The sequence below is a fragment of the Chlamydotis macqueenii genome, chromosome 5 (assembly GCF_036417535.1).
Source record: "Chlamydotis macqueenii isolate bChlMac1 chromosome 5, bChlMac1.mat, whole genome shotgun sequence".
NCBI classification, from domain to species: Eukaryota; Metazoa; Chordata; class Aves; order Otidiformes; family Otididae; genus Chlamydotis; species Chlamydotis macqueenii.
The window spans coordinates 71,715,432-71,945,822 of NC_141560.1; the positions used below are offsets into that span (position 1 = coordinate 71,715,432).

At 54.5% G+C, this 230,391-nt stretch overlaps 10 protein-coding genes and 1 pseudogene across 14 annotated transcripts; 3 read left to right on the forward strand and 8 right to left on the reverse strand.

Moving 5' to 3' along the window:
- Positions 1–256: 256 nt before the first annotated feature.
- RMDN3 (regulator of microtubule dynamics 3) lies at positions 257–30,811 on the reverse strand. The gene is made up of 12 exons (XM_086749646.1): positions 30,646–30,811; positions 28,534–28,714; positions 27,709–27,855; positions 23,466–23,733; positions 22,397–22,499; positions 21,853–21,913; positions 9,671–9,746; positions 8,777–8,854; positions 6,521–6,619; positions 4,532–4,585; positions 2,420–2,500; positions 257–690 (listed from the first exon to the last, which is right to left on the reverse strand). The coding sequence occupies exons 1-12, from the start codon at positions 30,803–30,805 to the stop codon at positions 637–639; spliced, it is 1,362 nt and encodes a 453-aa protein (XP_086605772.1). The 5' UTR covers positions 30,806–30,811; the 3' UTR covers positions 257–636.
- Positions 30,812–36,262: 5,451 nt separating this feature from the next.
- On the forward strand, positions 36,263–43,571 carry GCHFR (GTP cyclohydrolase I feedback regulator). Its single transcript, XM_086749933.1, has 3 exons — positions 36,263–36,347; positions 38,705–38,799; positions 42,850–43,571. The coding sequence occupies exons 1-3, from the start codon at positions 36,312–36,314 to the stop codon at positions 42,971–42,973; spliced, it is 255 nt and encodes an 84-aa protein (XP_086606059.1). The 5' UTR covers positions 36,263–36,311; the 3' UTR covers positions 42,974–43,571.
- A 447-nt stretch (positions 43,572–44,018) lies between these two features.
- DNAJC17 (DnaJ heat shock protein family (Hsp40) member C17) lies at positions 44,019–61,206 on the reverse strand. 3 transcript variants are annotated; one of them, XR_015258662.1, is made up of 12 exons: positions 61,074–61,206; positions 59,082–59,151; positions 57,894–57,952; positions 56,330–56,417; positions 55,850–55,932; positions 55,267–55,363; positions 53,561–53,610; positions 52,959–53,036; positions 52,175–52,255; positions 51,275–51,403; positions 48,774–48,964; positions 44,019–44,227 (listed from the first exon to the last, which is right to left on the reverse strand). XR_015258662.1 is itself a non-coding variant. In XM_086748768.1 (11 exons), exons 1-11 carry the CDS (start codon positions 61,149–61,151, stop codon positions 44,105–44,107), a joined length of 936 nt encoding a protein of 311 aa, XP_086604894.1. In that variant the 5' UTR covers positions 61,152–61,205; the 3' UTR covers positions 44,019–44,104. The 3 variants fall into 3 exon arrangements, 2 of the variants coding, with proteins under 2 accessions (XP_086604894.1, XP_086604895.1); XM_086748768.1 differs by lacking the exon at positions 48,774–48,964 and having other exon boundaries at positions 61,074–61,205; XM_086748769.1 differs by lacking the exons at positions 48,774–48,964; positions 56,330–56,417 and having other exon boundaries at positions 57,894–58,043.
- On the forward strand, positions 45,763–47,782 carry C5H15orf62 (chromosome 5 C15orf62 homolog). Its single transcript, XM_086748770.1, has 2 exons — positions 45,763–45,981; positions 46,415–47,782. The coding sequence occupies exon 2, from the start codon at positions 46,538–46,540 to the stop codon at positions 47,066–47,068; it is 531 nt and encodes a 176-aa protein (XP_086604896.1). The 5' UTR covers positions 45,763–45,981; positions 46,415–46,537; the 3' UTR covers positions 47,069–47,782.
- Positions 61,207–80,624: 19,418 nt separating the features above from the next.
- On the reverse strand, positions 80,625–81,950 carry LOC104479236 (retinoblastoma-like protein 2; annotated as a pseudogene).
- Positions 81,951–83,017: 1,067 nt separating this feature from the next.
- On the reverse strand, positions 83,018–95,167 carry LOC147600693 (SITS-binding protein-like). Its single transcript, XM_086749538.1, has 10 exons — positions 94,709–95,167; positions 92,424–92,595; positions 91,711–91,918; positions 91,453–91,603; positions 90,983–91,180; positions 90,295–90,563; positions 88,695–88,831; positions 86,999–87,120; positions 86,431–86,610; positions 83,018–83,394 (listed from the first exon to the last, which is right to left on the reverse strand). The coding sequence occupies exons 1-10, from the start codon at positions 95,165–95,167 to the stop codon at positions 83,188–83,190; spliced, it is 2,103 nt and encodes a 700-aa protein (XP_086605664.1). The 3' UTR covers positions 83,018–83,187.
- A 6,008-nt stretch (positions 95,168–101,175) lies between these two features.
- Positions 101,176–111,696, reverse strand: LOC147600694 (ras-related and estrogen-regulated growth inhibitor-like). 2 transcript variants are annotated; one of them, XM_086749989.1, is made up of 4 exons: positions 110,717–111,696; positions 104,281–104,337; positions 103,385–103,458; positions 101,176–102,778 (listed from the first exon to the last, which is right to left on the reverse strand). In XM_086749989.1, the coding sequence occupies exons 1-4, from the start codon at positions 110,760–110,762 to the stop codon at positions 102,293–102,295; spliced, it is 663 nt and encodes a 220-aa protein (XP_086606115.1). In that variant the 5' UTR covers positions 110,763–111,696; the 3' UTR covers positions 101,176–102,292. The 2 variants fall into 2 exon arrangements, with proteins under 2 accessions (XP_086606115.1, XP_086606114.1); XM_086749988.1 differs by lacking the exon at positions 110,717–111,696 and adding an exon at positions 109,321–109,535.
- A 5,013-nt stretch (positions 111,697–116,709) lies between these two features.
- On the reverse strand, positions 116,710–132,553 carry MRPL21 (mitochondrial ribosomal protein L21). The gene is made up of 7 exons (XM_086748911.1): positions 132,504–132,553; positions 131,148–131,208; positions 127,343–127,428; positions 124,187–124,350; positions 122,616–122,668; positions 117,604–117,707; positions 116,710–116,943 (listed from the first exon to the last, which is right to left on the reverse strand). Exons 1-7 carry the CDS (start codon positions 132,538–132,540, stop codon positions 116,879–116,881), a joined length of 570 nt encoding a protein of 189 aa, XP_086605037.1. The 5' UTR covers positions 132,541–132,553; the 3' UTR covers positions 116,710–116,878.
- A 36-nt stretch (positions 132,554–132,589) lies between these two features.
- IGHMBP2 (immunoglobulin mu DNA binding protein 2) lies at positions 132,590–170,873 on the forward strand. The gene is made up of 15 exons (XM_086748772.1): positions 132,590–132,663; positions 133,397–133,566; positions 134,448–134,640; positions 135,755–135,852; positions 142,951–143,114; positions 143,507–143,707; positions 147,390–147,537; positions 149,710–149,884; positions 158,698–158,880; positions 162,246–162,364; positions 164,376–164,470; positions 164,670–164,793; positions 166,838–167,665; positions 168,086–168,270; positions 170,373–170,873. Exons 1-15 carry the CDS (start codon positions 132,590–132,592, stop codon positions 170,568–170,570), a joined length of 2,955 nt encoding a protein of 984 aa, XP_086604898.1. The 3' UTR covers positions 170,571–170,873.
- Positions 170,874–172,999: 2,126 nt separating this feature from the next.
- SYT12 (synaptotagmin 12) lies at positions 173,000–181,854 on the reverse strand. The gene is made up of 8 exons (XM_086749135.1): positions 181,783–181,854; positions 178,964–179,027; positions 177,514–177,707; positions 176,962–177,354; positions 174,638–174,853; positions 174,416–174,536; positions 174,090–174,223; positions 173,000–173,680 (listed from the first exon to the last, which is right to left on the reverse strand). Exons 2-8 carry the CDS (start codon positions 178,998–179,000, stop codon positions 173,507–173,509), a joined length of 1,269 nt encoding a protein of 422 aa, XP_086605261.1. The 5' UTR covers positions 179,001–179,027; positions 181,783–181,854; the 3' UTR covers positions 173,000–173,506.
- Positions 181,855–185,220: 3,366 nt separating this feature from the next.
- On the reverse strand, positions 185,221–222,242 carry PTDSS2 (phosphatidylserine synthase 2). Of its 2 annotated transcripts, none has more exons than XM_086749708.1 (12): positions 221,934–222,242; positions 212,720–212,821; positions 207,400–207,482; positions 201,827–201,894; positions 198,937–199,071; positions 197,889–197,939; positions 195,241–195,354; positions 193,698–193,816; positions 192,866–192,980; positions 190,822–190,967; positions 186,027–186,212; positions 185,221–185,608 (listed from the first exon to the last, which is right to left on the reverse strand). In XM_086749708.1, exons 1-12 carry the CDS (start codon positions 222,203–222,205, stop codon positions 185,464–185,466), a joined length of 1,536 nt encoding a protein of 511 aa, XP_086605834.1. In that variant the 5' UTR covers positions 222,206–222,242; the 3' UTR covers positions 185,221–185,463. The 2 variants fall into 2 exon arrangements, with proteins under 2 accessions (XP_086605834.1, XP_010114320.1); XM_010116018.2 differs by lacking the exon at positions 221,934–222,242 and adding an exon at positions 220,728–221,534.
- Positions 222,243–230,391: the final 8,149 nt, after the last annotated feature.

Consider the following 230,391-nt stretch of genomic DNA (forward strand, 5'->3'; position numbering starts at 1 on the left):
CCAGCAGCACGCTGGCCACCGAGCGCAGCAGCTCGGAGTTTCTCTCACCTAAACGTCTACGAAAGGCATGAAATCAGGTATTTCAACTGAGTCAATTAACAGATATTATTAATGAAAAGAGAAAACAGTTAATCTCAAAAGAACTGTGGCTGAAGACTTTCTCAGGAATCAGGTGAGAGAGCTCACCAGCGAGGAGGCCTGAAGTTCTGGTGTCAGACAGGCTGAGTTTGTGATATAAAATATATATATATCAATATATAAATATGTATATATTTGTGTATATATGTTTATATCACAAAGTATCTCTCTCACATATATCTATCATATATACAACCACAAATATTTTTGTATCACAAATTCTCCCTCTACACCCCCCCCACATATCTGTTTTTAGGAATTTTAAAATCAAACATATGCAGTGCTGTAAGGAGGAAAATACTACAAAGTTTTATCCAGTATCCGGTCAAATCCCACCAAGATCTTTTCCTGGATGTGCCGATGAGACTGCCGTGAGTTTTTTTTCTGTAAACTCTGTGGCTTATCCCCGAAGCGCAATCGGAGCTGTCGGGACCACGACCCCCGTTAACGGCAATCGCACTGCCTGGGCAGTACCAAGGGGACCGAGCCTGCGTGCGTTCATTCTTGCCAGGCTGACTGCATCTCTTCAAGTTCCCTCTCGCTTTCTGCGTCCTGGAAATGCAATAAGGGAACAGATAAATATGCAGCCTAATTGAAACAATTAAAAAAGAGATTTTCCCTTCTCTTCTCCAACCCCATACCAGGTTTTAAGTACACTCCAGCCTGAACAGTTTTCCTCCTAATGCTTTTTTCTTTTTCCTGTACTTCCCTCTCCACACTATGTCTTTGAAGCTTATTTAAGTTTTCTAAATACCAAAGCGTTTCTCCTGCATTTCCTTCTGCGAGACAAGAACTGAGAAGCAGAGCAGCAGAATTCAAACCTCTGCTCCCTCGCTGACTTTCATGATCTGGACAAATGCCTTTGTTTCCCCTTCTCAACAAGATGGAAGTTCTTTGATTGATGATGAGAACTCACATTTGCAAAGGCTTAACTCAAGCCACTTAAGCACTGGCTTCCTTACTCGACTCCCGCTTTTAATTCCAGAGCAGGAGAGAGAATTAACTGTTCATGGTGTTTCTGCCTGTAGCTCTCTCCTCGTCTTTCCTGAAAATCTCAGTGCTTTTCTGATTAAACTCTCATGCCTCCAACACATATTTATTGTTCTTTTGGAAAAAATCCTCCCCCCCAGCACGGGCAGCAGCCCGAGGCCCCCAGCACCCTGTGCGCTCCTGGACCGTGCCCATGGGCGCTAGCACAGGCGAGCTCCTTCCCAGCTGGGCTGCCGAGGCCTCTGGCACACCCATGACACGAACCTCAGCAGGACACTTGTGCTACAGCAACATAAGGACGACTTACAGCCTTAAAAACGGCATGGCAGGAAAATGCTGTGTGTTTCTAGACTTCTGCCTTACACCTAGGATGTTTATTCCGTCAGACTAGGCTGCAGCTGGATGGTCTGGAGGATCTCGCTTACATTACTCTGTTTGCATTTTTCACGATGGTGCAAATAACACCAGGTTACTATTAAAAGCTGCTGCGCTTTTATCCCGTTTCTGACTGGCAGTAATCTGAGCGCACCTTCCGTACGGTTTCTGCTCAACAGGAAAAATGCAAAGGAGAAGGGAAGCGCAGAACAGCTCCCAGCTGGGGAATGCTGCCAGATGGCAGTTTCTGAAACAGAGCAGCCTGCTCTCCAAAACCCTGTAAAAGTCATAAAAGAGCTGAAATATCCTAGATATTTAAAAAAAAAAAAAAAAAAAAAAAGCTGGGCAGCACACACAAGCTTCTGAATGGCTCAGCATGATCAGCTGCAGCCTTGGGGAGCTTCGGAGCTGAAGCAGCACCGGGAGAGTTAAAGGCTGGCTGCTCCTCCAAAGCCACACGGAAGAGTTAATTTAATACTGCGCTCCAGCCCCGGGAGCTGAAGTGGCCCCGTCTGAATTGAGCTGGCCAGCCACGATCCTGCCCAAAAGAATAAACTTCCCCAGAAATGGCGTACCGGGAAGTGTACCGCAGCTGCCCAGCAGTTCTGCAGATATCCCTGCTATGGGCTGCGGGGCTGCACTCGTGCAGGGCATTCAAATGCCTCCGTAGCCTCACCCTGCATTTGCACGCTGCTGTGCTGGACTTCCAAGCCAATCTGACATAATCTCAGCTTCTTAATAGTTTTCATTATTTTGCCGAATTGCTTTAGGCATTCTGGTAACAGGTCCCAAGAGAAGAAAAGAGTCCATGCTAAGAAATAAAATACTTTAAAACCTGGGCACACAGGCTGGATTATCTTTTTGAAAACAATGTTATCTCTGCTCATCATCAATGCGTGCTTACTGAGCCTGCTACCTCTTTCGTATTAGCTGGCAGCTCTGAAGCAAGATTCATCCACAGAGCAGCTGCAGAGTTGTTTCCCAGGTCCCTGTAACACTGAAGAAAAAATGACAATGTGAGAAGAGTTAAATGGGAAAAAATAGGCAGCAAGTGTAACTGAGCAATTACGAACCCTGGCAACGGATAAAGAGAGCTATTTCTACCTCTCAGCCATTTGCACTGGGTAGTTTCAGGCTTCTGACATTTCCTGCCGCATCCCTCATTCACAAAGCATTACAATCACCACTGGCTTATGGAATACTAGATTTCCTTTTTTTTTTGTGGGTTTTTTTTGACAAGGAGATTTTTTTTGTTGTTGGACATTTTAAGGTGCCCCTGTGATTGTCACCATTCTGGAAGCTCTATTTTTGTTTGCACCGAGTTGTTATACCTCATACAAAACAAGTATGGTAAGAGGTAGGGGTTGCTCAAACCAAACAGTCAGCAATGCAGTTAATCACTGTTTTAACGCAGCGCTCAGTGAGGAGAAGGACACCAGTTAAACGCCAGCAGGGCTATTACTCCAGACTGGAATGTCGCTGCACGAAATGTGCATGTCTATTCTGAGAGAGAACTATCTGTTCTGCTGTGAGCGCTGTCAAATTTCTGCATCTGGTGAATTCAGAATGGATGGAGTCACAGACACCCTTGAAGCCTTTAAAAACTCCACGTCCCTGCATATCAGTCAAAGATGTCAGAAGATGACTGCAAAACACAATTCTTTTTGTCTTTGAAGTCTGACCCATCAGAGTACTATCTCCTTCAAAATGACATACCGCTGCACTTCTAAAATGCTGTGATTAAGGCTGTGATCCAAAGTGACAGAGCCTGGGATCAGGAAAAAAAACCAACAAAATCAAACAGATACAAGTAGTCCTATTAACTTCTACGCTAATTGGTGTTTGCGGAGTATTTCTGAAGCTGAAGCACATCAGCCAGACGTGGTGAACCAGCCACCCAATAAAACGTTATCAGCCCGTGCAGATTACACACAATGAAACCCAAATTTTTACATCAACTCTGAAAATCTGTTCAGGTTAGGACTTGCAGGGATTTGCTGCTGCAACTTCACTGGAAACAAGTTCCAAATCTTTCATTCTTTACTCTACACAAGACATTTAGGGGTGATTTTGGATTTCCATGAATGCTGGCTGTATTTAGAAGGAGAGAGAGAAGCAAGTAAGAGCACAAGACCAGAAACAACAGGGTAGCTGATGTACCCATACGCGGCTGATTTTACCTGACAGGCTCATTACTAAATACGTGCAGGGAGCCACAATATATCACACACAAAATCCAGCTGGCACGAAGGCTGCTACACCTCCCGCTGTCCTCTGCCACCACCTTCGTTTTCCTTTAAGGAGATGCTTATTGAGAAAGACATTCTGCACCCAGGTTCCAGTAACAATGCACTCCAGAGCACGCAGATCCTACGGCTTGCACGCTATCCTGATACAATTCATATTCCTTGGGATGTTGGGAATTCAGGAATTTCACAGAGAATGACTACAGCTACTCCTTGCTACGCCCACTCTGGCTAATATTTCTGAAGCTATTTGGGCTTTAAATATTTCTAGACTCCAGCTGGAGGCTGTGGGAATGAAGCAGCAATTTTAGAGTTCAAAACCAACTATTCCCTCAATGCAAACAAAAAGATCTTTGGGGCTTCAGCTCCCAGCACTCATGGCGTATTTAATCATTGCTCAAGGCTCCCATCTGTACTGGTAAGACAGAGACATACTTTATCCTTTATTTTTGCCTATGATGCTTTTTCTGTATACACCACAGAAATCCGTGGTGGTGGGATTAAACCTCCAGCCTGTGGTTCACAAGTCACCAGTGCTGCTTTCTGTAGAATTTGATCTGTTAGAAAATGAGAAGGATGCTCCACCGGATGACTCAAAGGCAAAATCCTCCCTGAATTTTAATGCCTCTGCACTAGGTGATTTGGCCTTTTTTAGAAATCGTATAAAACCTTGCTTCTGCGTGTAGTAACTTACATGTGCTCAGCGCTTTATAGCCAAAGATAATTTTCTAATACAAATGTTTCTTATCCTAGAAGCATCTGACCAATCTGTGGCCAGTTACCTTGGCAATGTACACTCTTCCTGCTTTGGAAAACCCCGGGCTCAGCTCCTCAACCTACAAAGAGGAGAGGGGAGGGTACAGCGGGCAGAGAAAAGCAGACATTAGGATATGCAAAGGACACAGTTCATGCTTACTTCAGGTTACTGCATCTCTTAAAAAAAGAAAAGAAAAATAAAATAGATGATTAATCCCTCCTTTTGCAAACACATACACCAGTGTAAGACTCTTTCATAGGCTTGCCCAGCGGGTTAGCACAGTCCTCAGGCTCCCATACAGCGCCCGTGACGCAAGGAACACCACTCATCTCTCACCTCAGCCAAGTGCCATGGAAGAGCGGCGAGGCGGTGAAGCGGAGCGCTCAGAGCTAAGGGAAACTCGGAACCAGCCTGACAACCTCCTCTTGCACGTGTGCACGCACTGGTTTTAACCCCCTTGCCCACTCAGTCTTCACCCTCTTGGGCTTCTCCTGAATATGATGCCAAACCTCAGGAATCTTCCCTCAATTTTTTATCTTCTCATTCCCGGCTATTAATTCCTGGTTTCCTAGTTACTCACGCCCCTCTGCCTTCCTCCATTCATCTCAGTTCCAGTCACCGCTCTCCCAGCAACGCTGTTCCCGTACGTCCTATTACAAACCTCTGGCCTGACCCCTGTCCCATCTGCACTCCAACTCCTCGCTGTGCTCTGCCAAGCTGCCGGAGCCCAGACACAGGGGAAGCAGAGAGCGCAAGACAGACAGCGTTTGTCCTCCAAATTCTGTTCTCTGGCCTTAGACCTAGCTCAGCTTGCGTCTAACCCAGAGCTGCAGCCTGCAGGAAGATTTCCATTCCCCCGGAGCATGCCAGCTGTGGCTGAGAGCTGAAGTGGACTCTGCTGAGCGTACGGGAAGTGTACTTGTTCAGGGGATAATTAGCTTCCAGAGGGAGGGTTTTGTGTCCATTTAGAATTCCCTCCATATTTGACCACAGCTAAACCTCAGAAACAGGCAAGTTCCTGTTTCAGACACACACCGCTCTAACTTATCAATAAAAGTGACAAGCTATTTTTCTCTCTAATGAAAAGTAACAAAACACTTTGCCTCAAACTTCTCTGAAATGATTAAGCACTTTGGCTGAAAAGTATATTGCCTAAGGCAGATCCACATCACAAACTTCCCTCTCAAACAAGTACATTTTGGCAAAATTATAAAAAATTGAAATAAGCATGCTATTCCCTGCCACTTTGCAGAACTGCTGGCCCAATCCATGAGTTACAAAGTAGTATGGCAATTTGTTTCTGTAACGCTTCATCAGAGGTGCTCAGGAGTAGTTCTCGAAAGCACGGCCAAAGACAGGCTGTTTAACTCGTCTGCCTTGTGCAGGCCCTCGCAACAAGAGCTATGTGCTCAAAAACGCGACTCAGGCCATGTCTTAAATTCATTTTCAGCAACAGGAGACAAAAAAAAGCTGTTCAGAGCGTTGAAATTGACTCATTCAATGTAGGAAGTACTCCTAAGAATTTCTTTCTAGAAACACATAAGCAGTGTGCTCCTGAAACCTTGAAGTAGTTGTCTTGTTCAAAAGTTTGCCCTAATCATACAGCCTTTTAATAAAATATTCTGAAAGAAATTAAAATGACAGAACGTTGCGAGTGTCTATGCAAGCGTTCCCAGGGATGAGCTCAAACAGCTCGTACAGAGCCGGGAAGAGCACAGACCATACGCGTTCAGTATCAAGCAACGAATCACTCCACTGTGCAGCTTTAAAAAGGAAAACCAAAACCCTGGAAAACAATTCTGAGCACTCTGGATCTAGTTCTGAGGTCTTCAAAATCACGTCCTTCTGTCTGGCTATTCTAGATCTCCAAGGTTTTTTGCTTTCACCAGCTTCCATCCCACAGGTTCCAGTCAGCGGAGATGCATCACTGAGCACGTGGGGAGCAATGAGTTAAACAGAAGACGAGAATTGCACTTGCAATTGCTTTTGTCAGGTCAGCGACTCCCTGGCTTACCCGTAAGAAGTTTTGCAGGGCGTCCTGTACAGTGGCTGTAGGAGGGGCTTCAAACAAGGCAGAAGCAGTCTTCTTCTCAAGCCAGCCCAGGTGGGAAACCTGCAGAGACCGTAAGATGAAACGGTCAGACCCACTAGGGACACAGCACGCGGAAAAGCATACAGACAGCACCTGGGAGAAAGCCAGAGGCCATGGGAGTGTCGGCAGATTCCGGATGAGCATCCAAGTCCAGGCACAGAATTAAATCTGATTTGCTTTTCCTTGTCCCAGGTCAGCTTTGCAGTTCAACACATCAGCTGCACATGCAGAGTGCTCAAAGTAAGATTTATCTCTGCAGCTGAGTGTTACAGGCACACACCACTGGCTGCCCCAAAATCCCAAAGGGCCGTACCGCAGCTACCCCAGATCCCGCATCAGAGCAAACGCACGTACGGAGCCCTCCCAGCCCCCAGCGTGAATCGCGTACGAGAACGCGTTCTCACCATACAAAGATCCCTCGAGAGAGCCAGGCGAAAGCCTTCCCACCAGCAGATATTCACGTTTTGAGAAACAGGTAGCTATTGCAACTACTTCATTAAATCTTGCTCTCTTGTTCCCAGCTCCTCTCTCTCTAACACACAACACCCTGACATTTCAAAGGGGGAAAGAACGCACAGGACTAACTTCTGGGAACGCTTGCTTTGCTCAATACTGTGTAATTCTTACAAAGCAGAACAGCAGAACCACCACCATTGTCTGCATGCATCTGGTTTTGTTTCACAGCTTCAGCAGATCCGAGAGCAGTAAGGCTGAGCAGAAAGTCCACAACAGAATAAAGAGCTGGGAGCTTCCACCACTTCAGCTCACCGCTCCTCTGGAATTACTGGTGTCAATTATCTCAGCTACAACTTCACAATGTGACTTCGTTTCTGACAGCAGTGAAGCACTTGCCAATTGTGTAAACTGAAAAGCAGAGAGTTACTGCAAACTCTCTTTTCTTTTTATAGGCACGAAGTCTGATTTATGGCATCTGACTCTAAGCTTCCCCCTGTCAAGAAACAGAAAGCAGCCGGCACGCTTCCTCTAATACCTCCAGCGCTCTGTGCGGCGCGGGCAGAGGAAACACATGCAAAGGATTATACAGATGGACTGTGTGCGGGAGCTCGTGCCAGCCCCGAGATGTCCTTGATCACATCCATATGTGCTTCAAGGACTGAAGGTAGCTGGTTTTCACCGAGTAAAGCACGGGGAACAGCAAGCTAGTTTGCAGCTAGTGCTCTTCCTAATCCATTCTTTGCATTGCACCTCCCATGCCACCTGCAGTGACGAAAAAAAACTTCAGAGCACTTCAGAAATAACATTTTAGCAAATATTTTCCCTCTGGGAAAGAGACAAAATCCAGAGGAAGATTGAAGAGCAGAAGAGTGGCAATAAATAAATGAAATGGCAAAAGCCCCAGCAGCTTTTATTCTACTGCAGAGGCACACCAAGTACTTCTAAAGCCTTTTGTTGGTTCGGGGACAAAAGCGTTACAATAGCAAGAGCAAATGACATTGCCAGTACAAAACCACACTCTTCGTGCTTTTAAAAACTACCTGCTCCCAGCCTTTGACAGTTAGCACAGAGCGAGGCGCTGGAAACGGGCTCAGCCAGCACTTGTCCCCATTGCCAGCTCAGTGCTTCTGCAGTCCCTCTCTTGCTACGAGCTCACGTGAACTCCTGTTAAAAATCCGGACCACTCAAAATCTAGCGCTTCGAGTGGCAGCGGCAGTGTGCGGGTATACGCGTCAGGTTTGACAGGAGGCAGACAAGAGGGAGATGGGCTGCCTAAGACTTCTCCATTACAGTTAAGAGAACAACTTGGATGGAAAGCTGAGCGATTCCAATGAGACACTGCGTCCTGGCAGACAATAGTTTCAGCAGTGCTTTTACAAAAGCATTGAGTGCCACACATACAAGAACGTGAGCTTTCCCATCAGAAGAGGTTTTTGAATGCAAAGCATTTATGGTATTCGTCAGCGGGGTGCTCTTCTCGGCACTGTTTCAGGACTGAAAGGAAGCGTTTCTAGATTCCGTGAGACTGCAACTTCTAAATTACTTTTTCAAGCACCCAGGACATTTCCATACCTGTACTTCCTGATACAACACCTGAGTTCTGCGACTACAGAGCATCCTCCGTCCTCATGGCTGCTGGTTTGAATCCCCCTAGCTTCCATTCAAACAGCGAATTAAATGCCAAGGAGGAAGAAAGCAGCAATTAGTAATAAACTATTTTACCTGGTAACACCACCTGCCCAAAAGGTAGTAAGCCTTTGGATCCTCTGGTTTCAGTTCAATCGCTTTGTCGATGTGTTCCTGTGGAAAATCATCACCACCACACATTACATTTTCGTTATAAGCAAACACCATATCCACAAGAGCAGCTGAACAAGTGTGGGAAGAGCGAAGGAAGACATCCACAATTTGAGTGTCAGTGATCAGTGAAGTTACAGCCACAAAGAGACTACAAATTTTCTGAAAATGGTTTCAGCCAACACAGAAAAGCAGCACTTTATCAGCCTCAGAGACAAGAATTACCACACACAAAAAACGAAGCTGTCCTTCATTTTATTCCACCACCTTTTCAGAGCTTTGATCTAACCAGCTTACTGGTCACGTCAACAGCTGATGAGGTAATAATTACACGTAGCCTGTTCTGCAGTAACTGTTCTAGGAGCATCCTCTTACCCTGTTAACAGCCCTGCTGTCGATTACAGGCAAGTACAGGAGGCTGAGGCAGACTAAATCCTCCTTGAACAACAACTGCCTCGCATTTACGGGCGGGTGTAAGCATGCTCACAGGCAGTTATTCCAGAAGAGTTGGTGCTGTACCTCATTGCCACATGGTAATTTCATGTTTCAAGTCCTCAGTCTCATTATATACACACATTTTATTTGCAAGACTTTTCTCCTTTTTTTCTGAGATGATAGCATGCAAAAGCGCAGAGCCAGACCAGTCACTCTCGCCACGTGCCACTGGAATCACCTTCCTCAGCCCAAACCACCCACCCATAGCACCTCTGAGACCTGTTGCTTCCCTGGTAAGAGCTGGAGTCAGTTTTCCTTACTTACTTCTACAGAAATAAATATTGTTCAACACTTACACAAACCCAGCAGGTCCTCTCTACTCACCTTAAAAACATATCCTGTTTGAATGCGCTTCTGAATGCTCTCGTGTTCTGATAACTGCCCACAGAGAACCGCGTACCTATGCGGAGGAGACATTTGCAGGAAATTAAACCTTTTGAAATGCACATTCACGTGCTGTTCCTCTCTTCAGAAGGCTGATATAAGTACATTAAAGCTTCACAGCTGACTGGGGAAACAAGGAATACTGTACATCTAAGGGAAGAGACACAGTAACACTTGAGAGCAGAAGAAGGTTTTAGCCTGAAGGACGCCAGCAACTGAACAGGAGTGGCTCAATGCGGCAGGGAAGTTCATTGCCCCGACGGCTGGAAAGCCTTCCTTCTGCAGAAACACTTCTACACCTAAATTTCTTCACTCAGCAACAAAAATATGTCAAAACAGAACGATGAGGAGTAACGCTACTGCAGCGAGAGCCGGAACTATGAAAAGCTCTAATTAACTAAGGTGCTAGCGATCTTCCATACGCAACACCCAATCTAGCAAAGCAGTTGTCTACTTTGAGGGAAAATGTTGTGAAAACCTACCCACATCCTGCAGCCTGACACAGCCACCACACTCGGGAAACAAAATAACAGGTTTTCAGTGTTGCAAGCACAAAGCCATTTAGTTTTGCCTAGTAAGAGACCACAAATAGCACTGTACCTAGCAAAATCAATCATTTAATGAGCCGTGAAAGCTGAGGAAGGTTAATTACCCATGATTTACACCCGCCCATCTCACCTCCCTGCAGCACAACAGCTCAAACCCCTTCCCTCCCTGCATTGCCTCTCAAGAAACAACAAATGGTAGAGGCGTGTTGCGGCACTGCTGCTAAACAGAACAAACGAGCTGAAGTTTCAGCCGTGCTGATTCTGTCTTCGGCCTCCGCCATCCCGCTTAGGCGAAAGCTGTGGGGATGGAATAGGCTTCCCCCTCTTCTCTGAGTTTCACTCCAAAAGTATTGGGTGGAACGGATCAACAGATGAACACTGCCAGTCTTGTTCCTTCAGAAAATAAAGCTAAAAGGAAGAAAGATGCAAGTGAAGCTCCCCTGAGAGCTCTTCCTACATCCACATCCCAGCGCTGCTGGATCCTCTCTTATCTCGCCACACGCCCCCCAAGCATCCCTGCTGACAGCTAACCCCAACAGATGTTCCTGCAGGAATTCCTCACGGACACTTTCTTCAGTGTCAGGAAAAAACCCACAAAACATGTCACACCTCGCTGCTCTGGCCTGAACTCAGTTGTCAGTGTGTAAGCTACAACGCAAAGGAGTTGCATCTCCCAAATATTTACCATTTTGTCATTAAGTTCCATTCCTTTAACATGTTAATTTTCTTGTGGAAAAGCTCTAGTTCAGTTCTAAAATTCTTATTTTTCATTATAAAGGAAAAGTTTACCAGATCAATGTCTTAGTTGAGTAAAATCCTTTTCCCCCAGCTGAAAACGTTCCCAGCTGCACTGCAGTAACCTGACACTTGCAGAGGATGAAGTGTTTTTACGATCTTCCTCAGTTTGTTTCACAACAAACATCAGCTTGTGCTAAACATCCCTCACCACAACGTGGCCAGGGCTTAGAAACACAAGCCAGTGAAAGGCTTATTTTCCGAGATCAGAAGATGAAATATTGCATACGATAAATCACGCAGCCTGTAGTGCTGTCTAGCGCACAGCAGCTTGCCAGAGCGCAGCTCCTGTAGCTGTACCGCTTAGGCTCCCGACACGTGGGCAGGCACTAAATACAGTTAGGTCAGGTTTAAGGTTCTGCAAGAAAACAGGGAAGCACCGCACCCCTTAACACAGGAGCTAGAACCCTGCAAAACCTCCCTTTACACCCCTGTCCTTCCCCAGGGAAAGCCTGACGAGTCCCTTCAGAGGGGCAATAAACTTGACGGGACGCTGAGCGAGCCCAGCCTGACCCCTCCACCACCAACCATCTAAATGTCAAGTGGTGCGATGCTCAGCTGTCAAGAAATGTAAATATCGCATATTTTTTAACAGTTTGGCAAAATGCTACACAAAACAAGTAGTAAATTGTAGTCCTATCTTTGTGTCAGGAGACAAAAAAAAATAATTAAACCAAAAAAAAAAAGTAAGAGATGCCTGAACTGTTTTTTTCACAGTCCCAGGAAAAGACGACTGTAGCCAGCCCAGCTTTGCTGGTCTCAGCCCTTTGCACGAACCACCCTTTGCAACTCGTGCCTCAAGGGCCAGGGCCACCAGCCCAGTGCTGCAAAGTCTTGCATGTAAAAATCAGTTCTCAGATCTGAGGCCCTGGATGTCTTCAGACCCCGACTGTCTCTCGGAAGCGCCAACCCTATTTTCCGCTTCTCTCTCTTCTGCTTGTTTAGCTTGGCTTGCTGGAGCCATTTACGTGGTTCATTCTGTGAAATGCCTTGGGATGGATGTCACAAGAGGCACTACGGAGTTGCAGGAGGACTGGCAGTAAGAGGATGGATTAAAAACAAAGCGTTAGGGAAGGGGATTTTTATCTTCTGTACACATGTAACCTCTGAAGCGCTGTTCAGAGCGATGTCTCAGCAGTTACCGAAACCTTGTATTATGATATTGCTCCACTAATTATTAACCAGAACTGTTCATTAAGCTGACACTGCTCAAACAGCAAGTTCCCACAGGAATCTCCACTCAGTAAGGATTTCCCCGTTTGCCAGAAAATAAACTCTGTGGAAGCAGATCTACCAGACGAGAGACCGTCTGTTCCTCCAGCCTAAGCCCCCAGCTCAGCGCAGGCAGCTCCGAAGGGGCTCCACGTTCGATGCCGCCCTCCAGCTGACTCCCTCCAGAGCGGAACCGCCAGGCTCCGGACACGATTACGCAGCCCTGCGCCCCCAGCCCCACGGCAGCGGCCTCCCAACCCAAACACAGCTCATCGCTTTTAACCATTTCAAAGACCCGGCAGCCAAGCGTGCCGGCGCTCCTTTCTGCGTAAGGGAATCAGCAAGTTACAAAGAAATGGCGACGGAAAGGGGAAAGGAGTGGGGAGAAGCAGCTATGTGCCAGCCGAGTACTAACAAACATCGTTTACGTTGTGGAAAGCCACGTCACTGCTGTGTTCACCGCAGGTCACGTGCCTTCCCAGTCAAGGGTAAGAATTCATCAAGAGCCTTGCTGGCTTGACATGGGAGATAAGAGCCCGGTTTCAGGCCTAAAACAGCCCACACTTATGCAGGGACAGTACATCTAAAGGTTCCATCTACTTGAATAGGGTACTTGACACCGATGCCACGTGTGCTAGAAACTTAGATACAATAAGTCATGTTCTGGGTTAAAGCAACACTGATTTTCTCCTGCCACTGTCTCGATTTTCCATGGGGATTATAATTTTACATGTGTATTTTCACACTAAGGAATCTCAACAAAAACTGAAGTGACAAATGTTGGTTTCATCCCTCTTGTGACTCACAAAAATGAAGCCAGGCATCTGCAAGGAAAGCAAACCTGCAGAGCCGTTTCCTCACCCGGCATGACCAGCCGTGTCCTGAACTACCTGAGATAGCGCTCCGTTCCTGGGACCGGTTACACAGAGCATTTACCGGCTAGTAACTCATGGTGACATTTGTGGCTCTCCAGTCAAGAAAATATCCTTCCCCTCCTTCTCAGCTCTCGTGCTGGCCAGGCAAACAAGGCTGAGAGCAGGAGCAGCGCCAGGTCAGCGGGGTTCACAGGCTCCTCCGAGCACCCGGGGGCTTGGGCTCAGCCACGTGTGGGGTGAGAAATGAGATCCAGCAAAACTTACCCCTCAGGTCCACCACTCCTCCTCCTGGCAAACCAGAGGTTTTAAGAGACCGAGTGCATGATAAAAACATGTATTTTGGTTTGAGCCTGATGCTTAGCAATTTTATTTGATGCCGTCTAGTTCTGGCTTTGGTAGAAAGTGTTCCCGCTTCACCCTCTCCATGCCACTCGATGTAGAGATGATTTTATTTCTGTTACCTTTCTTCCAGCCTGACAAGCCTTAAATCTATTCACTAATTCCATTTACAAAAGCTGTTCTGTGCTTTTGATCTCCCTCGTCACACACCTCTGACAAAGCTGCAGTTTTACACCACCTCAAGGACAGATCTGCATAATTTTCAAAGAGATTATATTCATCACATTCCCATTTCACACAAGCATAACTCCCCTGTTTTCAAGTGAAAAGTTTTTCAGCACAGTCCACCCTAAGCTGTAGGTGCAAAGACTTTTAAAGACTAAGTAGTCCACAGATACTTACCCAACCATGTTTAATCACTTGAACACGATGCTAGGAACACTGAAGCACTCACCGTTTCAGCTGCAGATCATCAGCTCTGGTGAAACAACTACTCTGACAGCCTTCCCCGTGTTAATTCCCCTTACCAAGTTTAAAACTGCATAACGCTAAACAAATTCACTAATGTCGGGCTTAAAGAGACACACACAGACTCTTTCCTGAGCCACAGACTTGTGCCTGCGGGTTGTTGTTGATTTTTCACTAGTATAAATACTGCACCTGCACTTGTGAACGTTTTCCCGCAATACCCCGTAATTAAACTGTGCATCTCCTGATCTAGGAGCTGGTACACTGCTTTTCACTGCAGGTATACACACATATGTGTATGGTACAAAACTGGGCAAAACCAAAAAGCCTAATTTCTTAAAATTGCCCTAGACCGCCTCCAAACCTTTCACCTTTAAGTAGCTGCCCGCCACGACAGGCTTGCACAACTTGGTGGGAAAAGAAACAGAATGCATTTTTCTAACGAAAGTGATCCAGCAACTGGGAGCAAAACTATGCAGAAAGCTCTCTGCAGGCTTCCCGTGGCTGCTCTGGACGATAGCTTGGGAAGGACTACAGCGTTACACAACTGCGGAGCCCTCAGATGAGTTTGACTCATTAGCAGAACCCACAGGGGCCACGGGTTTAGCGGCACAAACACCATGCCGTTGCCAAGCCATAACGTTCCCAAATGCCCTGATATTTGTATGAAGGTCTTTGCTATTTTATATGAAAACAACTTTAATTTTTCAAATTCAGACAATACTGTATTTTTTTTGTTTGTTTTTATTTTTGTTACTTACTGCACAGTCGGGGCAGCAATGGCTCTTGTCTGCCAAGGAACACAGTTCTCAGCTTTGCTCAAGTGGAGCCAACAGAACACGCAGCTGATGCAATTCCCAGCGCCTCTCATCCCTCTGCAAAAGCAGCCAGAGCCTCAGCCCCTTCCAAGGGCCATCAGCTCCACAAAGACTATTTTACTTGACCAAGACACACTGAGATGAAAGCAGCAGCCCAACGTACACAAACAAGTAATTCCCACACCACCGTAAAGGCTTGAGGCAGAATATCACTTAAAACATTACCACTCTCAACTTGGAAGACAGAAGTGCAACCCTAGGACTCTCAGGGTGATTTCAGAGATCACTCAAACCCTTCTCAGATGCCTGGGGCTGTCTTAATTTCAGTGCCTAGCACCAGCCACTCTCAGCGACCCGTTCATGGCTAGCAGTCTCAGTGTCTTAGCAAGATGGGATGCGGGAGTTTCTAGCAACTTGAATTCCCAGTCTAGCCAATAAGAGAGAAAAGGACAAAATATCAAAGTACTCTAAATCTGCTTTTAGAGAAGTGAACGAGGACAAGACAGACAGACTGATGTATGTTAAGTTTCAGGATCGCTAGCATCCTTTGGGTGGGATCCCTGCAAGCAGAGGAAACACGGTGTAGCTGTAACTGGTACAAAGTTGATTTGCAGCTCATTGAAGGGTGAACGTAGGATGTTTGTTGCTAGCAGTCTGTCTAATCTGTTTTGAAAAGTACCCAACAGAAAAAAAACATTACTTGGTTTTGGAGTGAATAAGTTACCCCAAGTCCTCCTTTACCTCATTTTTCCGTGATTAACTGTTCTTTGAAAGTTACTGTGAACGAACGGACATTGAATGTGGCAAAAAAAAATCCCCTGACACCAAACAACACTGATGCTGTTAAATAACTCCATTAAGTTGGTAATACAGTAGAGATTAAACTGAAATAGGATGCAGACTAGGTATGCTAGAAAATTCATCAGTTAATGGGGGGGGGGAGCAGAGAATCAAATTTAAAGGTTACAGGAGATCTTAAGCAGCCCGAGGCAATAATAAGATCCTGTACTTACAAGCCTCAGCTAAAGTACTATATGCAATTTTTGAGTAATAAATTAAAAAGAAAAAGGAGGAGCTGGAGGGAGTCCCTAAGCCAGCAATGAGAACAGGAGGTTTGCAGAACACCACCATGGTAAAGGTCGTGGCAAGTGGGTCTGCTTTCTTTCAAACAGACTGGATGAGTACAACAACTACTGTAGTCTCTCACAAATAGTTCCTCATGTTCAAGTTTTTTTCTTCCTGTCTAGAGAGGATAGAAATAAAAACAAAGCTTAGGTTGCTATCGGGAAAAATCCATATAGTTTGTTTAGCCTCACCCCTAGAATATTTTAGGGATCAGGCAGTGTCGGTATACCTGGCATGCACCACCACAAGAAGATGCGAGAGATTACTTTCTGGAGGTGCCTACCATCTCTGTGTTCTCGATTCCTTAGACACCAGAAACCACGCACTTTTCTGGATCAGTGCTGTTCCATACTTAACTCACACTCCTGTGAACACATGCAGGTTCCAAGGAAACCTGGCAAATTACGTCAAGTTACGTGTTAGCTAGTGAGGAGTTTACTCAAGCACACGGCTAAAACCCAAGTTAATCTTCAATAGTGATTCAAGTCAAAATTCAAACGGCTGCCACAGAAAAGAAAGGCTGAAGTATCCCCTTCTCTGCCTGCACTGAAATCCATCTTTCCTGGATCCTAAAAAAGGTAAAATCCTCATTAGCTACCTCAGCTGGGATGCAAAGTGTGTCTCCAGTTTCATTCAGTTTCTGTGTTGGTTTTATCTGCTGAAGATCTCCAGCCTGCCGCAGAGGGTGGCAGGAATGGACCACACGTGCTCCCTTCGTAGAACAAAACGTATTCATTCCCCGTGAGGTCTGAAGATCCAAATGGTATTTATTATGTAGAATATACAATTTTTATGGAGTGGCCTCATGCTTATTTAAACCTCTGGTTTTACTTAGAAGACTCAGCTGCCCTCCCAAGAGCTGCCAGCAAAGAGCCTGGATGTACCTGGGCAAGATATCCAAACTATTGCAGGGGGGAAGAAAAAAAAGACCGCAGGAACTACTAGTGCATTCAAGGAAGGTGTCACCTGCATCAGCGCTGATAAGAAGAGCTGCAAAATGAAAGCTTTCACAGTGCACGAGTAGTTTTCCACATTTGTAGGACAGACTCTTTAGAAGACAGGGCGCATCTCAGAGGCTCATCCATCCCAAGAACGCATCCTCCTCCTGCTTCTTCACAACACACGTAACATCCCCAAGAGGGCCAACGCTTTTTACTTCTTCTGCAATGACAGCTTTCAGCAGTCAGCAGAGAGCATTTAATTTCCAATGCAAAATATCCTTAACCAAAAGCTGGTAATACAGCACCCGCAAATTTTTCCCAGATGGACCTCTGAAATCCCTCGCTGCTCTGCTTGTCCTTGCAGTATTTCTTTAAACAACAGGAGTGGAAGCCAAGGCAAACACACAGCTCTCCATCCCTTCCTGAGCCCTAAAGCTGCCGTTACGTGCCTGCAGCTGTGCTGCAAACAGCACACCGAAACGGACAGGGGATGCTAACAAGGCCGTGATTGTTAATCGCTCTTCGTTTGTGAGGCTGGCACATACTCATGTCTGGAAAACATACAGGTCTGTGCAATGATCAATACCTTCTCCACTCATCCCTAAACGCAGGTAAGAACAGACTTACGAGCGTGCTCTGTCCTCATATTAATCAGTCGAAATCAGCTAAGGGAGTCAGCAGTTCAGCGGGACATGATATCTATCTGTTCAGAGATCCTTTGCAATTAAAACAGAGTGACTTTGATGTGTGCATCACAAGTACAAATCAGGTAGTTACAGACAGGAGTACACAGGCATTAAGAACACTTGGTGTAACATCCACCAGCCCACAATACAGAGATCTGTTCTAAAGGCACTAAACACCCCCAACGCCCAGCCCAGCGCTCACGTTTCTGTATTCCTAAGTGGAATACAGCCTACAAGGAGAGCACAGCCAGAGGCCAGTCCCAGGGCACAAAGGCCGACTTGTCTGTGCAGCCCCCAAACCTCGGTCCTGCTCCAACCAGCTCTGCGCAGAGGGCTCTCTTGGGACCAGCTGGCTTCCAAGAGCAGGTGACTACAGCAACAGCGCTGTACCAAATCTGGTGTCAAGAAGCCCCGGGAGATCCATGAAAGGGCTCTCCTTCGTACTCGGGCAGATCCCAAGGCTAGTCCAGACAGTCCCAGACACTCACTGCTTTCTATGTCGCTCTTGAGAAACCACTCAGTCCCACGCTGCCAAAGCCTTCAAACCACCCAGCCACAAAACGCTCCGAAGCTGCAGCCAGTCACGCTCCGCGCAGCGCTGCCTTCGCCAGCACTCAGAAATCCCTCTGCTTCACAAACTTATTTTGTTTGTTGCAATAATGTTGAGGCACTGAGAGAGGGGAAAAATTTTTACTTGCAACAATGATTGCGTGCAAAGTATCTTCAGTCTTGCTTGACAAGCACCTCATCTTAAAGCCAATAAACCAGGGAATGATTTGTGGAACAGAAGCAGGTAATACAGCATCGAGAACAATGAATGAGCAGCAAAATCCAGCACAACTACGCAGTCCTTAAGCACTAAGTGGCAACTGATAAAGAAAGTTATGGTCAGCATGAAACAACGCACATAGGAAGAGATGCAGCCCTAACAATACCTACACAATCGCAGGCTTCACACAGCCTGTATCACACGGAGGAGACATTAAAATCCCTGGGAATATTTCTGTTAAAATGCCCCTGTAGCACGCCGGGGAAAAGAGAAAGACAGTGTTGATTCCTGTATACGGAAGTAAGAATGGAAAGGATCAGCCCATTAGCATTACACAAACCCTTGCTGCTCCCACAACCCGTGTTCTGCAACAAATTCTCATACTTTTGTCAGAAAAAGATACGGTAGAAAGAGAATAATATAGGAAAGACAACATGGTGATGAGAGGTAATAAAGTGACTCCTTATGAAAAGAGATAATAAAAGATCAGGATTCTTCAGCACGGGAAACAGACACTAGAGAGGGAACTACGACAGAACAAAACCTTACTTTACAAAGTGTGAATAACCATTCTCTGTTCACTCCTCTACAAACCAAGGCTAGGGCCTCAAATCAAAACCAGTAAAGCTTTAAAACCCCTACTGGCAATTTCAAACGGAGTAAGCAGGTTTCTTCTACGTGAAGCAGGTTAAATTCTGGGATCTGTCCCAGAGGATGGTCTGGAAAGGGAAGGAACCATGTAGCTAAAACAAACTCACAGAGGACAGCTCCTTCACGGGCTACAAACTCCCCGCTGCTCCTCTCCCTCCTGGAGGCAGGGATGGCAAACTGAAGGAAAGCGATCACTGTATTCTATCCATTTTACTTTTTAAAATATATTTTCCTAAACATTGCTACCCCAGACAGCACGGTGAACTAAATGTAACTCTGGGCACTTCCTATGTTTTTCATATATATATATATATATATATGTACCTTTTCATGTATTAAGCATCATTTCATCAGGAATAATTTTTTTCTCAGGGTAATATTAATTACCTAAAAGGACACTGCAATTAAAACAGCTTGCGACCATCCCATGACCCATACAGAGATGGAAAGGGAATAATTTCCTGTTCTGTTCAGGGCAGAAAATAATTCTATCTGTGCTGATAAAGGTACTTATTCCTTTCCAGTAAATCCCATGCCTCCCACATGCTGCTCTGCTATTTCCTCTCTCCAGCTCCCCTTCTGCAGCTGCTCTCTACAATTAAAAGCAAGATGTAGATGTGCAGAAGCCTTCCCTGTTTGGAAAAGAGACGGGTCTAGTCAGACAAGAACACTGTCAGCACAGTGCCTGCGGGAGGAGGTGGGCAGAGGCACTGAGAACGTCTCAGCTCTGAAGTTAAACTCTGAATTACAACTGCTATACCCTTGCTTTGTACAATATCAAAGTATCAGAGTGGCTTACAAACTTTAAGACTCAACCTGGCAACTAAAAACCCTTCAAGCCAGCAGACAAAGCCAAACACCATAATCTGCTAGGGACCAGTCACACTGCCTGTCCCAGTAGCCTTCCTTCATCTCAAAGCTTTGACTGAGAACAGCAATTCGTCACTAAGAGCTAGAGAACATAAGTCTTTTCAAGGCGATAAAAGCATTTATTTAGACATCTGTAGTCCAAACACATCCTCCAAATGAATTTACTCATCTCAGAAGAGTGCAGGTCTTGTTTGGCAAAGATATTCAAAATCCTATTTTCCCAATAACCTCAAAAAAAAAAAAACCAACCCAAAAAACTTCCTTTCTCTTTTGTTCTATTTCATATGTTGTCAGTCCTTCACAGTAACTGCTGATGAACACTGTTCATCACGGAATTCCCCAGCATACCAGAAAAGCATATTCCCTTATCTCTGCAGGTATCTGACCCACCCTACAAACTCTCTTTTGGCATATTTTTTAAAAAAAGAGAGCAATCCTTTCAATCCCATCCATAAGCTGCAACCAAAGCCTGTTCATTCAGGCTGCTGAAGAAAGCAAGGTACCTTCCCTTGCCCTCCTCCTTACCGAAATCCTAGCCAGCTGCAGTGCTTACACAAACACAGAACACCCTGCTTGGCTAAACTGCAGATCGTTCCGCTTCTTATCATGGGAAAAGGAAAAAAAAAAAATCTTTGTAGAAAAGAGAGCCACACGCTGCTGTCCCAATTAACGTCAAAGCCAGAGTGCTCTGCAGTGACCAGCAGCACCCAGGAGCGGAACACAGCGGTGCCAGGCCAAGATGCTCTCCAAAAGACTCTAAAAGGCTGTCTGATAAGAATGATGTTTCTACTTACTCCGCAATAAAGATGAATATGAGAAGACTGGCACAGCACTAAGCCCACGCTCAGACCTAGCTGGCTGAGGCAAATACATCATCTCTTGACATAACGCATCTCCGTGCAGCAGAGCATTAGCGAAACATCAGCAACGGAGCAAAACCCAGCAATTAACCCGGGAATGCTGGAGGAACACAAAGGAAAAACCTCACTCACATTTAGTATGTAACTGTTCAGACTGTGCCCCACAGCTGCGCTGCTGTCCCGGGGCTTGGTTTTGAAGGATCTTCAGGACTCTACAGGGGGCTGAACAGTGGCCAAAGGAAACAGAGGACTCGCGAAAGAAAACAGAGCCTCACCAGACGCGGCTTTCACGCTCAGGAACTAGCTTTCTGCAAGTTATCCGAGCGAAGCACAGCCTTTGGCAGCCCACCTGCACCCGGCTCAGGACCGAGCGCTCACACAGCCTTTCTCCCAGGGCCTGCATCACCAAAAGCGGTGCTGACGGAGCTCAGCTCCTTTCTGTGCCGCGATGCTTGTGGCACCCCGCCCGGGCACACGCACCGGCCCAAAAGCCAGCTGCTGCACCGGGTCCTGTCTTCCACCTCCTGGAAGGGAAACTGCACAACTCCCAGGAAAGCTCTGAAACAAACTTTCCTTCACTTCACCTTTTCAAAATATACACGCTTCAGCTACAAGGGGCCCAAAGAATATGCTGTCTGCTAGGTTCAGCCTGGGGAATAGCAAATGGAGCCCACTGTGCTTATTCATCTCAAACTCCCTTTGGCAATAGCTTGTTCCTCCAGGCCTCATCCAGAGGTTCTTCCTTCACTACCACCACCAAAGTTCATCAGCTTGTCAGGTGCAGACTCACAAAAGCCCTGACACAATCTGTTCTTAGTATCCAAAGATGTTCGTTATTCTATTTGGGAGCTTTTACTCGAGAACTCTTCTGGCTACCTCGTCTTTGAGAGAAATTCGTAACTAACTTGGGACAAGTAAAGCAAAGTTTATTACTGTAACACAACCAAACCTACTGTCTGTCAAGCCACTACTCATGCCAATTAACCAAAGCTGTTCAAAATGTATTTTTACGGAAAAATAACATCAATGTAGTATACTCCAAGTAAGAGCAAATAAGCTTTTTTGGTTGGTTGGGGGGTTTTGTTTTTAAATACAGCTCAGCTCACAGCAACCTCCAAGTCCTTTTCCTACACTTCTTAAAAGCAGGAAGTAAAGAATTACATACCATTGATGGCACTCAGCGCTTTGATCCCATTTCTGTAAGGCAATTTCTAGCTCTTCTTTCCCTGCAAATAAACAGAGACAAGAAATACAGTCCCTTTCTCTACTCCCTTCTTTAAGGCTGTTACAGTACAATAACAGAACGGCACAAAAAGCTATTTGTTAGTTTTATAATATCTTTGACTTGAAAAGATTCCATAAATAATTTCATACTCTTGTAGTGACATGGAACATCCAAGACCACTCAAAGAGATCACACGAATTTTAAGTAGAGTAGCAACATGGTTCCACCTCACTCAGAAGTACAGTCCAGTACAACAAAAACACCTTCCCCACTTCGCTAAGCAGAGGCAACGAGAGCTCCAATGGTTTCGTTCTGATTAACTTCACAGCCTCGGCTCTAGGACCTGTCCCACTTCCCCCTCTCTCCTCAGGGGACCTGCAGCCTCAAGAAGGTGAAGCAGCAAAGCGGAAGAGCGGGGTCTGTAACGCTGCAGCGCAATGCCAGCTTTCACCGCCCCACTTGCCCTGAACACACATCTCCTTACCATCAGACGCGTATGATCTCTTCTCATCTGCATCTTCTGTGACTTCGCACATATCACTATGTGCTCGGGCCAGGCGCCAAAGAAAGTCTTTCTGGTCTGCATACTGCAGTAAAAACATCAATGTTTTGTGTCAAGATCCATTCTGCCATGGACAACGAGGACAAGAAAGAAAAACCAACTGGGGGCATAGACCAGAAGTTGCACAGATATTTTTTGAGACCTTAAAATGCCCCAACTCTACAAGAACTGAAGCAGAACCACAAAAGGGCAAACTGGACGGTCAAGTGAAGCTCACAATGAAGCTCACAGTGCTACGCTGCTGGTACAGATCTAACTGTTGCTGCCTTCTAGCAAGGAACCCCTCCACTTCAAAGGCCATGCTGGGGTCAGTTCTTCAGCAGTCTCTGCTAACCTCAAAACACTGGGGGGGAAATCACCCCAAACCTCATCACTTAATCAAAATTCACAAAGTGAATTTTACTTTTTTCATGCTTCAGTCTGCATTCAAACAGTTTCACATCCTGGCTCGTTCTTAAATACGGGACAGTAGTATAGGCGTACTGCTAAATTTGAAGTGGGTACGTTCTGAAAACTTCAAAAACTTAAAAACACAACCTAACCCTTCTGTTTTGAACATGCAACTTATTTGTTTCATGACCCACCACACAGGTGAACTGGGCAGTCCTCGGAAAGACCATGTTTCCCAAATATAGGTCAAGCCATCACAGATGCAACGAGGTAACCGTTCTCAAAGCATTTACCGAGTTGATAGTGTACACACAGTACTGTTATTGTACACATGTACAGCGTGTTCGTGCCGGGAAAGCGATGACAGGATGAGACACAGAGTTCCAAGACAGAGAGCGACTGGGAACTGGCTGCTGCTGTAGCCCTAACAATTTTGGCCTTCAGCCCGCTCCCAAGCTGCTCCTGAGGAAGGGGGCCGCTGGAAGTTGGCCCAGTTGCTGTGTGGGACCTGGACCCTGCTAAGACTTGCAATTTCCTCTTTCCCAGCTATTTAGCTCAAAACACAAATCACTGCTGGAAAACATAAAAAGGCCACCTTTACCGCCAGTTTGTTATTCAGCAGCAGCTGGAATCCCTCTCTCTTCTCCTGCTCATCTCCGTCGTGCAAGCGGTCAGCCTGCTGCAGTAGCTGACCCAGTCCTTCCTCTAGCGAGGAATCCGAGATGAAATGCACTTCATCCTCGTTGACGAGATCCAGGGAATCCCGTCGCGCAGTTCTCACTGTTTCACAGCTCACTTCGTCTTCCCCTTCTTCGCTCTCTCTCTCCGACTCCCGGTCGTAATCAGACTCAGCGTTGGCTGTGGTGTACCTTCCAGGAAAAAAAAACAAACCAACACATAATGCAAAATCATTTTGAAGAGATACTGTGCAGCCTATGACAGTTTTAGACAGGCTGTACAGAAAAAAGCACTCTGCCTAATAGAGGAAGAAGAGTATCTTAGCTTATCCTGGAGAACACTGGACAATCCAAGTGTCGCAAATAATACGCCTGCCACTATTTCTCACATAATACACACAACCTCAAAAAGCTGGAGAAAGAAGGCTCAGATAATTAAACAACTAAGAACAGAGCCAGGACAGTTCAATTAAATGTACAGATGATAAGAGAGGATTTCCACAAAAGATCCGACACACTCAGCCATGTGGAAAATATCACCCGAGGTTTTCAGCCTGCTCCAGGAAATCTCAGACACAACAGCTGTTTTGGCACGATCTCATCCCTCCATCATCTCGTCCGCGCGCTAAACACCAGACAGCTTGTGCACACTGACACGTGAAAAGGTACAAAACAGCAGGAGAGCGAGCAGAACTACCTCACATGAGCAAGAAGTCCAGAAAGGAGATAGCACACAAGCCACAAAAAGACACCACGTGTACAAAATCCCAAACAATAATTAGCTGCTAATTAGTCAAATGAACCAGGAGAAAGCTCAGATCAAAGTTTCTGAAAATGGCTAAAATTAAGCTCCCCCCAATCACACACAGGCACGTAAGCTGTGAATTTAAAGTGGCATTCCAAATGGACCGATACCGTTGCAGTGGGTTGTCTACTCACAGAATTCATTTCTGTTTGTCCCCCTCACATTTATCTGTGAGCTTAACTGAAGAATAAGCGCGAGGCAGCCAGCAATCTAAGAATGTGATGTGCACTTTTATATTCCGATTTTGTTGGTCTATCTGAACAGAAAGCTCTCTTCCTGAAGCAAGCTACTTCAAATCCACAAATGCTTCATTCCAGGGGACGTTTGTAATTGCTACCCAACTAAACCGCACCCACGCTCACTTTACAAGTTCTACTAGAACGAAGGGGCACTGGGAACTACAGCTGCACTCCCTCTTGTCCTGGCCGAGTTTCCCCTCCGAGGGACAGCCCAGCGCTCTATGCATGAAGCTGCCTTTGTCTGGAGACAAAGATATGCGACCCAGTCTGTATCTGAAGAAAGCAGCTGCACTCATTTGGCCACACACAGATAACAAGACATTTGGCTATCGAAGCTTTCGTTTTCTGAGAAACATCAATAGTGCCCCAGCATTTCCCTCTGGTAGAGGGTAAAGAAAAACCCCCACCCACCACAGCCTCCAAACTCACCCCTAAATTTAAAAAGCGCACCACTTTGGATGGAAGCATTCCAACACAAGAAATAAAGTCGGAGCCAGCCTTGTCACCACAAAGCCAGGAAGGCAAGCCCTACAAGAAGACATGCTGGAGATTACATAGCCAGCGCTAAATGGGAGGTGGCACTGGCACGGCTCCGTTTCAAACCGAGTCTAAAGCTTCATTTCTTGATATTTTCTTAAGATTAATGATATTACTTCTCTAGATTACCTCATTTTTGGTACTTAAACACAAACTCCTCAAATTCTCTCATTTCCCGTCCTCACCTACTCTGCAGCACAGCTGTGGGCTACGCAGCTGTGACACTGCCTCACTACAATGCCTTACTGGCAGCTGCAACGATCTCAGCACTTCAGCCCAAAACCACTTTGCACGTCGAAGGCTCCTGAAACACAACGTGGTCTGTAAAACCAGGCAGCGCTGGACGGCTCCCGTGCACCTTCTTTTCTTTCACTTGTGCAAAAATGTGTTCTCCCCAAGACAGCGCACACAAGACACTGCCAGTTTAAAAAGGCAAGTAAAACCATCTATAACTTCATAAACTCTGAGCTTCCAGGGAGATTAAGGGATTTAGATGTTACCGGCCTGTTCTCTCGAGTTTACCATGATGGAAAGTTCTTAAATGCTTTAGTATGTTGAGGCCTCTGGCGAGCACACATCCTGAAGGAAAATGAAAACATACCATCTGGAAGAAAAAAAGCACACAGACAGAGGAGGCAAAGCAGCCCAAAAGACCAACGCAGCGCCAAAGCAATATAGAGAAATTAAGCAAGACCTCCGGGCTCCGGAGAGCTCGTGATCGTTTTCGTGAACTGTATATGAAATTGGAGAAGATGCTTATGTCCATGTGGTTTAGAAAATAAAGCCAAAATGGGAGTTGTTCTTTCTGAATTTCATTAAAAGAACACAACAGCCAGAAATGAATACACAGCTGAAATTTGCCTGGTGAGAACAGTCTCATTCTTCCTCCTCGTGGCTGCTAAAAAGCTTAAATGGACTTTTCCAAAATACACATTTGCTACCCTGATTTTCTGCTAGAAAATTTCTGTGTTTACATCTCTAAAGACAGCATTGCATTCTGAAGGCAGATGGTCCTGAGCAGACTAATATTTATCTATTTGTGTAGGACAAATACCAGAGAGAGAAATTAGGTACTATTTGAATTTTCATTTTTTTTTTAACTGAGTGGGTAGGCAGCTCTCATCTTTCTCCACACTGGTCATTAAACCTAACTACAGATTTTAAATAAAACGTAAGAACTCCCCCAGCCACCACTAGGTTCCCAGTAAAGCAACGAGGTTTTGCAGTAAAACATATCCCTGCTCCACAGTGCACCCGAGGTCCCCTAAGGAGGGCGTCTTCTCCGAACCTTAGAACTGTTGTCGGCCTCTATCATGACTTAAAGTTTTCTAACGCTCAGACGACTCCTAGGGCTGGTATCTGCTGAAAGCCACCATCCTTTTCAGCACACTTTACGCACACACTGGCGCCCTCGTGACTCAATGCATCTGTTATTACCTAGAAAGCAAGGTCTTGCCTTCAGAACCAACTATACAGTTTTAAAATTCGTTAGGCGGCCGTGTTACATATTACACCATCATGAACCACTTACTCCTTCATTTTCCTTCCATCTGAATACCCACTTCAGATGAACGCAGCAGTTCTCTAACCCGAACGAGGCCACCCCAGCTCTTTCCGGCTTCGCCAACTCCTACTAAAGACAAAACACTGAAGTGACGCGGTTTTCCGGCAGTCAAAGCCTGCTTTCCTGCAGACCCGTGTCCTTTGCTCTAGGAGGCTGCCACAGCGCTGGCTGCCGTCCCCTGATTACAAACCCGCGCTACCAAGTGTCAGCCTGCACCAGCTGACTGGCTGCCACCGAGAGCGCGTCACGTCCAACCCCTGCCCACCTTGCTCTCCGTGCTAGAGTTAACTTCTCTCTTTAAGCTGCATTTCATTTTGACTTCCCCGGGAAAACCTAAGTGGCCAGCGCTGCATGTTTTATTAGAACACAGTTCTTCCACACCTACAAGCTACAGACTTGTCCGATTAAGGCACAGGATTTCATCAGAAAGACGGCAGTCACGTACACGTACGCAGCAGACCTCCTGTTATCCACCCAGTATGGCAACCCTTGCAGCTACATCGGCACTTCTGCTGGTGTTCTTAAACTACTCGGGGTGCTCTTCACCTGGTTTTATCAGCAACACAGCTGATCAGTGTGACACACTGAGAAAAATCCACAAGAAATACCCTAGCCAAAGACATTGCACTTAATCAGAATGTATTTTTGACTTTCTCAAGTTTTACAGACATTCTATGATTGTATGGAAATTTTATTTATAAACTCTCTCACTGAAGTCCCAGGCTGGACTTCTACTTCCCTTCTTCCTGAAAGGTTCCCTCATCAAATTATTGCTTTTAAAAAAAACCCTTAAGAACTATGGTGGTTTTTTTTTTCCCCCTTTCTCTAAAAGTCGGAATCATTGCATTTCTCAATCTGGCTCTAGCAGCAGCAGACTTACTGAACTAAAAGCAAGCACAAACAGGATGACAGACACCTAGTGGGGGAAAAAAATCCCGTCCTTTATCTTACAGACTGCTCAGACACAAGTAATCGGGCATCAAAGGCCGTAAAATCTGCTTCTAGCCTGGTGCTCTGCTTACCCTCCTTCACTTTCTCCATCGTCCGTATTGGCTGCTCCTGAGCTGGCTGTGAAATAAATTGAACTGGAGCCTGTGGAATCGCTTCTTTCTCTAGGAAACGGGAACCGCCTCCGGCGAGTTACCTTCTGGGTTTCTTCCAGGTGGGACCTTTGAGGAAGGCAAAAAGAGGAACAAATAAACACTTGATAGGGACACGTCTGCTGTTTCACTGCCCTTCTCCTCTCCAGCAGACTCTGTCCCGTTTGCTGCATATCAGAAGAGCTCCCAACGCGACTTGGCCTTGCTCACACGAACACCCCGCTGCCGCACGGCGAGATCACATTCGCCACGTCGAGCCAGCCTGGCCACAGACCCGGTCCAGGAACAATCCACTCACACAATCCGCACACAAAGGGGAACCGTATCACACGCGCGCCTCTGAGCGCCTCAGCCAACAGAGACAAAGGGATGCTGGAACCCCTTGCAGAACAGAGACAGAGCATCTTCTATTCTACATCAAAAATCTCCTACAGCTGGCAGCAATCAGAGAGAAAACAGCAGTTACAAGAGACAAACATTTACAGGACAAACAGCCTTCCCAGCCCAGAACATGCAGCAAGTGTCACTACTTGATTCTCCGTAGGAAAAACAACAACTCTGGCTAAACACACGATTTGTTTTTACATTAATCTCACTGGAGAGATTCCATGCCAGCGGAAGCCAGAGAGACACTTTTTCCACTTTCGGAATTTAAATTTAACATACTCAATCATGGCTGTTCGACCACGCCATGGCGTAAATATGTGCAACAATTAAAGAAAAGGCAGAAAGGGGCGGGGTTGCTACCTGACTTCGCCAACGATTTCAGCAGCCAGGTGCTGCAGGCTGTTTCGTAGCTCCTCCACTTCTTTTCTCAGCTCTGCAATGTTTCTCAACACGAAGTCAAGGCGCTCCAGCACATCCAGCTGCTCGCCGTGCGTCAGGAGCGGCGCGTGCACAGCACCATCTCCCGCCTCTGCGGACACCTCTTGAAGAAAACGAGAGGAGAGAAGTTCAGTGGATGCAAACAGGAAAGGATTTTGCACGGGAAGTCTCAGCACAATTTTGTTTTCCGAAGATGGACGATACGAGGCTTGGTCTCAAGTATTGCTGCCTGACCTGGCCTGAGGTTTCGGGTTCTTCAGTTGATTTACTGCCCCCTTCTCTCACACCAGCACTGAGCCACACTTAACAGATTTGCAATAGCAATTAGGGGTAAATAAAGCTCTTTTGACTACACTTCTATAAAAATCCCCTCATAATTTTTTTTTTTTTAAAAGAGCAAAATCCCTACTGAGTATCGCAAAGACTACTGTATACGAACAAACTGGTTTTTTTAAAGTCCCTACTGGAAATCAATTTAATTCCTGTTCTCCACCCTTCTGCATTAACACAACACTAAAAAACTACACTCTGCTCTTCTCTTGAATTGCAGTCAACTCAGGAGGCCTCCAGCCAGGAAAGCAAACAGCTTACAAAACTACATGTGACAACAAACAAGGACAATGGAAGCTAGCTTTGGCCAAAGAACACCCACTTGAAAAGAAAAAAAAAAAAAAAAAAAAAAAAAAGACCCAGAAAAACCAAACCTTCCGTTCTTTACTAAAGTGAAAAACCCCCACGGAAACCCGAAGAGGAGACACTGGACTTTGCAGAGCAGTTTAGTCATTTAAAGGTGTCAGCGCCTTGTACCGAACGGCTAGGACCTTTACCAGCCTGCCTGACCCTCAGCTCTTCCTGCAGACACAGCGTGAGCACACAGCACGTACAAACAGGTTCATACCTGTGGATCTCAAACAGGTTTGCTTGAAAGCTCCTAAATACTATAAACAAATACACCACCAGGTAAGTCAATTATTTAAGAAGGAACACTCGTTTTATGTTACCGAGAATCACTCCCAAAAACGCAGCCAGATTTGCAGAAGGGCCTATCTTCCAGCGCAACCTGTGCTCACGCATCTAAACTCAGAGGTGCAAGTCTAAATTCTCGCAAATAAAGAGGTACCCTAATCTTTTCCCTACCCTTCTTTCGCTTCTCAGAAACCAGGTTGTTTGCTCTGCCGTTTTCCCAGGCAGGGCCGTAGAGCCCCTCGCTGTGCTGTCTGCAAGCCCCTGCGCTGCCCAGCAGCGTCTGCCGCTGCTCCCGTTATCACGGCAGCGGGGGCCGGAACCCCCTGCGCCCCGGCTCCGCTCAGGACCTGCCCTTCCAGGGTGCGGCCCCGTCAACGTGGGGATCCAATTCCTTCCCAGACAGGCGGTCAGCAGCTTGTCGAAACCACAGGGCTGCGTCTGCTCTCCTGCACTGCACCTGCTACGCACAGCAAAATATTAGGGGACAAGTACCCAAAAATGGGTTCTGCAGCACTACAAATTAAAACACTGCTCACAAACTGCTCCCGCCCCAACACAGCGGCCAAGAGGAGCCCTCAGCCACCCCAACAAAGACGCTCAAGTACAAGTTCTTCCCCATAAGTAATTTTATTTCCCAACGAACTACCACGAACTACCTCACGAACTACCTCCCGCACCCGCTGGGCCCTCAGCGCTGCCGCTCTCCCTCGCCTCCTGTCCCCAGCGCTGCACGCCCTCGGCCGAAGCCAAGGCTGGGCTTTCGGGACCGGCACCTTCCCCAGCTCGGCGCTCCCGGCCCACCGGGGCGCGGCGGCGAGCGGGGGAACGCGAGGCTCCGGAGCCGCTCTTCACAACGGGCCGGGAGCCTCGGACCGCAGAGCTGCCAGCGGGCGCCGCCGCCGGCCTTCTGCCGCCGGTTCCAGCGCAGCGGACAGCAGGGAGGCGCCCGGCCCGGCCCTGCCCCGCCCGCCCCGGGCAGACACCCGGCCCGGGGACCGACGGCCGGCAGGGCCGCAGCGCCCACCGCCCCCCAGCCCGGCCCCGCCGCGCCCCCCGACCCGACCGTACCCTGCCTCCGCCGCTCCGCGGCCGCCGCCTCCCGGCCGCCGCCGCCCCGCCGCCGCCGCCGCAGCACGCAGAGCAGGCCCAGGCCGGCGCCCGCCGCCGCGCCCAGCGCCAGCCCCAGCCCCAGCCCCAGCGCCAGCCGGCCGGGCCCGGGCCGCGCCATGGCCCCCACGAGCCGCGGCCCCGCTCCGCCACCGTCCGGCGGCCGCTGCGGGCGGCGCGCGGGGGTGACGCGCCGAGAGGGGCGCCCTATGGGCTGCAGCCGCGTCAGCGCCGCGCGACCGAGGGGGCGGGCCCGGCGGTGGGGCGGGGCGTGCGGCGCGTCACGAGGCCGCGGGGGCGGCACCTGCGCCGTGTGCACGTGACTGAACCGGTGCCGGTACCGGGACCTGGGACTGAACCTGCACCTGTACCGGTACCTACAGCTGTACCTGCACCGGTACCGGGACCTGGGACTGCACCTGCACCTGTACCGGTACCTACAGCTGAACCTGCACCGGTACCGGGACCTGGGACTGCACCTGCACCTGTACCGGTACCTACAGCTGTACCTGCACCGGTACCGGGACCTGGGACTGCACCTGCACCTGTACCGGTACCTACAGCTGAACCTGCACCGGTACCGGGACCTGGGACTGCACCTGCACCTGTACCGGTACCTACAGCTGTACCTGCACCGGTACCGGTACCTACAGCTGTACCTGCACCGGTACCGGTACCTACAGCTGCACCTGCACCGGTACCGGGACCTGGGACTGCACCTGCACCTGTACCGGTACCTACAGCTGTACCTGCACCGGTACCGGGACCTGGGACTGCACCTGCACCTGTACCGGTACCTACAGCTGTACCTGTACCTGTACCGGTACCTACAGCTGTACCTGCACCGGTACCGGGACCTGGGACTGCACCTGCACCTGTACCGGTACCTACAGCTGTACCTGCACCGGTACCGGGACCTGGGACTGCACCTGCACCTGTACCGGTACCTACAGCTGTACCTGTACCTGTACCGGTACCTACAGCTGTACCTGCACCGGTACCGGGACCTGGGACTGCACCTGCACCTGTACCGGTACCTACAGCTGTACCTGCACCGGTACCGGGACCTGGGACTGCACCTGCACCTGTACCGGTACCTACAGCTGTACCTGCACCGGTACCGGGACCTGGGACTGCACCTGCACCTGTACCGGTACCTACAGCTGTACCTGCACCGGTACCGGGACCTGGGACTGCACCTGCACCTGTACCGGTACCTACAGCTGTACCTGCACCTGTACCGGTACCTACAGCTGTACCTGCACCGGTACCGGGACCTGGGACTGCACCTGCACCTGTACCGGTACCTACAGCTGTACCTGCACCGGTACCGGGACCTGGGACTGCACCTGCACCTGTACCGGTACCTACAGCTGTACCTGCACCTGTACCGGTACCTACAGCTGTACCTGCACCGGTACCGGTACCGGCACCGGCACCTGGGACTGCACCTGTACCGGTACCTACAGCTGTACTTGTACCTGTACTGGTACCTGGGACTGAACCTGCACCGGTACCTACAGCTGCACCTGTACCTGTACTGGTACCTGGGACTGAACCTGCACCGGTACCTACAGCTGTACCGGTACCGGCACCTGTGACTGAACCCGTACTGGTACCAGTACCTGGGACTGCACCCGTACCGGTACCAGTACCTGGGACTGCACCTGTACCGGTACCTACAGCTGTACCGGTACCGGCACCTGGGACTGCACCCGTACCTGTACCGGTACCTGGGACTGCACCTGCACCTGTACCGGTACCTACAGCTGTACCTGTACCGGTACCGGCACCTGGGACTGAACCTGTACTGGTACCTATGACTGAACCTGTACCTGTACCGGTACCTGGGACTGAACCTGTACCAGTACCAGTACCTACAGCTGTACCTGCACCTGTACCGGTACCTGTACCCGTACCCGTGACTGAACCAATACTCGTACCCAGGACTGAACCTGTGCCTGCACCTGTACCCGTGACTGAACCTGTGCTGGCACTGGTACCTGGGACTGAACCTGTACCTGTACTGGTACCCGTACCCATGACTGAACCTGTACCTGTACCTGGGACTGTACCTATATCTGTGACTGTACCTGCACCTGTACCCACAGCTGTACCTGTGACTGTACATTAACCTGTACCTACACCTATGCCTACACCTGTACCTGCACCCTGTACCTGAACCCACACCTACACCTACACCTACACCTGCACCTGCACCTGCAGCCCCGTCGCACCGGCGCAGCGGCCGTCACCCCCGGCACAGCGCGGCTGCGGCACCGCGCTTCCACCCGGTGCTGATGCTGTGGGGTGCCGGGCTTCGGTTCGGGTGGGACTGGGCCCCACACCCCAGCTGCCGCTGGCTGTTCACCACTGTCCCCTCCGACTGACGAGCGACAGGCACAGGGACAGGGCTGCGGTGACAGACGCCTGGCGCGGGCCGCGCGCGGCTCCTGCGGATATTAGAGATGATATCTGCGCCACACCGCGCCCAGCCTCGCCGCTGCTCCCGGCCGCGCTCAGTGAGAGTAATAAACACCAGCTTTCCAAAAGCCATCATTTCCGGAGAGAAGGGACGCTCTGTCCCCCCCGACACCAGCAGCAAACAGCCGCGCGCCAGAGGGTGCGTGGGTCTGAAACCCCCGCTGATCCGCCGCTCCGTCGTCGGCTTTTTGCCCCGGCACACGCCAGCCCCGCAAACGGGCCCCCCCGTGGCATCGGCGTCCTCGCTGCCCTCGTTACACCGCTGTGGGGTCGCTGCGGGCGCGGCGCGGTCCTCACGCCCCTTCCCGTTCCCTCGCGGATTCGCGTTCCCGGGGCTGCGGGCGGCGGCGGAGGGGGGTAAATCACCAACCAGCGGTGAAACCCCCGTGGTGCCAGAGCATCAGCCCCACGCCCTGGGTGAAATAAACCCGCACGTGGGCGGGGTTGCGATGTTTCCTTCCTCCGAATGCTTCACTTTCCCTGAAGCGACCTCGCGACTCGGTTTTACGGCCTGGCCCCGTCCGCTGGCGCCGGTGTCCGGCAGAGGTGGCCCCACGCTGCTGCACGGACCAGAGCTGCTCCAGAGGCAACCGGGAGCTGCGGAGCTCTGTTACCCGCAGCTCCGGGGGGAAAGTCTGTCCTTCTCCCAGGACGTGGCACGAAAATCATAAAAACGAGCCCACGGCTTCATCCCCCGGCGCAGGATGAGAGCCGGCAGCTTGCGAAGACCCAGCGCTGCGGATTCGCAGCTTCCTGAGAAACTGGGGACGCTGTTAAGAGGAAAGGCAGCGGCTTTTATCCGCACCAAACTGTCCCACACCCGGTGAGCCCCGGGGATGTGAACGCACCCCGAGGACGCTGCCCTGCGCCGGGTGCTGCGACCGGACCGCGATGGAACTGGGAACGTCCCGACCGGGAACGTCCCAACAGGGAACGTCCCAGCCTCCCCCCGGCCGGCTGGGGCTTTGGCGGCTGCCAGGAGCACGGGACAGTCGTACCAAAACCGGTGTTCGGGACAGCCCGAAGCTGCCGAGTGGCGCAGGGGGAGAGGAAAGTTGTGATCGCAGCGAGCGAGCCGTTTTGGTTGGAAATGGGCCCTGCGTAGGGCGAAGGAGGCAGGAACGGCCAAATCAGCATCCCGAGCCTTTTGGCTTTGCCCTCTCCGTCCCACAGTGAGCGCGCGGGGCGGTTCCCTCCCCGGTGCCACCCCCCAGAGCAGGGCTGCGTTGGAAATCGCTTGTCCCAGGACTGCTGGCACTAGGAATGCCTTTTTCTGGAGCAGCTGGAGGAAAGCGGCCGGCACCGTGGAGACACGCGCGCTGTGTTCCGCAGCTCGCTCTCGCAGCGCTGCAGGGCTGAGCGCTCGGGCTGCCTCCCACGTTTCGCTGTCTCACCGGGAAATCCAATACCGAAAGGTTCTGTGCAGGCTCTGTTCTCATTTTCCTCTTTTATTTTTTCTCCCCGCCAAGAGCGAGCGGCGTACGAGCCAGACCGGCCAGCGAGAGCCGGGCAGGCTGCCAGGCGGCGAGGGCCCCGGCTGGTTTCCCTGTAATTTGTGGACGGCCCGACGGGTCTGGATTCCGTAGCTGTGTGCTTTTCTGCGGCCAGCGGGACGGTGACCGCGGGAGCAGGCTGGCGGCGAGCCCGCCCGGTCGAGGTCCAAGAGGGTGGTGGGCTGGGGACTCCTGTGGAAATCAAACACGAGCCAGGGGAAACGCGCCCGGGCAGCATTTCCTTTGCGTTAATTGGGCAGAACAGGTGGAAGCGTGTTAATTTGGCACACCAGGAGCCAAAGGCCGGTTCACACCGGAAAATCAGAGCTTTGAGCAAACATTCGGGCTGTTCGGGCAGCGGGGACCTTGGGAGCACCCTCCTTGGGGTGGAAACGATCTAAGCGAGCTGCCGTTTCACCCACGGAGCGAGGTATCCCGCAGACAGCTCCGGATGAACGTGTCGGGATGCCTGGGGCACGTTTTAGGAGGATGGCACCGTCAGCCTCTCTTGGTTATTTTCCGTCGTGCCAAACCCAACTCGCGTGTTCACGGCGACGTTCGTAACAGGGGCGAGCGAGGGCTGGCTGTGCCGGCGCGTTCCTTCAGCCGGGCGCGCAGCAGCGGCCGTTGTCTCCTGCGCTGGCTGTCGGAGTTAATTAGTAACGAGGCAGCGAGGGACACCGGCCGGGTCAGGCGGGGGGGACGGGGCAGGGTGCAGCCCAGGATTATTAGCAAAATTAGGAATGGGTTACGGCTTGTTAATAGTTTCTGGCGAGCTGCATGGAAAGGTTTCTGCTCAGGGTTTGGGGCTCGGGAACTGTTTTCTGCTAGTTACGGCAATATTTGCTTCGCATAGAGTTTTTAAACTGCCAGGGTGGGCGCGGAGAGGGAGTTACCCCAGCAGCGCCGCAGGGAAGCACCTCCGTCTGTCCCGGTCTCAGGAACGGAGCCTCTGAAGGGACTGATACCCCCATGTTTCCAGATAAAAGCCCAGCAGCCCCTAGAACACCGGGCCTTTTTCCCAATCTGCGGGTTATGCCGAACACCCTGCTCCACGGGACGTTTGGGAAGGGCCCCGGGGGGGAACTGGGGATGCTCTGCTGGGAACAGGGCTCCCCACCTGCCTGGCTCCTGGTCTGTTGTCTCCCAGTCCTCATCTCCCTGTCCGTCATTTCCCGGTCCATCATTTCCCAGTCCTTCATCTCCCAGTCCATCACCTCCTGGTCCACCACCTCCTCTTCCATCATCTCCCAGTTCGTCATTTCCCTGTCCATCATCTCCCAGTCCATTGTCTCCTGGTCCATCACCTCCCAGTCCTCCATCTCCCTGTCCATCACCTCCTGCCCCGTCTCTCCCGTCCCCCCCACCCGCTGCCCGCCCCCTCCTCCTTAAGGGGGGACAGAGCCAAGACCCCCGCGGCCGTCGATGCCCTGCGGGGCTCCCCTCCTCCCGGGGTTACCGGTGGGGGCCGCCCCGCCGCTCGGGTTTCCCCTCCCCGCAAAGCCCCTCGACCCCTCCGATTCCCCCCCCCTCGCCGACGGGGCGGGCGGGCCGCTGGGGCCGCCCCCGGGCACGGCCCCCCGGGGCGGGGCGGTGCGGTGGCGGTGCGGGGCGGTGGCGGTGCGGGGCGGTGCGGTGGCGGAGGGGACGATGCCGTACATCCTCATCAGCACCCAGATCCGCATGGTGAGTCCCGGGGCGGGGGGGACCGGCGGGGACCCTGTGGGGCGGGGGGGGCCGCCCCGCGGTTTTGGGGGGAACCCCCGCGCCCGCACCACTGCCCTCGCACCTCCCCGCACCCCAGCCCCGGGCGCTGCGGGTGCTGGGCAGGATGGGGGCATCGGGGACCCCCCGCACCCCCACTCCCGCCCCCCTCAAACCCACTGGAACAGCCAGTCACTGAACTGGGGAAACTGGTCCCAGGGGCGTCAAAGAAGGGGGTGGCTGGGCACGTGTCCCCGCGGTGGGCTTGCCCGCTCCTGCGCGGCGGTTTTGCAGTGGGAGATGCAGCCGGAGCCCGGGAAGGGCACGGCTGGCAGCGGGGCTGCTGCGCGGGGACCGAGACCTGGCCCAGGAGCGCAGCCCGCGCTCCTCCCGTAAAAACAAAAAGGAAACGTGGCTTCCCGGTGATTGCGGCGTCCGCACCCCACAGAGCATCCGCCGCTGGCCCGGCACGTCCTGCGCAGCCGGCGAGAGCCGATAGCACGCATCTGCCTCGAGTTCTGTCCCTTTCCCAACGCAAAGGGGAGTATCCGTCTGACAGCCGAAGTGGGACAGTGCGGTTTTGCGTTGGGAAGGGGGCGGTGGCGGAAAAAGCGACTCAACAAGCTGGCAGGAGTTTGGCAAAAGACGCGGCCGCTGCCGTCGTCGGCGTCCCGTTAGGCACGCGTCTCAAACCGGCTGAGCGGTGAACTGAGACCGAGGGCGCGCGGGGATGCTGCGGCACCGAGGCTTCTGTTGGCAGCGGCACTTGTCACGGTCGAGTTGATGAAGTGACTGGGGACCGAGCCGTGGAGCACGCCGCGTGGCTGGGGTGCGTGGCGCTTTTGGGAACAGGGCGGGAGCAGCTTAGCACTTCCCCTCTGGAGACTTTGGAAACTCCGCTCTTCAGCAGGGCAGAGCCAACATTTCCAGCCTGAACCCTGGCATCGCGCCGTGGCTGGAAGCAGCCCGTCCTGGCCTAGCAGCCCAGCGCGGCCAGCCCCACGGGAGACGTGCCGTGGGAGGGAGTCCCTCCCTCCCACGGCACGTCTCCCGTGGGGCTGGCCGCGCTGGGCTGCGCAAGCAGTGGCGGGCAGAGAAGCCTCTTCCTCTGCTTCAGTTTCTGTCTTTTCCGGCGCTCCGGGCAGCGGCGGGTGCTGCGCGTCCACACTAAAACGCTTGATCTGTGGCGCTGCCCGAGCGCTTCTGCGCGGGCTCTGGCAGGCTCAGGAGTTACACGCCGTCTGTCTGCGCTGGTTTGTGGATGGGTGCTGCCAGCGAGGGATTTAGGGGTGTAGGGATTGCACCCTCTCCGCCGCATTCAGCCCTTACCCGGCGGCTTTCCCCAAACCGGCTACCGCAGCCCTCCCAGCCAGGCAGCAATTCCCGCGCAGCAATTCCCGGCTTTCTCTGCCGTCACTGCCCGGCCGCTTCGCTCCTGCGCTCACCGCGGGTCAAGGTGCAGTTCCAGGTCTGGCTGCGCCTGCTCCTGGGACCCAGGGCTCCACAGCGCGACGGCGGAGCACGCCTCCTGCGAACCTCCGCCCGAGGCGCAGGGACCCTCGGCCTGCTCCCGGGCTCCGTGGGGTGACAGAAGAGGCGGGGCAAAAAGGGTCTGGGGATGACTCTCCAAATATTTCTGAGGTTGTTTAGGGCTGAGCGGCCCTTTGTGTGTTACAAGGCATCGATGACGGCGTGATGGTCTGCAGCAGATGGGGGACAGCCCTCGCAGGAACGGTTTTCACCTGCAAACTTGTCACAAGCGGCGTGGAGGAGATTTAAAAGGAAACAGCTGCTCCAGCTGTTAAAATGGACTGGAGCTGCTGTTCCCAGGACTGCCCGGAGGGTGCAGGGGTCGGTTTCAGAGCATGGAGGGGCTTGGCACCCCCTCCCGCGCTGAGCTGGGTTGCGGGTTGCACAGCGGAGGCGTGCACGGTGGCTCTCCCGCTCTCCGAGTTCTGGACGGCGTTCCCGTCCGCGTTCGGCGGCTCCGCCAGCCTGGGTGCTGCAGGGCGGCTGGGTGCTGCTGTCCCTGGGCCCCGGCTGGCCCGGGGACGCTCATTTCGCGGCGAAACACTCAGCTGTGCTGGTTCTGCAGGGTGAGGCTGGGAGCAGCCCTCGTTGCTGTCCCGCAGACGTCCCAGCGGTGGGTCCCGGCGGATCAGAGCACCGTGAGGTGGCCCTCCCGGAGTAAAGCCACCGAGGTGCTGTCCTGGGACGGGCAGGCGGCTCACGGTCATTCCCCTCCCAGTAAAGCTCTTCCTGGAGCTGTGCTGGGGAGCGGGGAGGGGGCGGCCGCGCTGCCGGCCGTTGCTCACCCGCGCCGCTGCCTTTCCCCGCAGGAGGTCGGCCCCACCATGGTGGGAGACGAGCACTCGGATCCCAGCCTGATGAGCTTCCTGGGGGCCACGAAGAGGCACATGCTGGGTAACCACTTGTAAGTCCTCCTCCGCGACGTTTCGGGCTGTTATTTTCCCAAGGAAACCCGGAGCATTTTCACTCCCCGTGTTCACCATGGCCCCCTCCAGCTGCCCCTTTAGCCCCGGGACCAGTGTGACGCTGAAAGGGGACGTGTGTGTCCTTGCCCCTGCCCGTTAACGCTCACCCAAGGAAACACGGCCTGATATTTCATGGCGTTCGTTCTTTTTCCTTGCTCTGACCCCATTTTAGCCCCTGACCCCGTCCCCCCGCCTCCTTGCCCCTCGCACGCTGGGGATGTGCCTGGCTGGTACCTGAGGCGTGCCCTGGCCGAAATGAATGGGCACAGTCAGCGTTTGAACCTTTCTGCCTAACTTTATCTGCCCTCATCCCACCCTGAATCCCAAAACACAAACCTCCTCTGTCTGTTGGCAATTCCCCCCGGCTGCTCAGAAGCAGATGGTGCCCGTCCCAGCCTTGCGCTGGCCGTGCCCTTTTTCGGTGCCGCTGAGCCCCAGGGCTGGGGCTGCGGCCCATCGCGTCCTCCGGCTCCAAGCCACGAGCCTGCGCGGTCCCGAGCTGTGGGGATTTGACGCTTCTCCACGTCCCCGTCTCTCTCTGCCCACGCCGCCTTTGACGCCAGCCTTCATCAAAGTGCAGCTTGGAGATGCTACCAGCCTGTTCTTTACATCTTGGCCCACTTTTTTCCTCCTTTTCTCCCCACTTGATATCTCACTTCTTGTTTTTCTCCAGGGAAAAAAAAAACACACACAAAGCAAGACAAAACCCCAAATGCAAATTAAACCAGGAGAGGAGCAGTTAGATCTCTGCTCAGCGTGCCCACCCGCGCCGTGGTGCAGAGGAGGAGGAGGAGGAGGAGGAGGACCAGGCGTTAAACAGAAGGGGCCTCTCAGTCCCAGCACGTTCTCAAACTTCATTGCGGAGCTGGGAAAACCCAGCCTACTCTGTACCAGCCTGGCAGACATCGAGGTCTGCGTCCTCAAAGCCGGGATGGGGTGGGAGATTTTAAAGAAAGGATATTTAAAAAAAAAAAAAACACTGAAGCCCCCCGTTAAAGAGAAACCCTTCCAATGCAGACCGGGGCCACCGCCAGCCCCCGCGTCTGCGGGGCGCCCGAGCTCGGGCTCTCCCGTTGTTCATCTCCCTGCCGAACAGCTCGGGGTGGGTTTGCTGGGCTGAGCCGTCCCGCTGCTGTTCCCAACCCCGTGGGTGGCCGGGAATGCGGCAGCAGAGTCAGCTCCACGCCGCCCGCCACGCTGAGCCCGGAGCAGGCAGGGAGTTACGCAGTGAGGGAAGGGGACCGAGCCGGGGGAGGAGGCAGCGTTGTAAGGAACCGAGCGCCACATTTTGCCTGTTTGGGAGAGGGGATCCGAGCTGTCTGCGGGATCTCCCTGAAGGATTCACCACCCTTCTCCCCTCCCCGTGGCCCGGAGCGTTTTGAGGTCCCTCTTGCCCCACCTGCTTCTCGGTACGGCTAGCGTCGTACCCAGGGTAACTCCGCTGCGTCCCGCGGCACGTCTTCCCTGCGTGCGCTTGAGCAACAGCGGGCGGAGGAAAGAACCTGGCTGGAACGCGGCTGCTGGCAGCCGAGAGGCACGGCAGCGTGCCAGCGGGGTGAGCCCCGGCCCCCTCCGTGCCAAAAATCCCAGCCAGGGATGAGAGCTCCTGTGTTCGCACCGCGGCCGTGCAGGGTTTGCCACCCCCCGGGCTGCAAGGCTTCGTTAGCGGTGAGCCCGGCTACGGGGTGCCACAGATCTTGCCCTTCCCGTAGCACCGTGGGCCCCAAAACCTCAAACACGACCTGGAAGAGGTGGCCTGAGCAGTAGGGACCTGCTGGGGCACTGTCCAGAGGAAGCACTTAATCGCCTGCAATAAGGGAGAGCTCCCATCCTGTCAGGCCGCTCTGCGCTAGCGACTGCAATGGCACACCACTCCCTTCAGCCCGCTGCCGGCACGCGCTGCCGCTCCCCGGCAGAGGCAGAGCCCCGGCGGGCTTCTGGGCTCCAGCGGCGGGGAGCCGGACTCTGCCCCGGCCTGCGCGCTGCTGGTAGCCAGCGCGGGGCCGAGCGTCGGAAGCCTGACCCTCGGCTGCTGCCGAACCGGGGATTCTGCTGGGTCCGGCCGGGTGGCCGCACACGCGTGGGTGGCTGCCGGGCACCGTCCCCGGCCTCTGCCCTAATTACAAAGGCTACCAGCATGGTTTGGGCTGAGCTGAAAGCTGATGCCTCTGTCAAATCTGGGGAGTTGAGGTCTGAGGCACCTGCAAATGCTCTAGATTAGCTGCTCCGCAGGGCAAACCCCAGCGTGGAGGAGGCTAAAGGGCGGCTGGGCAGGCATCTCCAGGGGTTTGCACCATCACGAAACTGCTGTGTGTGGGGAGAGTCCTGCCCCGCTCGCTCCCACCCCCATGCGTGCTCAGCTGGGCTCACCTACTTAACCACATGCCAGTGCAGAAGTCCTCTTCCATCTCGGTGACTTTCTGCATTTTGCCGGGAGGAAAGGCTTTGCAGACGTTCCCAACCACCCCATCTGGATTCGGACCGGTTGCACACAGAGACAGCGGCATATCCGATACGCACAGCGTGCCATCTTTTGTTTCACTCAGTACGGGATTGTGTTCAGAGCCCTGGGCAACTCCGCTTCCCTCCTGCCTTTAGCTCAGCCACTCCGGTTTTTTAGGTTCCTACAAATAGCAAACAATCCCTGCCTCAGCTCCTTCCTCTGCATAATGGGAATAATATTTACCAGCTCCAGCATGTGAATCTGAAGGGTATGTGGCAAGGCTCTTGGAGAAAGCATGAAGTTCAAAGACACTTATAATAATACACATTATCTTTACAGCACATCTGTAATTACAGCAAAGTATAGTCTGCCTTGAGAAACTGAAAAAAAGCTTTCACATCTTGGTGTTAGTTTATGCTTAAAAAGTACGCTCCGCTCCATTAGTGTTTTGCAATCTTAGCAAGGGCAACTTTGGAAACACTTTGGGGTCTTTTTTATTGTTGTTAGTATGAAAATCAGGGCAGTCTTTGTGAAGGTGCCTGAACGAGAGCACCAGGGATGCTGCAGCCCATCATTAGCAGCTTATCTGGCACAGTGAGTCATCCAGGAGCTCAGCTATTGCGGAGCTTACCCCATCTGCGCCAATAAATCCTGCATCCAAACCGGCTGCCTGAAAGGAACAGCAGGGCTGCAAACCCAGCACCCGCCCTCTCAGCTCTGCTGCTGCCCCACCTCATCAGCCCATTCCGGCTCTGGATCGCGCTGCTCTTCCGCTCTGCAGCCGCTGCCGGTTTTCCGGACGGCGGGAGCAGTCTCGCAGCCCCCAGGCCTGCTGCGGAGCAGCCTCGGGGATGAGGCGAGGGAAGGCCAGCTGCTGCTCCAAACGCACGCGGCACCACAAACCGTACGGGAGTAAAGGCCGGACGAAGATCCCAGGTGTCAGTTCCCAGACATCCACAGTGTGCCACTGCTGGGAACTGCCGGGGCGGAGAGGAGCCCGTGCTCCACCTCACTGGCAGCTCTCCTCAGGACTGGCGACTTCTGGCTCTTCAAAGGCTTCAGACTTGGCTGAAGGCAGCGGTTTTTTTCCCATCTCCAAATTTCAAGCACAGGCTCCCCAAAACACCCAACTTACAGATAGGCAAAGTATTGGGCTTTTGTTCCTTAGAAACACCTGAATCATTCTTCCCTGCTTTGCCGAGATTATCCCTCTTTTTCCACGGATCCCCTGCTGCGAATACTCCCGAACCGTCTCAGCTGCTGCTTCAGCCCAGTTAACCCAGCAGCACGTGGCTTTGGACAGCCGGGCCCCGAACCCCTTTCGGTTTAACACGAGCCCCCCGTGTTGGACAGGCTCTCTCCTCGGTTTGGTAGCTGTTTGGCCTTCCCCACCTGGTTAACCGAGGCACCGCATCACGCAGCCTGCCAGATGCGGTCACTGCAGTGTCTTCCGTGGGTTCAGCAGCAAGGCAGAGTCACGTCCCCAAGGAAATTCTTGTCTCTTACTTCTCCACCTCTTATTTCTTCTCCTCTTTCCTGCTTGCAGCTGGGAGTACTACGTGAATGACGCGCCACGGGTAGTCTTGAACAAGCTGGAGAGCTGCGGTTACCGGGTGGTGAGCATGACCGGCGTGGGCCAGACGCTGGTGTGGTGCCTCCACAAGGAATAGCGAGGAAGACTCCTGCGTTCCTCCTAGACAGGACCCTGCTGGGGACCACCCCACGCAGGCCCGACAGCAAATGTTTCCCCTTAATTCCTTTCTGTCCCAGACTCCAGGCACCCGGGCACGGGGGGAGGAGCGGTGCAGAGGCAAAACTTGACCCAGCGGAACTTGCCCTCCCTGCGGTTTCACAAGACCGGGGGGGAGGAAGGCATGCCCAGTCCAGAGGAAATCAGGCACAGAGAACAGATGGCTCCATCTCTGCACTCAGCTGAACGACAGCCTGGCAAATACCACCTTTCTCTATTTTCATCATCTCCTGTTTAGCATGCACTGGGGGAGGCTCAAACACCAGACTGTTGCCTGCTCCTCAGGGCCGCCCCAGAGAGGTACGTGCTGGGCCGTGAGAGGTCAGGGCATGCCTTCTCCCGGGCCGCGGGGGCAGGGAGGGGAGCCAGGCACCGAGGGCAACTCTCTCGTCCCTGAAACCTGAGCAGGAACGGCTGAGCTCCTCGTTGAGAATGCCCTCACGTGGCAGCGCAGCCGGTTTCTCTCCCCCATGGGTCTGTGGCTAGCAGCACCACCAGACTTCCAGCCCCCAGAAGTGCCGCTCAAGCATAATGCGCTGTTCCCAAAACAGCCTTGGAGCAGCGCAGAAAGGTCTGCAAACACCGCGGGTACGGGCTCTGTGATCTCACAGCAGCAGTTACACTGCTGGATGGTTTGGGACTGTGTAATCAATCCTGCTGGAGGGTAACACCAATAAAACACTTCTCTGAAGAGACCAATGTCTTTCTGTGGGTTGTTGTAAACAGTAGTTGCCAAAGCCTTCTGGATCCACAGCTCCTCAACAAGCTTTCAGGAATTAAAAGAAGCTCCAAGGTTTGGTGTTCTGATGGCACCTCTCACACCCTGTCCCCTGGGACTGGCAGCTGCTCCGAGTTCACACACGTACTCTGACAGGTTCATACACTTACTTTAAAGCTTACGCAGCCATTTTTTCCCCCACTCTAGAAAGAGAGGACTGCTGTCACTGAGAGTTTGTATTCCTACAACAGTTTTAAAAAAGGAGGTTTATTAAATTAAGGAACAGCTTTGGAAATGAAGAGTGACGGGGTGGGGAGAATCCATACTCTCATGCTAGGTGTGGGACTCTTCCTCATCTTCCCGCCTGAGCTGTTCGATGAGCTGCTGCCTCTCTGCTGCCTGGCGCATCCGCATCATCACCAGGCTCTCGTAATCCCATTCCGACACCACCGACGCCTAGGAGCGGAACACAAATGCAACCTGTCACGGGCAGTATGTGCCCCAGCCCCCCTCGCCATAAACAACACCCCCAACACGCACGTTCGAGTCAGGGAGGTGGCTCATAGCGCTGTGAGCCCAGGGAAATCAGGTAAGGTGCGAAAGCTGCCTGGCCTACAGAAAATAGCCAGCTCTGTAACGGTGTTATGGGGAGAAAGTGGCTCACGACGCCGGACGGGGAAGCATGGCTTGCCTTGCTGCGGCTGGTTATTTCACACGACAAGCTCGCTCTGCAAGTACAACACTGGTGCACAAAGTCCAGCGTACACTCCATCCGTCATCACGGCTAATGCCACAAAAATCCAATCGCACCTTTCCGTGGTTTAGTCATGGAAGCAGCTGCAGAAAGAAAAGCAGCAGGTACGTTCCCAAACCTGACACAGGAGTGTCTCACTTCTCAAAAGCTCTTGGAGCCCTCCTGCTATGTGTGGCAGCAACTGTCACGTCAACTCGGTGGAGACTGCAGACTCTACCTAATAAACGTAGGCAGCAGATGACAGCTGCTATCGCAGAGCAAAGCGGTGGTTTTGGCACCCTGCTTTCAGAAGCCACTTAACATTAGTAGGTGGCCGTACTATTTCAGACGTATTCAAAGCACTGCAATGCTTGGAAACATCTCTCATTTGCCTGACAGTTCAGGTAGAAATAAAAGCATCTTTACAGAAGGTGAATTAAAAAAAAAAAAAACCCTCATGTTCATTTTTCTAGGAACTAGCTTTCGTGGTGATTTAAGGACATTTGAAATAGAAAAGAGAAGGGATGAAAAGGCAAAGGAAGATTCTGCATGAAAACGGAGCAGGTGCAAATTTCTTATCATGTGCCAGCAAAGCGGCTCCTCCAGCTGCAGAGCGCCTAGCTGCGAGGACAAAACAGGCCCACAACAGATGAGAAACCGAGACTGGAAATTAAGAGACTAACACACGTAATTGGTTCCCTAGACGCTGCACGAAAGAACCAACCCTTCGGTACTGCACAGCACGGACTTCCAGAGCGCCCGAGAAAGCACCAGACTGTACCAGCCTTCAGTGGCAGAGCTAGGCTTCTTCAGAGATGCCGTCCACTAACCACAGCTACGTACTGTCACCTGCTCGGCTGAACGAAACAGCCTACGTGAGACTCACGGCGGTGAATCACCCACACAAACCTGAATCGCTACCTCACGCTCTAGATTGAAATTCAACACCGACAAGAGGTTATTTCCGGCCTCATCTGGGAGCCCGGCTGATACAAGCAGCCATCAGAAGCGGCAGAAGGGAGAGCACCAAGAGAACAAAGCGTGGTTCGAGGCAGGCTGCGAGTCGATGTTCCCGCTGACGGCTCCCCAGCGAGCTGGGTGCCTCCGAGGGAGCCTGCGCTCTCCTCAGGCAGTGTGGGCTGCTGCTTTGCCACTCTCCACACCTACTTCCTGCAATCCTGGCAATTACCAATAGTGTAAAACCCAGTTTCTGACGTGGCTGAGTCAGCAAGGGCTTGGCTCAAAACAAATACGTACGCACAAGGAACCGCAGCCTGGGAAGCACTGACAGGAGGCACATGAAGAGAAGGAGGCATCGTGGATTTTCAGCGTTCCGGGTCCAACCTGGCTGAATCGCCCCTGGACTTGCTTCTTCCAGCGTCCCAGCGTACCGGTGAACGTGGTGCTCACAGTTCTCCAAGTGCTTCAGCAGTTTCTCCTGGCCGCCTGTGGGACTCGGGTGCTGCTCCGACACAGTGTAAGTCTATTTTGCATTCAATTTTCCTAACGTTTGTCTTTTACATCAGCGTTCTGTTGCTTTTTCGATTTCCATTGGACTGTGTTTCTTTGGTTTCCTTCAGTGTGACTGAGTCACCGTCTCCCTTCCTACCCACCCACAGAGATTTTTATACGGTGCCCCTCACCAGGAAGGTGGCTGGTTACCATGGTACCAAAGTGCCCTTCTGTTCTAGATGCTAGATTAAATCTGTTCTCATGGTGACTGTGTGCCTTGCTGTTCTTCATCAGCTTGTTCCTGCAGCACAGATTTAATAAGCTCAGACTTCGCCATTGCTTCTCCACGGAAGAAGGGGACTCCTTAATATCTAAGGCAGGCCAAGTGCTCCTTAGCGCAGGGAGGTGGTGTGAAGTTTGCATTTCCTGCAATACCAGCCTCTCTCTTTTCCTTCCAGCCACGGAACAGGGAAGGAAGAGGTTGTTCCTGTTGCGTGGCTTGCTGCTGATCCTGCGACTTAAGTCCAACACCTGACGGTGAAGAGTCAGCAGTTTCCGCCTTCTCGTTGCCTTTCATCAGCATGGATACTTGGCGGAGAGGGTCCATCAAGTCCACAACGTTCTTCAGACGCTTCTCGCTCAGGAGACACAAAAAGCTGGGCAACCAAGTCATCATCCTGAACCAGAACAGCCACACTCTGGACAGTGATGGACAGTGCCAGAAGAGGGAATGCTTGAGGGATCTGAAGGACAAGTCTGACTACCTGTCGTGTCAGAGCGAGCAAAACCTAGCCAAGGCACAAGCGCCTCCCAAGCCTCCCCGGCTGTACCTGGACAGTTCCAGCTGCCCCAACATCATCGATCACACCGATTCTCACTCCGACATCTCCTTTTCTGGTGCTTCTCATCAATACCACAAAGCCACTCAAACTCAGTTCCACAAGGACCAGGCTACAGACTGCGGGACCTCAGAGACAGGTTCCCAGAATGGCACCGCTCCTTCTGACCTGTCTGATCCCTTCCTGTCCTTCAAAGTGGATTTGGGGCTATCGCTCCTCGAGGATGTTCTGCAGACCCTCAGGAAACAGAATCCCAGAGATTACGCCATTTGAAGGTATTTACCATTTAACCTATCACATGTACTTACTGCTCCTGCCAGTTCTCTAGCCCTAGCGGGAGGAAGGGTTCTGCAGCGTTCCTGTTGTGCGTGGCCTGTTCTGTTGTTCTCACCTTACCCACCACAGACTGTCCTTGTCCTTGCCCAGGAGTCCTTCGGAGCAGAGCTCCCAGGCTCCGTGCCCAGATGAGAGCACCGTCTGCTGGAACCTCATGGGCAAGCTTCCATTCTCCACAGCGGAAATCTCCCACTGTTGACTGCGCATCTCCTCCCCACAGAAAAATGGCATTGTTTGGCGCAAGACTTGTTATTTTGGGGATGTGGCTGTGCCGCTGCAGAACACGGACAAAAAGGGACACGGCACGTGTCATTTGTAGATAAGCAGGCAGCTGGCAAGGAGACAGCAGCCATAGCTATGGCAAGGGTTAAGAGGCAGAAACTGCTGTTTCTTCTCCCACCATGTTTGGATGTGAAAAATCAAAGCCGTTCCTCCTTTTTTTTTTTCTTGTGGGTCTCTTTTCCCCTAACTCAAGTGCAGTTGGCACTCCCAGCCTGGAAACAGGTAAGCATCCATGTAGGCTCCTAATACAGCAACAGCGGTTTATTTGTCCTACTAGCAGGAGAAGAAATTTCTCTAGATACTGCTGCTAGAAGCATGCACTGATCTATCAGCTGTACAGATATGGAATAAATGTCTCTGTGACTGGAAGTGTCTTGTTGCCTCATTTCACTGGTAGCAAGCCAGAAAAAGCCCAGGCAGCAAAAGCACTGTCCCTGATCTGTAGTGACCAAGATCGATCCTCTCCAGCACTTCGGGTTTTTCTGAGGGTGGGGAAGCAGCGCGGCTCTGCTCTTCCGGGCTGGGAGAAGGCTAGAGCTGCTGGTACGTTATCTTCCCCCGAGGAGAGCGCACACAGCTCCAGTCAAGACCCAGCACCGAGGTGAGCAGGACAGTGGGAAGTGCTGTGCCAGGCTGACAGTATTTCAGGCAGTGTCAGGGCAAACTGTTAAAAGGACACTGCCAGAAACTACTGGGTCACTGATTTTTACCTTTTTCATAGCTACATTAGATACTAGGGCTTTTAAAAAAAAAAAAAAAAAAAATAAAGCCTCCATGCAGCCAGATAACGATAAGCTTTGGAAGCTGCCTACAGCAAAGTGCACAGAGACGTTTCAGGGAAGGCACCGTCGGCTCTTAACTACTAGATTGACATCAGGCTGTAAAGTCAGATAATATGAAAGAACCTGAAACCTCAAAGGAGCTTAGGAAAGATGCAAGAGTGCCAGACAGGCGGCTTTTCTCAGCGCGCTAATACAGCTGAATGAACGGCCCAAAGTGAGCACTGGCAGGGAGATCCCGCTACTAAAGGTGCGGGGAAGACCTTCCCAGAAACGAGCCTTTCATGCCGTGCAGTGGCAAAACACGCTCTTCACAGCACTGCACAGCTGTTGTGTGCTTGGAACCACTCCGAGCCGCAGCAGTCTAACGGTCATTGCTCTCAAATAGCCTAGAGTCACGCTGGCCCATCCACAGCTTTTGCAATTCAGGCATAACTTGCCTGCTTGGCTCCAGCAGCTCTCCAGGAACTGCTGGACACTGCACCCACTGCTGCAGAAGAAAGCAAGACCGTGGAGGCAAGCACACTGCAACCTACTGCCTCCTCACAGCACGACCCCTCAACAACCAGCCTTGCTTTCACCTGGGAACTCCTTCCAAAGCCTCCCCGGTCCAGTTAATGTGTGACTGTCCTTTATTTGAAGACTCTGGTGCACAGCTCCTGGCTGATCACCCCAGGCAGGGAGCAGACACAGCTCTGAAGCGGATCTGAGTGTGTTGCCATGAGAACGCTGCGGGTCTTCGGCTGTTTCCTCAAGCAGAGCAGGGAAGGAGCTGCATTCGCACAGAGTGGGAGCAAACATGGGGGTGGATTCAGACAAAAATAAGAGCAACCTGGCGGGAGCAGCAATTAGGAAGTGAGGGGCAGCTTAAATCAGAATGAGATTAGTACAGCTTGAAAGCAAGAACGTGGACCCTGATGGCTGGGAAGCCAGACAGAGTATGAAAGGATGAGGCAGGGAGTAGGTTGAGGCAGCAGCAAGAGATACCTGGAAGAGCTCATTTTGCAGAGTCTAGAGTTGAAGAGCTGAGGACAAACAAAGAATAAGTCAGCTGGAAGCAGTACAGCTGAGAAAAGCTATTACCACAGTTACAGATTTTGGAAGCATCCTAGTGGAAGTAGCAGCAGGATCTGGGGAGGGTCTGGAGTAGCAACTAGGAAAAGCAGGAACCAGAGCAGCTTGGAGATCTTAGCCTGGACAGCACGAGTGTAATCAACTAACTTGCAGCTGCTTACACATAAGAGCAGTAGAGAGGACAGACAAGCATCAGCAGTGCAATTCTTGGGAAAGGATGCAAATCACTGGCCATAACCACTCACCATTTCGAGAGCTAATATGGGATTGACGAGGCTGCACTGGCCAGAAGTGAGTCACCGCCTCCACGCGGCACAAGCACCATTTGCTGCTTTAGCCGGCTCTCCCTTGCTGCTCCACCAAGCTAATCCTTCACAGCAGGCAGACGCTGCAGTTCCACACTAACAAGCTTTGGCCATGGAAACGAGCCAAGATAAACGCAGCCAAAAGCCACTTTTAAACCACAGAGACAAGAATCCACCACCGAGCTCAAATTGCACCCTTAGGTATGAATGAGCTCTTCAGGGCCAGCTCTCACTCTCTGCTAGCGAGGGACGTGCAAATAAACTGGACTGGATTCTGCTTCTTCTCCCAGTTTGCCTTCTAACATTCCAGCCACCTCTGTGAATCTGCTGTATCTGCAGGGCTCTCACTGGTTCTGCGTTGTGCACGGAGATCTGCCTGGCTCCTGGGCTGTGACGCTGCAATGCCTGAGATTTCTGGGAAACTGCTGCTCAGGCCAGGCCGTCCAGGCAAAGAACATGTATCCCAAGTGAAAAGACACAACTCCAAACAAAACTCGGGTAGCAACAAGGCGTTCTGATGCATACATACACCTACTGCCAATAAAGTACTTAACAAAAAGCCAGGAGAGTGAATGTACTAAATCTCACAAGCTGCTAAAATATTTAGGTCGTGAACACACACAAAGCTGATTGAGACACAGACACACAGACTGAGGGCACCTGCACAGCGCGAGGCAGGAGTCCTCTCAGCAATTACATCTTTTTGATCTTTATACCACAGGGCAGAAGGAGCGGGGAATATGCGTCACAGGAAGTTTGAACTGGAACTCAAATAACCAGCAAAGGCTCTCAGGTCCCTTCACAGCCAAAGAATTACTAACTAGGTCAGAAGACACACGGAGCACAGGATCGATTCTGTGCTATAGAGCAAGGTGCAATGTAACGGGCTTCACAAGAAGGGGATACATTTCCCACTCCAGAGGGCCAACAGGAGCAAGGGGTAATGGAGAGCCAGCAATGGAGAGCTGCAGCATGGCCTCAGATTGGTTTCTGTGTTTTAAGCACTGAAAATCATTGTCTTCCGTGTGTTTTGTGATTGGAATGCAGTTGCTATTCAAGAGCAACAGCTTCGGAGGGATTAGTGGGTGAAATAAACAGCAAGCAGCTAAGGGTTACCAAACGTGTTGCACTCAAAGTAACCGCACAGGTACAGAGGACCCCAACCAGACAGTGAGGTCTCTACAAGGGTATTTAACTTGACACGGCCTTCTCCTCCCTCCTGTAGGGCCCTAAGAATAGAGGTTTCCTTTCAGCATGAAATGTCATCCTCCTGGGAACGCAGTGAGTAAGCATGCCTTTCTAAAGAAGCCCCAGAAGGCCAGGAGAGCTGTTTGAACCAGCCACCAGCCAGAGGATTCCCACAGTCAAAGTATATTAGAAACCGTTCCAGGAAAACAGTGTTAGAGGCTTTGAGCTGAGCAAGGAACATCTTTGTTTTTCACTTGGAAGACAGAGAGTGAGACTGTGTGAAGATCCAGTCACCGAAAAGCTTGTGTTCTCAGCACGCTGCTGTTCAGGCAGAAGCTCCTTTAAAAAAGCCACTGCTTCAGCACAAAAAGGCTCAGCAGAAAGGCAGGTCTTTCATTAAGAGCTTCTTTTCAGCTCTGCTGGAAATCAACGTCTTACCATAAATGCAAAGGACACTGGTAAATCTAGGTTGCCACAGAAACAGATTTAAATAACAGCAGCCCGTGTCTCCTCACCTGTGAAGTCCTAGGCTGGCCAGTGCTGTCAGAACGGACACTGCTGGGACTGCTCCAGGGCTGGCCCTCCAGCCAGGAAATCTTTAGAGGATTATTTATCAGGCCAACTTCATTCTTCACAGCCATCTCCTACCAATGAAAATAGTCTTCCATCAGCACCTGAACTGCAGTCCCCGCTCCCTCACAGGTCACCAACAATCCCAACAGGTTTTCTGTTTCAGCCTGGCATCAAGGCCAAGCAGGGCACAAACAAGGAGGAGCTCACAGCCGCCCTACATGGGCAGCACCCTTTCAGGTCCGCATCTGCACCAGGCATAGACAGAACATATCACTGCCAGTACTTCTGATAAACAGGTCCCAGACAATTCTGGGGGGGTTATTATTTGGATATATGAATGAAAGCCCAGGTGACAAGGAATAGAGAACCTTGCACAGTGTAAGTTGATGGAACTACTAAAATTAAGGGTGGCTGATGAGTTCTGTTTCCACAGCCACACGAATTGCTGTAACTTGTAGCAAGTCAAGACATTTGGATTTCTTTTAAGCTGCAAATGCCTGACATGACCTCTAAAACTCATTAAGCCGATCTCCACAACGGGTAATTCACCTTTGGTGAGAGCTGATTAAACAGCTCTGTGCCTGCTGTTTAAGCACTGTCTCTCCCCTCAGCCTTTTACATGCACAGCCTGCTTGTTCGTGTGCATGATCTGTTCCGGGTTTATGCCTCCAGCTTTGCCACTCCCTTCGTGCACCTGTGCCTTCAGACTCTCACTACCTTTCCCCACTGCCTTAATGACAAGGCAGCGTCCCTGGGCCCTCCGTCTGCTAACCCTTCCCCTCTGCAACGCCCCTTCTTGCCCACTCTCCACTACACACACATGGGGTCTCCGCCAGACTTACAGCAGCCTTAACCGTAGCAAATTCCACGACTGCGCTCCCAGTCTTCCTACTCGAGATCAACAAATTGAGCACATCGCCGTACTGTCAGGAGAAAGGAAGAAAGGAAAGTTAATTACAGACCCAGAAGAGAAGTCAAGTTCATCTGTGGATCGAACGCAGAGAAAACGTGTTTTCACAGACATGAGGCTTAAGCCGGCACCCTTTCTGTCTTGCATGCTGCTTCCACTGATCCCAACCCGTCATAATTTCTGCCCCTCCAGGAAATAATGGTGGGGAGGCATGGAGCTACGCACTTTGCTTCCAGCAAGCCCCAGTGCAAGAGGGCTGCTCAGCTTAGAATCAGAGCTACAGGAGGTACTTGCACGAAGGGAAAAAATAAAGACCACATGCTGGGATTAATCAGGTCAAAGGTTTGCCTATTGCTGTCTCTGAACTTCCCACAGCAGCTAACCTACAGTGCTTTAAGTGAAGGTAAAAGTGCACCATCACCACTCAGCCAGTCCAACTTTCATACAGGGCGCGAACCACTTGGTGGGAAGAGTTCCCAGTTGCTGTTTCAGCAGGAGTCCCTGCTGGGAATGAGACAGAGGTACCAGCTGGGGAACACTTCACAGCCAATGGATCATCCTGATGACGTCTGAAAATGGCATGAGTGAGAAAGCTGGACAACAGAGGAAAAAAATTAGCAACTCTGGTTTATATGCAGCTTCCCAGAATTTACTATCCTTTCTCACAACAGAGAGCAGGGGAAGATCAAGCGGTAGGAAAGAGCATCAGACAGGACCTTTTGTAGGATCCGCAACAGAACGTCTTTAGAGTATCCCCCTCTCGTCTCATCTTCCTTCTCACATTTCCATTTTAGCTGGGAAATAAACGTGACACGTTAATTTTGTCCATTTGAACACATACTGCCACAGCCAATGCAGTCCTGCCACCTGCACAATAGCCAGGTTTGCTGTTTACAGCTACAACCCCAGAATTGCCAAGACAGCCATTTCAGCATCGGAATGTGCAAAGGGACAAATTCTTTGGGGAACGGGGAGAAACACTGCCCACTGAAGTAAAAAAAGACAATACTTGAAAGCATACTAATGGCTATACCAGGGTAATAAACAGATCTTTCCCGGTGCCTAAAGCAGCGACAACTCCATTTCGCACTCAAAAAAACAGACCAGATAGTGGGGAAAAAGCGAGGGAGGAAGGGTATTTCAAAGGCAGTGCCAGGAGCTGTTCGCATGCATGATACACGTTAGATAGGGGAACTTCACCTCCACTGCACAAAGGGACATGCCAGTTCAGCAGAGTTGAAGTTTTCCTTCTGCTTTCCGAAGCTGCATAACGTTCTACCAGTTTTCACCAAAACTCAGCTTTATAAGGATGTCTTACTTTGAGCTTGGGAGTTATTCTGCCTTCTGCTCCGTTTCTTTCTTGCTTGCCTAAAGAGGGGAAAAGAAAAAAAGATGGAAAGGACGTGGGTGAAAACTCCTCACTAAAGAGCATTTAGCATAAAATTCACCCTGGGAATCTACATATGGCAATAGCAAACACTTCTGTATTTCCACGAGATCATTTCAGCCCCCAGAGTCTTGTGCAACACTATTAGGAACGGTAGTACAGACTGAATATTGGACATCAGCATTCTTCCCTTCTGTGACACCCAGACTTGCCATGATCAAGGCCAGAAACAGGGAAGTAAAAATACAAGCAGGAGACCTGTTAGATTTTGTGACATTTTTCCCCGCAAGAGCATTGTGTTGGTGGGAACAAGTGTGGAAAAATTAAGGGTAGACAAAAAAAAAGGATAGCATAGCCTAAGAATTTAAACGTGGCTCTGCAACTAAATACTTTATAATGATGTGCTCTCGTTGCAAGGCTCTCAAAGCATTTCACACTTCGCAAATGCTCAGCATCCTCCCCAATTCCTGGTCTGAAATCATGTAAAGAAAGGCTAGGGTGGGCTGAATGACTTACATACAGCCATACAGGAAAACCCCGGTGACCCCAAAAGGAGTATCTGCATCTGGACCTCTGGTGTTGACTGTTGGTTGGTTTGGGTTTTTTTGTTTGACTGTTTTTCAACTCATTAGATCAATATTTTTCCTGTGAGAAAGGAACAGATCCTACACTATAGCCTGACAGAACGAAAGGGGTAGGAAGCAAGAGACAATGAGTCTTCCCATTGAACTGAAAACCTGAACAGCACTCTTAATTAGCTTAAAAAGAAGAACAGAACTTTCTGAAACATAACACTGTATTTTAAGCCCACGCAGCAGATGCAGAATATTTAAAAAGGCAGTTCAATATAGAGATGTGTGGATGGGAGCGAGGTTCAGAAATACCAAAGGATGAGGTTCTGGGATTCTAGACAAATCTCATTCCCTCCTGTACAAGGAGACGAACTACAGCCCACAGGAATTAGAGGGAGACGACCTCAAACAAGGTAAGTAGCTATTGTTGTATGGCAGCACAGAATGCAGATGTTCTCCAGTTTAGTATGTTGCTCATTTCCTGACGGATTTGTTGCTGGTCTTTGTACAAACCTGGGATGAAAACGCTGTATGTCCAGGAACATGACAATCAAGTTCCAGAAAGCAAAGCCTCCATAACCATAAAATAAACAAAACTTTATTCTCCACACTGAGTCTCTTCTGAGTGATAAGTACTGAGAACTTTCAAGGGGATACAGAAGTAGTAACTGCATGACGACTATTATTTTGTGCAAACTTGAATCATTCCCTATTTTGAGTTTGCAACGCTGACTGTTTTAATTGTGACAGATGAGCAGGAGCTGAGGCTCCCTCCCGCACAACCGTGGGGCTCCACATCACACCATCTAGATTCAGCGCGTTAGAGTACCTATTGAAAAGGAGCAGCGACAATGCATTAACGAGTAGCACGCCACATGTAAGAAAGCAACCCCACAGAATACTGGTCTTTTGACTTACACCTGAAAAAGGTGCCAAGTAGGAACCTATACATGGCAAAACAATCCAGTCAGAAGGCTGCATCTGTACATGAGCTCTGCCTACAGAAGAGCTGGAGTCCCACGTGCACGCAGTTTGGCTGAGGGCTCCAATCTCACCTGTTCTCACCTTGGATGCGCTGCTCTCTCTCAAGCCGGATCTGTTCTTGAATGAGCCTCTGCTGCTCCTCAAGCTGACGGGAGCCTTCTTCACGCAGGCGTATTATCTACAGCAGAGGTGAGACAGCACGGGCATCTGAGGGCACAGTTCCACGGTTGGATCATGCCAGCTAAAGACTGCCAAGAGAGCTTTTGTCTTACACCCACCTCCTGGGGCAACCCTCCTGCTGGTTGTGAAGAGTCGTAACTAGTCACAACCCTGTGACAGCTCCAGTGCTCATAAAATTGGACTCCTCACGCTTCTAGTGACACAGTCCCTATCAGCCAGCATATACCCAATTAGCTGTTGTTACTGTCTGCTATGCAAAAGGAAAAGGGCAGACAGAAAAATAAAAGCCTGAGACTGGCACATTTGCCAGACTGCTGCAAGATCCCTTCTACGTGCCACTCTTCCAGAGAGCCCATTAATCCAAAAGGCTGAAGGACTGCTATACATAGATTTGCTGCATCTCATCACATGGTTCTCATTATGATTGTAGACTTTCAGCAATTATTCTCAAAAGAAGCGGAGAAATCAAAACTTTTATCATTACTTCTTGTTCTAACGATCTTGTTATCCTGATCTCGTCCTCTTCACTCTCATGGGTCTGGGCTTCTCGTTCTCTGGCTTCAAGATCTGCAGAGAAAGAAACAAAATTAAAACAATCCAAAGAGAATTTTTACTGCTGACACTGCAGCAAAGGTGGATGAAAAGATCACAAACTTGGCTACATGAATTTCCAAGCAGAGTCCTGACAGCTCTGCTACCAGTCCTCTGCCCCAGCACAACAGTCTATCAGCAGCCTTTAACAGTCATCGAAACCCCTAATTCCTTCCCAGTGCAGGACCACCCCAGCTACGACTCAGGGAAGAGATTTCCGATGGTTGCCATTCTGTACTGGGCATAAAGAACCCACAGCCATCGCAAACAGACAGTAGATTCATCAATGGCGAATTCCAGCGGTAGAAGAAATGCAAACACCCGGCTAATGAAGACCTCAAGCCAAGAGAAAATGAAGTTTTGATTTTATTACCAAGCTTTACTTTCTTCCGCTTCTCATCAAGTTTTTGTGTCCTTTCTGCAGCTTGCTTCTTAGCCTTTCTCACTTTGTCATACGCCGCCTGTCAAAGAACCAACACAGCAGCGTGAAACTACAGAAAGCAGAAGAGAAAATGGAAAGCGGTGGATAACGGCGAGATCGCATACTGACGCACTGTAAGCAGAGGTGAAGCGTTTCCTGCTCCTTGCTAGCCTTCCTCCCAAAAGTGTTGGAAGTTAACACAAATATCCCGAACACACGAGAAGAGGCCCAAGGATCTCCAGATGGAGCCGGGAAGGGTGAGGAAGCCCAGGAATAACCGTGAAGCGTACTGGAGAGAAAGCCTGACCCATCTTCAGAGCTTTGAAGAACATTCGGTTTCCTGAACATGCCAAAAATAGCTTTAGGGGCACTGCTGACAGATCGGGTTTGGTTTAGAGGGAAGTTCTACAATTAAAAAGGTCCATTTTATATGAAAGATTTACTCACAAGAACTCTCCAGCAGCAATAACACATCGGCATTCATTTAACACTACACAGACTTCAGAACCGGGGTGAACTGGCATTTTCACTGGCCCCTGTTTAAACCACCCGACAACCTGTTCGCCAACCTGCACAGAACCTTTCTGTAGCAGGTAAAGCACAGACCAGCACCAATGCTCAATTAGTACTTGTGGAATAAGAAAGCACTGGTCTTGTTTTACAAACTAGAAAAGCTGATATTTTTCCTTCCTGTGTGGGAAGGGTTTGCTAAACGCTTTTTCCTTTTTAAAATGCAGAAGCCAAAAAGTTTGTAGATGTCAAAAGCTTAATTGCCCCTCGGAGGGGAGATGACAAGCTTTGCCAGTGTTCGAAAAGAGCAGAGTTAATTCATGTTTTTAAATCTTTCATCTGAAGTTTTAATATGTCTTCTCTCCTGAGTTTATCTGGATGGAGTTTCTTGCTTATTTTTATTTTGTTTTTATTCTTTCCCTTCGTGTGTCCAGATTACTTTCAGGCCTGGAGCAGCAGGCACTCAACCACTTCCTCACAGCAGGAGTCCAAGCTACATCTGGCAGCCTGCAAAGCTCTCGCAGCAAACGGACAGAGACTGTGACCATGATTCAGCTCTCCTGTTTACAAGTCTCTTGTGTCCCACGGAAAGAAAGGCTTTGAGCCTTAGCAATCACATCTAGAGATTAGTTATCTGTCAGACCTGGACCTCAAGGGAACTGAATATGGGAATTTAACGTGTCCCTGAATCAGTGGTGGTTATAATTTTTTTTTTTTTTTTTTAATGGGACATGCCCCAGTCTGACAGATCCCTTGCAGTGAATGGACAGAGCTACTCCCAGCACACCAAGTCACAAAGAGAACATCTGTCCAAGTTCTTATCTGCCACCTACTATTTGATCTCACGGAGAACTACAGGGAATTACAGATGAGACTGGCATTCATGAAGTCACAATTGGAGAAGACAGCAGGACAGAGAGAGAGAGATTTGCCAACAGCTCCCCAGCATGCTTGCAGAGGCTAACCCCCCACAACCCCAGCATCACCAAGTGATGGGCATCCTTACCCTTGCTGCTGCATCTGTTAGCACAGCTAAGGCCTGAGACAGCTGGTGGAAGACTTCGGCTGGGAATTAGAAGAAAAAAGGGTAAGACGCAGAAAACCATGCTAGCGGACTGGAGATGAACCAGAAAAGACAATCCCTTACGGAGGAGACCTGCAGAACACCAGAAAGAAGAGTAATCTTTCCAAAGCACGTGTAAGCCAACCTGTAGCTCAACTCAAAGGACATTTGTTACATAAACTTCAGTGTAACCTAAGAAACCAGAACTGGGACCATTTCATTTTAATAAAAATCTTGAAAACATGAATTGAACAGAGCCCATCTACAGAAATTAATTACTCACCCCGCAGTCAGCCTGCAATACACTGTTCCAAACATAATTCTCCCTTTCTTATCAACAGCTTTCAGCCCAAGACTCAGACTCTGCACTTTGTATCAGTACTGCTGACCTTGTTCCTGGAAGGTTACGCATATAAGCCAGAGGCATCCCCACACACTCCTCAACCTCCCCTGGATACCAAACTTCCTAGCTCTCCTCTCATCGCTGCTAAAATATTTTTTTTTCCTGGTGGAAAAACTTTTCTCTGTACTACAGTTACAAATTTTCAATCTATACAACTGTAGCCTATCAAATTATAAAAAGCAAGATACAGAACAATGTTTATTTTGAGGTGTCCTGACAAACAGCACCCCTCTAGGCACCGCTAGCTACAAAACTTAACCGCTTCGGAATACTCAGCTCCAGAGTCAGAGCCTTGCCACTAACAGACAAAAACGGACATTAGCCGTACATAGTACGATTGATAAGCTCGCTACCGAAGTTTTGACTGAGAGAGGTATGAAATAAAATAGTGACCAGCCAGTAAAAACTGGGGAGAGCACAGCCAAAGGTCTGGGATTCAAGTACCAGGTCAGAAGACTCCGAGAGCTACAAATAAAACTGCAGCACGGACTTAACACTGATGTTTCTAAACCCAACAGGTATGCACTCAACTGTAAATAACAGAGCTACCTAACAGTGAGGAAAACAAGTCTCAGTCCTGCATACATACGCTTCACATGACACATTCCCAGGCATTCCCTTAATTACACGCAAGGGCAGACCTGCAGTTAGGCAGAGCCCCGTCCAGGAGCCTGCACACGTGAAAACAAACAGGAAGAGTTGTTTGTGGCTGCACAGCACCATCTTACCTGCTCTGGGATTGTCCGGGTTCTTATCTGGGTGACAAGTCAGGGCTTTCTGCCGGTACGCTTTCTTAACCTGCAAGAGCCAGAATTGAGATTTACTAGGCTGCGTTGAGAAAAGGAACTTGGAAAACAAAACCAAAACCAACCCTGTAGTAACAAAAAACTACTACCCAGAAGGTCTCTTTTGTTGTTTTTGTTGTTGGTTTTGCTTAACCGAAAGCACACCTCCCTGTCACAAGTAGAAGGCTGTGGTGCAACCAGCGTTCGCTGGCACTAGACGTCCCCCAGGGCGGCCAGACAATAAAGACCATTTCTGGAGCGCAGACAGCTCCACCACCCCTCAGCCTACCGTAACAGCAAGAGACCTCCGAAAAGCTAGGTGTTCAGCCTCAGTGCTGTGACCCGTCCATTTTAACCACACTGAACTGCACGGAGGAGCATTTGAGCCCAGGTCACTTCAGAGGCAGGCAGCCGTGTTTTGAACAAGGCTAAGCTTTCCAAAAGCACAAGTTTTACTTCTAGGGCAGAGAAAGTACCACGCAACGACCGAGTTTGGCCAGGTGAAGATATTCTGACCAAAGACTGTTTAATCTTTTCTACATTTCATCAGAAGACTGACAGCTTTCTGAGCTAAGTCACTTTTAAGAACGCGAGTTCCCTTTGTCAGTGAAACATCTGCACACAAGGAAGGAAGGAAAGCTGCTGCTCCACTGCCGAGCAGCCCTGCGCTAAAACGCGTGGAGTCAGCGGTGGCCGGGCCCCACCTGGTGGGCAAAGCTCCCAGAAGGGAAACGCCAGCTAAAGCCTCACAGGCTAATCCATCTCCTACCTGAACAAGGCTCCAGCTAAGAGGGACGCAGGTCTCTGCCCCGTTATCAGTCACAACTATTACAATTGCCGGTCTAGGTGGCAACTTCACATAAGGCTTCTCTAAACAATGAGGTTCAGCTGTTGAACAGCCCCGCTCCTCTCCGTTCATCCCTCCTGGCCATGCTGCGACGCACGCAGAGGGTCTGTGGGCTGCCGAAAGTGTTTTACATCAAGGATGAGCACTCTGAATTACACTTGTCACTTCTCTAAGCTGCACTAGAACATCCAATTTGTAATTTTTTCATCCTTTGACCCCAGTGAGTAGCTCAGTAGTGAAACTCAGGTCACCTGAAGTCTTCATCTCATTCAATCCTGTGTGTTACATTCGGCTCGTTCCCGTTTTGTGCTTAATCCACGTGGAATTTCCAGGCAGCCGCAGACACATTCACTGTGTAGGCCCAGACTGTAGCTTCCAAGTTCTACCCTACCGTACTGCTACTGCCCAAGAGAAAACCACACAAACAGAGCACCAAAGACAAGGCCTAAGGAGGAAAATCAACGTTTTCCTTTCAAGTTCAACTTTATTCAGCTACTAGCAGTTTTACTCAGAGCCTTACTTCCCTTGAAAACGTCACTTCCCCAGCTCAGTTGCTCAAGTCTTGTGCTTGGTGTTGACTTACCAATTAAAGAAAAAACAGAAACTTGCAATTCCAAACGCACAGAATTAACGAGATGACTCCTGGGAACCTACAGCGCCTCGTCTAACCTCTAGCAACTGGATTTTCGGTAAACGTAGGAGGAGCTTTCCCTCTGAAGGCATGTAAACAAAGCGAGAGAAACGCTGTCCGAGACAATCCGTTCCGTTCTCTCCAGCCGGCCCACCCTGCCCCAAAGCCAGCCTGGCCCCACGGGCTCGAGCGGGGAGAGCAGAAGGGGTAACCTGAGAAACAGCGGGCTCTCCCCGGCCCCTGCGGCCCCCGCCAAGGCGGCAGCGCTATCCTGCCAAAACAGCGCTCGGAGCAACCCCTCAACAAACACCCGCGGAGCAGCAACGGCAGCCCCGCGGCCGAGCCGCCTCCTGCCCTCGGGAGCAGCCGCCGGCGCTGCGGGACAGGCGCGGGGCGGAGGAGCCGGGCCGCGGCCGGAAGAGAGCGGGCCCGGCCCGAGCCTACCCGCGGCCCTGACCTCCTTCTCCGACGCCTTCTCGCCGACCCCCAACAGGCCGTACAGGTCCAGCTGCAGCAGCTCCTTCTCGACCGCCATCTCGGCGCTGAGCCGCTGCCGCCGGGCCCGGCCCCGCGCCGCCCGCCAGGAAACAGCGTCTCGCCGGGGCCTTGACTCCACCTCCCAGGAGGCAGCGCGCTTCCCGACGAGGCGCGGGGTTCGCTGGGCGCTGTAGTTTCCTGCCGGCACGTGCGAGAGGGGCGGGGCGGCAGGAGGACTACAACTCCCGGCGGGCCTTGCGCCGCCGCGGGCAGGGCTGGGGCCTAGAAGCCGCTCCCTTCGCGCAGCCAAGTCCCCGCGGCTCCCGGTCGGGATTTGTGGCGATGTGGGACGAACAAAAAGCTCTGAAGCAAACCATAACGCTGCGCCGGCCTGGGGGAGAGGCGGGTGTCCCTCACGCAGTCATTTTTTGGGGAGGCAGCGCGCCAGGCTGGAGCAGGGCCGGGGCACGCTGCTCTGAGCCGCACGATAGGCCAGTCCCAAAAACATCCAGGCACCGCTCCCGGGGAAATGCGTCCCCTTCCTATTTATCGGTCTCTTCAAGAGACCTTCGGGTTTTTCCCTAGCTGCAAATAAGCAGGGAGCACTGCAGAAGAAAGTCTGCCCGTTTAATCCAATACCAAGGGGAAGGCACTCTTCCCTCCGGCCTCTGCTCCAGCACTCCCGCGGGAGTTGTGTCCTGGGGGCGGAAGGCTTCAGAGCCCTCCTAACTTTTATCGTAATGGGCAGCAAACAATAACTGATCTGAGATCAGCAAGAAAGCGCAGCGAACGTGAACCCAGCGAGGTGGATATCCAAGAGAGGCTTTCCAGCCCGGCAGCGTAACAAACCCAAAGCACTCGCGGTCTGTCGCCTTCGGAGCCAAGCCCAGGCTCTGGGTGCCAGGTAAGGTCTGGGCAGTAATTAAAACGCCTGCCTTCTCTGAAAACAGCCCTGGAGGCACTCAGAAATGAGACTGTACGCTCAAAATGGAGTCCGGCTTGCTGTGGAAAAGCTTACACCCTCTCTGCTGTATACTGAATTGAATGGACCTGTGACAGCCAGCTGGCAGGCTGCACCCCGTGGAAAAAAATACTGACTGGGAAGGGTTCTCCGACACATCCATCTCGTAGGTACGGCCCTTGAACTTTGGGATTGCTGATGGGAGTGCTAGTGCCACCTGAAAGCTGTTGCCTTAGGAAGCTGCTGTTTGCCAGACCACAGGGGTACCCGGCGCGCGTACGGCCGTTTTCGCTCTCTAGAGCACTACAAAGCAGGCAGGAACAGCGCATGACTTCAGAGACGGACACTGGGCCGTGACTTCGGAAGATGCTCCCAAGCCCAACCCTGGGTTGAAGTCAATCCTCAGGCCTTTGACAGATCCACTCCCTTGTGCCTCGGTTCCCTTTTCCTAAGAGGGCAAAAGCGATCTCTCCTCCCTACACACCGCATTCCTTGCACACACGGCCCCTTGCAGTAGAACTACCAGGATCTCTTCCCTTCGCAGCAAGGATGGCACATCTGTTGTGGTTTAATCACGAGCAGCAGTCGAATACCAGGCAGCAGCTCGCTCACCTTTCCCCTCCCCTGCGGGGTGGAGGAGACAATCAGGAAATAAAGGCTAAAGCGTGGGTTGAGATGAAGACGGTTTACTAGAACAGCAAAGGAAGATGATAATAATAATAATATTAAAAATAAAACATAGGGATACTAAAATACACAAAGTGAACAATGCACAATTTCTCCCCGCCCTACATTCCAGTGACCGATACAGCCCATCCCGAGCAGCGATCACGGCAACGCATCCACGCAGCAAGCAAAGGAGCGAGAGAGGGAGAGCTGCCCCAGGCCAACCCCTACTCATACACTGGCCGTGGCGTTTACGGCATGGAGCCCTCTCTTTGGGCAGCTTGGGGCAACCGCACTGGTGATACCCCTCCCCGCTTCCTGCAGCTGCGCATTGCCAAGCCTGGGGAGCCGGGCAGCGTCCTTGGTCTCTTTAGAAACAACTCGTAACAGCAGTGAGTTTACCAACAGTCTTCACGTAACAAATCCCACACTTAATCCAAACCAATGCAGCTACTGAGAAGAAAACTAAGTCCATCCCACCGGAAACCAGGCCAGAGGCATACAAACTCCTTTAATCATCAGCTCTCAGCCGTTCCAGCTGGTGCTCCAGTCCCTTCACCCCATCCTGCGAGCTCCGTGCCCAGGGCACAGAGAGGATCTGCGGGACGGGGATGCCAGCGGAGCCCGGGGTGCCGGTCCTGACGTACCGCATCCCCGCTCTTCTCCTGCCATGGTGGAGAGACCAGGAACCACTTTCCCGCCTCCCCGATTCCTGCCGGTGTTGGAGAGGTCAGTCGCTGTCCTGCCCTAAGACGGGCAGAGGTCTGACCAGAAGTTTGAGAACGAAGCAGAAGCAGAGGAGCCCTCAGCAGCCTGGAATGGTCAGGCCGTGGGACTGGGTGATCGCTGCCGGTCCCCTTCCGCTGCCCAATTCCAGTCAATTCTGTTCTATTCCGTGCAGAATGGAAGCCGCCTGGGGCTGGGCCTTGTGTCCTGCGGGTGTGGTCCATGGAAGCTCTGTGATGTCACCAGAGTCATTGTGACACCGTTGCCATCGCTCCTTTTGAGGTGCGGGGCAGCCCTGAAGGGCCACAGTCCTCGTGTGTGGGGCACAGCGTTTGCAGGCGCAGAGACGAAGGATCCCCATCCTGCGAGGTCCCTGCCCAGGGCGCAGAGAGGATCTGCCGGACGGGGACGCCAGCGGGGCCCGGGGTGCCGGTCCTGACGTACCGCATCCCCGCTCTTCTGCTATTGCTGAGAGGCCAGGAACCGCTTTCCTGCCTTCCCAGCTCCTGCTCGTGTCGGAGAGGTCAGTCACCGTCCTGCCCAGGGAGCCGGGGCACACGGAGATGCCCCCGCTGTCCCTCACCTGCTCCGGGACGGCCCCTGGCGTTTGGGCAGCACAAGCGCAGCCTCACAGCAGAGCGGGCTCCTCTGTCGCGCTTCGCTTCATCAGCTCTGCCGTGTTTTGGTTTGCAGCACGAGATGTCGTCATCGGAGGAGGAGGACGTGGCAAGACAGGGCACCTCTTCCCCCACTGCCAGCACCAGCCGGGTGGCCCGCGCCGCACGGCTGGATGCCTCAGAGGAGCCAAACGGCCCAGTTCGCCAGGACACTGTCAGCAGTGAAGCCTGCGAGAGCGGGTGCAGGCACTGTTTCTGTTTACCCTGCGTAGAGGAGTGGGCCTGCAGCAATGATGTGTGCCCCGACTGCCAGCAGCCTGTCCACCACGTCTTCCCTAGGCTGGTAGCCCACAACCATGAGGTGCAGGACAGCACAGGCTCTGACAACAGAGGGAGATCTCGACCTCGCTCTGCAGAAAGGAGGCAGGGTCCTTCCTCAGGCCCCAACCAGCGCTGCTCTCCCAGCGCAGACCATGGCGGTGGCCATGTTGGGGCCCCAGAGAGGACCCACCACACATCCCGGAGGCGGCACCACGGTGGCGAGACACGGGCTCAGCACACCCAGGGCTACAACGCCTCAAGAAACAGGAGGTGGCAGCACAGCAGGGCTCTGGACAACGGCCGAACTCCAAGGCCTGAACAGGATCTCACAACCTCCTCGAGAAGGCACGGGTGCCACCAGTGGAGAGGCTGGCATTCCTCCAGGCAACGGCATGCGACGAGGAGCCGATCCCGGCGCAGGTCTCGCAGCTCCAGGGGCCAGGTGCAGTGGGAGCGCTCACGGTCCCACCACAGGAGACAATGGTGGCGGAGCAGGAGGGCCAGGGTGGATCGGGACAACAGAGGAGGACGGGACGTCCCAGCCTCCTCGAGAAGCAGGAGGCGGCAGCAGAGCAGGGCTCGGGACAACAGACGGGGACAGGACGTCACAGCCTCCTCGAGAAGCAGGAGGCGGCAGCAGAGCAGGGCTCGGGACAACAGACGGGGACAGGACGTCACAGCCTCCTCGAGAAGCAGGAGCCAGCAGCAGAGCAGGGACGTCCCAGCCTCCTTAAGAAGCAGGAGGCGGCAGCAGAGCAGGGACGTCCCAGCGTCCTCAAGAAGGGACGAGCGCCGCCAGCGGACAGGCCGGCATTCCTCCAGGCAACGGCATGCGACGAGGAGCCGATCCCGGCGCAGGTCCCGCAGCTCTAGAGATCGAGCACGGCGGGAGCGCTCACCGTCCCACCGCAGGAGACGCCGGTGACCAGGCAGCAGGGACAGGGTGGATCACTGTGCCTGTGAGAGGCAATGGAGCAGGTACCCCAGGCGAGGCCAGCAAAGCCTCACGAGGTGCCCAGACTCAGCGGCCGATGGCTCCTCTGCCAGGCGGAGGTGGCAGAGAGGTGCAGGGATCCTCATCAGGGCCGAGCTCCAACAGCTGAACGAGAGGTCTCGGCCGTCTGGGAAGGAGCCGATACAGGCGCCGGTCCCGCAGCGCCGAGGGCAGAGCACGGCGGGAGCGGCAAAGAGGGAGGGATCGGGACGAGGAGCAAACCCTAAGATGCGAACCAGACATCCCATCTTCCTCCAGGAGAAAAGAGCGCCATCAGCAGAGAGGCCGCAACTCCTCCAGACAACGGCGCGCAGCGAGGAACCGACGCCGGCGGAGGGCACGCAGCCGCGCCTGGCGCAGGAACTGGTAGTACGCCCTACCAAGAAGGGCACCGCAAGGCTGGACCCTGTGGAGAGCCTGTTCCAGAGCTTGACCTCCCTCCAAATAAACGAGTTTTGTATTACGGTCAGCGAGAGGCGCCTGTATTTCAGTTCGTGCTGTTGTCTCTTGTCCTCTCACCAGACACAGATTGGGGCGGCAGCCAGCACCGCCCTGCTCCAGGGACACCCCTGCCTGGGCACCCCTCTCCAGCCTGCAGGCACATCTCTCTCCCAGCTCACAGAAAGTGCGCGACTCCCACGGTGGGGCTAGGAACGGGATTTATTTGCAGTCCAGGAGCCATCGGCCTGGCCCCTCTCCTCCCTTTCGCACCCAGGTACCCCCGGGGCACAGGGCGCCCCACAGGGCACTTGGGTTGCTCCAGCGCTGCTGTCACTTGCCACAACCGTCTGCAGCTCCATCTGTCACCCAGCAGGCAGAGGAGCAGAGGACAGTCACCTGCCTGGGGGGAGCCCCCGCCAGCGCTGAGCGGGCCCCCCAGCGTCCCCGTACCTGTTGGCCTTGGCTGGTGGCGAGCAGGACGGCCGCGGCAGCCAGGAGCGGGAGGCCGAGGGGACAGCTGCTGCCAGGAACCGCTTTCCCGCCTCCCCGATTCCTGCCGGTGTTGGAGAGGTCAGTCGCTGTCCTGCCCTAAGACGGGCAGAGGTCAGACCAGAAGTTTGAGAACGAAGCAGAAGCAGAGGAGCCCTCGGAGCAATGTAAGCAGCCCGGAAGCGGTCAGATTCTGTTCTATTCCATGCATAACGGAAGCCACCCGAGGCTGGGCCTCTTCTGTGGGTGTGGTCCATGGAAGCTCTGTGATGTCACCAGTCATTGTGACACCGTTGCCATCGCTCCTTTTGAGGTGCGGGGCAGCCCTGAAGGGCCACAGTCCTCGTGCGTGGGGCACAGCGTTTGCAGGCGCAGAGACGAAGGATCCCCATCCTGCGAGGTCCCTGCCCAGGGCGCAGAGAGGATCTGCCGGACGGGGACGCCAGCGGGGCCCGGGGTGCCGGTCCTGACGTACCGCATCCCCGCTCTTCTGCTATTGCTGAGAGGCCAGGAACCGCTTTCCTGCCTTCCCAGCTCCTGCTCGTGTCGGAGAGGTCAGTCACCGTCCTGCCCAGGGAGCCGGGGCACACGGAGATGCCCCTGCTGTCCCTCACCTGCTCCGGGACGGCCCCTGGCGTTTGGGCAGCACAAGCGCAGCCTCGCAGCAGAGCGGGCTCCTCTGTCGCGCTTCACTTCATCAGCTCTGCCGCGTCCTGCGGGTGCATCTCCAGGGCGGGCGGTGAGCTTCTCTGCGTCTCTTTGCTTTGCAGCACGAGATGTCGTCGGAGGACACGGCAGGACAGGGCGCCTCTGCCCCTGCTGCCAGCACCAACCGGGCGGCCCGCACCGCACGGCTGGATGCCTCTGAGGAGCTAAACTGCCCAATCTGCCTGGACACCATCAGCGACATAGCCTACGTGAGAGGGTGCAGGCACTGTTTCTGTTTTCCCTGCATATGGACATGGCTCTGCAGAAAAGCTGAGTGCCCGCTCTGCCGGCAGCCTGTGCAGCACGTCTTCCATAGGCTGGGACGGCACAGCTACGAGGTGCACGACATCAGGCTCTTCATCAGAGCTCAACTGGACTTTGCAGAAATGATGCAGCGTCCCTTAAGCCACAACCAGCGCCGCTCTCCCAGCACTGACCGTGGCGGTGGCCATGACAGGGCCCCAGAGAGGGCCCGCCACCGGTCCCCGAGGGGATACCATGGTGGCCGCAGACAGGCCCAGGACAGCCGGGTCCGCAACTCCTCAAGAAGCAGGAGCCGGCAGCAGAGCAGGGCTCGGGACAACAGAGGAGGACGGGGCGTCCCAGCCTCCTCGAGAAGCAGGAGCCGGCAGCAGAGCAGGGCTCGGGACAACAGACGGGGACAGGACGTCACAGCCTCCTCGAGAAGCAGGAGCCGGCAGCAGAGCAGGGCTCGGGACAACAGACGGGGACAGGACGTCACAGCCTCCTCGAGAAGCAGGAGGCGGCAGCAGAGCAGGGCTCGGGACAACAGACGGGGACAGGACGTCACAGCCTCCTCGAGAAGCAGGAGCCAGCAGCAGAGCAGGGACGTCCCAGCCTCCTCAAGAAGCAGGAGGCGGCAGCAGAGCAGGGACGTCCCAGCCTCCTCAAGAAGGGACGAGCGCCGCCAGCGGACAGGCCGGCATTCCTCCAGGCAACGGCATGCGACGAGGAGCCGATCCCGGCGCAGGTCCCGCAGCTCTAGAGATCGAGCACGGCGGGAGCGCTCACCGTCCCACCGCAGGAGACGCCGGTGACCAGGCAGCAGGGACAGGGTGGATCACTGTGCCTGTGAGAGGCAACGGAGCAGGTACCCCAGTCGAGGCCAGCAAAGCCACACGAGGTGCCCAGACTCAGCGGCCGATGGCTCCTCTGCCAGGCAGAGGTGGCAGAGAGGTGCAGGGATCCTCATCAGGGCCGAGCTCCAACAGCTGAACGAGAGGTCTCGGCCGTCTGGGGAGGAGCCGATACAGGCGCCGGTCCCGCAGCGCCGAGGGCAGAGCACGGCGGGAGCGGCAAAGAGGGAGGGATCGGGACGAGGAGCAAACCCTAAGATGCGAACCAGACATCCCATCTTCCTCCAGGAGAAAAGAGCGCCATCAGCAGAGAGGCCGCAACTCCTCCAGACAACGGCGCGCAGCGAGGAACCGACGCCGGCGGAGGGCACGCAGCCGCGCCTGGCGCAGGAACTGGTAGTACGCCCTACCAAGAAGGGCACCGCAAGGCTGGACCCTGTGGAGAGCCTGTTCCAGAGCTTGACCTCCCTCCAAATAAACGAGTTTTGTATTACGGTTAGCAAGAGGCACCTGTATTTCAGTTCGTGCCGTTGTCTCTTGTCCTCTCACCAGACACAGATTGGGGCGGCAGCCAGCACCACCCTGCTCCAGGGACACCCCTGCCTGGGCACCCCTCTCCAGCCTGCAGGCACATCTCTCTCCCAGCTCACAGAAAGTGCGCGACTCCCACGGTGGGGCTAGGAACGGGATTTATTTGCAGTCCAGGAGCCATCGGCCTGGCCCCTCTCCTCCCTTTCGCACCCAGGTACCCCCGGGGCACAGGGCGCCCCACAGGGCACTTGGGTTGCTCCAGCGCTGCTGTCACTTGCCACAACCGTCTGCAGCTCCATCTGTCACCCAGCAGGCAGAGGAGCAGAGGACAGTCACCTGCCTGGGGGGAGCCCCCGCCAGCGCTGAGCGGGCCCCCCAGCGTCCCCGTACCTGTTGGCCTTGGCTGGTGGCGAGCAGGACGGCCGCGGCAGCCAGGAGCGGGAGGCCGAGGGGACAGCTGCTGCCAGGAACCGCTTTCCCGCCTCCCCGATTCCTGCCGGTGTTGGAGAGGTCAGTCACTGTCCTGCGCTAAGACGGGCAGAGGTCAGACCAGAAGTTTGAGAACGAAGCAGAAGCAGAGGAGCCCTCGGAGCAATGTAAGCAGCCCGGAAGCGGTCAGATTCTGTTCTATTCCATGCATAACGGAAGCCACCCGAGGCTGGGCCTCTTCTGTGGGTGTGGTCCATGGAAGCTCTGTGATGTCACCAGTCATTGTGACACCGTTGCCATCGCTCCTTTTGAGGTGCGGGGCAGCCCTGAAGGGCCACAGTCCTCGTGCGTGGGGCACAGCGTTTGCAGGCGCAGAGACGAAGGATCCCCATCCTGCGAGGTCCCTGCCCAGGGCGCAGAGAGGATCTGCCGGACGGGGACGCCAGCGGGGCCCGGGGTGCCGGTCCTGACGTACCGCATCCCCGCTCTTCTGCTATTGCTGAGAGGCCAGGAACCGCTTTCCTGCCTTCCCAGCTCCTGCTCGTGTCGGAGAGGTCAGTCACCGTCCTGCCCAGGGAGCCGGGGCACACGGAGATGCCCCTGCTGTCCCTCACCTGCTCCGGGACGGCCCCTGGCGTTTGGGCAGCACAAGCGCAGCCTCGCAGCAGAGCGGGCTCCTCTGTCGCGCTTCACTTCATCAGCTCTGCCGCGTCCTGCGGGTGCATCTCCAGGGCGGGCGGTGAGCTTCTCTGCGTCTCTTTGCTTTGCAGCACGAGATGTCGTCGGAGGACACGGCAGGACAGGGCGCCTCTGCCCCTGCTGCCAGCACCAGCCGGGCGGCCCGCACCGCACGGCTGGATGCCTCTGAGGAGCTAAACTGCCCAATCTGCCTGGACACCATCAGCGACATAGCCTACGTGAGAGGGTGCAGGCACTGTTTCTGTTTTCCCTGCATATGGACATGGCTCTGCAGAAAAGCTGAGTGCCCGCTCTGCCGGCAGCCTGTGCAGCACGTCTTCCATAGGCTGGGACGGCACAGCTACGAGGTGCACGACATCAGGCTCTTCATCAGAGCTCAACTGGACTTTGCAGAAATGATGCAGCGTCCCTTAAGCCACAACCAGCGCCGCTCTCCCAGCACTGACCGTGGCGGTGGCCATGACAGGGCCCCAGAGAGGGCCCGCCACCGGTCCCCGAGGGGATACCATGGTGGCCGCAGACAGGCCCAGGACAGCCGGGTCCGCAACTCCTCAAGAAGCAGGAGCCGGCAGCAGAGCAGGGCTCGGGACAACAGAGGAGGACGGGGCGTCCCAGCCTCCTCGAGAAGCAGGAGCCGGCAGCAGAGCAGGGCTCGGGACAACAGACGGGGACAGGACGTCACAGCCTCCTCGAGAAGCAGGAGGCGGCAGCAGAGCAGGGCTCGGGACAACAGACGGGGACAGGACGTCACAGCCTCCTCGAGAAGCAGGAGGCGGCAGCAGAGCAGGGCTCGGGACAACAGACGGGGACAGGACGTCACAGCCTCCTCGAGAAGCAGGAGCCAGCAGCAGAGCAGGGACGTCCCAGCCTCCTCAAGAAGCAGGAGGCGGCAGCAGAGCAGGGACGTCCCAGCCTCCTCAAGAAGGGACGAGCGCCGCCAGCGGACAGGCCGGCATTCCTCCAGGCAATGGCATGCGACGAGGAGCCGATCCCGGCGCAGGTCCCGCAGCTCTAGAGATCGAGCACGGCGGGAGCGCTCACCGTCCCACCGCAGGAGACGCCGGTGACCAGGCAGCAGGGACAGGGTGGATCACTGTGCCTGTGAGAGGCAACGGAGCAGGTACCTCAGTCGAGGCCAGCAAAGCCACACGAGGTGCCCAGACTCAGCGGCCGATGGCTCCTCTGCCAGGCAGAGGTGGCAGAGAGGTGCAGGGATCCTCATCAGGGCTGAGCTCCAACAGCTGAACGAGAGGTCTCGGCCGTCTGGGGAGGAGCCGATACAGGCGCCGGTCCCGCAGCGCCGAGGGCAGAGCACGGCGGGAGCGGCAAAGAGGGAGGGATCGGGACGAGGAGCAAACCCTAAGATGCGAACCAGACATCCCATCTTCCTCCAGGAGAAAAGAGCGCCATCAGCAGAGAGGCCGCAACTCCTCCAGACAACGGCGCGCAGCGAGGAACCGACGCCGGCGGAGGGCACGCAGCCGCGCCTGGCGCAGGAACTGGTAGTACGCCCTACCAAGAAGGGCACCGCAAGGCTGGACCCTGTGGAGAGCCTGTTCCAGAGCTTGACCTCCCTCCAAATAAACGAGTTTTGTATTACGGTTAGCAAGAGGCACCTGTATTTCAGTTCGTGCCGTTGTCTCTTGTCCTCTCACCAGACACAGATTGGGGCGGCAGCCAGCACCGCCCTGCTCCAGGGACACCCCTGCCTGGGCACCCCTCTCCAGCCTGCAGGCACATCTCTCTCCCAGCTCACAGAAAGTGCGCGACTCCCACGGTGGGGCTAGGAACGGGATTTATTTGCAGTCCAGGAGCCATCGGCCTGGCCCCTCTCCTCCCTTTCGCACCCAGGTACCCCCGGGGCACAGGGCGCCCCACAGGGCACTTGGGTTGCTCCAGCGCTGCTGTCACTTGCCACAACCGTCTGCAGCTCCATCTGTCACCCAGCAGGCAGAGGAGCAGAGGACAGTCACCTGCCTGGGGGGAGCCCCCGCCAGCGCTGAGCGGGCCCCCCAGCGTCCCCGTACCTGTTGGCCTTGGCTGGTGGCGAGCAGGACGGCCGCGGCAGCCAGGAGCGGGAGGCCGAGGGGACAGCTGCTGCCAGGAACCGCTTTCCCGCCTCCCCGATTCCTGCCGGTGTTGGAGAGGTCAGTCACTGTCCTGCCCTAAGACGGGCAGAGGTCAGACCAGAAGTTTGAGAACGAAGCAGAAGCAGAGGAGCCCTCGGAGCAATGTAAGCAGCCCGGAAGCGGTCAGATTCTGTTCTATTCCATGCATAACGGAAGCCACCCGAGGCTGGGCCTCTTCTGTGGGTGTGGTCCATGGAAGCTCTGTGATGTCACCAGTCATTGTGACACCGTTGCCATCGCTCCTTTTGAGGTGCGGGGCAGCCCTGAAGGGCCACAGTCCTCGTGCGTGGGGCACAGCGTTTGCAGGCGCAGAGACGAAGGATCCCCATCCTGCGAGGTCCCTGCCCAGGGCGCAGAGAGGATCTGCCGGACGGGGACGCCAGCGGGGCCCGGGGTGCCGGTCCTGACGTACCGCATCCCCGCTCTTCTGCTATTGCTGAGAGGCCAGGAACCGCTTTCCTGCCTTCCCAGCTCCTGCTCGTGTCGGAGAGGTCAGTCACCGTCCTGCCCAGGGAGCCGGGGCACACGGAGATGCCCCTGCTGTCCCTCACCTGCTCCGGGACGGCCCCTGGCGTTTGGGCAGCACAAGCGCAGCCTCGCAGCAGAGCGGGCTCCTCTGTCGCGCTTCACTTCATCAGCTCTGCCGCGTCCTGCGGGTGCATCTCCAGGGCGGGCGGTGAGCTTCTCTGCGTCTCTTTGCTTTGCAGCACGAGATGTCGTCGGAGGACACGGCAGGACAGGGCGCCTCTGCCCCTGCTGCCAGCACCAGCCGGGCGGCCCGCACTGCACGGCTGGATGCCTCTGAGGAGCTAAACTGCCCAATCTGCCTGGACACCATCAGCGACATAGCCTACGTGAGAGGGTGCAGGCACTGTTTCTGTTTTCCCTGCATATGGACATGGCTCTGCAGAAAAGCTGAGTGCCCGCTCTGCCGGCAGCCTGTGCAGCACGTCTTCCATAGGCTGGGACGGCACAGCTACGAGGTGCACGACATCAGGCTCTTCATCAGAGCTCAACTGGACTTTGCAGAAATGATGCAGCGTCCCTTAAGCCACAACCAGCGCCGCTCTCCCAGCACTGACCGTGGCGGTGGCCATGACAGGGCCCCAGAGAGGGCCCGCCACCGGTCCCCGAGGGGATACCATGGTGGCCGCAGACAGGCCCAGGACAGCCGGGTCCGCAACTCCTCAAGAAGCAGGAGCCGGCAGCAGAGCAGGGCTCGGGACAACAGAGGAGGACGGGGCGTCCCAGCCTCCTCGAGAAGCAGGAGCCGGCAGCAGAGCAGGGCTCGGGACAACAGACGGGGACAGGACGTCACAGCCTCCTCGAGAAGCAGGAGGCGGCAGCAGAGCAGGGCTCGGGACAACAGACGGGGACAGGACGTCACAGCCTCCTCGAGAAGCAGGAGGCGGCAGCAGAGCAGGGCTCGGGACAACAGACGGGGACAGGACGTCACAGCCTCCTCGAGAAGCAGGAGCCAGCAGCAGAGCAGGGAGGTCCCAGCCTCCTCAAGAAGCAGGAGGCGGCAGCAGAGCAGGGACGTCCCAGCCTCCTCAAGAAGGGACGAGCGCCGCCAGCGGACAGGCCGGCATTCCTCCAGGCAACGGCATGCGACGAGGAGCCGATCCCGGCGCAGGTCCCGCAGCTCTAGAGATCGAGCACGGCGGGAGCGCTCACCGTCCCACCGCAGGAGACGCCGGTGACCAGGCAGCAGGGACAGGGTGGATCACTGTGCCTGTGAGAGGCAACGGAGCAGGTACCCCAGTCGAGGCCAGCAAAGCCACACGAGGTGCCCAGACTCAGCGGCCGATGGCTCCTCTGCCAGGCAGAGGTGGCAGAGAGGTGCAGGGATCCTCATCAGGGCCGAGCTCCAACGGCTGAACGAGAGGTCTCGGCCGTCTGGGGAGGAGCCGATACAGGCGCCGGTCCCGCAGCGCCGAGGGCAGAGCACGGCGGGAGCGGCAAAGAGGGAGGGATCGGGACGAGGAGCAAACCCTAAGATGCGAACCAGACATCCCATCTTCCTCCAGGAGAAAAGAGCGCCATCAGCAGAGAGGCCGCAACTCCTCCAGACAACGGCGCGCAGCGAGGAACCGACGCCGGCGGAGGGCACGCAGCCGCGCCTGGCGCAGGAACTGGTAGTACGCCCTACCAAGAAGGGCACCGCAAGGCTGGACCCTGTGGAGAGCCTGTTCCAGAGCTTGACCTCCCTCCAAATAAACGAGTTTTGTATTACGGTTAGCAAGAGGCACCTGTATTTCAGTTCGTGCCGTTGTCTCTTGTCCTCTCACCAGACACAGATTGGGGCGGCAGCCAGCACCGCCCTGCTCCAGGGACACCCCTGCCTGGGCACCCCTCTCCAGCCTGCAGGCACATCTCTCTCCCAGCTCACAGAAAGTGCGCGACTCCCACGGTGGGGCTAGGAACGGGATTTATTTGCAGTCCAGGAGCCATCGGCCTGGCCCCTCTCCTCCCTTTCGCACCCAGGTACCCCCGGGGCACAGGGCGCCCCACAGGGCACCTGGGTTGCTCCAGCGCTGCTGTCACTTGCCACAACCGTCTGCAGCTCCATCTGTCACCCAGCAGGCAGAGGAGCAGAGGACAGTCACCTGCCTGGGGGGAGCCCCCGCCAGCGCTGAGCGGGCCCCCCAGCGTCCCCGTACCTGTTGGCCTTGGCTGGTGGCGAGCAGGACGGCCGCGGCAGCCAGGAGCGGGAGGCCGAGGGGACAGCTGCTGCCAGGAACCGCTTTCCCGCCTCCCCGATTCCTGCCGGTGTTGGAGAGGTCAGTCACTGTCCTGCCCTAAGACGGGCAGAGGTCAGACCAGAAGTTTGAGAACGAAGCAGAAGCAGAGGAGCCCTCGGAGCAATGTAAGCAGCCCGGAAGCGGTCAGATTCTGTTCTATTCCATGCATAACGGAAGCCACCCGAGGCTGGGCCTCTCCTGTGGGTGTGGTCCATGGAAGCTCTGTGATGTCACCAGTCATTGTGACACCGTTGCCATCGCTCCTTTTGAGGTGCGGGGCAGCCCTGAAGGGCCACAGTCCTCGTGCGTGGGGCACAGCGTTTGCAGGCGCAGAGACGAAGGATCCCCATCCTGCGAGGTCCCTGCCCAGGGCGCAGAGAGGATCTGCCGGACGGGGACGCCAGCGGGGCCCGGGGTGCCGGTCCTGACGTACCGCATCCCCGCTCTTCTGCTATTGCTGAGAGGCCAGGAACCGCTTTCCTGCCTTCCCAGCTCCTGCTCGTGTCGGAGAGGTCAGTCACCGTCCTGCCCAGGGAGCCGGGGCACACGGAGATGCCCCTGCTGTCCCTCACCTGCTCCGGGACGGCCCCTGGCGTTTGGGCAGCACAAGCGCAGCCTCGCAGCAGAGCGGGCTCCTCTGTCGCGCTTCGCTTCATCAGCTCTGCCGCGTCCTGCGGGTGCATCTCCAGGGCGGGCGGTGAGCTTCTCTGCGTCTCTTTGCTTTGCAGCACGAGATGTCGTCGGAGGACACGGCAGGACAGGGCGCCTCTGCCCCTGCTGCCAGCACCAGCCGGGCGGCCCGCACCGCACGGCTGGATGCCTCTGAGGAGCTAAACTGCCCAATCTGCATGGACACCATCAGCGACGTAGCCTACGTGAGAGGGTGCAGGCACTGTTTCTGTTTTCCCTGCATATGGACTTGGCTCTGCAGAAAAGCTGAGTGCCCGCTCTGCCGGCAGCGTGTGCAGCACGTCTTCCGTAGGCTGGGATGGCACAGCTACCAGGTGCACAACATCAGGCTCTTCATCAGAGCTCAACTGGACATTGCAGAAAGGATGCGGCGTCCCTTAAGCCACAACCAGCGCCGCTCTCCCAGCACTGACCGTGGCGGTGGCCATGACAGGGCCCCAGAGAGGGCCCGCCGCCGGTCCCTGAGGGGATACCACGGTGGCCGCAGACAGGCCCAGGACAGCCGGGTCCGCAACTCCTCAAGAAGCAGGAGGCGGCAGCAGAGCAGGGCTCGGGATAACAGAGGAGGACGGGACGTCCCAGCCTCCTCGAGAAGCAGGAGCCGGCAGCAGAGCAGGGCTTGGGACAACAGAGGAGGACGGGACGTCCCAGCCTCCTCGAGAAGCAGGAGCCGGCAGCAGAGCAGGGCTCGGGACAACAGAGGAGGACGGGACGTCCCAGCCTCCTCGAGAAGCAGGAGGCGGCAGCAGAGCAGGGCTCGGGACAACAGAGGAGGACGGGACGTCCCAGCCTCCTCGAGAAGCAGGAGCCGGCAGCAGAGCAGGGCTCGGGACAACAGACGGGGACAGGACGTCACAGCCTCCTCGAGAAGCAGGAGCCAGCAGCAGAGCAGGGACGTCCCAGCCTCCTCAAGAAGCAGGAGGCGGCAGCAGAGCAGGGACGTCCCAGCCTCCTCAAGAAGGGACGAGCGCCACCAGCGGACAGGCCGGCATTCCTCCAGGCAACGGCATGCGACGAGGAGCCGATCCCGGCGCAGGTCCCGCAGCTCTAGAGATCGAGCACGGCGGGAGCGCTCACCGTCCCACCGCAGGAGACGCCGGTGACCAGGCAGCAGGGACAGGGTGGATCACTGTGCCTGTGAGAGGCAACGGAGCAGGTACCCCAGGCGAGGCCAGCAAAGCCACACGAGGTGCCCAGACTCAGTGGCCGATGGCTCCTCTGCCAGGCGGAGGTGGCAGAGAGGTGCAGGGATCCTCATCAGGGCCGAGCTCCAACAGCTGAACGAGAGGTCTCGGCCGTCTGGGGAGGAGCCGATACAGGCGCCGGTCCCGCAGCGCCGAGGGCAGAGCACGGCGGGAGCGGCAAAGAGGGAGGGATCGGGACGAGGAGCAAACCCTAAGATGTGAACCAGACATCCCATCTTCCTCCAGGAGAAAAGAGCGCCATCAGCAGAGAGGCCGCAACTCCTCCAGACAACGGCGCGCAGCGAGGAACCGACGCCGGCGGAGGGCACGCAGCCGCGCCTGGCGCAGGAACTGGTAGTACGCCCTACCAAGAAAGGCACCGCAAGGCTGGACCCTGTGGAGAGCCTGTTCCAGAGCTTGACCTCCCTCCAAATAAACGAGTTTTGTATTACGGTTAGCAAGAGGCACCTGTATTTCAGTTCGTGCCGTTGTCTCTTGTCCTCTCACCAGACACAGATTGGGGCGGCAGCCAGCACCGCCCTGCTCCAGGGACACCCCTGCCTGGGCACCCCTCTCCAGCCTGCAGGCACATCTCTCTCCCAGCTCACAGAAAGTGCGCGACTCCCACGGTGGGGCTAGGAACGGGATTTATTTGCAGTCCAGGAGCCATCGGCCTGGCCCCTCTCCTCCCTTTTGCACCCAGGTACCCCCGGGGCACAGGGCGGACCCACAGGGCTCTTGGGTTGCTCCAGCGCTGCTGTCACTTGCCACAACCGTCTGCAGCTCCATCTGTCACCCAGCAGGCAGAGGAGCAGAGGACAGTCACCTGCCTGGGGGGAGCCCCCGCCAGCGCTGAGCGGGCCCCCCAGCGTCCCCGTACCTGTTGGCCTTGGCTGGTGGCGAGCAGGACGGCCGCGGCAGCCAGGAGCGGGAGGCCGAGGGGACAGCTGCTGCCAGGAACCGCTTTCCCGCCTCCCCGATTCCTGCCGGTGTTGGAGAGGTCAGTCACTGTCCTGCCCTAAGACGGGCAGAGGTCAGACCAGAAGTTTGAGAACGAAGCAGAAGCAGAGGAGCCCTCGGAGCAATGTAAGCAGCCCAGAAGCGGTCAGATTCTGTTCTATTCCATGCATAACGGAAGCCACCCGAGGCTGGGCCTCTCCTGTGGGTGTGGTCCATGGAAGCTCTGTGATGTCACCAGTCATTGTGACACCGTTGCCATCGCTCCTTTTGAGGTGCGGGGCAGCCCTGAAGGGCCACAGTCCTCGTGTGTGGGGCACAGCGTTTGCAGGCGCAGAGACGAAGGATCCCCATCCTGCGAGGTCCCTGCCCAGGGCGCAGAGAGGATCTGCCGGACGGGGACGCCAGCGGGGCCCGGGGTGCCGGTCCTGACGTACCGCATCCCCGCTCTTCTGCTATTGCTGAGAGGCCAGGAACCGCTTTCCTGCCTTCCCAGCTCCTGCTCGTGTCGGAGAGGTCAGTCACCGTCCTGCCCAGGGAGCTGGGGCACACGGAGATGCCCCTGCTGTCACTCACCTGCTCCGGGACGGCCCCTGGCGTTTGGGCAGCACAAGCGCAGCCTCGCAGCAGAGCGGGCTCCTCTGTCGCGCTTCACTTCATCAGCTCTGCCGCGTCCTGCGGGTGCATCTCCAGGGCAGGCGGTGAGCTTCTCTGCGTCTCTTTGCTTTGCAGCACGAGATGTCGTCGGAGGACACGGCAGGACAGGGCGCCTCTGCCCCTGCTGCCAGCACCAGCCGGGCGGCCCGCACCGCACGGCTGGATGCCTCTGAGGAGCTAAACTGCCCAATCTGCCTGGACACCATCAGCGACATAGCCTACGTGAGAGGGTGCAGGCACTGTTTCTGTTTTCCCTGCATATGGACTTGGCTCTGCAGAAAAGCTGAGTGCCCGCTCTGCCGGCAGCCTGTGCAGCACGTCTTCCATAGGCTGGGACGGCACAGCTACGAGGTGCACGACATCAGGCTCTTCATCAGAGCTCAACTGGACTTTGCAGAAATGATGCAGCGTCCCTTAAGCCACAACCAGCGCCGCTCTCCCAGCACTGACCGTGGCGGTGGCCATGACAGGGCCCCAGAGAGGGCCCGCCGCCGGTCCCCGAGGGGATACCACGGTGGCCGCAGACAGGCCCAGGACAGCCGGGTCCGCAACTCCTCAAGAAGCAGGAGCCAGCAGCAGAGCAGGGCTCGGGACAACAGAGGAGGACGGGACGTCCCAGCCTCCTCGAGAAGCAGGAGGCGGCAGCAGAGCAGGGCTCGGGACAACAGAGGAGGACGGGACGTCCCAGCCTCCTCGAGAAGCAGGAGGCGGCAGCAGAGCAGGGCTCGGGACAACAGACGGGGACAGGACGTCACAGCCTCCTCGAGAAGCAGGAGCCAGCAGCTGAGCAGGGACGTCCCAGCCTCCTCAAGAAGCAGGAGGCGGCAGCAGAGCAGGGACGTCCCAGCCTCCTCAAGAAGGGACGAGCGCCGCCAGCGGACAGGCCGGCATTCCTCCAGGCAACGGCATGCGACGAGGAGCCGATCCCGGCGCAGGTCCCGCAGCTCTAGAGATCGAGCACGGCGGGAGCGCTCACCGTCCCACCGCAGGAGACGCCGGTGACCAGGCAGCAGGGACAGGGTGGATCACTGTGCCTGTGAGAGGCAACGGAGCAGGTAACCCAGTCGAGGCCAGCAAAGCCACACGAGGTGCCCAGACTCAGCGGCCGATGGCTCCTCTGCCAGGCAGAGGTGGCAGAGAGGTGCAGGGATCCTCATCAGGGCCGAGCTCCAACAGCTGAACGAGAGGTCTCGGCCGTCTGGGGAGGAGCCGATACAGGCGCCGGTCCCGCAGCGCCGAGGGCAGAGCACGGCGGGAGCGGCAAAGAGGGAGGGATCGGGACGAGGAGCAAACCCTAAGATGCGAACCAGACATCCCATCTTCCTCCAGGAGAAAAGAGCGCCATCAGCAGAGAGGCCGCAACTCCTCCAGACAACGGCGCGCAGCGAGGAACCGACGCCGGCGGAGGGCACGCAGCCGCGCCTGGCGCAGGAACTGGTAGCACGCCCTACCAAGAAGGGCACCGCAAGGCTGGACCCTGTGGAGAGCCTGTTCCAGAGCTTGACCTCCCTCCAAATAAACGAGTTTTGTATTACGGTTAGCAAGAGGCGCCTGTATTTCAGTTCGTGCCATTGTCTCTTGTTGTAGAATCGTCGGTTTCGGTTGGAAAGGACCTTTAAAGCCCACCCAGTCCAACTCCCCTGCAAGGAGCAGGGACATCTCCAACCAGATCAGGTTGCTCAGAGCCCCGGCCAACCTGGCCTGGAACGTTTCCAGGGATGGGGCATCCATCACCTCTCTGGGCAACCTGGGCCAGTGCTCCACCACCCTCAGAGTAAAAACATTTCTTCTTCATATCCGGTCTGAATCTGCCTCCTCTTTTAAAACCAATACCCCTCGTCCTTTCACACCAGGCCCTGCTGAAGAGTCTCTCCTCATGTTTCCTGCAGCCCCCTTTAGGCACTGGAAAGCCGCTCTAGGATCTCCCCGGAGCCTCCTCTTCTCCAGGCTGAACAGCCCCAGCTCTCTCAGCCTGGCCTCATCCAACCCAAAGGCCCTTCCAACCCAAACTGTTCTATGATTCTACGATATGATGGTCAGAGTAGCCAACATTCTCCCTAACGCACACTCAGCACGTGGGACACCTCTTTTACCTATGGATATGTTTTCTGCTGGGTGGAAGAAGGCTGGTTGTTGCCGCGTGACGACAGACCGACCCACCCTGATCAACCTGCCCTACCAGGATCCCGTCCCGGGGAGAGAGACGCAGACACGGACGCCGCGGAGTCAGCTCTCCATTTACTGCTGCGTCACGTCGCTATATATACCCGTGCGCGCGCTACGCACGCGAACGCACCTGCCCCCTGCGCCCGTGCACCTATCCGCACCTAGCGCACGAATCGTTGCGGACCGCCCTTCCTGCGCACGTGCTGCCGTGTGGCTGCCCGCCCTCACTGCTGCCTCGCAAGGCCCCGTATCTCCCCCCTCTCTTTGCTCTTTGTAACTGTGCATCCTGCTGCGGAAGGGCTGGTACCTCTGCGTGAATATTCGCCTAGCGACTCCACATTTTCACTGGGGCATTTTCCAGTCCTGCCAGTATGGTATGAAGGCGGCTCAAGCTGTATGTTGCTATGGAAACAGGTGTCACATATGGGTTGCTCTCTTTAATATACTTGCGGCCCGTAAGCGGGGTTGTAATCCTAAGTGATTTGGATCTATCAAAGTGCTGCTGCAAATTATGCTTCACTTGTACTCGCTCAGCTGTTTCCATTCCTGAAGTTGTATTTAAGCACCTTGTCAGGGTTCCAATTTCTTCATCTGCATCCTCCCCTAGAAATATTCGCTCATGGAGATTTCCTGCTGACAAAACGTACTCCTCACAGGCCTTGGTGATGGCTTTGAAGCTATCTCCAAAGTTCCCACGATCTAGAAATCCAGTCAGAAAGCTTCCGAATATATGGCTTCCAAAAATGTTCCTTTATGCCTTTTGCTTCTAAAAGTAATCCATAACGTAACGAACAGAGTTTTTCAATGATGCAGGGAGGATAAGATGATACTTTCTAATTCTTACTATGAAAGCCTTCAAGTAGACCTTTATAGTTAGGATTCAGAAGTTCTTTATGGTTAGGACACTGGAGAGCATTTCCATGCACCAGATCCAAAGCACATAACAAGAGATGGTAGGAATTGACCAAGTCATCACTGACAACAGGAAAATTACCTTTTGCGTGAACAAACAGCACCCAACAAAACTAGAAAACTTCAGCCACTGTGCATGGTTGTCACCTCTGTTTCCTTCCTCTCTGTTGACGAGGTTGATCTTCTTGAGGATATCTGAACACGTCCTGAAAATGGGCTCATACTTAAAAATTACTGCAGAAACTGTAAAGTTTTTCTCTAATCTCTCAGTTCGTTCTCAAATTGGGAGGGTAGATTTGCCATGTCTTCCCATTTTTCTATCTTGTTAAAAAACTTGATCAAGCCTTGTTCCGAACAGCGCAAAATTCTGGTCAAAGATAAACAATTTCCCCCAGCTGTCCCCCTGCTCACAGTTGGAATTGCTTTTTTTTTTTTTTTTTTCCCCCCAAGTCACATCAGCTACCCCTTGGAGGGCGCAGTTCTTAGCAACAAAGCGCCGGCGGGCGGCGGGGTCGGGGCCCGGCAAGGACTCATCCGGACCCGAGGGGCCCGGCCCGCCTTTGGCCGGGTCAGACGAGGACGGCCGCCTCGCCAGCTCCTGGGCCAGCCCCCCCGAATTAACCGCCAGCCGGCGAATCTCTGTCAGCAAACGGTGCGCTACGTCCTCCCCCCGCTCCAGCGATGACCGCGGACCCACCGACGGGGGAACGGGACCCCTCTCCGGCCAGACCGAGGGCATGGTCGTGTCCTCAAGCGGGCCCTCGTAGGCCGGTGGCGCAGAGGGCAGAGGCCCCGCCAAGGTGGGCGTTACTGGAAAACCGGGCTCCCCCCCGAAGAACCAACGAGCCGCGGCGCCCCCTTTCCCCTCCGGGTAGGCGCTAGGACCCCGCTCCGCGTCCCGCGGCTGCTCGGGCGCCAGCTCGAGGCCCCCGCCTCCTACGGCTCCACGCCTCGCTGCCAGCCCCACCACCGGGGAGCCCGGGGTCGCCGCGCGACAACGGACCGACCCTCCCGGACCGACCCACCCTACCGGGATCCCGTCCCGGGGAGAGAGACGCGGGCACGGACGCCGCGGACGCACATCTCCATTTACTGCTGCGTCACCTCGCTATATATACCCGTGCGCGCGCTACGCACGCGAAGGCGCCCGCCCCCTGCGCCCGTGCACCTATCCGCGCCTAGCGCGCGAATCGTTGCGGACCGCCCTCCCTGCGCACGTGCCGCCGTGTGGCTGCCCGCCCTCGCCGCTGCCTCGCGGGGCCCCGTCACTGCGCGCGCTGCGATTCCTTTTGCGCTGCAAGAAATAATTGGGAAAAAAATAATAATAGAATTCAACAAATGTTGAAAAGCACTGGCTGGGCCCACAAGAATTGGGTTGTGAGCTCTGGAGTTGGTATTTCAAGGCAGGCAATCATCCTGTCTGTCCACAGCCTGGCCTGGTAGAGGCACTCTTTGCTCGATCCAGTTTATTTTTCTTCCACAGAAACCTCCCAATAGACCTGGAATTCACCCCGTTTTCCCGTTATCCTCAAAGTCAGGCTCTTGCTACCAAAGGCCCTCCTGGGGGGGCCACGCACATGAACAGAGCTATCATATTTAGTTTTCCCTGTATATATATTTTTCTTTAAATGCAAAAAACATCTATCTGGTACAAGCTGATGTTAGTTTACCTCCTGTTCTGGAAAATCCAGGGCAGCATCTTTGAGCATGGTGCTAGGGATCTGGAAATGCTGGATGCCTAAACGTGCACGCAACCGTTTCCCTAGGAAAGCCCTGGAAAGGTTTAGGTCACATTCTGCATGGTCCTGTGTTTGTGCCAAAGCTGTATTTTTGCTATTCTGGAATAACAGCGAGTAATAAAAGATCTGAACAATTTCTGCTGAAACAAACAAACAGAGTTCTTGGAAGAGCGCAAATAGGCTGAAAGAGTCTCAAGGAAGAGCGAGCACATTTGGCCAGCGCTGCTCCAAAAGAGTTCAGCTGTCCAAAAGCTGCGGCAGTCTGTGAACTTCGTGGGTCTTTACAAAAACCGGCACCTCTGCAAGGCTGGCGGAGTAATTCCTGAGGATGGTGCCTCCATCGAACACGCGAGCAGTGTTGGTGTCCATCCATAGGTGCCCTTCTCCAGGTAGGTAGATATCTCTCCACATCTGCCCTTTTTCTGTTATTGGGGCAACCAGGACCTGCAGTGGAAAAGAAAAAAAAAAAAAAGAGAGAGAGAAAAAGAAATTTAGCACGTGAAGGATTAGCCAGGACATAACGCTAGCTGCGCCAAGCAAACCATGAGGCTGAAGATGAAGAGACAAGCAAGCAGCCACGGAGCAGATCAGGGGGTCTGGCTCAGCAGCAAAGAGACATCCGCCCAGGCGAGCCGCAGAGGCCAAAGCTGGTACGCGCAAGGCTTCCTAAATTACAGTAAGATGATGCTGCGGCCTTCGTTTGACTGGGACTGGGATCGTCCCTGCCTGCAGTAGTCTCTAGAGTTCATCTGGCTCATATTTTGAAAAACCTGGACAGAAAAATCCCGTCAGTCCCTCTTAAACCCCATTTTTGGAGGGCCTGGTCAACAGCAAAGAGCATGTTTGAGGACTCATCCCCGCACCCCTTAGTGATGCTGCTTGGGCTGCCTGGCAGCATCGTCCCAGGGCGATGGTGTGGCGTTTGTCCACTTTGGGGGATGCTTTTGCACCCTCCTGGCCTTTATCAATACATTTGGCAGCAAAGCCTGGCTTCCCTGCCCCTTGCAGCATCCGCTGTCGCCAGGCAGATGGCACTGACAGGCAGTGATGCCGCGTCACAGCCACAAAACAGCAAATGACTTTTTTTTTTTTTAATATTTTTTTTTTCCCAAATCAGTGCAACTTGTCTCTTTGCTATAATATTTCAACATGCTTTGCTGGGAGGATTCAGCAGCGCTCAGCTCCGGTTCCCTTTCCCAGTAGTGGGCATTGGCTCATCAGCGATGCTGGAGTATGCCTGAGCAGTGTTCAGTCCCGCTTCCAGACCCCTAGGTCCAGGATTACAGCCACCCCGACCGCTGCAGTCCCGCACCACCACGCAGAAACCCGAAGGCATTGCTGTCCCATCTGCTCGAAGGGAGCAGATATTCTTTTCCCTTTGTAGTCAGCAAAAAACTGACACAGAACCGTCTTCTCGAGCACTCCTGCCAATTGGACAGGTACACTGTCCGGCCTGATTCAGGCTGAACGTGTGCTGCCCAGGGATCTGGACATAATGAAAGTACAAAGCACAGGCTGAAACCCAGATTTCAAAGCAGAGCTACCCTCCCAGCCCAGAGTTACCCTTGGAAAAGCCTGGGGTGTGACTCAGACACGGAGGGACTCGGCAACAGCCGGGAGCCGCGTTCATCAGCACCTGCGGCTTGCACTGAGGGCTGATGCTCCAAAGGTTTATCCCAGTGCCCCGACACTTGGTCCTGCCTCAGACCGCACCAGGACAGAACCACTCCCTGTATTTTCCGGTAGCTTATTGTTAATGATGCCCCAAATTGCACCCGAGTTGGTTTTTGGAGCACATTTCTATTCTTCCAGCTTCCAAAAGCCAGCTTGAAAGTCAAAACATCCCCTGTGGGGGCCATCCTGCTGCACACTCGGGCTATTTTTAAAACAATAATAAAAAACCCACAGGCAAGCTTTTTGCCAGCCTCACATCATGCTTCATCAGGAATGCTTGGCCCTGACAAGTTTACGGAGCAGACAGCGCACTTCACCGTATTTTAGGAGCTTTCAGCCAAGCCAAAGCTTTGCATCTCCCGGGGGAGAGGGTCCGAAGCTGCTCTGACCTTTTTTGTAACCCCCCTCCCCAAGTTGGTGGCGTTTTACTGGGAATCTTGCCTCGCTAACACAGCCCACATTCCTGCCCTGGCCAGTTCAATCTCGTGGGGGATTTTTCAGTCAGAGGTTTTGGGGAGGGAGCTAGGTTTTAGTTCGCTCAGGGTTATCGCTGCCACCACCATTACCGCCCAAGCACGTGCTCTGCTGCGCGTGGGGACCGCAGGCTCCCTCCAGCCTCCACGCTTGCACGGTGCCGGTCTGCAACGCGTTTGTGCCGAGGATTTGTATTTCAAAAACTTCCCACCCCATTATTTGAGCTCTCTGCTAAAGCGACTTTCTGCTGCTTCTTAAAAGGTAATGCCCTGCAGTGGAAGTTTCCTTTTAAAAGAAAATAAATTTATAAATTGAATGCACAGAATCTGTGGCAAGAAGCTCAAGCCTGGAAATCAGGTAAATCAGGAACTGCAACATTTGTTGGAGGCGGCAAGCAGAGCCTGGAAAAGCTAACTCTGCAGCGCGAGCTGCTGTTCTGTCAGAACCAGAAACAAACTTCTGTGGGTTGGGATTGTTTTAGGGAGACGATGCTCCATCATTAGCAGCATCCCCACGTAAAGACAGCCTAACGTGTTGCTGCAAAATGACTACAATAGTATGGACCAGGGATTATGCTTCTAGTGAAAAAATCTGTGGGAAAATCTGCCAGAGTCTTGAGCCGCTGGGATCCTGTACCCAGGTGGAGCAGGCGGCACAAACATAAAGTGATGCACAAAATAAAACGTCTCCTTACAAAAATGGGAGAATGAGGCACAGTTTTCTCTAAGAAAAGGCTTTTTCAGAAGGCCTGGATTGCCTTTCCAGGAGCTTTTTGATTTAAAGCAGCCGTACAACAACATTACACATCACGCCATCGTGTGCCGAGCGAACTCTTCCCGAGCGGCGGTGGGACAAGAGGGACGCGGCCGCAAAGAGGGCGACAGCAGGAGCTCCTCTCTGCACCAGCCACGGCCAAAGCATGTGGTTAGGATTGAAAAACCCCAAGCCACGGCTGGCGGGGCTCCCCAAGAGGGCACCTCCTGCTGCTCCGCGCTTACTGGGCGCTCTGGCTCCAAGTAAGGGGATTAACAGCCCAAAAAGAGGGGAGAAGTGAGCAATGCTGACCATCAGGAGGTGTCTTCCGGCAGAAAGGACTCAAAAATACCCTGATATTAAAAAAAAACAACAGAAAAAAAGTATTGTTGACTCTTCATTTGGAAGAGATTGCAAACCTGAAGGAGCCCGCAGGGTCCCATCGGCCCTTTGGTTTCACACACCTCTGTACGAGCGCGGTACCCGGGAAGGATGCAAGGAAGCGGATGGGCAAGCGCAAGGGGCACCCTGTTTGCCCCTAGTGACCCTTAAAAGGCACGCAGCCCCCACATTTCCTACCTCGTCGCCAATGAGAAATTCGTCCTCTACAGTAAAAGCGGCTGGGTCTGTGGGACTGAGCCACCACGCCGGCCGGAAGATGGGGGACCCCGAACGAAGCCATTCCTCGCTGTATTTTATGATGAGCGGCACAACGAAATCCCGGTGCCTCCGTATGCATTGCCGGGTCAGATTCACGACCTGCAGCGTGGGGGAAGGACGAGAAACCCGTGACAAGTCCTTCATCCGATAAACAGCAAAGCAAGTGGGGGAAAAAAATAAATTAAAAAATATTCCTTTTGGAAGAGAGATTACCAAATTGCCATGTCCTGATCTAGTTATGGCAGCTAACGAGGTTGCACATAGCCATGAGGTACAACGCCACAAAAACCTCACCTGAACTTCGCAGCAAAAATACTGCTGAGAGCGTGCGGCTGTCTGGTCGCTGGGGCAGGGAGTGGGATTTGGTGGGCGGCAAGAACAGGAGAGTGACTGTCAGCTTTCCTCACTAGGGATCTTAATGGCTTTCGGGGGTGTTTGTGGTACAAGGGACACGGCGTCCTCCTCCGCGGGGCTCGGGGTTACGTACCCAGGCATCGCAGCAGAGCCAGGGCGGCGTGCCGAAGGCCATGACGGGGAGAAACGTCACGATCTGCAGCCAGCGCACGTACAGCTCCGGGTCCCGCGGGGCGTCTGCGGCCAGGCTCCCTCCTGCCGGGGACAGGGAGCTGAGCGACGCTGCTCGAGGGCATCTCCTCGCCTGAGGAGTCCCTAAAGACCTGCTCTGCCTCCAGGCAGGACACATCGCCCCATCGAAAGGGAGCCGAATTCTCCCTACCCGTCTTTTTCTTCCTTCATCACCATCAGCAAATGCCAATCAGACACCCACCTCTGTCCGTTTTTGGACCAGACACGGTCCTAAAATCCTGGGGATGCTGTCTCAGGAGTTTCTAAGTTTTAGCAGAACATGGGGAAAAAGGGATTTCTCTCCTGAGAAGAAAAGCTTTGGGAAGATGCTGGCCTTCCCTGCCTCTTTGATGTGCAAAGACGAAGCATGCTGGGAATGCACTCCTGTGATTTGCATCCCTTCAAATTCATAGTGGGAAGTGGTGGAGGAGGAGAGCATCCCTAAGGAATTCGTCAGAAACGTGCAGTGGAAGTGGAAGGGGGCTCCAGTTCCCCTCTGGCACACCAGGAAGGGGCTTGGGAAGGGCAGGGGAGGATGGGATGGGGAAGGGGTGATGGAACCCTTGGGGCTAGATCTTCACCGGGAGCCATCACTCTGAAAACCTGGAGCAGCTTCCCCTGGAAATGGCACAAAACCCCGCCACGCCGAGGGCCCACCCCCGCCATCCACAAAGCCCGTGTCCTGCAGAGGCGTTTCCCGTCCCGAGCGGCCCCCGCGCGCCATTGCGCTGCCGGAGCCGTGGAGGAACGGCGCGGTGGGCCATCGCCCCCGCAGCAAACACCACACGCCGCGGCCCGCTCCGTGCCGGGGGGTCTGCTCGCTCCTCCGGCTCGGCTGAAATAGTGGGTTCAGCAGCGCTTTGGGGAGGGAGCTGGCGTGCTGTGGTTGCCCAAGCCTTGTTTTCTAAGGAATACTGGCTAAAAATAGAGACGGAACTGAAAAATTGCTCAACAGCCCCCTTTTGGGGACCGTCTTTGCAGCTCTGCTCTCTGACGCTTCACGTGCGGGCTCTGCACGTTTGGGGCGTGCTTTAAACACAGATCGCCCAGCCAGCTCCAGGACAGGGGAAACTGAGCCGCGTGGCCCCGCTGAAAGGATTCTCTCTCCCTCTCTCGCTTTTATTTAAGGGTCTCTCGAGCCATTGTGCTCTGGAGCAGAAATGCAAACGTGGAGCGGGGCTGCGGGTGTTTCAGGAACGCCGGTGTCCCAGCCAGGAGCCCGGGCGCGTGGTTTCCCGGCTGTGGGCTCCCCCCTTGCTTTTGCTGGAGGGTTTCAGCTCAGGCAGAGCCGCGAGAGCGGCGAGCTGCCCTCCGCCTGCGGGTGAGGAGCTCTGCGGAGGGCGTCCCCAGAGACCTGCCTGCTTCGGGGCTGCCTGTTAACATTTACAGCGTGTTTCTGTGTTTTCCATTCCTCAGCCCATTCCCTAGTAACGTCCAACCCAACCTTCCGCTGTGCGGACTTGATTGGGTACCGGGAAAAAGGATTTCATGAGGCACACCTGAGCCAGGGGGTGCAAACACACCTCTCGTCCTCCGCTGCCGCAAAAATCTCTGCGGAAAAGCCAGAAACAGGGGAAAAGCAGAAAATAAGTTCTTACCTACTGCGTCAGGGATGAAGAAGTTGTAGCCGAGGAGGCTGTAGTGCAGCACGGAGGGAATCACCCCCTTCAGACCGGCGTGGCTCCAGTCCGCGCGCAGCGGGCTCATCTGGACAAAGAGCGGTAGGTGACTGGATCTGGGGGAACAGGCACAAAGCCAGCGGTTTTAGACGGCTCGTAGGGTGCCCTGCTGTCTCAGCAGCCGGTGCAGTCAGATAGGGGTTTCTCCAACCACTTGGCATCTCCAACAGCACCCTCAGCCCCAGGTCCGTGCGGCTCCCCAGACCCAAAGCACCGACCACCTCGTGACACGGATGGCCCAGAGGGCATGTTCTGCAGGGAGGATTTCTCCTCCTGGCTTTCCTTCGCGTTCATCTGTTTTGCATTGAGCAGCTGTCATTCCTGACAGCGGTCTTGTCTGTCTGGCAGAGGAAAACATTGTTTTCCCCATGATTTGTATAACTTTTTTTCCCAGTAGCATTTCTGTGCCTGAGGCTTACTTGGGGGAGTGGAGGGTAAGCCCTAAAGCAGCCTGGTGCATTTCTGGTGGCCAAAAAGGATCTGATCTGCACCCTCATGATGAGCTTCAGCTTGAAAAATGGTCTGGAGCTCAGCTAACCGAGGGTTGTGGGTTGGTTTTATTTTCAGTCTGAGCCCTGCACCCGTTTGCTGACGCCCTGAAGGTCTCCCAGGGACACTTGTTCATCTCAGGAGGTGGCAAGGCTGACACGGGGGCTTCTGAAATGTTTCTGGGGTGGAACTGCCCCCAGGAAAGGTGCAGTCCTGAACAGGCTAAAAAGGGTTAGAAGACGAGCTATTTTCCAACGTTCTGCTTTTGCAGAGGCTAAGAGCCCGACTAGATGAGCTCCAGACCATTTTTCAAGCTAAAGCTCATCGTGAGGGTCCACAGCAGCTGCCAGCTGGTCACCCCCCGGGCATGTGAAACTTTGTTTTTCTTTGAAAAGGAACCATTCTGAAGTTGTCTTCTCAGGCGATTTACCAGCAATGCCTCGCCCAAAACATGAAATAAGTAATTTTGCAAACAGCTTGCATATCCCTTCCCATTTGCCAAACCTAAAAATAATAGGAAAAATGAGAAGTGATAGCTTTTGGTGCCTTTAGTCGAAGGGCCCACGAGGCACGTCACGACTGCTAATTAATAAGTTAACTCTCCTGTGGGCTACGCAAGCACGACAAGTCAGAAAACTGCCGTTGTTTGGCACCGCGAGCCGTTACCAAGGCGGGGATTCGGCCAAGGCTCCGGGTTCACCCTCTGCCCTCCCGCAGAAGGGAGCCACCTGGAGCTTGAATGGCCCTAAGGGACAAGATACATTTTTGTTGCATCTGCCATTAATGCACGTGAGCATTTTAATGCTCTGAGATGTTAAAAAAAAAATTAAAACACTCCAAAACAGAGAGGAAGGAGATGCGAGAGCGACCCCTCCATGCACGTTGTCCTAGACCACCCCCACCCTGCGTCCCCGGGTGCCACGCGGCGCCTTGGCATCCCAAGGGCGCATTTAAAGCGTCACCTTGACCCCCTCCCAGGCAGCTCCCGCAGCCGTCGGCCCCAGCAAAGCATCCTCTCCTTGGCACCCACCTGGCACCAGCGCTGATGACGGTGGCGTTTCCCAGCGTGGCCAGCGCCGCCGCCAGCGTCTCGGCGTACCGGTCGCCCGCCAGCTCGGCGGGAGGTGGGACGCCTTGCTCCAGGAAGGTGTTGCCCTCAGCGCCCTCGAAGGCCACGTACGCGGCCCCCAGCGCCTGCTGCAGGCGCCGGGCACGTGCCAGGTACCAGCTCAGCGCCGCCTCGCTGGTGACGTTCAGGCGGGCGCAGAGCCGCCCCTTCCACGTGGTCAGCAGCGGGACCTGCGGCAGAGGAGCGCAATTCCTGTCAGATCCATGAAATATCCCCCCAACCCCGAGGTGCCAGATGGGGGGATGCCTGCTCTGCCCCGTCCCGCCCCACCGCAATTTGCACCATCATGGTGCAACGCATGGAGGTGTAAAAACCCCTCCCAACGTCCCCAAAAATCACTGAGCTGATGGCCTGTCGTTAAAATGACCCCAAAAAAGGGAATCAGAGATTTTCTGGACACTGTCAGCTGTTAGAAATGTCTTATTGGAGGGGAAATTTGAAAGCTGCTTCCTCACGGAAGAGGAGGAAAGCGGCTTCCCCAGCACCGCTTTGCCCCCAGCGCAGGGGGAGCGGGCTGTGCCCCTCCGCGGGTATTTGTTCAGCTTTAGCTCTGACTCTCGGTCGGGCAGCAGGTTTGGGGGTTGCGTACCGAGCGGCCCCCGAGCCGGGGCGGCAGGCTCAGCCAGCGGCTGGCCGCCTCGCCGTCGCGCAGCGAGCGCAGGAAGAGCGGGGAGGCGATGCTGGCGTACGGGGACAGCGTGATGGAGAGCCGCAGCGGGGCGACCAGGGCAGGGTCCCAGGCGGGGGCCGAGTCGTGCCTCTTCCTCCGCTCCGAGGGCGCACGGTCCTGCGGGACGGGAGAGGTGGAAAAAGGCGAATTGTAGGAGCGGCAAAGCCACCAAGTGCCAACCGCTCGGCATCACCGTCTGCGCGGGGTGAAGCTCCAAGCCGAGCGTCCCTTCCCGGGGAGAGGAGGCTCCAGCGCACGGACACAGCCCCTACCCCACAGAACGGGGGCATTTCCGTATTGCGCGTAGAGATTTAGCTGTGCTGACAGCCGCACCAGCAGCAGCTCTCCATTTGCCTTCCAAGCCCAAAGGCCGGCAGGACAGGACGTACCGCGGCGGTGAGGACAGCGGTGCAGCGCTCCCCCAGGGCCAGGACCCCCTCCTGAAGACGATGCCGCTTCAGTCTCTTGGCCAGTGACCTCAAACCTCGTTTTATTTTGGCCGCCGAACCCGCCGGGCCATGATAGTGCCAGATGGGAGACCTGCGAGGCGGAAGGAGCTGGGGGCGCTCGCACCGAGATGCTCGGAGCAGTGACCGGGACAAGGGCTTGGAAAGGAATCCCGCAGTGGGGAGGAAGGATCATCTTACCCCAGGAGGGCCGTATCCGGCAGCGCCCGTGCCTGCCCCGCAAGCTGGCTGCCCGCGTGCCGGTGGGCGGCCGTGACGTTGGCGCTGACGCAGAGGAGGTAGCGCAGGGGCGCGGCGGCTCTCCCCGCCGGCGTGCCCAGGCAGAAGTGCTTATTGCTCTCCAGCGAGAGGAAGAGGGGCACGTCAGGCGCCACCGTCACCGTCACTCCTTTGGGGAGAGAAGAGGGAAACGGCGTCTCAGCAAGCGCCCAGCTCCTCTTGCTCCTTGCATCGGCGGCCAGAGGACAGGGATGCGCGGGGCAGGGCCTCCCTGGTACCGGGACCTCCCAGACCGATCCCGGCCACAGAGCCGGCCATGCAAGCAAATCCTCGCTCTCTGCTTCTGCTGCTCCCTTTCAACCTCCACAGTGCCCCTCAGGGCTGAATTTGCTCTGTTTTTTGCCTTTTTGCCCTGCGTTCAGCTTCGGCAGCGGCTTCAGCTCCACCCATGCAGGGCAGCTGCAGCCCAATTGATTAATTTGGGGGAATAGCTGAAGTTTGGCGTTCTGCAGAACAAACCAGACATCCACCCCAGAATGACGTCCGCCACTAAACACACGCTGGCGTCCGGCGTCCCGTAGCAGTGCCAGGGACCCATGAGCTCGGGAGGAGGCCACTCGAGCGGAGCTGGAGGATGCGGCAACGGACACAGATTGCTGCTTAAAAAGGATCACCTGTTGAGCCCAAGAAGTATCTCTCCAGAACAGGCCCGTAGCTGGCGGGGTTTTTGCCGAAGTCGCCGCTGACGAAGGGCTGCGCGTGGCTCTCCGCGGCGTTGAGCGGCCAGCGCTGGGCGCGGATGCTGGCCCCGCCGTACCAGGAGACGTTGGCCATGGAGAAGCAATCCTGCAGCCAAGAGAGCTTTGTCAGAGGGTGGGAAACGCCTCAGGCGCAGGGACACACACCAACCATTGTACTTGAAGAGGCAGAACCCCTGCGTGCTGTTCCAGCGCTGTCGGAGCAGCCGTGGGACAGGTCTTTTTCCCAGGGAGAAAAATCCCAGCCCCATGGCATTTAGGTGCTTGATGCAAAAAGCAGTGGGTGCTGACTCTGCTTTCCACATCTGAGCTGGTGGAAGATACTCAGGGTTAGGTTTTTCCTCTGCAAGAGCAACAGCTGGGCTCCCAGGTATTTAAAAAAAAAAAAAAAAAAAAGCTGAAATTCTGCATCACTGCTTGATTTCTCAGCCTGCAGTTTGTTAAAGTTATCAAATGGTGTAAGAGTAGGAGGAGAAAAAAACTGGCAAGAGTGAGAAGTGCAAGTTCTGGGCTTGCACTTCTGACTCTCGACACGAGCGACGGTGGAGGCGGAGAACGCCGGGCAGCGGCTTTGAAGTGCAGCGACAGCGCTTTCACAAACTCAGCTTGGAAAAAATATTTTAAAAAACCAAAGTGAAACCTTTCCTAGCTGCTTTTGGCGGTGTTTCTGGGGTGAGTCACAACCCGCATCTGCGGCTCTCCCCGCCCGCGTGCGCGCGGGGAAGTGCCAGCCCCGTCGTGAGCGTTCCTCTCAGTCGCACCGCGGCGTCCCCAGGCACCTTCGCTGCTCTCTCCCGGGGCAAAGCCGCTCTTCCCGAGGGCTGACGATAAACAGGACTTCCCTCGGTGGGACTGAACAGGTTTGGGATTTTGGGGCAATTCTCGTGGGGCAGAGGAGCAAGGAGCCGTCTCCAAAAGCCACTGGTCCCGGGGGACAGCCCCGTCCTTGCCCTGCCTCCTTTCAGGAACCATCGGTTTTCCCTGCAAAGCCGCTAAAACTTCCCCCTCTCTGCCAAAGCGGGGGATCAGCAGGACTTAGCATCCCGCGTGACTTCCCACGCGGGGCCGGGCTTCCCCGAAAGCCCGGGGATTTGGGGCTGCGGCGGGAGGCTGGGACCCGTCGGACCTCCCAGCTCAGCACAACGCGCCCCTGTCCCAGGGTGGATAGGGAACCCTGGGCTCGTTTCGGCCGCGGGAGCAGCGCGAGGCGAGGTCTCGGCGAGGCGATGTGAATTATTAACGTGGAAACCCTGGAGCCTTGGAAGAGCTGTACCGGGTGTCAGCTGAACCAGTTACACCAGCTGGGAAAGGGGGAAAAGCCTGGTCTTAACTCTTAGATTTCACTGGATCGTATTTTCCAATAGTTCATGTTTGGGGGTTTTTTGTTTGTTTGGGTTTGGGTTTTTTTTTTCTTAAAGTGGGGAAGAAAGCCCTGTTCTATCTTCCTTGTCCCCCCAGCTGCCCCAAACCGATGCCAGCAAAGGAAAACCAGCCCCACACACAGCCATTGCGTTCAGGTGACACCTTCCACCAGCCCAAAACAGCATCAACCGGTGGTTTGCACTAAAGGGGAAAAACCCCCTGTCCCCACCAGACCCTGCCCTGCTCCCTTCTCCATCCCGAGGGCTCCGCACACCAGGGCACTGCGCTCCGACGAGGATTTTCCTTCCCCTCCCCAAGGCTCGTTTTCAGAGTCTGCTTTTAGTTAACCGGGGAGAAAACTGGGAAGGATTACAAACAAAAAAAACAAAAAAAGCCCCCATAAGCTTTCGCAGCAGCGGCAGGGATCAGCCCGTCCCGAGGGAGCTGCCGCATTGTGTCAGCGGTTGGCAGGCACCTCTCGGCGCTGCGTCTCGCGCCAGCATTGTGATTTTCGGCAGTTATTTACTCTGTCTCTCTATAAACACCGCTCTCCCACCCCGGGGTTACCAGCGCCGCACGGGGAGAGGGCGGCCGCAGCCCCTCGCTGTTTTGGGGGCTCAGCGTCAGGGCACGAGGCTCCCAGAGGGGCCCTTCCCGTCCGCAACCCTCCAGCTGCTGGAGGCTGTGGGAGATGGGGGGCCCCCAGCCGCGGGAGATGGGGGGCCCCCAGCCGCGGGGCAGCCCCGGAACCGTGCTGGGAAATTGTGTGTTCGGCCCAGATCTTCCCCGCTTCGCCTCGTTTTACCCCAAGGCCCCGGCTCAGAGAAGACGCCCGTTACCTTCAGCATCACGTCGGGGCGCAGCGGGGTCCAGTGGACGCCATAGCACTCGGTGGCGGGGGCTGGCGGGGGCTCGAGGGAGAGCCGGAGCTCGGCGTCCTCCTCCCAGGTGTAGCAGAACTGCCCGCCGTCATGCCAGCAGCGGTCCCGCGGCGGAGGCGGCTCGGCGGCCGGCACGCCGCCCACCGCGATCGCCGCCACCGTCCGCCCGGCCGGCAGCGCCCGCAGGAGCAGGGCACCCCGCCAGCGCTCCCACAGCATCCCACCTGCCCGGCCCCGCAGCACCCACTCCTCCGGCGACTGCTCCAGCGCCTGCCAGGAGATGATACCGATGGTCATGGCAAAGAAGATGGCCACGCCGAGGCAGCCGACGGCGCCTTTCCAGGGCTCTGTCATCTCCCTGAAGCCCAAGGTCCACGTGGCCTCGGGGATTTGGCCGGTGGGGCGGGCGGGTGGCATGGCGCGACAGCGGGGCGATGCGCCAGCTTCTCTCCCTCTCCCCTCCCGCAGCAGCACGAGAAAGGAAGCTCTCTTCTTGGGTTGCTCCAAAAGAATATTAAAAAAAAAAAAAAAAGTTCTAAAAGAGTTAACCCACAGCGCTTTTCTCCTTGCAGCGATCCGAAGGGAAGAGAAACCCCCTTTGCAGCCTCCTCTGCTCGCGGCAGCACAGCGAGTCGCGCTCGCAGGCTCGGTGCCGGCTGCGACGGCGGCTCGACGGCCAAACCCCGGCTTGGGTGTCAGCTCAGCCCCTTGGCACAGCCGGCGGCGCGGGGCTGGAGGCGTATGCGGGGCCGGACGCGTGCGCCGGACGGGGCAGCAGCTGCCGGCAGCAGGGCAGCGCCCGACGCCCCGCGGGGTTTCGCTCCACGAGGCGGCACGGCCTCTCTCCTCGGTTGCGAAGCGGCAGGGGTGGTGAGAGAAAGAGGTGGGGAGCACACCACGAGTTTTCCAGCTGTTAAAGTATTCGATCGGTGCGCAGAGCAAAAATTACCGGTGAGCACGGTCCCACCTGCGGCGATGACCCCACGGGGTCTTCTCCCTCGGGGCAGCTCAGAAGGGGCGGCGGCAGCCCCGAAAAGCCTCTCTGGGGACCGAGCGCTCAGGCCCCGATGGTTTTTCTGCTGGCGGGCTGGGCAGTGGGTTTCTCTCCTCCTTCCCCGGGCAGATTTTCCTCCCGGCCGCATCGGAGACCTGGAGCCGCAGCAACCTGAGCCAGAACGAGCCAGGAGCGATACCCGAGACGGGACACGGCTGGCTCCCTCCCATCCCGCTCTGCTGCGGGCATCCTCAGGTGGCTGCACTGGAGACAGAGGTAGGGAATTTTAAAAATATCTTTAAAAAGCATTTATTTATACAGGAGTAATTTTTTTTTGTGAAGGCATTGAGGTGGCTCTGCTTGAGCCCTTACTACACACGTGCGAATCCACACCTGAGGAAGCCGTGGCAGCGCTAAGCATCCCTGCTTTGGCTTTTTTGTTTGTTTTGTTGTTATTTTTATTACTACTGTTGTTATATTTTGGAGGATTTTCTCCACCGTTTCTACCTCACGCTGTGAGCTGTTGGGGCCCCTTCGGGACGTCCCCAGGGCTGCAGGAAGGGGTGCTGCTGGCACCCAAAAAGCAGAGCACCCTCACAGAGGCAAGCGGCTGGCTGGGACCGTTGCAACCCCCACCAGTGCAGAAAACTCCGGAAATCTGGGATTTCCACCACCGTTTCCATGTCCCACAGGCTCAGTGCCCCCCTGCCTGCCGGCGACCAGGGAAGACCTGGGTTTTGCAGGCAGCATTCCAACCCGCTGGCTGCCACGCTATTAAAAATACATTAAAAATTGAGATTCCCCAGAGTTTCCCCATTCTGCACCCAGGCGAAACCCTGACAGCGCCAGCCCTGCGCCCGAAGACAGAAGCACTGCTCACCCCAGGAGATGCTGCTCTTTGGGAGGGTCTCAGGACGGCCAAACCCACTGGGAAAATCCTCGGCCGCGGCCCCGGCGAGCCCCTGGAAGGGCCTTTCCCACGGACGCCTCCGGGATTCATTTTTCTTTGGGACGGGGCTGCGGCCCCCGGAGCAGCAGGCGAGTTTATTCCCCGGCCCTGCGCGGGCAGCGGCAGCTGGGGATGCAGCGCAGCCCTGACAGTTCAGAAGCGCTGAGGAGGGAGCGGCAGTTCCCCGTTCCTTGCCCCGAAAGGGGCCGGGGGCAGCCCGCGGGGGTGTTTGGCAGCGGCCGAAGGCAAAGCTCCGTCACACGGCGCCCGCAGGACGGCGAGGCGCTGCCGGAGAGGATTAGAGAAACAGGGGACGGCGAGCGCGGCGGTGGGGGCTGCACCCGCGTGGGACCCTGGGAAGTGGGGGGATTTTAAAAAGCTTTTCTTAAAAAGCAGCTCAAATCCCTTCCTTGCGCCCCTGGGAAAATCCCGCCAGCGCTTTCAGCGACTCGACGCTTGGCCGAGGCGGCGGCTGCCCCCGCCGGCTCTGCATGTAGGTGTCTGTGGGGGGATGTGGGGCCGAGCCCTTCCCCACCCTCCCATATCCGATTTTTTGGGGCGGAGGAGTTGTTTTGGCAGTTTTCCTGCCCGTCAGAAACCGTCGCACAGCCCAGCTTCCAGGAGCAGCGTGAAGCCCCGCTTCGCCTCCAGCACTCTTCCTCCAGCTGCCAAGAAAAACCACTTCTCCCTGACCGGCTGCAGGAGGAAAAGATTTTGGGGCAGTTTGCCTGGTTTCCAGCAAGCCGACCTGCCCCTTCTCTTGCACAGGTGTGGTTTTTTGGGGTTTGGTTTGGGTTTTTTTGTGGGTTTTTTTTTTCCTGTGTGTTACAGTTTACCTCCTCTGCGAAATGGGCATCTTTCCCCCTTCCTGACTTTGCGGGTCTGAAAAGACGTCGCGTTCCCCATTTTACGGCTTCCCTCGCAGCACGCCCCGTCCATTGCAGGCAGCACCCCCTCTAAAATCCGACCGTCCCCTTTCGGGCTGGCTGGAAAACCGGAGCTCTGTCCACACGTGCGAGTGGAGGGGACAGGCACAGGGCCCCTGGGGAGGACCAGCCCTCACCATCAATATTCAATATTTTCCTACAGACCCAAAGCGCCGCAGCTTCCCAGCGGTACGCCCAGCCTGTACTGGGGATGCTTGGTGGTTTGGGTGGGTTTTAATAATATTTAAAAGAAAGAGGGGAAAAAAAAACCAAACATGCGGTTTGGCCAAGAACAAAAGAGAAGGGGTGGGAGCAGCAAAGCGCCTGCAGGACTTGGCGTCTCCCCTCGCTTTTCCTAGGGGGGAGCAGCCTCATCCCCCGGCCCTGGCCCAGCTCTCGCTGCGGGGATGGATCCTACCTTACCTTAAAAGCCTACGCCCAGAAAAAAAAAAAATCTTCTTTCTTTTTTCCCCCCATGATCTGTAGAAGCCAGGAGATGCAGCGATGAGCGGAAGCAGGTTGACAGCGGGGATGTACCCATCCTGCCCTCGCCTCCACCGCGTTACTGACCTGTGGTTCATCTGCTGCTTCCCGGCCTGGAGGGGCAACCCCAGGATCCCAGCCGGGAACAAGCCGGGGACGCGCTGCGGCGGGCGCTTTCCTTTAGGTTTTCTCCCCGTTGCAGTTCCCAGCCTTTCCTTTCAGGGCCAGCAAAAGCCTTCGGCTGTGGGGAAGCTCTCCGTGCCTTACAGAGCCTCGTGCTCATTATTAGAGCTAAGTTGCTGAGTAGGTTTTTTTAAGAAAAAAAAAAAAATTAAAAAGGAGGAAAGAAATGTGATGTCACTCCCCAAACCCCAAAATCTCAGCCCCAGATTTCCCCCTGAAAGCAGTCTCGAATTTCCATCAACTGCCCCGGCAAAGACTGATATTTAGGGGACACCCAGGGTGGAGACCCTCGGAGGGGCAGCGGCCGAGCCCACGTGCCCGCCGTGCTCGCGTGGCACAAAACTGGCCTAAACCGGCTAATTTGGGAGAGGGGAGCCTGCCGCGCAGAGGAACCCCACCTTTACCGGGCACTCCTCCTCCTGGGTCGGGCATCTTAAAGCCAGGAAACATTGCAACAGCCAGATAATCTCAATTTTTCTGCTCCGAGCTTAAATCAGAGCAGTTCAGAGAGGAGAAGCTGCACTTGGTCTGGGTGTTTTAAGACCGGCGCCCGCTGGGGAGATGGCACTGGCAGCTCCGCTCTCCCCGTCGCCCCCAGAACGCATTTGGGGCTGCAGCAAGGCCAGCCCCCACGCCGCTCCTCCAGCCTAAGCCTTCAAAAAGCCCCAAACCCTCCACTTTTCACCAAAAACCGCGCAGCAGTCCGAAGGTTGATAGCAAAGGCTGCAGCTGCCAAGAGAAAGCAGCCCCCGCCCCGGCTCGTTCCGTGCCCCTCGCCAGCCTGGCCGTCCTCGCTCCGGGGCGGTTTAACCTTTCCCAGCGAGGCTTGGCCTGCCGGAGTGCAGCCCCAGAGCCCGCAGCTGGCTTGGTTTTTAAGGGAGCTCCCCAAAAGCACGCGTGGTGCCTGCGCAGAGGAGCGGGTACTGCGCAGGAGGGCTCAACCCAGGCGCGACGTAAGGAGAGGGAAAAAAACCGAAACAAAGCAAGTTGTAAAGTTATCCATACTGCCCTCAGCCCACACCATACGCGTACACCGGGCTTTCCAGCGAGGGCGCTTGCAGACAGGTAAGGGGAGGCAGTTCGGAGGTTTGGGAGCAGCAGGCGGGGATGCTTTGGGGCAGGACGTCTCCGCTTCCTTCACCTCTCCACGCTTCCAGAAACCCAGCACGCAGATCCGCAGCCCACGCGCCCGCCAAATTACATCACTGCCCTGGAGATGCCCTTTGGGCGCTGAGGCCGAAACACCTCAGCTTCTCCCCGCGGAGCCGAGCCGCCACAGCCCAGCCGCGGGGCTGGAAGGACGGGGGGCTCCAGGGGCAGGGTGACACCTGCGTATCCCTGGAGCGGGGGCACTTCCCAGCGACACACGGAGCGTGTTTTGTTTTTGGAGGTCTCCAAGGCAAACCAAACTGCAGCCCTCGCTCCACATGCTCCCGGCGTACACCCCAAACGTGCCCCCAAAGGCTGTTTTAGTGCCCCTCTCAGCAAAGGGGGGGCTGCAGGTCATCCGTCCCCACGGACCAAGCACCTCCAAGGGACGGCAAACAGGGGCCTGGCTTTAACGAACCTCCTCCGGCTGCTAAAGCTGCAGCTCTGCTCCAGGGAAGGCAGAGACCAAGACCTTCCTCTTCTTCTTCCTCCTCCCTTGCCTGAGCCCTGCAGAGCCCCCCGCCACAGGGATTTAGGATTCGTGGGGCTGCCCCCGCGCATCACCCCAATGGCAGCTTTAATCCCCAGGTCCACACAGAGGGGATGGGGGACAGGGACCCCCCAGTCTCCCTCCGACCCAGGAGGGACATGCCACCCTGCAGACTTTGTACCTGAGAGGGGAACCTCCCCCGGCAGAGCCACTGAAGGCTTTCCGTAATTAGCAATTAGCAGCCCTGACGAGCTCCCTCTGGCCTTTCCGAGAGCAGCTGAGCCCGATACTAACGAGATTTCCTGCTAATTACAGCAGCGAGCAGGGCCAGGCGGTCTCGGCGAGGCCAACGCAGGCAGCGACCGCACCGGGCTTTTGGCCGAGAACCTTTCTGAGTTCCTTGTGCTGGGAAAAAAAAGCGCTGGGGTCAGCTCAGGCCAGCGCTCACCGCTGCGCCCAGCTCCCGGCAGTGCCCGAGGACGCTGCTCCCGCCGCCGGCCCCGCTTTCTGCTCTCATTCATCATTTTGAGTCATTCCTGTCAAATAACGCGCGTTTCCGCCATGCCCGGCGTTGCACTGACCCGGAGCCCGGGCCAGCGGAAATCCAGCCCCTCGGACGAGCCCTGGGGACGTCCAGGGCGTCAGAGCACGCGGGAGGACGCCCAAACCCAAGCGCCGAGCACCCCAATGGGTTTTTCACCCCTCCCGAGCCGGGCTGTCAAGGCGGCCCCAAGCTGCGGGGTTAGGGTCAGCGCGCGCGGCTGCCAGGCTCCCCTCTCCCATCCAGGCGGCTTGGCGGTCCGGCCGGTGCGCGGCTCATCTGCGCCTCCCAAAAGTGGCTCCTACCCAGCCGGGCAGCCAACACGCGCCCCAGGCCCAGCTCGTGGCGCTCAGCTCGCTCGGGAACGCCCTAAAAACCCCTAAAATCACACCAAACACACATCCCCAGCGCTCGCTCCCCCCTGGCCGGCTCCCCAAGGCGTGAAAGCCCCCAGTTCCGCTCTCGCCGTATGCAGAGCCACGCGCCAACCAGTAGGTCCCGGCGGCGTTTCCCACCGCTGGCGCTGGGGATGTTAATTAAGGTGCTGGGAAGGAGCAATCCCAAATTGCCCCCTGGCCCAGCCCCTCGACAGGGTGGGCTTTCACCCCGCGGGAGGCACGTGGGTGCGTTCCCCACCGGGCTCCCCCGAAAGCAGACACAGCGCGATGGAAGAACCCCGTCCCGGCACTCACAGGCACGAGAGCATCGCAGGCGGTTGCTCACTTGGCTTTTATTGTCACGGGACGCGGCAGCGGGCAGTGCGGCGGGTCGCCGCGGGGCGGGGGGACGTGGGCGTGTTTCGGCGCAGGTCTTCCAGCTCGGCCACCTCCAGCGGCCACACAGCAGCAGGGAGCAAGAGGCACGACGCTGCGGGGAGGAGACGCCGCCAGCTGCCAGCCCCGCTCCTCTCCGTGCCTTTGCTGCCCCGTCTCCGCGCAAAAAAAAAAGACAAATTCTCAGCCACGGCGGGTTTCCCTCTGCGGACAGGGCGACAGCAGCCGAGGGATGGAGGAGCACCACACGCACCTCCCACTCTCAGCCTCGTTGCATCCGCGCTTCATGTTGTCGCCCCGCGGCTGCGCTCGGCCGCACGGCCAGGACACAGGCACCGGCGGGAGAAGCCATCCCGGGAACGCCACTCCCCCGGGATGGAGACGCGCGACCCCAGGCTGAGGTTCCTGGGCGCGTCAGAAACCCACCTCCGCCACGCACCGGCCCTGCGGCCAGGGGGGCCTGGGGGCACCGAGGGGCGGGCGCGGGCAGCGGCCACCGCCCCGGAGCAGCTGGCCGGGCTGGAAAGGTTTTGAGCCCCATCGCTAACCGGCGCAGAAGCGACGGCCCCTTTCCCCAGGACGGGGGTGGCTGGCGGCCCAGGAGCCGGCGCGACCCTCGGGGCCACCCCGGTGCGGGGGGTGTGCGCCTCGGGGCACAAACCACTTTATCAGGGGAGCGGGGACACCCAGGCAGATGTGGCTGTGCCGGGTCCGGTCCCCGCTGAAACACTTCTGACCGTGCAAGGGCCAACCCCACACCACCCAGGTCACCACCGACCACCTTCACCGCTGACTTCAGCCCTGCGGGAGGAGGAAGAGGGAGCAAAGGGGTGAGACGGACAAAGAACACCCTCCCTGCAGGCACAAAGCCCGTTTGTGAAAGCTCACAGGGTTTAAAAGGCTGTAGGACCCCGTCCCACCCTCCCTGGGAGCCTGCACAGCCCCACAAGCTGCTCCTCAGCCCCGGGGCCGAAGCAGCGGGCGCCCTGGCCGCAGGGTGACCCGTCCCTCCGTCCCGGCGCGGCCGTCGCTCTCGCCGCCGTGCTGGGGACGCTCACTCGGGGATGTAGTCCCTGAAGGAGTTAAAGCTGAGGCTCCGGCCCGCTGAGTTCAAGGTGGAGCTGGCTTGCATCTTCGGGATCTTCTCCATCAGCTTCGACACCGTCCTCCTCTTGAAGGAGCCCGGGGAGAAGTGCCCCTGCCTCATGAGCTCCTGGTAGAGGGCATTGAACACTGCCACCGTCTCTTCGTAGCTGTCCCGCGTGGAGATCTCATAGAAAGGCAGCTTCAAGGCTTTGGAGAGGTTTTCGCCGTCCTCCGTGGACACCATCCTGTCGAACTGCAGGTCCTTCTTGTTGGCCACGATGACGACAGGGGGCTGCTCGCTCCCGCCGCTCCGCTTGGGGCTGGCGTGGAGGTGGTTGATGAGGAAGCACAGCCGCATCACCTCGTCGAAGCTGCACCTGTCTGTCACCGAGTAGACCACCGCGAAGCCGTCGCCCCACTTGATCTTCTCCTCTATCTGCAGCGAATCCTCCTCCTGCCGGGCAGACAGCTCGTGTTAACCCCAGCAGCCCAGCGGCTCCTGAATACCAACACCAACGGCTGCAACCCAGAAGAGCGCCCGAGGGGCCCTCACCCCCTCCCTGGAGGGTTTGGGCCCTGGGCTTGCACTCGGCAGCGGCTTGCGGAGCCGGGAACCTGACGGGTTGGGCAGAACAGCAGATGGAGACGGCAATCGGCCCCGTCCTGGCGTGGACAGGGGGGGTTGGTGCCCCCACAGCGGGCGCGCAGGGGCAGGGCTGGATGGGAAGCCGGCACAGGGCTCTCCGTCGCCCACCATCCCGGTGGCTCCTGGGACCCAGCACCCTCTCGCTGCCCCGCGCCGTCTCCCTGCGTCAGGACGCTTCACCGAGGCGGGGAGCAGAGCTGCACCGCACACCGGTAAGGGGAATGGCAAAATACTTAGCTGGGGCCATGACACGATTGATGTTAGAGAGACATAAACTCTCCAAAACACCCTTTTTCCGAGATAAATGTGTTTCGGATACAACAGACTAAGGCTGGTGGAAAAGCAAGGATGGCCTTCAATGCCAGTCGGCGGCGTTTTCCAGGGCCAGCCAGCCACGAAGCGGCGCGAGCTCACCTGTCCTGCCGTGTCGAGGATCTCGAAGTGCACCATCTCCCCGTCGATGACGGCCGTGTGTCTGTAGATCATTTCTGGAGGAGGACGGACAGGAAAGCCCCTGTGAGGGATGCCCCCGCGCAGCGAACGCCAGCGCAGGTGGCCGTGGCGCACGGCGCGCTGGAGAGGTCGATCTTCACCCGCTGCGACCTACAGCACGGGCACGGGGTGGGACCAGGGACACTCGCCGCATGGGCTCTGCGTTTTACAGCGCCGCACGGAGCGAGCCCACGGGAGGAAGCGGCAGCAGGCAGGGAGGAAAAACAAATTCCGGGGGAAAAAAGCATCGCTCGCCAAAAGAAGCAAGGAGCGGAGATGGAAAGGGCAGCCGGGGCCGCGCGGGGCCGAGTGTCGAGCCAAGCCTTTCCCTCGGGTCCCCTGTGAACCAGCCGGGTCAGAGCGACACGGAGACGGCCCAGATGTCCCAGCCGGCAGGCGACAGCGCAGTTCGGCAGAAGGACGCACAGCCAGCGATCCGCAATTTCTGCCGTACTTCAGCAGGGGTGTGGCTGGAGTACCCAAAAAACCTCAAACCCCAGGCAAACGCAACTCGTGGAAGACAGGACAGCACCAAGCCACTGCCCCAGGTGCCTCCTTCCCCATATAGCCACCTCCCAGCCCGTTGTTTGAGGCTGGCGAAGCGCCATGCTTCCTCCTGCGGTGCCGGCGCCTCAGCTCACCAGATTTTGGCCTTAACAAAACAGAAAAGGAAAAAGGGACCCGAGAGCCTTGGTGGCCGGTGGCTCTGCCCACTGCCAGTCTGGGCCAGGAGGAAGAGGAGCAGATCCGGTGAGAATGGGGACAGAGTTGGCCAAGCCAGCGGCAGCAGTGAAAGCAACAAGAAGGGTTTCACCTACCCAGCGTTGGGTCGTAGTCTCCAATGAATCTCCTGGTGATGAATCGTACGGTCAAGGCTGTAAAAAACCACAACAAAGCCGGTTACGGTTGTCAGTACACAGCAGACACGGGCTGGTTGAGGCGGAGGGATGGAGCGGAGACCGGGAGAGCGGCCAAGGGCACCAGGAGGAGACGTCCCGGCAGCGATGCTGCAAACGCGGCCCCGTGAGGTTTGCGTCCTTGCGGGTGCCCGAGCAGGCTGGGGCACTGCCGCGCGCCAGCTGCGGCTGCCCGGGAACGCCAGCGAAAGCGACAATACAGCGGCAAATCGCCCGATTGTGGTGGGAAAGGCGAGGCTGACAGTACGCCAGGACGCGCGGACGCGGCAGCTCGGGAGCCCCGAGAGCGGCAGCAGGAGATGGCTGGGCTCCGCTGTGGCGGCCGACACCGCAGGCGTTTCACCACACCTGGCAGGCGGCGGCGGGAGAAACCCGGGCAGAGCCGCCCCCCGGAACGCAGCAGGACGCACAGGCGGAAGGCGGCTCCTCGCACGGGGAATTCACTGCAGCGCGGTTTGTGTGACCCGAGCCAGGCGCGCCGCAGGGAGAGGGGAGGGCGGTCGGCGCCAATGTGGTGAAATCCATCGCAAAGCCAAAGTCGGGGGCACGCGGGGCACGGCAAACCGTTCCGTCTGCTGGCACCGCACCGACACGCAGACCGAGTCACTTGGCCCGGCGCTTCCTCCTCGCCAGGGCAGGGAACGGCAGGAACAGCCACGGCAGAGCGGCGCGGCAATTAGACCCCTCGCATCCGATGAGCGCATCTCTCCGCTCCAGCACCCGGGAGCTGCGGAGCCCGAGTCCCACGTAACGCCGGGCTGGGCGGGGGCCTGCTCCCGCGGGAGGCTCGCCCGGCAGCTCCACGGACCGCGGCGAGGGCTTCTCCTCACCGGGGAGAAGGGCTGCTTCTGGCCATCCCCCCGAGCCGGGCTGTGGAGACAGCCGAGCCCGGAGCATTCCAGGTGAGCAAGCTCCCTGGGACCGCCACGGAACAAATAAACCGGACGCTCCGTACACTTTCCCGTAAGGGGCAGCAAGAGCTTTGCCGTCGTGCCCGGTCTCTACTCAGGCGTTTCCAGCGATGGGGGCCGCAGGCAGGGCTGAGGCTCAGCTGGCAAACGGCCTCAGGGGGAAAAGCAGAGGCTTCCTAACTAACGAAGCAATCCGGAGGTGCTGGAAATCCCGCGGCTCTGCCCGGGGCAGGAGGCAGCCAGAGCGTGGCCGTCATCCTGCTGCCAGAGCACCGAGCGTTGCTGAACATCCCCGGTGCGGCCAAAGGGCCACGAAACCGCCCCTGCCCGGAGCAGCGCTGGGTTTACCACAGCCCCCGGCTCCTGAGCCCCGCAGTGCAGCAGCCCTGGGGCCGCGGCAGGGCCACCGCGGTGCCGGGATGGCACGCGAGGCAGCCAGGGGAGACCGGCGCTCGCCAAAATGGCGAGATGGTACCGAGCCATTGGCGAGATGATGCTACCACGCCAGCTTCGCTTCAGGAGGAGCGCGGCGAGGCCGGCAGCATCCCAAGGGTGGATGCAGGAATGCGGCGCTGAAGAGCTGGCCAGAGATGTGTTTTCGCTTTGAAGTAAGGCTGACGTACTTTCGACTTGACTTTTCACACCTGCAGCCTCAAGCACCCCACAAAAAAGCCCGGGAGAGCTGCAAGGAGCCCATGATGCTCGGGCTGAAGGGGAGACCCCCTGGCCAAGCTCAAAGGCTTGTTTTTCCACTCGCCTTCATCTCCATCCCCACCCTCCGGAACATCTTCCTGCTGGGAATTGCCTTTAGGATGCAGCAGGGAGGACCTGGAAAGCAGTAGCCTCTCCCAAAGCAGCTCTCCGTCCCGGCAGAGCTGCCTGGGTGCAATCTTTCTGGTGCAGACAGAGAAACCCGCGGTTCGGAGGCCGGACGGAGCGCGGGCGCAGGGCTAATGGAAGCGACGCTGGAGCCCTCAGAGGTGTTAATGACGGCAGCGGGTAGGGACAGGCTGCGCGGGGACGGGAGTGGGAGGCTGAGAGCTGGCTTGGAGAGGCGGCAGGAGCAGAAAGTGAAATTGCTGGAAAATGAGAGGGAATGGGGGAAAAAAACCCAAGAGCAAGAGCAAGGCAGGGGCGCAGAGCCCCGGAAGGACGAGATGGCGAGGCTGCACACCAGGCGTCAGCGCAGCAGCAGAACGAAACAGAGCCGGAGTGCGACGGGAGAACAGAGCTCCCCAAACCCGGGATGGGGTGTGAACCCCCCCAAAACCACCAGACGCAGATGAAAAGCTGACACCAGGCGGGACTGGCGCGCTCCCGCGCCAAGCTTGCTTCCCCCCCCATGCAAACTGGGGGCAGTTGGTCCCCACTGGCCCTCAGCAAACGTCCCCGGTGCCCGGCTCCTGCGCACCCGCACCGCAGCGGTCAGGACCTGCGCGTTCAGCCCGGGAGCGTGGCTCCCTGCCCGAGCCGGGTGTTCTGCCTCCTCAGCCCCAGCATCTCTGCCACAGCACCTTCCCCTGCCCTCCGGCACCACCCAGGACGTTCGCCATCCCCGGGCTGTCCGAGCCGCCCCTGCGTGTCAAACCCTGCCCGTCAGAGAAGGGATTTGCTGGAACAAGCGCATAATTCGGCAAAACCGCGCTGGGGAGACGCCCAAGGGTCCAGCAGGAGGCACGGATCAGCATCCCCAAAGAGGCGCTCGGATCAGCAGGGGGAGAGCGAGACAGCCCGGCTCCGTCTCTCGAAAGCACCTGACTCTGTCTCGTGTGTTCGGCAGGCGCCCAAAGCCGGAGCGCATGGTGTTCTACCAGAAGAGGAGCCAATTAAATTGATTAAAAATTGGCCGGAGCGCAAGAACACGAGCGACGCTGCCAATCGGAAGAAGCGGATGCAGGCAGAGAGGCGTCAGCACATCCACGCAGCCTTATAAGGAGGTTTTTTTTTCCCCCATCTTGAACACAAGTAACCTCAGAAAGGGCTCTTTGGGGAGCCCTAAAGCTGGACAGGTTCATTTTATATTCGGTTTGGTCCTTGGGAACGGCTACGGGATGGTGCGGCGCACGGTTACCCCACTGACGCGGGACAGGCTGGGTACCCCAGGACGGCATCGCCCCGCGCCGCTCCGTCTGTGCTGCCGTAACGCAGCTCCCCGGCCCGCGGAGCGGCTCGCAGCACCCATTCATCTTCAGGTCGCGTCCCGTAAGCAGAGCTCCCCTCCCAAGCACAGCCCAGTTTACACTGGCTGGCGTCAGCAGCGGAGGACGGGGATAACGCAAGCTCTGGCTGCCGGGTTTGCAGCCTCCCGCGGGTGATTTACGCAGCCCGGGCCAAATCTTCAAACTCCCCACGGGGTTCAGCTGTGGGCCTGCACCCAAACCCGGCCCCGCATGGAGCAGCAGCCCTGGAACATTTCCAAACCGCTCCAAAAAATCAAACTCTTGCTGAGAATTGAGGGTTTTTTCCCCCTTTTGCAGCTGTCAGATGTTAATTGTCCTTTTGCTGGTTCACGCACCTCACCCCCAGCTCTCCCAGCTCCTGTTCCCGCAGGGGCGATGCCCACAGCTCAGCCGGGCGATGCCCTGCCGCAGGGTCCACTCGCATCCCGCTGGCGCTGGGAGCTCGGTGGCTCAGGGGCAGGTTTGGGTGAAACCCGCAGCTCAGCCCCGCACGATGCCCAGCCGCGCTGGCGAGGGGGGTGCCGGGGCCGAAGGCAGCTGGAGGAACCGTCGAAGCCCCTCGGCGTGACCCGACCCTGCGGAGGAGGCACAGCGGCCTCCCACCCGCTCCATGCCGGGCGGGATTAACGCGGCGGGGGGCAGCACGGGTGTTCGGGCCAGGGCGGGGGGCGAGCCAAAGCGCTGCGTACGCTTTGTACAACCACCACGCGCAGCTCGCTCTGCTTGCGGGGGCTTCGAGGCCAAACATCACCCATGGGACCCCTCGTCCGTGCTCCGCGGACGCCGGGGCTGAGCCCCGTTCCCCTGCTCCCGCTGCCCAGCGCTGGGCTGCTCATCAAGATCTGGGAGCCGCCTCCTTTCATTCAGTGAGGGAAATCACGGTTTTTCACTAACGCTGGGCGAGAGGAACGCGCCGGCCAGCCAGGCGAGAGGCCAGCCAGGCGAGAGGCTCGCCGGTTGCTGTCTGTGGAAACGCAACTTCGACAGCACCGATGGCCGAAGCCGCGGACCCCGAGCCCGGGCGAGGTGCCGCTGCCGCGTATTTAACGGGTTTGCCTCTTCCGGAGCGGTGAGGCGGCTGGGCATCGTCCTGTCCCCGAGGTCACGGCAGCCCTGGCTGCGTCCCCTCAGCTCTGCATGGGCTGCAGCTCCCTGGCCCTGCCGCGCTAAAACTGACGCGGACCCCTGTGGACACGCGCCTTTCCTCGCCGGCGACAGGTGCCTCTCACCACCGCGCGTGGATGCCGAGCAGGGGTGGAGCGGAGGCCGCCTTCGCCCACGGGTGCTGGCAGCCGGGCCGGAGGAGCGGGAAGGGGCCCAGGGGTGAAGGAGCGAGCTCGGGCGCTGCCAGCTCGGCACCCCAAATCCACGTGCCGCAGCCGGAGAGCACGCAGCAGAGTGCAGGGAAAGGAGTTTTCCGAAAGGAAAACGAAGCCCAGCCCTGTCACGCGAGGCTCTGCGAACCCCGCTCCCCTGGCCCAAGCGCAGCAGCAAACCCCGAGCGCCCCGAAAGCGCCCCGGCAGCGATGTCCCACCCCGGCCCGCAGCCCCGCGCGCTGCGTGGAAAAACCCCGCGGGACGAGCCCCGGGCTGCAAAGCGCCCACGGCAAAAACTGCAGAGGAGGGAAACTCCGTGCCCTTCGACGTGAGGGTCCCACTCGGGGGACGCGGTCACGGGAGAAACTCGGTCCCCAGCCCGGTTTTTCTGCTGCCCAGCCCCGGCCGGAGCCCCGGGAAGGAGACGGGGGGTGCGGGGGGCTGCGGGGCGGATGCAGGGGACGGAGGGGGATGCAGGGTGGGATGCCGGGGGGGGATGCTGGTCGGGGGGATGCCGGGGAGCCCCCTCCTACCTGTCTTGCCCACGGCGCTCTGCCCCAGCACGACGAGGCGCAGGGACCGGCCCGGGCTGAGGCTGACGGAGCGGCGCAGGGGCCGCGGGAAGCTCATGCCGGGGCCGGGGCCGGGGCCGGGGCCGGGGCCGGGGCCGGGGGTCGGGGGCCGGGGTCCGGGCTCAGCCCAGCTCCGCCGCGCTCCCCGCTCCGCCGGGCGCTGCCCCGCCGGCTCCGCCCCGGGGCCGGGCTCAGCCCCGGCTCGGTGCAGGCGGTCCCGACTGATGCCCCCCCCCCTTCCTCCTCCTCCTCCTCCTGCCTCAGCGGGGTCCGGGTGCGGAGGAGCCGGGCCGGGGGGGGTGGGGGGTGTTGGTGCCCCCTCGCCCTGCACGGAACCGGCCCCGGGAGCTGCTCACCCCCGGGGGGCAAAGCGGGGAGAGAGCGGAGGGGACCCCAGCACCGCCCCGGGCCGGGACGTGAGGGCAGGGGGCTGCCTCCCCCAAATCCCTGCTGAAATCATGGCTTCGGCTCCGGCCCGCAAGACGAGGTGGGAAGGACAGGAGCTGGCTCCAGTAAAGACAAAATGTGGCCCTAAGAAAGACAAAATGTGGCTCCAATAAAGACAGAAGCTGGCTCGGCCCCCAGCCTTCCCCTCGCCCCATGGCTCACGCGCAGCCCCAGCCGCTGCCCGCTCCCCCCCCGGGGTCAGGAGCAAACCCTGGCTCTGCGCAAGCCAGCGCCGAAATCCCCGCGGGCGTCAAAGAGCCAAAGCCTCGCGCCAGGCCTGGCACCCAGCTCTGCACGCGCTTGGGTGCGGCAGCGGCGCGAGGCCGTTCGACAGCGGCGCAGCCCAGAGCGAGGGGTGATGGGTGCATGTGTGCACATGCGCGTGGGCACGCGTGGCTCGGCCGCAGCGAGCGTGGATGTGTGTGGTGGGTGCGCGGAGCGCTGGGGAGAAGGGAAGAGACCTGCGAAGCCTCAGCTGTCTGCAGCGACGCCCAGGACGCGGCTTCGCGCGGCACAGACGCAGGGCTGACACCAGCCCCGCAAACTCCAGCAGAAGAGACCTGACCAGTCCCAAACGCCTGCCCGAGGGATTCGGTCTCCTTTCGGAGGCTTCAGTCGTTCCCCCGGCATGGGGCGCTCTGCCTGAGTATCTCGGGTGACTGCGCGCAGCAGAGCGCAGCCCATCCCTGACGCCTCGGACCGGTAACGCGAGAGCCGGTATTTATAGTCCGTATCACGTGTGGAAAGTGAACATCGCTGGTGGCTACCGAAGGGTTAGCGCACGCCGGCGCCTGCGCGGGCGTCTCGCGTGCCGGGCACAGCGCTGGCTGGAGGGGGGCCCAGCCAAACCAGGGGAACCTGGAGGACTCTGCTCAGAGAGGAGCCGCCCTCACCCAGAAACTTGTCTCACCATCGCAAGCTGGCACGTGCTTCCCCACACACGTGCGTCTGTGCATCGGCTGCTCACAACCGTGTTCCCGCTCCGCTTCTCCAGAGCTGAAGTTCACAGCTCAGCTACATCTGGAGCCCAGGAGACAACAGCAGAGCAGTAAATCGCGGATTTCAGGACAAGAGCCGATTCCCAGCTGGGGAAGAGAGGGGGTGGCAAGAAAAAGAAGTCTCGGTTGTGTTCCTTTCCTATTTTTAGCCCGATTTCCTAAGGAAATGAGATGCCTGCAATCAAGTCCTCTGTTTTCCTCAATACCATTTTTGAATCCATTGCCCAGTTCCAGCCAAATCTGACGGTGAGGGAGAAGCTGCAGAGAAAATTCTTTGCCTGCAAGTTTCGTGACAAAATAAATGGTCCGATTTCATGGAAAATCACCCCTCGCACTTTGGAAGGCAGGAACCAGTGGACAGGGTCCTGGCTGGAGGAAGCGGAGGTTCAGGGGATTCACGGCAGATGCTCTCTGTGTGGAGAAGGCTTCTTCTGGGGCCACCTCGCACAAAGTCTGTCAAGCTCAAGAAACAGAGCCCTGGGCAACAACCGACCTTTGGTCCTTTGGCCCTCCCTGGCCTCCTCTTCCGACCCTCCACGCCCACGCACCCAAGGGTGGCTCTCAGCAAACCAGCTCTGCCGCGCAGATGGGCTGCTGGAACACGGAGCGCCGTTCCGGCGGCAGGGCCCGCGGAGGAGGCGTGGGGAGGCGGCGTTTCCATTCCCACGATCTCCTGCGTTTCTTCTGCCTTCAGGACAGAACACAAGCATCGGGCAGCGCCCACTCCAAACTCCTTTTGGTGGTAAGTGTGTAAGTCCAGCCAAGCGCAGAGCGATGGTACGCTTGGACAGCCCGCGCCAGCGCTTTGAAGGAGAAACGTCTCTGGCCAGCTTGCATCCAGCCTCCTCCTCTCCCTCCAGAACAGCGTGTGGTTTCACTGACCTCAAAACCAGAGCCAGGAGTAGGCTGACCCAGACCAGGACCTGTGCCAATTTCTTTCTTTTTCGGGAGCACCCAGAGATGCTCCTGCTCACCTCGCGCTCAGATCTCCTCGGCACGGTGGGAAGGGACACGCGGCTCCCCACGCGTGCCTTCAGTGCCGGTGCCTACGTGGTCCCACGTCTGCTGGGGACCTTTCAGCTGGAGGACAAGGGAAACAAGACTTCATCATCTGCCACCGCGGAATAAACCACCTCCAGCCTAACAAAGCACCTGTGGCGGGGCCAGACAGAAGGAGGTGGAGCAGATATTGCTTTCTGTTGAAATATTTGTGGTCAGGCTATTCCATACTTGCCGCTTTTTAGAGACGTGGAGTCTGCACTGGGAAAGAGGCCAAATGCACCCATGAATCATGTCCCTGCAAAAATAAAAATCCAGCAGAAATGAAAAGCTGTCCCAAAGCAGACAAAGAAGCAAACCACCTCAGATCCTGAGCTAAACCCCTACCAGATCTCCTCTCATTCTGAGAGCTGCCCAGCAAAGGGAACCTTGCTGCTTCTGAAAGAAAGAGAAGCTGCGTGTTTGTTTTTATTTAGAAAAGGAAGAGAAAGTAAAAGCCGGTCCCCTTTCTCTCCACTAGATGATCTGACGGTGCGGGATGTGAGAAGATCTACGCAGAAACCAGCTCAGTTTCAAGCCGACTTCAGAGCCGGCACTCCGTTTTCAGAAATGACTACGTGTTCCAAGCTTTGGTCCCACAACATTTAGCTCACCTCCTCAGCCTCCGCTGGAAGGGCTCAACCCCACATTCCCACTCACATATCGCATTTAATTGTCGCTCGCTAACGACTGTGCAGTCACTGCTCCTGTTGAGGCACACCGCAGCGGCAAGCTCCGCCGCTAGCACGCCTCGTGAGAGTTAACGCCGGACGGGCCTGTCGGGGAATGCTCTCCGAGAATATAACTGAAGCCATGCCGCCCTGTCAATAAACATATTTTTGGTTGCTATAGCAAAGCCAGCACACACTTAAAAAGCGCTCGCAGACCTCAGGGCCTCTCCTTCCTCAGCAGCTTTGCAGGCTCGCTGCGTTCCTACCGAAACCAGACCCCGACTTTGCTTCAGCCGCGCGAAAGCTGTGCGAGCAGCCAGGCAGGGACGCGGCGGCAGCGGCGACATGGCTCCCCGTCACTTCTCCCATGTTCTGTAAATAGGGAAAGAGAAAACGGGCGAAAGGCACCTAGCCCCAGCGCTCGCTCACGCCCCGGCTTGTCTGACTGCTCCGTGTCGGCCCGGCCTCGCTGGTGAAGCATTCCCTTTCTCTTCTGAACCAAGGGGCTGGTTTTTTTTTGGTCAGAAGAGACAAGAAAACCCCTAGTGCAAGAGAAATCAAACCAGCGCAGTATCCTGGTGTTAAATTCTGTCTGTTGCCGATTTCTAGCCGCTGAGGCGTATTTCAATGTGCAGCCAGAACGCAGCCAGATCATGCTGAGAAAATAAATCTGGCTCCATCTAAGAGTTCAAAGACGCCTTCGCAAAGCTGACAGGAAAATAAAACACAGCAAAGGGGCACATTAACAGCATTTCCCTTCCCGAACAACGTGTCCTAAGAACTTTCCAAGCTGCTCTGCCACTTCAACAGGACAAGCACCTGCAGCTCCGGACACGGCAGCGCACGGGAACGGCAGAGCAGATCCAAGTGCCGTAACCAAGCTGCCAAACCCCTTTGCTGGCCCTTGGGTCCCAAAGAGGCAGTTCTGCGCACTTTGGGTTTTTCGCAGACACTGACGCTTACCACGTCTATTGCACTTCGTTAGGCTGCACAAGTAACGGATCCTCACAACGGGAAGCCTCCACGCTGCAAGAAATGGCGTTGCTTGGGAAGCTTATTTTAGAACGCAGAACTTGCCAAGGGGAGGAAGAGGAACCCCATCACGTAGGTAATTAAAAACTCGCCCAGACAGAGAGCCGGAGAGACGCCGCAGAAAGCTGTCCTGTCGGACGACCAGCATGGGCCGTTTCCCCTTCAATCAGGATGACGATCTCTCTGTTGTCAGGAGGCCAAACCCAAATCCAAGCACCCTGAACCCAAATCCAAGCACCCCGAAGCTGCAGACCTTGCACCTAAGCAGCCGTGACCACTGCGTCCCGTTGGAGGCTTTAGAAGAGCAGCATTAGCCTTCTAGACGATTGAAACCTCGCTCCAAACCAACGCTTGAAAGCACCTGTATCTGAGAGGGAGGAGGAAAAACCCGCAGCCACAACTGCATGAGGGTGCCACGGCCCACCGCTCTCGAAAGGGCGAAGGATGAGGTCACGGCTGGGCTGAACCTCGGCCAGGCCAGCAGCTCATCCATCTCTTGTGCGACAGCGCGTGCCCTTTGCTGCCGCGGCGCATGTTGCGTCAGGGCTTGGCTAAACACCGCCCTGCGGTACCAGAACCGGGGAGCGAGCGGTGTCCCGAGGCCCTGCACGGTCCGTCTGGGGTCCAGAGAGCAGCCGAGCCAGGAAGCCAGCCCGCTGCACCCACACCTTCGCGCTCAAAACGGGGGAACGCGAGAGCGACGCGGGGCTGACGCGGAGCTGGCAGAGAGCACCGGCACCTCCCGACAGCTCCTTCCGAGCAAACCTCCCGGCAGCCCAGCTGGCGGGGAAACAACGCTGCCTTGTTGTGCAAAAATGTCAGCGCTGCAAAGCCTGTTGTCCTGCCGGGGAGCGAAGCGGAGTCCTCCCGACATTCTTCGAAAGCGCGAGACAGAAACCAGAACAGGCAGCGGCTTTGTGGCCAGCGGGCAGGGAGCAGGCGCTGGAATCCGGGTCTGAGTCACGGCAGACGGACGCTCTCCGCTCCAGCTCTCCAGCCCCCCTCCGGGCAGCAAACCCTCACTTACCCAAACGGCACCAAGGGGGGAAACGGAGGACAGATGCCACCGCTTGCTCTAGAGGAGCTGGCCGGCCGGAGCTCAGGCCTGGTTCTCCTCTGAGCCATGTCTGATCGAGCGACTCTGGGCAAAGCGCCCCTCAAACTCCATCCTGATCCGGCGCTGACGCGCTGCCCCACGAGATGTTCTGTCCTAACAGATAAATTTCCACCATGAATCAGTGCTTAGGAAAAAAAAAAAAAAAAAAAAGCCTGCTTTGTTGAGAAATTTCTGCTCTTAAACTATGTGAGTACATTTAGCAGCCAGAAAGCGGAGCACCAGCAGCCACCCCCAACACGTGAAATCAAATGGAGACTCACGACTTCACTCCGGAGAAGAACCAGGGATTCCTGTTTCTACTTGGAAAGGCAAAAAAGCTTTTTCCTTAAATTCCTCTGAAGAAAATGTCAAAAATAATCCCCTTTTGCCTCAGTGCGAATGCATCATTTCAATAAAACCTGAATATCTTGCTCTAGTTTTATAACATAAAATTTTCAAAACAAACCCCAGGACTTGCTGATACCGGTGGAATTTTCCCTTCCTGCATTTTTCTCCCTGGAATGCTGTGAAGCCACCCTAGTTCCATACAGTCTCTCACTTGGATTAGAATTACATTTCCCAAGGGCTTTTCTGGGGACCAGTTTTACACATCAGCTTAAGGCATTTGCTTTCTTTTGCATCAACACTGGGCTCTTCCTTCCGTATTTTCGAGCCTCTCTCGTTATTTCCAAGCCTTTCTCCGTAACCAGGAAGGACAGCAGATTCCCCCCACATCCTCCCAAAGCCAGGACACGCGTGCTGTTCCTCAGCCCTAGCACTCACAAGCCTCACAGAACGCAGGAGGACCGTGAGGTTTCCGGTGGAATTGCTTCAGCTGGCAGTGCCGCTTCCGCTGTGGACTGTGAACGGCCTGTAACGGGAAGCAGTCACAGCGACAGTCCTCGTGCCAGCCCGCAACATATTGCGGCCCACTGCTCCTGCTGGGATCTGTGGTCCCAGTGCAGAACTGGAGGGAGAGGCGGGGAAGAGGCGGGAGATGATTTTTGGAGTGGTCCCCCACTGCCTTCCACGTGTAAAAGCTTGGAAACAAGGCTGCAAGGATCAGAGCTGGTCCCAGAAAGGTCCCTGCCTTCGCATTACCGTTAGCTGTTCACAACCGAGGTGTCCAGCCTCCTCGCGCAGCCGGAGGAGAGGGAAGAGCATTTCCCAAGGGCTGTTCGTGCCAGACGATCCCAACGGGGAAGAGATGAGTCAGCCTCTGCAGACGACCATCGCTCGAGCGGCTGGAGAACTAGCTTAACCCAGTACGTCCAGCACCAAGTCTGAAAAAGGCAGGAAATCGCTCCTGAGCCAGGGTATCGGTTACTCTGCTGCCATGACACTCGCAGACAGCTGACTGCTACACAACAGACTCTCTGGCTTACCTTTACGGGGGCAGTTCCTCAGCTGCATCTCCTGCTGCCAGTCTTCAAGAGGGATTTTCACCACTTACCTCATCTGGGGGTAGGTTTGGGATCCTGCACTCGTGTTTCACCGCTCTCTCCAGCCCCCTGTTTGCTGTGGGCCACACTCTACGCCAGGGAATCTCCTGAAGCCACGCAATGCCAGGAATTACGTGAACAGAGCAGCAGGGCTTTTGTCAGGAGAGGAGGAGGGGTGGGGGGCAGAATTACACTTAGCACTCCTAAAAACACCTCGCCTGTTTACAGCGATGTAAGGGCGGCGCGCGGAGAGCAACGCGCGTTTCCAGAGGGCAAAGCAGCTGCCTCTGGCTGGCCCTGCGTGCGCTCACAGCTCGAGGCAGGGCGGCTCGCAAGGACATGAACAGCCGAGCACAGCAGCAGGCTGCTGAATGATCAGTTATACACCGACGCTGCCTTCCAGGCCCACAGCCTCACCTTGGCACCGCAGAAGCGGACGGCCCGTTTCTTCCACAACCAGCGAGGCCCAAGGTATTTTTAAGACACAGCTGAGAGCGCGAGTTCCTCAAGTACACAGAGAGCGTGCAGGCAAAGGCAGGCGCCGTTGGCATCAAACGGCCCGACAGCTAGCAACGGGTCCTGGATTGTTTAGAACTCCTGACAAATAAACACCATCAAGGCTGAAATGATAGTTTAAAAAATATTTCATTTTGTTTTTTCAGAAAGAAAGTACATATAGATTTCCATTTCCAACAACAGTGAGAAGTCCAGAACTTTCCAATACCACGGCAGTTTTATTTCCATAATTGCCCACAGCAATAACGAACCTAAGCCACGCAATGCTCGATCAATCAATCACGACAAACAGGGGAAAATTTCTATGGTGTTTATCCGAAGGACAGTCTGCGGGTTCCTGATGACTGAAAAAGAATGAAAAGAGAAAAAAAAAGATCAGATGCTGGCACAAATCTGCTGCCTACCTTTCGGAAGGCTCCTGCCGGCGTAGCTCGATCAGTCTCAGGCGCGCCAAGGCGTGACGGGTTCTAGGAGGGGGTGTGCTGGCAGATGCCACCATGTTGGCAGGACAGCTGCGTACCATTGGTACGGCACGAAGGAGGGCCTGGCTCAGGCTGGTCAGGATTTTAGCATCCGTTCCACAACAAGAGAGTCAGGATTTTTCTCTCAGTCGTATCTGAGGAGGGGCAGCCATTTGGTAACCAAACAGCCTGCCCCAGGACACTGTCAGGACTTGCTAATATCTGTGACTGCATAGCCAATATCTACGGCTTTGGAAAGAGAACGAGATTGCTCTTCTGCCCGGGATGTTTTTTTTCAGCAAGGTCTTTCGCAAGGCTATCTAACAAAGGTGCTGGACCAAGAGAATATGGAGTCACCGTGCTCCAAAGACAGCGGGCACAGCGGGGCAGCGGGCTGGGAAAGAGGTGCCGTGCCGTGAGGGGCCGGGGGACGCGGTGAGCGAGCCTCCCTCCCCAGGCGCTGCCCTTGCGTCGCCATACCTCCCCCTCCCGGGCCCAGCAACCAAACAACAGGGAAGCAGCTCTGCTTTCTTTGCATCTTACTTTTCTTCCTCTGATAGTTGTGCCTCTTCCAAAAGCGCATGTTAATTTTGGGCCATGACTCCGTCTTTTCAATCACAGTAGCCTCCACACGGACGAGATCTTTCCTTAAAAATAAAGTTTTAAAGTATCACTTTTTAATGATTTACATTCTCCTATCAGTGAGTAGGTTTCTGGGGAAAAGCGACACACAGACAACACACCCTGCCCTACAGATCCACAGCAACTACAGAGTCACCAGGGAAGGAGGGCAGGGAAGTTTGTCAGGTTGTTGGCTCCACGGTGCAAAACCAAAAGGCTGAAGGTGCTGTACGTGGATCAGCCGCGTGCTGGGGTAGCCTGCAGGGCAGTTATCTCTGCCACGGGAGGGATGCCATCAGAAACAGCTACGGAGGCAGCAGCAAGAGGAACCTGCAGGAACTTGTAGGATTGCAGTAGGATAAATTCCCTTGGCACAGTCACATGTCCTACTTCGCTGTGGTACGGGTTAAACCCACCCGTGGGCCCTTCCCCTGCGCTATGCTGGTCAACACAGAAGTCCTTCCTCCTATAAAGCATCACAGACAGTCTTCTCCCTTGCTCACCTGAACAAGTCCTGGCAACGGCTCGGTGGAAAGAGATTCAGCACACCGTTTCTAGCAGGAAGCACAGACAACTGCCTGCTGGAGCAAGTCACTTCTCCTCCCACGTGCCTCTCTCCCGCCTCCCACTCTCGCTCTGTCCTGCTTGTTTACCCCAAATTGGAGGGGAAGACAGGGACTCGCTGAGGATTTCACACACTGCTCCCTGTCCCACAGCTAGGGGAATTCAGGTTGAGTGGTGAGACCACTCAAAAACTCAAGTTATTTCTAGATCTCATTTCTACACATGGAGATTCTCAGCATCTCCCCGAGGATGGAGATGAAGAGAATGTGGCCTGTACTTCCTTCACAGGCGAGTAAAATCAGAGTGATTTGTCCCTCCACAGTACCTTACCACACACCCAGCACACCTCCTGCCCACCCAGGGTTCTGCAGAGCTCTGCGAGAAGTCGTCCTGCTGAAGTTAGAAAAAGAGTGTGGGATCTCTAGGTGCTATCTGAAAAACGCCAGAGCTGGAAAACAAGATGGTCTGAAGCACAGGCTGGAGGAGCAGCTACCTGCCTGCACAACAGCTCCTCGCTGGGAAGACAAGCGCCTCCAGACAAGAGCCAGACTACAGCTTTGGATAGCGTGGTTTTAATCAACAGCCACAATGGAAGAGGAAGAGACACTTCCATGTAGCATCACTGCAGAATATCATTAAAAACTCATCAGCATGCTCACTTCGCCACGGAAGACATTTAAAGAACATTTTCCTGACAAACGACGCTGTCTGCACCTAAGGGGGGCAGGGGGGGAAGCCCATCTAGCCTAACCGTTCCAGCAGGGTCACTGGGAGGCCAAAGGCTCGGAGCCATTTACCATCTCTCCTAACACTCACCCTCGGGTGTAATATACACCAGTGAGTCAACCCCTGAGGGAGGAGGGAAGGGCAGCCAGCGGAGAAAACGGATACATCTCCATTTAGTGACCAGCCCAGAAGGAAACAGACGTAAGATCATCTCGATTTTAAGAGACCACTGGGTGACCCCGACATGCCAGCCAAAGGATGTTACCCACATTCAGCCCAGGGACAGGGCCCAACAGCACCGTGAAACACACAGCAGGCTTGGCAATGCCAGGGAAGAAACCAAAAAACGGCCTGCGCGCCGGGGCTGGCAGTGCTTTATCACTATAATTAGGGAGCTGTACTTTCCGGGTCTCATTCTTGCCTACTGCAGGCACAGGAAAAGCTAAACTCCCCCTGACTTCTCACAGGCTCGGCTGCGGAGGCATGTAAGAAACCCACCAATGACGATCCCGTGGGAAAACTGGAAAGCGGCCAGGCCAGATAAAGTGAGCCGGTCACCGGCATCTCTGTGCTGCTCTCAGGAGAGCCAGGGTCTGCGGCAGCACAGCCAAGCTGTCCCCGACACAGCTCTCGCCACTGGACCGCACTAGCTGTCCCAGGCCAAAGGGAGGAATGCTGACACAGACCTGGAGATAGTGTCCCTCAGCGCTGCTCATGGGTGTTGACAGCTTTCAAGCAAATCTTTAAGGCCATGGTTGAGACAGTTGAGTATCCAAGCACGGCTTCACTCTGCAAGTCAAAGTTCAAGGCCAACAGGCCCCGGTGAGCCCTCCTCTGTGGGACACAGCACCAGGCTGGTTAAAAGGCTGAAGAACAGCAGAAAGCAACTTGCTGGTGAAGTGCACATGAACAGAGAAGTTCTCAGCAAAATAGAGCCCAAGGAAAAAAAAAAAAAAAAATCTTTATCAAATGTTTTAGGTATGACTGGAATGTCCATAAAAATAAAAAGGGGGTCACACATTTCCCAGCGTCTGACAGGCCTGCCTGCTGCTTTCAGCAGCAAAATGCTTCCTGACAAAGCACATCTATCAGATTTTTGCAGCAGGCAAGAAAAATTCACACTGCAATCTCGTAGACCTAAGCTGGGCTGAAAGCTGTTGTCATCCAGCAGTGAAAAAGATCCATGTAACCTACAACCTGAACGGATCGTAACTCTCAGAGACAGTGACTTCAGCTGACAGGCTCGCTCACTCCCCGCAGAAGTGAACTGAACCCCAGCCTGGCTGTCTGGGAAAAGAACAAGCAGGCCTGCTGTCATTCCCACTGAAACCACCGCAAAAATGGGCAGGTAGCAGGAGAAAGAGCAAGGTTCACCTAGAGGAAAAAATCCCCATCAGCTGTCCTTTGTGTGGCAGACAGCTGGACTTTCTCAGAGAGGCACCGCTCATTTCACTCGGGTCTGAAACAGCTGGGGGCACGCGGCTGACGCCTGAAACGCAACACAAACCTGCCCGAGGTTATGCTCGCTGCTGATCACAGCTTTCAAAGCGCACAATTTCTGCATTAGACAGCCAAACAAAGTCCAAACCCATGCTGCTCGATACCCTTGTGCCAGTCGGCCAGACAGCAAGTTGCCTGAGCAAACACCAAACCTAACAGACTCCAGAGCAGAAGCCAGCTAGGACATCCCAGAATAGCCTTGCCACGCAGATATGTTTTGTTGCACTGTTGTTTTTTAAGGCTTTAGAGGAGTGTCATCTTGGGAGGTATCTGACTGCCTCAGAAAGTAAAACAGGAGCATCTGTCCCAAACAGGACCAGTTCCTACCCGCCTCCGCGTTTGGACAGGGAGTACAGCTGTAATGACCTGTCTCACGCAGACGCTGGTGCAAGCATTCACTGCTGTGTTTATTTTAAAACAACAGAAAGCCAAAACCGCCTCTGTTCGCATCCAGCCTCTTATCTCCCCTCCAAAATGTTTGTGGTTTAGGCACAACTGGGAACTATGTGAAAGAACCGCAGTCCACGTCGCTCGTGACCTGTGGGGTTCTGCTTCCCTTTCCTCAGCCCGTACCCGAGAGCTGGATTTGGGAGGGTCACTGCAGCTCGGAGGGAGGATGGCACCTCCCCACCAGCCTGGTCAGCCTCCTCCTCCTCCTCCCACTGATCTTCCTCTGCCAGAGTTACTGGAGTTCAAGCTAACACCGGCAGACGTGCAGCTTGGTCTGCTTCAAGCAACTGACAACGCTTCCCACTCCCTTGGAGCACCTGCAGGAACCAGACAGCTGGTTTTCTTCTTGTCCCGGAGCTCCTGGGTCTCAGGCCACAGGCCAAGTCCAGCACGCAAACTGAGAGTTGCAAAGAACAACTCCAGGGACACTGGTTAAGAGAGCCGGGTGAAGGATGGTGCTCTGAACTGCCTGGCATGGCATATCCCTGTCTGCAGAACTTGGGCTCTTATTAGAATTTCTGCAAGATGACATTTCCAGTCCTAATAATGACATTCCCATTCCTAAGGTCTCCTGCAAACACAATAGCTGGCAATAATTCAAAGACTCCTGACAATCTGCTATTCCAGATCTATTTGCAGTGCTCTTAAAAGGGCTGGCAGCCCTCAGGATCCCGTCTAACACAGGGAACCCGAGGCAGTCACCCGCAGCGCAACCGAAGTCACGTTACCAACTCTGCAAACGTGTTCCCAGTACCTCTCAAACACCAACAGCCCCCTGGTGCCACAGAAAACGCTCAGAAGTGAACCCACTCTGAAACCACGTGGTATTTCTAACCTGAATCTACAAGCCACCAAGAAGTAATTTCCAGGTGTGCAAGTTCCTCCTTATCTGACCATCCTCTGCCAAAACGTGCAGTTCAGTCTGCAGCCAGGCCACAACCATGGCTGCCAGATACTTCTTATCTTGCCTTGCGCCTTACCACCAAAACCTCTTGTCCTGGGGAAAGCAGCAGTTCAGGACTTTGCTTCTGGCTAGAGCCAGGAGCTGAGCAGTAATCCCTGGTCCTCACACCGCTTCCTTTGGTGAAGAAAAGGCTGAAGAACCAGTGTTCTGCCAGGTTCTAGCGCAAGTCCTACAGCATTGGGATGGAGACGGTGCCAAGGGGGCAAACTCCTCCTCCGTTCTGTGATTGCTGGACTGTGTGACTAGGAGGAAGGGAAAATTAGCAACTCTAAAATGAAGCTTAAGGCCTGCTGGGTTAAGACACTGGCAAGAGGAAATGGGTTAAATAAACCAAGTCAAATTAAGGGATCAAGGGATGGGAAAGGGTTTCTGGGCTATTCCAAGATGACTATCACTGAAACTAGGGTAAGGGAGTAAAGATGTTGAAGAGCAAGATTTACTACTACTTTGCAAAAGGCTTATGGCATGAGAAAAAGATCCAGCCCAACAGAGCTGAGTACCCTACGGCTACCCTAGAAATGGGTGCTGCTGGCACCATGGCAAGGGTTAGAGTCAGCAGAGGCTGACGAGCTGCTTTAATTGGCCACTCTTTCAAAAGCCTCCGGGCTGGGAAAAAAGCTAGTGCTGATAAATCCAGGAGTCCCTTCAGTGTCAGGGACTCCAGGAGCACTGAAGCTGCAATTAAATACAAGAATTAGCTTGAAGATAATTCGTGTATGAGACATCTTACCCCAGGAGCGGCCTTCCAATAAGCGTGAAGTCGTCAGCACCAACCAGCAAAACCTATGGAAAATAAACCAGGCATACATCACCATTGTCGCACCAGAAACGGAAACACTATCTTCTGAATTCTACAGTTCCCATAAAAAGAGTCAAACTGCTTAAAAATACGTGTTTACACATTTCAAACCTGACACTGTTACTGGTGGAGAAAGGGAGCTAACAGGCAAGAAACAGATTCCTTAAACAGACAGTCTTCCAGGACAGCTTCTCCTCCTGAAACATACTTCAGAAGAATCTTTCATGTTGGTCAGAACACACTGAACCTTTCTGTTCTGGCTCACCAACAGTTGTAAAAGATACGAAAAGCAATACAGGGAAGAAGAATAACACATCTTGTGGGGGATCTGAATGAATGGCAGCTCCTAAAATCATTGGATTTTTATGGCAACTGCTACACATCCTAGGAGAGGAACACTTTCCTCCTTCTCCTGCGTGAGGCCGCAAGATGGGCCATACAGAAATGGACACCCGGGGGCATTCCCCGCCCCAGGGACCGGTCCCTTTGCTTCAGGGCCTTTCAAGCGCCTGCCTACCTGAAGGGCCGGCAGGATAACAGAGAGGCTGTGGTGAAGAGAGGCAGCGTTTCCTACAGACCGCCCCCTTCCCCACACTGACTGTACGGCAGCAGTTCAAAGCCCCACATAAAGGGTCATGAAATGTTCTGACTTTTGTTTTACAGATACGTGCCAGTGAAATCCCCAAAGGGTTATGGTGGTTAGGCAAGTTTTTTGCCTTTTTCACTCCCATCCAGACCTTTGCATTCCTAGCTGGCTGCTCCACGCAAATCGCTCGTCTCTGTTGTATACAAGGACGCAGGACACAGCTGAAGGCGTGCCCAAAAAGCTGCCTCAAAACTGGGCTGCAAAGCAATGGAGGAGTAGAAAAAGTGCCCGGCTCTGCTTAACTGCTTGCTTGGCTCTAACAACCGACGTCAAGATTGAGCCAAGAAAATCTCACTTCACAATCTTTCATTTACGCTTCGCATTAATGAGCCTCTGCAGGTTCCTGCTGGTTAGGCAAGGCTGAGGATAACGATATTGAATCACAGCTTGGCAGTTCTCCCCTCCGTGTACCACCCCTCTCCTCCACCCAGCGCAGCGTGCGATAAGGATCTTGCAAAGCTCTGAGCAGCGACAGTCCCTCTGGGAGAACTGCAAGTATTTTGGGTGTTGGAGTCTCAAGGTAAACACAGGCTTTAGCTGCCGTCTCGAGAAGCAACAACTGTAACTTTCTTTTTTTGGATGAAGTTAGTGCAACAAAAATCTGTCTCCTAACAGTCTGGCACGACTCATTCCAACCCTGTTCCACTGAAATCACAATAATATTACCACTAACAGACTAACTGAAATTGGAAGGAAACCAAGGCCAAGCACATAGCAGGAGATCCGACAGGAGCTCTTCAGGACGTGCTTTTAAAAACCAGTTATGGGTTTTGCCTCAGGGAATGTTCGCAGGCAATTTGCTCTGGTCTCATACACAGCACGGCATCACAGGCACTGTGGAAGCACGGCACGTCACCTTTTCCATCCGGATTCGGTCTCCGCATTCAGCCTCCAGAACGTTGTCCATCATAATCAAGTCTTCACTGGTTATTTTCCACTGCTTGCTGGCGAAGTGGACCACAGCGAAGAGCCTTCCGTACTGCCCCGTTGCGATCATCTTGTTCACCTTTTGTACGACTTCTGTGGGCAAACAGTGGGGAAGGAATCAGCGCAGCAAACCCAGCAAGGTGCGAAGAGCTGTTCAAAACGCACTCAGCCGCGCCGCTCTCCCACCAAAACTCTGTCTTCTGGGAATCTCTAAGGAAAGATCAACAGCAATGTTGTTTCCTACGGGTGTGAGCCTCCCTTCCGTAAACCTAATGACCTGTTTGTGTTTGAGTTGCTGGCAACCCCACGCATAAGCAAACCCCTAATACACACACTGTGCAGCTAATCTAAGAGTGCTGACTTCTCAGCCTAGTTCTTAGGAATCTTAAAACGCACTGTGTTCAGATACAAGCGTTCCAGAAAAGAGCACTTGTCCATGCATCCTACGTTTGGAAGGGAGCTCCCCTCAATCTCCAAGTAACAGACAGGAGGCGCAGGACTCCGATTGCTGCGTAAGGCACGCAGGAACATCAGGAAGAGTTTGGGAAAGCACGTAGGAAAAAGGGCTCCACCACACTAACAAAGCCTGGCCTGAGAACTTGTGCCTGCAGCAAAAACAAGAGAGACCTTTCCCTCGCTCTTTTCCAGGTGCCAGGAGCACTACAAATCCCAGGGACGAGGTCCTGGACATCAACAAACTCAGTTTTCTGTGATCAGCTTCCTGAGCAGTGAAGCCAAAACCAATTTTTATGGGAACCTCAAAAGGTACTGCTTAGGGAGTGCCATTCCACTGCCAAGCAGCAGCTTCCCACCCCTTGAGCTGTCCCGAAAAAGAGTAACTTTGCTGTAACTGGAAAAATAGATTTTCTTCATTGTCCTCAAAAGTGGCTGAATCATTTTTTCTTGGAATGTAAACAAAACAACATCCATTGGGGACCAGCAAGAATTCAGCAGCCAGTCAAACCAACTCAGCCCTTACAGGAACACTCTGAAAGCATCCAAGTTCCAACCCAGCAGACACAAACTCTTAAAGGCAGAGGTAAGAACAGAAGCTGTGCAAGGCAGTAGCTGCTGCAGCTCCCACTATGACCAAGAGTTTAGCTTCTGTATTGCTGGAATTGCTGTCCCAGAAGAAAAATCCACTGTGTGCTCCTTCCTCTGATTCACAGTGGTCCACTACAAAAAGTCCAGAGAAAAAGCACAACCCCCTTTTCTTTGTTATGCCCTCAACCGTACAAAGGGTACAAGAAATTTCTTCCAGCTCCAGACTTCTGATCTACGTGTATCAGTTGCCCTGTGGTCAACATTCAAAACCAAGATTTCAAAATGCTGGCCTACAATTTAAAAAAGTCATGCTCTAACAATGGTTATTTCCTTGTCAAATTTCAACTTTCCACCCACCCCCACAGGGCTTTCTCATCTTTTTGTAACCAAAAAAGGTATATTTTTTCACCATATTTGGGCTCTGAAGTTGTTGGTAACTCTTCCAAACATCTCTAGTGACAGGAAACATCAAGCGATGTTACCATCTAACTGTTAGTACGGCTTTTATCTCGGCACCACAGGGAGCGACCCTTCCTAAAATATCCCCGGCTGTTTCCATAGCCAGCAGGAAAATACAAGGCAGAATTCAAATGCTCTCGCTGCTGTTTGCTGCGGATAAGCACAGCCAGGAGATAACGATGCAAGCTCATAAACAGTAGGGGGTTACGAGGCGCAGAAATCACTGCGGCCCCGAGGATCCCACGTGAATCAAGGAGGGGACCACGGGACCCTGCTCACCACAGGGCTCCAGCAAATCAAACGGAGCAGTTTGCGGTTCACTACTGGGTCAAACCGCGCTCAGGGACAGAACACTCAGCTGTCACTTGAACAATCCCGGGAGCGCAAAGCAGATAAAAGCAGGATGAACAACAGCCAGAGAGGAGACCTGGAGCAGAAGGCTCTCTTCAGACCACACCGCTCGCACAGTTATTAACACACTTCGGCCAGATGGTGGGAGACTGTCTGCAAAACAGGGGGACAGCCTCGCTTGTCTGCTCTTGCTCTCTGCGTGTCAAAGAACTCGCCCTTACTTCCCGGGTTTCTGCCACCTAAAGCAGAGAAGCCAGGTGCCTTTCGCAGATGTACTGGAGGCTAGCACCACGAGACAGGACTGCCCGTTACCAAACACAGGGGCTCACGCCCGCATGAAGCACACAACCGCTGACCGCCGCCACCACAGGAACCGGGAGAGAGATGCACCCGCTGGGGCTCGTTACCGCCCGGCTCCGAAAAACACCTTGTACGCGCGCTGGCTTCCCCGCTGCCACCCCAGCGTGGCAGGATGACAACAGCCCCGCCTGGGCGACACGGGGCTAGACACACATGCCTCCTCTGTATTCAATTTTCACATCCCCACCGCAGGGGACCCTGCGTCTGCTCACACGGGGAAGACCGACACATTCTAGCAAGGCGAAGCAATGAGGATGGTGGCTGAACAGCTACGGGCGCTTCGCTCGTGACTTGCGAGGCTGACTGTGTACGGCCCACATGCTCCTTTCACAAGGAACGCCGGCTGCGTTCAACAGTCCTGACTGCACGCGGGGACAAGAACGCATTCACTAAATTCTGTCACTCCCCAGCTGCTCAGTGCCTTATCTCACACCTCTGCAGCTCCATCATGTGCCCGCCATCCACCTGCTTACGCTGGCTCCAGGGTTCTGGTTTATGCACAAACATACACCAGCTGTCTGGTGTGCCCACCACCCAACTGCTTACGCTGGCTTAGCTTTTTGATTTATCCATTAAAAGGAAAATAATCGTTTTCTCCTGTCTAAAAGGCTTGCTTCACACTTTAGAAAGCAACACATCACATCAGATAAGATTCTTCTGGGAGCGTTACAAGCTGTCAGAAACTAAGGAGAGCTCACATTCTACCCAAACCTCCAATACCAGCAGCTGCAGCACAAGCCCAGCGACACTAACACACCAGAAATGAGACAAAAACTAGCTCTAATCATTGAAGTCACTTATTTATGCCCAATCAGGCCACCAGTGGCCATACCGGGGTGCTAGCCTTCACTTGGAGACCTGAGACTTTTACCTGCATGGTACTTCGCCTCTTCTACTGGATCCGGAAGTTTCACCTCAGGCCACGGGGGTGACGTCAGCGATGTTCTGGCAACGAGTCTGTGAACGATAAGGTAAGCTTCACTTGCAGCAAACAGATATAGTCAAGAGATGCAAAACGTGATGAGAGGAGAAAAGGTAAAAGAAGCTGGAGATGGAGTAGGAAGCGGGGGAGCAGAAGCTGCACAGGAGACAATGATCTGTCAGTACGACAAACTCGACCCAAAGCCCACGCGGGCCAGAGGGCCGCTCCCCACACATCACACTTCACACTTCACTTCGTGGCAGCTCACCAGCAAGGAGAGGTTCTCCACTCCGGTTTCAAGTGCCACAGACAGAGGGTGGCAGGCAAGGCAAAAGCCGTGTTCCCTCCCTAGGACTTCATCTAACGGAGGACACCGGACGCAGCCGAGTCCCCAGACCTTCCTCCCAGCGCCTGGTGAAAGCACTCCAGTAGGACAAGAAACGCTGCAACAGTGCTGAGGCTGCAGCCCGTACCAGAAGGCTGCTCAGAAACACGCACAAAACACCTGGTCTCATTTCGGAGCTCAACCTGCGAAGGCTCTGCCGAACAGCCGCTGCTCCCACGGCTTAACGACCCCCGGGCCCACCGTGACCCGCAGCGAACTCTGAGGAAAAGGGGAAAACGCCTCAGGGCTTGGTTTGCTTTACTCCCGTCCTATCATAAAATTCTCCTTTTTTAAATCCCCACATTAGAATGCCATTTAAAATAGTGGGGAACAAAGGAAGAGTGCAGAAGAAACAGTTTGAAAATTAACTGAAAACGCACCCGGGCCAGGTTACCCCCTGCTCCCGGTGTCGCGACCTGCAGCTGGACGTGCTAGTGGTGCTCAAGCTCAGTGACCACCGGTGACTTTCCACCACCTTGTTTTTCCAGACAGGAATTTTGTCCCCGACTACAATGGAAGTAGACCTAAAGCCTTGCTCACACCTGAGTTTTAAATAAAAGGTCTTGTATAGATAAAGTTACCTCCACGCTGAGCACTGAAGGCGTTAACGCTCCTCAACCCCCTTCAGCACCAAGTACAAAGCCCCGGAGTTACCCGGCGGTGGGGAGGAGGCAACGTGCCTTTGACGGGGAAGAAGGGCTAATGAGCGTTCCTAAACCAGCCTTGAGCGCTACACATGAATGACACACAGGCATCCTTTTTTCCTCTATTTTGTGAAGCTCTTCTCCGTTCAATAGATAGCTCAGAGAGGGCCTTAAGACCACAGCTGGGTTCTTTACAGGAGAGTTAGGAGGCTGCTCTTCCCTTTGTCACTTACAGCTGCACTCCCTGAATGGCAATAATGGTTTCTCCCACCCCCAGTGCTTTCAGCATTCACGCCACGTTTAGCCCAGAAGCCTCTTCCCTGCCGTTCCACACCCGTCTGGGATCACCCCGCCACCCTGGGGACAGGCTAGCAGGGGCACCTAACCAGACTTCTCAGCCCCGCGCCCACCCTGGCTCAGGCCGAGGAAGGGAGCGGGAACCTGTGCTGTCCCACATCCATCCCGCCAAGCACAAGCATCGTTCCTCACGACGACTTCACTAACGAAACGAGCACTGACATATTTTGCTAAAAGGTGCAAATTAAATCCTTATTCTTTTTGAAAGGGTAGCTTTCACTGCTGATAGAGAATTGTTTTAGTAATGGATCTTTTCAAACGCTCTGCAACTGTGCCACTGAGACAAGAGCCGCTCCAGTTCAAGACATCGCAGACCTTCCCGGTGACCAGCGTGGGGGACTCCTGACCATCGCAGACGCGTCCGTTTAGGACCATTCAGCACCGATACAATCGCAAGAGCGACCACAGCTCAAACCGCACCGGCGCCTGAATGACAAATTCTGCGCAGAAGACATCCTACCTGAAGCCTGCTCTACTTTCTCTACGTCGATACCGCCGTCTGTCATACTGAAAACGGTGCGCGGCTGGCACGGCGCGTCACTCCTTCAGCCTGGTGAACAAACCGGCAGCCCTAGGGCAAGCGGGCTACGGCACTGACACAGAACAGAAGTCTGACACTTGCCAGGGGCGCTGCAGCTAGCAGCCAGCAACGTGTGCTCATTAGCTGCCATGGTGGATTCCTTCTGCTTTTCTCAAGATTACCACCCCGCCTCCCAACAGAGCTAATTCCTGATAGCCTCGAGCCCTGCACAGTCAGTACCGCTGGTATTGGCATGCACACGCTGCCTTTCTCGACAGCGGCACACGCAGCACTAAATCGCAAGAACTCCGTTTAAAACATCAGAGCTGAACAACAATTAACCCTGCTCAAACGTGCCGCAGGGTGTTAATTCAAAAATGAAACACTACGCGAAGCTCACAGTGTGAGGTCCAGCAGAAAACATGCAAATGGCACTTGCTCATAATTAGCTGCTTTTCCAGATCTCTGGGACAAGGAGCAGCAACACGGAGGACTGGAGGCAGCTGTGCACACCTCTGCACAAGAGCCAGTGACAAAAACTATTGATTTGTAACCAAAGAACTGGGGAGAAAAGCACCGCTCCAACCAGGGACAGCGCTTTGCACAGGCAGTGCTTTCATCAGTACGCGCTCCAGGGGCAGGGAAAGGGGGCACAAGCCCCTCCTGCGGCATTCAAGGATTATCCCGAGAGCTGCCAAAAGCCTTCACTCAGACACACACATGACCAAAGGCAACAGATTATAGTTCCTTATTAAGCAGGAATCTACAAAACCACAGAGACAATCTTAGATTTAAAGAGGAAGGAGATTCACCCTGCATCTCAATGAGATGACCAGAAAGGTACTGGCTTCTGAAATTTGAAGAGAAAGGTGCTGCTGCGTAAATACTGTCTCCGTCACAAAAGGGAAGTTCAGAATTTCCCGTGCGCTGAGATCCACAATTTCTGTAAATAACACAGCATGTACAAACTGCATAACACATTCAGGAAAACACATCAGATGCTGGTGAAAGAAGGCAAAACTGACACAGCAGCAGTTGTGTTTGATCGGTTCGCTCTAACACCCAGCAATGCCTCCCGAAGGGCTTTAATTTCACAGACTCAAAGCCCTTGCGAGCACGCGTACAGCCACGAGCACCGAGGCCTCGAGGGTCTGTTGCAGGGCTCAGCAATAACGCTGGGCGCTGTCACAGAGGCAGAGATCCACACTGCGCTCCCACGCGCTCGAGGACCCACGGGAAGCAGCCACCCTCCCGCACCCTTCAGCAGCGCAGAGGGAAGGAGCAAACCTGGCCGCTTCTCCCCGATGCTGCTCACAGGAGTTCTCTGTCTCTGCAGTGTCCCCTCCCGGTTAGAGCCAGCAGCAGCAGCGCCCGCAGCTCTGCCCAAGTACCTCTGCGCGAGATCCCAGCAGAGGAAATGAAGTAAAGACACAGACGAGCAGCTCTCAAAGTGCCCGGACAAATGAAGCCTGACGTTTCCCGGCTTGGCATCCCGCAGCGCTTGGGCAGTTCATCACATTTTCTGAAGGCTGCAGTGCAAGCTCAGAATTTACCAGGAATCAGAGACTCCAGGCAGGAGTGAACCTGGCCTGAGGAGCAGACTGCCTGTACTGAAGAGACGAGTGGCAGCTGAGGCCCTTTTCTCAGTGGAGGATCTAATTATGTCTCTAGCTGCTTCATTTCACAAACCAACAGAAGCACCCTTCTGGCAAAGGTGAAGGTAGGCAGAGTGCAAAACTTACTGGGAAGTGCCAGACAAGGCTCCTTCCCAAAGGAAAACCAAGCTGCCCTCCCCACCCCCAGCATTTCAAGAGACAAAAAGCAAAGCAGAAAGTCATTTAACATTACCCTTGCTGCAGCGACGTGCTCTGGGAACTCTGGTGCCGAACCGCAGATGAAAGCAAGAAGGCTAAAAGGGAGAGAGGGGAAAAAGAATTAAAAGTAAGCAGCGACTGCTGGGTTTTTAGTCCCTGGTAAGGCAGCAGTACAGCGATGCTGAAGTGTCACAGCGCTGCCAGCTCCGTGGTACCATTTCTCTGCCTGTAAAACCTTCGTTCAGTTTTACCACGACGGGCAAAGCTAGAGGGGGAAGCAAGACAAGACACACGCTAAGAGAAAGGCCCCAGCAGCCGCGTGCAGCACTGCAGGAGAGCAGGGGAAAGGCCTCTCATGGCAAACACGCTTGTTCCCAGTGACCCTGCCAGCTAGACACAACAACTGAATACGGATACACCCAGAGCATCCCATCTCCTTCGGAAAGCAACGGGACCAAAAGGCAAAGGGGAGGAACGGGTGGCGTGAGGAACACTGCGGTGCACTCTCCTTGTTCTGAGCACTCAGTGATGCTGCCAGGACCCTTCCCAGCCCTCTGGGCCCTCTGAAGAGGGGAGCAGAGCTACCACATGGCATTTCCCAGGGGATTCTCAGCAAGTCCTAGCAAGCCTTACAAAGTTTCTACTGCTCCAAAAAGAGAGAAGGAAGGCAGGCACGCTGCCAGTAACCGGCCCTGTAGCTCCCCAGCAGGCACCACAATGCCGGGACACACTGAACTGGAAGCGCGGGGCAGGCTCAGCAGATTTGGTGTTAACACTCCCGTGCCTGGGTTTTCACCGTCCCAAATGTGCCTCTTCCTCCCAGGCAAGAGCAGCGGAGCAGCTCTGCAGCTAAACCAGCAACAGCAATGGAATTGGAAAAAGGCATCCATGCTTTTCAGAGCAACTCATACACAGGCTGATGCTCGCCGAAACAGTGAAGCTGTGTTACCACTCCAGTACACAAACATTCAAATAATGAGTGGTTTACTACAACTTAAAGTACGCTTTGAGTGTACCTTCAGGGTTTTGGGAAGGAGCCGGGCCCACACGCTGTTAACGAGCAGAAAGAGACGAAGGCCTACGAACGCGTGCTCAGGGATTTATCCCTGCCTTATCTCCGGGACGAACACGATTTCTGGCACAGTTTGCGTAACTAAAGGGCAGGTCGCGCACAGGAGCATCCCCCCGCGCCCCCCGGCCGAGGGCGGCAGGGTCTGCTACGGCCCAGCGAGCCCGGCCCGAGGCGGGGCAGGGCCGCCCCACCCCGGCCAGCCACCAGCCCTCCCCACGCCTGGGCCCGCGGGCGGTGAGACCCTGCCCCGCCGCCTCCCTCCTGCGGCCAGAGGGGGCTCGGGAGCCCCCCGTCCCGTCCCGTCCCGTCCCGTCTCACCTGCCGCCCGCCGCCGCAGCCCCGCCGCTGCCGCCATGGCGGTGACCCCGACCCGCGCCCCGGAAGCGGAAGTGCCCGGCGGGGCCATGGCGGCAGCGGCGGCGGGGCGGCAGCTGGAGCTGCTGCGGGAGGAGCGGGAGGCCGAGCTCGCCGAGAGCAGGTACCGGCCGGGGGACCGTGCGGGCCGGGCCTCGGGGAGCCCGCGGTCACCTAGGGCAGCCCCGGCCCCCCGCGGGGCCCGTCGCCTGCGGGAAAGGCAGCCGGGCTCACCCCGGTAGGGCCTGCCGGCACCTACAGCAACCGCTGCTGCTCTCGCTCCTGTGTAACCAGCACACCCCGACGGGAACCAGCACACCCCGACGGGAACCAGCACACCCCGACGGGAACCAGCACACCCCGACGGGAACCGCGCCCTTGCAGGGCCGGCTCTCCCCTGCGGGACTCGCCCCTGTAGGTCCCTCTTTCGGCCTTGCTGTCACCTGTAGGATCCAAGCACACGTCAGCAGCACCCTGGGGCTCCCCCTCTCCTCCCCCAGACCCCTCGAGCTGAATCCCAGTCCCCCGACCCACAGGGATTCGCGGTGCCGGGGAGGGTGGGGGTATCGCCAGCCCCCCCCCAGGCTGCATGGGGCCACGTCCGAGGTGCAGGCACCCCCAGCTCTGGTGCCGGTAAGGACTGGCCTCACCCGGCCCCGAGGACAGAGGGTGCCAGGAGGGAGGACAAGGCCATCCCACGGCTGCCTGAAGGACACCAGCTCCCTACAGACCAGTCCCCAGGAAACCATCATCCTTCTCCACCCCCTCCCCCCTGTCTTTTTCTGTTTTGTCACCTGAAGCTTTGAGTCTCAGCTCCAGCCCAGCAAATGGTTTTCACGCCTGTGTGTGGTTTCCAGGGCATGGCAGGAAAGCCTCTCCCTGAAGGAACTGCAGCGCAGAGGGGTCTGCTTGCTGAAACTCCAAGCTGCCAGCCAGAGAACCGGCCTCTACGGACGGCTCCTCGTGACGTTTCAGCCTAGGAAATACGATTCAGACGCCGAGCTGCCCTATAACAGCTTTGGGCCTGGTAAGCGGTATTCCTGGTGGTGCACAGTAGGCAGAGTAAGAGATGGCAAATGTCTTCTTCCTAACATCTTTCTCATGTGACACTTGTAAAGACTGAGCAATTGATGCAAAAAAAGGAAGGGAGACAATATTATGGCTACAGGATGAATCTAGAGAAAAACAACCTCTCTTTCCCTCGACTTGTTACAGACGTGTATGTCGCACCAGGAAATAGCGCCGGTGATTAAAGAGCTGGCTCTCCTCCTTCTGAATCCATAAAAACAAAGCCTTGGTCTCTTGTTGTTAAAGATTTCGTGGCATTCTTTGTATAAGCCAAAGGTTCTGACCTTTGAAGTTAAAATGACTCATTGCAGATTGGGGTCTCACCCTTGAAAGCGTCTGCTAGCGCTCTTCAAAGAGAAATAGCATTGCCGTAGCAGTAAGTTGCTCTGGGACACAAGCATTTCAACGTAAGCGCTGATGGACCTTATGGAGGAACGCTTCCCATAGTTTGTAAATCTGAAATTTAACCCTCAACGAACGCGAGCCCTGGCTAAGTTACAAACTTAGTCAAACATGCTGCTCGGAATCTCCATTTCACTGTTACGGGACTCTCTTTTGTCATCTCACAGAGACTGTGAAAAGCTGTAGCAAGTCCTTAAAAATCTCAGGTTTTTTTTTTAGTTCTGCTGACTGGCATATAGCAGTTGTCTGGGAGGCACATGTTGTCACACAGAGTCCTTGGCTATTATTAAAAATAAACTGGATGTGAAATGATTTGTCTGAGAGTTCAGAGAGGTCGGTAGGCAGTCCCGCTGTGCTTGGTTGCTGGTCTCCCTGAAACAGCTTGTTTTCAAAATGTTAGCCTCACTTCACGCTCTCTCTTCAAACTTGTCTTTGCAGGGGACATTGTGGGCCTTTACGATTCCGCTGGCCAGGCTGATCCGCTCTCCACCGGCATCGTAACTCGCGTCACCTCCAAAGCGGTGACTGTCGCCTTTGAGGAGTCGCGAGACGGCTTGCTGAGCTTGGACCGAGAGGGCCCGTACCGCCTGCTGAAGTTAGCTAACGATGTCACCTACAACAGGCTGAAAAAGTAAGGGCCACAGGGCTGCAGCTCACCCACAGTCGCTCTGCTCAGAGTGCAAAGCCAATTGAAAATTGCCAAGTTGATGCTGGAAAAGCTCTTCTGAGACAGATCTCAGTTCACTTCACTTGGCCTGGTTTCTCTCCTTTCCTCTTACTCTTACAGCAGCTGGCTTAAGGGAGATATCAACTTTGGCTGTGCCTTTCTTTTTCTGCTCACTACTGAGGGGACCCATACTGAGATAACTCAGTGGGATATCTTACACTACAGTGTCACAGCTGCCTAAATTTCTCTACCTGCGGGCTGTGTGGTCCTGCTCTTCCCTCTTCTTCTCCCACCCCTCATCCCACACTCAGCTATGTATTTTGGTCCCGTGTTGTATCACCTCTGGTACTCACCCGATTTGCGTAGAGCCTTTTCCACCCTGGCAGGAGAAGCGAGTGGCTCTTTGACAGGCTGAGAGAGTTGGGGCTGTTCAGCCTGGAGAAGAGGAGGCTCCAGGGAGACCTGATAGCGGTCTTCCAGTACCTCAAGGGGGCCTACAAGAAAGATGGGGAAAAGCTGTTTAGTAGGGCCTGTTGCGATAGGACGAGAGGTAATGGTTTCAAAATAGAGGGGGGTAGATTTAGATTAGAAATTAGGAAAAAATTTTTTACGATGCGAGTTATACAACACTGGAACAGGTTGCCCAGAAAGGTGGTGGAGGCCCCATCTCTGGAAACCTTCAAGGCCAGGCTGGATGAGGCTCTGAGCAACCTGACCTAGTCAGGGATGTCCCTGCTCCTTGCAGGGGGGTTGGACTAGATGACCTTTGAAGGTCCCTTCCAACCCTAACCATTCTATGATTCGCTGAATTAATGTGCTGAAAAGGCTCGGCAGACAGCCTGCCTGCATCAAACTGGAGTAACAGCAGAAAGTGGAGGCCTGCCCAGCATAACAGATGTGTGCAAGATAGCTGGGGGATGCAGCAATGAGCTGGGATTAGTCTGTTGTGGAGTGACATTTTCCAGCTTTGGCAGAGTTGAATCTGCCCACAGCCTTCTGTCCTGGGCCCCGAGGTGCGTAGGGATCTCTGAAGGAGTTCATGCTGTGCTCGTAACCTGGCTTTTTCCTTCTTTGATAGAGCTTTGAATGCACTCCAGCAGTATCACAGCGGTCCAGCCTCTGAGCTGATCAACGTCCTCTTCTTCTCTTCTGACCCAAGCACGTTCAGTGAAACAAGTAAGGATGCTTCTTTATGACACTTTATGACTGGTGGCAGGTGCTGGACTGATCTTTCTAGAGAAGTGCTCTCATTTAGGGTCAGAGCCCCTGAACCTTCACAGCCGAGCACACACCCCGAGAGTGCCACTGGCTTTAGCGTGCCTTAGCATGTGAAGCTGGGAGTTACACAGGTGGAGAGCTCCTTTGGATGGACTGGTGAGAGTGGATGACATTGCTGCTTTCAAGCAGGTTTTAAGCAAACAGATGGGAAGTTATTGTGCGGAAGGGTGGGGAGAAATCCTCACTCTCCAGAGCAATCAGTGAAGCCTGTAGTTCCCTACCCACAGGATGAGGGCTCTGCGCTCTGTCCCTGCCCAGTTAGGAGGATGCTCACCTCCTCAGAGGTCATATCTGATGGAGGCCAGAGCCCTAAGCGATGGCTGTGCGGGCTGTTACTCCGCTTCCAGGCCTCCAAGTCCTGTCTCTGGGGCTGACCAGCTGAGAAGGGTGCTTGTAGTCTCTGGCTTCAAGGCCCGTTGTTGGAAATTGCCCACGGGAACAAGTAACTCTAATCTTTGTGAAGTTTTTGTCCACACCAAACCCGCCTTTTGCTTTGCTCCAGGAAACACCTGAGTATTGAACATGAGCAATAAGTGGTACTGCAACGGGCAGCATTGAACACTTACTTTTCATACTGGTTTATGGGTCACTGGAGGCACTTTGCTCATGTAAAGACCCCTGTAATCGCTGGAAGAGAGCATTCAGCTAGCTAATACTCACTCTTCTCAGAGTGTACCAAGTAAAGCTGAATTCCGGCGTGAAACCGGGAGGATTTGCAATGAGGGGATTTTTTGCACACATTAATAAATCTGAATTTAGTTTATGAGGCATTTCTTATTTGCTTCCTGCCGCAATCCCATCCATAAACTTCAGAGATCAGAAACTGCCAGTGCTGCTTCTATATTGAAAATCCAATAACTGCCTTCAGGGGAATTAAGTGACTGCAGAACTACAGCAGTTTGAAACAGCATGGGAACACTTGTATTTTTATTTTTAGAGCCTTCTGCTTGTGTTCAGTCAAGTTGGTTTGCGCAGGCTGCTTTGGTTTCATCAAATACTTCACAACTTTGTTTTACCAGCCGCTGACAGAAAATTGCATATAAGCTTTTACTCAGCTCTTTTTTTTTTTATGTGAGTCTTTGGAAAAAGTGAAAGATGAAATTACACAGCTTGCCCTTTCAGAGAAACTAAAGCCTCTGATCATCAGAATATCCAAGTGCTCAGCAACTGCTAATTAGTGTTGTCTCCTGACAGAAGGGAAATATCATCTGGGCTGCAAAACTTGGGCAAGTCTGTATCTAAGCCACGTGGAGAGCTCGGGTCTCTCACCACTCAGCAGCTTGTCGCGTGCTGTGGGTGACACCATCCATCCCTGTCTGCTTCCTTGCCGGCCAGGGTTCTCCTCGGTTTCCTCACCACCACAGCTCCTTGCACTCTGAGCTTGCTGTTGCAGCTCTTCTGTTTGATTTCTGTGTTGGGTTGTACTCAGCGGTTTGCCTTCCACGTGCACGCTCCCGTTCCCCCGCAGTACACCTTCTGGCTAGGTTTCTGGTGCGAGATACCAAGGATGAAGAAGTACTGTTAGTGTGAGTCATATCTCCATAGCTCTAAGCGCTGAGCTTAGCACGAGTCAAACCTCTTAGCCTTTTGGCTACCTGGAGACCTTGTTGTACTCAGGTTTTCAATATTAGATGAAAGAATTAAGTTTTAATGAGCTAACTTTCTTAGCCGCTTCAACTCTGCTTTTTCCCTGGTGGTAGCAGAACTGCCCCCCTAATGAAGAAAGTTCCTTTTCCCCAAATTGCTCAGATGTGCCAAGCTAAGCACAGAGATTGATTTTACCTCTCCCCAGCACCGAAAATATTGGTTGATGGAAACATTCAGCCACAACAAACAGAGGAGATGCAACATGAGGAGGCAGCGTATCACCTGAGAGCAGCAAAATGCTCTGGCAGGGGAAAGGTCTTCCATTGACCTTCTCAGTTTATAGCTCCTTTCTCCCCAGGTAGAAGATGTTACACTAGCCAGGAATTAAATAATAATGACTTTGACTTTCAATAGGTCCTGCAAAGTGCCTTGAACTGCCAGCCTCCACCGAGTTGGAGGGGAGGGCACTCAGCAGCCAGCTGGATAAATCCTGTCGCTTATACGGTGGCACATGCAGTTCCCCCAGTGTCCCATACACCTCAGGACACAGCGATGTGTCTCTGCGAATGGTATAGAAACTCACAGGTCTGTGGACTTTCTGCAGAAGGCAGGGAGTGTTTCCTACGTGCGTGCTCTGACATGGAGGGATAGAAAAACATGGCAGCATTTCAGGCTGCCTCTCCTCCATGACACAGCATCTGCTGTTGTGACCAAGCATCTTTCAGCCCGGTTTCTTAGGGAGGTGCTTTCCTGTAGCTGTCTCATCCCATCCATTATCTGATTTCAAACCAACCCATCAGGAGCCTCAGAATTAATAACTCCTGTACATCTCAAAACCAGCTGTCTAGACACACATCTGTACTAATGCCATTCCAGGATGGATATAAGCTCCACTCCCCTCAGAAGCCCAGAAAGCAGGAGGTAGGAGCGAGACCATATAAACACCTGGCACTTGTGCAGGAAGGGGAAGGCCCAGAGCAGAGAAGATCCATACCTGGAGGGGGAGCATTTGTCACTGTCTTCTGTACAAACGGCAGGGAAGAACCAAATTACAAGAAGATCAAGAAGTAGAAGGGTCAGTAGAAATCATAAGCACCCAGCTCTATGCTTGGATGTTCAAGGGTGTTCTCCCAAGGGTAAAATAGGCTTCAGCAAGTGATCTGTGCAGCAGCAGAATCCTAAATCTAGGGTTTTTTTCAGTGCGGGGAAAAAAAAAAATTAGAAGCCTTATTTTTCAAGCATGGGAGGCTTGGGGATTTTAGGTAGATTCTGATGCCACTGTGCATTTTCATAAAGGATGTGGGGACTTGGTATGAAATCCGTTAGAAATGGGTCAGCAGGTTGAAGTGTTACAGGAGTGTGAACTGAACAGGTGGACAGCAGGTCTGTGTGAGCTTCGTGCCCTCGAGAAAGCAAGCTGTGAGTACCCAGGCTGCAGCACACAGTGTAGAGCTGAAATGCAGAGTGCTCACCAGTACCGCTGAAAGATGGGAGGTGCGGTTCTTTCCGGCAGCAAAGCCAGTGGAGCCTCGGTGCCGTTCTCTGCTGCGCTGGTGCTTCCTGCTGGTGGCTGTGTCCCGGCACAGAGCCTTGTAAGCTGGAGGGAAAAGGGAAAGCGTCTGTTTCCCAGCAGGCTGGTTATTCGGGGTCTCTGTAGGGCATTCCCAGACAGAGTTACGTTAGCCTCGTGGCCTGCCTGGTAAGTAGCCTTTAGTTGCTGATTTTTTTGCTGTGTTGTGATCCTCTCATGACTGGATTGCAGCTGCTGGGGTTGTCTTGGGAGAGCAGGCTGGAAAACGCTGTGCCTGGAGGATCTGTAAAGCTTGTGCCATCCCAGGAGAGTGCCTAAACCCAATTGCTGACTGATGAGGTTGACAGGAAGTCTGATAAAGCCAATAGAAACATTGTTTTGAAGTAGTTAGTGCGTGCTGGTGTCTGACCAGTGCATGATATTGGCTTACTAGAAAAAAAAACCTCAGTGTGCCTAGAAGGGTAACAATGACAGAGACAATTCAGTGCCCTTTAACCCCGCTCCTGATGACTGGCAGGGTTGCTGCTGTGCTGATTTGCACACCGCTGTTTCCCACAGTGTCAAGAAAATCCTGCTCACTCCTCAGGGGACGAATCCCTCCCAGTAGTAATGGGCGTAGGCATGACTCCCACTGGAACAGTGTCCTGGAGCACATTTTTTGGGAGTGGGCTTGTGTAAGATGGTTGTCAGTGCACTCTCAAGCCCACACCCCTTGTGTGGTCCGAAAGATTGTATTTGCTGAAGTCTTGCCCCAGATCTGGGCTGTTCCTCTCCTCCTGAGCCGCTGGGATCGTGCCTAGGCTGAGGTGTTACCCATAGCACTGCACGTCAAAGCCTGAGTCCTTCCAAAACACTTTAAAATGCAACTCAGAATAAATATCCTTGGCATAACGCAAACACTAGACAGGCCCTGGGAAGAATAACCTATGGAGCAGCCAAAAGGAGCAGATGAAGGTGTCACCAGTGTGTAGATGGAATCTGCAGCTAAGAGCAGGACTGGTGCCCACCACAGAGCATTTCTGCCCCTAGAAAGGTATCAAATGGGAGAATTTTGAGAATTTCTAAAATTTCTGATTTCTAAAAGGCAAACTCTGAACTGAACAGGGTTTCTGCTCTTGTCAGCCTTTCTGGGAAGCAAAACCCAGCTATTACAAAATGCTCTGTTTGGCTCTCCCCCACTTTAACCAGCGCTCACGGCCCAGAAGTGTTGAGAGCTTTCACACCAGGAGTCTCCTACAGGAATCCCTTCCCTGCTCACAGCAGGGACCCCTGCACCCGTACAGTGTGTGGATGTGTAGAGAGGCTCTGCTTGCCAGCAGAGGCCAGCATTGCTCTGCTTGCTGGAGGGACACGTTCCCTTTTCCTTCAGAAACAAGGGTATGCCTTGCTCTAAAAAGACATTTGGAAAGAGAAAGAAGGAAGAAAGAAAGCCTAGTTAAAAGGCAGGGTGTCCCCAGTAAAAGGCAACCCAGCAGGCAGAGCACTGGGGAAGCGCCAGGGATTTTTAGCTAAACTTCCTCAGTGCCCAGCACATGTGACAAGTCACTTGCAAAAATCTTAAATGCTCCTCCTCCATCTGCCATGTGATACCTCTTGGCATCACAGAGGCCATGAAGAGGCCCTGGAGATCTGTGGGGAAAACTAAACAGTCCCGACAACTCAGCTGCCAGATACTTCCTAGGGAGAGTTCCTTGTTTCGGGCTTACTTACCCACCTGGGTTTTGTCCAATAGTCTGTGGCTGCAGTTGGGTTGTGCTGCAGAGGAGCTGGTCAGGGGGTCCGGTTTGCTCTTGGTCCTGTGCACAGTGATGGTGAGGAGTATACTTTGGTACGCTGAGAAGCGAGAGGCCTCCAGCTCTGCAGAACTTGAGCTTTTCCTCCCTGGAGGGACTGTTCCCATCCATCTTTGGTGCAAAGACCCCTTTCGTGGACTTGAATATCACCCTCCAGCCCGGTTGACCTGAGCTGCTGGTACTGTGCAGAAGAGTGCCTTGGTTCCTGGAAACGTTGGAGGACCAACCTTGATAGCCAAGGTCATATTTTTTTTTTCCAGTGCTACACTCCTAAATGAAGTTGTGCATCAGGGCCAAATTACCTGAGCACCAGCAAGACCCATCCCTGCCAGGCTGACAGATGCAGATTTATATCCTCCCTCTCGGTGGTCTGCGTTGCGGGGGCCGAGATGGACAGCCTTGCGTGGAGCAGGAGGCAGCAACGCAGAGCCAATGCCATCGGGCTAGAGCTGGGTAACGGCATCTTCTGGGAGTGTCTGTGCAGACTCTGAACTGATTGCTTATAAAGAGCTCCTGGCCAGCCCTGTGAGTGGATGAACCGCATGGCTTCAGGTGGGCCTACTCAGAGCCCAGCTGGTGGGCAGAGGATTTAGACGAGCCACAGCACCCCTTGAAGGCTCTGCCCTCCTCCTCACCACCGATGTGCCCAGCCCAGGGAAGAGGCACATTTCCCAGCCTGCCCACACAGCAGCTTTTGGCAGCCTGTCTATAAAAGGGAAGAGGGTGTGCACGCATGTGGAGAAGCCTGTTTCTGATCTCATTCCTTGAGCAAGGAAATATCAATGACTCCTACGTCCCGGCTGTTCCTCATGGTGGGAAATGCCTTTCAGTTTTTGAGCTGTTTCTTTTTCCCCAGCCCATGGGATACTTCCTGGTCTTCCCCTAGTCATCAGCACACTGACTCAACAATGAGGTATAAAGCAGCAGGTTAGCAGGGAAAAGTACCATTACCCCTGCTTCTCTCTTCTCACCAAGCACCTTTTTAGCAAGGGCTGTTTAACCCAGACACCTCATTTAGCTGTGCTGCTTCACAAGCCAGCGCCAGAGGCTACGGGGAGTTGCACACAAGTTAACCTGCCTGAAACCAGAAGGAACCTCCACGCTTTTAACCAAGCCCGTAGTGCAAAGATGGTGATACAACACACAGTGCCCAGAAGGGAACGGTGCCCGGAGGTTGGTCTTATGTAAGCTTTTGTAGGAGCATTATTTTCGGTAAACCTCAGTGTAATGAGTCATCAGCTCTGCTGTAATTAACTTCCATAATGAAGAAGGAGATTAGCAGCAGCATTATGGGGGATGCGAATAAATATGGGTTCGACTGAGATAAATCTGGGAGGTAAAAGGCAGCTTGTGAGAATTTGGTCTTCTGCAGTGAAACTGATTCTCTTGTAATGTGATTGACATTCTTTTCCCTTTTTCCTTTCTGATCATTAAAGTCCAAACTAATTTTAGTTTTCATCCTGTATAATGCCAGCTTGTATCTGTTTCCTGCCTTCCCTTTCAGTCACTGTTGGACAATACAGGACTGTTCTTTTCTGCTCACAGACACTGTAGGTTTTCTGCTGCTTTTTCAGTAGTGCTGTGCTGAGTTTGTTAACAATTTGTTCGTAAGGTCAACTACTTCCTCCCCTCTTTTTATTGAGGGCTTACTAAATATGCTGGCTCACCTTTAAAACCAAACTCCAAGCACCCTCCACACCAAGGAGATCCTACATGTTGGATGTTATAACAAGTAAATGCCTCTTTAAATGCTGACAAGTTCCAGTACAGACTGGTTGTGATCACCACTGAATGCTTGGTCCTTCCACAAAATAGCAGGGTGGGAGAGAGAAGGGGGGACATGGATGCAGGATGAGTAGCCTGTTCTTTCTGAAAGCATAGCAAGCCTTACTTTTACCAGTCTGGGCTCTTTCAGCCACCTCGGTGGCACACAGCATACCTTTCTCCCCAAGAATGTTATTCTTGTTATCAAATTGATTTGGGCCAGCTACTGAGAGCTTCTCATTTGTATTCATGGATGTGTGCCCCTCAGCAAGCACCCGAGTTAGGGCTGAGCTCCAAGTGAATCTCCTGCTGTCTCCCCAGAGCCTCTAAAGCTTTACAATGACTCGCTGGATGCATCGCAGAGGGAAGCCATCTCCTTCTCGCTGGCACAGAGGGAGCTTGCCATCATCCATGGGCCGCCTGGCACAGGGAAGACCACAACACTGGTAGAGATCATCCTGCAAGCTGCACAGCAAGGCCTGAAGGTGAGTGTTGGTGGCAGGACTGAAGCGACAGTGGCCACCTTGGTTTATTTTGCACACCCACTGGGCTGCGTGGCAGCTGGAGCAGATCCAGCAGCAGCCGGGCTACACTGCAGAGTCTGGCCTGGCTTGCAAGGACCAGGGAGTTTCCCCTGTCAGCTGAAATTAGCTGCAAATAGAAGTTTCAGAGCTCAGGTTTGATGTTTGTTGAAGAGCCTGCACTAGTGCTTCAGAGCAAGGGAAGAACTGCCCTTGGTGTCTGGAGGCTGTGGAGATGTCAGTGGTTTATTCCCCACAGATACATATTGGTCTCCCTCTCTGCTGTCTGCCGAGACCCTTGCTCCAGAGTTTTGCTGCCCTTGGCAGTAACAAGCACTTGCTTTCTCCCCTTGCAGGTCCTGTGTTGTGCCCCTTCCAACGTTGCTGTGGATAATCTGGTGGAAAGGCTGGCTGGCTACAAAGCCCGCATCCTGCGGCTCGGGCACCCCGCTCGCCTGCTGGAGCCCATCCAGCGGCATTCCCTGGACGCAGTCTTGGCTCGTGGTGACAATGCCCAGATAGTGGCGGATATCAGGAAGGACATCGACCAGGCCTTTGTACGTGTCCCTGCACCACGCCCTGGGTGGGTTACCTGAATGCCAGCTCTCTAGATTAGCAGTACCTGAGCTGCTAGCCAGGCAAGCTACTTTGCCTCTAAAAAAATAAGTAACAACCCTGCCACTTCTTGCATGTTTTTAGAAGACAATCACTACAGCCAGGTGCTCTGGGTTGCCCTAAAAATCAGTGGCTAGAGACAAGTCACAGTGATTAGTCCTGATGTGAGCCACAGGCAGCGCGCAGCCAGCCTGCACCCTGGTGTTTGTGGGTTCAGGGCACCGTGAGCCCACAGTGATGCTCCCAGTCCGGATCTCACTGTACACAGGCAGTGGTGAAATACTGGTGGGCACGAGCCTGTCTTTGTGCCCAGTCAACAGCAGAAAGACTGCTTCAGGGGAAAGGAAAGGAAAAAACAGCACAGTGCGGGGGACTGGCAGTGGCAGCTGGAGGTGTGTGTGGTCTGGATCAATCCCACTTACTCTGATCAGGAGGCATTTAACCTGGCCTGGGAGGAAGGGAACTGAAGTGCAAGCCTGGCAGGTTTAGAAATGGGGAAAGCTTCCAGCTGGGAAAAGTATCTGACAAAGAGCCTCTCTACCAGGACCTGAGCCTCCAGGTCACCTGCCACCAGTGCTCATCCTCATCTGCTGGAGGAGCTGAGAGCTAAATTCCAAGCTGAATTCTCGACTGAAGTGGCAAAATCAGTCATTGCTGCTGCACAGGGAGATGCTGCAGTGCCCTGCTCTCCCGATTATCTGTCTGGCATTGTTCGTGCAATCCTCTTCACCAGAGAGGAAGAGAAACACTCACGTCATTAATTCACTTCCTAACAAGATGTCTGGCTGTCCTGACACTCCCTCCCACTCTCAGCCACCTCAAGTAGAAAGCAGAACACACTATAAAAACGCATCCTTAATTTCTTCTTTCACAACCTAATTTTCCTAAACTTAATTTACAAAGTAGCTCTTTTACTTGAGATGATCGGTTTTGATACCAATTAGATTTTTTCCCTCCCCACTTCTGGTGGCAGCATTGCCCAGAAGCCATTTTGCAGATGTATCCAGCTCAAGAGAGATCTCTCAAGATCTCATTTTGCATCCTTCTCACTGGTCCTTAATTTTCCCTTTCCTCTCCTTGGGAGGAGGTTTTTCCCACTGCTGATTTTCCATGGTAGAAGGGAAATTAGGGAGAAGGCAGAGCCTTCAACACTAAGGTCTCTATTTGCTTCCTCCCTAGAGCAAGGGGTACGTGGTGATGGGAGATAGGGACTGGCCACCAAGGCTTGTTCTGCCCTGAGATACCAAAACCCCGAGAGCTAACATACTGCTGCAGTCCAGCTTGCCTAGCAGTGCTTTGAGCTGCCAACAATCAAGTCTTTCACAGAAGATGCACCTCACTCATTAGCATCTTTTTCTCTCCCCAAACTGCAGAGAACTCACCTCCGAGGTCTTAGCCCAGGTCTCGTCCTGCCTCAGTTTCTCCCCTGCAATGTCCCCTACTTGCCCCATCATAATTTCTTCCTTTGGCTGCTCCACATTTTGACTCTTCTCCTTTCCTTCGCCACTACCCCCAACCACAGGCGAACTAGTGATATAGATTAACACCCACACTCTCTTTGCACATTTTCTACCCCTTTCTGTCTCCCTCCCCTCTTCAGGCTTCAGTTTTCCAGGACATCAGCTTCTAGATACTCTCTGCACCGACAAGGGTGCAGTCCTGCTTTACCTGAGCAGAAATGCAGCACAGATCCAGCGACATTGAGCAGGAGCAGCCAGCAGTCTGGATCACCAGGCAGATCGAGAGTGATGAGGCAGGCCTGCAGCCAGCCCAGGAACCAAACCCAGGGAGGGGGCAAGGTCTGGCCTTAAATGTAGCTCCCAGACCAATGAGTGTGTGGGAGGGGGCCCGAACGAGGCAGGTGAGGGCAATTGGAGCCTGCTGGCACACACAGGCCCTAACGAGGAGTGGGTGGAATCCAGGCTCACAGCGTGCCAAGCACTGTCCGTGGGGCTAACTGGCTATGCTCAGTTACCTCGGGACTGGGCTCCTGCTCCCTCAGCTGCTCTCGGAGCTGGGCGTCGGTCGGATGTTTGGATCTTAACGTCACCAGCCAACATCAGAGAGCAGTTGCTGGTGTTAATGTACTAACTAGATGTTTTTTGCAAAACAGACATTAGACTTGGCCCTCGTGGCACCATCAGCCTTGCTCTGTACTCCTGTTTGTAGCAGGGAGGAAGCGGATGCTGCTCTGCTCTGTCCCTTCAGCTCGGCGCACAGCAGGACTGGCGCCCGCCCTGGCCTTTTAGCTCAGCTCAGGAAGGCGCCTGTGTGATCGTATTATCTGAGTATCTGTCTGTCACCCCTCCTCTGGAACTTCTGAGTCCGTCAGCCAGTTTTGACCACACTTGACAGACTTGTTGAGGTTTCACACATATTAAATATCCAAAAGTTGAACCAAAACAGGTGGCTGTAGAGGAGCGAGACATGGGAATGCGTTTCCTGGGCGAAAGGCTGCAGTGTGAGCTGAACCATGTTAGACACTGGAGAATCCGTCCGTACACAGGATGGCTATAGGAACCGTCAGATCTTATTGGTTTGGCTGTGTATAAAAGCTGCTGTCTGCAACCTTTTCAGCTTTCTCAACTCATCAGCCCTGCCTCTGAGGAAATAATCCACATTTCCATCTGAGAGCACGGGCAGCTTCCTCAAGGTGACTTGCAGTGAACAGGAGTTTGGCTGTTGTCTCGCAGCTGCTGGTCTGGAGCTGGGGAAGCACTAGCAACCAGTGGTGATGATTTGTTGTGTTAGATATATTTAATGGGCGTTGCTAAAAAAAGCCATGAGCCTCTCTAGATATTGCTCTGAATCATTTACAGCGACTCAGAGACGCCTTTTTAAAAATGCAAAGCTGCTGCTTTGGCTAGACATGGCGCAGTCCACTTGGAGAGCCCTCCTGCTTCAAGGTCGCTTGGAGCCTGAGGGTCCCTGCTTCCCCCAAGCAGAATGAGATGGGAAGTCCCGGTTCCTCACTCAGCAAAGGCACAAGACTTCTTCCTGTTAAGCCTGATCACCATTCTGCGTTACTCCCTGCTTTGTGCTCAGATGCCTTGGCTGGTGCGTAGACTCGGCCGTCGGGTGGACGGAAGCATCTGACTTTCTCCCTGCTGGTCTCTGGGGCATTGTGAAAGTACAGGGCAGAGCAGGAGGGGCTGAACAGAGGATTTAAGGACAGGGAGCCACTCTTCAACACTTCATCCTCACAATTCAGGATTATCAAAATGTACAGCCAGAGGAGATTAAGCATGGACTAACTAAGTCTGAGAAATCGCTGGCTGGACCCTAAGTGATGGAGTTACTCCTGATGCTCCCAGGTGGTCTGGTGGGCAGCGATATTCTTGTTTTGCTGCTTCATTCTAAGAGCCTGGGGTTGTATTGAAGTAGCTCATAATTTGAATAAATAGAAACACTCTATGCTTCAAGCAAAACTGATAGTGGAGGGTGCTTTCTGGCAGGGAAAGGGAAGAGAAACCAAGGATTCATGGGGCTGGTTGTGATGAGCCAGTGGATCGTGGTGGACATAGAGAAGCCATGCTGTATCCAGGTTCTGTGGTTATCTGAGAAGCTGAACATGTCCCTAGGACTAGAACCAGTTCATTCTATCTTGATTTTTCTATTTTATAGGCAAAAACCAAAAAGGCTCAAGACAAGGGGGAGCGGAGCCATTTTCTCGGTGAGATTAAGGCACTGAGAAAGGAGTTGAAGGAACGAGAAGAAACTGCCATGGCTGCAGCCCTTACCCATGCTAGCGTTGTCCTTGCTACGAATACAGGTGCGAAATCCTCTTTTGCTTTGCAGTATTTTACCTCGCTTGCCAGGACTCACGTAAACCACGCGCTGCAATGCAGCATCCTGCAGAACAGGAGGGAGACTTAGCCTTCCTGCTCCGCGCTCCTGGGAGTTCGGTCAAGTGTACTGCAAGCTCAGGCTCCTCCGCAGTGGGATTCTCCCTGCTTCCACTCTGGCACGTGGTGTTGTTTAGCAAAGAACAGAGATCTAGGAGGGCCTTTGGTGTGAGCCAGCGTGGCCCGTCTCTGTTAGTTCTGCGTGGGAGCTGAGCGTTCAGTGAGTAAACAAGCGCTATCGGAGGTGTGCAATCTGCTTATTGATTTCATCAGTCACATGGAACTGCTTTCCTGCTTGGATAATTTCCGTGCTGATGGAACACAGCACGTTTCCGTAGCCTGGTCTCGGTCTGCCTGTATTTGGTTAGTTCTGTAAGTCACCCAGGCGGTGCAGACAGCATGGGTTTAGGGAACCGTTCCAGGTGTTCGCCAGGCAGCACATGCGGGCATGTCTGCATCTGCAAGTAGGAGAGTAATACCCTGGCGATCCAAGGGAGCGTAAGTGCTTGAAGTTTAACGTGTGCTGAAGGGCTTTTCTAGGTCAGATGTATGATACTCCAGGGCCTGCTTAGTCTTCCCATTTGGTTGCTCAGGGATTATTTGCTGAAGGCAAACATCAGTGATTTTAGGTCATAAAAAAGAACCTCATGGGGCACTCACAAGCTACTAGTGTGAAGGTCAGAGGAAAGAGAAATCCTTCCAGTGCATTATTTGCTGGGAATTGGCCTCTCACTTCTTTTAACATTGCCTGAAAAAACGGGGAGGTTTCCTTTTTTTCAGTAAAACTGGTATTTTGTGCTAACTGCTGTGTTGCTCAGATGTGATTGTCTCCTGGCTTGCTAGCCAGTGGGGAGGTCTGTGCAATTCTGCTTCAGCAAAAGGTTTGGGTTTTGTGTTTTCCTCAGTTAAGCAACCTTGGTATTTGTCTGAAACCACGTAGTTTGATGGGAATTATTATTTATGCAACGCAAACTGCTCTGTTGCTAGGTTCAGCAGACAGAGAATTTAATCATGGCAACACACAGGGAAACCAGTGACCTTTAGTTAACGGGAGTTCGATAAACTCACGTCTAGCTGCAAGGCTGTAAGGGAAGAAAACCATCTGCACAGCTGCCTGCCGTGTTGGTACAGTCTTTTTTAGATAGAGACAGCCTTTCTGCTTATTTCTTTTCCTTCCACCTTTGGCATGGCAGAATTGCAAATGTCAAGTTCAAGCTATATGCCCCTTGTTACCAGAGTTGATTCATATAGGCTGGGAAAAAAAAAAATTAAAGGAGAACATGATGTCTCCGTCGACAAACTGTAACATCTGAACTGATGCTGGCTTCTTAATCCTCCTCTCCTCCTTTTGCATCCAGTTTTCTTACCAATGGCAGTGATGTTTTTGATGCCTCTGAAACAGACAGTTCTGGTCAATGTGTGGGTCAGTATCGGTTCCTGTCTGGATTACAGCAGGACCTGCGTGAGGGTTATTTGGCTGACATTACAAACGGACATGATGTAAAAAAATAGCCCTGCCTGTGGTTGTCTGATTACAGTCTCCTGTGCTCTCCCTCCTCCCACTGCCGCGAGGAAGGAGAGTAGCACAGCCAGGGTTGGCAGGGCAGGGGAGTCAGGGTCTCAGCTGATCTTTCCCTCCTCTGTCCCTCAGTGTGTCAGGCAAGGCAGATCTCAAGTCCGTCGTCCGTTCAGTTTTGATCGGTGAGGAGTTTTGTTTGCATTGGAGGGCAGAAGGAAGGTGGGTGTTCATTAGTGCGTTTGCTCTGCTCCTGCTCTGGGTGAAGTATTTGAGCATATTGCTCTGTTTGTCATCTGTCTGGGTCTCACTGTTGTTTTCAAAGATCCTTGGAAGCTTTCGGGCCCAGATGCCAGGGCAAAAAAGGACAAGCAGAAATTGGCAAAAACAAGTCTGACATATACGTATAAATGTGTATGTGTTTGGCATGGACTACAGAGCTGAATTTCTACATCTCTGCAAAGAAACATTAGCTTACCTGCCTCCCTCAACCGCAATTAAAGTGTGTGTGATTTGTTTTAGAAACAGGTTGCTTGCTCTTCTGTGCTTCCCTGCTAAGCTGTGAACCTTCTCCTTCAATTAGGTGCTTCCTCGGATGGCCCACTGAAGCTGCTTCCTGAAAACCACTTTGATCTGGTGGTGATCGATGAGTGTGCCCAGGCCCTGGAAGCCAGCTGCTGGATCCCGCTGCTGAGGGCTGGGAAGTGCATCCTGGCCGGGGATCACAAGCAGCTTCCCCCCACCATCATCTCTCACAAGTAAGGAGCGGCTCGCGCGGCCGGGTCATCCTGTTATTTACGCAGCCAAGTCTTCCGAGTGCCTCAGGTGTCAAGGCATTTCATTAACATGGATTAGTTATTGGGGTCCCCCACGTGCTGGTTTTGGTCGCACTGCCAGAGTTACGTTGGGCTTGTTTTACTGGTAGCCACTGCTTGAAGTTTAATGCAGGCTTTCTTACCACACGAGGACGTGACAGTTGGCCATTTTACCTGCTGCTGACCGAGCCACCTAATAGCAAAGTGTGCGTAGTCAGCATGGCGCCTTTTGTGCTGATGGGTGCCTGCCGGGCAGCTGCTCCAGGGCTTGGCAGGGTTTGGAGTTTGCAAAGAGGGAGAGCATCTGACAGGCAGCCTTCGGCCCTGCTCTGGAGGTGCCGGGAGCTCTCAAAGGCACGTGCGCTGTGAGGCTCTCATCTGCACAGGAGCAGAGATGTGGCCGGCAGGAGTGTGCGCCTTGGATGAGTTTTGTAGGAACAACCTTAAACAGGTTACCTTGGTAGAGCTGCTAAAGCAATCCTCAGAAACAGAAGCTGATCCTGTACCAGATCCTGGCCATTTGCAGAGGTAACGTTTGCTCAGACAGTGACAGGGAGCTGTCTGCCTTTGAAACACCGCTGTGCAGAGGTTGTGTAAGCTGCATCAGGGACACGTCCAGCAGCTAGCGTCCCAGCTTGCTCTGAGATTGCCTTTTGCCCTGTCCCACGTTTCCCTGGAGTTGTGTGCCCACAGTGGTGAGGATCCTCTGCAGAGAAGGCAGGGCAGACAGGGAGGGTGAGTGCAGGGAGGCGGGAAGAATGGGCAGAAACTCATGCCAAACCGCATTTCAGGGAGATCTGTCACCCTGCGAATGTCAGAGGTAGCTCTGAGCATCACAGGAACAGCTCTGCTCAAAAAGCCTTTGCAACGATGCGCAGTCCTGCCACCCGCTGCCATGGCCGCTGCGCCCGGGGCAGGTACCGCTGTGGGAGGGACGGTTGCTCTCTGTGTGCTTGTCTGCATCCTCCCGTCTCTCACCTGAGACATGCCCTGGCTGCACAGAACTCAGTGCACTGAACTTGCCGTGTTTGCTTTGCCTTTTCTCTCTGGTGACGAGGAATACTTACGCTATACACTACTATGGGATTACCCAAAATTGTCTGTATTGTGACAGGTGTTTTTCCTGAGAGATGTGTCATCAGCAGAGGCACTTTTTCAATTCCACTTGCTTAGAATTCTTTATTTTCTCTCTGTTAAGAAATCTAATCTTCAGAGTGGCTAGAAAAGTTGTTCAGAAACAGTTTAAAACAATCCCATCAGCCGTTCAACCTGGTGAAGCGATAAGCAAACAGATGGTGAACAAAACAGAGACACGAGTTCTGGTTTCACTGACAAGCATTTATATATAAACTTTTAAATATTTATTTTTAAGAAAGATGATCTGTTTTTCTACATTAGGGTTCCTTGCACCTGGTTTGCCTCCTCTTTGCTGCCCGCAGGCTCTGCAGAGTGAACTCAGGCTCACATTCAGTCTGATCCAAATCTTATCTTCCCTTTATTAAATTTGGCTTCTGAGGTTCCACATTTATTTATTTAACATATTAATGCGGGAGTTGGCCCACTGAGGCGCTGTGTTATCCCACACAGCACGGTGATTATAAAACCCCACAGTACCTACAACACGCCTATTAAGAACAATTACTTTGTGGAGGAGATCTGTAGCTCGCGTAAATTGCCGTGCTGCGCGGGGGATACTCCAGATAGTACTGGGGAGCCGTGGGGGGGTTCAGAAGGTAATGTGCACGTTTGTCTAGCTCCAGAGCTGGAATTACCGAACCGTCATTGCGCACAGGCAGAGAAGTAGAGTTGACTTCATAAACTTTCCCTCTTGTTCCCAAAAAGTAATGAGCAAGATGTATATCTAATCTCACCTGAATTTTGAACAAGGGAAATTAAAAATCCGAGAGAGGCAGCGGCGCCTCGCAGGTGGCTGAGAGCTGGTGCAGATAACGTTGAGGCGTTGTATCATCTTCTCCTTTTACCGTCAGCGGCCGCACCAGCGCTTGTTGTTCTGCAGACCTTGGCGGGTGAGGAGCACACTCCTCCACCGTCTGGCGGAGGCACCCAGGCTGGCGAACTGCACGAAGCCTGTCCAGAACCCCCTCCCCTTCTTCTCGGCTGTTTCTTTACTGGCTGTGTCGCCGGCCCTAGGTTTTCCCCGCCTGTAAACTGGGAATAAATGATTTTACCTCCACGCAGAAGCCAGGGCTGGCACGGGCTGTGACCTGTGCTGAGCCGACAGATGTTACTGGCCTGGGGGGAGGACACAGCCAGGGCTCACTGGGGGCTCGAGCCTCACTTGCTTACTTTAGTGGGGAACTGGCTTAATCTAGAGTCAGGTAAGAGAACTGTTCCCAGGAGAGAAGGCCTCCTTGCCTGGTGTGCAGGGTACTTTTTGGCGTGAGTATCTGGTCTCTAGCAAGGAGAAATGTGCAGCTTGGTCCTTCCGATTTCAGGGTTGTCACTCTTTTCTTTAAGTGATGCGTAAGGCTCATCTCCGCAGAGCAACCGTAACGTAGCTGCACGGTGCCTCAGGCAGAGTGCTGTCCCCGGCCACGGGATTCATCCCCACCGCCGTTCTGAGCCGAGGCACTCGTTGGAGATGTTCACCCCTCCCTCTGCTTGCACCACTAAGTTGTTCCAAGTTCTGAATAATCAGAGAAGGAGGAGCTGGCGGCCCTTCCTCTGCGTATGCTTCTGGCTGTGGAAGTGGGCTTGTTCATCTCCCAGGCAGTGCTGGTTTACAGGATCAGAAGCTTTAGGGGGATGGAAATGCTCACCAGCCACTGTGGTGCCAGGACAGCAGCTACGTGCTAGTGAGGTAGGCAGGGCTGCCCAGGAACAGAGCCTAGAGACTTGTTTTCCCAAGACGGTCAGATTCAGGGCAAAACACAGTAGAAACACCAACTCTGTTACTGTGGGTGATGGGCCTGCTGCTCAGCTGGAGTCCATTTTGGCCCGCCTTTGAAATTAAGTAGATTTTCTTCAGAAGAGCTCCAGAAACAGTACATCACCTGCCCAGCTGCTTTGTTCTGCTCTCTCATGATGGCTGGTGCCAGGAGCCCTGGTGCTGCATTGTGGAGTCAACAGCAAGAAGCTCCTCACTGGCAGGACCCATCTGCTGTAGATCTGCTGGATCTCCTCCTGCTCCTGGCTTGAGGAGCTGTGCTTTGCTCTCCCTCAGTTTTGAGTTCATTTGACTTTGCAGTGGAAAGCTGCCGTGAGTTTGCACCCCTCCTGTGGTCCCAGGTGAACATAATGTCTTCTTTCTCCATCAGAAACACTGTTTTTTTCCTTAGGTCCTTGGACCAAGCTGTTTGTCCTTGCTGTTCCCATTGCTTTTCTTTAAAAAGAGCTTGACTGTTTTGTTTTACATTTTGCATGTTTTCTTTCTGTGGTTTTAAAATCCCAGCTGCACAAAGAACCAGTCTTTGTAAAATGAAGAGAGAGCATGGGTAGAAGTCAGACCTTCTGGCTCTTCAGCCTCGGCAAGGTTACCAGCTGTGCAGGGAAGAGAGCTGTTAGGTCAGGTCCCATCTCTTGCGGGCAATTCCTTTTGGGCAAGAAACCTTCGGGACATTTAACCACTGTGTCACTGTGCCTCTCCTAGAGTTTAATAGATTAGAAATAAAATAGAGCAGAGAGAGTGTGTTTCTGAGTCAGTACTGTTAGCAGATTTATATCTCAGCCTGGCTTACCGGTAAATTATGATCCAAAAAACTTTCTTCATTCAACAAAATTATTGCTCAAGGCATCAGCAGGCCCACGGCCCAGGTGCTGGTCAGGCAGACAGCAGTGTTTGTTGCTGAAGTCTGTGAGTTCAGCCCGGAAAACTCCAGCTGACACCCTGTTGTCATGGCGTATGTAATGGGAGGAAGCACATCCGGCGCGGACAAGATGCAGGTGAACATACCCGAATCCCATGGCGCGTGTAGTGGGAGGTGGTCCCTGTTAGATCTGAATAAACAGCGGGAAGGGGAAGGGGGATTGCTCTCCCCTTTTCATCCCACACCAAACAGGATGCCTTGGGTGGCTTCTAGGATTGACCAAGATGTCTCGAACCCCAACCCGGCATTTGTCTGCAAGTCCATCCTTCCTGTCTTTCCCCTCACTGCTAAAGGCTGATATTTTGTTAAGTAAAATCATTCAAAATTGGGTATTTTCATTTGCCCATTGCTCAGGGGGCTGACTGTTTGTTGGAAGACTGAGAATGCAGGAAAACAAGTAGAAAACAAAGCTTCCTGAGCTCTTTGGGGCTTTACCTTTTGTCTCAGCGGGTGCCCTTGGTGGCAGCCCCACGGGTGTTAGCCGCAGGTGGGTACACCGGTGGCTATGAGCTGTACGTGCAGAAATCAGAGCGACGTGCAGTCTTCCCCTCTAGTCCCAGCCTCTGTGTGGGAACAGCAAAATTGCCCTCTCCTCTTTCCCAGTTACCAACGTGTCCCTCAACTCCGCAGCTCCGCAGAGCAGAGGGCTCTTGGACAGGGCATTTGGATTGGCAGAGGGTTCAAATAGCACGACGCAGAGTATTTGTCCTGTGGAACAAACCCGGGATGACACGTGTTATCCTGGTAGAAAGCAAAGCTGCCTAGTGCTGAAAGAGAAGACTTTCTTTCTTTCCAGCTCTGTTGCTGCCCCGTGAACCCCCCGGCCAGCCGGTGATGGAGATGATGTGCAGGGAGGGCCAGCCAGAGATGCTGGCAGTTTGGCTCAGTAGCCTCCTAATTAAATGCAAACGCTAACAAATGTTGGTCGATTAGAAGAACTTATTTTGAGAAATCCAATTGCTTTTCGCCTTTAGAAATTATTAGCTCTTCTCTTTACAGATCCGAACTCTGGCCTTGTTTTTGATTGCTGCCCCAGTAAAATCATTTGCTTTGTTGGGAACGGCACGTGGCAGCTTTCCTCTGTGCAGCACCGTCCCCCTGCACGGTGCCAATAAAGCAGGTGCGGGAGAGCACCACTCTGCGCGTTTCACAGCGATGAGACACAAAGGCAGGTTCCTTCCACCTCCACCTCGTTAGGTATTTCCAGAGGGCTAATTAAGGCACAGCTCCCCCGCCGGCTCTCTTTGGTTCCTGGAGAACGGTACGCTACCGCCGGGGCTGATTCACACAGCGGACTCGGACCCCTCCGCCCACCTTCCCCTGCTCCGCCATTGACGGCAACAGAGCTGCGGTGGGTGGGCTCCTATTTTGGGGGCCTCAGTGAAGGGACTAAAGTTAGCCGGGATGAATCCGGGCTGGCAGAGGGATGGTCTGTCACTACGGTATGTGAGACCAGTCCTGGTTCAGCGGGAACACCTCAGTGCTTTGCAGGAGCCGTACTGCAAGCAGGGTCAGGCAGCCAGGCTTCCACACAGCACGTGGTGTAACTACTGGCTTGTTACCTGCTTTTCCTCCGTGGATTCAGCGTGTGTCAGTTCTTGTCATCAGGTTTTTTGCCACTTGAGGCTAAGGGAGTTTTGGTGGTCTGTCTGGTTTGGTCCTCTGTCTTGCTTTTTGACCTGACACCTGGAGTTGTCTCAGGAGGCGGAGGGCGTCCTCACAGGCACCTTACGGTACGTTCACCTGCATCTTGTCCGTGCTGGATGCGTTTCTTCTGAGGGGCCTCCCAGTGACGGCAAATGCCAGTCCCCCGCTGTTCCCCTCTCAGCAGCCCGCTCCAAAGCTCGCAGACGTCGCCTGTGAGCCACCTGCGGGGTTTTGGCCGGGTCCCAGCGGGCATCCCAATGCCAGGATGCTTTCTGCTGACAGGAACACTTGTTTTCCTTGTTTTCATTTTAGTCCTCATTCCATCCTTTGCTGACATCCTAATTAATTTGTCTCCACATTAGGACTTTGATTTATTATTTTCTTGTACCGTGCTGTCCAAATTCCATGGTGTACAGCAGAGATCAGGGTCACACCAGCCTTGTCTTCTGTCTCTGAGGGAGGAGAGCAGCTCTCCAGAGGATGAGGAAGAAAGGATATAACATGACTGCGGGCATGGCTCCATCCCTCCGTGGGAAACACTTCCCTTTCGTTCCCCCTTGCAGTGATCATTCTTGACATCTCCACGGCAGGCTGACTCCTCACACCCAGCCCGTAAAGGATGTTTCACACCACAGTGGGCACGAAAGCCCTTGAAGTACTTGGTTCCACTTGCCTGCAGCGATCACCGTTAAGTGTAGCATTTCTTCCGAGCGCCAGAGGAGGAAGCCTTGCCTGTGAGGAGCAGCAGGGCCTGATTCTCTCTTGTTCTGTCCTGGTACCGCTCCCCTGGAAGGTGCATTCGAGCGAAGTGCAGCCTTCTCCTGCATGTGAAGCAAGGTGAAATCAGGTCAGCAGCAAATGTTGGCTGCCGTGGGCTTTTTCCAGTAATTTTAGCTCTCCTAGCTTGACTTCAGGTACTTTAAAATAGATGCTCCTGAGCATCAGGTGCGTGATTCTCTCTGTCCAACCTCCCATCCCAATTCAATTTCTCTGCAGCAATTGATACTTAAAAAGCTTTTGCTCGGTGCTTTTATGATTTTGCTGGCATAGAAATCAACCATTGTAGGCATTAATTGAGCAGTAAAATAATAGGAAATTTATTAACAGGTGAAACATTCTCAAGCAGTGTAATATCCTCATTATTAATTCACCATACAACCTCCCGTAGATCCCGGCGGTGGAAGCGGTGCCGTTAGCGTACAGAGGAGCACTGCTGCTGAGGCTCGCCGGGAGGCTTAGTGCCTCCCCGTGCTTTGCTGTCTATCGTTAGAAGAGACACTTCAGAATGTTTGGTGTTAAAAAACACCGGGGTTTTTACTGCCAGTTCTGCATGAAAATCGGGTTTAGGCCTGCTCTTAGATTTGCAGGGATTTGTGAGCTGAGGCGGGGAGTAACGGACAAAAGCACACGGGAGGTACGTTTGGTGAGGCTGCTAAGCGCTGCATCCCTTTAACGCCCAGAGAGACTTATTTTTGGTGTCTCACTTCTCGCTTGAGGTGCCTGATGCGACTTACACAGCCAGCATTGGCGGCAGCGGGGGCCAGGAGCAGCGTCCTCATCAGCAGGGCAGCGTCCCGCGGGGTCTGAGCGCAGCGAGTGGAGCCGAGGGCTGGTGGTGGGGGTCAGCACAGCCCCAGCACGCTGTGAGCCAGGTGCCGGGAGGGGACGGTGCCTTTCAGCACGCCCCGTGGGGCAGAGCAGGGCCAGGAGGATCGGGCTTCTCAGGGCCTTCGCGTTCACTTGGGAGCCTGCAAGGAGCATAGCTAATTCCTTATAACAGGAATGAGCTCCCCAGCCCCACAGCCTGCTCTTTGCCCTCACCCCACCTAATCCCCTTCTGCTCCTGAAATCCCAGCATAAAGCACAATGCAAACCTGCCAGCCCTCCTGGCTGCTGCGCCTGTACGCGTCGTTCAGCGCTTGTTAACGTTACAGCAGCCTTTGAAACGGCAGCGCTGTCTGCGATTGCGTCCTTCCGGAGTTTATGACCTGTTTTTTTCCTGTATGCTGCACTGTGTGATTTAGCGGGAAGGAGGGCTGATGAAGCCCGACTCCCCCGAAGCCCTACCCTCCATCCTCCCTTCCGCAGTTCTAGTGAGTTTGCAGTCTCTTGTGGCGTTTACCAGGTGCCCTGTTGTTCACATGGCAGGGCTGGCCACGCAGCAAACGAGATGCGTGCTGCGGTGCCATGTGGTAATGTAAGGCTTCCCGCGGCGGGAATTGGATGCGTGCTGTGCCCCTTAGCCGTGGCGGAAAGAACTTTCCTGAGCTGTTCTCTATCATCATTTCTCCATCGCTGTGCTTGTTCGTTGTGTTCTGGTAGCAACCAGAACTGTGAACCACGGTCTTGTGCAAGGGCTGGACACGCAGCGTGCTCCGAAATGCTCAAAGTGCAAAATGACAGTACAGCGGTTCTTACCTTTCTGCTCAGACTGTGCTGTTAGGGGATGCTCCTGACAATCCTAACAAACCCCTCTGCATGGCGAACAGAACGCAGGTAGGCTCCTGAAAGGGTTATTTCGTCAGAGCTTTGTTAATTTCTGTCACAGATTGAAGCACGAGACCTTTGCCAGAAGTGAGGGAGCGCTGGTTTTCTTAACGGGTAACAAAGCAGTAGGGGCTGAAATGCATTAGTGCGCTAGCCCGGCGTGAGCGGCCAAGGAGCGATGGGAATGCTTGAGTGGCAAGGTGTCGATGCAACACGAGCAAGGCCTGGCTGCGCTGGCACCAAGCGTTCCAAGATTTGGGGTGGAGCTGTGGTACCAACGCATCAGGTGATCCTGGTGCCGTTGGTGAGCTCATAGGAACGTGCGCGTAATGTTACACGGACAGATGCGGTATCTAGAGCTTCCCAGCAGCAGTGTGACTGGGGATGTCGGTGGGATGAGCTTACAGGGTGAGAGGTTTTTGTTCTGGAGCTGTTCCCCCAAGCAGAGATCTTGGGCATCCTCACTGACCTTGTTCCAAGCGGATGGAGCAGATCCGGGTGGGAGAAGCGATGCTGCGGGCGAGGATGGCTGACACCGGCAACACCCCTAGGCGTTGCCCCACGGGAAGGGGGAGCAGGTGTCTCTCCACGTGGTCAGGCTGCTCTGCTCTCCGTGCTCCTGCAGCGTTGCAAGTTAACCCCATTAGCACTGGCCAACACTGTGTTAATTCCAGCTGCGGCTCTGCAGGGAGCCGCTGATTGACCCCTTACCCAAAGAGGGTCACCGCTGGACCCTAGCTCATCACTTCAGGTCAGGCATCTCGCCTCCACCTCTGACTTGCTTTTCCCGCGCAGGGCTGCTGCCAAGGGCCTTTCACTCAGCTTGATGGAGCGTCTCGTCGAGAGCTACGGGGAGAAGGTTGTGAAGATGCTGACGGTGCAGTACCGGATGCACCAGGCCATCATGCAGTGGGCTTCCTCGGAGATGTACGGCGACCGGCTCACTGCTCACCCATCAGTAGCCCAGCATTTGCTCAAGTGAGTGACTTGCTCTTCGCTGCTGTATGAGCAGAGATGTCTTCTTCATCCCATTGCATGCGCGGTTTGTGCGTTCCCCATGATGGAGTCTTCCATTCCTCCTGGCTCCGCAATAGCATTTCTGTTTTGTCCTTTATTTCACCGAGGAAACATTAATTGAGGGGAGGTCGTCCTTTTCCCTGTGCGACAAGAAGCCAGGCAGAGTTATCTTCTCTTTCCTCCTTGGGTGTGAGAAGCCACAAAATAAAATCCCCTCGCCCCTGGTGAGAACACACAAGGCCTGACCTGCCGTGGCACAGCCCAGGCAGCGGTGCCTGTCTCGGGCTCCCACTGAGGTGGGACCAGACACTGGTCTTTCACTGTGTTTCTGCATGCCTACGTGATTCTGAAGGCCCGTGTGTGTCCCGTCTTTGGTCCCAACACTGACATAAAAACATCGGAAAGCAAGATCCCCTCCCCAGCTTGGACAGTTTCACTGCCAGGGCAGCCCCTGAGGCAGGCCAACGGCTTCCGATCCCTTCCTTGCCTGCAGCGGTTTCCCTTTTCCGTGGTAATTTCAGGGGAGTGCCTAGCATTTCAGTTCCGCTGCACCCTGGGACAGACAGCTGTTTGCCAACACACGCTGTGACTGTCAATAATTGCTGCTTTCTAAAACCGCAGGCAGTGCAGTCCTGGGAGGCGGATGGGAAAACATTAATCCTCTCTGTTGGATTGGAGAAGCATAAGCATAAAGTATCACAGTGCTTGTCTGCATGCAGCTCTTGTATTTTTAGCAAAACTTTTTTTTTTTTAAATGCAAATATTTAGACGTCAAAAACATTTCTATTCCCCGAGAAGCTCTCGATTTTGTAGTAGGTCCAGCTTTGGCCAGAGACAGCTGAGAGGCCATTTTATCCTACTTGTTTCAAAACGATCTTACATGTGAGCAGTGTGAGTAGTGCCTGGCTGGGAAGAGCCAGGCTTTGTGTCCAGGCACCCTCGTCTGCGCCGCTGCAGTCAGCACGGGGGTTTCTGCTGGGTCAGCACGCTCCGCGTTACGGCTTCAGGGCCGGCGAGGCTTCAGCTCAGCTTACGTCAGTGAGGCTGTGCCGACTTCTGGCTTGGTTTGGATACATCTGTGCATCCATATGGAATTCATGGTGAGTGCGGTGCGTTCTGTAGGTGCGAGTGAGCACGGCTGGTTCGTCGGTGCCAGGAGGAGCTGGGCTGAGCTGGACGGGACTCATCCAGCAATGTTTTAGCCATACAGACCTAATTCCAGGAGTGGTGCTGTACAAAACCCTGTTCTTGATTGTTCTTGTTCCTTGCCATGCTTTTTTTTACCATTTAACTTCGCAAATTAAAAGCAGCAGCTGGTGAAGAACCGCAGGCAAAAGGCTTTGAAAGCACTAAAACATGAAATGGATTGAAAAGCTGAAGTTAGGCGACTTTGTTATTCTGATGAGCTGGTTTCTTTTGACAGCTGATGAAGGACTGAATGTTTTTCTTCCTAGTCCGCAGTGCCGCTTAGTCTCCTGCTGAGGGCCTTTTCCTGCAGACACTGGTTTCTAACCCCATAACCAAATCTGCCCCTCCGCAGCCCTGCTGACACATTGCATGGATACAGCAATCCTCAGTCCAGGCGCTGGACCGTGTAAAGTTTCCGTGCTTCTCTAGAAGACCAGGTAATGCAGGGGCTTGATATTGGACCATGATCTTCTCATGTTTAGGTTGGTACTACACATTCCTTCATGCTGTTTGTGAGCAGCTTGTGTCTTCTGTTGGCTTAGGCCAAATGATTTGCTTAATCCCTTACCTGAGCAAGAAATAGGTGAGTTTTGTTCTCCAATGGTTCAGCACGCTGTGAGGAGGAAGAGCTCCATCTCTGCTGAAAGCACTTTGGGATCTTGCTTTAAGGAAAGCTCTGACTGGAGTGATGCAGACCGTAGCCCCCGCCACACCCCCGGCGTCGGCAAAGCCTGCCCATCTGGTTGTGTTCCACCATTGAGTTTACCGTGACCTCGGTGCCGTTTTTACGAGGTGAAGCTTGAAGCAGCGTGTCCCAGTCTTGAGGCGTACGGCTGGGAGGAGCTCCAGGCACAAACACCTTGTGCTACAAAGGCTGGCAGGGGGGTTTTGGTCCGGCTGAACCTGTAAAGCCTGTGGGCTGCCATTCAGAACAGCTCTGCAGGATCTGATCCCCTGTGTCTGATGGGAAGGCTGCCCTCCCACCGCAACCTTTCCCTGAAGAGCACTGGTGATGCAAGTCGCACGTCCTTTACCTGAGGCACAAAGTGCGGTTCTGCTCTGAACGACTTCACATTTCCTGTGCTTTCGCTGTGACATTGCAGGCTCTCGGGAACGCTTGGTCTGGGATCTGTTAGAGATTTCTGCAGCGGCATCTTTTCTCAAAAAAGGAAACTTCAGTTTCCTGCGGCATCTTTTCAGGGGCAGATTATTTCCAAGGGAGCAAAACCTTCTTCCCAGCTCTCCCTTGCTCCTGAAACGGGTGAAGCAGCACGTCAGAAACCCCCACGCAGCTCCAGAATTAGGTCAGGGAGGCTGCAGGCAGTACTTTTCACATTCAAAATCTGTGACTCACTCTGTCAGAAGATGGTTTGAAAATCCCCAGCAGTTTCTGCTGTCAGTTTTTATCTAAGTACAGTGTCAAGTGTCCCTTCCCTTCACACTTTTTTTTGAGCTTACACCCCCTCACTGATGGGGAATATGGGGAACCCTCCCCGTGGTGAGAGACCCGGAAGGTGCTGGGAAGCCAGAATGGCTTCGGTTGCCATGTGCAGCTCACCCCGGTGGGATCAGCTCCTCCCAGACGAAGCACAGGGTGCCTGGGTGCCCTGGGGCAGCGCGTCAAGCCTGGATCCAGCGTCTGGCTGCAGGGACAACCTGCTTTGTCATCACAGAGCAAGAATCTCTCCAGGAACACCAGTCCATCTCTGCAGCTCGGGCTAGTTTGCAGCCCGAGAGGTGCCTTTCCCCTTCATCCTGGAGGGACAGGAGAGCAGTGGAGAGCTTTTCTCCGAGGCAACAGCCAGTGCTGCTGCAGTCTCACTGCCTTAGAAGAGCATGAGTTCTTCTCTCACCTGAAAGATTCATGTAGATAATTACTCCTCTGTAAACGAGAAAGCAGCTGCCACATCTCCCTAGGTCTGCACGTCTTTCCTGTTTGAGAGCGTTTACGCGAGACCTGACACCCACAGCCCGTACCCTTGCCTGGCAGCAATGGGGCTGTGCAGCACAGCTGGGGAGGAAGCCGTTTCCCCCTCTTCTGGCAGTGTTACTGGGAGGAATAAGCAACGACACAGCTGCTCGTCCCTCTGGCATACTTTCAGCATTGTTAACTGGCCCTTTCCCAATACCTTGTGCAGGGACCTGCCGGGCGTTGCCTCCACAGAAGAGACCACGATTCCCTTGTTGCTCATAGACACCGCTGGCTGTGGCCTGTTCGAGCTGGAAGTGGAAGATGAACAGTCTAAGGGGAATCCAGGTACTGTCGTTCGGAAAATTTTGTTGGCAGGAATTGGTCATCTGAGGTCTCCAGCCTCCCGCGGGCTTGGCCGCTGCACCAGCTGAGCCGCGGCGCCCTCCCAGAGCAGGTGGCAGGGGAGGGCAGGGTCCCAGGGAGTCCCTCTCATTTGAGAGATCATTTCCTCTATCAGTCCTCAAGCTCGAAGGACTCTGAGCCGGAGTGGGGTGGCCACAGGGCTGTGAAGACAGTGTGCGGCTTGCGAGTGGCCACGCTGGCCACCGTGTTCCCTTGCAGAGACGTTTCTCCGTGCTGTGGCCTTGGACAGGGTGGAGGATCCCTGCGACAGATGCTTTACACAGGTTGGTGGGGCAAATAACATCAGGCAGAGCGCAAGCCTGTTTCAGAGGGGCTGGAGGCGTGGCTCAGAATTGCCTCCCAGTCCTCTGCTCCCTTCATGAAGTCCTGTATGGCTCTTCTCCATGAATTTTCTTAAGACATTCAGTTCCTGCTGGTTTTTGACTTAAAAAGTAGGTTTCATTATGGAGATTGAGTGCAAAGTCAGGTACCATAGCTGTTCTAACAAAGCAGAACTTTGAAAATGGTGATGCTGCCTCCTTCGTGTCCTTGCTGCCACAGCAGGGCGGGTGGCTGTGACTTGCTTGTCACGGATGCTGCCCGTGCTCCCCTAGGTTTGGTCTGGCGTCTCCACACCTGCCAGCTGGCTCCCGAGAGGCTCACAAAGGCCTTTTGCCAGGAGATGTTGCACAGGGGCTGTCCAAAGCCTGGTGCTTCATCTGGCAGCGCACGTATCCTGACCCCGCTATGGAGATGGCGCTCCTGAAGGTGTTGGGGAGAGCTTTTAGCTCCGAAAGCTGTTGGCGAAAGGCTTGCTGAGAGGGCACAGCGAGCCCTGGCTCTGGGGGAGGCGAGACCCATCTTTCAGGACCACGTCTTCCCCTAGATGGTAAATTCACTGCCCAGACTGGCTCTGCGGTGCCGGAGGGGACCGAGCTCCCTGTGCGGTGCCTGGGCCCTGGCACTTTGCCCGTGGCCACCCCTGCCCGCCCGCTGCCTGCACATTTCCCGGTGGCTGAGCCACAGGCTTGTCGAGCCGTTCGCTCTCACGTGGCCACGGAGCTCACTTGGGACCATGGCTGCCTGCTTTTGTGCAGGCATTTGTTTTCCTCTCTGCATTTGTTTTCCTCTCTGCTCACCAGTGCAGGTCTCGTCCCAGCAACAGATTTCCAAGGCTCCAAGTCTCTCTTCAGCAGGACAGGGAAAATGGACTGCAAAATCCAAGCAGAGGTTTTACCTGTTTAAATATCTTTTGCCTTCTATTGACGGAAAACCCACCAGCATTTAAGTGCCTCTCATTTTTCTGTGCACCAATCCCCAAGGCCCTGCTGAGAGAGACTCTTGTCCCCACATGGAGACCCGAAAAGACTTGTCTGAGATAAGTCGCGGATTTTGAGCAGAGGATTAAATGCACATCTCCCAGAATTTGGGAGGCAGCCTTTGGAGCAGCGTACTGCAGAGTCTGGATTTTTGTACCTGTGTTTTGCTGCAAAAGAGAGGGTAAAATGAGTTCAGCCAAGAAAGCAGTGAAGCAGTCCACATTGGTATTTACCTTGTCTCCGGTAGATCTCTAGACCAGGCACCGTCCTGACAGCCAGCTGTTTGTGGCAGGCTGCCTGCGCTCTCCGGGAGAGTCTGAGCACACGAATCCCAGCACAAAGCTCGTTCGTTTGGTCATAGGGGTTCAGAAATGAAGGACTTGAGAAAGCAGAATAAAAAGGGAAGGTGGAGCTTTTCCAGTTGCAGCGTAAAGAATTGAGTTGTTACTGAGGTCCAGGGTCTTGCTTCAGAGGGAGAGGTGTCTGTTGCCTGGATTATCACTGATCTCTTGGGTTAACGTGGGCCGGCCAGAGAAAGGCACGTGCTGTTCGGAAAGCCCTTCTCAAAGCTTTGGGGAGCTGGTGGCTTGGGAAGGCAAGAGGCTGTCCCACCACCCTTCTGCTCTCTGCCCTAGGGGAGGTGCAGCTGGCCGGTTTGCACATCCAGGCCTTGGTGGAAGCTGGTGTGAAGGCACAAGACATCGCCGTTGTAGCCCCCTACAACCTCCAGGTGAGATGACCCGCTCCTGGCATCCCCTCTCTCTTTCCGCGTGCACGCAGAGCAAATGCACAGAGGGGGCTTCAGACCGTAACGCCTCCGGGAGGGACACGGGAACATCCTCAGTTTGAGAGGACTTACCGAAACAGAGCCATTTTAATCTGCTTCACCCTGCGCTTTTCTTTAAAAGCTATCCGTCACTGCTTTTCAGGTGGACATGCTGAGGGAGCACCTTTGCCACCGGTACCCGGAGCTAGAAATCAAATCAGTTGATGGTTTCCAAGGAAGAGAGAAGGAGGCCGTGATCCTGTCGTTTGTGAGATCCAACAGGAAAGGTGAGAGTTCGCTGCAAGGGTTACGCCGTGGGGAGCAGGAAGGAAAAGGGAGCTGCGTGACTGCTCAAAGGTCGCTCGCCGTGTTGCCAAGCATGGTTTAATTGCACTTCTGACGGTCTCTAGCACTTTGCTCTGGGTGGATTTACCGGCAAGAGCCTTCCTTTTCAGCCTTTTTGGTTTTAATGACCAGATATATTTGCTGTCACAGGTGCAGAGGAAGGCTCCCGTAGCAGGCAGCAGGTGAAAAGGAAGCCAGGACTGCTTGGTTTGAAGGTTTCCTGGCTAGCTAGGCCTCAGAAATTATTTAAACCGGGGTCACAGCAGGTTAGCGCCACGTTTACCGGGGTGCCCAGCACTTCCTGCAAAAGGTGACAGTTTGGGGGCTTATTTCTTGGGTTTGGAGCCTGTTTTGGGTCACTTCCCCAAAGAAAGCCAGCAGAAGCTGGCATTACAGGTCATGCGCAGAAAATGCTTCTTTTGGGAGTGAAATCTGGAGCGGAAAATCGAGTCCTCTCCTGTCAGCACTGCAGCAAAAGTTAATAGCTGGGAAAAGCTGTGGCCCTGGAGCCGTGGCCCGCGCTGACAGGTTCTGTGGCAGCCGGCTGGAGCGGAGGGCGTGAGCGGGACCGCGCCGTGACCCCCCTGCTCCCGTGCGCGGATCACCGCCCTTTCCAAACCCACAGTGAGACGCATCCCGTGCTGCGCTGCGCTTGCTGCTGGTGCTGCTGAAGTGCAGTGTGCGTGCTGGGAGTGCTGGTGGCTGGAAGGAAAAAAAAAAAAAGGAAAAAGCTGCATAGAAGGAGGAGGCTTTTTTTTTTTTTTTCCCCCAAAGAAAGCCTAGAGCAAGAAAAGCCGTGGTCGGTGGAGAACGGAGGTGGGGGACAGGGCTAAGAATAGTTCTTACTGAGGAGTGACTCACCTCGCCTTGCTCAGGGGGAGCTGGGGTGCTCCGCGAAGGCGTGAGTCCCCCGGCCCCCCGCCCGCGCCCAGGTAGCAGCCAAAGCTCAGACACGGTGCAGGGATCGCTTGCTTTTCTGGGAGCACACAGCAGCTTCTCGTGGTGCCCGGGCATGGCTCTGCTCTGCGTGGGGCACGACAGACGTGGTTAGCACCCTCTGAGACCCCTGAGAGACATCCATACCGTTTTTGCAGCTGCATTTCTCAGCTCAGAGGCGGCCAGGGACCTTGACCGGCAGTGCCTGTCCCTCCGCAGCCATTCCCAGTCCAGCAGGAAACCCTCTGGCCGGATCAGAGGAGTGGGATTTGCCCCCACAGCCAGGCAAAACCAGATCAGAGAAAGTGGAAGTGGTTCTCTAAGCTGCAGAGCACAGAGGGGATCGCCCACACCCTGTTCCTCAAAGGAAGCACAAATGAGAGCGGTCAGCCGCGGCACGGCAGGGCAGGAACAGAGCCAGGCCGCTCACCGCACCGGCAGAGATGTTAATTTCTTCCCGGCTGGCCGCCTCTTTATTCCCGGGAGCTGGAAGCTCAAAAGCCGCCCACGCTGCCCTTCTCACTAGCTGATCCTCCCTGAGTCAGCCCGGCATTTGCTGGCTCTGCCTGCTGTTCTGGGGGAAAAGAGCCGGGGAGCAGGAGTGAACCCTGCAGAGCTGCCTCAGTGGCTGTTTCTGCAAACCCGTGGAGGGTTTTGGGGTGCGGAGGGGGAGCTGTACAGGACAGGGGGTGTTTCTTTACCTGCAGTTCCTTTGTCACAAGGTGCCTCTTCCGCATCGCTCCGTATCACGTTTGCTCCCAGGCCCCAGCCTGATCTTGTGTGGCGGGCCAGCCAGGAAAATGTCTCCTCTCCACGTGCCATCCGTCCTCCTCCCGCCCGGGGAGCTAAGCAGGGAGCCCGAGCTCTGGCTTGCGGGTGGTGAAAGAGGCAGAAAGGTGACGGTAACAGCATAAGTCAGGGACCAGAGCCCAGGAAACGCTGACTCCCGCCTGCCAGCCCAGCAGCCCTCCAGTCGCTGGGGCCAAACCTAGGCTGGAGCCACGGCTGCCCCTGCTGACGGTCCTGCGCCCCTCCGTTTCTTTCCCGCAGGCGAGGTGGGCTTTCTTGCGGAAGACCGGCGGATAAACGTCGCTGTGACCCGCGCTCGGCGCCACGTGGCCGTCATCTGCGACACGCGCACCGTCAGCAGTCAGGCCTTTCTGAAGCAGCTGGTGGATTACTTCAGCCAGCGCGGGGAGGTGCGCACCGCCTTCGAGTACCTCGACAGCCTCGTGCCTGAAAATTACGCCCAGGAGGCCCGTGGCGAGCGGCAGCGGGGCGCAAAGCTCCCCGCAGCACCCGGCCCCAAAGCGCGGCCGCCTCCAGGGAGGAAACTTGCAGCAGCAGCAGCCAAAGCAGAGTGTCAGAAGCCAGAGGCGCGTTTCTCCCCAAGCACAAGCGGGCCTGGGAGAGAGAGCCCGGGGACAAAAGACGGTGCCGACAGGCTCAAGGGCATGCTGGTGGCCTTCCTGGAGAGCAGCGAGCTGCAGCTGGATTTCCCCCCGTCCCTCAATTCTCACGATCGCATGCTGGTTCACCTAATGGCAGAGGAGTACGGGCTGCAGCACGCGAGCACTGGGGAAGGGAGGGACCGCTACATCAGCGTTCGCAAGAGAGAGCCTGCCGAGCCGTCATCTCCTGCCGCCGCCCTCCCCAGCAAGCAGCTCCCTCAGCCTCAGCATCCCAACAGGGAAACTCCTGTCCCTGCTGAGCCAGGAGGAAGCAGCGAGGGCTCGGGGAAAGTGGACCTGAAAAGCCTGCACCTGGAGAGAGTCCAGAGGGAGAAAGCCAAGCGGGAGGAGGCAGCAAGGAAGGCTCAGGAGCCCGGTGCCGGCCTGCAGGGCAGCAGCAAGAAAAAAGACAAAAGTGAAGCCAAAGGTAGGTCGCTCTCTTTGTAACCAGCACAATTAATGGTCTTCCTTAATCCCCGTGGTTTGGCCTCCAGGCCTTGGGATTCGCCTGTGCGTGGAGCACGGGATGTGGCTCTTGGAAAGCTCTCTGACGCTTTTCACTGCAGAGGTGTGAGGACTGGCGCGTCAGTTGGCGGGAGCATCCTGGGGAGAGGGGCTTTAAATGGCTGGAGGCACATTGCTTAAGAGAAAAGAAAAACACTGGGGACCCTTTCCCAGGAGTTAGGCTGGAGGCTCCCAAATGTAGGTGGGGGACCTGAGAGGGGTGCCTGGCCCACCTGGCGACTCCCAGACCCGTACGGCTCACGCTAGCCACGGCTGGAGCTGCGGGCTGCGTGGGTTCCTTCTCCGGTTCTAGCAGGTGGTTAAACGTCCGGGTCTCTTCCAGGGAAGCCAGTGGTTAAGAGTGGAGCAGACAGCGTGGCAGAAGAAGATATCGACGCTCTGATTTCTGCTGCCATTAAAGCTGACAACACCTGCGGCTTCCCCCGCTGCAAAGCCAGCGTCACGACCCTGGGACAGCTGTGCCTCCACTGCAACAGGCGCTACTGCCTCAGCCATCACGTCCCGGAGGTAGGCCTGGGCCGGGCAGCCTGCCCAGGGCTGTGGGCGCTGGGGGGCCTGCAGAGGAGGAGGATGCGCCCAGCAGTGTGGGTTTAACCTGGGGATTTTCCCTGTGGAGCTCCCCAGGCAGGATTTCCTTGCAAGGCGTTTCAAGCAGAACCCTGCCTGTCAGAGCTTTTGCTGGAGCTGCAGGTAGAAAGGGCTGCCAGGCATGAACACGTGGGCACTGCACGCCTCCTCCTGAGAGGTTTTTTTTTCCCCTCCCTTTGCTTTGTGCCTGTCTTTGCCATTCTCTGGTGTTTCCACTCCCAGGCCATGCAGATAAAGAAAGGCAGAGAGGAGAAATGAAGAGGGTTGGGCTCAAGGCAGCGACTTGCAGCCCGCACACTCGATTCCCAGCTCTTTGCCGGTTCCCCGGCACCCTGGGGCCAGTCCAAGGCTTGAGCAGCGCTGCGAGCCTGGTCAGCAGCTTTCCTAAAGCACCTTGCTGGCTTGGAGCTGAGCTGCACCACGCCACGCAGCCTCAGCATTAGCTCCCGTCCGTACCTGAGTGACAGCAGTCCCTCAGCCTCCTCCGCTCTGCTTTCTCGCGGCGGAGGGCTCTGGAGCCAGCATCCCGACAGCCCTGTAACGCCCTGCAGCTCCGTGGGAGCGGTAGTGTGAGGCCGTTGAACCAGCAGCTCCTTCCTCGCTGGGCTTCTGTAGCTGCTTGGCAGCCCTGTCCTCCCTGGACCTGGGAAGGGAGGAAACTGGGGTTAAACTGGTGACAAGCCTCACCTTTCCGTTGGCTGTGACGATAGGCAGGCTGAGAGGCGACGATTTCCTGTTCAGCCGTAGCCTCCCGCGCCCACCCTCCCTCGTCCTGCACGGCCAGGCGTAGCTCTTCGCCGCGCGGAGCCTCCCAGGGCTCAGCAGCGTTCAGCGCGCTGACCTGTAAATCCTCAGCATAGGTTTGCCCCTTGTCAAGTCCTTTCTGTTTCCATGGTGAGGAATTGTTGTATTTATGGTCATTCGCAATCCAGCTGGGACAGAAATTTATGTCCTGCAGAATTGCCTCTCCCCGCGGAATTGCAATGAGGGCTCCAGTGGGAAACAGCTGGAAGGATGAAACCCACGCCAATGAGTTTTTCTTGGTTTTAAAGTCCAGCCCTTCTCCCAGGTGTTACCGGGCTGTGATGTGAAGTCTTGGGCCCTCCCAGCCACGCCTGGCCACGGAGGGGCTACCACCTGCCTGGAGCCACTCAGAGGGGCTGGGGCCCAGAGCGTGGGGGTCCCTGAGCAGAGAGAGCTCCTGTTCCCCCTTTAGCAGCCCCCAGCCGCTGACCCCTCCCCATCCAGTAAGCACAGTGCACCCCACTGAATGATGCTCACCTCCTGAGTTTTAAAGTTGCTCTGGAGGGTCTGTGGGCTGTGGTGGCTTTAAATAGGGCAGCAGGCTCGGGGATCCCCGCCTGGCCCGGGGCTGTGTGCCGTGCACGGCTCTTCCCAGCGTTGACCTGCTGCAGCCGCGCTGACGGGGACAGGAGGGTTTGTCACAGCGCTGGGATCCTCAGATCAGCCAGTGTTCCTGAAAACATCGAATGACTTTGGGAGCAGAAGGTGTCAGCTTTTAGGATCTCTCATTTAGACCTGGTGGGGATGCCTCAGGGTGGTGCTGAACTTGGCTTAATGCACCTTAAACCTGGCCTGGGCTTCAGGGCAGACTGGTTCGGAAAAGGCTTGCCTGCACAGCTTTAGCATTATGAAGCTTTTTTTCTTCCAATACAATTAGCAGAAAACGTTAGGAATTAGCTCAGGTTTATTTCTGGCTCTCAGGGGAGAGCCCTGAAAGACCCGGCTGTTCACGTGGCGAGTGCCAGTCCCCCCAGATGTTTGAAGTTTTGGAGGGAGACAGTTAAACCATCCGAAAGGATGGCTTGCCTGCTGCGCAGCTTCCCGAGAGAGAGAGATGCTCTGCTTTCTGTTAGAGGAGCTGTAAATAAATGGGAGCTGGTTCCAGGGAGCAGGTAGAAGAGGAATTCCAGGCGCTGGGAATAAAATGGCCTGATCCTCACGTATGCGATCGCAGTCCCGTCTCCCCCTGCCACCAGTGTCCGTTCTCCCCCCGCCAGGTTCACGGCTGCGGGGAGAAGGCCAAGGCGCACGCGCGGCAGAGGATCAGCAGGGAAGGGGTTCTCTTCCCCGGGAGCGGCTCCAAAGACAAGTCCCTGGACCCGGCCAAAAGAGCCCACCTCCAGCGGCGCCTCGACAAGAAGCTCAGCGAACTGACCAGCCAGCGAAAGAGCAAAAGGAAAGAGAAGGAGAAATGAAGGGTCTAACACTTCTTCTTCAGCCTCGAAGTCCCAGGTGGGCCTGCACAAACCAAAGATGCCGTTAGCGCCGCGGGGCCGGGCTGAGCCCGGGAGGAAGGTGGGAGCTCTCGTTTTTGGGTGGTAGACAGCTCGGAGCCAGTGTGCCTGAATAAGTAGCCGCTGGGCCTCCTGCACCGCGGAGCTGAGGCAGAGGAGGGAGAGCAGCTTTGCATGTCCTGGTGATCCTTACGGACAGAGTACCGGATGCACGCGGGAGGCTGGAGCGTGCCGGTCAGGACGGATATTAAAACACCTAAAGCAGTCGACGGTCGCTGTGACATTTCTCCCGGCCACAGTAAAGAAATAAGTGTCTGTGAGCGGGAACGTGGGAGGAGCTGGGACCCCCGGGTGCCCCCTTCTCCGCGGAGGGCAACTGAGGAAACGGGTGCCTCCAGCTCTGCGTTCCCAGTCCAGCATCCCTCCCGGCACTGCTCGGCGTTAGACGGGCTGGCGAGCCCGCGCGGCGGCCAGCAAGGCCCAGAGCCCCACGCCGCCCCTCGGGAGCGGCCAGAGCGGTGCTGCACCCCCTCCCCGCCGCGCAAAGGGGCTGCCGGGTGTGGGCTCAGCCCCGCTGCAGAATGTGGCCCATGCGGGGCTCAGCCCTGCTGCGAAGGCAGGGCACGGCCACGCGAGCTCTCTGCAGCCCTCCCCGGCAGGAGGGAGCCTCGCGTTTGGCGCTGCCTGTCCCTCCCGGGCCCGTTCCCTGGTCCTGTGTCCTCCCAAACCAGTCCGTCGCCCACGTTGTTTTCTGGTCCTCATCTCCAGGGCATCTCTCCGTCCACCCACGCCCCCTGCCCTGTCCCCTCCGATGGCTCCGAGCACGCACCGACGCACTGCGCAGGGCCCGGCAGCCCCTGAGGAGCAATAAAAAGCCCCAGACCACACATATCCCATCATTTTGGGGCTGAACATCACAGCTCTTGCCCGCTGGGTTTCAGCACCACTGGAAGGCACTCGGCTCGTCCTGGCCAAAGGCTCAGCGGCCTGTGGGGGCTGCAGGGGAGCCAAGCATGTCTGCGTCTCTCTCCCCAGACGCCGGATGACGTAGCTAATGAGCAAATTTCCCCAAATCTCAGTGCCTGTTAGCACTGGCTGTGAACGCCTTCCAGAAAAACCTTCCTCACCCTCACTAAACCTCATCCTTCCAAAAACCCCTCCGTTTGCAGCCCCCGGCCTGGGCAAACCCGGCCCGCCTGCGCCTACCCCGGCTCCCAGCCTCGCCTTGGCAGCGCCCGCGGCCCCGGTGCCGGCCGCGCGTCAGCCCGCGCAGGGATGGCACCGGCTTGCAAGCGCAGCAGATGGGACACGCGGCTCCTGGAGGGAACGGTGGGGAGGAGGAAGAGACGGAGCGTGGAGGAGGAAAATCTGTGCATCGGCGAGCGGTGCGGCGCGTAGCCGGGGAAAGAGCCAGAGCCGGGGCTGCAGAGGGGGAGGATGCACAGAGGGATCACAGCCTTGTCCCAAAACAAAGGTCAGGCACAGAAGACAGACAGCAGAAAGGAAAACTGCTCCTGGTTCAGGGTAGCACCAGGCTTAGCGTTAATCAGGGGTAAATGGCTCATTCACCGTTTTTTCCCTGCTCACACCCCTGAAGCCACCACGTCGCTGGCCGCGCTCGCCCCCTGGCACCGGCTCGCCGGCAAACAGCCCCCAGCTCTCCCTGCCCGCCGCGGCGCAGAGAAAAGCCGAGGCTCCGGCGCAAGCGAGGGCATCCTCTGCCCACCAGCCCATGCCACCGGGGCCCCCTCAGAGCCCCCTGTTCATCACCCTCCAGCAAACAGAGCAGGCGTCGGCTCCCCCAAAATCCCCAGAGCTTACCCGGCGCTGGTCCTTGCTTGGGCCGGGAGCCCACGAGCCGACAGGAGCCAAACAGATTTTTCCTGCCCCGAAACAGGAGCTGGGCTTACAAATGATGGAGTTGGGGGTCTCCGTGCCTGCCTTCGGTCACGGGGCCAAGGCGCTCCTCTCTGCACCCAGGTTTTGGATAATACAAGCGAGCTCTGGGAAGAGCAAGTCAACGGTGGCTGCGGGCCCAGGGGCTGTAGAACATAACCCCCCCGCCGCGAGACGCGTTCACAGAGCAGGGATGCGCCGCCCTGTTGCCAGCAGCCCCGAGGGGCCGTTTGGCTGGGAAAAGCTGATCCCGCCGGGATCCGGCTGGGATCTGACCTCAAACCCCAGGGGCTGGAAAACCACCCGTCAAACCCGGACACCGCCGTGCCGCCAGCGGGAGCTGGGCCGGGATTTACTCTGCGTGAATAAAGATGGGGGAAAACAACGAGTAACAACAACTGCGTCCTCTGCCGTTATTTACCCTTTTCTGGAAAGGCTTCAGCCCCGGGGCAGCGCTCCAAAACCCCTCCGGTCCCACAGAGAAACCACACACGCGAGAGAAACCACGCCGTGCCGGCACTTTATCAACCCCCTCTCCATCCCCCCCCGTTTGACCAAAAACCGCCTTCCGAAAACATCCACCCCCTCCCTGCGAGCCCTGGGGGTCCATGTGGGAGGGCACCACCGATTCTGGGGTCGCTGAGGAGCGCGGGGATGCTCGGGAGCCCGGCCGGGCAGCGTTTTGGGGAGGCTGCTGCTGGTTTTGGTCCGTTGGAAGGGAGGGCTCCTTTCTCGGCAGGTCCGTTCGCCGCCCCCAGCGCATGCGAGGGCGACCCGGCTGGGGAGGGGGGTTGCTCCGTCCTCCGAATGTTTCGGCAGCAGGATGCTCCGGCCAAGGCGCGCCGGCAGCTCTGCCTCTCCAGCGCCGCAAAGTCCTGCTCGGCCCCGGCGCGGCTGCAAGCGCCGCGTGGTGCGGCCCTCGGCCGGGTCCCCCTCTGCCCGCTGTCCCCGGGACAGAGCCGGTGCGGGGTGCCGGACCCCGGGCTCCCCCCGCCAGCAGCCTAGTTTCTCCGGAGCGGGTGCCACATGGAGACGGGCTTCCGCAGCGTGGCCAGCATCTGGTTCCAGTGGGTGATGCCCATGCCGCTGGCCGCCGGCCCGATGAGGACGTGGCCCGTGTTGTCGGCGCGGCCGTCCTCGCCGCTCTCGGCCACCGTCACCCGCAGGGACAGGTCCTGCGGGGGGGCGCGAGGCCGTCACAAGGGCCCAGCACAGAGCGGCCGCTGCAGCGCCAGCGCTGACCCCCCACAAACGCGTCCCCGCGCCCTCCCCAGCCAGGCGGGCGCACGAACGTACCCCAATACCAACCCATACGCACGCGTCCCCTGTGTCCCCCACCCATAAACACACATCCCCCCGACCAGCTACGCCCCATATACGCATCCCCCTCCCCCCACCTCCTGCACGTATCCCCCAGACCAGACACGCACATACATGGCCCCCACCCCACAGCTCCTGCGCCCCCTCTGACCCCCCGACATCCCAGAGTCCTTGCCAGCGCAGGGATTTGGGGACCTGGAGCAGCGATGGGATGCGACCCCCTCCCTCCACAGGCTGGGACGCGGCCCCCGAGCCGGGACAGACCTGGAGCACGATGGCGGGCACCGAGAAAATCATGGCCTCGTTGAAGACGGGGTTGGTGTCATCCCTCTTCACCGCCGTCTTCTTCTTGCTGATCTTCCTCCCGTCCTGCAGCAGGTACACCTTGACGAAGGGGTCTGCGCGGGGCGGGGAGAGAAAACCCCGCGGTCAGTCACGCGCTCCCCGGCCAGCTCTGGTGGGCCTTCCCGCCCCCAACGGGAGCTGCTCCAACAAACGCCCGCAGCGCAGTAGGACAAACCAGGGTGAAAGCCCACCTCCAGCCCGCGAAGACCAGGGACCCCCGCGCCCACCCGGCATCCCCCGCTCACCCGCCGTCGCTTTGCCATTGCTCCACACCAGGTTCTTGGCTTTGACCACCACCACCGTCAGGCGCTCGGCCGTGGGCAGGTAGCTCAGGGAGAGCAGGATCTCCCCCACCGTGTCCACCGCCTGCGGGACACGACCCCCCGTCACCCACCGGCCCCAGCCCGGCAGGGGGGAGAACCCCCCAAAACCTGGGCGGGAGAGGGACCGCCCCCGTCCCCGCTCACCTTGTTCATGTCCTGCAGGTAGAGCCAGGCGTTGAAGGGACGCGCAGCCAGGTCCAGGTCGGAGAGCTTGAGCTCGGCCACGCCGGTGCTGACGTTCCTCTCGTCCTCGTCGATGCCGAAGACGGAGAAGCGCAGGCTGTTCTCCTCCAGCGCCGCCGGGTCCAGCGGGATGGAGAAGCGCTCGTCGAAGGCCACGGCGTAGGCGCTCCGCTGAATCTGCCGCGGAGAAGGGGGGGTTGCCGTGGTCCCGCCGGGCTCGGGGCCGTGGCCGAGCTCCGTCCCGTTCCTCTGGCGGGAACTGTGAGGAGCGCGCGGCTTTGGGGCAGCGAGGGCAGGGCATCCCAGCCCAGAGCAGCTGGAGGCTCCCAGCCTCCACGGGGACGAAAGCATTTCCCACCTGACCGCAGACGCCGCTCAGCGAGAATGGGGCTGTGGCCTGGCCCCTTGCCCGGTAATTCTTTCCATTGCAAACTCAAGGTGGGTCTGGTGCCCTCAGACACAAGCACCGGGCACCCCTGCGCCCCGGGAGCTCGGATCCGCGGCCGGCTCGGCCCCCCCAGGCTCCAGGATTTGGCTGAGGGGCCATAACCCCCAGCCCCTCTCCGAGCGGAGCCGAAGGGCTGTGCAGCCCCTATGCGTGCCAAATGGGGACGGCGCCTTTGCCGGCCACCGTCTCCTCGTCACATCACCCCCTCGAGCAAAGGCAGCGGCGTCTCCTGGGGGCCCGATCCCGCGGGGTGCTGGGCGCTACCCGGTCCCAACGGGCTGCCAGGGAACCGCTCCAAAATCCCGGCTTCGGAGGCTGCTTTTCCCCTGCTCCAGCCCCGTTCCTTTCGGCACCCCCGGCAAGACCCACAATCGGGGTTTTGTCCCGCGGGGAGGCCCGGTTCTCCCACAGGATGGAAAGCCGCAGCCCTGGGTGGTGCGGAGCAAAGCGGAGCCACCGCTCCCCGCCGCCCACCCAGAGCCATGCGCTGCGGTGGGACAGGGTCCGGGGGGCTCAGCCCCGAACCCATTGGGCTCCAGCGCCCCGGGAGCCGCCCCAGCAGTGGTGGGGAGATGGTTCCTCTCATCCCAAGGGCTTCCTCGCCTGTGTCCGTCTCCTCCTGGACGTGCCCCGGGATGAAGGACACGAAGGAGCTGGCGGGGCGGTGCCGTCCATCGCCCCGTTCCCAGCACTCCCGCGCTCTCCTGCCGGGTCCCACCAGCCCCGGGGGTTTAGGCACCGCTACGGGACAGGCAGATCTGCAGCCATTTACGTTACAGCGCTGACCGGGGTCGGTCTTGTTCTGGGATCTCTGGAGCAGAGGTACAACAGGGACGTCAGCTGCTGTTTAAAGCAACCCCCAGGTACGGTAAAGCACCACATGGAAAGAACCAAAAATGTCTTTGTGCCTCGTCTGAGGAGAGCGAAAGAGGGGAAATCGCGCCGGTGAATTATAAATAACGATGCTGAATAATAAATATCTCCAGAGCAGAAATAAGAGCTGGTCTTTGGATGGAAAGCCGGCCTTAAAGGGCGCCGAGGACAGGTGTCCCGGGCGGTTCTGTGCTGGCTGGGGGTCCCCCACCCCCGTGGGCAGGTTTCTCCTGCGGGACGGAGCCTTCTGCTCCTTTCTGGAATCTCCTGATAAACCAACCCGGCCGGCCCTGAGCTCTGCAAGGCAGCTGCTGAGAGAAAAGGGAGGTTCCTGCTTCCTAAAGCAGCTTTTGGGGCACTTAAAAAGAGACATTTTGCCCCAAAACCACCCCTGGCTCTGGCCCTGCCAGTGCAGCCGCCACATTCCGCGCGGGGAGGGAAGGCGTCGCGGCTGCAGCCGAACGGAGAGGCGGCCACGAGCGCTGCGCTCGGGCTTTGCCAGGGTGAACCGAGCACGCGGGGACGCAGCACGACGCTGCTAGCGCGGGGCCAAAACGCCGCGTCTCCCCACATCCACCCCAGGCCGCATCCCCCGCCTCCCTCGGCCTCGCGGAGCGGGGAAAGTCAGCAGGAAAACTCGCCGCAAGCCACGCTCAGGGATGGCGGAGTCACCGCGCGTCCTGGTCAGAGGGAGACGTTTCTGCCTCTGCCGGGCCCGCGATGCACAAACCCACCCAGGAGCCCCGCTACGCCGCAGGGCGCCGAACCCCCCCCACAGGGCTCCAAAAATCCTGCGCCAGCCTCGCCCGGCCCCGACGTCTCCGGGCTTCCCCGCTCCCGAGGTCCCACCAGTGCCCGGGGAGCGCGGCCACGCTGTGACCCAAGGCCAGGGCTGCAGCGGGCGCGTGGCGAGCGACGCGCAGGTACGCGCGGGGGTTTCTGCGCAGAGGGGCGCGCGGCTCACCCGGGAGATGCCGACGATCTGCTCGGCCGGGAGCAGGCTGATGCGCATGAAGCAGGACTCGAAGCGAGCGTCCTCCTTCTCCAGCAGGTCCTTGCCCTGCAGCAGCGTGACGTGCAGGGCGGCCGCCTTCCCGTCGTACTGCATGGAGACCTCCACCTGCCCCACCGTGAAATCCTGCCCAAAGTTGTTCCCGATGGAGGAGACGGAGCTGAGGGAGTCGGCCGAGACGGATTTCTTCAGGGGGCCGTAGTGGGCCAGGCCCAGGTCTTTGCCCATCAGCTCCAGGCTGCCCAGCTCGTTAATGCTCTCGGAGGTGTCATCCGCGTGCAGGCTGCTCTTACGGACGGGCGACGTCTTCTCCAGCGCCCTCTGCGAGCCGGGGGCCATCCCTCGCTGCGAACGGGGAAAGGAGAAACCGGGTGATGCCGTCCCGTCCCTCGCGGATCCCCCCAAACCGGCCGCCGAGGGCTTTTCCCCCCCGGCAAGAGACCGCGGGCGACACCGCTGCCCGCGCGAAGGGGAAGGGGCGAGCCAAGCGCCCCGCCGCGTTACCTTGTGCCTGCCGGCCGAGCACGCCGCCCCGTACTTCTGCTCCAGGTACCGGTAGTCGTAGTTGGGGAAGGGGGAAGGCGCGGGGTAGCTGCCCGAGCGCCAGAGCTTCCAGAGGTTGATGGCGGCGATCCCCAGCAGCGCCAAGGCGCCGGCGGCGTAGATGCCGATCTCCCAGCGCGGCGGGCTCGCAGCGACTGCGAGGGGACGAGAGGCACCGTCAGCCGGCCGCGAGCCCGGCTCCCGCCCCAGAAACCCAGCTCTGTGCCGGGAGGATGGGGTCGGCCAAGGAGGGGATAAACCACAGCCTCCCGCTCGGGCCGCTGGCGAACGGCGTCAGGCAGCGGCTTGGCAAGCCAAAAATAAATGAATAAATAAATAAATAATCCCAGCCCTCGTTTTGCGTTCCCAGGCGGAGCGGCGCACGCGTTCCAGCCCCGTTCCCCGGCGAACAGCTGCATCGCCCCGGGTGCCGGGGGGTTCATCCCGCTCGGACGCGCTCAGCGCACGCTCGCGTCGCCCCCTCCGCCGCGGGGGAACCCTCACTGCCACCGGCTTCCCGTGGGCTGGGGGTGCCAAGAAAATCCAGAAATAGGAGAAAAAAGGGAAAAAAAAAAAAAACAAACCAGCCAACCAAGCTCTGGGAAGCAGGGGAAAACCCAAGAACTGCGGCTGCCGCGACGGAGGGAGGGGACAGCCGGGGCTGGCGGCCGCGACGCGCGGAGGCCCCGCAGCCCGGAGCAGAGCGGCTGTTGCTGCATTGCACCAGCAGCTGAACCGACACCGACCGCCCCGCGGAACACAGGAAGAGGGGGGAAAAATCCCAAAGAAAGAGATTTTTGGGGACAGCGTGTCACGCCGCAGCGCTCCCTCCTTCAGCGGCGGCTTCGGAGGCAGAGAGCCCCAGGCAGGCTCGCTCCCGCACCGCACCGGGAGGGCTGCTCCCCCCACCCAAACCCGCTCCGGCAGCGGTGGGCGAGGGGACGCGCGGTGGGACCCAGCCATCGCACCCAAGGGGTTCGGGGTCCCCCCCCAGCCCCACCAGCAGCCCAGAGGGACCCCGAAACCTGGGGTAGGAGCCGGGTCCCGCTTCGCCCCCCAACCCAAACCCCTGGGGTCTGCCAAGGGCCGGTTCATCCCTCACATCCTTAAGGATGCTGGGGGGAGCACAGCTCCCCCGGGGCTCCTGCCACTCTGCTCCAAGGAGCTCAGGCGCTCCTGCTTGGCTAGGGGGGCAAAATGGGGGCAAAGCCAAACCGTCCCCAGCTCCTGCTTCTGAACAGCCCCAGGCCCGCATCACGGCGGGGCCGGAAACCTCCCCGTGCCTGCCGGCGGGCTAGGGCACAGCCCGGGGCTTTGGGGGGTTTTACCCCCGCGTGAGTCCCTCCTGCAGAACCAGCGACCCCAGCCCAGCGCAGCCCCCAGCCCCTTCCCGGCGCCGGTCGGTACTCACCGCCTGCGCGGTATCCGCTCGCGTGCCCGTGGTCCATGGCAGCGCTCCGCGCTAGCGGGACAGCCTGCAATGCGCGAGAACCGGAGTCAGGATGGGCGGAAAAAAGTGTCTTTTGGTTTTTTAGCAGCGATGCTACATAGCTGCTCCCCCCGTCGCTCCTGGCCTCGGCTGCTCGCCCAGGCGCAGCGCAGACGCGTGCGAGAGCATCTCAGCCGCTGATGGAGGGGCTGAACGCGGGCGCAGACCCCCCCAGGCAGCGGGAGAGCGGCCGTGCTGAGCCGCAGGATGTACCTGGGGAGCGTTTCTCGTTCGCAATCGATTCTGCCGGCCGTCTCCTGTCCAGGAGCCCTTCGAGCCCTTCGCTGCTGTTCCAACCCCTTTTCCGGCTCATCTCGCCTTTGCCTTCCGCGGATTTCCTCAGCCCCCCCGCAGGGCTGCCCCGCGCCCACGTGCGATCTCTGGGCACCGCGGGGTTGGGACACTGCCGCTCCCCGGGAACGGGTTCCCGCAGCGGGGCAGCTGGACGGCCTTCCCCCCGACAGGGTTCTCCCAGGCGAGGCGGACGCGAGATCCATGCTGAGCGGAAGGAGGCGGCTCATCCGAGCGATCCCAGCGAGGGCTCCACGCGACACCGAAGGGGATTTATCCCAGCCGGGTGCTTCCCCGACCGTCCCAGAGCCGCCGACCCAGCAGCACAGCCGGGCTGTGCCAGCCCCCTGCCGCAGACCAACCTCCGCGCGCCACGGACAAACGCTCCGGAAAATCCTGGCTGAGAATGCGCTAAACTCCTGGCACACATGGACCGAGCTCAGCTTAAGGGACCTTTAGTGCTGGAAATCCATTCTGACATCTTCGTAACGCAATGTTGCGGAGATTTACCCAGAAGAGCCTCTTTTCACGTCCTGAAAAGCCACGGCGCCTGATTCAGAGGCTCAACTCCCCTGAACGGATCCTGGCGGCAGCGTTTAAGATGAAAAGACAGAAGTTTTCAGGGCCAACTTCCCCTGCGGAAAGGCAAGCATCTCTTCTAAAAGCCCTCCGTTTTCCCATTTTCCACATCTTTCAAAGCTTTTTCCCCCAAAACATCCTTTTCTAACGAGCTCTAAGCAGCAACTTCAGCAGATTTCCAAGGCGTCACCCAGAGAGACGCGAGCTGACTGCAGCGCTCGGCACAGGAATTAAATCCGGTGGCGTTTTCCTATCGGCAGAACACCCCCAGCCTTTCCCGGCGAGCCCCCGGAGGCGCTCGGCACGGGGATTTATCGCCCGTTGTGGTCACTAAGCTCTTCCCCGCGAGCGTCTCGGCGAGATGCTCTGCTGTCCTGACCTGCCCGTCAGATCCCCTCCCGGGGAACCAACGCCGAGGGCTCGGGGGGCACAGGCACCCCTCTCCCAGCCGCCGGCACAGCGTCGGGTGGGCTTCCCAAAACGTCACCCTCCGAGCGATGCACAGCAGCATCTCCTGTCCGTCCTTTCCTGCTTGCCCCAAGCCAGACACCAACGCCCGGTTGTGCCAGGTAGCTGAGGCCGGGCTAAACTCTCCTCACGCGTGAGCCTGCCCCTCCAGCAGCAGCCCTCCTCTAGTCCAGCCCGGGCTCTGAGCCCGGCTTTTCCGTCCCCTCCATCCCTCTCCCGCTCCCTGCCTGGCCTCCAGCCGCAAGGCAGAAAAGTCGGATCAAGTTTGCTGCCAGCACGTTTGTCAAAAAAAAGAAAACCCAACAACTACCCAAAAACTTGGCAAAAGGCAGAGTTTCGGGCTCTGCCCCTCGTTCACGCTTGGCCCCGAGCGCACCGGCCCTGTGGCCTCCTCGTCCCACGGCTGCAGCCCGGCAGCGGGCAGCGCCCCGATCCCCCCTGACTGACACCCAAAGACGGTGGCCTCGCGCCATCCCACACCTCCCTCGGCCACGGGGACGTCGCCCTCGCCTCGCCAACCGCCTGGATCCTGCCAGCGCCCAGCACTGCGCCTCACCCGCCTGGTAACAAACACCACGAGGGGGGAAGGAAAAAATCTTCGGGGCTGTGGGTGGGAGAGCCGGGACCCTCGGGCGTGGGGGTCGCTCCCCGAGAGGGGACGGGAGCGCCGTCACCTCCGAGCCGGCCCGGGCAGCAGCGAGCAGGCCGTGGTGAGTTTCAGGGGGCCGAGGGATTTCGAGGTCGGTGGGGCCAAAACAGCCCCCGCTCCGAGGCCAGGACCCTTCCCCACAGGAGGCTGGAGGTTCGGGGTGGGCTGCCCAGGCTCCGCATCCTTCCCTCCGAGCGCCTGCTGCTCACTCGGGAGATGAGCTGGCCGGTCTCTGCATGCCTCAGGGCGCCGGCCGGACCCTCCCGAAGGTTTTGCCCCGGCAAAGCCCGGAGGGGAAGCAGCCCCCCGCCCCCCAGCTGCTCTGCCAGGCGCTTCCCGACCGGTTGCTCCCGCCCGGGGCTGGCGAAGGGAACAGAGCGGCCGCGGCTCCGCTGCCAGGGACTGCGGGGCCGGGGGCTGCGGGGCGGCCAGGAGCCGGCTCCGCTCCCCGGACCGCGGGTGGGGGATTTTGGGGGCCGGGAATTTGGGTAGGGGGGAGTGTGGGGTGCGGGGGTCTCCCGCTTTGATTTGCCTCCCCGCACCCAGCTCCGCAGGCTGGCAACTTTCCTCGGGAAGTTACCATTAAAAAAAGAAAAAAAAAGCAAACCACCCCCCCCCAGCCCCCCGCAAACGGCGCGGGGAGCCGCCAGCCCCGGCCGCGCCGCAGCCCCGGGCGAGCCCCGCCATCCCGCACCGCCCCCCCCCCCCCACCCCGTGTCGCATCTCCGCGCAGAGCCCCGCCGCTGCCACTCACCGCTCCTCCGGGGGAACACGGAGCATTTTGGGGGCGACGGCGGGGGGCTGCGGCCGGCGGAGCGGGGATGCGGGGCGGGGCGGGCCCAGCTCCACCTGGACGGGGGGGGGGGGGAGGGGGGCCGGCCCTGGCCCCGCCCCCTGCCCGCCCCCCCGGGCCGCCCCCTCCCCACCGCTCCGAGATGGGCTTTGCCCGGGTGGGACAACACGGGCCAGTGCCGCGGGAACTGCCCGCGCCCCCGGGAATCACGGCCCCATGGAACGGTTCGGGATGGAGACCCTGGGGAGCCGGAGCACCCTCCGTCCCGGGAAAGCCCCCCGGGCCAGCGGCGGGCCAGCCCCGCGGGGCTCCTGCCAAGGGGGGTCGTTCGGGGAGAAGAGACCCAAGTTCTGACTGCGACCCAAAAACGGGGCCTCACCCCCCAGCCGAGGGTCGGGCCCAACTCTGGTCACCCCCAGGCTGAGGCAGCCGCGCAGGCAGCCGGCTGGCCTGTGACACCACTTGGGGCTCGCTGACGGGCGGCAGGAGCTCGTTATCACCCTCGTGTGCGGGTCACCCCCCATAACGGAGGGCAAACCGTGGGACAAAGCGGTTACCCACGCGTTAACGATGCAGAGCCCCCCCCGAATCCTGCTCTGACACCTACACGGCCCATGCGGGTGGGCTCGAGGGACCCAGACCCGCACCCCAAAGCGGTGTCAGACCCCTGCCAGCTTGACTCCAGCACAAAGTGAAACCCACCCCTTGCGCTGAAAACCTCACCCCCCACGGCCACAGCTGAGCGCGTTCTCAGCCGTGCCCCTCCATCTTTCCTTGATGCCAACAACCCGCCTTTGGCAAACCTCACCACGAGCACCGCGGCACGGCCGCACCAGGAAGGCCTCTCGCTCCAGCCTTGCGACACAGGTAAGCCGGGAAGACACGCAGCGAGACACAGACGCGTGTGGAAGCGGCAGACCCCTGCCTCTCCGCGTGCACAGGGATGGCGTCGTTCCGTGCCGCCCCGAGCGCTAGCTAAGGGAGCCTTACCAGCTCTCCGTCTCCACGGCAGGAGGCTGCGTTCCAGGACTTTGGGACGACCACGGAAGGATTCCTACAAGCAGGCAAGACTGCAGTGAGAGGAGCCCACCTGCCATAACTGTGGACCCAAGGCTTGCAACATCTGTTTCTCTGAAAATTCCTTACCTTGAGGGCCAGCATCCATCGCGGACAGTGCCAAGGTGCGCGACAGCCCTTCCGCTGGAGGGGAGCGCAGACCAAGTTCCCCGAGCCCCGGTTCCACTTGCGAGGCGACAGCCGAGCCAAAGCACAGGCCCGCAGGCGTTGTACAAAGAACACACTGGCAAACGTGGCTTTATTACCCGGGTTCAGCTACCCAGCCTAACCATAGAAGCTGTTTAGAGGGACGCAGACAAACAAGTCAGTGTTTCGCACGGCAGGTCGAAGCTCCGGGATCGTTACCGGGGAACGGGCACTCTGCACCAGCTGTTTCAAACGCGGGACGCGGGGCTCTGGCAGGGAGGGGAGGAGCGGGAGGTACAGCGACAGACCCCCTGGGCGTGCTGGCTGCCACCGAGGCGCGGGACAGGCCCAGGAGGCTGCACTGGGAAGAGACGGGAGGGGGCCACGGCGTTCACCAGCACAAACAGAACGGAGACACGCTGACCTGAGCCTCGCTCAGCCAGGACTACAGAGCACACAGCACACTGGGACAAGCTACCAAACAATCAGCTAACAGTTCCTAAGACTGGTCTAAAGCTGGAACTAGCAGGACTCTGGTGAAAGGCGTAGAAATAAATACCTGCTCAGCTCAGCACCCGCTGCCCCCTTACCAGCCCCCAGCATCGGGTCACGCCGCCCTGGGCTCTGCACTCCCTCGCAGCAGCGCGCGCTGTCGCTGGAGAGCGGCCGTGGAGCGACGGTCCACGTGCGCCGGACACACGCAGAAAGCAGCCTGGTGCTGCCTCTCTGCATCTGCTAAGCGGCCCCCCGGCCTAAAAACTCCGCGCCATCTGCTCAGCTCTTCAGATGCAGCCAAAGCGCTCGGTCCATTGAAGACTGCGCCGCTGCCGAGTGCCCGTTCTTCGGGGGCGGACAGGACACGGCTCGCTCCGGAAACACGGGGGAAATGCCGGTTCTGGCTGCCATCCACGAACGAGACCAAAACGGACCGAAAATGTGGGTGTTCGCTGGTCAGCAGCTCTGCAAGTCTCCTGCCACTTAAAAAGTTTGAGGTTGCACTCCTGAAATTTGACTTTATGTCAGTTTCTTCTGGACAGACACTTCCCTGAAAACCCCCCTTAGCAGCCAGATTAGGTCACAGTATTTAAAACGTGATATGGTTACGGTTACGTCAGTGCCTTACACCAGTGCACAGGCTGAGAGCAGAGGTTACAAAATTGATGCTTAGTGTAGCACTTACATCTCGGAATAATTGACCAAAAAAAAAAAAAAAAAAAAAAAAGAAAAAGCAGCCCAGGTTTCCAACTTCTTTTCCTAGATGCTGAGTCACCAGCAAGAACGCTGTCTCGCTTGGCCTGCAGACCTCCACCCCTACCCAGCGCTGGGGAAGAGCCCTGCGCTTCGCCCGTTTGTTCTTTCGGCAGGGACGGCGGCGCGGCCACAGCTGCTTTGCCCGTGACTGCAGAGAACGCCTTTTCCAGTTGTACTGGGGGCATGGCTCAGTCTGGAGTTACCTTGGAGGAAGGGGGCGGCTCCGCAGGATGGCAGAACCCGATGTGCCCCCTGCAGCACAGGCCAAGAATGAAACCCCCTTGGTAAGCAGACTAAAAGAGCTGAGAATAAGGCAAATAACTTAAGACTGACGGAGTAACCCCCAGTTTTCTGCTTGTACTACGTCACTCCCCAAAGCGAAGGAAAGGCAGGCTGACCTTTCTTATTCAACCTTCCCTTACAGTTAAGAGACGACCGAGACTAAAAGAAAAATTTAAATAAAAAAAACAACAAAAAAACCCCAAAAAACACCTAAGGAGAAGCTGTCTGTCTCCCTAAAGCTGTGATACAACACAAACCACTGCAGGCTGTTCCAGGATGTCCAAGTCAGTTTGAGAAAGGCAGTCGCCCCCGCAGCACAGGGGCTGTAACAGCAGCGTAGTGTATGACATTCTGTGCAATAACGCAGCTTATTCACAAGTTTCAGTTGATCTGTGCTTCTCTCACTGCAGTCCTGTTAACTGCTGGCAGAACACTGTACGCAACCTTACTGCACAGCCCAAGGTAGTTTCAGCAGAAAAAAAACAATTCATTTCCCTGTGTCTGGTACATGTGCACTCCAAAACAAGTGTTCCTAATGCCCGAACATCCACACCAAACCCTCACAGTTCACTGGAAATAGATCAGCTAGATTCCCTTTGCGCTTTGCTCTAAAGCCCCTTGTCTCCAAACCTTGTTTCAAGGAAGACGCACAACACGCTCAAATGCAGATCCCGCCTCGTTGCAACGGCGCTGTTCTGACTCCCCTCTACACAGACTTTCTCCGACTCTGACTAGGTGTACACAGGGAGAAAGGGCGTGTACGTCAAAGTGACGCCTTCTCCCCGGGAGGATTCTCACAGGTTGGAAAGCTAACAATGGAAATGACAAGTTAGGTAGGATAAGGTTGAAACTGTCCACCAGGCCAGCCTGAGCACTACGAGTTCTGTTTAGCCCTTTGTCTGTTGCTCAGAGTTTCCTCTCCCTTAGTTTGTTCCCAGTTTGTTCGTCCAGTATTGATGAGTGTCCATCACCATTGCTCAAGCATCTGTCCTTCTCGTATTTGTGCTCTTGCTTCTGCCGCCTTATCTCCTTATACCGCAAAGTGATGTCACTAAAAAAAAAAAAAAAACGAACAGATGTGAACCAGGGATGTGAATGAACAATTTCAATACACAGTGAAAACAAAGAGGCACGTCTGCTCTGGATGCACGTGCCCACTTGAGTCTTTTGGCTGTCAATTTCTAAAATTACCGATGGCATCAATTCACTTGAAATCTGTGTGTCTTGCCAGTAGTTGGCCGTTATCTCCTCTTTCAGAAGCATCACACAACAGCACGCTCAACAAGAGCTCGGGAACACAAATCACCGACCTCGCCTAGGCGGGCCAGGCGCGGTCGGGCACTCAGCCCTCCACCTGCTCCTGCAGCGACACCAACACAAGTGGTCCCATGAAGACCAGAGACGCTGCTGACCGCACATCCAGAACAACCCACCCCGCGAGACCCAGGCGCAGCACAAACATCGCTCACCGAATGAAGAAGCGCCAGGCTGTCCAGGTGAGCACAAGGATGATGCCCAGGATCCAGCACTGGGTAATGTAGAAAGGGAGAGACAGCGTGAGGGTGTAGGGGTCGTACTTCACGACAATCAGGAACTCCGTGGCAGTAATAGCAGCAACCAGCCACGCCTGCTGACCCAACTTCTTATGGAACTTCCTGCAGAATAAACGCACAGATAAAACAAAGCTATTGCTGTAAAGTTAAGCGCTCAGAAACATTCATAAAAAGACAGCCGGGGTAATAATGTCATTCAGCTTTGCACAATTCTAACACTCCAGTTGGCATTACACACGTACTAAAGCTATGCAGGCTGACAACTTTCATGCTGGTGTTACTTAAGTTCCAGAGGCTCTGAAAACACACAAAAAGTTAACCTCTGTCATCCTGTGACGCAAGGAAGTGTCCCTATTTTCAGGAAGCATCCCTATTACGTGGTAACTCCACATAAACAGTTACCTGCCCAGCTTGAGACCCCCTGAGGTTCAGGGTACGGTACGAAGTAGGAGCTCTGCTCCCAGGTTTCCTCTGCACGTGTCAGGTCACACTGCCGTACCATATTTAACCCCTCTGTAATTGCATCCCGAAACTCACTCTCCTCCCAACAAGGCATTCAGTGAGCTGTCACTAATGATCTCTGAACAGATTTTAAATGAAGAAAGCTTAATAACAAATAGGCAAGATACGGGAAGACACAAGGACAGCGTTTCACTTCTAGGACAAGGCAGCCTTGGGGCAAAGACGTGATGAATATTTAATCCCCCGGGGTTTGTTTTTAAGCAGTACCAGAGCAGTCAGTGAGATGCTGCAGTGCTACGCACAAGTCTAGTGAAGGACTCATCAATCAGGAATGCCAGAAATTAAACTGCAGCAGAACGAAGACATCTATCCAGAGGCTCTACTCACAGAAGGAGAGATGGGGAACAGAGCATCTTTTGGGTCACCTCCTCCTGCCTGGGAAATACATAAACCCAGAACGCCCGCAGGCTGCCTCTCGGGAACCCTCGGTACCCTCACAGGTCGAGCCGATCGCTACGAACCTGGGCAAGCTGCCTGATCGAACCCGCTCAGATCCTCCGCCTCTCGACCTTGTCTGTTCACATTCTTTCTGGAGCTGACACTTCACAGCTTACTGACCTGACAGACCAGATGATTCACGTGCCAATAACCCAGCGGCTGCTGTCTGGGCAGAGAACAAGCCCTTTTTTAATGCACTGGGTTGCACTGAAATCCTGCCCGCCGCAGCACCACCGCTGCACGCAGATGTGCCGTCCAACAGCACAGTCAAGTACATCGCTTCCCGCTTGGCAGACTAAGTTTTTGTTCAACCATCACCCATTTTCTGAATTAACATGGGATTTTATTCCCATTAGAGGAAAGAACAAAGAGAAACCTACTAGAAGTTGTATGCATTTTTTTCTTTTTTCTCCCAAAGGCACAATGTAACAAAATGCTTCCTGAAATCCAACTAACTTGAATCAAGGGAGACTGAACTCGAGGAAAGCAATACCCTCAACCACCATGATCACCAGCGAGCACACACAACTAACTCCTCAACAGCCTTTGGATTGTACCTTTTACTTGAAAACCACACAAAGGAGCATTTTGGTGCACTTCACTGGTCGTCCTAAACCCACTACCTGAACTATTATGTCTCTGAAGATGACCAAGACAAGCCACGCAAACAGCAGCACCACCGACTCAACTCCAAGGTGGCTGTTCCTTTGCCCTTCTGTTGTTCCTCATCCCGCCTTTGTTCTACGTGTCTCTGCTTTAACCACAGGGAGCATCTGTTCTGCACCTAACCACAGCGTATCCTGAAGCACATTTTCCTACCAGGTCCTCTCCCTTTTGTCCAGCTGTGTCATTCCATTCCTACCATGGGAATGCTGGGGCAGAGGGAGCTGCAACTGCACAGTCTGCTCCCAGTTTCTCTTCCCCTCTTGTCTTTGGATACCAGCAGCTGCACTGGGAAGAGCATCCTTCCTTTCGCAGGCGTTTTCCTGCTGCTCAGACACGCCTGCTCCGCTGCACCCCCTTGGGTTCTCCATATCGGGGAAGGGATCTAAGCACGGAGAGCAAACGGAGCGGCTCTCCCCTCTCCTGAATCCAGGGAGTCATTGCAAGCCATGCACACAAAACACGTTTTCTTAAACATAAGGCCTGAGAGTTGTATTTGACACCAGTGTGTAAGTTCAAACTACACAAAATTGTCCAAATACATTGGGAAAAAATAATTATGATGCAGTAAGTGAAGTGTAGGTTATTGCTGATACAGATGGGATGAGTACATTCCATTTTTAAAAGTATCCTACCCAAACCAAACCAGCTGAAAGGGCTTCAGAAACGGCTCCGGGTGCTTCATCTGGTACGGCAGATTAAACGGGCAGAAACTAGCCTGGACACATGGACAGAGAGAAACCGAAACAGCACATCTCCCTGTGAACTCACGCTGCTCAGACGACTAGGTCAGCTTTCTGCTCTGCTGAGCTGCCACCATTTGCCGTCGCTTTCTTTCACTAGCCTAGGGCAGCTCACTGACACAAGAATTAACGGTAACTCCAATAAAGAGCTGTGCAGACCCTAAAGCTGCTGAGGAAGAGAGCTGGTTTCCTGCCCTTCTACTCATGAAAAATGTTAAAGAAAAGTCCTTTTTTTTTTTTTTTTGTTTGATGGATGAGTGAAAATTTATAGCCTCAATGCAGACTCCTTGGAAGTGACGTGAAGACTAGAAACCAGGAATGTATGACAAAGTCAAATGCTACAGACTCTCACACCAAGACATCTCTGGTCAGGAACATGTCACATAACCAGTCCTCAGGAACTCCGAAGCAGCATGTCGACCACAACAGGAGTGTGGTATGTAAGAGCTGGAGAAGAGCTTCAGAAACCACCCCTCCTCTTGGACTATGTCAGTTCTAGACGCTTTATTGCCACCATGCTCAGACCAAGCTCCTGCAAGCAAAGCCCTAGAACTGCCTGCAGATATTAAGAATCCTGAATGAGAAAGAGTCTTTGTATTTGAACTTCACTACTTTCTAGACTCAACATCGCAAGGTTAGCTGAAGAGATCTAATCAGTTTATCTCAGACAATCCTGTCACTACCAGACAAGGCAACAAGCCATGTTTCTGACAAGGAAGGTCATGGAATATTCCAAGCTTTGTCCATTAAGAAGTTGAGTGAGTTTCCAAAAGGAAAGGTCCGGAAAGCCTCTGGTACAGCCTGCTCTTCTCCAGCAGCTTCTCCCTACAACACAACAGGAAGAATCCAAACCTGTTCCTTGGTTCAAAATGATGTGCCAGTGAAAACACACCCAGTTAAGTTGGTAAAAGACCTGTTTGGATGACCTGAAGTGCACAAAGGAATCGAAGTCCAGCTGCAAAAGCCTTGGCAGAGAAGATGCTAGGTAAGACCAGATGCTAGGTTCTGCCATTCAGCACAAATAGTCTGATGAGGTCAGCTCTGTGGTGCATCAAGAAGAGCCATGAAGCTCAGAAGTGAGGGGGCTAGTCACCTTACCACCAAGAGAAACAACAGTACGTGGTGGTGGCAATGACGAAGATGTGCAGTTCAGGATGAGAGTCTCTGCTTGCTGGATGAACTTCTCCAGCTCATTGAAAGCGCAGCAACAAATTGCGTTAGCAATGAGGCACCAGCGACTGATGATTCTCCTAAATGTCAATGTTATGCCATGTGGTTGAACAGAGGGCAAAGGAGTTTTTCCAACCCAAACACAAGGACCAGAAGATTGTGAGTGGTACTAAGGAGAGGAGCTCACCAGTGAGAGGCAGAGACCTCTTCTTACCTTTGAGTTGGAGACAGGTCCCAAACCAGTAGGTCCGACACCAAAGGCAGGGCAGCCTGCCACTGCTGAATGTCCTGAAATCCGACTAAACAATGTGGGTTGACCCTTCTTCCCAGCTCTAGGAGTCAAAGCCTTGCAAGGGAAACTGATCTTCAGAGAATGTTGGAACCCTAAATTCTGAACACAGACACTTTTTGCGTTGGTCAGTGACAGACAATGAACATCCCTTGAAGCCAGATGTTGTCTTAGACTTAAGATGTGGGCTCAGGCAACTTGTGACATTGCTACTAAAACTTAAAAGAAAACGTGATTTTGAGAACAAAGCTTTCTCAGGCCTTACATGGACTGCAGAAACAAAAGCAGCAAGGACAAATATGATGCTTAAGTCAGAACAGCCTGAGAGTACATGCACTGTGGTGTACGCGTGCACTTCGCCCTCAATACACTTTGCTATAAAGCGTCCTCTGATCTGCAAGAGGGTGTCCCGAGAGCTCCGGAGGAGCAGGGACCAGCTGGAAGATAGCTCAAGAAAAGACATGCCTTTAAGAAATACGGTTTGGTTTTTTTTCCAGTTTGGGCTCTGTTGTCCTTAGAAAGTACATCCAAGGACTGTTATTCCTGGCTATCAGGCTCAAAGTGGAGCTCGGTACTCCTCTGTCCTCAAGCCAGTGGCACTCCAGCTAATTTATGCATTACATTTTAGAAAGAGTGATCATTTATTAAAAACTGAGGTTAAAAACAGCGGACACAGAATGCCCTTACCAACAGCTGCTCTCTTACCAGATGTAGCCAGAATTTTACCTCCAAAACAAAGGAACACAAAGCAGATGCTCTGGGATTAGGTCTTTTCATCCCCAACAAGCTGAACTACTGCCACGAGATGGAAGCCAACAAGCTGGAGCAAATTCAAAACAAAGCAAGTGAAGCGCGACATGGTATAGACACAAGAGGACTGGCTTACGGGTCGTCCATGAAGTCGTAGATCTCCCTCATAGCCACACCTCCCACATTGACAAAAAAGACAAGTCGTAACAGGACCAAGTAGTGTTCTGGTGGCATCCAGAGGACAAACTTCAAGTAAAATGTGTTCAGCTCTGCCAACAAAAACTGAGAAAAAGGACATTTTAATTACATTCGGAAGACTTCACTGAGTGAGGCCTGGAATCTCCCTCTCTCCCTGCACGACTCCCCCCACCATTGCTCCAACACCAAAGTCCTGCTCAGCATTACCGAGCGCACCATCATCAGTTGCAATAGTGACCAAGAATGGCTGGGTTTTTTAGAAATTACATGTGTGTTGGAAGAGGTACTAAAAAAAAGAAAACACAACAGGAACCTGGACAAGCACTGCCTCTTCATTTTGAATGAGCTGATCCTGAGTTTGAAGTACCTGCAGAACTATTGATAACAAATCCTGAAAGCAACCACCTGGCCTTTCACTATCACTAGAATCTGACTGCGGGAACCCCGAAATGACAAGAGGAATCAGCAGTACATCCTGGGGTTTCTTGTTTGGTTCAGGTTATTTTTACAGTTACACAAACGCCACTGCCAAAGCCAGCTTGGGGGAACTGGTTAGACATTCACAGCAAAGCGTTCTCAAGTGAGCTGCCCGGCAATGCGATTAAGCGAGCAAGCAGACACAAGGTTCTCACTTCAAAGGAAACGCTAACAAATGGCATTAAGCAGTGTTTAACCCAGAAAAGTCAGCCAATACCTGAAGCTGCCTACAAACTGCCAGCTGAAGCCAGGCTTTGCCAAAAGCCAGGTTACTACCCCAGACTAGGACAAATGCAATGGAGTCTCGGTTGCAAAATCTGCTCCAGCACCTAAGCCCGATTTCTTCGGGGTGCAAAAAGCTGGGAGTGTGCACACAGTAATCACTGGGAGAAGCGCGTTTTATTTATGCAGGCACACTGACTTTACTTCTCCCACGAACTCCGGGAACCTCAGCAAGCCTGATGGGCTATGTGAACCTGGCAAACGTTTTCTGTAGTGGAAACCAGGTGATGCGAGCTTGCTTTCAACTGACTGAGTTTGCAAATGGCCTGGCACTCACTGCTGGCACTGCTGTACGCTGCCGGCATGCTTACAGACAGCACGTTGCTCCTGAAGCACTCTCAGGTCTGCAACTCCACATCAGCATAAAATACGGAATAAGCCTGAGCTGCTCAAAACAGAGCCAAGCAACATCCCATGGACAGCACAAAGGCCCAAGTCCCCAGCTGACAAAAGGCAGGAGGGGCGAAAAGCACTTACACCGCCCAGCTCACCCTCCCTGTCAGTGCCGCACGCACGAGCCCTGTGACTGAAGCGGAAGCTGTGAATTCAGGCTGACACATTCCCATAATTCAGATTCAGCCACTCGGATGGCTAGGTCAAGGAGGCACACCGTCTGTTGTGACTGCTGGAGAAGCCAGCTCTCTCTTTCGTCTAAATGGGGGAGCTACTTTACCTGAACTGGTCAAGCTGGCTACTGTTAACATCATCGCATGCTATGTGTTCAGCGAAACATAAGAAAATCTAGGATAACTGAATTATTTGAGTCTGTAGAAACGTATTATCTGAGGCAAAATCATGTGCTTCAGGAGCCATGCTGCGCAGAGCTAGCATACGGAAGCCTGAGGCTTTGGTTACAGTCGTCTTCAGCTGTAACGTGATAAATATCTGCTTAAGGCTGAGAGAAACCAGCCACTTTCACCCGAAGCCAATGTATCTGGTAGCAGTGTGTGCTGAATTACGTGTAGACCACGGTTTATACTGCTCACATTGCCAATCAACATTGTTCAGCAAGCAAGAACAAACATTCATGCAATGAATCTGCAAACTGTACCAGAGACTTGGAAACAGAGACCTTTCTGCAGGATGTGGAAGTGATCTCTTCCAGCCTCAACTAAAGGAATGTCACCACGGCAGAGTTTCAGCCTAAGTTACCGTTTGTACAGTTGCTTGGTTGTTACAAAACGCTAAATCAAACGATAGAGAAAAGACAGAAGTTTCCTTACTACAAAGATTATGCCACAAACTGCTAGCCATCTGCGTAAGCTGGATGCTGGCTTCCACTCAAATTTGACCCAGCTATATGGGGTGAACTGGAAGACAATTCTCTTCATTTTACCTCTGAAAAAAAAGCAGAACATGTTCTTGCAATTTTAAGAAACACCACATAAGAGAGATCTACTCACATTTCCATTTGAGACACCAACGCAGGTGTGCAGAATGCCTCCATTTACTCCATTAAAATGACTACTTAATGGGATTAGCGCTCTGAGTTAGAGAGAAGCCTGTCACTTGGACTATCGCTTTAAACTTTAATAGACCGCACCCATGGCAGCAAGCAGTTCCTCAGCTCTGCTTTGCTCAGCAAAGACAGTACAGAGGAGGACAGTTCGTTACTGGTACAAGACTACAAGGGGTTTATTACATTTTGAGTTTCAGCATCGCAGTTACTACGAGGTCCTGATGACTAGGGAACGCATTATTTGCACAGGGAGCGAACAGATCCGTGCTGTGAATGAGAGTATGATCCTGACTTGGGCTCCTGCATCTCCTGTAACAATTTCATTAAATAAGCTCATTTCCACAAGGCACCCTCGTTCCTAGACATCAGGCAACGCTCCCGACAGACAGGTCTATTTTCAACAATTTCATTTGCAAGTTAAATAAAACTCTTAAAGAAGCTTCCATGCAGTAATAAGCTACTTAGATACTCGAGTCATCTAAAGACACAGAAATTCTTTAATTCACATTAACCCCAAAAGAACTACCCCTCAAGAACCAAGATCTCTCACAAGGGCCCAACTTCGCGCTGTGCGGTTCCTTTCTACACCAACTTACTTGTACGTCGGAATGTTCCAAAGTCCTTGCCATTTGTATGTTTTCAAGGAAAGCCAAGACAGGGTCTTCATCCCACAGTAAATTCCTAAGCCGTTGCACAGGATGACGTCCATTATCCACTGAAAGGAGACACACACAGTGATGCTGCAGAAGAAGCACTAAAGCCCGTAGAAGGGAAGATGCTACAGGTACACACACGCAGACACGCTCTCGGTCACAGGGACTGAACAGCCCAGAGAAGAGAGGCGCACGAACTGCCGGCAGAAAGAATCTCAGCTGCCCAACCGACCCACATAAAGCAGAAGTGTTCTGCTGCAGAGCAGACCTCTACCCACCCCCTGTCTGCGCAGCTCCACTCCCTTAAGCGGGAACTTCAGAAAAAAATCTGAACGTATTCCTATGGACTGGATTTTGCTATGCCCAATAACTTCACGTACTCTTCAAGATTCAGCCTGCCTCCTAAGGAAACGCCTGATCTCCAGGCGAGGGCGTGAAAGCAAACAAGTGATTGCTCCCCTCGATCTGTCCCGTGGCCACGCATTCATTCTGAAGATGGAGCTCTCGAGCTGAAAAAACCCTGGCTGTCCTCTGCATTCAGAGAAGCAGAGCACAGAGTGTTAATTTCAAAATAAGTTTTTTTGAAGGCAAAATTAGCTTTGCTTGATGTCTTTATACATAATGCATTTACTTTTATAAGTACAACCACGTAGCAAATCATCACAAGTCTGGGGAAGAGCTTGTACTGGGAGTTAAAACAAGCCCAAGTAACATCCGAACCATAGCTGGGTGCCCCGAGGGCAGGTAATTCTGATTGCTCTGGTAGCCAATTTACATTTCATAGGAAAATAAAAAATAAGTGTCAACAAAGTGTGTCACTTCAAGCTACAGAGCTTGTTTTTTCCACAGAGAAACTAGATCACAGCAGTAGTCTTTCCAGCTTGAAAACACAGACACAAGCAGTATTTTAGGGCAAGAACGGTCACAGAGTGTCACCTGCAAAGGCCACACAGCTTTCAGTAAGGCCAAACATTTATCTTTTGAAATGTTTATAAACCACATCAGAAGTTCTGAACACAGTAACACTTACTGTTTTCAGACAACAGTGAAGATAGGCTTGCACAGAAGGAAGAGCTGGATGCAAATTGCACCGAGTCTGTTTTGTTTGGTTTTTTTTTTAACAGGCAAGAAAAATCACCATCTGAAACTATACACAGGTTTACCTTTCTCCTCATTTCTGATTTTATGGTTTGTATCATCACCAAATATTTGAAAGTGTTCAGGTAAAGCTTTAAATTTTCTCTGGTGTGAAGTGAGCCAAAACAAACATTTAACCATGCAGCCTGTTTGAAAGCCTGCAAAATTACACAGACAATAACAAGCATGCTACAACCTCAACACGGAGAAGCACCAATGCTCCTGAGCTGCAGCCGTCACGCAGACATCTCTGGCCACGTGCACACAATATAATTTACTTCTCACCACTTCCTACCCCCCCCTTAAAATGCCTCCATTTAGACAAAGACATGATCTGCGCGGTACGTACGTGATCCCACCAACATTCACTGAAGTTTGGAAGCTGGTGCTCCAGGCTGTACTCCAGAAACTCAAACATTACACTGATGATCATACACATCCACCAGTCTCGAATCATCAACGTCTGAATAAAGGGAGAAGGAAAAAATTCAAATATCCACAACAGCTGCACAACATACCAAAACCCACCACAAAAACGAATACTTGCACACCAGACTGAGTAGAACCAGACACCTCTTACACTAATGCCCTTCAGAAATCTCAGTAAAGGAGAACTCTGGAAATACTGCAGAGACACTGCTCAGATTTACAGTTTTGCAACAGTGTATGGAAAATTATTTCTTTCTTTTCCTAATTTCCAAACTGATCACTTAATGAATATGAGGTGAACACTTCTGGACTCTGAACAGAGGACACACATGGTGTGCTTTGCTTACTGGTTACTTCTACAGCTGAGTATCTTGTTTCCAGCATCCAGAAAGGGATCAGGAAACTCATGACAATCTTATTTTTACCATGTGGTAAGTCTAGCAAAGCCAAACGCTCACAGGCCTCTAAACTTACCAAGCATGCAGCACAACAGACAAGACAGACACTGAAGAGTGTAGATGACGACATTAATGCCGTTACAGGAAAGAACAAAGGCGGGCAAGACGGGATTCAGAAGGAAGTTCGTTAGTTAAATGAACGGAATGACTGAGTGCTCGACCACCACAGGCAGCATCATTCCAATGCTGCTCAGAAAAGGCTTTTCAGAGCCTGCTTCACGCAAACTTTTAAGAAGTCACCTGCACTACATCTGAGCCCTGACTGCACTGGGAGCCCTGGGGCTACTTTCTACCAGCTGTTAGGAGAGCAACAAGGGCAGCATCTTCTTCCACCTTCAGCCTAAGGATCCTGCTGCACTGCATAACCTCAGCCTACTGTCAAAACACGGGAAGAGATTTGTGGCCACGCTTTATTTTGTACGTGGGTAAGAGCACATCTTGTCTGCTGTATCCTCAGCAGGGTGCCTGGACGGAAGGTGGCAGCCCCAGATGAGCTAGTACTGACTCTGGAAAAGTAAGCGTAGCTTGGCCTTGGCTGCCTCAACCAGATGACGGAAAAATATAAGACATGCTTTATCACAGGTTAGTCTGACAACACGTGATCTAAACGGCTCCAAAGCAAACGGGGAGGCCCACAGCAATTTCTGAGGAATGAGGCACATTCATCCTCAATATTGCCACTTTGTGCTTTGAGATACGGCTTAACAGTCTGTTACCCAAACCAGGTCAAAACCAGAAACACTCAAACATGTGCTCATCTCTGTTTATGAAGACATTGCACTCAACTTCCAGCTTTTTATAGAAAAATATGTTAACTGACACATAAGAAACACAGCAGTCAGCTTCCTCCAAGCTTAGCAGCACAGAAACAAACACCTCGTGGGGTATGCCATGCTCTTCAGATCAGACTGCAGGCTGACAAAACGACGTAACAGCCCAAGCGTTCCCGCAGGAACAGTCTCTTTAATAAAAACTTGGCTTCCTCCCGACCAAGACAGGTAACAGCTTGATTGAGCAGACTGGCACACTGATCTCTATCCCATTCCGGTTCCTCGGGAAGGTGTTACTGCTTCCCTTACACCTTGTTACCAGGCTCTCACTATTCAGGCATTTTTTCCTCAGTATGACATTATTTGGAAAAATAAACACAGAATGTAACTGAAATGCTATTTTGATATCTAAGTTTCTAATGTAATTCTACTGGATGCAGATTGAAGTTCCTCCAAATTTACAATTCTGTATACTAGTAGAGCGAGCCACGACAAGCTGATCTGAAGTCAAAGCCTCCCCTAGCGCACTCATCTCTTGGTTGTGGAGGAATAAAAAAACAGATCAAAACAAAACACTCATAGGAATACATCTGCGCTTCTGAAATGGAAAACCAAAACAACAGTTAGAGCTTATTTTTCAAACAGCCTGAGCTTTTTCAGTTTATTAGATATGGTGGTCTTGTAGGTAAAAAAAACCAAACAAGCTCTGCAGGACAAAACAAAGTTAGCTAGTAAGTTTGCTCAGGTCAAAAAAAACCCCTAATATTTAGACCAAAGTAATCAGCAAAACATGTGTTGAATGTGTTCTGCCAGAAACCAGCATAACTGGACTTCCTTCCACAGCTGGTTGATACTGACTAAAGAGTAACAGGAATTAAACCAGTACCCACTTAATGATGTAAAATCCTGATTAGGGTGCCACAGGGAAAGGCCTGCCGTGGAACAGCAGTAGTACATCATCACACGTCTGTGTTTGGGTAACAGCAGGCTTTCCCTGCCTTCCCCGTACTCTACACTCAAAGGTCATTCAAGCACCTACCTTGCTCCAGGAGGAAAGGCTTTTACTTTACTGATCTGACCTCTGAACGAATTCTGGTGGAGGAGGGAGTTGTCCATGTAATGTTATTCTGGAGAGAACTGAGGTGACCTAACACGGTCAGGCCAAAAAAAAAAAAAAAAAAAAAAAAAAAGCCTTTCATGTCTTACAAACACGTAGCCTAGCTCACAGATGACTGCCTGCTATAATTGATCACAAAGACTGGCATCCCTGAAGCAGAAGCAGCCAAGCTTTACAAGCAGAACAGTACTGTGCCAGAAACGGAACAGAGACCCATTCTTACCTTCAGGTACCAGCCAAAAAAGTGAGCAGGAACAAATCCATCCAGCTTGTCCTATAAAGCAAGGAGAGAGCGTAGGTCACTTTGCACTACAAACAATAACCCATTCTTAAAGTTTACTCCCCCCCCGCCCCAAGAAAAATGCAGCAATAAACTTCAGCCATTTCCCATATAAATACTGGGTGCACTTTATGAGTTTCTTTGATCTGAAGTGCAACGAACAAACAGGCTAGCTATCTTCAAAGCAGAGGAAAAATCTTATGGGGCAGAAAATGGAATTAGGATTGTATTGACAAAGCAGAGACTACCTTGTTAATGCTAAACGTCACATTCCTTGCCTCCCAAGGGGACAGAAGCTGAACATGTTCAAGCCACAGCAAGAACATGCATTTCTTCACAGACCCCCATCTCGTACCTAGGCAGAGCTTCTTAACTCCTCCCAGTCCTGCCAGCACAAATCCCTGGGCAGAGCGCCTTGCCTCCTCCTAGTTCTGCTGCAAGGCTAGAAAAGCACCGCTGGAACTGCTCTCTGTTATTCCAGCTCCTGATGCACTGAAGACTCACAGGAGACCCAAAGGATCCAGTGCTCCTCACGACACGAGCACTAACAGCTCCATGCAGTCAGGGGGCTGTAAGTAATCCTAACTCCTTTGGCCTTGAACTTCAAGTCTTCTGTTGGCCAGCGAGAAACAATAACCTGATGGTTTCTGGTATCCAGAAAAGTGTCAACATGCAACTTTTGAACTTTGTACCTCAAGTAGAAGACTCTTTAAGCACACAAATAAACCCAAACTCCTAGGGGAAAGGGTTTACATCAATAATCCGAGAAACAAGGACTGTTAAACAGTTTACTCTCTCTCCTGGGCAATGTAATTAGGGTACAAAGAGACATCTCCATCTGATGGCCAGGAAAGGTCAAGAGAAGAGAAACAAAAAAGCTAAAGAGCCAGTCAAGACCTGTTCTCTCTACGACTGCACTCTGAAGAGTTCAGTTAAGCAATCCTTTACCAAAAACCAGGCTCATTAGCAAGTAACTTCACTTGTTTCTTACCCAGATGTTGTGAAACGGATCGGTTTCATTGCCAGGATCATAAATAAGGCAGTTGCCACCGTAGTCTCTTTCCGGCAAAGGAACACCTAGATGTGGATCGATGTACTTCATAAACTGCCGGCCATCCTGTACAGTCTGCGAAAGGAACACAAGCCCCACGTTTCCCTCTCAGTAAGTATTAATGCACAGAGAAGAACACAGACAATAAAGCCCAATGTTGTATTCTCATATGGGCAGTTTTTTAAAGATGTGTTGCAGAACAAATCTTAAAACATACCCAGACCTCAAAGCCTCACACAGCATATATCCCTAACTTTCTGGGCCTCTCATGCTAATTATTAAGGAAAAACATGACTACAGAATAAACTTAAGATTTCTTAAAGATGAAAAATCAGATCTCTAACTCCGTTTCCTGAGCCACTCCTCTATGCCCTTCCCTCCCAAGAGCTTGGCACTCGAACTGGCACACAGTTCATCCTTCCACCAGCCCTTCTGCCCTTCCTCTCCCCGCCTCGAGCTTGGCGAGGGTACACAGAAAGCAGCCAGTAACTCAGGGAAGGCTGGTGTCAGGGCTGCACCTCCTGCCTCAGCGACTCTCCCGTGTACCAGGAGGGGAAAGGCCGAGCAACGCCTTACACACAGGACCTGCGGACACCAGCAGACGGAGCGCCCCGACCGCGGGCACCCTTAGCGGGAGCGGGCACGCACGCGTGCTCAGCTCATGCCAGCCACAGATGTTGAGAACTGTACTGCGTTTCACAGCAGTGCAACTCACTGAATAAACAAGTTTTCAAATAAAGGCAAATAAACTTGCCCTAATTTACTGGTAGCTCACGCGCACCCCTGCTGAACAAGCATTTCCCAAGGAAATCACTCGCTGTTGTGGTCGGTGTTTTACACCAGAACATCTGCGACAGACCGGCAGGCAGTAAAAGCAGGGCAGGGCTAAAATCAGTTAATAGCAATAATATCAAATTATAGCAGAACCCCCCCGCAGTCACACTGACTGTAAGAGAAGTTCCAGCTACGAGCGAGCTTGCATTTGCTTTAAAGGAAGCTCAGTCACCCACAGACTCAGCACAATTTTACCCGATCTAATCCTGCGCACAGTGACCATGTAGTTTTAGTAAAGAGCTGCGCAACAGCTCGTGAGCGCCCGTAACAGCGGACCGGCGGGTGACATAACGCGACGTACCGCCAGAGGCGGGCAAAGCGCTCCAGGCTGCTCTCTCAGAATCCAAAACTACAACAGTACTACCAAATAAAAGTGAAACCCATTATTTGGCCTGGCTGCAGCTAGTCAGGAGTATCATTTACACCAGGGCCCCACGCAAGGGTTTACGCTGACCCCCAAGCTACGTCACAGGGACAGAAACTCACGTTGCCCTTTACTGAGCTCCGGCGGACACATTCCAGCTGCCCACTGAAACAACCAGCCAGGAGAAAAAAAAAAAAGGGGGGGGGGAAAAAATATTGGACAGTTTTGTGTTCTTAAGAGACCTTGGCACAGACTTCTGGGGAGGCTCCAGGAAAGTCAAGCAGAACAAGAAATGCTGGAGCCAAAGGAAATCTTTGATGAGCTGGAGAGGGTTTGATCAATATTAAAAACTTGTTTGCAAAGCAAGTGCCCTGCTCCAACACAAGACAGATCCTGACACCTCTGAATTCCAGCCCCACTTCAAGCTCGCTTGGCCTCTAGAGGCAAAACTTTTTTTAAAAACATCTTCCTCATCCTTCTCCCATCTAAAATGACTTTTAAAGCTACCTGATGAGTATGTGATGGTACCTGCACAACTCTTAAAACAGAGCACCAAACTCTGTCGCTAAGGTGTCAGCAAGAAGGACGTGTCTGAAATGAACAGCTGGGGTCTAACTGGAACCAAAATCCAAAAAGCAGCCAGCTGTCTGACAGAACAGGACAGTTACCTCTCAGGGTTTAGTATCTCTACATCTGCTTTTGGTTTCAAACCGTGCTGCTGCCTGAGGAGACAACCGCAATAACTGGATTGAGTAAAGGAGGAAAGGATGAGACACCTTCAAAATCTCCAGCCCTTCCTTGGCACTCAAACTCGATTTGGAGGGCGTAAGTACACATACAGGAGCACAACGGCTTTAATAGCATCAGGTGTGCTGCTCTTGCTTATCTCCAAATATTTCACCTCAGCTGCTGCATTTCTGAGAACTCATAAATGCAAGGGAAAATTATCAGTTTAGTAAAGGATGAGAATATGGTAAAGAAATAACCTGCTTTATTTGGAAGTACCAATAGCCTGCCTTTCTGGAAAAAACATCATCCTCTGTTTGCTGCCACTACACGAAGTTGTGTATGAAGTTCTGGTTTATTGCAAAACAAAACAAAAAACCCCAAACAAACTAACAACAACAACAACAAAAAAACAACAAAAACCAAAACCCAACAAAAAAAACCCACAAAAGTGTTCAGAGCACTTACCATCCCAGGTAAAAGTATTTGAAAAGATTACACAAGGGGAATTCACCCCGCAGTCTGTAGGACCCAAGAAACTAACAGCTGGTGCGCAACTTCAGCAAGTCACAGCCAGTCCAGCAGAGCAGAGACTGAACACCAGAAGCACCAACTCCTGATCGCTTGATCTGAACAAGAACTCTGACTTACCAACTCCGCTAAGGGCACTTCACTGTGGTATCTAACCTGGGCTGAGGCTAACTGGAGCTTGGACAACAAGGGGGAATATTTTTATAATATTATAATTTTTCCTTAACCTAGAAGTCTCATTAAATAGCACAATGATCTGATCTCACAAAAATGAAGAGCATCTCCTGTAGTCAGCGAGAATCCTAGAGAACACCACGGAGGGCTTTATATCCACATTACATTGGCATTTAGTAACTAGAGGTCTAAGTTACTTACCTGGAAGAGTATGAAGATGAGGAAGAGCTCATACACAACGCTGACACACAGCCAAAACCTCCAGTAAGCTACAGAAACAAACAGGATGTTAGCCAGCGTTCAAGCAAAAGAGCAGTCCATTATCATTTACTGTAATACAACCGAACATTTCAAGAAGGAATGCTCTCACCAAGAAGTTATGAAGCCCAGCAGTCATGTAAAGCTTTCACCACCCCTCCTGCAGAGCGCAACCAGAACGGCTCTGACCACCGGACAGGCTGCCACGTAAATGTGCCAGGATTGCTGAGGCAGTGACCCACATCTGTAAGAACGGACCTGGATCCGTAAGAACGCTCCAACCCAATGAACGGAATGTTTAAAAATTAGAAGGAAAGATGTGTGCCACATGCACTGCTTCCTAGCAGTCCTTGAACTACATCCTTCCTGAACTAATCTGCTATCTCTCTTTGCGACCTCACGTAACCTGGCCTGTCCAAGGGTGGTTTTCCCAGCCCCGTCAGGGCTAAGGTGCTTCACCAGCCTCTGCCTCGGTACTGCCAAAACAGGCAAGACCAATTCCGGCAGAGGAACCACTGCTTTTGCAAGCCCATCTTTCTCCCTGAACACAAGGCTGTTTCCTCAAGGGGCAGAAAGCATTTCAGAGTACCAAAAATATTTTCACTTTTATTAGGAATCAGATTTTTAAAAGGTACCAAAGATTTAGCAGGCACTAGATGCAAGCCCTATGAGATCACCTGAAACTCTTCACACTGAGAGAAACACCACGCAAACCTCGGCTGCTTCAGGGTCTGCGGTTGTTTTTCACCCTCCCAAGGTGCATGACTACAGCTGGGCTCACACTGAAGCAACACCTGAAGCTAAGGGGTACACAAATTCAAGTACTTGTACACTTCAGCTCCATTATCGTCACCTCTGTTCTTCTGAAAGACTCAGTCCCCAGGTAACGGGCTCTGACTGTCCCGGGGACAAGCTCTGTGGTCCACGGGCGCAGGTCACGCCTCTAATTCATCTCGCTCCACCCAGAGATTGGTTTCGCCTCCCCTCTGTAAAGCGATTCATGGGCTCCGAGATCTCACTCACGTTTGTTAACTCTACGCGAGAGGAAGCAGGTTAACGCAGAGCCAGGATGCGCACAGACAGAATGCTCCAGCCTTTTTCCCTAACCACATCCAAAAAGTTACACAAGGTAATTCATTCCAAGTGGATATTTAAATCTCTCAGTAACATCCCACACTAATCACTCTGGAATTATTTTAACAGACTTTCCCTCAGGTGTTTCCTGTTTACACTTATCAAGCAGAGCTCTCCTTCCAGGGTTTCCCCTAGGTGACAGTTAGAGCTGGACCGGGGCACAGAGGAACCAAGACAGTCATTGATTCGGCCGAGAGGAGACAGCAAGCGGCTCCACCTTCACCAGCACGGCTTGCCACGAAGGGAAAACACCCAGAACCTCCAGGTCTGATGTGGGCGTTCATCTCTATTCATGCCAACCCAGGTACGTTCATGCTTAAAAGCAGGGCCACAGCATAAACAATGCAAGGCTTGCAAACAAACTTGTTTAGCAGCTCAGAACATGAAATGAACTAGCCATGGTGTTTCAGAGCTTCCTAGAGGCTTGTTTGTCCCTGAAACAAAAATAAATGTCATCTTTGCCCAAATCAGCCTCAAGCAGCAAAAAAAAAAAAAATTTCCACATTTTTAAAAGAAGTCTCCAACAGCCTGCTTCTGACACCATCATTAAAATAGATTGAAGTGTGAGAAGGTGTGACTTTTTTCAGCAAAACTGCTAAATTAATTTCATGAAAACGGCCTACTTTACACTTTCAGGAAAAAAAAAAAACAAAAAGGAAAACTAAAAAAGGCAGGCGTGGCCTGGATAACAGGAAGTTCAGAGCTCTGTAACAGCTTTCACTGGAAATCTGGAACTTTCAAGATTTTTACTTAAAGTCTATAAACGTAGCTGTCATTTCTTAATTACGCAATACGATGAAGTATCGTCTTAGCAGTCAGTCATTAAAAACCCAAACCAGCCTCTAAACACACGTATGAGGTGTGGCCCCTTGGTCTCCGAGGGAAGGAAATGCAGAGCTCAGCCTACGTTCTCCGTGATGAGGCGACAACAAATGCCTCTCGTGCGACTGTCCTGACACAAAACTTGTAGAAACCATTAGAAGCCTTAAAAATGCTGGATTTTTTCTGACCTATAAAGCCCTGTATGACGGACTTTACACTACTCGTGGACATAAATGTGGCAGACTAGCTCTGAGACTGATGTACACGCAGTTCAGAAAGCAGAGAAATCTACATCCTTATCCGAGCTTTTCTTCTCCTGTATACACAGGGGTCTGGCAACAGACGATCTGCAGCTGCTGAACATGCTCAGGAATACTTTGTAATTGAAATAAAAAGACCTAGCTATAATTTAGTGTGCTTTCTCCCTGGCTGACCTAAGAGCCCTGGCGGTTTTGAAGACTACTTTCCATCTCTGCATGTACAGCAGAACGATGTTTTCGAAGCTGTACAAACACTGCGTTCTCTCTTCCTGGACTGGCCTCAGCTTTAGCTATGAAGTTATTCCTGGCATACCTCTAATATTTGTCTTCCTTAAATGCACTTGTCACCAGGAACCACCCTCAAACTGGGACTATCTTCCTGATTAAGCAGGCTTCGCCTGATCATTTACATACCTGATAGTTAGCGATTACTATGCCCAAACACTGAACTGTTGCCATTGTAGGGAGACTTGAGAACACGAGATGAACGCTTAACAGCGTGCTGCCCGGCCACGTGCACAGCCAGCCACTTCCCTCTACTGACACAGCTTTAAGTTTGACCTATGCCACCTGAAAGGCTAAACGAGCAAAGAAAAAAAAATTCTAAGTTATTTGCCAAAGCAAGGCACATATCTTAAAGCTGTTAAGCGGGTGCAAATCAGAAGCTGCCCAGGACACGAGTGGGGAGAACAGTCCAGTCCTAGCAGGCACAGCAGCCTGGGCCAGCGTACGCCTGCTCAGGTTACTGCTCCCAGCACGAGGTTTTCCACAGCAAGGTCAGGTTCAGCAGTACCACCTGCGACCCGAGGGTTAAGGCAGTGTTCCTCCTTTGCTAGAGATCTGCTGGAACCAAACGGAAGCCAATGGTTTACAGGAAGAAAATAAAAAATGGGATAAAAAGCAGGGTAAGTTTGTAAAGAATTCTTGCCTAAATAGTTATACATGCTTATTTTCATGATACTCCTACATTTCTGAACTACAGTAAGGTAACTGGCATTGGTCCACATAGCAAATCATTAGCTAAACTGGTGAAAAGGGGAAGGAGAGCAGGCAGTGAAATAGCCAGAAAAATGGTAAAGCCGGAGGACTTCAAAGGGCCAGAGTAACAGAAGAGCTCATAACACAGTTTCACATTTAGGAACCATAAGTTTTCAGGTTGGCTCATCAGCTGGAACAGAAGGATTTGGTGTTATCTGCCGGTCACTCAGCCGTCACTGGAATACAGCCATGAGAAAAGCACATGCAAGATAAAGACACCCATCAAGGTACTCCCAGAGAGATACTGGGAAGGACTAACACTACCCCCAAAACCATAAGCATATCACACCTGCAATATCCTACCCAGTTCTGGAGAGCCATTCTAAAGAAGAAAACGCAAAACGCACAAAGAGAAGGACTACCAAAGCGTTATGGGGAGAGCAGGCTTGTATTGAGGGAGGAGACCAAAAGCAAAACTTGTTGCTTGAGCAAAACCAATGGTGAGCTGGCGTATGTGAGCTGTGCATAAATACATCAGGTGGATAAACACCGAGGAAGAGCTATTTAATCAGAGCAGCAACATCAGGCACAAAAACCAGACAAAACCATAAAATATCTCTAAGCTGGCCATAAATAGGTACACACATACTGAATGACAGTGCTCCAAAAATCACCTGACAGAAGCAGGGGATGAAACCTAGCTGCCCTGGAGACCCAGCGTGAATTCATGTGACAGATCCGATGTGGCTCTATGTGACCGTAGCGCCCTGACCGGCCCAAAGGCCTCCTTCTGCCCTATAAATGGAAGCAGCGCACACCAGCGCCCTGCGCTGCCAGTTCCTTTGGGATGAGATCTTTCTCCTGGAACAGCACTGCCAAGCTAAGGTCAGAGACTGCGCTTCCAACGCACCCCTCTGTAACTGGAGAGCCGAGGCCGAATCTCACAGGGCTGCTCCGCTGCCTGCGAAGGCGTTCCACAGGAGAGGCGTGAGAGAGGCTGCCACTCTCCTTCAACAGGCACCCAGATGTCCGGCTGTGGCTGCGGCAGCATCTGCTCTCCTAGGAAACTGCTCTACCACTTCAGAAGAGCATCCCATCAAACAAGCCAGAGGAAAGGTGAAGCTAAGACAGAAGATGACGTGAATACACTCAGTATTTGAAGTGATTGAATACGTGGGAGCTTCTTCAATCACCCTGCTCACGGACAATCTGATTCTGCTGAAAGACAGCTTCAGTCTAGTAACTGCTGTTTCCAGTACAGCAGCACACAGAGGTGGCAGACGTTGGCTCCGTCTACGCTAGAAGTTTGCTGTGGAGATCTCTGACCTTTGGACTTCCCCCATCCAATTTGCATTACTTTGTTCTAGGGAATAAAAAGACTTCCATCCCAGACAAAACCACTGGATGTTCTAAAACTGAAAGCACTCAAATACCACTGGTGTCCTTAAAAAGAGTAATTTGTCTTAACAGGAGGAACCAGAATGAACTGTAACAGAAAGGAAAGGCTAAAAACTGCTATTAAATAAGATCTCTGAAATGCAAAGTTCTCAAGAAATCCTTAAGTTTGCTGTGGGCACTGCTCTAGAACAATGTCTGCTTTGACTGAGGTTTTCAACCTCTGCTATTTCTCACAGAGCAGCATTTCTAAACTGGAAGGTTAAATTTTTGGTGTAAGAAATACTTACAGCTTTATCTGACTGTAGGAGAGCCTAGTGCTTTCAGGAATATTATGTAAGCCTATATACATTCCCCTAACTCTTCCTCAGTGATTCACATCTAAAAATAGGCAAAAGATCAAAGATATCATTTTCATACTTCACCTGATGTAACACTACATGGAAGAGGTTGTGTGCTGTGCTTTCAAATGCTTTCAAGACTTACAGTCTTACTAGAAAATCTTTAAACTCACAATCAAGGGCTTCTCCTCTACCAGTTATTGTGGCCATCCAGCAAAGGGAACGTAGCGCTCCGGCAACCGGACACACGGGCAAAAGTGCAGTCTCATTACAGAAAGGAGTTGGCGGGTGGGGATAAGCAAGGGAAGATATGAGAATCTGGCTTTTTACTAACAACAGGAAGCCCAAACAGGGGATAAAAAAATCCTACGCTACACGCAGACTGAAAACACAGAAGGACCACGGTGCTGTTTGGAGGCTGGGTGGAAGCTGGGAGGCTACGCGGGAAGCCTGCAGTGTCAATGAACCTATGTTGTTATTATTTAAATTGCAACTTACCTTCTCTGCAAGGAACACAAATATTTACATTCACATAAACCATGTAATTTATCAGAAATATCGGAGTGACTTAAGCAACTCAAATTACCTGGATGAGGTCTTGAAAACGGTCCATCTTTAGCTTGTGTAACTCCGAAACACAAGAAAACCAAGATACTGGCAACAATCCCTCTGCAAGTGAAAAACAGACCAAACTGTTTATAGTGCTCCATCTTCCTAATGAAATTGTAAGTTAGATTCTTCGATGTAAAAAGTGCCTGGTCTTTGTTTGTTAAACACGCCAACCATAATAGGTGCCTTTTGGAGACTGTATTTCAGGGGAACAGGTATAAATCCCCGCACTTTTAAGTGTGATTTCATGACAGACTGGGTTCATCCCCCCTTCTCCCCGCTGCACGCTCCCATTCCTTCCATTTTGCTGTCACTTCCTCTCCGGCCAGCCAGGCGAGGCGTTGGAGAACATGCAAGCACTCATGTCTGGACGCCTGACCCTCCCCGTCCCGTCAGGGCCACCACTCCTTCACTGTGCAGAACAGACCTGAAGAGACCGAGGCGTGACTTGGGTGAGTGAGGTCTGGCATTTAGTTTCAAAGTACCCAATGTCAACTCAAAATTCTCCTGAGATTTTAAGTAACTGAGATTTTAAACATCTCACACGCACAAAATGGCATTTCTTTTTCAGGGGCACCACTTCTTTTTCGTGGAGATGAGGCCCCACGGTCTACGCTCAGGCATGTTCCGTTAGTCTTAATGGACGAAACTGTATAACACAACCCAAAAATGCTCTTTCTACATCCAAACTCCCAAGAGAACTTCCATGCTCTCTCATATTACCTGCTTAAGCGCCGGCTGAAGATAATTGAGAAACACCTCACTACGCTGCAGGGTAAGTGTAGGCTGTGTCTGCAGTAAATGATGCAAACTTTGACTGGAAATAAAATGGCTCTGCTTGCAGGAGCCAGAGAAAATACCTAAGAATTCTGCTTTTATTGAGATAATGTTACATACCAGAAACAACGGTAGACTATTCATGCTTTAACCATTTCAAAATCTTATTTCAATAAAGAAAACAAAAACGATTTATGAAAACTATTTTGCAACATTCACCTCTGAGTATAAAAAGTTTGTGCTTCCTGAAATAAAAATGGGTTTAACTTAACAGATGTAAGTCAGTTATTTTGCTTGCTTTATGACACTGGGAAGCACAACAGAATTAGCTATTGGATGAAATACTGAATAGATAGTTCTATCATGATTTTAAAAGACGACGATGCGTCACGTAACAACATGCATCTCTGTTCGCTATCATTACTCCCAGCCATGAACCAAGATGTCCCAGATCACTGTTTTAGGCCTCGGGAAGGTAATTTCCCAAAGCTGGAGACTGAATCTAAATCAGCACAGGAACTTACAGTTATGTTCCTTTTTCTGAAATCCACTCTCAGCCAAGCAGCAGATGCAATAAGCTGGCATTTCAGCTGCATTATTTGACTTCAAGTTCACCATGGGAAGTTTTGAAGAAAATCACAAATCTGCATAGTAAGCATGGCAGCTCCATTATAATTTTTTTTTTTTCCCCGTGGTACTGAACTGCTGTCCTTCACATCACCATACTGCCTCCTTAAGAAGCCTAACCAGAAGCCTGGCCTGCTGGCTTACCACGGCCTGAGGTAAGAACTTCTCCAGGATTTGAGGGAGGATTTCTTCAACCCGCCCCTGGAAGCGGCCTGGCTGGACATGAGCAACACCTTCTCTTGAGCAGCAGATCAGGAAGACACTAAATAGTAAAGTGTGCCTACAAAAATAACTTTAGCACTTCACCAAAAAGAAAGGGAGAACATGGCAACAGTTGCATCAGCACAGACTACTGTTTGTGTTATTGTAAGAGTCGGTCCAGAGACATGAGACAATGACGCGTGTCTGTCAGTATCTGTGTCAGCCTTTGTGCTCGGCTTTTACCGAGCCAGCTCCCGCTGCCTGCCCTTCCCCGGCTGTATCCGCAGCAGCACGACTGGTGCGGTCCCCTCAGAGGCATCACAAGCTGAGGGACTCTGACCAGCAGACCTCCGTCCAGCCTCCTCGTTACCTCTGCGGTGTTCGGCAACAGGTTGGAGATTGTCCACTTGCAAGGGCACACACCTAGATTGTTAGGTTGGCTGAGCAGTGATCAGTTATTGCCAAAAACCAGGGTTCAGCGGCATCTTAGAAGAAAGACTGTTTCACAGGTTAAAATTAAATGTATAACCCTGGTGCGTACAGGATTTTTTAAACCTGGATATGCTTTTTATATGAAAAGAAAAACCAAAACAAACCCACAACTTTTTTCCCCAAGAACCCCTGCTCAGCATTCAAAGTATTTGGGAGATGGGGATTTCTTCCACAGCCCTTGTATGCAGAGGAGGTGGCTGAGTATTTGTTTAGCTACCCTCAGAGCTGGAGCTCAGTCCTGTCAGCTCCTCCCGGGTGCTTAACGGAGGAGGAGAGCTGTCAGATGGGATGGACTCTCAAGGTTGCTCTGAATGCTGTAGGAACTCTGTGAATAAAAAGTCTCATCGGTCAGACAGGTTTTGCAGTGCAACATCTGCGGCTAACAACATAAATTTTCAACTGGCTTTTCAGTAGAGGCAATCTGATCGCATATATCACACGATCACATCAACATCTGTGTGCAGGTCCCAGGGAACCTTGACTAGATTTACATATAAAGCATTTCTATAAACCTTATCTTAAAAAAAAAAATTAATTCCTCTTTTAATTGCCCTAACATGTTGCGTGAAGGAACACGGCACTCAGATGTCAGCGTATAAACAGATGCAAATACAAATCTCAGCTACAGGTACCACACCCCGTGATCCCACAGGTCCATGCTCTATTTGGTTCTTGCCCATCATTTCTCCTGACACCTCACCGCTCGAACCCAGCCACCCACCCTGCCCACAGCTGCTGCTGCACGTGACTGGATGAAGCACTTTATAGGGGAGAAGATGGGAGCCTCAGATGACTTTCGACTGCTTCAGCTGGCGCAGGAAACACAGCAACAGCAGCTAGCGCAGCAGTCTGTACACTGCTTCCATTCAGTGCTCTGCTCTGAGCACCTAACGCGGTTCACAGGCACTCTGGCCCCTCTCAGCAAGAGCCGGGCAACAAAGGAGGCTCGGTGCTGGCAAGCATGTATGCAGGCTTTGCACCTAAGCACCGAAACACTGCGCCACTGTCATTGTGCAGGAGTTGGAAATAAAAAAGCATGACAGCTAGAGACACTGCTCATCGGTAATAAGACTGCTTCTGTTCATTAAGTGGGCAAGCGTTCCTGTGAAATATCTGCACACAGCGACAGCCTCATGCAGGCCAAGTTTTAGATCAAAACACACAACAGCTCTACATTATGACTGAAAAAGGTCTCGCGGTAGGATAAGGCTTTGAGTTATGGAAGCAAAGAAAAAGTCAACTCTGAAAACTGGGGATATGGATACACTTATGCATGTTGTGACCATCTTACTCCTGCTCCAAAATGCCTTTTTGTCCAAATATGCACAGACAGAGCCACAGAAAATCGGTCAGGAACAATGAGATACAAGAAAATGGCAGACACATGGATGCTAACAAAGGTAAGAACAGCGGCTGGAACACGAACTGAGCTGGAGTCCTTCATGCTTAATGGTGCCAAACTTGGCATAGCACCTACCTCAAAGACCTCAGAACAGAGATTTAACTGAGACCAGACAGGAGCTCACTGAAAACTCAGTCAGCATAAGGAGCGTGCTGAACAACACAGATGCTTCCATCCGTTCCGTAAATCAGGGCCAAGGGACAGAGGTAAAGCTTAGGAAAGGCCCACAGTACTCGGGCATTTTGTCTGCACTGATCTTTAGCTTTGGAAAAAGTAACGATTTGGCCCAGTTAACAACTATCTCAGAATTCATTGTGTAGCTTGAATGACTATGGCAGCAGCATACGGGTGCTGTGTGAGCGGAAACAGAGATGTATCATTCACAACCAGTAACAAAACTCAATATGTGGAAGACCGTACACAATTCTCAGGATGCCGTGTTTCAATTATTTTTTGCATCTCAATATTGCAGGCAGCATTCCACAACAGAGATGCAGCAGTGATCGAAGAACATTCGCTACTCATTGCCTGGTGTGATTCTGTCAAATTTATTTTAACAATGGGGCACATCATTCCTTGCACTGAATATGCAGAAGGTAACTTCTGTTTCACAAAAGAAAGGTTAATCTGCTGATTAATCTTCTCTGGTTGTGTTTTTATTAAAGCAGGAGAGGCTCTAATCTCAATAATAAGCTATTCCACTGAGTCACCTCAGAGCTGTATTACTCCCTAACGATGTGTCATCGCTTCTCTTCCAGCTTTGCTCCTTCTCTATTTGTTCGCCATTCCGGAGAGCGTCACGCCTCCAGCCATCCCCTAGACTCACTCATTGTAACGGGGAATAAAATGGCATTTGTTCACACCAAAGCCTTGCAGAAATTTTCCCAGCTCCAGACAGGGCACTGTGTTGCAGCTTGTTCCATTTCACCCCACACGTAAACACACAGACCCTCCTGTGAGTGTGAATGACACTGGCCTCAGCTCAGGAAATACCCAATTCCTGCTTCTCCGTGACTGTGAATACTACATCCTGAGTCACTTCAAAAATGAAAAAAATTATCAGGAAGAAACTCTTTAATAGCAAGGGGGAAAAATAGCATTGTATTTAAGAAACCAGACTGGTAGAAAACAGGATGATTTTCATTCTTAGAGCAAGGATGCTTTGCAGTCTGTAAGCACTCCCTGAATTTTTAAAAGGCCACTCTTCTTCCCCCTTTTTGTTCCCTACTGTATTTCTTTAAAGAGGACAAATTCAACTACATGTAACCAGTTCAAATTATGGTGGAAATGGACCGCACACGCAAGACTCATCTCATTCCTATTTTCCCTTTGAGCTACAAGCGCTTATGTTTATCCTCAACAACAAATGATCATCTGTATTGAAATCTTGAACAAAATTTTAGAAAAAGCACTTAAATCAGAAAAATGTGGTCACAGCTCACACAATTTAGAAAGACAGGTTATATTAAGAAAAAGCAGCAGGATCATTGCCAAAGAAACACAGCCAGTACTTTAAGGCTTTAGAAAGAGTTCCATATTTTGTTTTGAACCACAGACACGCAGCAGCCACCAGGTATGACGGCGAGCGACACTAAACTGATTAGAAATTAAATGCAATCAAAGGAGCTTACAGACTTATGCTCGGTTTTGGCACTTTTCAGGAGTTTGAGCCTTTAAACAAGTTAACGTAAAGGTCATTCCAGGCAGCTCACCCACAAGATAAAGCGTGTACGTACCTCTCCCGTACAGCTCCCCTTTTCTCACGCACACGCACAGCAACGCTTTCTCCAGCCCTCACCTCTTTGTATTGTAGGCTGTATCCTGCGGCGTCTCCTCAAGCAAGGTTACGTAGCCCAGCGCACACGTGAGGATGAACAAGACTGTTAAGGTATGAGCTCTCCTAAAATTCAGAAGAGAGAAAATTGACATCAGAAAGCAGAAAAACGTACACTTTCACCTGCCAGTGCAGTCTCGGTAAGCCTAATACATCGAGAGCAGTTATAATACTAAAGAGCTTACGTGTTGTAGTGCACAGAAACAGAATTCACGGTGGCACTGAACGGAGTTCTCAGCCCACTGTGCGCCAGCACACAGCAGAAGCTACCACGAGAGAGGGTCTCACTCATTTCCCCCCAGTGCTCTGAGTTAAGGAAGGTTTGCACAAACACTTGCCAAATGAACACCCACAACTTGAAACAAATCAGCGCCGGCTGTGCTACCAGTCAGATCTGAAAACCTCCGGCCGGCTCTCCTGGCTTGTCAGGTGTATACCCGACCGTGCTGCTGCACAGCTCTGTTTCAAAGCCTGTAAATAAAAACTGCAGCAGCCCGAACGGACTCTTAAAACCACACACAAGGGAGTTCACTCCAGACATGGAATTACACATTAGAAGGAAAGCTAGTCATTAAAAATAAATTTTTTTAAAATCCGGGTGAGAAGAGCTGCAGCTGTAAGAACTGCGATGCTGGCTCTAGATGCCCTGTTCCCGGTATCCTTACAGTTCCATCTCATCTTCCGTCTGGAGCGCAGGTGGAGGCTGACGCCAGCGGTGTGCCCCCGCAGAACTGCACGCGGCCATCCCCGCGCTGAACAGCCGGGTCAGCACAGCCCCGCACAACCGCCCCGCGCTGGTTCTTCCAGCCTGGTAAAGCGTGTGGTGTGACATCTGGTACAGGCAGAGCACTGCTGCCGACTGACAGACGTACTATTCCTACAGGGCACTGTCTGCACTTCTTATTTAAACTTGGGAACTCCTTTCCTAACGAGAAGACATTCACTGTTTTCAGTGGCAAACTGCTCTGCCCTCAGCTCGGAAGCACGGGACGTCTGGCCATTTAAGATCAAATCATAAAGACATGGGCTCTGTTTTAGAGGGCTACACAACACCTGTTAACAGAAACCACTGAAATAACACAAGTATAAGGCATCAGGCTTAGAGAACAAAAACTGTGAATGAAAATTACTGTATATGACAAGTATTTTTATATACTGGCTCTTTTCACATTTTCTTTTCATATTCTATTGTAATATAAACTAGCATTACATTCCCATTTTGTGCTCAAGGACCAAACGTTTGAGTATATACTCAAGTCGTACAGCACACAGCAAAACAGAGATCACCATGGATTGCTAAGAAGTCCACTGACGTACCTTTAGCATCAAACCCAGCAATCCACCTAAAATTGCTCCGAAAGTTAAGGTAAGTGTTAATTGGAACAACAACTGCATCCTAACCCAGAACACAGCCACATCTCAGCATCCCTTTAATCCCACGGGAAAACACATGCAATACCTCATAAGCAGATGCAATCCTCTTCTGCCACTGCTGAAGAGGTGCTGGGCGTTTAACACTGTCCTCCCTCGCAGCCCGCACAAACACAGACTAACCAGCTCGGCGGGGGCGGGGAAAGGGGGAGAAAAAACAAAAAAGAAGGAAAAAAGAAGAAGGAGGATCCACAAGTATTTTCAAAATTAGCAAGGAATCAACACATAAAAAAAAAAAATCTCACACAAATCTTCGCAGCAGCAACGCTTCTGGCTCCACGGATGCATCTTCCCCTCGCCCTGGCTCCCAGGGCGCCAAATAAGAGGTGATCAGGCACCACAGACTTATCGTTCATTCAACTGTCACGTGCCTCGGGGCCGACTTTGCAGCCTCCAGTAGCTTGAAAACCTAACTACGGTCCTCTCAAAGGAGGCGGTACGGCGGGGGACTGAATTAAACGCTCTAATCCACTTGAATCAGAGCATGCGACTCTGTACGTATAGCACCAATAACAACCACCTGTATTTTGATGGTAGACAAAGGTTACGTTGACTGCAAGGCTATGCGTTGCATTCTGTGCCTTGGCTCATGGCTGACTTTTTGGAGATGACAAAGAGGGTACTGAAACACACCTAGGAGTGCGTCTCCCACCTTGCCATTCACCATCTGAACACCTGTGTGAAGCCAGTCACTCTTCAACGCGTTGAGCGCTGTGCGAATCGCCAGAACTCAATTCTTAGCACGCTCTTGTCCAGACAGACACATCTGGGAACGTGCCCGCCCGAACCACCACCACCTAGTCCCGTTCATCCCTGCGGGAGTTTGCAGCAAAGTAAACGGTCGGTGTTTGAGAGCTTCACGAGCCCCACTTTTGGTTTATTTTTGGGGCCACAACCATCAACCTGAAATTCAGCAAAATGGGAAACAAGAGGCTGTGTATCTCATCATCTCCCTGTTAGCTCACTTTTCATTTCCAACCAAGGCCAGATTCTCTTGTAGCAAGTTTGCAAGATGGTTAGTCACGTAAACATATTTTTCATGATATCCAGAAGCCAGGGTGAAAGACTTTCTAGATTGCTTTGTCTCCTGGAAAGAGCAAGCGGGCAGCTCGAACCAGCAAACTGCAAGCGGTGACAAAGCGATGGCAGCTGCCAGGGGTAGCAGAGCTCCACGCAAACCTACCTGCCAGAGGGGGAGAGGGAAAAAAAGAAGAGAAAAAAAAGCAAGCAAATACAGCTACACGGCATATCTTTCCAAAGCTTGAGAGTTAAATAACATAGAAATCCACAGTCGTGTGGAATAAGAGAAAGTGTGAAGCAGTTACAGTAGGCAGAAAAATTAACAGCGTACAGAAGTACACGTGCGGATGCAGTCAGGATGAATTAACCTGCATGAAGAGGCATTATTTCATCCACACGTACACTTTAAAATAACCCAGCAAGAGGAAGACACGGCGGCTAAGACCATCCCCAGCAAGGCAAGCACTCCAGGGATTAGGCAGAAGGGCTTACGCTCTCCTGGCCAGGACGCTGCGGGGGACTAACGGAGCTGAGCGAAGCACGGCGGGTGGCTTCCTCTTGGAACTGGCCAGGAGCCTGGGCAGCACACCAGGAGCAAGGGGGACACAGACTACAGCCAGTTCTAGGAGAGTTTACACCAAAAATCCAAGCAAGCTCTGCCTAAAAGCATATACATACAAAAATATGTAAGGCCAGGAAGGTCAACGAGGATTCAAATGCCAAGCTACTAAAAAGCTGCAACAGTACATAGTTTATTTTTCCACACTAGCAGTTTCCCATCTTTCCATATCTTACATCTAGCTCCTTCCCCTGTTAAACACTGGGGCATTTAAGTGAAATAATTCTGGTTTTGTTTTTATACAAATACTTGCCCTGCTAACTGTCTTAGACGACACGGGCTCCAAAGACCTGTCGGCTTCTTCGCAAACGGCATTCAGCTTGGTTCCAGCCTCTCTTTTCCATGGTCATTCATGCTCCTGCCACATTAGAAACCGTAGGGCTTTCAAGGAAATTACTCCAGAGCTTTTAATTTCCAGCTAAAGTGCATGACCAAAGTGACGGAGGGAAACTTTTAAAGTTTCTGTGTTTTGGGGGAGATTTGGCCAGGGCAGCTCCCTGGACGGAAAGGAGCAGCAGCACCCCGGCAGAGCGGGCGACGGCCTCGCTCAGTCTCCAGCCCCACCGAAAATCCCCTGCGCGAACGGGACCGCACCCCTACGCACTGCTCCGCGCTAGCGCTCCATTGTCACCAGCGACGCAATAACTACATTGAATACAATAACAACCACTGGGAACACCATGCAAAGGATTTATTTCTCAATCTTTTTGTCAGTTCCCTAAGCGAAACAAACTCCCAAAGAACAGCCAGCACGGTTTGCCTCTTCGGTTTAAAGAGTCATGTTAACAGCTACTGCTAGAGAGAGAATCCGTCAGCACAACAACTAGCCCCGTCACAGCCATCCTCAACTTCTCCACAGGGAAATATTTGTTCTGTATTCCAAATAAGTCATAAAAGCCTTTCTGAAAGAGATTTTCAGAAGATGAAGGAGTGTCAAAGCTCTCCACCCTCCATATACCAACGCATCACCTGACACGTCCGGAACCCTAAGAAAGCAGGACACAGTACAGCCAATCTGTCGCTTCAACAGCAGTACAGCGTGTAAGATACTGCGGAGAACAACACACAGGAGAATACAACGGAAATTAACTTAAAACTGACCCATATTTTGACATTCAAAATCAAAATAGTAATTAACAGGGAAACAATCCTGTTTGGATATGGTTAGGCTTCTGAAACCTTCAACAAAACTTCAACCTTGGTCATAATCTCCATAACACATGCAAAATTAGAGATGTGAGACAAATGTTCAGCCTTCACAGGGCCAAAGCAAGCGGTCAGGCCTCAACACTTCAAAACCAAGAGGTCAGCTGCCAGTTTCTGACATGAGATCTCCCGCATCCACCTAGATCACAAAAAGAAAAAAACAAAACAAAACAGTGGCAACCAAAGTACGTACTTTGTGCGTGACACTGCCCGAAAGCTCCGAGCATCTCCATCTGCATTGCAACAGAAATGTGGCTGTTGGGTTTCAGCTGCAGGCTGTGTTTTTAAATCTGTTTAACCTCTCTTAGATAATACAAAGTACCTATTCTTAGGCCAGTACCAAGTCTTCAGCACATCTAAAGGCATACACCGCTGATTAAATTTCTGTACGTGCTCGTGACACTCCAAAATAGTAACGTGCATTTTCCTTGCCGTAAGCTGGTGCCCTCAGAAAGCCATCGCTGGGTAGGAGAAGTACCACGGCACACACTCCGTGGGGAACCAGAGCCAGGGATCAGAAAGCAAAGCTTCCGCAGATTCATCATTTCCCTTCGCGTGAGACGGGAGGAAGGACAAAGTTTCCATTCTTCAGTTCTACAGAGTTCACAGGTTAACCAAAGTTCCCAAAATTTTAAATAGTCAACACTGTTATATGTTTAAACCTACTGAACTCTTTGTTTCAGGTTTTAGTTTCAAACAGTTCCACTGAGGCAGTGTGACGCTGCGTTACTGGTAACACACGCTTTAAGCAGGTCTTTTTCAAAAACGGCAAGAAAGGGGAATGGGAGGGAGGTGCCCTTATGCCAGGTTTAACTGCATAAAAGCATGGAGAATTTTTCGGGCTGATGATTTGTTTTGTAAACTGCTGCAGAATTCGAGCCGTACGACAGCGCTCGGCTGAGCCCGAGCTCAAGCGCCAGCACGGGAGCCCCTACCACGCCCTCCCAGCGCGCTCACGAACACGAGCTCGCTCTGCGACAGCGATTTCCGCAGGGTGAAACCAGTCCTGGCACCAGATCCTGAAAACTCACTTGTGTTGCTTGTGGTGGCGGGGGCCTGTGTTTGTACCCCCCCAAAAAGCCCCCCTCAGAACCCTACGCTGACTCCTACCACCTTTTTCCCCCCATTTTCCTTAAAACTTCCGGAGAGTGTTTACAAAACATAAACTGATACAGAGAATTAACACCAGGCCTAAAGTCTCGGCGAGGCATTAAACTCACACAAGGTCTCTGCAAGACACCTTCTGCACTGCCAGCTTACCTGCAGGAACTATGCAAGCCCTTCCCTTCAGGGGAGGGGATCGACGTCCTAGCGCCGCAGCTCTCAGGAGACCGCTACCCTCCTCTGCGACAAGAGTCAACACATCCGACTGACGAGACCTGACTAACTACCGTCCCTGTGCCGGCCATCAGGAAAGATCTCCTGCAATACCAAACAAAAGGAGAGAAACGTCCAGGCAGAGGCATCTGCAGGCTACCTCTTTGTTAGCTGCAATTTCTCTGCTTTTTGCACCAAACAGGCTGAATTAATTCCTACCTATTAGCACAGTCTTCTACCTACCATTTCCCCCTTTTTTCTTTATTTTTGTTCTTACTTAAACTCCCTGAGCTTCAGAGGTACCTCCTGCCACACTACAACCTTAGTAACTAACATGATAGCCACACGATGGCAACATGGAATTATTTAGCGTGAGAACAAAAGCCACATCCATAACCAGCAGAGGACCTTAAAGCCAATTAAGTTCAAATTAAAGTGAGGCGTAGTAAAAGCAATTAACCCATAAAGGCACAATGTAACGTGTGTGGCAGAGATGCATCGGGCACCTCCCAACACCTTCAAATCAAGATTGGAAGCCTTCCCGGAAGACACGCTTTGGTTAAATGCAAGCTGTGAAATACCTGTGGAAATGAGGGGTAACACAGAAGTTTCAGGAGAAAATCATACACAACCTGTAACCAGATGAGCCCAAGCTGGCGATCCAAGACCGGGCTGGGCTGGCAGGAGAACACTCAACACCACACCGCCTTCTGCTGCCTTCGCCGGCTACTGGGGGGGAGGAAGGTTTCCTCTCCTTTTCAAAAACTCTGCTGCACACCTCTACATTTATCATTTATTTATTATTTATTTATGTAGTGGAGAGAAATCAATTTACTATTTCACTAAGCTTTTTTACTCCTCACACAAAGACACTCAGCTCCTCTTTTTTTCCAGCTTCAGGTGTCTTTAGGCATCTGTCAGGTTACGCTCACAGGCGACAAAAGCCCAGCTTCCACCGGATTCTCCTCCTCTCACACAGAACAAAGTCCCAGCAGCAAAACCCGTAAGACGCACCAGCACTCGCTCTGCTACGCGCTACAGAAACGTTGTAGAAAGCTCTACATGGGGATATTCAAAAAACCAAACAAAACCAGTGGGTTTTCCATGCTAGCTCAGTAAAAATATCAGCTTTCCTGTGCTTCCCACTGCACAAAAAATAGAAGTCAAGATCCCAGCCACAAAGCAGCCCTTTGTTTGTGTTCTGAAAGCCAATTCTATACGCAGAGGGGCAAGAAACAATCAGAGGTACCGCACACACCAGCCAACGTTTGCCCACAACAGCGGCTTGCCAGGCAGGCGGGGTATTTCCAGCTCTCTGCCAGCAGCACTGCATGTTTGAAATTAACTCGGGGATAACAGACACAGAGACTGCTGATCTGCTTCGTAAAGCTTCGTCCTGTCTCCTTCCCGCGGCACTTCCCAGTGACAGAACGGGCTGCCAAGGAACCGACTGCGCCGGCTCCCACACCACAGTTAAAATACAGCCCTTGCCAGCTTCAGGTTATTAAGACTGAATAAGAACAGAAGTATTATACAGCGTGTAACTTGTTTTTAAAAATCTTTTAAAACTTGGAAAGAGCAAGCAGGCAGCTAGGAAGGACCACCTTTCCCAAGGATAGCATTTGTAGCCATAAAGTTACCTTTGCAAGCTGAACTACCTCTAGAACGATTTCTGACTGTGTCTGCAAGCCCCAAACCCTTGAATTTTTCCAAGCCAAGCAGGCCATGTGGGTAACCTTATCCCTGGCTTCTGAACTTCAAAGAGAAAAGGTACTTTCCATACTTTCCCACACGAACACAGACAGAGGGCACCTGCTTTCTTAAACGTCCCTTGTCTGCGGCCGCCTCCGTAACGCGCAGCACAAGAAGAGTGCCAGGGGTCACAGGAGGAAAGCCGTTCCTCTCCGCAGTCTTTACTCTCGGCCACTGTAAGAACTGAGTCGTTCCCAAAGGATACGCCGACACGCTCAGCGCTGTCACGCGCAGGGTGACAGCAACAGCAGGAAAAACCTTGGAACCTTTACAGGCATTTAAACTCCGGCTGCCAGCACAAGCAAGATACAATACTAGGGGAAATGAACCAAAATAAATAGCCGAGTTCAGGAACAATTTGACAACGCGCTTGTCCGCGCTGCTCTCCTGGAAGGGACCAGCCGACAAAGGGGAGGCTCCTTAAGGAACGGTGGCACATTCGGGCTCCCAAAAGAATAATTCACATGGACAAGTTAACGGCGGTTACGGCTTTTATTTTAGGAAGCCAACCCTGCACAAGCGGCGGGCCGCGTGCTGCCCCACACCCACTCAGCAAGGTGAGATTCCAGGGCATCACAAACCACCTGGCAGGAGCCACCCCAACCAGAGAGAAAAGGGCAGTTTTACCCATTTTCCATGTATGGGACGGCGCTGCTCCGCAGACCTCGGCAGGAGCCAGCTCTCCGGTCGCTCGCCCGCCCGGCCCACGCACGGCAGCGCTAGCCTGCTCTCCAGAACGCTCCTCTTGCCCTCGAGACGACGCTGTCCCTCGGCTACGCTGGCGCGTGCCAGGCTTCCGCAGAGACCACCCTGCACTCCGGCAGCATCCAAGTGTCTGTCTGCAGTTTGTACTGGCAGAAATATCACCTGGAATCGGCAGCTTCATCGAGATGGCCACCCCCCGCTCCCCAGATTGGCAGGGTGAGAGCCAGGCGCCCTCCCCTTCTACTCCCGAATGTCAAACTCCAGCCAAATCACATCGCCCGCAGCTCATATTCCAAACAGGCGACTCCAGTGTCAGCCGGGCTTCCTTAATCAAAAAGACGTGCATTTAACGCACGGAGAAAAACTACGGACATACACATGCGCGCGCCGAGGTGGATTTCTGGAACAATTCCGGCAGAGACAGGATTTAGAAGCACTTTTCTAGGCGCAAACTCATCTGTTCCTGCGAGGGCCGAGTTTAACAAAAACCGATTCGCCCCACATGGCCTAACGCAGGCGGTCAGGGTTTTCTGCACCGATTTTCCGGACTGAGCATGCCACAAAACAGCTGACCAGCAGAACCGAGGTGTAACAGCTTCAGCTTCCTAGCAGGATTACAGGGCGGCGCAGGGACAGAAAGGGCCTCTCCCAGGGCCGAGGAAGACATCGGCGGAGCCCAGAGAAGCGGTGCCGGTAGAACAGCCAGGAAAGCCTGCCCGCAGCCGGTGGGCTCCGAGGCGGCAGGGACCGCTCACCAAGGCAGCCGGGCGGGCAGCGGGGGCACCGCGGGCGGAGGGCTCACCCCCAGGACCGAGGAGGAGCCGCCGCTGCCGAGCCTGCTCTCCCGCACCGTTACACCGCCAAAACCGGCAGCCCCCGGGAAACACACCCGAGACACAGCCTACGCGGGTACCGGCTGCAGCGCGGCCGGGGCACGGCACCCGGCAGGCAGCGGGCGGCAGCTCCCGCCGCCCCTCCCGGAGGCCCGGGCCCGGTAACCCCCGGCCTCAGCCGCCCCGGGCAGTTCTGCGGGGCGGCCCCGCCCGCGCATCCCGCCGAGGCCGGCGGAGGGACCACGGGCCCGGGAGGCGGCGGGGCCCCGAGCGCGCTCGGCGGGCCGGCTCTCACCAGAAGAAGGTGTTGGTGCCGTCGTCGTAGACCTCGGACTCGGTGCTGCGGCGCAGGCCGGGGCCGTCCCTCTCGGCGCCGGGTGGCGGGGGCCGCTCGGCTGGTGGGGGGGCCCCGCCGTTGGGCTGCGGGGGCGGCTGCTGCTGCTGCTGCTGCTGCTGCTGCTGCTGCTGCTGCTGCTGCTGCTGCTGCTGCTGCTGCTGCTGCTGCTGCTCCTCCAGCGCGGCCTTGCCCAGCGCCCCGCCGGGGCCCCGCCGCTCGCCGCGCCTCATGGCGGCACCGGCCGCGCGCGCGGACAGCAGCGGCGGCGGCGGCGCGGGGCGGGGCGGGGCTCACCGCGCTCTCCCCGGCGCCGCCTCGCGCAGGCGCGGAGCGCCGCCTCGCGCGGCCGGCGCAGGCGCAGAGCGCTCCCAAGGGAAGGGCCGGGGCTGGGAGGGCGTCTCCCGTTGCTGTGGCAACGCTGCGCGGTGCCCCCTCCCCCCTCCCCCCCCAGCCCCGGTTCCCCGCATCCGACCGGGAGCCCCCCCTCCGGCGCAGGCCCCGCAGCACCCGCCGCTCCTCCCGGGGCTGCCCGGTCACCGCAGCGACCCGTGCTGACTCCCGGCGAGACAGGAGGGACGAGACGCTGCCGGCGGCGGGGGGACGCTGCCGCCCGGGGGTTGGGGCCGGGGGACTCGGGCTGTCACCGCAGCCCCGCGCTGCCGAGGGCTCCCAGGCTCCCCTCGGTGAGGAGCCGCGGGGCTGGGAGCCGGACTGCGCTCTGTGGGGGTGGCGGGCACCGGCTCTGCCTGGCGGGGGGAACCAGAGAACGCCGTTTTCTCTTTCCAAGAAAATAGGAAGGAGCGGGGAAAAACGAACAGAGCGAACAGTCTCGATTCTACACACACTCACGTGGGTTATGCGGGGACAAGGGCTCTCTGCCACGCTGCTCCGTGGTTTCCCGTTGGTCCCGGCTCCCGCTCCCTTGTGCGACGAAACGTCACCCGCCTGACCGCTCTCGCGTTCGCCAAAACGCCGGAGTGGTTTGCTGGCAGAGGTTTTTGTCTCCACGCGAAGTCCACTCGCGGGACCTCTTCCCCGCAGCAGCGCAGCGATGACAGGGACACTGCCGTGACCGGCCACGGGATGGCAGCAACCGGCCGGGCTGGGAGCGGGGAGCTGCGGCCCCGCCGGTTCCCGAACCCACCGGCTCTGCACGACCGGAGCCGGCTGCGTGGCAAGGAGCTTTGCTGCGTGGGCAAAGCCACGCTTCTGCTTCTTTTCAGACAGCTCAGGCTGTGTAGTTGCCGCACCTGAGCGAGAAGGGTTCAGCCAAAGCTTCCCGAGGTGTTTCGGGGGAACGCGGCCCCGCTAAGCAGAAAGTCGCAGTTTGCTGCTGAAAAACATCTGAACAAGCTCTTCCGAGGGATCTTTCTTCTTCTATGTCCTTCCAGCCCGATACACAGGAAGGTGACACCCCTTAAACTCTTCTGCAAAAAAAATCCAAGGCCCTGGGGACTGAAAAGGACAAACAACTATTTTCGCACCATCCCAAGCCAGGGATGCTTGCACGCAGGATAGCTTTGCGCGCTCAGAAGAGGAGCTGCTCCGGCAGAAAGCGTCGCTGTGAGGCAGGGTGCAGCCGGGCAGCCTCCACCCAGCTGGCGTGGTTTCACACCTGAAAGCCTCCAGCGGTTTGTTGCCACCGCTCGGGTGGAAATTCCCATCTCCACATCCGGCCAGCCTTACCAGCTCCCGGAGAGCTTCGGCGCTCGCCCAGCACGGGTCACGCCGCTGCCCGACGTGGCTGGATCGGGCTGACGCGATGGGTTGGGGTGGGAGCACGTGAGCGGCCCCAGCAGCAATAAACAGCGCGGGGTGACAGCATCTGCAGTAATTCCAGCTGCTTACAGGGGGGCTGTGCGGTTGCAGTACCTCAGCACGAGTGTGAGCCAGCGCTCCGCAGCACTTCCTGCCTTCAGCAGATTTTTCACCAGTAGACTGGACGGTACATCACCTCCCTCCTCATTTCAGTTTTCCCTGCTGCCGTTCGCAGCACCAGTCCCCCAGGAGCAATAAATGCTGAGGTGGCGTGTTGCAGGAGGGCTGCCTGGCAAGGACAGCGCTGAAAAAGGAACACCATCAATCGGGTCGCCTGCCTTGCTGCACAAGGAGCTAAACCTCGCCTAGGCAACGCCGAATTCCTCGTAAACAGAAGCAGCAGCAGCACAGTCTCCTCCGAGGGCTGCGAGAGCTGCTGCGGGGGTCGGGTCCCTTGGGCAAAGCCAATCTGCAAGCGCGCTCACCGTCCCCGCCGGCTGGCAAAGCCCACGCGCTGTCGGGGCTGCTGCCGCTGCCCGCGTTCAGTCAGCCGGCGGATCCGGAGAGCAAAGTCCTCCCAGCCCTACTCGGCAAGGTCAGCGGGAGGAAGCAGCAGAAGCGCAGGTGGAGCGGTGTGGCTGTCCCACCTACGCGTAACCCGTTCCCGTCTCACCCAGCAGCGCTGGCATTGCAAAGGTCTCCGGTCTCCTCTCGGGAGAGGTGGGAAGCTCCGTCGATCCCACCTTCCCAGGCTCCGCTCTCTCTCCGGGTCAGCACGGGCACTTTCTCCACGCCTGGGGAGAGCGCTGGCGATAAAGGCAGCTTTCCCCCGCAGATTGCCCCGGGAGGGTAAAGGTCTGCCGCTCCTTCCCCTGCTCTGCTTTGAGTTCATGCAGCAGGAAATTTAGAAGAGAATTTTTTTTTTCTTCTTGGAAACTAAAGCAACCAAATAAACCCAGAAAACAGATGCAAGGAGAGCTGTCAGGCCTGGCTTACGCATAACACTCTTTTCCCCGTCTCTTTCTGCAAGAAGAGTGGTACCCTGCTCCAAGCCGCAGCTCCAGGCGCATCAAGCCTTTCTGAACAAACAAAGCCCTCAGCGGTTTGGCTCTGATTTCCGGTGGGCCCCAGCCCAGCACCCCGACACCAGTGCCCACGGGAAAGCAGAGGCAGAAGCAGTCGTGCTCCAGTAAATCGTGTCTGCTCGGGAGCGATGAGGTCTCCGGGAGCAGGGAGGCAGGAGGGCTGGGTGGGGTGGAGGAGCGCGCAGCGCACACGGCGATGCTTTCCTCTTCAGCAGGCGGGAGGGGACACTCGTTCTTAAGGGCTGCAAAACACGTACAGATGTTTCCCTAATCGCTGACGCCAGACCCTGATGCCCCTCATGCAACAGCACTGTTACACATGGGGGAAAAGCAGCACAGGACTCCCAGTGCTGTTCTGGCGACGTGAAGAGAGGATTTCTCCGTCTGTGCTCGATCTTCCAGGAAGGCAGGTTTGCTTGGAGGCTCACAGAAGGGTTCCTGAGGGACACAGAGGGAAAGGAAAGTGGTGGAGAGCGGGCAGCCACGGTCCCAGGCGGGGAGGAGGAGGGCTGCCCTCAAGGGGAAGGGCGGTGGAGCACCCCCTCGCTTATCTGGAAGCTCACGCTTTGCCCGTTTCCTGGTCCTGGCTGCCCTGGCCCCATCCCACCCGCTCTCAAAGCCTGCATCACGCACAGCCTCGCTTCCTTGGCTCTTTGTGGGCTTAATAGTTTTTTCCCCTTCGGTCAGAAAGAGCTTAACGCTTCCTCGAGCTCCTGCTCGCACTGCCACTCCTTTTGGCCCCGCTGCGGGACAGGTCTCTGGGGATGCCCACGGGACGCGGCAAGCGGCGCTGGCACCGAGAGGGGCGGCGGGTGGCAGGTGCTGGAGCTGGTGAGAGGAACTTGGCAGGGCTGCCTGCTCCCTGGGCGGTACTGGGCTTGCCACTCCTCGAGCGAGGGTGAAGGGCAGCTTTCTCGCCTCCTCCTCGCTATCTGCCCTCTGCCAGGCGGAGGCAGCTCCCTCCCGGGCGGCCCACGCGGAAGTCAAGCCACTGCCGGGATCGCGCCAGACGGCAGGCGGAGGGGCTGGGGAAGGCACCCGCCCTCGACGAGAAACCCCAGCAGCCTCCACTGGCCTCCGCTTCTCCTCACGGAGCTGCCCCGAGGAGGGAAAGGGGAGAGGGGGAAGGAGGAAGGCTCTCCTCTTCGCCATGCAGGTAGGAAACAAACGGCTCAGCTATTCCCAGGAGGCTGCTTTGCAGCACCTCCCAGCCACCTGCCGCCTGGGAAGACAGGACACTGCGTGCTGGGTACCAGGGCTCCGGGGTACTGCAGCACGGATCAGAGAAGGATGGCGTGGCTCAGGCTGAGACCACATCATCTTCCGCTCGTATAAACCCGGGAAAAGGCAGTGCCTGTGGCAGCGGCGACAGCCCCGGGTGCTTGGGGGGCTCCTGAAATAATGCACAGGGAGAGGGGCAGCTGTGGAGCTTTGCTTCTCTAGCTTGAAAGAAAAGATGCGGTTTTCTGCTCTTCAAAAAGCCGGGCAAACTCCCAAAGACGGGGAGAGCCAGTAAACGTCCAGGTGTAGCACCTGCCTGTTCAGTTAAGGGCTGTCAGGTTTCTCAGGAACTGTGAGGTGAGGCGCGAGGGCTCCGAGGGAAGCAACGCAAATTGATCATCTCCATTTGGGAAACCACCCAAACCCTCCCCGATCCACAACTAGAAAGGCAAACAAGGATGCCGGATCCTCTCCAGGTGCTTTGCCCCAGTTACGCGGAGGCGACTGTGCCCCAGCCCAAGGGTGCCTGTTTCCATGGCTCCCACAGAGCCAGTAACCTCGCTCAGGGCAGCGGTCTGGTCTGTGACGAGGGGCCAAGGACCCGCCGACACCGCCGCAGGGAAACCAGGGGCACCCAACCCCTCCTGAACATGGGAACTCCGGCTTCCCGTCGCGCAGGTCACTTCTCCTACACCTTTGCCCAGCGGGCCTCCAACCCCGCTCCAAACGGGGGGCAGGGAAGAGCAGAAGAGGCGCCGTCCTCCGCGATAGCAGGGATTAGAGTCCAGGCTTTATTCCACCGCTTCTGAGCGAGGCCGCCTTGCTGGCGCGCGGGGCCGATCCGGCTGCCCTGTGCTGCCAGAGCGAAGTAGCCCCAAGCTGCAGTGGCACCAGTGCCCCGCCACAAAACCCGTAGGTGCGGGAGCACAGTGCCCCCGAGCCCCTGCCTCGCGGCTGCCCGCCTGTACCAGCCACATCTGGCCCCGAAAGCAGGCTGGGCTCCCGCACGAGCCCCAGCAGCCAAGGCCTAAAGCCGCCCGTGCCCCACGGGGGTGCCGGCAGCCACCGGTGTGGATTAAACCTGCCAAACGCCGCTCCTCCGTCACGGCAGGTTTGCAGACCCTCCTCTGCAGCCGAATGCAATTTTTATCCATTACCGCTCCAGAGGGGGATACTGGGAATGGCCTGTGCTAATCTGCAAACAATTTGTAAATTCCCCCCCGTTTCTCAGCCCTGTGCAGAGGCGCTCGGTGCCTGCAGAGCGGGTACCAGGCGGTAAATCCCGTTGCTATGGGAACAGAGAGAAAAGCCAGACCTCGCTGCTCCAGCATCCTTATTGCCTAGAGAACCCTACATGGGCGGCCCGAGCAGCATCCCCGCCGGTTCTTAGGATTTAACTGGAAAATTAGAAAGCAACAAGTCCCTCGTAGGATTAAAATCAGTACTTGCTATTTTGGGAGCACGGAGAAGCAGGGGCAGGATCTGGCTGCGTCAGGGCTGAGAGACCAGCAGCGTTAGGACGGGGAGTGCTGGAGGAGGCAGGATGCTCTGCTGAGGCTCTGCAGGCTCAGCCCCAGCGCTCTGCCCGCGGGAAAGGCCCTGAGGCAGGGGCAGGGGCTGGTAGCACCGTCAGGGACGCGGGGGTAAAGGCTTCCCCCGCCCCAGCCCCTCAGCCTGTCCGCACAGACCGAGCCCCGCGGCGGGCTGCGTCCTGTTTGTGAGCCTGCCTCGGCAAACCTCTTCCCCTGGGAAGGGGATGTGCTGCCGGGATGCTCTGCGCCCCGCGCAGGGGACCACGCCTGCGGGCAGCGGGGCTGCAGCCGCCTGGGAACAGAACCTGCGATGCTGCAGGTCTGTCACCTTGTCCTCAGCAGGACAGCTGTGTCGGGGTGCTGACCCCGCTGACATCTAGGAACAGCCTGAACCTCCCCGTCCCCGCCACGGCGCGGGGGTCACTGGCAGGGCTGGAAGGCTGGCAGCCCCAGTCTGTGCAGCACGCGGCTAGTGCACACCAGGCTGGGAGGCACCAGGCGACCTGCGGAGAGCAGGCACCAGGCTCCATGTGAGCCAGCGCCGGAGCATCAGCAGACGGGGCAGAACCCCGACGGGACCGCTTCTCCTCCCCTGTGTGCAGAGAGGGCTACTGGCCGGGACAGGGAGGGCTGCCGCACCGGCTAGGCGCTTACTCACCTGGGGGGACCAACCTGAGCCAGCACCCGGTTCTCCCACCCCAAAGCCTGCTTAGAGCTCTGGCAGAGCAGATGACAGCCCCACAACCCCCCCTCCACATCCGACCTGAACTCGGCGCCTTTCAGCAGAGAGAATTGAGAGGGGATTTGGCGGAGCGTTTCAGCCCTGTCCTCATCCCAGTCCCTCCTGCTCCCATGGCCTCATTCTTCAGTGAAAGCTCGGGATCCAGATCTTACATCAGGGCGTGCTTGCACCACCGCTCTGCTCCCGAGATTGCAGCTGGATGAACCCGTCTGGCTGGCCACTCTTTTGGGTCACAACGTCTTTGGTGGCAACGCTGGCTGATGATATCCCCATGCCCCGGCAGCTCGTCCCGCTTCCGCGCTGCCCCAGCGTGCCCTTGGGAACAGCGGCACAACCGTTTGCAGGGCCGCACCGTGAATCAAACGAGAGGGCCCTTCGTTTGCCTCACCACAGCCTGGGTGTCTGAGCAGAACCGGGCTCAAACAGCGAGGGCGCGCAGCCCCGCTCGCCCCTGCCCACCCCTCTCTCCGGAGCCAGACGGAAGCAGGCAGAAGCTGAGCACCAGCAGCTCCTCTTCCCCTCTCTGTCCTCCGGCCACAGATGAAGGCATCCGAGGTGTTTTCCAAGAACTTGTCTTTCCCCTGCTTTGCTGCCTCGCTGCTGCCTGCAGGGTTATGCAAGCTCCCAGTCGTGCGTGCCCCACGCTCCCTTCACCGGAATTTAAAACTTCCCCGCCCTTGCCAAAAAGCTCACGGTGCCCTGTCTGAAAGGAACAGCACAGGAGGGAAAAGGTTGATTAGAGATTGTAAAAACCACTGCAGCATGCAGAGAGAGCTGAGCCTCGACAGCCAGCCAGGAGAAATGTCGGGGCATCGGGTGAAACAGGGAGGAGCGGAGCCCAGAGCGGAGGAAGGGTTCAGCTTTTCCCTCCGGTCCGGCTCCGCTGCGAGCCCGGGGGCACTGCGGGGGTCAGGAGCGGCCGCACGCACCCACGGAGCAGCGGTCCCTCCGGGATCCCTAAGCGCAACGTTGTATTTGTCTCGGGAAGACGCCAAAGGGGAGCACAGGAGCCTGCGCGTGCCCTCTCCCGGGCCATCCTGCACGGGATGCATCCTGATCGCAGTGTGGGGCAGTTTTATCTGCCCGGGCTCTGTCTTTTCGGATGCACTGCGAGCGCGACCGACAACGCGCCCCAGAGCGCCGGAGGGCCAGGCGGGCTGTGCCGACGGGCAGGTTTCTGCCTGTCACAAGCAGAGCGCCGCTCGCCTGCCCTCGGCACCCCGCGCAGGGCGGCTCGATCCCCGCGCCCGCAGCGGGCGCCGAGCCAGGACATCGATGCCGCCCGGACGTTTGCAGCGCGAGGGCTGCTCTGTGCCCAGATGCAGGATGTCCCAGCGAGCCCGCTCGAGCCGTGGCTGGTTTTCTGCTCCGCAGGATGAAATTCTGCTGACTCCCTGGAGGGATTTCCCCGTGGAGGACACGGACCCATTTGCCCCCCCGGTAAGCCTCACCCCGCCTGCATCCACAGCCGGTTCAGCACAGCTCGAAGAGGGGAGCAGGGCGGTGTCAAGGCAGCAGCTGCCTTAGTTTCCCCGTCCCCATTCCCCTGCTCATTCCCAGTTCCCAGGGGCCCTGGGCACAGTGGTGATGAAGGTCCAACATCTGAGGGGCGGCAGCCAAGAGCGAGAGCTCTCAGCTTGCCACCCCCCTGAATTCCCCGGTGTTTTCTGAGGGCAGGATGACGAGAAGTGGGATTTCGTCCTGGTAAGCGACATCCATGAGGTGGGCAGTGAGAAGGAGATCAAGAGGAAGAAGTTCCTGGACGAGCTGAGCAAGAAGGGGTTCACCATCAAGGTGAGGGGCAGCAGGTACTTCCTATCTTGTGGTACCCAGGATCCAAGCCTGGTCTGGGCTCCTGCATCCCAGGAGATGGGAGAGACCGGAACCATTGAGCCGATCACCAGATCGGTGCTGGAAGATAAACTGCTTGGTCAGCTGGGGGAGACCCCAGCCCCGGGACCCGCACAGCCCCTGGCCCTGGCAGCTCTGCCCCTTTCCCTGCCCCTCTGGCTCTGCCCGCATCGTTCCAGCAGCCCTTCCCTTCCACCCACCAGAAAATCGAGGACAAGAAGCTATTT

What these genes read in the sequence shown, in the direction of transcription:
- MRPL21 (XM_086748911.1), bottom strand. Translation starts at nt 132,540, where the DNA reads ATGGCGGCAGCGGCGGGGCTGCGGCGGCGGGCGGCAG. An exon ending in AGCACGTCGCTGCAGCAAGG is followed by an intron (nt 127,429 to 131,147) that starts GTAATGTTAAAT and finishes TATCGTTCACAG; the next exon opens with ACTCGTTGCCAGAACATCGC. An exon ending in AGAGGCGAAGTACCATGCAG is followed by an intron (nt 124,351 to 127,342) that starts GTAAAAGTCTCA and finishes GTTTGCCCACAG; the next exon opens with AAGTCGTACAAAAGGTGAAC.
- IGHMBP2 (XM_086748772.1), top strand. Translation starts at nt 132,590, where the DNA reads ATGGCGGCAGCGGCGGCGGGGCGGCAGCTGGAGCTGCTGCGGGAGGAG. An exon ending in ACAGTCTAAGGGGAATCCAG is followed by an intron (nt 162,365 to 164,375) that starts GTACTGTCGTTC and finishes TCTCTGCCCTAG; the next exon opens with GGGAGGTGCAGCTGGCCGGT. An exon ending in AGACAAAAGTGAAGCCAAAG is followed by an intron (nt 167,666 to 168,085) that starts GTAGGTCGCTCT and finishes GGTCTCTTCCAG; the next exon opens with GGAAGCCAGTGGTTAAGAGT.
- LOC147600694 (XM_086749988.1), bottom strand. Translation starts at nt 109,417, where the DNA reads ATGAGCTTCCCGCGGCCCCTGCGCCGCTCCGTCAGCCTCAGCCCGGGC. An exon ending in GAGCGCCGTGGGCAAGACAG is followed by an intron (nt 104,338 to 109,320) that starts GTAGGAGGGGGC and finishes GGTTTTTTACAG; the next exon opens with CCTTGACCGTACGATTCATC. An exon ending in AGACTACGACCCAACGCTGG is followed by an intron (nt 103,459 to 104,280) that starts GTAGGTGAAACC and finishes GTCCTCCTCCAG; the next exon opens with AAATGATCTACAGACACACG.
- RMDN3 (XM_086749646.1), bottom strand. Translation starts at nt 30,805, where the DNA reads ATGGCGCGGCCCGGGCCCGGCCGGCTGGCGCTGGGGCTGGGGCTGGGG. An exon ending in TGCTGAATAACAAACTGGCG is followed by an intron (nt 22,500 to 23,465) that starts GTAAAGGTGGCC and finishes TTTTTACTGCAG; the next exon opens with TATGCAGACCAGAAAGACTT. An exon ending in GAAGAGTGTACATTGCCAAG is followed by an intron (nt 2,501 to 4,531) that starts GTAACTGGCCAC and finishes TTTTTTCTTCAG; the next exon opens with TGTTACAGGGACCTGGGAAA.
- SYT12 (XM_086749135.1), bottom strand. Translation starts at nt 179,000, where the DNA reads ATGGACCACGGGCACGCGAGCGGATACCGCGCAGGCG. An exon ending in AGATCGTCGGCATCTCCCGG is followed by an intron (nt 174,854 to 176,961) that starts GTGAGCCGCGCG and finishes TCTCCGCGGCAG; the next exon opens with ATTCAGCGGAGCGCCTACGC. An exon ending in TGCCCGCCATCGTGCTCCAG is followed by an intron (nt 173,681 to 174,089) that starts GTCTGTCCCGGC and finishes GCCCCCCCGCAG; the next exon opens with GACCTGTCCCTGCGGGTGAC.
- DNAJC17 (XM_086748769.1), bottom strand. Translation starts at nt 61,151, where the DNA reads ATGGCGGTCGAGAAGGAGCTGCTGCAGCTGGACCTGTACGGCCTGTTG. An exon ending in GAGAGAGCAGCGCATCCAAG is followed by an intron (nt 53,611 to 55,266) that starts GTGAGAACAGGT and finishes TCCCCTCTTTAG; the next exon opens with GCAAGCAAGAAAGAAACGGA. An exon ending in TGTTGCGGATCCTACAAAAG is followed by an intron (nt 52,256 to 52,958) that starts GTCCTGTCTGAT and finishes TTCTCCTGACAG; the next exon opens with TACGGCGATGTGCTCAATTT.
- PTDSS2 (XM_086749708.1), bottom strand. Translation starts at nt 222,205, where the DNA reads ATGAGGCGCGGCGAGCGGCGGGGCCCCGGCGGGGCGCTGGGCAAGGCC. An exon ending in TCATCTTCATACTCTTCCAG is followed by an intron (nt 199,072 to 201,826) that starts GTAAGTAACTTA and finishes TTCCTTTCGCAG; the next exon opens with ACTGTACAGGATGGCCGGCA. An exon ending in TTTGTGGCATAATCTTTGTA is followed by an intron (nt 190,968 to 192,865) that starts GTAAGGAAACTT and finishes CCTTTTTCTCAG; the next exon opens with TTTTTGTTGGCAGAGCTGAA.
- LOC147600693 (XM_086749538.1), bottom strand. Translation starts at nt 95,167, where the DNA reads ATGCCACCCGCCCGCCCCACCGGCCAAATCCCCGAGGCCACGTGGACC. An exon ending in CCGGATACGGCCCTCCTGGG is followed by an intron (nt 91,604 to 91,710) that starts GTAAGATGATCC and finishes TCCGCCTCGCAG; the next exon opens with GTCTCCCATCTGGCACTATC. An exon ending in CTTCATCCCTGACGCAGTAG is followed by an intron (nt 87,121 to 88,694) that starts GTAAGAACTTAT and finishes TGTCCCCGGCAG; the next exon opens with GAGGGAGCCTGGCCGCAGAC.
- C5H15orf62 (XM_086748770.1), top strand. Translation starts at nt 46,538, where the DNA reads ATGGATACTTGGCGGAGAGGGTCCATCAAGTCCACAACGTTCTTCAGA.
- GCHFR (XM_086749933.1), top strand. Translation starts at nt 36,312, where the DNA reads ATGCCGTACATCCTCATCAGCACCCAGATCCGCATG. An exon ending in TCAGCACCCAGATCCGCATG is followed by an intron (nt 36,348 to 38,704) that starts GTGAGTCCCGGG and finishes CTTTCCCCGCAG; the next exon opens with GAGGTCGGCCCCACCATGGT. An exon ending in CACATGCTGGGTAACCACTT is followed by an intron (nt 38,800 to 42,849) that starts GTAAGTCCTCCT and finishes TCCTGCTTGCAG; the next exon opens with CTGGGAGTACTACGTGAATG.